This window comes from Panthera leo, chromosome A2 (assembly GCF_018350215.1).
Source record: "Panthera leo isolate Ple1 chromosome A2, P.leo_Ple1_pat1.1, whole genome shotgun sequence".
NCBI classification, from domain to species: Eukaryota; Metazoa; Chordata; class Mammalia; order Carnivora; family Felidae; genus Panthera; species Panthera leo.
This window is the reverse complement of record NC_056680.1, coordinates 160,003,424-160,249,869: the sequence shown is the minus strand read 5'-3', so window position 1 is coordinate 160,249,869 and position 246,446 is coordinate 160,003,424. Positions and strand designations below refer to the sequence as shown.

Sequence of the window (246,446 nt, the reverse complement as noted above, 5' to 3'; positions counted from 1 at the left end):
ACTCGTCATGACAGCTGTGATCGGTCTGCGCGGTCCAGTTGCCTTTTCCGGAATTAGAGGACATTTTTGTGGATTTACACAGCGTGATGCTATTTTCGTGTGAAGCTTAATCAAATCTTCCCTTTCCCACCACGCAAACCTCGACGAGACTGGTCTCTGCCGCATGTGGGCGTGTCAGCCCTGGCAACGCCGGTCCTCACTTGAGCGCTAACTGGCCGTTTCGCTTTGGGGCCAGAAAACCTGGCCCGACGCGCCATCTCCCGTGCCGTGCTTTCATTCTCTGCCACGTCTGGTGACGAAGGACACTGGGGTAGACGGTCTCCCAACCCCCGTGTCCGGGAAGTGGCGCCACACGCTCGGGGGGCCGTCGCGGATGGACCCACGCAGGGCGAGCGCAGCGCGCGCTCTGTCCCTGCTACGTCCTGCCCCGGACGCTTGCCGTGAGCGGAGCCCCCCCCCCCCCCCAACCCCCCGGTCACACGCGGGCCCGTTGAGGACAGAGCGGGGACCACTGCCCCAGTGGGGTCTACGGGCCCGGAGTTTCTTCCGGCCACGGCCTTCCTGCCGTTGACCGCCGCCAGCCCGTCCCCGCGTGTGAACAGCTGGGAGCGGAGCCTGGAGTCCAGGGAGGTTCTCGCTCGACGCTCCAGGCACCCGGATCCGTGGCCGAGACGAGTTGTTTTAGTGGAGAGCAGGGAGTTGTGAGCGCAGCACGGCGAGCTTCTCGTGCCCGCATCCGAAACGCGTGTCTCCCGTGTCCCTACACCGGTTCTCTCGGCACAAACGCCGGCCACGCACCCAGTCGCAAGGGCCTCTTATGTCCGATCCGGTCGGCTTTAGATTCGCCTTTGTTTGTAACGCGCAGGCGGGCACGGGGCTAGACACGTGACGTATTCGAATACCCAGTAACGAAGCCAAAACGGGGAAGAACGAACTTTAAAAATCGTGTGCCTCCCCCAGTGCCGTACCCCCCACGGAGAGGAAGCCGGACACGGGCCTCCCCGGCGGAGGGGACCAGGAGGTGGGTAGCGGCTGTACCAGGACAGAGAGGCTTCGGACAGTTTAGGGACATCCGACGCTGGAACGGATGACGACAGCCTGACATGACAACAGGTGGCCCTGCCGGCCAATTTCTGTGGTCCCTTCTTGACCTCTTCCCCCCGCCGCTGGTCGTAACCCCAGGCAGGTGCCCCAGGGCGGTGACGACGGTCCCAACATCCACGTCTAGGCGGTGGCCCCTTGCCCACAGACGGACGCCCAGGCAAATCTGAGGGCACCGTGAGTAACCGGTTTGTCAAAATTCTTTCCGGTCCGGATTTAGTGGTTCTTACAAAAGCGTGCAGACTGCGATCCATCTAGGCGCTGCTTGCTTTTCAGTATCGTCTTGGTTCATTCAGGCTCCGGCCTTCGGTGACTCAAGAGTCCTGGCTCCCACCTCTGCCCAAGAGGCCCTCAATCCCACGAGAACCAACGAATCGTGTGATTTACACTCGTAGACAGGTCATCGAGACAGGTTCCCCAAGTGAACGTTGTCAAAGACCCCGAGTATTCGGTTGAAAATTCTAGGAGCTTTTGGGCCCTTCACGGACACGGAAATCGCTGCGAATGCTGGCTTCTACCTCGGCCCCCTGTGGTAAAGGATTCCAGGAGGGTGGGTATCAGAAGCGGTCTGAGACATCGCGTAGGCAGAGCTTTTTATGAACTAGGACCTCCATAAAGCGGCTTAAGAAGAGCCCACACTCACTCGGGGCAAGTCAGCGTGTGGTCAGCCACGGATGAGGGCGTGAGCCGGAAAGCTGACGTTCAGGGAATAAAACGAGGTCGCCCAGCCGGCCGCGTTACTGCGATTCCCGGAACAGCGGTCTTCGGAAGGGAGGGTCCGTGCAGAGACCGGCAAGCACGTTTGCGTTTTCGTCCGCATGTGGTAAAACCGCGAGTTCTTTCAAAGGGACGTCAGATACCGGTGTCCGGCAGGGAGACCGGCCACCTTGAGATGCTCAGGCCGTGGCAACATTTGTTGCCTTTTTGTGTAGACTCAAATCCAAGTGAGTTAACATCTAGCGAACAGAAACCGTTTAGGCCGCAGGTGCCCGTTCCTGTACGTACTGGTCCCCCCCGCCCCTTGGCGGTGCTGCTCGGGCCCGTACCCGCCGCCTTCCCGGCCGCTGTCCCGCGAAGGCGCCGGCGAGCGACGGGCCAGCCGTCTGTCTACACAGGCACGTCCGACCGCGGCCCCAACCCCGGCGAACCCGTTACCCTCACGGGCAGCGGACCACGGCCCTACCTCGTCCGTCCCCCTCCTGGGCGCGCAGCCTGGAACGCGGTGGTGGTGCTTCAACCGACAGCCCGGTGGCCTCTCTCTCCTCGGCGCCCTTCGCGACGGCCGGGTGGCTCCCCGGAAGCAGCTTCCGACGACCGCGCTTTCGCTCGTCCATTCCTGGTAGGAGACATGCGGTGGATCAGCACACACCGGAGCCGGAGGGCAGCGGAGACACGAAGGCAAAGCGCGTGGGGCTCCTCCCCCGCCCCCCGCCCCCCAGACGGCGCACGCCTGGCGTGGGGGGGGGGCGCGGACGTGGGGGGGCCGCCGGCCTCGGCCGCCCGCGGGGCCCCTTCGCCGGCCGCTCTGCGCGTCCCGCCGTACACCCGGGGGTGCTCTCGAGCCCGGAGGGACCGGAGACCCGGCACCGGCTCCTGAGGTCGCTTCCCGCCTTCAACGGGGCTCCAACACAGCTTCGCACGGGGGCTCCGTGGTTGCGCAGCACGTGCGTCCCGGAGCGGGTCAAGGCACGGCGGTGGGGGGTGGGGGGAGGCCGGCGTGCGCGGGGAGCCCGCCACCCCAGGAGCCGGGGGGAGGGTGCCGTGGGTGTGCGCGCAGGGGGCGAGGGGGGGGGGGTCCTGCTTTCTGCCTGGTTTTCAAAGCGGGGGGGTGGGGGTGGTGTCTGTAAAACTGGAAAAGCTGAAGACGCTGTGGAAACTGACAAACTCAGTCTCCACTGCTACTTTTTAACCCGTTTGGCCTGGAACTTTTTTAATTTTTGAGCGAGAAGAGATGAAGTGCAAGTGAGGGAGGGGCAGAGAGGGAGAGACACAGAATCCGAAGCGGGCTCCGAGCTGTCAGCACAGAGCCCGAGGCTGGGCTCGAACTCACGGACCCTGCGATCATGACCAGAGCTGCTGAACTGAGCCACCCAGGCGCCCCCAACTTGTAACTTTTTATACTAACCTGTCAGGCCCAGATTGTTCCAGGGAACTGGGAGAACTTCCCTCTCACTTCTTTGGCTTGTGACCCTGACCCACGGTGGGTGCACGGCAGGCTTGCTCGAGGCCACGAGGTGGTCAGGTGGGGTTCGCGAGGACGACGACGCAGCAGGGCCCGGGGAGTCTCCACCACCACCTCCGGGGTTCGTCTGTCCCTCAGCCAGGAAGGGACTGCGGAAGGGGCTCACTAGCAAGTGACGCAGCCGGGGGAGCGCGGCCTAGAGCTCGGAGGGACCCCCGCGACAGGATGGGCGCAGGGCGCGCTCCCCAGGCCTCCGGTCTCCCCTCCGCTTACCAGGAGGCGCCTGGAAGCGACAGCTTCCGTCTGCGTGGCCCACCCACCCCGGGGTGCTTGCCTTGGGTCACCAGCCTCGGTTGGGGGCCGGGCGGTCTTACCAGGAAAAGCTGGCGAGTTCGCCCCGAACGGCTGCTCCCTGCGCGCAGGCAACCGGCTGGAACCAGGAGAGAGCGGCCAGGTCCCGGGCCAGGCTCTCCAGGCCGGGGCCGCGCCCCTTCCTCTGGCCTCAGTTTCTCCACCACGTGAGGACGTCAGGATTAACCCACCGGGTCCTCCCAAGCGTCAAACAGAATCAACACGCGGTTGCCTTCCGGTCCCTGCGGCAAGTCCTAGAAATGAGCAGGAGCGTCTGGGGGAAAAGACTGTAAGAGGCCTTCAAGTTTTAAGAGCTTCGAGTCTCAATCCACAGGATGCAGCCTGTTAGACTACAGGAAGACACGGGATTATAAATCCGCATAATCATTGCGTCTTTTGTGTACATGTAGACATCAGTAAGACTTGAAACAAAACCAAATGCGACCTGTACGGAAATTCTTTAATTCTCTTTATTTTCACACATTAAAAAATGAAACACACTATACAAATGGTTTTTCATAGCAGACTACACGTGGGTCCGTGAGACTTGCTCTCAAAGGGGGTGCTGCCAACGCCGATGCCCGAGGACGGCGGCCGTCGGCCTCGCAGCCAATGGACTGGTTTAAATGCGGTAGCATGCAGCCCTCGGGGCGCGACGCCCCTCTTCTTAAATTAGGTTAAATGGCGTCGGTGTCCGTATTTACAGACTTGAAACGTGTCAATCCTGAGCAGTTCTGATGTACGTCTGAGACCGGCCGGTGGGAGCCTCGGTCTCGGTTTTAAAAAGGGAGGTCCGGACGGCGCCAGGCTGGCTGCTGCGAGCTGGATGGAGCTCTTCTCTCGGCCCGGAACTACCTGCTGCGGCTCGCACAGGCAGACCCTTCCGGAAGGGCTAAGCCAAGTAACTGTAGGTGTCCTTTTCCCCATCAACTCGCTCCAGATATTCCTTCTCGATCAGAATGTCAATGCATTTCTGGGCATTATTTTAAAAAAGAGAGAAGTCGTGACAGGAGGAAAAAAACCACACGTATTACCGAAGAGATGGGCCACCCTCACCGGGGATCTCCCCTGCACCACCGAGAGCCCCGTCGGGGCAATTCAGCCCATCCACCGCGTCCCCGAATGGAGTCCCCTCAGTGCCCGTCTCCTTAACGGCCTCGCTGAGGTGACCGAGTGTCACGGGGCCACAGCCTCCCAGCACCCCAGGCGCCGGGCCGGCCGGGCCGGGTGCTGTGGAGGCCACGGGGTGGGAACCTCGCGGTCGCTCTGTCCTACCTGAGTCACTGGCAGGGACTGGGGGGCCGTGGGGACTCCTGAACAAGCCAGCGCCCGGGCTACAGGCCATCCCGGGAGCTGGAGGGGGTTCCTCCCGACTGTCGGGGCCCCCGCACCGGCTGCCGGTGACCCGAGCGGTCTCAGGACGCCTCGGACTTGCTACCTGGAAGAAGCCCGCGGCTGCCCCTGGAGCCAGTGCTCACACAGCGAGGGGGAGCACCCCGTGGCCGGGCTACAACTGGGACACAGCCGAGCGGGAACTCTACAGGTCGTTTACAGAGTCCCGAGGGAGGCGGAACTGCTGTGGGAGCGAGATTCGGGCCACAGGGGGCAATGTGGGGGAGGCAGCGAGGGGAAGCTTCGGGAACGCTGGTCACCTTCTAACTCTCGATTCGGATCTTGGTGTACAAGTATATTTACTCTGGGAAAATGAGCAAACCGGACACTCAGGACGCGTGCACCGCTCTGTGTACGTGTTTCGATAAAAGGTTTTAAGCTTAAGCCCATTTCCTTTTGTAGAAACCTAGTACGTATGGATATGCCGAGGGCCGTCGGCCTCGTTTTCGTTACACCTTTCTCTCCTAAAACGACACACGGGCAGCTTCTGCCGTGTGGCTCTTGTACCTTGATCACTGGGACCCGCGGCTTGAACCTCGAGGACAGCTGAGTCAGCACTTCTCCGAGCAGCTGCTGGTGCTTCAAGACCTTCCGCATCTTCATGATCCTCACGATGGCCGCCTGGTCACCCGTCACCCGGGGAGGAAAAACCGGTACAAGTCACGGTTACAACCGTTCCGGAACATTCGGGACAACTAGCAAACGGGCCGCCGAGGGCCGTGTCCGTGCAGAGGACTGTGATTTCATACACGGTCACAAACGCACGGCAGGATATGCGTTTCAACTCTAACAGAATAAACACGGCATACTTTGGTCTCCTCGGCAGTTTTAATAATTTCACCCGACTACAGAGCGTTTTAAAAATGAGAAAACACGTCCCAAGATCACTGTTGCACTATCGGCTAACTTGGATGTCAATTAAAAAATTCATTTTTATATAGAGGAAGGGGGGGGAGAAAACACGAGTCTGCAGAGCCGCAGAAGCTGCCTCGCTGTGATCCCCCTCCCCTGCCCCGTCGGACGCGAACTCGCCACGTTCTCTGTGTCCATCCGCTTCCTTCCTCTGCTCCACTCAGGGCCCGTCACCGTCCCCGCACCCGCTCCCAAGTCCCAGCCACCTCACGACCCACGCGGGGCGTCAGAGCGGCGTCACTCTCTGTGAGGGGTTCACCACCCCGCGCGGGCCCCAAGTCACCTGAATCAGCAGCTTGCGGTCCTCCTCGATATTTTTGTGTGTGGTCTCTTGTTCCTGCTTCTGTTCGGTTTTCATCGGCACGTTGATGTTAACCCTTAACTTCTTACTGCCGGGAAAAAGGAGGAGACCGATCGCTGTTGCTTTAAAGGACAGGTGCTCAAGGCCCGTGTGTGACCTTTAAGAAGCCTCTGCTACCCGAGCCCCGTCCCCACGTACCACTGGCCGGCCCCCCCACCCCCCGCGGTAGTTTCCATCTATGTGAGAAGCTCGGCCCCCAGCAGGCTGCCGCCACTCGGTGGCTTCCTGCCCGGCCGGTAACAGGCCACCCGTGTCACGGGAGAGCCAGTGCCTCCATCCGCTCTCCCAAATTTCGTCAAATGAGACAAACTCGAGGCACTGGGACAGACAGAGGCCCAAAGGTCCCCGGCCAGCCATTTAAGGGGACGCTTGCCCGGTGGAGAAACCGCCAGACACGGAACCGGAGGCAAGCGGCAGACGACCGAGGCCCACGCCGTGCCCAGCCTCCGTCCGCACGGACGCGAGGGGACGAGTCTGTGGTCCAGGACCATCCACCTGGCAGATTTTCCTTACTTTTTATAACCGAGATACAATTTGATTAAGGTGTCTGGCTTCAATTCCACCTCATCAACGTTCGCGTTCTCGTCTTCCAGAACCTACAGGACAACAGCTGTTACCACATCATCTCAGGAAAAGGCTCTCGTCTAGCTCAACATGGAACGTGCACAGACATACCAGTAACTTCGACTTCAATAAAATCTGTAGGACTTGTGCCAAAATGTCCTGCAATTGAAGAGAAAAAGGTAAGTTGCATTTTTCTTTGCAATACAAACCACACACACACAACCACATGGTTGATTTTTGGCAGGAACACAGGAGTCCCCCCCAGACAGGAGAATGTACCCACCCAGGGAGAAGGAGGTGGTGACTAGGAGGTCCCCTAAGTTCACTACCGCCAGCGCCTACTCGTCAAAGGGAAGCCAACCCCTCTGTGGCTCTGACCACCTCGTGGTAAAAACTGCCGATTCGGTTACAAACGTTACAAGCCACGCTGATCTCGTCACTTAAACCTACAGGAACCTGTCCGTCCATCCTGGACACGGTCACCACAAAAGCAACGTCCGAGGGCTCCCGCACGACGGCGGAGGACGCTGCTCACGGACACGACGGACTCGGCGGCGGCCGACCCCGTTCTCCACCTCCTGCGGGGAGCCCTAGGCGCCACGCGGGGCCGCCGGCCAATTCCTCGCCTGTAAACGCAGGTGGCGGGTCTCGGCCTCCTCCTCCTCCAACTCTGTGACCCCGTGACGTGGACACCACCACCTGCCCAACTTCAGTCCCCCAGACGCACCCCATACCTCCTACCCCGGTGCACGGAACACCCCCCGCCCTTCACGGACACCCATTCTGGTCACGTGACCAGCCCAGATTCAAACACCCCACCCCCCCCCCCCCCCCCCCGCAGGTCTGGGGCACTGCCGGCCGCTGCCACCAGAGGCCGCGCTTCCGAGCCCGACCTGACGAGGGGAGCGCTGAGCTCGGAGGCCAAGGCCAATGGCCCTGTCAGCCCCGTGGGGTGGGGCCGAGGGCGGCCTGAGCCTCCACCTGAGTCCAGCCCTCCTGACGAGATGAGACAGACTCTTACACACAAAGGGGCAAATTCACTCTGTCATTAGAATTTGAAGATGGACTCTGGACTGACTTGAAGCATCATCAAAAAATAAACCCTTTCCTGAGGCCCCTGGGTGGCTCAGTCGCTCTGCTGTCTGGCTCTGGGTTTCGGCTCAGGTCATGACCTCACGGTTCATGAGTTCGAGCCCCCACATCGGGCTCTGTGCTGGCAGCCTGGAGCCTGCTTGGGCTTCTCCCTCTCCTCTGACCCTTCCCTGCTTGCTCTCTCTCAAAATAAATAAACAAACTTAAAAAATAAATACTTCCCTAAGTGACATTCAATAAGGCCAGTGTTACCCTGTCAGCAAAACCAGACAAAAACATCCCAAGAGAACAACAGACCGATAACATTCCTATGAATGTAGATGTAAACTTCCTCAAGAAAATACTAGCAAACCAAGCCCAGCACATAAAGAATATCATATACATGCCCAAGTGGGGTTTACCCCAAGAAGGCAAGGGTGGCAATGTAAGAAAAGCAATGACTATAACACACCATATTAATAGACAAAAAGCATATTTTTACCTCGACAGAGCAGAAAAAGCAGTTGAACAAAATGCAACACTCTTTCATCATGGAAAGATTAAAAAAAAAAAAAACAAGGCTAGAAGGGAGCTTCTTTAATAAAGGGAACCTAAGAAAAACCTACAGCGATTGTCACCCTTAATAGTAACAAACTGAAGCTTTCCCCCAAGGTCAGGAACAAGACAAGGGTGCCTGTTCTCACCACCTCTAGTCAACACTGCGTGGGAAATTCCACCCAGAACAATCAGGCAAGAAGAAAAAATAAAAGGCATCCAAATAGGGAAAGGAAGAAGTAAAACTAGCTGTATCTGCAGATGACATGATACTGTAAAACCCCTAAAGAAGCCTCAAAAAAAAAAAAAAAAAGTTCAGCCAGGTTGCAACATATAAAATCAATACGCAATAATCAATTAAAATCAACAATTCCGTTTCCAAAAGTACCAAACACAACACTTAGGAATAAATTTAACCAAAGCGCAGGCTTACACACTCAAAAGTGAAACACGTGAACGAAATGAAGGAATGAAACACAACCTACATAAAGAGAAAGCCGCTCACGCCACGTACTGGAAGGCCCCGCTGGCAGGACGGGGACACCCCCCAAAGCAGCCCAAAGCTTCGATGCGTCTCTATCACAGCAGCAGCTGCCTTCTTGCGGGCACAGACCAGCTAATTCCGAAATTCACATGGAAATGCAAGAGACCCAGAGGAGCCAACACTATTTTGACAAAGAACAAAGCTGGAGATCTCTGTTTCAAAACTTGCTACAAAATAACCGCAAACAAGGCACTGTGGTTTAAAGAACTACAGATCACCGGAAGGAAAAGAACGAAGAATCCAGAAATTAGCCCATTCACCTACGGCCATCTGATTTTCAACAGGGCAGTCCCAATCAATGGGGAAAGACGTCTTCTAACCCTGAATCAGGCACCGGCTCCTTAGACCTGACCCTAAAGGCATGCACGACAAAAGAAAAAGGGGCTCTGGGTACACAATATATAACGAATTCTTACAACTCAACGGTAAGGGCAACCCAAACAAAAAATGGGCATGGGCAGAGCGTCTGAATAGACATCTCTCCAAAGAATAGATATAAACGGCCAGGAAGAACACAAAAAGACACTCAACGTCATCAGCTGTTGGAGAAATGCAAATCAAACTACCGACGAGGGATTACGTCATACCCACTAGGCCATAATAGCTGTAAAGAAAGGAAGCCAGGGTCGGGGGGGGCCCTCCCGTACTGCTGGTGGTGTGCACGTGAACTGGTGCCTGGCAGTGGCTCGGAAGTTAAATCTGTCACGACTCGAACGTTCCAGTCCTTGGCATCCACCCAAGAAAACTGAAAACAGGTTCTTACAGAGACGCGCATGTGAGTGCGCAGAGCACTATTATTCCCAATAACCACACGTAGAAACAACCCCAAGGCCCACCAACTGATGAGCGGGTCAACATAACGTGGTCCATGCAGATGCTGGAATGTATTTCAGCCGGAAACAGAATGAAACATACATGCCATCACGTGGAGAAACCCTGGAAACATGCCAAGTCAAAGGCACACACGCTCTGACGCCATTATCGTGAAGAGCCCAGAGCGGGCAAATCCGGAGAGACGGGAAGTAAGTTAATGGGGCTCAGCGGCTGAGGAGAGGAGCAGAGGGTAGTTCCTGCTAACGGCTAACGGGTCTCTTTTCGGGATGACAGGCGTGTTCGGGAATCGAGACAGCGATGGTGGCTGTGCGACCTCGTGAAAAAACACTCAACTGTCTACTTTAAGATGCTGAATTTTATGTACGTGAAATACAGCTCAATAAAAAATACGGCCAATAAACAGGAAGAAAGACACTGTAATCAAGTGACGTTTAAGCCTCCAAGGAAAAGCTTAGTTGGGAAGAGGGTTAACGCTGGGTTAAACGAACGTGCGAAAGCAGGTCTTGTGCATCCGTGTGAAATCAGAGACCTCCGCGCCGTCTCCCCACCCCCTCCCTTCAATGCTCACAAGAGGAGACGGGAACTGGACACGTCACAGGGACCAAGTAACGGGAAGGTACCATTTTGATCTGAGTGCTGTCAGTCAGCTGCTGCACAGCATACGCGTCTTCCGTGTTGTACTGAAGCAGGATCGCCATCTGGAAGGTGGATGCCTTCGAGGCCCCCCATATAAGAGAAAGAGAAACGGAATTTAAACGCGTGGAAAAGCCTCCAAAAATACACAGCTTAAGGCTGAAGAAGTTACGTATGAAACAAATTCTTGCAAAACGCGCAACAGAAAGCAGATCTACTTAAAAGAGAACACAAAGCGTCACAGCTCCACCAAGACGCACCGCTCTCCCGAAGGACGTCACTTACCGCCTTTCGAAGGTTAAAATAATTTGGAACTTTCTTCTACGACGTTTTGTCCACGCAAATACACACTATTTATGCATCCACACTCATTTACACAAGCACGCATAAAACACACAAATCCTCTTTAGGGGAAGAGACCCTAACGGACACCCTCCCTCTGCCACATATACACCGGGATCTCGAGAAGGCCGCTACAATTACCCTGGGCCTCAGCTTCTCCTGGAGAACTGAAACGGGAGTCACGTAGTTCTTATCACTTAGTAGTCAGTGCTGCCCAGAGCACTGAGGGTCAATATTAGTAGGAAACTGCTTTGCCAAAGGAAAAGGGCGATCGTCGTAATTCAGTACAGGAAACTCTGGCTTTTTGAGCTACGTGGTGTGCACTGGGCAGGATCTGTGCCAAATGCTTATTAAACACATTATTTTACTTAATCTTCACATCACTTCCAAGGTATAAGCACTGGCACCCCCATTTTATGGAGAATAAAACTGAGGCATCGGTGCATCACCTGCCCCTCAGCGGGAAAGCGTCCGAACTCCTCTGACTCTGAGAACCGCCCTTTGCCGGAAGCTCGACCCTAGATTCTGACGCACGAATCACTGGATTCCGATTTCCACAACTTGTCTTATCCTCATTTAGACTAAAAAAATATATTCCGATTCTGTGTCTCCCTCTCTCTCTGCCCCTCCCCTGTTCATGCTCTGTCTCTCTCTGTCTCAAAAATAAATAAACGTTAAAAAAAAAAATTAAAAAAAAAAAATATATATATATATTCTGAAACAGAGGGTGATCTTACCTGCAAAGTGTATCGATTTTTGAAGCAGTTGGTTACCAATTCTCCTTTGGACAGCTGATACAGCCAGGTCAGTTTTCTGCCACTGTGACGGCTAGCGTAAAAAGCTGTGAATCGCTGATAACTGCGTTCCAGCTGGATAAAAGGATAGCATTGTGTGGAGTACGTATCTCACCCCAGTCCGTAGTCACAGTCAGCGCTTCCACATAAACACACCTCCAAACGTACGGTACAAAACGCTCACTACATAAACGTGAAACCCGAACGGCGGGGGGTGGGGGTGGGGGTGGGGGGCGTGACTCTCACAAGGCGCACTGGTTGAGGCACGAGAGGAGAACGCGGAAACGCACTCTAACGGTCAGGCAGGTGGCCACCGCCACGGGGCTCGGCAGAGCACGGACGAGGCTCCGTGTCCGTGAGCCAGCTCGCGGGCCGTGTGGGCTGGCGCGGAGGAGGCCGGCCTCCGGACACCCGGCCCTGCCCGCCTCTGCGTTCCGTCGGGCACTAGCAGAACACGAGACGGAGCCGCCCTCACCTCTGACGGCAAGGCGAACGTGCAGGACTGCTGGAAGGGCCACGACCCGGAGCTTAGCACCTGGATGCTGAAGTCCACTGAGGCGGGGTGAAAAGGCAGGAACACGGTTAGTCCCACACACTGAAAGATGCTGCCGTTCGAATAAACGCGGACTGCTTCGTATTCAAAGAAACACACCGAATGAAAACACTCTGCTTCAGTAGGAAATTAAGAACCGGACGTATTTCAGTTAAATGATTTTACTCCGTGAAAATTAGTGAAAGGTCAAAGAAACAGAAACTCTTTTCCTCTAAACAGGGGCAGTTTTCGTTCTGCCTCCAGCTCAGAGCTACGACATCAGATGCCCGCCCCGCTTCCCGTGCGTCGGCGCCCTGCCGGCCTGGGGTCTGCTCAGGCGCCCCCAGCTCGCCGGGCACGGACACCGCGGCAGCCGCAACTCAGGAAGCAAAATCCCCAGACGTGAACAGCTACCTTCGGCGTGTTTCCTGTATACCCACTACTGCCGACACCACCGCCCCCCCCCAACACTACACGTAACACAAACTAAATGAGAACAAAAGTCTCATCAGTACCAATAGCTGACGAGCTCACTGGCAGAATTGCCAAGTTTAACAGTGGAATAGCGCTTCAGCTTTGGGGAGAAATGAAATTCGCATTTTTCATGTGAAAAGACAACATTAACAAGTAATGATGTCTGCATCATCCGCCAACATCCCCCAGAGTGGACCTGACGGGGGGCGGACGCGGCCCTGGGAGCGAGTCCTGGCGCCGTTGCGATCGGGAGCCATGGAGCCTTTGGTTAGTTTGACTCTGTAATCTATACACCAAGTCAGTCTCTTATAATTTACCAAAAAAAAAAAAAAGGCAAGAACTGATCCCAACTAAGGTTAAAGAAATTTATGAAGTATTAAACCGTGTGGAGCCCTGAGCTGGCAGATATCCCGGGTGGGGTGGCCACACCAGCAAGTGGAAAAGCCCAGGGCACAGCCCTGGGTCCCCTGGGAGAGGACGTTCATCTCCTAGGCTCACACGCGACTCAGGAAGACCATCCGGGAGGTGGCACTTGCTGTCTGTCCGTCCTTGAATCCCCGATAAAGCACCACCACACTCTGTCATCTCTGTCGCCTGCCACAAAGGACACGGACTTCCCGAAGAACACTGCCTGCAAAAACAGCTCATAAACACGTGGGTACTCACAGTCTAGCGGTTCTGAGTTCGTCAGGTGCTTTTTGAACTGCTCATTCAAATCTTTGCTCACACCAATGTCTTGAAACATCCGCTGAAGTTTAGAGGTATATTCAAAACCACAAGCTTGCTGAAATGAACCCAGACAACCGTCTCATTAATTTCTATTAGAAACAGAAGTGTATATAAGGGAATCTGACAGAAATCACACAAGACATAGGCTTAACCGTAGAAAATGACTACCGAAGCTAGTAACACTGAACCACATCTCACAGCATCAGTATGTGCAGATTCAAACCAGTAGGCTACTATTCACACAGTAAGTATCATCTGAGCACCTAAGAGCAAGGATCTCTAACGGAATGCGAAGAGGACATACTTTGTTTACTACTCTTACCCACTGTGATCAGCTGACACGTGTGCCCCCCAAACTCCGGCGCTAGAGCCCTAACCCCCAGTGTGATGGTATCTGGAGGCGGGGTCGTGAGGAAATGATTACGTTTAGATGGAGTCACGAGGATGGGATCCTCGTGATGGGATTAGTGCCCGTGTAACAAGGGACCAGCGTGCTCTCTGCCTGCCACGTGAGGACACGGCGAGAAGGTGGCCGTCACCAGGTTGGGAAGGGAGTCCTCACCAGAAATGGACTCAGCCGGCCCCTCGACCTTGGTCCTCCCCGCCTCCAGAACTGGGAGGATAGACCTGGGTGGTTCAAGCCCCTAGTCTGCGGTATTTTGTTACGACAGCTTGAGCAGAATTAGCTACCCACACAACAGTCATTTCAGGTCTCAGACACGTGACAGCGCCTGGCAGGCCAGGAGGCACCGAAACAAGAGCGGGCAGAGGGCAGAGGTGGCTGAATGAGAAAACAGGTGCTCAACGGTGGAGTCCGATGCCTTCTGTCCTCCTGAGGATGCGACCACTGAGGATGTGACCACTGAGGATGCGAACTAAACCCGGAGCAAAACAAAACACCCGCCAACGCAAAGTCGACCAAACACACGTGTGGGCTGAGCCACTGGAGCAGTTCGGGGGGAGGTGGGGGGGGGGGGGGGGGTGGGAACCAGCAGGCGCTCCGGTGGCCAGTGCAGCACAGCCCGGCCAACAGAACCGAGGGGCCCCCGAGGGCGGGGCGGATGGTCAGCAAAGCATGCGGGGCCCAGGACAGCCCGTGCCGTTCGAACTCCATTAGCTACAGGCCACCGACGACAACCTGGGACAATGAAAATCTTTCACAGCGATTTAAAAACTTTTTTTTTTTCCCAGAAATGATGAAATTTACCTTTAATTTAGAGATCATGCTTGCTTCGGCATCATCACTGGCACTGTTCTGATGTACGAGTCTTTTGGCCAGCATCTTTGCATAGAATTTCTGGAACACGTCTTTATCCTCTATATACTTGAAGACCACCATCTAGTGAAGTCACCGAGAGAGCACACTTAGTGCACTGAAAAGCCACAGTCACCGAACACACGCCGGCAGCTGACACGCGTGCTTTGTTTTGTCCGGCCTGTGTGCCAACGTTTACGACGGCTACAAATACCACCCGTAGTCTTGAAATATTTTTGTCAACCACTGAAACCACATTAACTTGGTCTAGACTCGGCACTAATGAGGAAAGTACAAACGCTAAAATTCATGACTCAGTTTAGGGAGTAAAACCACAGATTCAAAGCAAAATAAATGACCCAATGACTTTTCACATTCCAGACACCCTGTACCAATAACCTTAAAAGCTGCAGAGACAAGGCTACCGGGAACGGTGCGTTAGCAAGCGCCTTACCACTTGGTTGAGCGTGTCTTCTAGCTCTGCTTCTTCTGGGTTCTTGGAACTGAAATGTAAAAAGAAGGCATACTGTTCTCAAACACATCAGCCAACAGTTGTTAATGAGCAAGCACCACTCAGCTAACACAACAGAATGTGGCTGTGAACACTCGAACACTCAGTTCTGTCCAGATGAACGCGTGAAGACAGAGGCAAAGTTGTCTTACCTACGGCTGTGTGGCGATCTTACGCTGAAACTATCGCGGAAGAACCCGCTCACAAAATAATCGACATCCAAGATGAAAAGCAACGGAAGACACTTATAAAAAGCTCCCCCAGACATTCAAGTTTTCCTTTCAGATAATCTATTTAAATACAAATAAATAAAAGCCGACGGCCTTCTCCAATATGCTCTAACTTTGAAAAAAATGAAAAAGGCATTTAGTTTTTGAGTGGCCTAAACATTAAAGATAATGAAAGGATCTCAAGCACTAAAGCACCACCCTCCTCTGGGGTTATGCCTACACAACAGAGAGTTGTCTTTAACAACCGATTGATTCATTCTATTCTATGAACAAGTATTAACTGAAAGGTTACTTCAGGGTAAATGCAATTTTTCAGGGTCTACCAGTCCCTCATAGACAGATTCCCCATAAATTTACATCGAACGATCCAGCCACCAACCAAGCTCTGGAGAGGTGCCTCTACCTAAGAACACGTGGCTCAGAAAACCCAGCCCCCCTCTTCACAGGGCCAGGCCGGGGCCACTGCCCCCTGCGGGAGAGCCTCTCTTCTGAGCCCCTTTCACTCGGGAGGAGCGTGTGCTCACGGACGTGGTGCTCCCAGCGGCCTGCCGTCTGTCTGCTGCCCCAGCCTCAATTACAACATAGCAAGAGACTTGATGAGGGCCCCTTAGGAAAAGGCAATGCATAAAGGGACAAGTGCCAAACGAAATGAGGGCCTACTAAAACATGTAATTAAAAAACACTGAAGATTTTTATGTAATAGCCTAAAGAAAAAAAAAGTTAACAGCAGGTCAGAAGAGGCATTCCAATGTGAAGTCCATGTTTATTCCTGGAAAGAATACCTGCACGGATCTGACTAGAACTGCTAAATACTACACTGACCAGCACTGCAAGAAACAGAGGAAACTCCCCGAATACTCCATTCTCACTGGCCTTGGGGAAATGGCTTTCTGGCAAAGTTCAAGAGCTATCTAGTGACCTCATCGAAGGTTTCCCCATGTCTGTCAGGAAGACCACACAGTCGTTAACACAGTAAGTTACGTTAAATTTGCCACCACTGAGCCATCGCTAGAAAGCTACTGTGTTCTGGAGAATTATTCTTAGTTCCCTGATAAATTTAGCTTGCTAACATTTGACTTAAGATTTCCCCGACTCTACTCTAGGGGAGACTTGTTCGCAGTGTTTTTCTCGGTACGGGCGGGCGTTCTCCGTCTTTTCGCAAGGGGGCTACGCAAGCTCTTGAGAGCTAGTACGTTAACATCAAAACCAGGACCGCGTGGAAGCGCGGACAACGCCTGCAGCAGCATTTGCCGAGAGATCTCTGGAAAAGTGAGACAAGCCTTGAGCGCTTCCAAAGCGAGAGGAGCCGTCCAAATGAACGAGAAACGAGAAGCTAAGAACACCCAAAGAGACGCGCAAAACCCGGAATTCTGGAAGCACAAGGCACAGAGAGACCCACGCCGGTCGTGCTTCTAGCTCTCACTACACCTGCACACGCGCGCGCGCGCGCGCGCGCACACACACACACACACACACACACACACACACACTCCGAGCAGGAAGAAGAGCAGGTGAGAAACCTGGCGGCTGGAATACAAAGAGCACGAGGGGCCCCTGGCTGGCTCAGTCGAAGAGCCCACCACCCTTGAACTCAGGGTCATGAGTTGGAGCCCCATGCGAGGTGTAGAGATTACGTACATACATAAACTTAAAAAACGTAGAGAAAACAGAGAATGGCAATAAAACAAACTCATTAAGCGAAGATCAACGTTAGAAGCGCACACGACAACGCAAGTGCCAGAGTAGCGCTGAGTCTCGTGTCAGGAACGGCCAGTGGGAGCTCCCGAAGCAGCCTCGCCCGGAAACACAAGCGAGCTGGGCCCAGAGAACCGGGGAGCACACGAGACACGTTGACTTCCCGCGTCCTTTCCGCCCTTGTAACCACCGCTCGGCCCGCCCACGGAACTGGGTTCAGCTAAAGGGGCCACACTGCTTGCAGTTCTCAAAGCCAATCCAACGGTGACATTAAAAAAAGATGAACTGGGCCTAGAGTATAGGACTTGAAGTATCTTTCAAAGAGACAAGGAAGATGTATTAGGTTTGAAGTATTTTCTCAAAGGTACAAAAATTACAACAGAAGTAAAACGTAATATAAAGTTCAATTCCTCATATATAAGCTGAGAGTTTAAATAGATTTACTAAGAATAAAACACAATGTCACTTAATACCTTTTCTTCAACAAGGAGTCGCAGTATCGAGCCAGCAGCTCGGGGGATTTACTGGACGACTGGGCCATTTTGGTAACTGCGTTGTTGTTGATGAAGCGACCACAGGCCTGTGGAGCACACAAAACACGGTCAGAGGCCACGCCGCCCCCCCCCCCACCTGCATCGCAGGAGAGACTCCTTCTGACACACCCACCTTGTCAAGTGCAGCCACGAAACCAGCATCGTTGTTGAACGCCGACATCACCAGGGCATTGTATTTTTTGTGAACATCCAACACTGTCTGTACATACATTTTGGGGTCCTCCAGTGGGGGAAAACAGAAACAAAAGCTGGTTACTGGGGATTAAATGGTATATTAATGGGCTACTATAAAATATTCCGTAAGGTTTAGAAATTGCTTCATAGATGCCAACGAATAAGACTAAGAATAGTTCTGGTTCCATCATCAAAACACATAAGGCATTTTGTTTACAGATACAAAATAAAATACATTCCCATGCTTGAAATTAAATACTGATTTCAAGCTTTGTATAAAAGTGATTTCTCAAATTATTTGAAAATTCGAAAGGATCACAGAAAACAAAATTTCTCAAAGTGATAGTCTGCTTAGCCCATTTTGCTGCTGTTAAAAATTCAAATTCTGGACTTTGCTGGGCGAACCGATCAGCCAGTAAGCTCAGTAATCAGCCAGTTATCCTGCACTTGGCTGGGCAGATGTGAGAACAGCACAGGGTTAAGGTCGGAGGAATTGCAGGCAAGGGTGTGAGAGTCAGACGAGGCGGAGAAGAAGGTCTGACTCACACACGCCACCACATCGCAGGACTGGATGGGACAGGCCAGGGCCCAGGAGATAGGCAGGGCACGTTGCGGGGGGGGGGGGGGGGGTTGGATTCGGCAGGGTGGGCACGTGGGAGCTCTGGACAAAGAAACAAGTAACAGGAATGCAATGGAAAGATGAGCCACAGGAAAGGCCCTGGGAATGACACACAAGGAAGACAGGAGGGTGGGGAAGACGGAGGGGAGGGTGGGGACAGGGATACAATGGAGACCAGCCTCAGTGATAACCACAGAACGGCTGATGCTGGGGACTCACTGCAAGTCGTGGTGCCAAGTCCCACAAGGGGACAGTCACAACCGCACTATGAGGTCAGTGTTGTCTGCATTCCCACTTGACAGGTGAAAAAACTAAGTCAGTCAGGCATCTGGCCAAGGGCTTTAGGGATGGCAGTCAGGCCGGACCCCAGGCAGCCTGACTCCTGAGCCAGCATCTCCTCGGATCTGAGAAGGGACAAGGCCTGGAGGACCGGGACCAGTAGGAGGAGGGGTGGTGCGGACAGGCAGCACCATGGACAGACGGCTTGTGCCAGGAGGGCACTGAAGGCTGGCCCTTCACAAACAGGAGGCCCGAGGGTGGGGTGCTTAAATGGCGGCAGGTGACTGCAAATTTCTGACAGATAGGAATTCTCAGGATTCAGGGATGAGAAACCAGAATTCCCCAAATTTAATTATTCTGTATCTTGTAATACTTTAAAAATATATATATTTATTTATTTGGGGCACAGCGCAAGTGGCAGTGGGGCAGAGAGAAGGGGACAGAGGATCCAAAGTGGGCTCTGTACTGATAGGCTGACAGCAGCGAGCCCGACGTGAGGCTCAGACCCACGAACTGCAAGATCATGACCTAGGCCGAAGTCAGATGCTCAACCGAATGAGCTACCCAGGCGCCCCCATCTTATAATGTTTTTTAAAAAAATAATGAGAAAGCACTGAGATCAAATCGTTCTCCTGTGATAGGGTTGGACTAAGAGTTTCACAGGTCCTCTGTTAAAAAATAATATATAATAAAAATGCAAAGTTTATTCTTACTATGAATACACTGTGACAAGACTATAACGTCAACATGTAAAGTGGCCTCTACCTGTTAAGACATTTAGTAAGAGAAAATGTTAAAAGGGAACACAAAATAACTGCCAAATAAAAATTACCTAAAATACTGGAAGCTACTATCACATATATGTAAGATCTAAAAATTATCTACCTTAAAATGTTACAACACAGCATTGACTGCCCCATCAGATAATCTTGTTTCATGATAACTATTCCAGATGTGGAAAAATGTCTCCCATTTTGCCCTCAGGGTTTAATCCACAACTGCCTCCGAAGGCATCTTCCAATTGGCATACATCTTATTTCGTATAAACTCATTTTCTTCTTTTAACAACAAAAATACTATCTGCCTGACTTAATCTTGGGTTTGCCACTGAAATGGATATTGCATTTTGCTCATCTGGGTTTGAGATTGCCTTCTGATTTCATGTCAAATGACCTCACAACATGCATGTTTTTCCTTTGCATTTCTTCCGTTAAAAGTATTTACAAAGAACCTGAGCCTACAGTGAGTATTCAAGCACTGGAGAATGCCAGTAAGTGTCGTTGGGTAGTATTTGAATGAGGTAACATTCAAGGTTAAGGTCAACAGCATTACAGAGAATCACATGTCAAAACTGCCAACGTGAGCACTTACTGTGCCTCCAACGTGTGCTATTTCTTGGAACACCACTCAAAAGGATTTACGTGAAGTATGCTATATAAACATACTAACATGTATCTTATTTGTAAGAGGGGAGCGCACACCCATTTGTAACCCGGCATCACCCACAAAGAAGATCCTTCAGACCGCTGCTTCTCCGGCATGTGCATTCACCATGGTTCCCAGAGACGTCCGCCTTAACCTCCGACTCCGTAAGCACCCCCTGCCCTTGCCGTTAGTGGGCTCTTCCGAACCAGGAACGTATCTGTGTGGACCATCACGCATGGAGGAGAATGATGCTGTTCTCTCTTTTCCTGAGTTCTTTAACGACTTTTCTCAGATTCAGAATTTGGAAAAACATCAATGTCCCACTGACTGCCAGCAAGGAATTCCCGCATGGAAAGACCAACGAGACATATCCTCCCCTAGGACACAGAAGGCTTCGGACTCCGATTCCAAGCTTCTTTCTACTACAGGAGGAGACCCAGCCAGCAGTCTCGCTGGTGAGAAGAGAGGGTCTGACAGGAACCCACAGAGGGTAAAGTATGAAGCATCAGCCTTAGGAATCTGAAGTCCTGAGAGAAGCCGCTTGGGAACTTGGCAAGAATGGACAAAGACAGAAACACACAGGGTCATACAGAGCGAACGGGAGGTGCTTCCGAGGCCACCGCATCGCAACAGAGGCGAGGAGAGAGGACAGAGCAGCTAGAACAAATGCATGTTTTTCATGAAACCTGCAAACTTTTGGTGTTTAAAAAATTAACGGAGTAGTAACTGCTTTGATTTATGACCACCTGTTTACTGGATAGTACGTGAGGGCTTTCCGCGTAAGAAACACGACACCTCTCAGGGCTCGTCCCTGAGGGATGTCACCCAACTCCTACATGATCTCACTTGTCTTTATTATGCCAGTGACGGTCACATTTATTTCTAGCCCAGACCAGACTTCCCCACTCAGCTCACACTACTTGCCCTTGGCTGTTTCATGGGGTTCCCAAACTCTACACGTCAGAGCTGACGCGGTCTCCGCCCTGAACCTGCCTCTCTTCTGGATCTCTCTCTTTCCATTTCCTTTCTTTCAACGTTTTATTGTAGACAAATTCAAATCTCCGCAAAATCACAAAGAATAGTAAAATACACTCCATGAACCCATCATCCAGCATCAACAATGATCGGGCACAAACACCGGTACCTCAGAGTCTAAGTTCCTAAGGCCTTCTTCCCCCGCCCCTAGCTTAACCAACCCATGCCATCTTGCGTTTGACCACCCAAACAGGCCTAGCCGTACACTCACACTCTTCTTCCTTTTAAGCTCTCTTTTATGTGATACAGATCGTTTAAAAAATAAAAATCTGATTGTATCCATTTCGCGTTTGTTACAACCATGACCTGCTTTCCTCTTGCCCCTAGGACTAAGGCAGTGTCATTAACATGGCCTTCAAGGTCTCCTGGCCTGGCCAGCCGGTGCCTACCCTTTTACTTTCCCTGTGCCACCTTCCCTTCTTCTCAAGTCGTACCAGACTTCTGGGTTCTCAGAATGGGCCACGCTTATGCTCACTGAGGGGCTTCGCTCTGTCTAGGACCCCCTGCTTATTAGTTAGCTTCAGCTCCTCCACTGGCCTCAAATACTTCCTCGGGGAAGCTCTCGGAACTGGCAGGACAGGGCAGGCCTCCTGTTACACGCGACACCCGAACCCCCCCTGGAAGGCCAACCACACTTGCGAGTCCCTGCTACCGGCGGCCTCTCCTGCCGGGCGTAAGCTCGAAGAAGCCTGCCGGGACCGTGTCCACCTTGCTTAGAAGCATACAGGGTAGTGGCACTCACCAACTCTTCTTAAACGGCTGGATCAGAAACCAGGATGATCGTGACTGAAATACTACCTTTTATCCCATACACGGCCACTAAAAAAATAATCCTAAAGACCAATTTCACCAAAAGAAACATATGGAGCCTCACTTCCACTTTCCCGTCTCCCATCTTCCTTAAAGCAGCACTGCACACACAGCAGCTGAGGTCTGAGGGCATCGTCTCACGGAGAGCTGGTATGTGGTAGGAGTTCTCAGGATCACCTGTGACCCTAACATTCTAACGCCGCCCAAAGAGGTACGCTGGGGGGTGACAGGCTCGAGAGGCTCACCCTCACCACTTCAGGTACGTAAGGTGGTGCTCTCCAGGCCAGCATCGGATGTGACCCATCCCCAGAGATGTGCTCTCACCTAGAGCTACCTCTGAGGGACACCTGACCCCCACACCTCCCGTCCAGCTGGGACTAAGGCAGCTTTACGAGAGCCTTCTGAGGATGGCCGTCACCACCCAGCACCCACAGGATGTGTGGGGCCCTGCCAGACACTGTGTCCACAACCTCACCTGGAGACGATTATTCTTGAAGAAGGAAAAGAAACCAAGTCTCGGTTAATGAAAACACACTATGCAGAGTAATTCTCCCCCCCCCCCCCCCAAGCATTAGCATTTGGTCCCTGGAGAACATCATCTCCACACCCAACACAGAGAAGCCAAAGTTTCAGGAAAGGAACAATCACAAACCAGCCACTACAGAGAAAAGCAGGTAAGAGTCCGTGGGCACACAGATTACCACCGTGACCATTACCTGTGGGCAGTTTTAACCCTAGACTGGCGTTCTGCCTTCCCGCTGTATCTGAGGTTTTCCCTCCTCTACGGGTCTCTGTGCGCTCAGGGAGTAAGACTAATTTTTGTATTAAATAATAGGCAAAACCCAAACACTGGAGACAACAGAGGCGCCTCACACACCACCTAGCAATGCGACAGTCTCGTACTTTTTTATTGGTTTTTTTCTCTTCCATCATCTAATCTCTTCTGATAAGCAGAAATCACCAGTTGTTCTGAGTGTAGTTTAGAGTTGAAAATACCAAGACCAAAAGACCTACCAATTTTAACTAGGGCTCCATGTTCTCATCACTGTAACTTCTGTCCACCTGCTACTTTTTGCTTCAATCACATATATTTATCTTGTAATCATGGCTCTGATTCCAGTTATGTAACTGGGTGGGCTTTCATCACTGACCCTGGCCTCTGTTCCTCCCTGGTTACTCCCCTTGATCTGAGCCAAGGCTGGAGGCCCTGTCCGCACCCCTTCGGTACTCCCTGGTCGGCACTGAAGCCCTAAGTTGACTACATTCAGGCACAGAGAGATAGTAATAGAAAATTCTGAAAGCGGAGCTAAGTGGGACTTGCCAGGAAAAGCAATCACTCCTCTCAGAGAAAGAATGCCGTTGCAGAAAGTAATTACATTAGTTCAGAAACAGACGCGGTACACCTAGGAGGTTAAGTGGGGGACCGGGTGGTCTTGCTCATCTCCACAAGGGGCAGTTGGTAAGAGAAGTTCATGGGTGGTCTTGAACTGGTCTGAAGGCCAAGCAAGGGCCATCACGACTTAAAAACACACAGCAAAGATTAAACCAAAATGTAGTTTGATATGGGATGTAAACTCAGATTTGGCTAGCGAGAGGCTTCCGTAACTGGTCTGCCTGTGGAAAGATGACAGACTTGCCCGCAGCTCAAAGAAGGAAAAGGTACAGCCTGGATATAAAAATCCAAGAGTGAGTCTTCTCAGAGCCTGGTTATCCCAAACCAAAAATGAACACGTGTGTATTTTTCCTTTTAAAGAAAATGGTAATTCTTTTCATCTCACGTCAAGACAGAAAACAGACCCACAAATTCAACTCTAGGCTTTCTGAACCGATTTCCATTATCAACATATTATCAGTTCTTTGTAATTAAATTTGTCAGTGTGAATTACTATATAAAGCTGCTTTGTTCTGTCCTAAAACACCTCCTTGATATCCCCCCCCCCCCCCCCCCCCCCCCCCCCCCCCGCTCTTCCTCCTTTCCCACATCTACTACATCAAAACTGGTACATTTTTTTCCGTTTGCTTTTAAAAAAATGTTTTATTATGGACGACTTTCAAACCTAATTAACATAAGAAAGAATAGTAAAGTCAGTCCCAATACTCCATCGCTCAGCTTTGAGGGACAGCCTGTAGCTGTGCAAGCCCAGGATCTTCGTACCCTACCCTCCTCCTACGTAAGATTTCAGGGGTGTGCACCCCATCCCCTCTGACCAGGTGAAGCAGGTCAGACTCCAAATGTAAGGTTCCCGGGACAATTTTATCACCGTGTGGGTAATTTTCTTCTATTTACCGGCATCCACAGAATGGCTGAGTCAGAACCAAGTTATTTAAACATTTGGGTCCAGAAGGGAAAGGGAGTCTTGGATATACATATGAATGAAACCCACATCTGCCAGAAGCACCCTGTGCTGTGCTACCCTGCTGCTTCTGGTGCAAGTTGATACGAACAGTTGGGTTCCCGTAATTATTTCTAACTCAGCTTCTCAACCCAAACACAGTAATTCTGATAAGGTCCTAGATTTGTCACTCCTTAGTCTTACACAGAAAAATATGCTGTCAGAGTTTCCTGACTGTATTTCTGCCTGTACATTTGTCCATTTCAAGTGCTCCCTTTTTTAACCCTGATCGTTCTTGGAGCCAGAGCCCCAGGCAGCTCCTGAAAACGTCTCCCCCCACTGTAAGCACACACTCTCTCTCCAGGCTGCAAGTACACTTTCGTGGCTGTGCTCCCCAGCCCATCTCTGCAGCCCGACACCCCCACTGTTAGACCAACGGCCCCACTGGACATCAAAGTATCTACAAGCCTACTCTTGCTGGATTACACTTCAATCCCAGTTAGACTGAGGTTACTAAATCAAGATATGGTTTCAAAGACAGCTTTGCGCTTATCTGTTGCCGTTTCTGCCCTGAAGACAGACAGTAATGAGATATTCTCTTCTAACCTGGTTTATGTTTACGTACGAAGCCCCCTTTGTAGGGATGTACAATAGCACCCAGATTACTGGGAGATCGTGCGCTGATTAAAAATTCAACATGGAACCAACTGTATCGTTAAGCATTCATTAGCAAGTACTTACACATCTGCACGGACTCTTTTCCTAAACTCTGTTTTGGCATTTTGTTATAAGCTACTGTCAAGGGAAATCGCAAAGCTGTCCAATGAACTGGTGTCACATTTACTTTTAAGTGTAATGTTGATGACTGCCCACATGACTGGTGTTTTCTTTAGGATGGGCCACGGGGGAAAGTATTCTTAGTTCTGAATGCCAACAAACTCGTTCTGAGTTACAGGCTTATTCTTTATGGTCACCATGAATCTAGGAGCTGACTGTCCCTCACATTACCCACTGCCTTTACCAGTAAGCACTTGGACTGACCGCAAAGAACTGGAGGCACGTGTGTGAGCCATCTCTAGCAAAAATACTAGACTCCGCTGTCTTAACACTTAGCTTCGTTTGTGTTTCCTATCCTTATTTTGCTTCCCTCTCTTACATCCCTTTGTCTTTTCCGTATTGTGTAAGCAGCCTTGAATCCTGCTGGGAACGACGAGGAGCACTAGCAAACGTAAGTACCGTATGCGGAGAGCCCATACCGTACAAGGCACCGTGCTAAGTTGTGCAGAAATGAAGACAGATAAAGCCATTCTTATAGAAGACATTTACACAGAGATCTAACATATAAAGTAGTGTGAATATGAACAGTCCAACATGCTACCATTTCAAAGGGATGATTGGGAAAGGCTGGTGGATGGCATGTCATTTGAGCTGGGTTTTGGAAGATAAACAGGTGTTTAACGCGTAGGAAAAAAAAAAACGGAATGTGTTTGAGCAGAGAGAAGAGCGAGGCAGGTAGAGCAAGGCATAATCACAAACGGTGAGCATCCAGGTGCTGATGGGGACATGACGAAGACGCAGAGTAACACAGGATAAAAGGGGAGAGCTGGGGCGCCTGGGGGGCTCAGCTGGCTGGGCATGTGACTTCAGCTCAGGTCATGGTCTCCTGGTCCGTGAGTTCCAGCCCCACATCGGGCTGCCAGCACAGAGCCCACTTCGGATCCTCTGTCCCCTTCTCTCTCAGCCCCTCCCCCACTAGAGCTCGCTTGCTCTCTCTCAAACGTGCTCTCTCTAAAAAACAAACATTAAAAAATTAAAAAAAAAAAAACAAAAAAACAAAAACGGAAAGGACATTTTGGCCCCGTAGCAAATGGCTCTTCCTCCATCATTATCATCGTCACCATCATCAAGAAATATCTGTCACACAAGACACCAGCACTAAAACTAGAGTATCAACTATAATGAGGTGCCAGCTGTATCCTCAGGGAGTTACAATCAACGGTGGAGTGACAGGAAACACAGAAGTGACATACAAATACAGAGTGGCACAGGAGAGATTTTTAGAAATGTCATAAAAGTAAAGGATGGGGGGCAGTGCTTCGGGCTAGAAGAGCTAGCAGAGAATTGTTTTAAGCAAAGAGGGTTTGCGCTGGGCTCGAAAGCAGGACAAAGTGAGCAGAAAGCAAGGAGGACGTGTCACCAGCGGAGAGGGCAGTGATTTGGCAAGGAAGAGAATGGGGTAAGTATGAAGAGGGTTCTGACTTAACAGAATACTGTAGACTTAATAGATTATCATAGAGGAGAGGTTTTATTTTGCTTTGTTAAAAACAAGATGATCGTGGAGTAACACGGTCAGTGTGCAGAGGACTTCTGAGGACTGAAGCGAAGCATCATGGGGGACGAACGGGAAAAGGAGAGGCAGACGACCGTGTGGAGCACGAGGGGACGGGGCCCAGGTGAACACGGTGGCACCGGGCCCGGACAGAGAGCCCTCGCAGGCGGGGAAGGGGCCGTGTCCACGCCCTGTGGACTCATCACAGAGGACGGAGAGGAGACAGGGCTGGTGGGCAGGCGGCCCTACTGGTCTGAGAGGACGCTGAGGCCAGGTCCGGGCTCGGCGGAAAATCACACCATTTTAGGTTACAAATGTTGTCATGGGCAAAGTGGCACGCCCTACACGGAGGAAGGAAAATGTGAGTGTAAAAATGAACGAGCAGTCTAGGCCCTAGGCAGACGGAGTCATGGGGGCTGGATGAGATGGCAGAGGTGAAGCATTTCAACGTGGGATCCCTGCCATCAATCCCATCACAGGAATGCCATAAATGCTCGCTCAATGGATGAAAACAGTGGTTTCAATTTGATCTGTGGTGTCTGCTGGCCCTTTAAGCTGCACCAGTGCCCAGAGTCACGAGCCAGCTGCTTTGGCAGCTAGACAACCCGAGAACCAACACGGGGGCCGATGTGTGGGCTCTGCTTTCAGGATGTTCCCCCTTAAGACCTAAGTGGACAGGGCCATCCTCCCTCTAGATGTTAATACAGATTATTTTTCTAGTTATTACACTGCCAACGTCTGAACACAAATGTAGTGCTGTGGCCCATCTATGTAATAAGCACATACGATCTTTCAAATCCTGACTTCGAGAAGAGTGTCAGGGCCACGTCAATAGGCTAACTTACCAAGCCGCCCCCATGTTTTCAGTCCGGAAGCCATGTATGGGAAACTCGCCTATAAAACAAACCCGTCTATTTAAAAATGATTTATCCAGTTCCTCACTGAGCTCCAAACCAGCTTTAAACCCCATCCTTGAACATTTTTTGTGTCCAAGGTTCCCGAAGTCCTGCTGGGTGTCCCAATGCAATATGCTAGCTTACCTTGCATCAGTTACACACAAATCAGTTAGCGTATCAGTTAAGCATCAATGTGCTGAATCATGAGGACCTCTAAAGGCTAGAGAGCTCTTCCCAATACAGTGGAACTTTGCACACTGGTGGTAAGATGGGCCTGCACTGATCTGCTCCGGTGCCATTCAGTCTGAAGCTCCCTGTGCTCTGACGAGCCCTGATCCACACCGCCTTCCCAAGTGCTCACTGGTCTGGGTGTCGGGGCAGGTACGAGCAGCGACACATCTAAAAATAGCGCGTTAAGGGCTCTCTTTCAGTGACGCTTCACGAGGACACGAGGACTGCCAGTTCTTACTTAGGTAAAGAGAGGGAGATTCACCTTGTGACAGGTAGGTAGGTTTTGAAGGTTCTAATACATGAAATGTTATTTTAAATCACACTACAAATTTGGAACCTGTGATAATTACAGTCTAGGCCAAACTAATTGGTAGTTAATCTAATTTTCTAATCAATACTTTTTCAAGACCAGCTAAAACAGAAATCCACCAGAAGTCCAAAGTAAATCATTTCTCTGTGAAAACTTCACCTGTTTTGTTTGGTAAAAATGGAAGCACAGGACTTTTTAGTCCTTAAAAAATCATCTAAGGGGAGCCCGAGTGGCTCAGTCGCTTAAGCATCTGACTTGGCTCAGGGCACGATCTCGCGGTTTGAGTTCAAGCCCTGTGTCAGACTCTGTGCTGACAGCCCAGAGCCTAGAGTCTCCTTCGGATTCTGTGTCTCCCTCTCTCTCTGCCCCTCCCCCGCTCGTGCTCTCTCAAAAATAAACATTAAAAAAAATCATTTAAGCAGTGCCTTGTATGACATTTAATACGCTCACTGTAAATGATTTTCACACACCACGATTCAACTCCAGTCAAACGTTAAAAACTGTAAAAAAGTAATTACATCCCACTTAAAATTACGTATAATAGCTTTTTTTTCCCCCTTTAACGCAAACAATCTCTTTCCTCTGCTGCTTTTTCTCCAGCATCAATGGGCTTTGGAAAACCATCATGGTTTGGGTTCTAGTATCTTTTACGTTTACCACATTCATGATAAAAATACTTACCTGAAGTTATTTTTTTTTTAATTTAACTTTAGAGAGAGAGAAAAAGCACGGGTGGGGGAGGGGCGGAGGAGGAAGAGAGCGAGAGAGAGTGAGAGAGAAAACCAAGAGTTGGACGCTCAACCGAATGAGCCACCTGGGCACCCCTAAAATTATTTGTGTTTCAAGCAGCGGTATTTATTCTTTCTTACAAGAGTACTTGAGCACCTCCTATGTGCCAGGCTAAGCGCTGGGTACACATGCTGTTGTGTGACCTTCTTCAAGCTTTGCGGGCTTTCCCTCATTGCTGACTAAGGGCGGCAGGCTGGGGAAGTTTCTGCAGGAAACTCAGGCACCACTTAGATGGCACTGCAACCTCATGAGTTCAACTGAAACTTAAGAAATAAAAGAATAAAATGGAAATTGAGGAAACACTCCTGCAGAAAACAGAGAACGTATCTGCTATCCTCAAGAAACAATTTTCTTCACAAGAATAACTTGGAAAACCAGTTTCACGAGTTCAATATAAAAATAGTTCTTATGGAAATAATTATAATTATTCACATTATTTTATGATCAATGATGTATTTAAAAAAAGAAATGTCTGACTTCTGAAAGTTAAAGCAGATGTCCTAAATTTATCAAGCTATATAGATTATTCTCCACAGAGGAAAACCTTGTTTGTTTTTTAAGTTCATGCGAATCACTGGCTTATGTTCAAGTAATAAAAGGATTATTTAAAAGTTTAATTTCTGGGGCGCCTGGGCAGCTCAAGTCGGTTAAGCGTCTGACTCTTGATTCTGGCTCAGGTCATGATCTCAGGGTTTGTTGGGTTTGAGCCCCACACTGTCAGTGCAGAGACTGCTTGTGATTATCTCTGTCTCTGCTCCTCCCAGGCCTGTGTGAGGGCAAGCATGCTCTCTCTTTCTCCCAAAACAAATAAACTTAAAAACATTTTTTTATAACAGTTTAATTTCCAGTAAAATATAACTGCTGGTAAGCATGGTTTATTTGTGCTGTTTATTGCTGACAGATGAAGGTTCCCCACATAAAGAAACAATTTTACTTAGAAACTACACTTTTGCTTTAACTGGCCATGAAAAAGTAAATGCCAGATTTGAGATTCACTGACCAAGTCAATTGGCAGGGGATCGTATCAAAAAGAACAGCAGTACTTAGAATTATAGCGCGATTATTTCCCCAGTTAGGACCTTACTTTGGTTTGGAAAAGGTGGATATCAGAAGTAATGCCCCATCATTCCCGTGAAAATTATCTAACTGCGTTCATCTACACCATGGACCGCTGTGGGCCTCTCATACCACAGACGTGATTCACAATGGTTCACGTCAAAAAGCCAATTTCTAGGGGTGCCTGGGTGGCTCAGTCGGTTGAGCCTCCGACTTTGGCTCAGGTCACGATCTCACAGTTCATGGGTTCAAGCCCCGGGTCGGGCTCTGTGCTGACAGCTCAGGGCCTGGAGCCTGCTTGGGATTCTGTGTCTCCCTCTCTCTCTGCCCCTCCCCTGCTCATGCTCTGTCTCTCTCTCAAAATAAACACAGATTAAAAAATAAATTAAAAAAAAAAAAGCCAACTCTGCTTCACACAGCCGCTCTCCCAACCTGCGTCTGACCAAATAACAGACTCCCCACCACTTAACTCATTTCAAGGAAAGGAAGTCATTTACTTGGCTCTGCTGCTCATATGGCTCAATTGAGTTTTGAATTAACCACGGTGGAAATACCAGACACTGTGGCTGAAAAGCGACCTTCATCAAGCTGGCCGCTCCTGAGCCACATGTATGTGTGTGTATGTGTCTCAGGCCCTTTAAAAGGGAACATTTAGTTTGGAAATAAGAAAGGTCATCAAGATGGAAGGATGATTGTTAAGTGAGTTTTTGAACTTAAATAAAACTGTCATCACTGCGGAGCACTTAGCACTTATGTTCCCAGATACAATAAGCACCTCACAAGGATCATGTGTTTGCAAAAACCCTATGAGGCAGCCATCATCACCATTCCATTAAAAAAAACCAAAAACCAAAAACCAAAAACCCAACTGACAGACAGGAAAAACCATGTCAGCAGCAAGGTCCCACAAGTGGGGTTGGGATGTGAACCCAGGAGGACCGTCAGGGATGTGACTCAGTCGTGCCAGGTGACAATATGTCCCGACACTGGGACATCACACTAAGGATTCTACTGACACCTGGAGATCTCCTTCACAACACCCACCATCAAGCCAGTTCCCTTCCGTCTCGGAAGTGTAAAATTAATTATTTTATCAACCTAAAGGAAGGGGTTTACATCTATCCCTTTAATAATTCATGGATGTGCCAAAAGGGAGGCAGCAACCCCATAATTACAAGGAATCTTGCAGGGGCACCTGGGTGGCTCAGTTGGTTAAGCATCGGACTCTTGGTTTCGGCTTAGGTCGTGATCTCACGGTTCATGGGATCGAGCCCTGCATCTGCCTCTGCGCTGACAGCATGGAGGCTGCCTGGGATTGTCTCTCTCCACCCCTCCCTTGCTCACACGCGCATGCATGCTCTCTCTCAAAATAAATAAACTTTAAAAGGAACCTTGCAAAGTTAACAGGGAAATGAAGACTTTAAAAAATGTATAAAGACAGTACTGTCAAAAATAACATCAAACGATAAAATCAGAGAGTTTTCTGATTTAGATATAAGAACCATGTTCTAGAAGCTTTTCTTCTTCATTAGTTCTCCAAAACACTATCAAAATTGAAGTTCACGACAGGGCCAAAACCCTATGACAACTTACCCATCTTTTAGAAGTACGAGGTATTCCCTATGTAAAATTATCACCTGAATCATAGCTCAGCTAGCAGGAATATTCCATGAGCCTCCTTGGGGTGGTGGCGGCGAGGATCATGAGAAATGCTACACATTACAGGGCCTATCCAGGGCAAACAGCCCTGTTACCTTCCGCTGGAGGGTCGCCCTCAGATCAAGTCACCAACAGGTGCAGCCTGTGGTCTGTGGCTGCCAGAGCCACATGTCTAGGAGGCTTGGGCCTGTTCGTTCTATGGAAGATCTTTGCTCTTCTAGTGCAAGGAATGGAAGCGTGAGAAGAAATGAAAGGGGAGAAAAAAATCAAGAAATGACATCCTCAATGCCTAAAAAGTGCCCGAGAAGAGTTTGTGGAGAAACTTCCTAAGCAAAGAGGCCTATCAACCTTCTACATTGAAACACCAAACCAAGGTTCCTCACGAGAGTTCTGGGGAAAACCTGACCACCTGGACTGGTCAACGCAAGCCTACGACACGCACCTGCAGCTCATGTGCGGAAACGGTGAAGTCCGACTACTCTCAGGAACGGTACTTACATTTAGAGCAGCTTCTCCACACTTTTCAATGGCTGCGAGACCCTGATTATGGATGTGTGTCTCTAGAAGTTTTTTCAATTCTCCTAGGCCATCCTGGATTCTAGATACGAGATTATACATGCGCCCCAAATCTGAAAGAAGAAGGTGCCACGTCTTATGCACTGAAACAAACTTTGCATATCCATTCTGCCAAGTATGTACGTATACTGTGATCCCAGATGCCCTGAGATAAAATGGTGTTTTTAGATTGAAATCATCGTTTTAATTGTAACTGAATTGTATACATGTAGTTAGCTGAAAGTAACAACGAAACTGTCCTCTCATGAAAGTTTATTTTTCCCTTTACTATGAGAAACATCTAACAACAGAAAAAGTTTTTTTATCAGAAGCTGCATCAGATACTTCCTCAAATTCTCAAGACCGAGAGATTATTTATGCTAGATACATAACAGGCACTCATGTACTGATTTTAAAAGACGAATACATTTAAAGAGTATTTGAGTATCTATCCCAACTATACAAACGAGTCACAAAAGGGCCCCCGAATTCTTCGAATGGCATATGGTTAATTTATGAAGGCCAAAGAGAAAACTTCTGAACCCAAACATCAATCTTTCATTGAGCTCCTTGCATCTCCCAGTAAAACCTGAAGGGTAAGAGAAATGCTTTCACAAAATACTAGCCTTCTCATCTTGAAGAATTTTCAGAAGAAAAACAGTCAAGGACAAGTCAGGGGTAGCGTCAGTCAATGCCAGAGTATACGGGACGAGTAACCCTCCAAAGAACGCCGACTGAAAAGATGTTCTTCTCCCAAAGTCCTCCCCACAACACTCCACAGAGCTCTGAAATCAGTGCACAACCAGGCTGACCGCGCACTAATCTCTTCAAAACCGGCTGTTGGTGATGCTGTTAGCTCTGACTCTATAGAGTTTCAACCAACCTCAAAACTGCAGATCGTGAGAAACGCAGGTCTGGAGGGAGTCTGAGTGGCTCACCTTCATTTTTGTCAGCATCCAACAAATTCTGGAATTCTGTGTGGAAAATCTCCAGGTGTTTTTCGATGAGCACTTGCTCGCACTTCCTTGCTAGTTCATCTTGTGTGCTTTCGTGAAGGTACACCTGGACTCTTCGTTGTTCCTCGAGCAGACGGGCCTCTGCCTGCAGGAATGAATTCGAGTGAACCGTCTGGATTCACTTCTAAAGAACTGCTACACGAATAGTGGCAAATTAAATTCACAAGCTCCAATACATTAAGAGAAAAGGGAAGGGGTCCTGTGACGTTAGGTGAATGCCAACCACGTTTAAGTGGTCACTGACGTGCTCCATTTTCTCTGCATTTCTCTGCATAGAGATTTCCACCTCTAGCTCCTTTTCAAATGACTTCACAAGATTATCTTTGTTAGTTCAGATGTGTTCACGCCAACTTTCGTCCTTCAGGTAAGTGGCTTTTCACCTTCTGGGGGCAATATCCCTATTCTACACTCTGAGACACCTATGGACCCTCTCTTATCCGTGGACACCATGTTCAGAACCCCTATTTTTGACTGAAAGCCACCTGAAGTCAAGAGTCACATGAATATATTCCCTGAAATGACCACATGGAAAGAGTTATTAGTAATCAGACTTTTAAACAAATTTTAAGGAAAAATATCATGGCCTTCTCTTGCCAACCATTGAGTATATACCTCTGTAACTACCGGATTATTTATGCATTTCGATTTCTTACCATTCCCTTCAAGGAAGAGAGGAAAACAAAGATGTAATCTAACAGAGCAGGAAAATAAATAGAAGTCCATATATTTTACAGTGTATCAACAGAAATATGTGTGGTATAAAGTATCACCGAGGAACCACTAAATTATCAAAGCAACGACGAAATTTCAATGATAATCTCAAATTAATCAGGTGAGAAAGAGAAATACTATACTTAGTATTGTAAAAGTGCCCTACTTTCCAAAATGATTTTAGATTTGGTATAATTGGGGAGAAATCTATAAAAATTCAACTGGAAGAATAAACACTCAAGAGCCAAGAAACAAAAAATGCAGGCGGGATTTATGCTGTCAAGAATTACTAACAATGAAATGGTTATTTAACCAACAGAAGTCAGAACCTTATTACACATTCCAAATGGTCAAATGTGAACAACAAAATAAACCTGGAAATTATCTGGAGTATTTATCAAAATGTCAAGGTCCTCGACACAGAATGATCCCTGAAAAATTAGTTAAGTTCATCCAAATAAAAAAAAACATGAAAGGAAAAGGAACAATTTATAAAAGAAGACATATGAAAAACCTCAAGTTTCTGGTAGGATGTAATGAAAGCATAGCATATTTGGCTAATGGAATACTATTATCCAGTAAAATAAGTAACAATAAAATATGTTAATGTAACAAATTAGTTGGGGGGGGGGGGGGGGACAAGTTACCAAAAAACCTACAGAATTATTCCTATCTGGTTTTATATACATACTTAGTGTTCCAAGCTTGCAGGTTTATGTTCCTTGTATTTTCCAAAAAGCCTACAATTAATGTGTATATATTCTCTGATTATGAAGTTATTTTAAACCATACGGGATCATTTGTGCTTTAACTGAGAAGTTCTACGTTAAGCGCGTACTGCTTCAGATCTGATACTCACTAAGCCTCAAGAATGCAAACGATATAGTAAAATACAGGACATGCAAACCGCAAACCAAAAAGCACTTCTTTTTCTGTTTGAAGTTATACCTGTTTCCTAGAAGGACATAAATCACCTTGGGCAGCAGAAACTCCTGTTTCAAACTCTGCTTTCTCCTAAAACAAACTTTTACCCCTGCCCAGATGAAAGGTACAGCCTTGGTGGGACTGCTGACTCATTCTCTGGCGGGGGGGGGGGGGGGGGGTCGTCACAGTGGCTTTCCAACTCAGGCACTGTGGTAGGGGCAGCATTCTGCCACAGGACCCTCCCACAGGGGCCGAGAAGGAAGGAGAGAGTAAACTGGCCCCTGAGTGACTAAAAAACATTAAAGGACAGAGGGGCCTCAGTAATAGCTTGTTTTAAATATAAAGAAACCAAAGTATCCAGTGTTGTGTCATCAGGTTTGTGGATTCTAGGTCAAGTAAGCTCTTGACCATCACTGTCCAGAACACCAGGATCAAATTCAATTTTTTAAAAAATTTATTTATTTTGAAAGCACAAGAGCACAAGTGGGGGAAAGGCAGAGAGAGAGAGAGAGAGAGAGAGAGAGAGAGAGAGAGAGAGAGACAGACACACACAGAGAGACAGAGAGAGAGACAGAGGGAGGGAGGGAGGGAATCCCAAGCAGGCTCCGCACTCTGTTCTGAGCCCAACTCAGGGCTCGATCCCACGACCGTGAGATCATGACTTGGGCTACTATCAAGAGTCGGACGCTTAACTGACTGAGCCACCCAGGCGCCTCCAGGACCAAGTTCAAAATGACTAAATAAAGCGAAGCAATTAAAGACCGTCCCTGTTAATTCTACTAGGATGGGTTCCGCAGGAAAAACAAAAGGAAAAGCGGGCCCACTCCCTGCCAAAAAAGGAAATTAATGGAATACTGAACATCTGACATCAGTAACCTAGAACAGTCAACAAATCTTTTGTAGCTCACATGAGTCTCAATCGCATGAGACAGCAGGATGTGTTAAAAACCCTAATGTGGCTTTGGGTCGTTAATTCATCAAAGCCATCCCTACTGAAGATTCTCAAATGTTTCCGCTAAAATATCCCTCAAATCACAGAAAAGGGAACGTAGACCCCTCAGGGAATTTGCACACCTAGCCCAAACTAGTGGCTAAAAGCAGAGTATTTTTTAAAGGTTCATGCTTTATCTCAATATTGCTCAGGAGTTTTGTATATTATTTCCTGACAGACTGTTTTAATATAAACAAAATTTCCCCTGAAGTTATTGAATAAAACGTGCCACTTTTTATCCTCTGGTTTTGCATATTCTCAGGCATCTACTGGAGGTTCTGAATGATGAATGCTCATATCATGCTTACTATCTGCCAGGCACCAAACATATATGTATTACAAAATAAAAATTATTACGTGATACCTGGGTGGCTCAGTTGGTGGAGCATGTGACTCTTGATCTTGGGGTTGTGAGTTCAAGCTCCATGTTGGGTGTAGAGATTAGTTAAAAATAAAATCTTAAAAACAAACAAAAAATTATTACCCCCATTTTACAGATGAAGAAACTGAGGACCTGGGGCACCTGGGCGGCTCAGTAGGTTAAGTGTCTGACTTCAGCTCAGGTTATGATCTCACAGTCCGTGAGTTTGAGCCCCGTGTCCGGCTCTGTGCTGACAGCACGGAGCCTGGAGTCTGCCTCAGATTGTGTCTCCCTCTCTCTGCCCCTCCCCCACTCACTCTGTCTCTCAAAACTGAGTAAATTTTAAAATAATAATAATAGTAAGATAAAGCCTTAAAAACAAACTAAAACTTATTACCCTCATTTTACAGATGAAGAAACTGAGGACCAGGGGCCCCTGGGTGGCTCAGTTAAGGGTCCACTCTTAATTTCGGTTCAGGTCATGATCTCACGGTTCATGAGATGAAGCCCCACATCAGGCTCTGCACTGTCAGAGCTTGAATATATGCTTTGGATTCTCTTGCTCTCAAAAATAAATGGATGGGCAGAAGGGAGGGAGGGAGGGGAGGGAGGGGAGGGAGGGGAGGGGGGGAGGGGAGGGAGGGGAGGGGGGGAGGGGAGGGAGGGGAGGGGAGGGAGGGGAGGGAGGGGAGGAGGGACGGACTGAGGACCAGAAAGGTTAGGTCAACTCCCCAGGAAATGACTGCATAGGGATTTAAAATGACATTTGCAGCCCAAGGCTCTAGGTAGGAGAATTGTTCATACAGCTAAATTCCAATTTTATGCTCATAGATCCTCTATGTTATGGACTTCCAGAATGTGAGGGAAGTCATGTTTGGTAAGATCCAACTGGATCCGGGCCCAACCTGTAACCCCCGTAGGAAGGAACCCCCTCGAAGAGCACCGGGGCACAGGAAGCATGCTGCAGCCCCAAAGGCAGGGCTCACACTGGAAATCTCTGCTCCTCAAGCTGCTTTCGGTTCCAGGCCTGACCTAAAAATGAGACTTCCCCGCTGTGGGGGCGCTCAAGTCTCTGGCCTGAAGAGCAGACCCCGTCGTGTCACCACCACCTTCCCGGGGGTGGATAACGGAGGTGACGGGAACCCAGCGTCGCTCTTGCTGATGTGCACCCTGAGAAAAGACCCCGCTTTTAAAAGAATCACCAGATGCAGGAGAGTCGAGAAGAGATGTGATCATGAAAACGACACTGCCAAACGAAAAACCCACAATAACAGGCGATGCTAAGACTGAAAACAGGTTCTGCTCCGTAAGTTCATCTGTCAGGCGACCGACACTCAGAATGAGCTGGTTAGGTCCCGGGTCGGCACACCAAAAAGCTAACTTAACCCACAGATAGACACAAAGAGCTAATACTGTTCCAAGGATAGTTATTTCTGAAGACTTCCATTTCTGTCAGGTTTTGAGATGTCAGAAATCTGTTCGTCAAGGACTTTCAACTGCACACTTCTCAAGCCCACTGACAACCACGACGTCCTAGGGGAAAAGGCACCCGGAATGTCACACACACTGGGCGGGGCTGTGTGCCTAGAGAGGCACACTGCTCACACTGCTGCCCTGGGGGGCTGACCGGCTACCTCCATCACAGCACCTGCCCTGAGTGGCTGTGCGGTCCCCTCCTCTCCCAGCCAACAGAGAATAAAGGGCAAAGCAGAGATGAGGCACGGTCGGCCCAGCCTCCCTGGAGATGTCCTCGGATGTCTCGCTCAGGGGTCAGCAAACTATAGCCTACTGGCCAAATCCTGCCTCTAAGTCACATTTTACTGGAACACAGCCGCACGCATCTGCTTACGTGTTGCCATGGCTGCTCTCCCCTCAATGGCAGAGCTGAACAGCTGCCAGACCACGTGGGGCGCAAATATTTGCCCTGTGCCCCTTTACAGAACAGGTGTGCTGATTCCTAACCTAGGTCACTCCTCACGGAGAAAAGTCCGGGACACCTGTATTCCCGAGAAAGAGAACCAAAAAAATTATGCCAGAACTTCGCTGGAACGTCACTCAGTACTGAAAAAGACTTACGGTACAGTTTGTGACCAATCTTAGATCCTGTGGTTTCAGCCCGATCTCCTCTACTGTAAACTTGAAGGCTGTTCCGGAGACCGTTAGGGAACAGTTCAGAAGGGAAAACGGCAAAGTTTGCAAACCTAGCAACAGCTGGTACTTCGAAACTTATCTTCTCATTGGCTGAAGCCTGTGGCTTCCATTAGCTACAGCCACCCATGCTAGGAGAGCAAGTTCAAAACACAGAAGCCACACAGCTCTGACAGTTAGATCCTCAGAGCCCTGGAGAGAACACGGAGCCGCGACGGTCAGATGAAGTTATTATGAAAGCTCCTTGGTGGGCGGGGAGAAGCATCTGTACGGGCTACGGACACTGCAGGGGAACACTGCCCAAGACATGATCTGTGCAAAGAGCTGTGCACGTCAAAGAGAATAACCCACTGGAGCGGCGAGAACCGTGTTAGCCGAAGCCTACCGTATGCACCGTATGTAAGCGTACCTTTTTCATATATTCAGTCACTGGGTTCTGCTGCAAGAATTCAGTGCTCTCTCTGGTATAAAATCTCTCCGTGTCGGCCAAAAACTGAGATTCAAAGGACTCTTTATACACTGTCAGCGTAGGGCCCTTGGCAAAGGCGTCGTCTTCATTCAGCCCCAACTCCACTAGGAACAGATAGGAACTGTATTTCAATTACCCTAGTTTTTGTTACATTTTACCCAACATACCCATGAGTAACATTCAGCTTAAGTTACGTTTAAAAGGTAAATGGAAAATGGCAGGACATAAGGTAAGCCTGCTATTCACAGGCGTGCACTAAAGTACACGCCTTCAATGAAAGAAAAAAGAAATAAAATCCAAGACATAAAAGGAAGTAATTCTGACCCGTGGCCAAGCATGCTTCAAAGTTATCATGAAGTTCACTTAAAAAACTTATTAAACATGACATTTCTTTTTTCTAAACGTTTATTTTTGAGAGAGAGAGAGAGAAGGAGAGAGAGAATGTATGTGAGCGAGTGTGGGAGGGGCAGAGAGCGAGGGAGACACAGAATCCGAAGCAGGCTCCAGGCTCTGAGCTGTCAGCACAGAGCCCGACGCGGGGCTCGAGCCCACAGACCACGAGATCAAGACGTGAACCGAAGTTAGATGCTTAACCGACAGAGCCACCCAAGTGTCCCAACACGACATTTATTTCTAATTGAGGTGTAGCTGACGTAGCCTATCAGTTCCAGGAGGTCGTCACAGGGATTTGATATTTGTGAATATGACAAAATGATCCCCACAGTGAAGTACGGCCACCACCTGTCACCTTAAAAAGTTACTGTATTATCGCCTACATTCCCTATGCTGTACCTTACACCCCCCATGACATTTCTTTTATAACTACAGGTTTATCTCTTAATCACCTTCACTGATTTCACCTGCCTCCCCACAAGGACTAAATGTAAACTTTCAGAGAAACACGAGGCCACTGAAGTTTTCCAAACATTGCATTAGCTCATCAGTTGCTCAATCTCAACTTTTCAGGCTGACCCAGGTCTCTGGTCCTCTTCCCACTCCATTAATGACACTCCGTCATATTATATATCCAGTCATTCAGCAGTATGAGAGCAGAAAATAATTCAAATGTCGAATTCCTCAAAAGTCCCATGAGAAACAAAGATCAAACAATTTTTGTGAGGGGTAAAATCAAACAGAATCACACTCACTTAAAGAGAGTTTTTTGAGGGCCCTTGTACATGCAAACAATATTTTCACAACAGCTAAAATATCTGTCAACGAATCTGTCAGAACACGGTTAGGATTGTCATTTGACACAAAAACTCTGAGTAGGTGAAAGGGAAATGGTTTACCGTAAGACTGTACAACTCCACTTATCAGTCTTGTGTTGATGGTTTCACCGTTTCTTTCCTTTTCAATCAGTTTTAAAACAGCATTTGTTACCTTTAGGAAGGATAAAGGGAAAAGACCTGTAGATTACAGACTACAGCACGTATATTACCACACATCTCTTGGACTCTGAGAACATTACACAATGCAAGGTGACAGATACTCTTAGGGCATTCTAAAGCTGTGAGGAGACAACGCCCAAGAAATGAAATCTGTAAGGGGGTTTTAACAGGACAACACGCACACTCTCACACAAGTGCGTACCTGTTTATTCAATGGCCTGAACAGACAATCTCTCCAAGTCACCAACGCAAGCTGGATGAAAAGAAAAAGGAGAAGTGTAAGAGGTCTACACTTTTACCACGTTTTTCTAAGACTGAAGTCATAGGAATCAGCCTGAATCTCATCTATCAGTATTTCTAGATTATAACTGGGTAAAAACCTATCATGACGACATCAGAGATGCTCGAGTTAGCAACTTCAGGAGGTTTCGAAATACAGCCACTTATCAGCTCCCATTTTAATAATTCAGACACAAAGAAAACCTGGATTTTAGGAGACCAAACGTATCAGCTTACAGGGTGTCAGTGGAGTCAACCTCTAACACTGTTCCCTGGCCCAAATTTAATTTTTCATCTAAATGAAGATAATTCCAGCTATCATAGTTTCCTAATACTCGATAAATTAAGTAACAGATGATAAAAATTCAGCATGTTGTGTATCTTAGTTGCGGTGATTTGTGTTGCACGGATGCACACGGCTGGAAACGTACCAAACTGCACACTTTAAATAGACGTGGTTCATTATATAGGAATTGCTCAGATTTCCCATTTTACTTGCACTCATGTGTGTTGGAGTCTTTGATGCATTTCTAAAACTTTCCACAGAAGTTATGCCAGAAAATCACTATAAATATGCTCCCCCAAGGGGAACGGTTATAATTCATAAATGATTTTCAGCTGTTTATTGAGAGAGGTAGTATTCAGAGTAAAATTCAAATTTTTAACAATTCAATATTCAAATATAAACTGGTGAGGAACTCGCTTAGACATAAATGCTTTCAGTCTTATTTTTCCTAAATTTAACCACAGATAAGACTAGGTTGATGTAAGATGTATTTCAGAGAAGATTACGTGTAATTTAATTTATGCAATAAACCTTGAATAATGTTCCTACCACACACAAAACAAAGGCAACATGAAAAGCGATATTTAAGAGAAGACTATTTTTTAAATTCGTTTATTTATTATTCAAAAAGTTTGGGGGGCGCCTGGGTAGCTCAGTTAAGTGTCCGAGACTTTGGCTCAGGTCATCATCTCGTGGTTTGTGAGTTCGAGCCCCACGTCGGTCTCTGTGTTGACAGCTCGGAGCCCGGAAGCTGCTTCAGATTCTGTGTCTCCCTCTCTCTCTGCCCCTCCCCTGCTTGCGTTCTGTCTCTCTCTCTCTCAAAAAATAAAGATTAAAAAATTAAAAACTTTTTTTGAATTCCAGTGCAGTTAACAGTGTTATACCAGTTTCGCGTGTCTAACAATTCTATGCGTGACCTGGTGCTCATCGCTGTAAGTGGACTCTCAATCCCCTTCACCCATTTCAGCCCTGCCCCGGCCCACCTCCCCTCTGGGAACCATCAGCCTGTTCCCTAGAGTTAACAGTCTGTTTTTTGGTTTGTCTCTTTTTCTTGGTTTATTTGTTTTGTTTCATAAATTCCACATACGAGTGAGACTGTACGATATTGGTCTTTCTCTGACTTATCTCGCTTTAGCATTACACTCTCTGGCTCCATCCATGTTGTTGCAAAAGACAAGATTTAATTCTAAGAGATAACTACTTTTTAATCAAGCATGAACAATACATATTCATGTAATGTTTCCATAAAAATAAGATTTCAGAATTAGAAACTATGATGTCCAAGAAGATGTTAGAAGGGAAGAGCCTCATTTTTCAGGAGAAAGGCAAGCCTGGGACGATTTTCCCTGTGCAAATTCTGCCGCCTCGAGTCTTAGACTTCTTTAAAGCAAGAGTAAGGAGGGAAAATGCAATGCCATGGCCATGAACTTCTAGTAAAGATACACTACACCTTTAAAAATAACTTTTTTCCAAACATTGTTCTAAATCAAGACAGCCTTAGGCAAGTCTCATTTGACTCTGGATAACTTGTCACTTTGAAGGAAGAAAGGAAGCAGAGATGCCAAGATAAGAAAGCAAGGCCAAATGTACACCAGACAAAGTTCGGACGAACAAGGAACGGAGTCCAGGAAAAAAATCTGGCTCCATCACTTTAATGTATCAATAATGAAATCAATTTACGTCCTCTGGTGGACATGAAAGGAAAACAACAACTTTCTATAATTAAAAAGGAAGAAAGGATTATTAGGAAAAAAAAGGTAAAACTTTATATTGTGCGACAAAGCATCCCCACCTTCTGGAACTCCTGGAAAATACAATGAGAGATCACTGTGCCCAACTGTTCCTCTGTGTCAACTGATGCTTGAACTTTATGAATTCAACAGGCTCACTGAAGAGCACACAGAGGAAATACTGTTTCTAGACAGGGGTATTCACTGGCCTTTGCTAAAACTTACGGCTGCATGTTGTATTTCCAAACGGTTACTACAGACAGTATTTAAGGATGTAGAAGGTATGAATTTTCAAAGTAAATAAAAAATAGAAGCTGAAAATCGTAGCCTACGAAGTATATTTGAACTTCTTTCTATTTTCTCTGTTCTTGAATATAGCACACAAAAAGTTCAGGTGTAACGATTTTTAGGAGTCTGTGACATTACTGCAGGGTTCGTGTGGTGTTTTAGGTCAAGGTGCATCCAAGAAGAAATCACCCAAATCATGCCGATTCGTAAAGAAAGCATTTGTGAGTGGAAAAGAAAAAGGAAAGTACAAAAGGCTCAACTCAAAATACTAAATCCACAAAGTTTTGTTCATTATACATATCACATATATAGGATATATATAAATGATACTAGTTTGTCATGAATCTACGATACATTACATTTTCCTTTTATTAAATCTGTCCAAAATAAAGCAATAAAGTACTGCTAATATACCAGCATTCTGGGAGATGGAGATAATCTCATTACGCAGAACTTAACATGTTCACATCACTGGTTCAAGAAGAGGACAGTCTGTGCATCTGATAGCCCGTTCCGAACAGACAGGCCTTCTGTTGAGTCCTTCCCCTCCACTGGTCTACGACATCCGTCCCCAAAGCTGACTGGACATCACAGTCCTCTCAAGGGACTCCAACAGTCTGCTGACCCCCACCTCCAGGGTTTCTAGTAAGTTGAGGCTGGGGCCCAGTAATGTGCATTGCGAACAAGTTCCCAGGTGTCCATGATGTGGCAGGTTTGGGGACCACACCTTGAAAACCAATGGAACTAAGAAACATATTAATGAAAGTGATTCAGTCACTCGACTTCTGCCTTTTCACAATCTTATTTTCATGCCGTCTAAAAAGAACCTTCAACTTTCAGCTCTGTCAGTATCGTATTATTTTGTAAAGAGAGAGGGCAGGGCATCTCGCCACACGGTCCTCTCCCTAAACAGCTTCCCAAACCACAGAGGCCACGAGGGCTGATCTGGGAGGCCCGGGTCCCCGGCTCGGGACTGGATCTGCCTGACACAGCCAGCACGTGGGATGCCCAGCGCGACAAGTGGGACAGTTCCAGGCTAGACTGGACGGCTGGTCGAGGAACTGCGGAAGAAACTTATCAGTAAATGCAGAAGTGTGGAGGCTGTATTTCAGAACTCCAATTTACTCATCCTTTCCTGCCACAAAATATTTAAGAGTCATCTGTCGATAAATTAAAGCAAAGGAAATTAGCCTCCGGGTCTGAAAACAGCTTCACTACTCGCCTAGCTCCCCCTACTGACAGATGAGGCAGCACTAAGAAAGCACACACATGAAAGGTATTTAAAAAAATCTTACAGAATAGATTTCATATATTCCTTTCCGTCCCTCGTCACATTCACGGCGAACCCAATGTCTATTGAGGTAGGCACAAATTCCATTCAGCACTTTGCTGGAAAATCGATAATCCTCCCATTGTTGAGTGTAGAACTTCAGTACACTCTCATCCATCAAATCTTCTCCATCCTAAAAACAAGTGAACCCAAGCTTTAAGGACTAATTTGTCACATGATAAAAGTTCACTAAAACAAACCTACGGCTTTAAAAATACATCCATGTGTTTGGTTTTAGATGAGCTTTTTATTTTGTATACAAAAACATGCTCATTAACACCAATTCTCATAAGAATATAGCTTGTGAGGAACAAACTATAGAGAGAATTTTAATGAAAATTCTTTCAAAATGGAAACTTTCCACGGTGGAATATTATGTATCATATACACTCATACGAAGTACCTTCAACTTTTAGAATGAAGGGAATAAAGAATTTACCTCAAAATCAGCCCCGTTTTTGATATTTTTCAGTTAAAGTTAATTAAAATGTCCTATTAGCAATTTAGACCACAGGGCCAATACTACTCGATTTTTTAATGTATCTGCTTCCTTCATTAAATTTACTTAAAAACTATAAATTAATAGTTTTTACACTAATCTGTTGCATTTCTGTAAAAATAAGTGTAACGGTACAATATTTCTTCTTTAACGAGATCTCAAGGGGAAAATGTGCATTCACCAAAATGATTTTTACCCAGATTTCCACAAGGTAAACCACAAATTGTTATGTGAAGGATCAACCGGAGATTTTTTTCCTCCGGTATTAATGACATCCACAAGGTAAATCTGCCTCCTTAAAAACTGCATATTCCACTTCACTGTCCCTGAAATACGCTGCAGCAAGAAAGCACAGAGGTGACAAACGAGGGATGCAGCCCCGCCATGAACCGAGGGCCTGGGAAGGCCACCCGCTTGCCCTGCCTCAGTGTCGTCAACCTCAGAACTGAGGCCCCACAAACACGTGGCACACAAGTGAGCCCATAAGCCACAGGAAAATCTGACCAGATCTTGATACAACCAGATTTTTGCTCACTTAAATTTCAGTAAGAAATGAACTATCAAACGTAAAGGTTTGCCACTCTGGCTTATAGCACAGGACCTTTTCCAAAATGCAAAGATATCACTGATAGAGCACAGCTCCCAATACTTTCATACAACACAATATACTCCTGTTCCTCACTTTAATGCTGAAGAATAATCAATTCCAGTGTTCACTTTACAAAGTGTTCTGAATAAACAGAAGGACACAGCGGTTTCAGCAAAACTCTACGAAACACACGGTTTAGGAAACATGAAAATCATGCTATCTTAGTCACAATTTGTGGTCAGTCAACTATGGTCTGTTAGAATGATATTAAGTTTCCAATTGCCTTGTGAAATAGATTAAGAAAAACAATTTTGAAGCAGGCTGAAAATTTTGCATAATGTCTGTGTAAACAAAAAATCTTTAAAGCATATACACAGAGCACAGACTTCCCAGGGTCGAGAGTATAGATGTCTTCACTCACTCTATGTGACATGTGTAGCACCAGATGAAGGAGCACTTGCCCATCCTGTGGCTGGATGGAAGGCAGGCATCACACTGCCTTTCCTACAGAGGATGGAGACTGAGGAAGGAAGAGGCAGAAGATGAAGGGGAAAAACTATCATCGTCCGAGCAACGGCTCGGAGCAGGAGGAACCATACTCGAAGGCCATGGATGTTCGCAGAGAAACCCATCCTAGCCAAGGCACAATTTTATCGTAGCTCTGAAATACACTACATGACCATGTGCAAAAGGAGGTCACAGTGGAAAAACGTGATTACCAAAGGTTAGATAACCTTACGATCATTTGTACATTTTTAGACAAAACAACACACTGGGGTCAAAATACAACACAGGTGATCTGAATTCATAATTAGATGCTCGAAGTGAAAAGGTCCGTTAATTTCTAACAACCAAATACAAAATGGTTAGTGATTTAAGGAAAAGTACTAATGGGATATAAAGCTATCAAAGCCTTCTAATTTAACAAATTAAAAAACAGAATATAGCTTAGGAAAGCTTCATCTTCGTAATAGGTAAAAGACTAAGCAAGAGCAAAATAGCTTCATGCAAACATCAATGCCGAAAACAATGAACAAATAACAGTGAGAGATTTAGCATTCAATCAAGTTAGAATCATCTTTTACATTCTATTGTAAATTGTATTCTATCGTATTCTATTTTCTTTTAATTCTATTATAAAAAGTATAAGTATACATGTACAACGTCTTACCTTAAGAAGATTTGTCAAGTAATTCTTCAAAAATTCTTTAAGTCGTTTGTATAATTCCAAGCCAACAAACTGAGCTCCCCCAGGCGTCTGACCCTTTTTCGATTTGGAGGGAGGGACGCCAGCCCCTCGGGCCTGGTTTGACTGGTGAACACTCGTGCAGTAGTTATAAACGTGACTTGGGAGAAAAGTTAAGGAAATCAACATGCATCATCAATGCCAACAGTGATTAATACCGAAATATTTTTAAAGAAAATATGTTCATACCAATATGCTTACAATACATCAACAAAAGTCTGTTAACACAACAGTGAAGGGGGCGCCTGGGTGGCTCAGTCGGTTAAGCGTCCGACTTCGGCTCAGGTCATGATCTCATGGTTTCTGAGTTCAAGCCCCGCGTTGGGCTCTGGGCTGACAGCTCAGAGCCTGGAGTCTATTTCAATTCTGTGTCTCCCTCTCACTCTGCCCCTCCCCTGCCCATGCTGTGTCTCTCAAAAATAAATAGTTTAAAAAAAAAAAAAAAAAAAACCTACAGTGAAAATAAGACCCCATCCACCACAGCAATGAAGCTAGACATCAGCCAGCCCCACTTACAAGCCTGTCAGCAGGCCCAGGGACCAGCCTGCTTCGAATGAAGGAATGTTCTGAGGAAGGTCACCAAGGAAACACAGGACCTTCTAAGATCACGTAATGTGACTGACCTTGTGGGAAACTGTCCTTCAGAAGGCATGAAAAGAACTGGCAATCAGTACAAAGGTTCCATACAAGAGAAAAAAAAGTAATTATCTCCTTCAAGAAAAACAAAAAGCTATAACCAGAGTCTATTTTGATGCCTAGCTATATTTCTAGAAGCATGTATTATAAATATCAAAATAACTAAAGCTTTATTTTAAAATTATTCATAAACGAATGTAAACAAAGCTACACTTTGTGGACCAAGGACAAAAAGCAGAAGAAATGGCAGTGCAAGAAACCTCTTATCACAGGAAGTCACAAATGTCTAAAATTGATCAATCACAGATGTGCAGCACGCGTGCGCAGTACTGACAGGGAGGGAGCTGCGTAAGTCACAGGATAGACAGCGGAAGTCTGAAACAGCTGGAGGGAGCTGTTTGTTATAGCTCTTTTGTTATACACGCTACTTTGTTATACAACCTTTCATACGATTTCAGTTCATCCGCACGTATTACCACTTGGATAAAACTAACAGACAACATGGACTCAGAAAGAAAAATCATTAAGACAATAAATTCTGGCCTGTTTCAGGTTAGTGCGTAAAGACAGAGGTGATTTCAAAACACATTCCATACTCCAAAATACACGACACAGAAGGGTTAAGACTTAAAATATACAAACCTAAACCATAAAACAAAAAAAATACCCATGAACTGTTTCCTGATCTCAGATTGGAGAAGGCTTTTCTAAGCAAAGTCATCTAAGCACTTAATCTGAGATTCTGAAAATATCTTAGTAAAAGAGATCTTTAACGAGTTAATTATCTTTAATCAATTAAGAGAATTAAAAACGTGAAAAAGTTAACCTCCACAGAAACATGGGGAGAGCATACCAACAGAAAATCCCAAAGCTGAAAGAAATACGTATTAGTGGTTAAAAAGCTGAAAAAAAATCTTTAGCTTCAGTAATCAAAGAACTCTGCCTTAAAACAACCAATCACTTCATTAAACGTTTCAAATGTACAGGGAATCACAGTTTATAACATACAATGAACTCTTATAAACTGATGATGCAGTTTGGACAAATCTCCTACTCCCATGGTCTCATTCCAGCTACACCTCCCTCAACTTTTTAGGAAATTAAATAGTACAAATTCTGCAAGAGACCTGCTTTGTACTGCTCCCCAGTGTCTCCCTTCCTTCTGCTTTCCCTAGGGGCAAATACCCCATGATGTGGTGCACAGCACTTCCTACCAATGTTTTTATATCTTACTGTAACACTGTACCTGAAATTACCATTCCGTATGTTTTCAAGTTTTAGATACAGCTTAGCCCTTACAGTAAGTCCTCCGTTTTCTTGTTGATGGACCCTACGAACGATCACTTTGGTTGAGGTCCAGGTTTTGGTAGTTCCCAACAAAGCTGCAAAGAATAGTACTATTAAGTTCTCTTGCATACATACAGGTTTGAGCTTCTCACACTACAGAACTGGCAGGTGATGGGAGAAAGGGGTCCATCATAAACTTCACCACCTGTTGTCAGATGTGCTGTCGCTGGACAGCCACCAGTGCTGTTTAACAGCCGACAGCCTCTTCCACACATTTGTACTGCGGGTCGCCACGGTGTTAATACGCATTTCTCTGACTACAGCGAGGCGAAGATTCTCCTGAGTTTGTAATTTTCACGTTCTCTTCTGTATATTACGTCATATCCTTCACAATCTTTTAAAAAAAAGAGTTTGCTCAGACACTGATGATGACAGTGTAATACATAATCACTTCGGAAAAATCTTTTGTTTTTTTAAATGTTTATTTTGAGAGTGCGCACGCGCCTGAGTTGGAGGAAGGACAGGGAGGGAGAGAAGAGAGAGAATCCCAGGTAGGTTCTGCGCTCTCAGCACAGAGCCCAGTTGCAGGGCTCGATCTCACAAGTGAGGCGAAATCAACACTTAGATGCTCAACTGACCGAGCCACCCAGGTGCCCCTGGCAGTTTCTTGTAGAAATCATGGTGTATGTACCGAGTAGACTACTATTCAGCAGTTTAATGAACTACTGTACTGATATACCATGAATCAGTCTTAAAAACATGTTGAAGGAAAAAAGCCAGATATGTATGGTTTTACTTATATGAAGTTCTAAAACAGGGAAAATTATTTCTATGGTGATAGAAATCAAGAGTGACTTCCTTTTCCTTGAAGGGCAAAGACTGACCAACAGGTGCTCCAGGGAACTTTCTGTATTCTTGATTAGGGTATGGTTTACCTGAGCGTATATGCCTGTCAAAAAGAATTCAAACTATCCACTTAAGATCTGTGCACTTTGCAGTATGTGAATTTTGCCTGGAAAACATTTTTTAAAATGTAAGCCCACAGTAAGTATTACGGACTGACTAATACCGAGCTGTCTTTTTGACCTGGCAGTTTTTCATTGTGAAAATCCCTACTGTATCATCATATATTGCAATTCTTACATTCTTGGAGTTTGCAGCCTAACTTCTTTTAATGGAAAGCATTATGTAAAGAGAAATTCTTAATTTGTCATCATCAAATTTATACAAATTTTCTTTTATGGCTTATGCTTTAATTTTTATTTAGGAAATCTTCTCTCCCAAGGCACGAATTCTAGTGCATTATTTTCTTCACCTGATTTCACATTGAGATTTCTCATCTTCCTGAAGTAAAACTGTGTATGAGGAAGAAATGTAATTTTATATTTGTCTGCATGGATACACAATGGTTCACAAACCATGTATTTTACATGGTCTATTCTTTCCCCACCATAGGTATTGCTGCTTTTAGAAAACTGCCCATTTCAAGTGAATTTTTCAAGTACACTGTCCAGTTGTCAATTGGTTCTTTTAAAAAACCTGTTGTTTCTGTGAGGTCTTGTATTTATTTTAAATATTTTTATGATTAATTCTGCAGAGAATCAGTTTGGGACTTATTTCTGTTTATCTTTATTTCATTCTGTTTATTCATTCTGTTCTTTTTCATGTACCTCTTTTATAATTGTTCTCCTCCTAGAAATTCTCGTTTTGGTCTATTGGCTTTGTAACCTTTCCTCTTTGTTTTAATGCAAGCATTTAAAACTACAGATTTTCTTCTCCACACCACTCAGGCTGCATCACCTAAGTCTGATCCGTATGGGTTTCCCTTACATTCAGCTGCATATTCTTTTTTCCATTATTAATAGTTCTCTTAAGAGTTAATTTAGGGCACCTGGGTAGCTCAGTCGGTTAAGTGTCTGATTTTGGCTCACACCACAATCTTGCGGTTTGTGGGTTCGAGCCCCTCATCGGGCTCTGTGCTGACAGCTCAGAGCCTGGAGTCTGCTTTGGAATCTGTCTCCCTCCTCAGCTCATGCTCACTCTCTCTCAAAAGAAATAAACATTAAAAAAAAAAAGTTAAATTTTATTTCCAAAGGGTACTTTTAAAAAATCTTTTTTAAAAACCTCTTAATTTCACTTTAGAATTAATCAGAGAATATTATCTTTTTGATAGTTTCTTTTTTAAAAATTTTTTTTTGAACATTTATTTTTGAGACAGAGAGAGACAGAGCATGAACGGGGGAAGGTCAGAGAGAGAGGGAGACACAGAATCTGAAACAGGCTCCAGGCTCTGAGCCGTCAGTACAGAGCCCGACACAGGGCTCGAACTCACATAACGCGAGATCGTGACCTGAGCCGAAGTCGGACACTTAACCGACTGAGCCACCCAGGTGCCCCTTGATAGTTTCTTTAAAACGTGATGAGACCTACAGCTGAATATGTGATTTTCTTTACATTTGCCTGAAAAGAACGTCCATTCTCTAATGGATATAAGATCCCATTAGAGTAAGCTGGTCAATTCTGGGTATTAATTACTGAGAATTTTTAATGGAAATCTTCCTAATTATAGATTTGTCAGTTTCTCTTATACCTCTCTAAAATATCGGTCCTATATTTTGAGGCCCTGTTAACAAGTATATAAACTTTTGAATTATATTCCTGGTCCCTTGGTCTTGTTATTAGTAGGAAGTAACCATGTTTCCTCCTCACAATAGTGCCTGAGGAAATCCACTGGACCGGATGTTAAGATGGTTATTCCCCTCTCTGGTTAGAATTTACCCCAAGTACACCGGTTCCATCTCTTTACTTTTCTACTTTTACGTCTACTGCAAACCACAGCAAAACGCGCTCTTAAAAAAATGGGAGTTTGATGGTCTCCAATGGATAAATTTGGTTTTATTATAAAACCCAAATATAAATACATTGTTATATACTGTTTTATACATTGCTATTTGGATTATTTTTTACCATCTTATTTTGATTTTTTTTTTTTAATTTTATTTTCTATTTTCTTTGCTTTTGTTTTCTCCTTTTTCTTTTACCAGGTTGATGGCTTCCTTATTCCACTGTAGTTCTTACATCGCTCTGGAGTTACATATTTTATTTGGTTACCCTTAAAATCTGATATGCATACTTTGCCTTTCACTAATTTTAGAATATTCTTGGGTTGTCAACTCTTCAAATATTTGTTCCCCTATTTTCTACTACATGTATGTTGGACATTTTCATGTTCTTTGTTCAAACTTCCTAATTTTTCTTGATGTATCATCTGGTTAAGTGATTCTTTCAACCGTGTCAAATTTGCTGTTTACTTCTAAACATCTTAGTTTACATCTGTAGAGTTTCCCAGTTTCTTCTTAAAGTCTGTCTTATTTCTATTTTGTTCCGCAGTATTTTTGTTTCTTTGATGTAACCATTTTTCACACTTAGGGGCACACTCTAAAGATCCTTTTCTTTGACATTCTTGAGGCTCTCATTCTGCTGTTCGTTCTATGTGCTGACTTGTTCTGGTGGGATCTCTCCTCTGCTTGGTAACTTTTTTTCAGCTCATTTTTAGTGGGGTCTTTGTATTAATTTCCCAGCTTGGGGAAATTCTCCCCCCAAAGGTGGTAATACAAACTCCAACCCCAAACACACCGAAGGTAACAAATTCTCAGGACATACATTCCCCACCCCCCTCACACCCAGAACTTATCTCAAACTACTTTCTAGTTGCCTCCGTGGGAGAGAAAGTCCGTCATTTTTCCAGTTCACCTTGTCACTAAAGATCTCCATGGAAACGGCAGCTCTCTCCCTCCTCGCCCAGGCACAAGGCTTTGTCTCCTTTTCTGTGTGGCCTCTGTCCTCCAGCACACCCCTCCCCATATCATATCCTCCTGCTTCCACACGGAGGCTCATACTTTTTACCAAGCACACAGTTCTAGGTGTTTGGTTCCGGGGAACTTCTTAGGTTACCTCGTTCGGACTGACTTCTGTCTCGTGGCAGTATATTCATCTCCCAGTTATTAAATTAACAAAGGTCTTTAAAGAAACGATGAAGCCCAATGATAGCCAAAGTGCAGGAAAATGGGAGCTTCTATCCATTGGGGGTCAGAGAGTACACAGTTAGGATTTTTTCTGGAATAAAATTTAGAAATATTCAAAAGCCTTAAAGCACATTCCTTTTGATACAACAACTATATGCATTTATCATGGGGAAATTATCACAAAATTATAAAAATACTTAGCTAGCAAACTATCACAGCATTGCTCACAGTGGCAAAAACCTTGTAACAATCTATACGGCAAACATAGGGAGTTAGGTAAATACCCTGTTAGATTCATCTGAGGATACGGTATGCAGCTTTTAACAATGTCGAAGAACATAGAGTGGCTATAAAACCTGTGATGTATTGACCAAATTTCATCTAAGACACCAATCATAATATGTATTGTTACTTTAAGTACCACTAAGAAAATGCTACCAGTTAAAATACAACATCCTTCGATGGAATTTTTAGGTTTACTTAAAGATTAGCCGTTTACACTCAAACAGATTTATCCTAACACTCTTTGTAAGTAAAGAAAAGTTAAATGGTTAAGACACTCCTCGGAGGTTTTACGCAGTCTCACTCCGCTGCATCTTTAAGACCCTTGTCAAGGAGGGCTGTGTTTTCCACCTGTCACCGTGCTCCGTGAGCTTCCGGTCACAGAGGAACTAAGCATTTCCTGCTCATCTGCTCCCACCCACTTTGTAAGTTTAGGTCCTGAGCTTGCTTGTATTAAAAGGTTTTTTCAGGGCAAATTCTTCAAAAGGTCCTTAATGCTGACAGAACAGGGGATAGTCAAGTTTGCACAGGTGCAGGTAATGACCACTGTGTCGTGACTGACACCCGACCAACGACGGTCCTGTGCCACCCACGGGATGAAGCACTTAAAAAACAAACAAACAACAGCAACAACAACAACAAAACCCAAAACCTTAGAATCACTAACTGGTATATTCATAGAGCCATATGAAAATATGTTAAAAAGACACAAGTAAAAAAGGAACCTAAAAGAATAGCATCTAATATGCTATTCTACGCATACTAAGCTTCATGCTATTGGGCATGAAGATAAAAGTTGATGTATCTGCTTGGCCTTTATTATTTTTTTTATTTATTTAAGTAATCTCTCCACCCAACGTGGGGTTGAACTCACGATCCCAAGATCAAGAGTTCTATGCTCTTGCGACTGGGCCCGCCAGGTGCCCCTCTGGACTTCAACAGCTGTTACTTCTGAAGGTGGGGGAGGGGGTTAATAAAAACCTTTTAGGCACACAATTCTTTCTTCTTCACCAAGTACTCTTTCCAGAGGAAAGGCCGGAGCACAGGACACACTCTCCCCCCGCTACCAATCATTCCTCCCAGCCTCACCTCCTCAGAGAGGACTGGACACAATGCAAGGAACCCGGTCTCACAGAACAAACCAAAAGGCACAATTTTAACAAAAGGAAACCTCTTAAAATCGGTCTTCAAGTTTCTATCCAGACTTGAACTTCACATTTGTTCCCAAATTAGGATTACCCTTCCCATTACCCAGAGTCTGGCGTGGAAAGCATTAGTCAGTAGTGGCTAGAGACAGTAGTGGTTAGATTTCCTGCTTGCTAAAATTTGAGTTTTCTTCTAAGAACTTACACCTTAGGTAAGTAATGCAGAAAACCTTACAATAAAAAGCAAGAGTGCTACGGTTCACCCTTCCACACCTTCAGTAGCAACCACTCTTTTTTTTTTTTTTTAATTTATTATTTTTTTTACATTTATTCATTTTCGAGAGACAGAGAGAGACAGAGCACAAGCAGGGGAGGGGCAGAGAGAGAGAGAGAGAGAGAGAGAGAGAGAGAGAGAGAGAGAGAGAATCCAAAGCAGGCTCCAGGCTCCAAGCTGTCAGCACAGAGCCCGACACGGGGCTCGAACTCAAGAGCTGTGAGATCATGACCTGAGCCAAAGTTGGATGCCCAACCGACTGAGCCACCCAGGCACCCCAATAGCAACCACTCTTTTATTTCTTTATTTTTTAAAGCAGGCTCCAGAGCCCAATGCAGGGCTTGAACTCATGACACTGAAATTAAGAGACAAACAAACACTTAGCCAACTGAGCCACCCAGGCATCCCTTTCTTTTTTTTTTTTTTTTTTTTTTTTTTTTTTTTTAAGTAGCAACCACTCTTAATTTTTTTTTCAATTTAAGAGGTGATTTGTCCAGGCGGATATGCACATATCTTCAAATCACATGTTTATACTGTTCTTTGACCAATCGACCTTTGCATAAGTTACTGAATTCCTGCTGACAGAAAATACGGTTCACTGCAAACCCCTACCTCCAATCTGACTTCATCCCAACACTCACGTCACTGTGGAGGCTGTTTTAGTCGACATGGAAACTTTAAGTTATACTTAAACCATGGTTCTGTGATTGGTACCAGTGTATCGAACCACAATTTCTGGCAAAAAGTAACTAAACTAGAATAAATATAAAACCAACTGTCTGAAGCCACCAGAGAACAACAAAAAGAAGTTTATACTGAAGGGTAGCCTAGTCTCGGAAGGAGGGAATGGCACAATCCAATTTTGCTCATATAAAAAGAAACAAGAAAATGAGACCCACCCTCAAGAGAAGAGATAATCGAGAGACTAATCTGGAGAGAACCCAATGTTGGAATTAGGAGACAATGTACCTATATCTATACTCAAGGATATGAACGAAAACATGGTCATAATAAGTGAAAACTAACTGCAGTAAAAAATAGTAACTATGAAGAAAAATTCTAGAACTGAATATTATCTAGAATAACTTATTTATTGGACGGGCTTGACAACAGAATGAGGAGATAAGACTTACACAGAGAGACCATCAAAAATGATCGATTCTGAAGAAGAGAGAAAGAAAAAGAAAATAAACTGCTGAAAACCAAAAGGGAGAAGAAATTCTTGAAAGCCAACTGGGAAAAGTTACTTGTAACATACCAAACAAGAATTAAAATTACCACTAAGTTTTCATTAACAAATACAAAGGCCAGAAGACAGAGTAGTAACATCTTTAAATGTTGAAGAGGGGGAAAGCCCATCAATCAAAAATTCTTTTTCCAGTGAAAATATTCTCCAAAAAGAAAACTAAGGGACTTCACATAGTACAGACTTGCATTTCAGGCGGAAGGGAATTGATACTAGATGGAACCTTAGATCTTCAGAAAGAAATGAAAACCATTAGAAACAGTAAATATAAGTATCAAGATTATTATAAAGTAAATATAAAGTATAAAAGATTACTTTTCTTAATTCTTTAAAATACAGAGGATGGTTTAAACCAAAAACTTATAATACTGTCTGTGGGTTTAAAGCATATGTAGATGTATCATACAACAGGCTAGTGGGATAGTAAATGGAACTGTACAGTTGAAGGTTTCTACATTCTCCGTGAGGTCACATGCTATGAACTCTAAGTACAGTTCACTCTTGAACAATGTGGGGGTTAAGGGTGCTGACCCTCCACGCGGTACAAAATCCACAAATAACTTTTGACTCCCCCCAAACTGGACTATTATTAGTCTACTGTTCACCAGAAGCCTTACCGACAACATAAACAGTTAATTAGCACACATTCTGTATGTTACATGTATTCTATGCTGTATTCTTACAATTCGTAAGGTAGAGAAAAGAAGATCATAAAGAGAAAATACATTTAAATACTGTACTTATTGAAAAAAATCTGACAGTAAGTTGACCCACACAGTGCAAACTCCAGGGTCAACTCTAGGCAAAAAGGAAAAAGAAAAAAAGAACACTGTAATCCTTAGAATAAGAACACACACAACCTCAGATGAACACCTAAAAGGCCAACAGATACATTAAAATGCAATTCTAACAATTCCAAATAATGCAGAAGAAGAGAGGAGAGTAGGAACAAAGAAATGTTTTAACGAACAGAAAAAAAAAAGGTAGATCTAAAAATCAACCTATTAATACTTCCAATAAATGTTAACAGATAGACTAAAACCTACAATCCAAAGACAAGGAAGACCGGAAGGGACAAATACGGGGAGGACTCTCTATGCTATTACAGACGACACAACAGAAGTGCAAAGACGCAGACAGGTTGAAAGTGAACAGATGGGGAAAGATGATCACGCAAACTAAGCCGAAGAAGGCTAAAGAGACTGTAACAGTACTGGACAAAACAGACTTGAAGGAAATAATACCGGAGATCAGAGAGACATTTCGTACTAATTGGAGGGTCAATTTATTAAAAAGACCATCATGAATGTATATTCTTCTAACAGAGCTTCAAAATACACCAAACCAAATGTGGGGTAATCCTCCCGCCAAGGCAGATTTCCAGCTCCTAATGGGACATTACTGAGCAGGGGCTTGGGGAGAGAAGTGCACCCTCACCTCCCACAAGCCGACGCAATCCTGCTCCAGCACAACACCGTCTACACCTAATGAATCCATATCCTTTTCCTTTTTTTTTTTTTTTTAAAGTTTTTATTTTGAGAGAGAGAGAGAGAGAGCGCGAGCGCACGCAAACAAGAGAGGGGCAGAGAGGGAGGGAGACAAGAGGATCTGAATTGGGCTCTGGGCTGACAGCAGAGACCGATGCGGGGGTCAAACTCAACCGTGAGATCATGACCTGAGCCGAAACCGAGTCGGATGCTTAACTGACTGAGCCACAGAGGCGCCCCTCCATATCCTTTTCAACAGTCCACCGTATGCTCATCAAATAGGCTATTTTCTGGGCCATTAAAATGGCCCTTTCTACATTTTTAAAGACTGAAATCATACAGAGTGTTCTCTGACCAAAATGGAATTATATTAGAAATCAGGAACAATGAGCTACCCTGGAAAACCTCAACCATTTCTAACTAAACAACATTTCTATATAATGTAAGAGTCAAAAAAGAAATAACAAGGAAAATTATAAAATGTTTTGAACTAAATCATAACGAAAACAAAACACACCAAAATTGGTGGAATAAAGGTAAAAATTCCTTTGAGAAATTTATACCTTCAAATACTTCCGTAAAAAAAGGTAGGAGGGCGGTATTGCTAGGATGGCAATAGTCTGCACGCTGATATACACGTCCAGTGCAACCCCAATCAGCATCCCAGCTGGTTTCTTTGTAGGAAGCGACAAGCGCCTTCTGATACTCATATGGAATTGCAAGGAACCCAAAACAGTCTTGAAAAAACAAAGGTGGAGTACTCATACTTCAAATATTTAAAAAGTTCCTACACCGCACAAATCAAGACAGAGAGGTACTGGCAAAGGACAGACATATAGATCAGTGGAACAGAACTGAGAATCCAGAAATAAACCCAGGTGTCTGTGGACAACTGGTTTTCAACAAAAATGCCAAGACCATTCAAGGGGGGAAAATGAAAATGGCCTTTTAACAACCGGTGCTGGGACGATTCAGACAGCCACAGGCAAACGAATGAATTTTCAACCCTTACTCCTCACACCACACGAACTCAAAATGGGTCAAAGACCTAAATGTCTACCCTAAAACTATAAACCACTTAGCAGAAAACAGAACGCTAAATCATGATCTTTGATGTGGCAAGAGATTCTTAAATGTAACGACAAAAAGTAACCAATGAAAAAAATAAATGAATTAGACTTCAACATTTTTAAAACTTTTATATCAAAGAACAATCAAGATAATGAAAAGTCAACCCACAGAATAGGAGAAAATATTTACAAATCTGATAAGGTATTTGTGTGTAGTATTAAAAACTTCTAAAACTCAAAAGACAACCGAGTTAAAAAATGGGCAAAGAGAGGTGCCTGGGTGGCTCAGTTGGTTGTGTCCGACTCTTGACTTTGGCTCAGGTCATGATCCCAGGGTCGTGGGAACGAGGTCCACGAGGGGCTCTTGCTGAGTGTGGAGACTACTTAACACTCTCTCTCTTTTTCTCTTTCTCCCTCTGCCCCTCATCCTTTCACAAGGGTGCGCTCTCTCTCATTAAGAAAAAAAAAAAAAAAGGCAAAGGATCTTAACTGACATTTCTCTAAGCAAGGTAGACACATCATTAGTCATCATGGAAACGTAAATCAAAGCCACAATGAGGAAACTTCATGCCCATCAGGATGATGGCTAGAATAAAAAAAAATAGTACCAAATATTGGTCAGGATGTGAAGAAACTGGAAGGCTCACACACAGCTGGTGGGAAAGTAGGATGATATGGCCACTTTGGAAAATAGTTATGCAAACAGTTAACCATACAGCTACCATTTGACCCCCAAATTCCACTTTAGTTATCTACCCAAGAGCATGAAAATGTACGTCGATATAAAAACCTGTTCACGGATGTTTAGAGCAGCACTACTCATAATAGCAAAGAGGCAGAAATAACCCAAATGTCCATCAATTGATGGATGGATACACAAAATGTGATAAACCCAGTCAGTGGGTTATTATATGGGGCCATAAAAATGAACAAAATATTGATATACGCTACAATATGGATGAAGTTTGAAAACATTATGATAAATGGAAGATGCCAGTCACAGAAGGCATGTATTATTAGTCTACTCAGGCTGCTAAAACAATGCCATAGACTGGGTGGCTTAAACAACAGATATTTATTTTCTCACTGTTCTGGAGGCTAGAAGTCCAAGATCAAGGTGCCATCAGGGTTGGCTCCTGGTGAGAGCTCTCTTCCGGCTTGCAGACGGCTGCCCCATCCCTGTATGCTCACATGGCCTTTCCTCTCTGTTCCTACTTGGGGTTGGGGGGGGAGACCACATTCTCTGGGGTCTCTTCCTCTTGAGGACATCACCCCTATAGGCTTAGGGCCCCACCATTTGATCTCATTTAACCTTAATTATTCCCCCAAAGGCCCAAACTTCAAATACTATAAAACTGAGGGCTAGGGCTTCAACATATGAATTTGGGGAGCACACAATCCTGCCCATATTATATGATCACATCTATCTGAAATGTTCAGAATAGACAAATCTATTGAGACAGATTTAGAGACAGAAAGATTAGTGGAGGTGAAGAGAGTAAAGGGATGGCAGCTAAAGGGTACAGGGTTTTTGAGGTAATGACAATGGTTCAAAAATTTTCTGTAGTGATGGTTGAGCACATCTGAATATATTAAAAATCACTGAAAAACTAATTAAACGGATGAATTCTAAGGCTTATGAATGGCATCTCAATAAAATCATTATTAAAAAATTCAATACAATCCCAATTTTAATTCCAGCAGTTTTTAGAGAAGAAACTGACAAGCTAAATATGGACCTAACAATAAGTGGGGGGGCGGGGGGGGAAACAAAGTTGGGAAGACTTATACCACCTGACTTCTAAGAGTTTTCATAATGTGACAGTAATCAAAAACAAAAATGCAAACAGCAATTACTATCCCACATGAACACAGATGCAAAAATATTTCACAAAACAAATCAATAATGTATCATTCCTTTAGGATGGATATAGAGATCAATGAAACAATATTCTAGAAATAGAACCATACCTATATTATCATTTAATTTTAACAAAGGCATCAAAGCAATCTATGGGGACAAGTCTTTACAACAAACAATGCAGAAATAAAAATGGATGTCCATACAGTGGAAAAACTAACCTCAAGCCTACCTCACACCATATACAAAAGTTATATGGATGGATCAGAGGCCTAAATGTAAAAGCCCAAACCATGAATTTTTATGAGAAAAACACATTATCTTTATCGTCTAGGGGAAAGGATTCTTAAAGGTCACAGAAGGCAGGAACTGTAAAAGAAAATTAAATTAGGTTTCCTCAAAATAAAATAGACCTACTCATCCAAAGACACCATTCAGAAAAGGAGTAGCAAGCATTGGACTGGGAGAAAATATCAGCAAGACCTATGCGACCAAACACTGGTGCCCTAAATACATAGAGAACTCCTACGACTCAATAATAAAAGACTCGGACATTGTACGGGGGGAAAAGGATGTTAAATTACGTTCATCTTCCTTAACTGTGCCTCTGTGAAGGACAGCTTAGGGCTTTGCACATGGGTAATTTCAAGTTGGGTTTTACTCATCGTATCCATGGTCTTAATTCTTGCAACAATCACAATGGCTCCCTGGTCTTCTAGCTCTGATACACACTGGCTGCTCTCTAGACCAATCGGACAATACTAATCCTGGAACTTTACCCTGCTCCCTTAAATCCAATCCATGGGTTCGTGGAGATGTCTTAATTCTCTGCGCACAGAAATTTCATAATTTTTCCCCTAATATCAATCTTCTCATTATTTTGGGCACTAGAGATTTAGCATCTTCAATTCTGAGAAATGATTTTATTTCTCTTTACAGAAAGATACCATAAGTTTAAAAAAAATCTCCTCTGCTTTTCTCCAGAATTCCTAACGGTCAGATATTAGGCCTCCTGGGTTAGTTCTCAGGCACCAAAGCTTTGTGTCCTTTCACTTCACTGTCGCCTATTCTCCTAGCTCTGTTACTTTCCTTAAAATCAGAGTTCTCATTTGAAATAAGGGTTCTTTTTTCATAGCATCCTGTTCCTACTTTACTACTGTAGTAAGAATCTCTTATATCTGATGATGCTGACTTTCAAAACATTTTCTTCTGTTGCCGGTATTAACAGTTTCTCCTATCCCTTTTCATTCTATGGTTGTTTATTCTGTTCTTTCAAAACACAGCTATTCATGCTTATACTCATAACGATAAGGAACTGCAACGCCAGCTGGAAACACCACTGGCCTGAGAGAGACTGGAGGGCCACAGCACGTGAGGCGGCCACTTCGCTGCTGCTGCCTCGCACGGCGATAAATGGATGTGCCCTTCAGGGCCGTTCATTCTTCCGGAGAGCTATTCAGTCTCCAGCATCACCACCAGTGTTTTGCAATGGAATTGGGGACCGATCACTCTAAATGCTAACTTTCTGTCATAGCCAGTGCTCATAGTTCCTACTTATGCCAACGTCCAAGCCTCCTGCCCCTGAATTTCTGACACAGTCTCATTCAATGTGTTCGAAGTACACACAAGAGTTCTGCCTGGGACACAGGATATGCTCTTGGCCGCCAAATGATCTGTACTTGGGAGTAGAGGGGATGATGGGCTGTTAATTTTACAGATTTTGAATCTATTCATCATCTCCCAGGCACTGCCCCATCTCACACTACCTTCTGCCAAACTGGCGGCTTCAGATCCGGAGCCTCTCCAGTCCTGCAGGAACAGTGGCTTTCCTGCTGCAGCACCTCTCACCACCCTCTAAACCAGGGCTTCCTATATTCTGGTAATCAGTTACCCCGCCTCCATATGCCTTCCATCTTCCAAAAAAAAAAAAATTTTTTTTTCAAGTTTTTATTTTCATTCCAGTTAGTTAACATACAGTATAATACTAGTTTCAGGTGTAGAACTTAGTGATTCATCGCTCACATACAACACCCAGTGCTCATTATTAACAAGTGCCGCCTTTCTATTCCAGAACACCTACGGTGTTTATTCTCTTCCATTCTTCGTCTTCACTGATCTTAAAATTCTTTTACTACTGTTTTAGTGATGTCGCAAAGGGGAAAGTCAAAACGTAATTTTCATCTTTAACCAGAAGCCCAGAAATTGGCGCTTTTGTTTTCTGTTTCTATTGCCACTACCCCAGTTCAGAACTTACACGACACCCGTGTGGAATACTACTACTCAGACCAAGTTGGTCTCTGGTTGCCTTTGACTTCTTCCTGTTTTAATCCCATTTGGTTTTGAGATTAATCCTATTTCTAGATTAATCCTCCTAAAATCTGTTTACATCAAGTCATTCACTCTCAAGTCATATATCCAATCTCTATGAACCTACACTTTCAAAACAAAACAAAAACAAGGAAACAAGTGCAAGCTCACTTACCTGGTTTTCAAGGTTCACCCAAATGGGGCACCATCCTTTATCCAAGCCAATTAAATCAACCAATTCGTCTGGTTATTTTTGTGCCATTCAAGCTGGCCGACGCCATGTCCAACGCCATGCTCGCTAGCAGTGCTACTCCCACTTTCTCATTCATCCTTCTCTCTCCAGCCAAATTCACCAAGATTCTCATTCGTTGTTTTCTGCGCATCCATAGCCATTCTTTGAAGTCCATCTCAACAGCCCTGGTTCATGAACATTTCTAACCTTGCCAGGGTCAAATTCTTTCTCCCTCCTCCGGTATCATCCTGTGCAATATTTCCTGTCTGCACTACCACCAAAATATCCCATCATAAATATTCCATCACACACACGCACCCCTCCACATGCACCTACACATCCACCATTTCATTAGGCATTTGACATAACTTGTAAGAATACCTGAAACAGACGGGTGGGGGATGGGCTAGATGGATGATGGTATAAGGAGGGCACTCGTGATGAGCACTGGGTGTTGTATCTAAGTGATGAATCACTGAATTCTACTCCTGAAATCAATGCTTCACTGTATATTAACTAATTTGAATCTAAAATAACAACAACAACAACAAAAACCCTGCAACATAATAGTACAAAACACAGGCCAGAATAAACATCTACAAGAACAGGAAAATAAAACAGGATACAAAAATTATAATGTCTACGCCAGAATCCTAAAACCTACCGAAACAAATATGAATTACAAAAAAAAAAATACATTACACATTTGGAGGGCTATCTGCCAGAAGTAATTTTGATTTCAGAGTATTTATCTCTAGCATTTCTAACAGCATTCGAGTAACATGACTGTTGAGTCAATTCCTAATTCTGACTAAAGTGCAAATATTATCAAAGTAATCAAGGAAAATAAATTTTAACAAAGATGCTTGTTTCCAGATGACACAACGACAATCACAAGAGGTGAGCTACAAGCTAAGCCTGGTATGAGGTCAAGAGACCATCTCTGTTCACTCACAGGGATGTTTCAGAGCAAATTCTCTGTAAGGATCAACCACCAGGGTACCATGTGCATAAAAACCAAACCCCACAGATTACTTGTTTACTTGCAATTGAGAATTTGTGTTAAAGGTTATTTTTAAGTTAATATAAACATCCATTTTCTCCGCACAAGTATGTGTGTGCACGCGCGTGTGCAGGTATCACACAGAGAGATGTGAACGAGACAGAGCCCGAACCGTAGGGACCGCTGGTATGGCCAAGACTCCGATGGAAGACGGAAGGAAAGGAAGTACTGCTCACTGTGTGCCTTTTTGGCCTGCTAAATTTTACAACAGGATTATTGATCTGAAAAACAAAAATTCCATTTTAAAAAGCCCCCAAATAGACCTACTCTTGGGTTCATGTAGTTTTTCCTACAGGTAGTTGTAAAGTGAGTGGCTGTGTCCGACCATGGAAGAGTTCAGCCGAAAGCCCAGCTATTCCTCATGAAAAATGCTGGTCCAGGGAACCCCTACTTGCTGTTTTTTGCGAAGAGGAAACAGACACGAAGCTTATATGGGAGATAATAACAGGTGTATGCTTTTGAGGGAGTAGTGAACCACCTCTCACAAAAAAATGACACCAATCGTGCTTTCAATCCAGGCCGAGTCCTCAGAAAGGCAAGAAATCAGAGTCGACCCATCTGGACAGACTTTGCACAGCTTTGACAACACACAAGCTTCAGTTTGTATCTTTCAATCAACTGCACTATGTGGGGAAATGTTATCGGAAAAGGAAAAAGATTCTTAGTGTGTATCAGAAGCTGCTAGAGAGAAATCATCTATCCAGGGGAACTAGTCCTTCCTGAATCAGCATCGAGCCAGATGTGAGGACAGGCATCCCCAGATTATTTCGAGTACATTATGTGAAAGGGAGAATAATCCACGTCTAAAGAAAGACTCTGAAACGGATGCATTCCTGAATTACTGAGTGTGGTTTTTCTGTGCTGTGGGGAAACCGCAGCCCTCCGGCTTCCAGATGCTTTCTCTCCGCATGAAGTGGGGCTCCTTCTACTACTCTGCTTACAGAGACCACACTTACCACCCGCCGTTCCAACACATGCAGAACTGCGTGTTAATAAATCATTTACTTTAGACGAAGAGTAGAAAAACAAAACAGGACTAATGTTTACAAGAAAATGGGTCACATCTAAAATTATTTTTAAAGCAAAAATAATTAAAATAGAACTTGAGGATTAAATATAGGAATTAAGAGGAAACCATCTAGAGGTAAAAATAAACTAGAAGCCTAAAAAGTAATAAAATAGAATTGAAGCTTCATTCAATAGTCAATGGGTTAGTTGTTTGACGCTAAGGCAGCCAGAGTCTAACAAACCCACATATTTGCCTTTTAAAACTTTGGAGAGTCTTTTCAAAAAGCTCCCTGGGGTTTCTTTGGCAACACAGCCAGCGGCAGAAAGCGGAAGGGGATCCAAGCAGACACGGGGCCTCTCGCTCAGAGGTCTGTCCAAGCCTCGCGGCCACGGCAGGCTGGGAAGGGGTCGGTGGGGTGGCGGCTCGCGTTAAGGAGCCAAGCCTGGTTCTGCCTCCAAAATGGGCCAAGTAACTGTCACCCCACAACCGTTCAACCATTTCCGAGGTATACTTCCGCGTGACTGGTGGGGACAAGTCACGGAAAGAGGTCACATCAGATACAAAGGGGTCTAGGGCCAAGTCACACACGCACACATTTCTGTAGATGTTTGCAGAGCACCTTCCCCGCAGCGGGGGCCGCAAGGGACGGCTCAATTCATCTCCTGCTGACATGTCCCGCCGGAAGACAGGGGGGCTACTGCCAGCGCTTAAGGGAGAGGAGGGGGGCTCCGGTGACCGTCACCCCCAGCACCACGCCTCCGACTTAAACACATCTGGGGAATCGCTCCGTGACTCTGAGTTACCACCAAACGCAAACCATTTTCATCTTCTAACGGAAAAGTCAATTCAATTAAAGAAGCAAACCTAAACAGAACTATTTCCTACCACCGCTTCTTACCCAACGGGAACTTACAGTGGAATCTTGAACAGCTAGCTTGTATTATAATCATCTGGAAAGGCTACATTGAAAGTTGCATTAAAAATTCTATCTATCTTCACATGTCAACAAACGTGCCGGGACAACTGGCAGGAGCAGCAAATCCACCTCCCGCTTGGCACAGCTGGTCTGTAAAGTTAGGAAAGAATCGAGCCGTCGCTGGGCCACTGTCGGTACGGTTCCGAAAAGGGATGTCCCGTATAAAGCAAATGCACATCCACAGCCTATCTCAAAAGCCAAGTCTGCCTGCAACTGACAGTGATTAACTATAAAATTTGTTTGAAAATGCTCAAAGCAGTCTAAATACGTACACCAGGATTCACATTTAGAAGGAAAAGAACCTGAACATAGCACATTTGTACAACTAATAACAAAATATCACTTCTAGAGGCAATGATGCAATATCATTTCTGTGGGTTCTCCCTCAAAGATAAATATAGTTTCTCAATCCTAAAAATTATTTTTTTTGAGACAGAGCTAGTGAGTGAATACAGGGGAGGAGAGAGAGGGAGAGAGGGAGAGAGGGAGAGAGGGGGAGAGGGGGAGAGGGGGAGAGGGGGAGAGGGGGAGAGGGGGAGAGAGGGAGAGGGAGAGGGAGAGGGAGAGAGGGAGGGAGAGAGAGAGAGAAAAAGATAACCTTAAGCGGGCTCCACGCCTACCATGGAGCCAGAGGAGGGGTTCAATCCCACAACCGTGAGATCATGACCACAGCCAAAATCAAGAGTCAGATGCTTCACCAACTAAACCACCCATGCACCCCCTACAAACTATTTTAAAAGTATTAGGTCAGTGGTGAAAGGCAGAGTTTTGCAAGTAAGTGTAACTAGGACTTATATTTGCATAATGAAAACAAATAACTGATAAATGGTATTTTAATATGCATGTTCTACACTGAAAATCTAGAAAGCACAGAAGATCATTTCAAAATGTATCATCTAGGGACACCCGGGTGGCTCAGTCAGTTGAGTGTCTGATTCTTGATTTGAGCTCAGGTCACGATCCCAGGGTTGTGGGATCGAGCCCCGCGGAGTGTGAGGCCTGTGTGAGATTCTCTCTCTCCCTCTGCCCCTCTGCCCAGCTCGCGTGTGTGCTCTCTCACTCTCTCCAGAGTAAATTAAAAAAAAGAAATTAGCATCTATTAAAAAAAAAATACCAGCGATAAGCCCCATACCTCTGGAGAGCTACCTTCAATACGGGGCGATGTGGCTTTTCACAAGCAAAGAGGATGCACTGAGGGTTCACAGAACACGTACCACTTTGCATCCGGCTTCTCCCTTGTTACAGACATTATTACATGTCCAAGAATATCCTGCAGTGTATCTCTATTGGCTGTTTATAACCTTTAAATACCACTTCATCTTTAGTGATGAAGACTGAGGTTGGTTTCCACGGTTTCCTATTACTAAAATATTCTGAATAGCCTTGTACGTACAATTTGAATACCACGACTTCCTTAGAACAGAGTTAAAAGTTAAAAAGCCAAAACACTGTCTTTATATTTCTAAATGTCTCCCCAGAAAGATCACAGCAAACTAACGTTTCCATCTGACGACAGGAACTTCACCTCCCTCTGTAGTCTGCCAAACACTGGTTACAATCACTTCTCTTAAAACGGTTTTCAGTTTTGGTGTAAAAAATTTAATTCTTCATTTCTGTAACAATTATAAGTTGTAACATTTTCTCATACGCCTACAGACCATTTGCATTTCTTCTATGAATCAGTTATGTCCTTTAGAACCTCACTCTAAAAGTCTGGATAAATACATAGGAGAACGGTAGCTACATTTGGAAAAACTGTAAAATACCTTTATGTTTAGGTTTATCTGATGTTAGCCACATTCATTAGGTGAGCCAAACATATCCATGTGAGACTATTAAAAAAAAAAAAAAAGTACAAGACGAAAACACCCAAATGCATTCGTTGGGCTGGATGGTGATTTCAAAGAAGACACGGGTCATCATGAATCTGTTGTGAAAGAATTTGTTATTCTTTCGGTTTGATCAGCTTTTCTAGGAGATTCTGAGTTTTCTCTAAAGGTAAGAGGGAATCTGGCAGCAGGTAGGCTGAGCTACTGGAATATTCCCCACGGCTCCTAGGAAGAGCTGGCCAGGGCCAGAGCATGTCAGCCTGACGAGTGACAGCAGCAGCTGGGACGTGACCACGCAGCTGGCAGGCACCGGGCCGCGGCAGGACCAGCACGTCCTGGCACGTTGTGCCTGCGAAGCATGCGCGGCCGAGGGCTCACTCTGAGTGCAAAAGTGCCCCCAGGCCCAGGGACCATGAACTGTGTCACAGAACATCAGGACGGAGAGTAAATATGAATCCTGACTGACTGCTATCACTTACTGCGAGGTGAACGGCCAAGACTTGGAAATAGGAACGGGATCCTGAGTGTACTGCTGGGGAAAAAGAAGACTTCGAAAAACAAACAAAAAACGAGGCTAATAAAACAGGATAAACTAATTCAGCTCACAGCACCACAGGGAAAAATCTGAACTCTAGCGTTGAGAACTTGTGTAGACATAAGGAAACAATGAAAGACACCAACGCGGAGGTTTCTCTGGATCCCGGGGGAAGGCAAAACATGGTTTGCGGTATATACTGACCAAGGGAAAAAAGGCCTGTGACCTGGAAAGGAGGACAGGCAGATCTGGCGCCCAGCGAAACCAGAAACTTCTACCACACTCGACCAGATGGGCCGCTCTCAGTTACGCCACAAGGACCCTCCATTATCCTGCGTTCTCACCATAAACGTTTGCTCCACTCATCAAGACCCACGCTTGCTCTGAGCGAAGCATGACACCTGAAGTGTCAATAAACCGACTAAGAAATTACATTACCTATTTCAATTTTTCAAAAAGAAAGAAGTCTACTATTGTTTTTTTTTTTTTCTTTTTTTCTTTCAACGTTTTTTTTTTTTTTTTTTTTATTTATTTTTGGGACAGAGAGAGACAGAGCATGAACGGGGGAGGGGCAGAGAGAGAGGGAGACACAGAATCGGAAACAGGCTCCAGGCTCCGAGCCATCAGCCCAGAGCCTGACGCGGGGCTCGAACTCACGGACCGCGAGATCGTGACCTGGCTGAAGTCGGACGCTTAACCGACTGCGCCACCCAGGCGCCCCAGAAGTCTACTATTGTTTACCCACCTATTACATACCCACCAGCACAGAACGCACGCCTGTATTTTACTGGGAAAAAAAAAGTTGCTGTATTGAGTTTTTAAAAAAACTTGACTTTAAAAAAAAAACAACAACATGTATTTTCAAGGTTTGTTTCTTTTTGAGAGAGAGACAAGGGTGTGAGTGGGGGGATGGGCGGAGAGAGGGTGACACAGAATGGGAAGCAGGCTCCAGGCTCTGAGCTGTCAGCACAGAGCCCTATGCGGGGCTCGAACCCATGAACCGCGAGATCATGACCTGAGCCGCAGTTGGACACCCAACCGACTGAGCCACCCAGGCGCCCCAACAGTTGACTCTTGAACAAGAGGGTTGAACTGAACGGGTTTGCTTAAACGTGATTTGTTTTCGCTACATACAGTAGTGTAAATGTATTTTCTCTTATGATTTTCTTAATATTTTCTTTTCTCTAGCTTATTGTGAGAACACAGTAAACAATACATATGACATAAATGTGTGTCAATCGACTGTTTATGTTCTTAGTTGGGTTTCCACAGTTGAAAGTACTTGGCTATTAAATTTTGGGGGGGTCAAGCTATATGCGGCTTTTTCACTGCACAGGAGGTCAATGCCCCTAACTCCCATGCTGTTCCAGGGTCGGCTGTATAGTACATAAGACATCAAGGAAAGTTAGAAGCGGGGAGACAAAGACTGGACAGACAGACATGCCGGGAGGAGCAAGGGCTTGAGGCTCAAACTGTAGAAGAAAAATGAAGCCCTTGAGAGTAGCAGCTGGAAACAAAGGTGAGTGAACTAGATCTTTCTGACTGCAGATGCTCTGGGACTGTTTTCTTTCCAAAAACACCTTTCTCTTTCCTTTGCCATTTTGAGTTAAAAAGTCAAGAAAAATGTTTACACTGTATAATAAGGCTCTAAGAATATTTGCTTCACATTCAAAAGCAGGATATTTTCTCTAGAAAGCAAGTCACATATGTTTCTCCAGGATAAACAAAGGGTAAAAATTGAGCAGTTAGCCCCCAGCCAGAGTTAGGAAGGAAAAGGATCCCTCTTTTCTCTCAACCAGCTTTTCCTTTTCCTCTCGCCTGATTCTAACCCATTCTCCGTCAGCAACTACCGCCAAGGACGCTCTGACCTTGCAGAGTGAACAGTGGGTGCACAGTCTGCTCCCTCCTCCCAGGACCAAAAGCACCCGCTAACCTGAAACACAACCTGACAACCGCCAAGTGTCAGATGTCACTGTAAACCAGCCCGGAGAAGATTATTTTAAAAGGCGAGTCAGCAAGTGGTTAACACGGAGACCGAACACACACCCGAAGAGAAAACTTTACAAAAATCTGCAGTGTCCCGCAAACGGAGGCGGGGCTAGGGCTGCCGTGGTGTCTCCAACAGCACCGGGTCTCAGGGGACCCTCAACGCAAGTGACCACATGCTCCAGAAAAGCGTGCGCGACGCCCCAAAGTTCTAGTTGTGACAATAACACCACCAATACTGCAAATACTTTGAGCAACAGGATTCACTCAGATACAGAATCCAAAGGTAGTTAGCGGATAAAGGCAGGTTTCTAGGGTCAGGCTACTGCGCATTTTAGTACCGCCATCATTTACTTGGCTGCCGTATCAAGCAAGTTACATGAGCCTTTGGGGAAGTGGTTTCCGACACCAACAGAGGAGGGTCACTCCCACCAGCCCTCGGGGGCAATGCAAGCCTTGAGGAAGACGAAGATGCTTCCCGGCCCAAGGCCTGACACATAAGACTCCAGCTGTAGCCGTTATTTCATAAATACCTGAAGAATTAAAGTAAGATATTTTAGACTCAGTCGGCCTCTCCACTCGTAATAAATGTATAAAGCTGTTATGTTGTCAAACGCAACTGGAAGGAAAAGAATACTCAATTGAAGGGCAGCATTTCCGAAAAAATTTAAAAACTGCAGAACCACACATTCTAATTATTTACAGAATAAAAGAAGCCAGTAACTGCTGTCTCTACATTCTCAGAGTTCTGAGAGCATGGCATGGTCCTGGACAGAGGACCAATCTGATTTAGCCAAAAATCACATGTTAAGAAATTCCCCAGAGACAAATCAGCAATTAGACGTCTTTGGTCTCCACACCGGGGCTCCCTGGGCTTTCTGCACACAGAAACCCAGCCAAGTGCCTTGTCTCGCCACTGAAATCACCACCTTCAGCTGCATCACTTACAGGATTAAACAAAAACAAAAAAGATCATAAAGGTCATACACCTAGGTAAGCCACAACCCTCGAGGGGAGGAACCGCCTCTCTTCTGTCAAAGATCCTATCCTCCTTAAAGGCTTTCTCTATGTCCTGTGACCCAGCAATCCACTCCCAGCTATCCACCCAAGATAACAATATTCACAACAACATAGTTCAGTAAGAGCCAAAGGGTGGAATCAACCCAGGCGGCCCATCACTGACAAACGGATGAACAAAACGCGGTATGTGTCCCTACGATCCAGCCGTGAGGAGGAGGATGTGCAGACACGTGACACAAGGCTGAAGCCACAAACACCGTGCTAAGTGAAAAAAGCCGGTCTCAAAAAGCTAAACATTGTGTGATTCCACGTTTCTAAAATGTCCAGAACAGGCAAATGCACAGACAGAAAGTTGATTAGTGGTTGCCGGGGACCGAGGGGAGCGAGAACGACAGTGACTGCTCATGGGTACGGATCTTCTCTTGGCAGTGATGGAAATGTCCTAAAACGAGACCATGTTGGTGGCTGCACGGCCCTGGGAATATACTAAAAACCACTTAAAAAAGGGTGAATTTTACAGTATGGGAGTTATATCTCAATTAAGTTGGTTTTTTAACAACGTAAATGTACATGCACGTAGGAATATGTACACAACTATAATAACTTTTAAGTTAATTTTGAGTTAGATATGCAGCTTCACGTCTATTTGGGGGGACGATCCTAAAATGTTAGCATAGCTGAGGGTACACTGGAATATCACACAGCCAAGTTTGACAACTATGGATACTAAAAATCTAAGATTAAATCTCCACTGAACTAGCAACTTTAAACTACTAGAACCAGCAAAGCAGTAGCAATCTGCTGTCTAGTGAGTTAGCTTAAATTTCAATTTCTTATATTTGAATGGAATCAAGAAACTTACAAGTTAAAAAGTGTATCGTCAAGTACATACTAGAGAACAGGAGCTATGTCTTTTACACCCTCATGACCTTTGTGGCAGGCAGACAGTCCCTTGCACACACCATGGACCACATAATGAGCGAATGAAATACTTTAATACCGTATTTGTAAAACAAGGTCATGACTGTCAAGCTTTTTGCTCTATGTGGTAACCCTTTAGATAAGGGTCAGCAAACTGTTCCCATAAAGGGCGAGACAGCAGATATTTCTGGCTTTGTGGGCCAGACTGCTTTTATTTTTTCTTTTAACGTTTATTTATTTTTTTAGAGAGTGAGCGTGGGGCAGAGAGAGGAAAACAGGATCCGAAGCAGGCCCCGCACTGTCAGCGCAGAGGCCAGTGCGGACCTTGAACCACGTCCTGAGCCACGGAGGACCAGACCATTTCTGATGCAAGCACCCTGCTCAGGCCCTGAAGCACAAAGGCGACCGCAGACAACACAGAAACCAGCGCTCTCCTGCTTTCACTGGCGCGGTCCGATGGAACTTTCCACAGCGACGGAAGTAGTGTGCCATCTATCAAGCACCTGAAGTACAGATACTGTGACTCAGGAACTGTTCATTTTAGTGACTGCCAATGTAAACAGCCACACGTAGTCAGTAATGACTACACTGCACAGCACTGCTTTGGACTAACCAACTAGCCAATTTTATCCCTGGTCAAAAAACTTAAAGAGTGTGAGTTCATTTTTAAAGGTAAAAAAGGACTCTGAGTATATCACAGGGTGAAAATGAAAAGAGAAAACACGATGTAAAATTTCTAACCATTCACAGATCATACTAGTGAATAACTGAACTTCTAAGCAAATTAATCTCAGCTCAAGCAGTAGGATACGTGTAGAGCTCCATGTATCTGGATTTCGCCATACTTTGTCTGGTATATACTTGCTGGATTCCAGCGCGGAGGTCGTCCCAGATCTGGTCAAGGCCAATCTGCTTCAGTCCATGGGGATTCTGACTCCTGTTTGATGACATCGTGAGCGATATTCTTAGGTCGTCCAGTGCAGCAATCCAAACTCAAGGTACAGCTAATTCTCCATCAGATGAAAATATACAGTATCATTCCAAATTTATTCACAGCAGCTCAGAAAGGATGTCCTTTATATGTAGAGAATGAAATCTCATTGCAGGCAAACCTGAGGAAGAAATAAAGCCAATTAATTCTTTCTCGACATCCTGGGGTGGGTAATGGGGTGCCTGCCACGCGCACAGAAATATTCAGTCTGTGGGCATTAGTGGGCACCACTCTAATCTAGAGAATATTTCTCTTTCTCTGTGGAAACAAACTCATGTTAGATGGTCTACGTACAGAGATAAGCTTACTTATCAGGGATTTAGGTTGGAATCCTATGAACTCACAAGAAAAGTGTTCACAAGAAAAGCCGGGTGAAACTGCAGAAGCACAGCTAACACTGTCGGCTCTTTTTTGCCCCCTGAAGGTATCAAAACTTAAACTTAACCACTTGGCCTACATAACAACTAGAAAGATAAACTCAAAGGAAAAAATGCAAAGCTAACTCCCAGAAAGCGAAACACAAATACCTAAAAAGTAAGAAAAACCAACCGCACTAGTTACCTGTGAATTCTAACAGTTTTTCACTTAGCACTTTGCAGGAATGCAGATGTTGAGGAGGTTGAAGGTGCAGGGAAACGGTCACTCCCCCTTTTAGAAGGGAATTTGGCAGGAATCATCAAAATTTAAAATGTCCCCTAAATTCAGTGGCCGGGGTCTGAAGCTCGGCTCCACACCTACTAGGTATGAGGTCTTCGGCAAGGTACTTCACTTCTCAGCCTCGATTTCTTAATCCTCAAAAGTGGGGGGGGGGGGGGGGGGGGCAGATCATTTTTCTCAGAGTGTTACTGTGAAGTCTAAATAAGATAATGCCTCTGTTATTTACTACCTTATCGATATTTAACACATAGTCAACGCTTCACAATTAATACTGGCTATTATTTCCAAGTGTATAAGACTCCTGCAAAATAGAATTTAATGCTTCAGGATTTCAGATCCATAGATAAAGGGCCGGAGGTATTCCATAGCCTAGTAACTCAGTACTTCTCAATACGTAATACTACAGTCACACCTTAAGGATCACCTACGTACATCACACTGAAATGTGGAGGTTTTTAAACAAGTACTTCTGTTGTCAAATTAAGAAACACTGAATTATTTGAATGGCTCCATACAATAAATGTTGGAGGTAAATGATGTCTGGAGCAGTAAGAATGGGTTGTCAAAGCTTGCCAGTGCAAATTTGAGTTCAGCAAGTAATTCGGTACATTCTCCGTCTTCCATGGCATTAGCGCTCTCTGTAGCCTAAGGCACATTTGAGGAGAATGTAGTTCATACTTGTGGATCAAGTCTGAAAACCAAATCATCTCTAATATTTATTTAGCTTTTACGGAGGCTTCACGCCCAGTGTGGAGCCCAACGCGGGGCTTGAACTCACGACCCTGAGATCAAGACCTGAGCCGAGATCAAGAGTCAGACGCTTAACCAACTGACGCACCCAGGCACCCCTCTACTAATTACAATCTAAGCTTTGGGACCTACTATTTTATGAAGCCACACTACCACTCTTGATCCTGCAAGTATTCTACAGCATATGCTCAAAGAAGTATGCTCAAATGTAGAACATAAACATATCTGACAGAAGAATTCCCTCAAGTTTTAGGGAAACCAACCACCCAGCAGCCACTTCGCAAATGCTCCCGGAATCTATGTTCCATCTGCCTTTCCTTCCATCTCCCTCGGGAGGATCATACCCACCAACACTCCACTTGACAGTGTGTTTGGACCCGTAGTACCGCCTGGTGGCGCGACCTATTTAAACCCGCACTCCTTGTGTTCCACCCGGGGGAAATCATCACTTCGACTCCCCGGACTCACACACACACTTCAGTTGATTCTAACTTAGATAAGCCTTCTCAGACCCATCTAGATGCTCTTTTACTCCTCTTTCTTCCCGTTTAATTCCTAGCAGCAACCGGGAAAAATGTTCCACTCTTTCCATTTTCACCTTTTCCTCACGTATCACTTCCACTGGGCCGCATAAAAGTACCTTCAAGTTCAACGGGTTACTACGGGGACGTGTCCCAACCTCCTTCCTTCAAACCCCCACCTGCCAGTGACTCACGAAGTGTATCTCCAACCCAGACTGCTTAGGTCCAGGCCCACCTACACATCTCAGTGCCCAGTTCACAACCCCTCCTAGACCTCGCACACCCAGCAGGCGTACAGCTGAACGCAGGAGCTGCCCCCAGATCCCCCGTTCACCGGTGCCGCCCATCTCAGTGAGTGCCAGAAACCTGGGAAAATTCGAATGCCTCGTTCCTGTTCTTTCACATCTGAGTGCTACTGATTTTAACCTTCGAGGTCACGCCACATCCACTCACTACTACCTCCGTTTCCTTCCCCAGCGGTCACTGTCGTCGTCGTCATCATCACCGCCGCCGCTCCCCAGGCTGCTTGTGCCCGGAAAGCTCCTGTGCTCACCCCGCCCACGTCCAGCCAGGTGACACTCACTAGAAGTCCCAGACCAGTGAGGCGCGCCCGCCTCATGGGACTTTCCCTTCTGAACTCTCATTCCTGGTAATCCCAGGCCTGTGTCTCTCCCTTCTCTGCAGAGAAGGATTCATGGCACAGAGACCATCTCTTTTGCTGAGAACCTATTTCGGAGCCCGGCACACAGATCAATGTTGTATACGAATAAATAAAATAACAAATTGGGGAACTGAAAAGCTGTATGTTTTTAAAGGATTTAGAAATAATGAAGTATCACCATTATAAAGCATCTGAACTTACCCTCAAACCCTCACTTAGAATCTCCATTAAATTCTATCTGGTTTCTTCACTTTTTCCTTCAAACACTAGATTTTAGGCTGAAATTTTTTTCTTTTTTTTTTTTAAATTTTTTTTTTAACGTTTATTTATTTTTGAGACAGAGAGAGACAGAGCATGAACGGGGGAGGGTCAGAGAGAGCAGGAGACACAGAATCGGAAGCAGGCTCCAGCCTCTGAGCCATCAGCCCAGAGCCCGACGCGGGGCTCGAACTCACGGACCGCGAGATCGTGACCTGAGCCGAAGTCGGTCGCTTAACCGACTGAGCCACCCAGGCGCCCCTAGGCTGAAATTTTTCTTACTGATTCATTTAGTAATGTTGTTATTCTGGTCACTACAAACGTATACATATTTTAATACAGTGTTTAAACAGACTTGTAAGACGCCCAGGAGTTCAGTGATCAGTAATATCTTACCGAACAAATATTTAGTACGAAACTACCATGTGCCAGGCACTATTGTAGGCACTGTCTTATGTACTCTTATTAATAGTAAATCAAAACAGACACAACTCTACTACTGTGGAATAAAGCACCTAAGAAGCTAACCCATTAACTTTTGGTATGTGACACACTTGTAAAGTGGAAAATTTATGTACTACGCATTTGTGTACCAAAAATATTTGCTCATAAAAACCAATTACAGTAAGATTGGAGGTTAACTTTAAAGATAGTTAGTTCTGGCCCTCCCTTTTATGGAAGCAATCAAACCTAACCAATGTTACGCTAGAAAGTGTCAGAACCACAAGCCTGACATCTGGATTCTGCAAAGCCAGTATTCCTCAATACCCTGGTGTGAATTTTAGGTTCTTTCATTTTTAGGGTGTCAACAAATAGGGAACCAATTTCAATAGTCACAAACCAATCAATATGATACATCACAACAATGAAAAAGGATACGAAACCATATGATCATTTCAGTAGATGCAGAAAAAGCATTTGACAAAGTACATCCATTCATGATAAACATCCATTCATGATAAAAACCCTCAACAAAGTAGGTTTGGAGGAAACACACCTCAACATAATAAAGGCCATTTATGAAAACCCACGGCCAACATCATACTCAATGGGGAGAAACTGAGAGCCTTTCCCCCAAGGTCAGGAACAAGACAAGGATGTCCACTCTCACCACTTTCATTCAACATAGTCCTGCAAGTCCTAGCCACAGTTATCAGACCAGAAAAATAAATAAAAAGCATCCAAAGCAACAAGGAAGAACTAAAACTCTATTTGCAGACGACATGACACTATCTAAAGAAAACCCTAAAGACTCCACCAAAAAACTACTAGACCTGATAAAGGAATTCAGTGAACTCGGCAAAATCAAGGTACAGAAACCTGTTGCATGTCTATGCACTAATAATGAAGCAGCAGAAAGAGAAATTAAGGGAATAATTCCATTTACAACTGCACCAAAAATAATAAAATACCTAGCAATAAACTTAACCAAAGAGGTGAAAGGCCTGTACTCTGAAAACTATAAAACACTGATGAAAGAGATTGAAGACAACACAAATGGCAAGACATTCCATGCTCATGAACTGGAAGAACAAATATTGTTAAAACGTCTACACCACCCCAACAATCTACAGATTTAATGCAATCCCTATCAATACCTACACATTTTTCACAGAACTAGGACAAACAATCCTAAAATTTGTATGGAACCACAAAAGACCCCAGATAGCCAAAGCAGTCTTGACAAAGAAATACAAAACTGGAGGCATCACAATTCCAGACTACATGTTATATTACAAAGTTATAGTGATCGAGACAGTACAATACTGGCACAAAAACAGACACATAGATCAGTGGGACAGAAGAGAAAACCCAGAAATAAACCCACAATCATATGGTCAATTAATCTTCAACAAAGGAGGCAAGAATATGCAAGAGGAAAAAGACCATCTCTTTAATAAACGGTGCTGGGAAAACTGGACAGCTACGTGCAAAAGAAGGAAACCAGGCCAATTTCTCACACCATACACAAAAATAGACTCAAATGGATTAAAGACCTAAATGTGAGACCTGAAACCACAAAATCCTAGACAAGAGCACCGACAGTATTACTACTTCTCCGACATCAGCTACAGCAACGTTTTTCTAGATATGTCTCCTGAGGCAAGGGCAATAAAAGCAAAAATAAACTACTGGGACTACATAAAAATAAAACCTTCCACTCGCAAAGAAAACAACAAAACTGCAAGGCAACCTACTGAATGGAAGAAGATATTTGCAAATGACATATGTGATAAAGGGTTAGTACCCAAAATATATAAAGAACTGATACAACTCAACACCAAAAAGACCCCAAATAAACCAATTGAAAAATGTGCAGAAGACGAAAAGACATTTCTCCAAAAAAGACGCCTAGTTGGCCAACAGACGCACGGAAAGATGTTCAACATCACTCATCATCAGGGAAATACAAATCAAACTACAATGAGATATATCACCTCACACCGATCAGAATGGCTAAAATCAAAAACAGAAGAAACAAGTGTCGGCCAGGATGCGGAGAAAAAGGGACCTTCTTGCACTGCTTGTGGGAATGTAAACTGGTGCAGCCGCTGTGGAAAACAGTATGGAGGTTCCTGAAAACACAAACACCCTATGATCTGGTAATCGTACTAAGTACCCACAAAAGACAAAAATACTAATTCAAAGGGATACATGCACTCCTATGTTATTGCAGCATTTACAACAGTAAAATTATGGAAGTGGCCCAAGTGTCCATCAACTGATTAACGGATAAAGAAGATGCGGTGCATATATACAATGGAGTATTATTCAGCCATAAAAGAAGAATGAAATCTTGTCATTTGCAACAACATGGATGGAGCCAGAGTATAATGCTAAGCAAAATAAGCCAGAGAAAGATAAATACCATATGGTATCACTCGTAAGTGGAATTTAAGAAACCAAACAAATGAGCAGAGAAAAAAGGAGAGACAAACCAAGAAACAGACTTACCTATAGAGAACAAACTGATGCTAACCAGAGGGGAAGTGGGTGGGGGGGACGGATGAAACAGCCGATGGGGATTAAAGAGTACACTTCTCACGAGGAGCACCGAGAAGAGAGAATTTGTTGACTCACCGTATTGTACGCCTGAAGCTAACAGAACGTGGTATCTTAATACTGGAGTTAAAATAAAAAACTTTTATTTTATTATAAAATAATAATACTCCACTCTCCTAACTCAGCATCGGCATCCAAATATGCCCAAACACGTTCTTTACGTGCTCTTTCTTCCTCTCCTACACTTCCCATTCCAGTTCTAAGTCTTTACACCAAGACTCACTCACGCTCTAGAAGATCAAACACAACCTTTTCACGTTAAAATGTCAGGGTGACATCACTCACCATCAGGGAAAGACAAATCAAAACCACGGTGAGATACCACCTCGCACCTGTCAGAATGGCTAACGTGAACAACTCAGGCAACGACAGATGCTGGCGAGGATGCGGAGAAAGAGCAACCCTTCTGCACTGCGGGTGGGAATGCAAACTGGTGCAGCCGCTCTGGAAAACAGGATGGAGGATCCTCAAAAAACTAAAAATCGAACTACCCTACGACCCAGCAATTGCACGACTAGGCATTTATCCACAGGATACAGGTGTGCTGTTTCAAAGGGACACACACACCCCCACGTTTCTAGCAGCACTATCGACAATAGCCAAAGGATGGAAAGAGCCCAAACGTCCATTGACGGATGACTGGATAAAGAACATGTGGTATATATACATATATACAATGGAGTATTACAATGGCAATTACTGCCATTTGGAACTAGAGGGTATTATGCTAAATGAAACTAGTCAGAGAAAGACAAATATCATATGATTTCACTCATATGAGGACTTTAAGAGACAAAACAGATGAACATATGGGAAGGGAAGCAAAAATAATATAAAAACAGGGAGGGGGACAAAACAGAAGAGACTCTTAAATACAGAGAACAAACTTAGGGTTGCTGGAGGGGTGGTGGGGTGGGGGGTGGGCTAAATGGGTAAGGGGCATTAAGGAATCTACTCCTGAAATCATCGTCGTGCTATATGCTAACTCGGATATAAATTTAAAAATAAATTAAGTTAAAAATAAATAAATAAAAATAAAATGTCAAGTTGACTCTACTACACACACTTTGCGTCTAATTCTATACGTGTAACTTTGTACCACGGCACACCTCAGTTTATATGCAGAATATGCTGGAAAATAAGCAAACTAGTCTATTTGAAACTACCTGCTCTGGTTTTCTATCGTCCCCACTGAGTATTCAGGGTTCATACATAGCTGATGTGAGATTCTCAAAAATTCACAACGTCCTCACCTATTTAAGCAAATAGTTTAAAGAGGATATCCTTACCTCGTAGTCTCAGTATCCCCTAGGGAGTCTCACACCCGTACGCTTCAACATTTATTACTAATATGACAGGAAAGGAATCCAGAACTCAGTCGACAAGGAAACGTTCCAAGTAAGCACATGAGGAAAATGTCTTCGAGGTGAGGCCACGCGCTGACAGCAAGAGCCCACCTGCTGGTGTCCGGGTGGCCCCTCTGGGGCAGAGGCGGGGACAGAGTTTGGGTGGGAGATCCTTCTTAGGAATGAAGCATCTGCCCCCCCCCCCCAACACCCCCCCCCCCCGGCCCTCAGCTCTGCAGCCAGCCCTGTCAATGCTACACACAAGGCCGCAGAGCCGGGCCTTCTGGCCGCCACTGGCCTCAGTGGCTCGAAGTGGGCCAGGCCGGGCAGCTCTCTGCGGCCGAGGCGGGCCCGGAGGAGCTGAAAGCGGGGGCCGTCTGCTGCCCGTGCCGCCCACGCTGGCAGTCAAGTCCCCTCTCGAAGGGGCAGCCAGGTGGGGCACCCGCGTATCCACCAGGCTGTCCAAACGGACATACGGCGCTCTGGTAAGCGGTTTTCCACTTGGGGGTGAGGGGGCAAGGGGCTAATCTGCGCGTGCGTCGCCCAAGTGTCTGGTGAACTAAACGGACAGGAAGACTGCTTGGGGTGATAACCCACGACGCAGGCGCCCACGAGGCCTTATCTGCCAGGATTGCAACTTCGGAGACAGAGCACTTTACAAACGGACAGCCTCCACCTCACGACCAGGCCATCCAAACTGCCCATGGCCTTGAGCAGACTTCATAAAAAGAGTTTCGAGTGATTTTTAAGTAAGGGGTAAAAATATGTTAGCTAAAAACCAAAAAGCCAATCAATACGAGAAACAAATGGCAAAACTCAACCAGGTATCTATTCAGGAAACCAGGCAGTTTTCAAGAGTATTCTGGTATCGCAAACCCCTGACGTTACAGCGTTCACGTCTGCGGTCACGAACATCCAGGAGAAATGCTGATTTGTAGAGGAAACCGAGGCACAAAACGCAACCGGTCAAGGACAGGAAGCAGCGGCAGCCCAGCTGTACCTCACGAAGCCGAACAAATCACCACAAATGCAGACGCACCGCGCTCTTCTCCTTCGTGTCCGCCTAGGAAAGCAAGACGGCGGAATGGGACACGAGTCAGAATAAACAGCCTAACAGGAGAAAGGAGGTTGTCTATTTAAGGACTCCCCTCAAAGACCGTGCTGTTCCAAAGGGACAGAAAAGTCAACAGAATCCGCAGTAAACAGACTTTCTAACAATTCACACTGTGAACCAACCAACCAGCCGATTTCTCAACATTAATGGTGCACAGGATGTCTTTGCTGAGGAGGAGTGCTAGGTGAACAACCTCCAGGAATCCTGAAAAACACCTCCTCTTTGCTATGAGGAAGTCAGAGTTTCAGTAGTAATAAAAGGGCTCTTTTAAATGAGCACTTACAACAGCCTTCCACTGAACGCTGACTGGAATATCAACTGAATAGAGCATCAAGGGATACGGGAGACACTAACTGCGGCGAAGTTGCCACGTTCGTCGGCTACGAGACTCAAGAGGCCTTAATCAGCAGACGCCTCTTGTGAATCTCCATCAAAACGACAGTATAAAGCACTTCTCATTCGAGCGGACTTGGCCATAGAGTGGTTTTTCCTGAACAGATCTCGGGACAGGTTTCTTCAAGAAAACTAATGTTTTAAGGAACAACGCAGCTTGCTTTATTTATTATTTATTTATTTATTTTAAAGATTACTCTGCACTGGTCCCTACTCATTTCTAACTAAGGCTCACGGAGCTGACCACACACTTTTGCAACTTTTTCTTTAATAATGAAATACATCTCACTTAATGAAATGTATCTCGTTTTTGTGAGCTAAAATCCTATTGTTCATCAAACTAGTCCCCTGCTAAAGAGCTTCAGGTGTTTACTTTTTTTTAACAGTTGTAAGTGATACTGCAGCAGGCAGCCTTCTAAGGATTTCTCTTCTGCTGACTTGTGTGCGTGATAAACGCCTATATGTATCATCTATGTGATAAATGCACGATGGATCCACCTACCAGGTCAGAACACAGTGGAGGAGGAACAGATTGGTGGGAGACAGTTTACTTTTGGACACGGTGGATCTGAGAAGCATCACAGAAGCATCCTGGGAGCGGGGCTCTGGAGAGATCATTCTGACAGGCACTACTGGAGTCAGAACCAGCGTTAATCAGAGAAATTACAGAAAGAGATGGGCCCAAACTCAGTCCTGAGAACATTCAGAAACTGACTAGATGATGGAGAACCACAGGGTCTGTACCTGCAAAGTTACAGCCCCAAACAATGAGAGGAGCCCCACTCCGGAGGCCAAGGGAAGAAAGGGCCATGGCGGGCAGGGCCTCATCGTGGTCATACAAAAGGCTCTGCACTCTACTTCTTGTATGATCTTGGGTAAATCACTTAACGTATCTCAGAGGGGTCAGGACTAAGTGAGGCAACACAGTGAATAAAGGCTATTATTTTCATCGTCATCGTATCTGAAATGCAGCTTCTGGTTTCAGTTCTATTTAAGCCACTGGTGACGCTTCAGCAAGGAAAGTCTCACTGCAGCCTTCAGGACAGAAATCAACTGGAACGGGTTGGAAGACACAGAAATGCAGACCGTTTTGGCCAAGAAGGGGTGAAGAAAGCGGGAAGAGGGGTGTGAGGTCTGAGAAAGGCCGAGACAGGACAGAAGGCTGGCGCTAGTAGCTGGCAGCGGCCCGCCGCATCGACGACGCTGGAAGTGGGGCGGTCTGGTGACAAGGCCGAGGCTGAGGGCCCCGGCCTGAGAACAACGGGAACACGGCGGAGCTCAAGGAAGTGAAGGTCAAGGCACCAGGAGCACCATCCGCATAGGCAGTGAGTCACCTGAGATGATGGTGCCGAGGAACGGAGCGGAAGGCCGAGCTAGGCGCCATACTGCCCGGTGAATTTCGCCAGTCCTTGGCGACAGGCGACCGCTACTGGGAGCGGAGCGGGCGGGGCCTCCTGAGAGTGAGTCTCTGACCACGGCCGTCAACACCGGGCGGGGTCGGGGGCACTGAGCCACCTTCAACCTGGAGGCTGGTGGAATGTGGGAGAACATGAACAGCCACAGCTTGGCTTCCAGGAGGCTTCAGCTCCGGAGATGAGTGAGGAAGTTTAAGGATGTGGACAGAGGCTACAGAGGGGTGTCCTCGTCACAGGGTCAGACTCCAGGGAGCTCCACGGAGAAGTGAGGTGGGGGCAGAAGTGAGGGGAGGGGGGCACGGTTCTGGCAGAGAGGCCGTGCAATGCAGCCGTGGGGGTGCTACGTGTCACCGTGGCCACTGGGAGACACAGAGGCGATTTAACGATTTAAGCGTCTAGTTGCAGGACGGAGGGTGGCCTCCACTTTATGAGACTCGGCCCCCAAACTGGACTACAGGGCCAAGCGTTTCTTCACCAGACATCTAAGCAATTAAGCTTTTCTGTGTTCTCCTAAGGTATCAGTCCCCTGACAGTTCCTCAAGCACAATAGGTAGGAGTATAAATTGTCAAGACCCTTAAGGAACAAAACTACATCTCTACTCCGGGGGAGAAACCCACCTTATCCCCGCCTCACTTTCACCTCAACTGCTCCAAAAGGCCAGATACCGCTTTTGCCTGTTAATAAAGTCCTGATATTTGCCCCCATTTCTGAAGACCGAACGCTTCTAGCAGGTACTGTTGCAGCAGCCAATACTGAAGAATGTGAGAGCAAGATCATTCAGATCCGAGTTGTGACAGGAGTGCAAACGACAAGGTTTTTCCAAAAAAAAAAAACAAACAAAACAAAAACACTATTTCTAGTGCTTCAGTTAGGTGGATGGCTTTTGAAAAATGTAGAAAGATTAAAACAAACAAACAAACACTGACTTAAAATGTTAGTTTCTTCTAAATGTAAAGGCTATATTAGAGTCAGTGAAAATGTAATAAAATTCACCGTTAAAAAACAAGTTCTTTCTGTAAGTGGTCTGAGGTGATCGATGAAAATGATCCGTTATTCACACGACCCAGAAAACCCCACAAAACCATGCAAATCCAGTGACTCAAATCTCCGCGTTCACCTTAAGAACATTTGTGAAACTGCCCCGGCCGTCAACGGTATGCACACCTGAAAAGCCACCAAGTGTCAGAAGGAGGTCACTTTGCAGAAGCAACGTGTGACATTCTGTCCTTAAAATGGTGGAGCAGGGCAGGTGTGCCACCAAAGGGGAGGGGGGGGGGCGGGATGCAGGGCGGGTGGACCACAGAGTCCTGAACTTTTTCCGCACGCGCTTAAAACCAGAGTCGCTGAAACGAAGGGTTGAGATGCAGCTTCCCTGGTCACCGAGCACAGCCAGGTGAGGAAATCCCAGAGCTCAAGGCCGGGTACCCCCTCGGGAGCATCTCCTGCCAGTCTGGGATGATCCTGACCGAAAGGGAGCAGACTGTCCCTAAACCAGGGGAAGAGGTCGCATGGAATGAAAAAGGTTTCCCGCAAGAAACCGAAGACATAGAAACGAGACGGAATTTAGCTTTTCTGGTTTAGTTAACATTTTAAATCTGATTCAAAATTTACACGATCGTGGGTATTACTCAACCAAGGAATTACTTTTCTAACACTTGGGTAAAAGTACGCATAACCCCCCGGCTCTGATTTGCAACATGGCACGTGAGACACGAACGTACCGCAGGATGGTTTACACCCAGAGGAACCTGTGTGTGTGTGCGCGTGCGCGCGTGTGTGCACACCAAACACGTGCTTTCACTGTACTGCTTTGTATGAGCGACAACAAAAACCCAAACCTGCAAACAACCCACACGTCCACTAACAGGAGAAACCAAAACTAAACCGGCGGACAGGCACACAACAGACGAGTTTCGGAAAGACTCGCAAGCGAAACAGGTGACAGAGGAAGGAGCACGTACAGAACGATAATGTTTTTATATAGAATACTGGTTTTTTACACAAGAGTTCGTCTAGGAGAGGAGAGAGGGCCGGCACCCCCCCCCCCCAAGAACGGGAAGGCACTTGCCTGGCGGGGGGCACGGCCACTGCGGTTTCACGGTGCTGGAGCGGAAGAACAGCAACAACAAAATACCAGATTTGTTAGGGACACATTCTGTCATGCATGAAATGACAGGATGGCCGGGATTTACTCCAAAATACGGCAGGAAAAAGAAGCTGAGTGACAGATGCGTACGTTGTATCTGTACACTGTGTTCTATCTTCCATGATAAAAAGCTAACAGAAACCTGAGCAAACCTACCCGACGGGCGAAGTAAAAAAAAAGCCGGACGGAAAGCAAGAGAATGGGAGGGAGGACAATTCAAGCCGGGGCTGCTGGGAAGGGATGGGAATGGGAATGGGAAGCGGCCCACGCGGAGCTTGGGGGGTGGGGCGGAACAGGTGGTGGACTATTCCAGAAGGTAGGAGGGGGGCTCCCCCGTGTCACTGCAGAGGTCTGTAGGGTCGTAAAGCCGGAGCAGAGGCTCAGGTTCCTCGCGATCTGGCTGGTCCAGAAACACACCAGAGAACAATCCAGCAGGTTAAAGGTACTTAAAGGTACTCAACGCCATTTACAACGGACACCGCAGCGCCGCCAGGCTGAGATATTCTTACATTTTATTAGAAATTCTTCAATCCCGGGGCGCCTGGGTGTCTCAGTCGGTTAAGCGTCCAACTTCTCTCAGGTCACTATCTCACAGGCTGTGGGTTCGAGCCCCGCGTCGAGCTCTGTGCTGACAGCTCGGAGTCCGGAGCCTGCTTCAGATTCTGGGTCTCCCTCTCTCTTTGCCCCTCACCCGCTCACACTCTGTCTCTCTCTCTCTCTCTCTCTCATAAACATGAAAAAAGAAAGAAAGAAAGAAAGAAAGAAAGAAAGAAAGAAAGAAAGAAAGAAAGAAAGAAAGAAATTCTTAAATCCCCCCGAAGTGTCAGCCCACGGGATGCCTGGACAAGAGGCCGAAGAGGCCAGCCGGGGTTTGACGCGCGCGGCTGAGAGGAGGTGAAAACAGAGCAGCCGCCTCCGGCCCCACTGGCCCCCCTCGCAGCGTGGGGTGGCGGCCCTTCCGCTCCGCCGCGGCCCCCGCGGCCGCAAGACCCTGTGCACACTCGCAGCCGCACGCCGCCCCTCAACCCGGCTCTCCGTCCTCCCTTCCTGCCCGCTCTTAGGGTCCAGGACTGAACGCCGCCCCCGCTGCCTCTCCTCCCACCTGGGTTCCGGGAGCCTCGGCTGCACAACTCAAAATCCCGGCGGTCACGAAAGCACCCTTTCACCTCGAAGGGCCGCCTTCACCGCACCTCACGGACGCGCCCCTCCATCCGGGACCCCTGCCGACACTTCCGGGGGGGGGGGGGGGCCCTCCCCCGGCCTCCCGACTGGTCTCTCCACGTTCAAACTGACCAACTCCCTTCCGCGTTTCCCACGTTGCGCAGACAAGTCAGCTTTGACCCCTCCCTGTCCTGACCTCGTCGTAAAGTCGGGGCTCCCCTCCTAGCTCCCGCGTCCCCATGGCTCTCCGTACCCACTACACGACTCCAGTCCCCACGCTCTCGTCTCACCTGGGTCACTAACACAAGCCTCTTCGCCGACCTCGCTGTCGCCAGTCTTACCCCTTCCGATCCACCCTCCACACTGCCGCCCGAGTTACTTTCTAAAACACCAACAGCCATTCGTTCTGGTGAATGAATTCATTCCAGTGACCTTCGTCTACACTCCACCGCATCCCTGACCACCCAACCCCCGGTGCGCATCAAGTAGGACTGCTCCACGTGGGTGTCTTATCTGTGTAGGGAAAGGACAGAGTATTTACTGCAGGCTACGATGCGAGGCTCTGTACCAACAGGAGCTTTAATACCTTCTCTCCCTTAATCCTCACAATAACTATATCTTCTGCACGGTATCATCTCTTACGAATGAGGAAACTCAGGCTCAAAGATACTCGTTTGCCCCAAGTCGCTGCAAATAAGTAGCAAGGACTCAGAACACTAAATGTTTAGAGTCCAAAGCCATGTTCTGTCCATCACCCCATCCCACACTGCTTGCTCCCTTACTAAGGTGGAGATTTCTTCCTCCGCTTCGTTAAGAAGCATGCTACCAAGAGATTACACAACCTGGCTTCCAAAAGAACCACACAAAATGCCAAGTGAAAACTGCATGATGACAATACGTAACGACAAGTTCAAATGACTGCAAACGCAAGATCACGGAAGAACTAGCAAATTCACGAAACGGACATTTATACTTACACTGTTTAAAACGGTTTAAATCTGTTTAAAACGGTTTCATTTGAATATTCATAAATTATCATTTGAATGTTAATTATTTAAAATTTTAACCTTTTTGATCAAGAAGGAATCTTAAAGATGCTAGAACAGGGGCTAATATCTTATAAATGTAGGCCAACAATGTGCACATTCAAGAATGAGGGTTTCACTTGTACATCTAGAAGCAAAGGCATTTACCACCTTAGAAGTTTACATGGCTTCATGACTGAAATTCAAGGCTTGCCAAATTTACTTACTTATAAAGTATATTATTACATTTCTATATAGAACTAAGGGATCACAATGAAGTTCAAGCAATTACAGTGGACAAGAAGTATAAAAAATTCAATGAATATCTTAATAGATGGCTTTTAGAGACATTATCTGAATTGTCTCTCTACTTACTTGAAGTCATTCAAACATTTAAATCCATAGCTATAAAGTAAGAGAAGCAACAGAACCGCACGGCCAAATGGGAAGTGGTTCTATTTCCTAAACAACCAATTCAAAGCCAAATCCCCAAGACCTGAATGTATCTTGAGTGCCTGAATTGCCTTATGTCTTCACTCAAAGATTTAAACATTTGGGGCATTACAAGACCAGGTTCAGTTAACATACTTACCACATGACCCATCAATTCCAGTGCTAGATGTCCACCAAGAAAAACCAAGAAAACATACGTCCACCTAAAGACCTATATACAAACACTCACAGCACATTTTTATTTATTTTAATTTTTCATAGCACATTTTTTAAAGTTTATTTAAGAGAGAGAGAGAGAGAGTGCGAGCGCAGGGGAGGGGCTGAGAGAGAGGGAGAGAGACAGAAACCCAAGCACGCTCCACCTGCTGGTCTCGAACTCATGAACCGCAAGACCTGAACCAAAATCACGAGTCAGATGCTCAACCAACTAAGTCATCCAGGCACCCCTCATGGCACATTTTTCTAACAGCCCCGAAGTGGAACAACCCAAAATGTCCAGTAACAGGTAAATGGATAAGCAAAATATCATCTACTCCCAAAAGAATACAATTTGGCAATAAAAACCAAAGTACTGATACGTGCTACAGCATGAACTCCCGAAACATCATGTTACATGAAAACCAGAACCAAGAGACCACAGACTATGTGAGTCCATTCATTGTACAAAATGTCCAGAACAGACAAACTCTAGGGACAGGCAGTAGATTGGTGCCGGGCTGGGGATCAAGAGTGACTGCAAACAGGTACAACAGGATCTCTTCTAGGTGATGGAAATGCTCTAAAACCGATCTGTGTGATGGCTGCACAACTCTTGTCACTTTACTAAAAATCAATTATTATGCATTTAAAACTGAACTTTATTTATGGTATGTGAATTATACCTCAATAAAGCTGTTAAGAAAAAAAAAAACAGCTTTAAAGCATGCCAGCTACACATTTTTATGGGTCAAATTCAGCTCATTTCTAGAAAGGAATGTATCTGTCTACACAATGACCAGGTTTCTGCAAACATACGGCACTCAGCCCAAGCAGCAGTATTATCAAGTATTCTACCAGAAAGACAACTTTCAGAACTGCTATTTAAGATGCTGCCCAGAGAGGGGCTTATATTCTCCTGCAACACACAGAAGCAAGTGAAAATGTTAATTTGAAAGGCTTAGCTGAAGGTCCCAGAAGAGATGCCCTATGGCACGTATGATTTACTGCCACATTAACAACACAGACAAAAACCGCACCAGGAGCTCAGCGGGTCTGAAAGAAATCACTCCTGGCTGCAATGATCAAGAAGGCTTCACAAGATGTGTGCTCTGAACCGCTTCTTGGGGGATGAACAGGATTTGAAGGGCAGGAGAGCGAGCGGGAGGGTGCTTCACGAGGGACGAAGGGCATGAGGCAGGAAAACAAATCCCACGAGGCTGGGGGTGCAGGCACAGGACCCCAGGCCTCTGTTGTGAGTGGCAGCGCAGGGAAGAGAGGCGTCTGATGTGACTTTGGAGACGGCAGCCGGGAGGCTCTGTAGACCTGGGATCCAAGTGCACCTAAAGACAGAGGAATGGATCTGGAGGCGATCAGAGCTCAGACACTGGCTGGACCTCGACTCCCAGCAACGGGAAAAGGCAAGCTGGATGCTCGAAACCACCCCAAGCAGGCACAGCGGGAGCAGGGCTGATCGGAAACGGGAGCACAGGCAGGAAGGAATGAAACATGGCAAGGCCTGCTTCTCAAACTTGTACCTACAAACCTCCACAAATTTATCTCTGGATTCCAGAATTTGGCAGACCTTACGTTAAAAATTCACAACAACTTAACTATGGCTGATGGGAACTCTCGACACAAACGCTCCCTTGGCCGGGTCTGACGACATCACGGCTGCATTCACCCTCGGACCCAGCAACCTCACTTCTAGCACCGTGTCCCCAAAATAAACTGGCCCAAGCCCACAGGAGGTTGTCAACTCTAGTTTAGTCGCTGCGAAAGCCTGGAAATCAAGCCCAAATCCACCGCCAGGGGGCAGGATTGACGGACGGCACGTCCACACAAGGGGCCACCGTGTAGACCTCCACGGCTGAAAACGGGGATTTCTCCGTGGGTGCACAGACCGGAAACGGCACAGTTCCTTCTGTGCATCGGGGGGTAAATGCTAACACGCACGTTACGGATACGCTTTTCTTTTTCAGAAAGAAAAAAAATGGGAGGGTAAACCAAAAACTAGTAAGAATGTTACCCATGGGGGAGGGTGGAGGTGGGGGGCCCATGGACAGAATTCGGGGTGATTGTGATTGTAGATGGGGAAAGAGTACATCCTATTTTCCACTAACCTCTAGCTGAAACTTGGCAATTCCTCCGATCGTGAATGTGGGTAACAGACCAGAGTAGTTATGGCAGTACCTCTGTGCCACCAAAAACGCACAGATACTTTGCTTATTCTTTGACAGTTCTTGCCAGTATCATCTATGCTCATCCTTACTTTGAAAACACGGTAGTTATAAAACCCACTCACACCGTAAGTAGGAAATAATGTTAAATGGGTTAACATGTAATTCTCGGTGGTAGGCATGTTTGCTGTACTTTATTTAACATCTTTCATGATTAAAAAAAAAGTTATAAAACATCTGTGTCTCCCAGGAATCTCAACCAATTACACCCCCTGCTTTAGGCAATCACTTGGCAACAATATAATTGTACTTCTTTTTTTTTTAAGTAGGCTTCACGCCAAACATGAGGCTTGAACTCACAACCCCAAGATCAAGCATCATCCCATGCTCTCCTGACACAGCCAGAGGATCAACACTATAAATAAGTATTCATAAAAATAAATACTATTTACACTGTAAATAAATACGAACTCATAAGCGCAAAGTCTCATGGCAGTTCTAGGTTAAATGATGATCATCCACTCATAAATCTGTCTTTATGAAATTTTTAATATCACTAAATTCAACACTTACTGAAAAAGTTCTCATACTGGCAAAACCCCAAGGGTTAAAGGGATTAAAGAGAACCCCCGAGAGAAAGGTGATATTATTAAGAAAATGTTACGTTTAGAAGCCTAAACCTAAAGGGAAAATAAAGAGCTTCCTTTTCATACACTGAATGGGATTTAAAAAAAAAAAAAAAAAAAAAAAAAGAACACCAAAATGAAACACCCAAGGCAGTTAAAAAATACAGAACCGGATTCCAAAGGAAATCACACCTGAAGAAATGTATTTAGTACTTTACAAAAATGTAAGTTGTCTTCAACAACGCAGATCAAATCTTCAAAGTATAAAGAACAAAGAAAGGTGGCGACTAGAGCGTGCACGTAAAGGACACAGGGGAAATGAGTCCCTGCCTCTCAGCCACCAAAAGGAGAGAGCGCTGCAAAGAGGGAACACACGGGTGGGAGAACCAGGGAGCCAGGGGAGGGCGAGATTATGAAATTCCAGCCCTCGACAGCGTCGAAGGTCTGCGAAACATCAAGGAAAAGGTCTGTGAGGAGAAAGTCACTTGACTGCACTAGTCCCAGGGAACGGTGGTCTTCGAGAATGTAGCTCCCACAGAGCAGAAGCCGCGCGACAGCCAGGCGCAAACGGCCCGCTGCTCAGAATGACGTGAGAGGACGCCGGACTCCATGTGGAGCCTGCCTCCACATGGTATCTGCCTCCCCTGGTACAGAGGCCTGCCTCCCCTGGTATCTGGTGTCGCAGGGGGTTCCTGGGACGAGCTGGGACCACGTGCTGACTCATCACCCCCATTTACCATGACGGAATAAAAGTGCGAGCAGGACACGAATTTTCCCTTGAAGTTCTAAAGCCAGCATACAAGCATGAATATTACAAACGTATAAATGAAGACGCACAGGACAACCAGCACGCTTCAGCTTCTACAACAAACCACATACCTTATTCAAAAATAACGTACAACCAACGAGAATGACTTACAACAGCGGTCTCCGAGAACAACTTCTTTGCAAGCCTCACAGCTGAAGTTCACGTAACCCTGAATTCAAAGTCTGATAGAAAGTTGACTACATTCTGCCTGCATTCATGCTTCCTACTGCCCTCTACAAGGGGGTCCTCTGGGTGATCTCACCTCAGTTCACCTCCAGGTGGGATTGAGAAAATACCATGCCATCCGCTACAGAGAATCAAAATCCAGTGAGCACTGCCAATCACATTCACTTAGAAGGCAACATGTGGTTCCTTCAACAATGCCAGTTCTAATGCTGTTAACTCATTTTAAATTAAAGACCCAAATACCAACTGGAGATTCAGATGAGACATAAATCAGATGTAAAAATGCCTAGTTCTCTGCCTGGCCCATTGCAGAAATTCCCCCAAATGGTAGCTTGCTTTCTTCCCCCTAAAAATATAGTAAGGGGGTAGGAGATGATCCTTAAAGACCCATCTAATTCACCTGATTTCAGTCTGAAAATGATGAAAACCCATGAAGTGCATAAATACAAGGACACTTTTAATATGTCAAACATTATTCATGTAGTGTTTGTAAAACCTTCCTTAAAAATAAAAATGGAGAGGGGCGCCTGGGTGGCTTGGTCGGTTAAGCGTCCGACTTCAGCTTAGGTCATGATCTCACGGTCCGTGGGTTCGAGCCCCGCATCCGGCTCTGTGCTGACAGCTCAGAGCCTGGAGCCTGTTTCAGATTCTGTGTCTCCCTCTCTCTGTGACCTCCCCCGTTCATGCTCTGTCTCTGTCTCAAAAATAAATAAACGTTAAAAAAAATAATAAATAAAAAAAATAAAAATGGAGCAAAATGAAACACCTCCCAGAAGATCACAGGGGAAAACCTAGATGGGCCTTGGGTGTGATGCCTTTTTGGATACAACACCAGAGGCACGATCCACAAAGGAAATCACTGATAAACTGGACTTCATGAAAATTTGAAACTTCTATGAAAGACAATGTCGACTGAGAAGACGAGCCACAGGGGGAGAGAAAGCATTTGCAGAAGACACATTTTATAAAGGACTGCTAACCAAAATATATAAAGCACTCTTAAAACTCAGTAAGAAAACCACTTGATTAAAAAATGGGCCGAGGCCCCTGGGTGGCTCACTTGGTTAAGTGTCAGACTTTGGCTCAGGTCATGATCTCACGGTTTTTGAGTTCGAGCCCCGCGTCGGGCTCTGTGTTGACAGTTCAGAGCCTGGAGCCTGCTTCAGATTCTGTCTCCCCGCCTCTCTCTACTCCTCCCCTGCTAGGGCTCTCTCTCTCTCTCTCTCTCAAAAATAAACATAAAAAAAAAAAAAAATGGGTGAAAGACCTTACCAAAGAAGATATACAGACAGCAAACGAGCCTATGAAAAAATGTTCCATATCATGTGTCATCAGGGAGATGCAAATTAGAACAAGATACCTCCTACACATCTATTAGAATAGCCAAAATCTGGAACACTGACACCACCGAATGCTGGTTAAGAATATGGAGCACCAGGGGCCCTGGTACACAGCCGGTGGGAATGCAGAATGGTACAGCCACCTTGGAAGACAATCGGCTGGTTTCTCAGAAAACTAAACGTACTTTTACCCTATGACCCGCATCTACGCTGCTTGCTATTCACCTAAAGGAGCCGAAGACTTACGTCCACACAAAGACCTGCACGTTTTATTCTTAACTTCCAAAAGTTGGAAGCAACGAAGATGTCCTTCACTGGATGAATGGATGAGTCACTAACGTGTGGTACATCCAGACAACGGAGTATTACTCTTTACTAAAAAGAAATGAACTATTTCTTGGGTCACGAAAAGACAGAGGAATCTTAAAGGCATGTGATGAAGTCAAAGAAGCCCATCTCAAGAGGCTACACACTGTATAATTCCAACTGTAGGACATTCTGGAAAAGGCAAAACTACAGAGACAGTGAAAAGATCAGCGGTTGCCAGGGGGTTGGGGTTGGGGGAGATAGAACACAGAGGATTTCTAGGGCAGTGAAATTACCCTGCATGATACTATAATGATGGAGACAGGTCACTATTCCTTTGTCTAAAACCATACAATGTACCTCACCAAGGTAGGTGGTAGCATCAGCTACAGACTTTGAGCAATTTTGATGTGTCAATGTAGGTTATGGACCACTCTGGTGCAAGATGTTGATTAACAGGGTGAGGCTGCGTATGTGGCAGAGGTATGTGGGAAATCTCTGTGCCTTCCTCTTTGATTCTGCTGTGGACCTACAACGGCTCTTTAAAAAAAAAAAAAAAAGGAAGTCTTTGAAAAAAACTGAGAGTAGGGGCTCATTTTTTATTTTCCTATTTCATTCATGAAATACACTTATATTTTATAATCTGGAAAGCGTGAGGAAACAAAAAGCAAATATCAAATACCGTATTTGCTTGCTTTCCTGAATTCAAAATTAGGCTACTTTGCTAAGAATTCCTGCTATTTGAGTAACGGAGGTTTCGGTAAAGAAAACGGACACTTCTTTCTGTTACTACCAAAACGGAAAACGCAGCAGTAACGAAGGGTCCTTCTCTGAAAACAGGACGTCTCTTCTAGGACCAGGCCGGGGCTGGGGGGCAGGGGCCTGGGCCTCGTTCACAGGTGAGTCCTCGGCACCGAACGCAAGGCCTCGGCGCACCGCAAGAGCTCCGGAGATACTGGTGAGTCTGCTACTCCAAGGGTTTAAGAAGACGCCTGGATCTCCGAGGATACTTAACACGAACCGACACAAAACCCACGCAGCCCATTGGCACGCAGAACTACTACGGACATGCTGTCACCCAGCCGCGGACGGGTGCTCTCAATTCCTGCAGGCAGAGCTGGGGCTGAGAGGAGGTACGTTCACAGGATGTAGAGGCCTTAGGCACAGCTCCGACAAGAATTACTGAAACCAGCCATAAAAAATCTAACAGCGATGGCTTTAAAAAAAGTTAAGAAACAAGGCCAGGACTCACCGCTGTGGGGTGGGGTAAGCACAAAAGGATTTCAAGTTTCACAGCTTAGTTCTCTCTCAGCCTTTCCCCGCTCTCTAAAAACTCGCAGAGGTTTGAAATTAGCAGGCCCTCACACTTGTACCAAATGAATCAATAGAGCTGCCTTCTCGTGTTCAATCTTTGTCTTTCTAATTATAAATATGTGCACATGCTAATTCAATTCATTCCCCAACACACCCACACACAGGATTTTGTAATAATGAGAAATTTCAGATGTCATTAAGCACAGAATTTTCTCCTCTGAACATCTTAGGCATTAAATAATTTTTCTTCTTCAGCTTAAGTACTTGAACATTTAAACCAAGAGAGTCCTTTCAAATCCTAAAAATCCACATACTGCACTCAAAGCCCTAAGTATCATTCAATTCATAACTGAACCTCCATTCAGCCAGCACATAGACCCTTCCTACTTTCATTACCACGTGACTTCCAAGGAGGGCGACCCGAGCTTCGCCAGTGTCAAGTGCTTTAGAAAACTTGGAAACCCACAGAAGACCTGTTACTACTTAACAGGTGCTGCACAGACTGACAGGTTTGTCCACAGAAACTGGTTTCCACTGCTGAAGACTGAATTTCAGATCTCAGCTTTGGCACAACGCTCCCGCAGATTTATTCAAGGATCTCGTCTGGTGCTGCCGTGTATTTTATTTCCAAGCATTTCTGTTCGCTTTAAAACAAAGAAAAACGGCATCAATTTAATCACGATTATCTACATGTACGCTTTTCAAGCTGAGGGCTACAATTCATTGATGTGCGGATCACGAGATCAACTTTGTAAATGGCAACCGGAACTTTTTAATAAAGTAAAATAGAAAAAAAGAGCTCACAGAACGTAACAAGAAAGTAAGGATTACTCAGTGCATCTTTTATCTCAGTTACGCCTGTGTATGTCCGGGTTTTCCCCACAAAATATATTTCCTACTGTAGAAACAATTCAAGAAGTGTGGATCGGGGGTGTCTGGGTGGCTCAGTCGGTTGAGCGTCCGACTTCGGCTCAGGTCACAATCTCACGGTTCGTGGGTTCGAGCCCCGCATGGGGCTCTGTGCTGACAGCTTGGAGCCTGTTTTGGATTCTGTGTCTCCCTCTCTGCCCCTCCCCCACTCGTGCTCAGTCTCGCTCAAAAAAAAAAAAAAAAAAAAAGCGTGAATCGGGGTTACACAGGGCCATGACTTTTTCAAATACTGTAGTTAATATATAAACGTATGTAGACTTCGATTTTCTAGCTTCACGACCCAACCAGCTACGTGGGCTTGCACAAATTCCTCGCCTTCTGTGCCTATAGTTATGTGTCACGGGCAATAAACAATACTGACCTCACAGGGGTGTTGAAAGCAATAGACGAGTTACGTAAATACAATGTTTAGAAGAGCACCCTGCACGTAGGAGACACTTGTTTTTATTTGTAGTAACACTTCTACAAAGGTTATCAGGTGTCCTTGAAATTCCTAACAGCGGTACTTAAATTTAAAATACAACGAAAAACTTCTCAGGGGAGAAACGTCAAAGCGAGCATGATCATATATATTTTTTTAAGTCAAAATGAGGTAAATTAATGTTGCCTGAAACGTCTTCATACCCTTGATAACCGATAATACCAAGAGCAGTACTTTCCAAAGATTCCCCTCAAAGTGTATCTGTCATCAAGAAGGTGGAAGCTTTGTATTCTGACGGACCTGGGGATCCAGTTGCTAACAGCTCAAATTTTCTTTGAAATCTCAATCTTTTTAATTTTTTCATGTTTATTTATTTTTGAGAGAGAGAGAGAGAGAGAGCGCGCGGGCGGGCACGAGTGGGGGAGGGGCAGAGAGAGGGGGAGACACAGAACCTGAAGAAGGCTCCAGGCTGTCAGCACAGAGCCGGACGCGGGGCTCGAACCCACCAACCGTGAGATCATGCCGGGGGCCGAAGTTAGACACTTAACCGACTGAGCCACCCAGGTGCCCTGCAATCGACCTCCTCCTTCTCTCTTAAAACTCACCCGAATCTTTCATTCTACCACCAAATATGGTCAACAGGATGCTTTAAAATGCCAGCTTAAAGAACGCTTCTTACCTATCTTACCAGTTAACGGGTGCGTTGCTGTCCTATTGAAGCCACGAAGGCTGGAAAACCCACAACCGAAGAGTTTTCAGTGCTCAACGGCACCCAAGAGATTCCTCTTCCGTGCTGGCGCCACAGCAATTTCGGGACCCAGGCTAACAGATACACACAGCGAGTCACGGGGGCCCTGGAGGTGAGCGGGACGCTGGCGGTCCAGGAAACATCCTAAGGCCACAGGGCCGTGCGTGTGCAGACGAGGGCGTGCGTGTGCAGACACGCGCCCTTGGCTGGCGAGGCACCATCACGGGGCCGCGTGCAGGGGGCCGGTCTCTCCCTCCCTGGGGAGGTTCATACACGGGGGCCGCTTCACTGAGAGGTGCTTATTTTACCACAACTGCCTGTCGCCTTTCGTTTAAATGAAGTCTCAACTCCTAGTTTTTCTGCACGCGGGGCGAACGGTTTCCCTCTCGTGGGTCAGTGCTAAGTCCTTAACCGGCATCGGCCACGAGGCAGGCTGCCAAAGCTGCCGCATCGCCAGGCGAACAAGACCGTCACCTAGTCCGGGTTTTCTCAAGCCTTTTCGTTGCTTCACTCGCCGCGGCTACTCAAACCATCAACCCTGAGTCAAAAATTCTGGTCCGCAACGGCCCTGAGCTAGGTGAACTTTGAAGGACACTTCTCATTTCGCTACAAATTGGTTTCAAAAGGACACACAGTCCTACCTCAACACTCTATCTGATGTAGGGTTTTTACATTTTGGTTTGAATACACTCTAAAAATGTATTCACCCTACCAAAGACACCAAGAGAAATCAAGAATCACCTTCCTTTAGCTGAAATGTTTCTGGTGCGTGGACAATAGTCTTTATTTATTTTGAGAGAACGACAGAGAAAAAGGAGAGAGAGAGAGAGAGAGAGAGAGAGAGAGAGAGAGAGAGAGAGGGAGTATCCCACGGGGCTGGATCCCACAACTGTGAAATCACGATCTGAGCTGAAATCAAGAGTTGGTCGCTTAACTGACTGAGCCACCCAGGCGCCCCTGGACGAGGGTCTTGATTCCCAGGGTTTCTAGGAGCTTGATTTCGCCTACTGCTCCTGTGGGCGCACCTGTCAGACCTGCACCCCCTCCTGTGTACATGTTCAGTCAGTGCCCCGAAAAATACCAGCTTGTTGAGAAAGTCCTTAGTAGCTATTACAACATCAAGTACTTATGTCTTCTGACATTATAAATACTGGGGAAAAGCTATGTGAGTGATACATAATATACGTGCATCGAACCTGGGCTTTGAGTCAATCAAATGTGATTAGATTATAAATCCAGTCTCTCAATTATCTGAGTAAATCATCTGAGCTCACAGAAAACGTGCCATTTGATGATGACCTTCAGTAACAGAGGGTTTTTTTTTTTCTTGAAGGCAGGTGAGGGTTGCTTTTTGGTGTTGTTTTTTAATCTTGCTCCCCACGGAGAGTCAGAACAACCTGCCATATGCATAACAAAGGAAAAAATGTGGTAAACCCATAACATCAGCTACCCCTAAGAGGATTCTGAAACAGATTTACATTTAGTATTTTTACCTTAAAAAAAAAAAAAATGGAACTGCTCCTAATCAAGACAGTTCTAGTTGCAAAAATTTGTAGTGAATTTCTCTCAGGGTACACAACTGGTTTTTGTAGTCACTAAGATACTGGTGATTTTTAGGTTATTGTTTAGAGGCAGAATAAGAAACAGAAAAGTGGCTCTTTTGCACCTCTACAATAATTAAACCCCACACATAAATACGCATAAAGAACATTCTACATATTAAGACTGTGACTGATTTAAAATTTTTGAATGTTTTGTTTATTTTTGAGAGAGAGAGAGAAAGAGAGAAACACGAACGAGCGGGGAAGGGACAGAAAGAGACAGAATCTGAAGCAGGCTGCAGGCTCTGAGCTCAGCACAGAACCTGACGCGGGCCTCGAACCAGTGAACCGTGAGATCATGACCTGAGCCGAATTTGGATGCCTAACCAACTGAGCCACCCAGGAGCCCCATGATTTCTATCAACACACTAGTTTTGACTGGGGAAGTACTAATGTCTTTATTGTCAAACTCAAGTCTAACGTGGGAAGCCTCAAAGAAATGTCCGCCAACATTGACTTCACATAATGTACTTCATTAACTTACGTTTTTCTTTCTCAAGCAAAGCTTTCAAGCTTATGCATCAAATAGCTTATTTTGAAAACCATCAAGCCATGTTTCCAGTTGAAAATGAGTATTTTTTAAAGAACACCAAAATCACAAAATCCAGATCCCCTCATGGTTCTGTAAGGGGGGAAAACACATGTATAAAAAAGGATATTTCAGAGGGCCTGAGCTTCACAAACAACTCAATTTTCTAAGATAAAACTTACACATCAACACTTTGTAAAGAAACCAACTTATGCAAGGTATAAATGCCATAACTGTAAAAAGCAGCACATTTTAGGAGCAATTTTTTCCAAACTGGACACAGAGTATGTGTTCACTTAAGTCTATACTAGGCCTTCAATACCTCAAAACCCTCTCCTCCACGTTAAAAAAAAAAAAAAAAATCCTTTTTTTAATGTGAAACTGCAGTTCCATTCATTGCTGCCAACACAGTCATCTGAATGTTTTAAAATTGCTTTTCACTACAACTGTGACGGGAATCTACTGTCCTACGTACAAACACGCACACTCACCTGATACATCTACCAACAAAGCAACAGGTCGGAGGTTTACCTTACACCACACCCAAACGTTCACAAGGAAATTTTAGTGCACCATGGTTTGTTGGTTAACAGTCTGTGAATCCTTCAACCACAGACATTTTCTAAAAATCAGCTCATCAGAAGAAAATGTCTACATCATAGGTAAAATCTCAAAGTTAACAGAACTACGAACCGGTCTGATTTACTGGAACGCCATTAAGTTGTGTTCCAGAAGCATCGGGCCGGCCCGACACGCCCCTGGTGCCCACCGTCTAGGAGCCCGTCGGGGAGCCGGGAGCGGGGAGGCGGGCGGCCTGCGGCTCTGCGCCCAGCGCGGGGCCGCAGGGTTTTTCTGAGCTTCCGGGGAGCAGGGGGATCGCAAGCGGGAGGACGCTCGAGAACCGCAAGCAGAGCCCAATCCACGAAACCACGGGGACTCCCAGCCGCACTGGGGGCAGGCTCTCCTCGCGGGACACACGGCTGAGCCTGAACACAGGTGCGGCAGCGCGAGGAGGTCACGAAGCCGGCACTGGAACCAAAAAGGAAGGTGCGAGTACACAGCATTGTGGAGGAAGAACTGGGTAGCTGGCTCACGGAATATGGAGTCTCTGCTAGGCCGCTAGTGAGAGAGAAGTTGGGCCCGGTGCAGGGAGCGAGAGATGGGAGTCGCCTGGGGCAGGCGGGAGCGGATTAAGGGCCGGGCAGCCGGACCGAAAGCCCTGAGGACGGGTCGGGAGGTCAGTGTGTGGATGGAGCTCGGCAGGAGCCAGTGAGCCAACGGTCAGAAGCATCACAACTACCTCCGCGGGAAGCAAAACCGGGAAGCCCCACAGCAAAATAAACTGGAACAGAGAATCAAGTCAGGAGAGAGCTCCTGAACGTCCACTAAAAGAAAAGATACAACTAGAAGAGCAACATATTCTCCGCAGAAGCTAATGTCAAGAGATCTTTCAAGCAAAAAAAAAAAAAAAAAAAAAAAAAAAAAAAAGGGGGCGAACTGGCTGAAAACTTTGGGAATCACTGCCTGTTAAATTCCCTCCTTGAAAAAGGCCAGAATGCTCCAGAAAACAGACCTGGCTATGCTTCCCAAACTAATCCGGCCTAACACCTCCTGAGAACACTGTTCACACTCTGGAAACCACCGAGCTCGAAATGCAGGAGAACCCATGGGAGAGAGCAGGGAAGAATCCAAGGCCGTAAAGGGACACCACTTCTGATTTTCAACGGACTGAAATTTCCAGTCCAGGCAGTTTCAAGTTATAAAGAAAAAAATGTTTGACCTATCTTTGTAGTGAATGCCATAAACCAGTATTTTCCAGGTTTAAAAAGTACTTTTAGCAGGACCCCACCAAGAAAACGTCGGGTGACGCACGCTTTGACTGTGTTGGTGTTCCTCAGCACTGACTATAAATTAATGCTAATCCATGTGCTTAAAAAAATTGTTTTAAGATACTTCCTGTAAGAGCATTTAGGATTCAGACACGGAATAAAGTGAAGCAGAAATCACTTCTAGACAACTCTACACCTAACCGTATTTGTCAGGATCCCAGGCTCTGCGGCACCTCGCGCACAGTGCTCCCAAGAACACAAGTGCCTCCAGACTCCATTATCGGTGCTTGCCAAAGACACAACAAAAATGAACACGTCGATTTACTGAGATCACTTGCTACTTCAAGGCATGTTGTCACCTATGAGTCTAAAATCAATGTGTTCTACAAAACAAAACACATTCTTTAATATGGTAGAAGGGTTTTCTTCCCTCAAAGGCTGTATTAAGGGTCCACCTTATACGGACACAGACATACACACCCTGGAAGACATATATCCCCTGGAAGATCTAGATCTCTCTGTGACAAGAGCAACATATACTAACATGTCAAAGGTCCCTGAGTGTGCAACCAAGTATTTCCTAAATTTATTTATTCACACATCTTCTCTCTCACCCCCGTCACTTACATGTCACAGAACACAGATGGACAAATACGGCTCCAAATGAAAACAGTGAAAATGCAGTAAACGTGTAAAGCGGAACACCTTCGTGATAAAAGTGACGCCCCAAAACCCCACAAAAGCAAATGAAGCTTCACAATATCAAGCTGATTGTATGACATGCCTCACCAGAGGAATGCCCCAGCTCACCTACAGACATCAAAAAACAACCCGTACGCGGCAAAGTCACCAACACACAGAACATTTACAAAGTACCACTGAAGGGAAGACTGGGCAAATTGCTCAACAGGCTGAGTATCTACCGCCATCACTAAGCCTCCCCCCCGACCCCGCCTTTGTGTCTTTTGAGGCCCCTGTTGGTGCTCTTTCTTCACTGTGTCAAATAGGAGACGCTGACCGGGGGAGTCTCTGAACACGGGTAAAATGTCCCGGCACTGCGTCCAAGTTCACCATCAACCAGGAAGGTGGAGGAGAGGCTTCCGTCCCAAGTGAGGCATTTCCAAGGAGCAGAAAGCCAAGGGAGAGCAGCTCCAAAGTCACCCACGAGGGTCCAGCCTGGTCTCTGGCGCTGAGTAAATGCTGAGTAAAAAGTGGTGTTACTACACCTAAGATGAACCCACAAGGAAACCTCCTGGATTTTGAATGTTTCACATGGTGGAAGTCAGAAAACACCACTCTGGGACTTCCTCTTCTCCACCCTCCCGCAGGTGGTGAAGCACTCGACTTCTCTCCGGTCCGGCACAACTGGACTCTGGGCCGGAAGGAAGGCAGGCCTCCTTCCATCCAGCAGGGAGGGAGGTTTGGGCTCCGGCCTTTCCCCCATGTCCTGACTTCCGGCTGGTTCTCGGGCACACTTAACTACTTCAGTCACGACACGGTTAACTAACACCTACATAGTAAAGGCATTTGAGTGCTGGCATTTGGTGCCATGTTTCTTCTATGTACCTCTTTTCTCCTAAATCCAACTGCATTCCTCATTTGTGTCATTTAGAATACACACTCAATTTAAAACTGCACCCATTACTAGGAGTTATGAAGTCAGCAAAAAAGGATAGGAAGCTCACAGCATCACCAAGAAAAGGAAGCTTCCACACCGAAGGCAACCGGTCAGTAACGAATCCAGTGGGAGAATTTACTAAAATCTCAAAATTATGAGTTTCACGAGATTAAGGTGGTTTCAGGGAGAGCATGAACCGTGAGGGGACCTGAAGTAGCTGAAGGATGAAGGTGTGGGGGAAAGAACGGGAAATCGGGCAGCCCTCCCCGCACACACTGAACCGTCAGTGACAGCACGCCGGCGCGCAAAGCCAACACCAAGGCCATTTCCACGCAAAACCAAGCAGAACCGCCTCGCTCCAAGGAGACCCACCAGCTCCACTGTTCTTTCTGTGGTCGTTTTTACAAATTAATCCACCGTATTATACATACACGTGCACTGTAGAAAACGGGAGGAAAAAATGAAAACCAGAAAAACTAAACTAAAAATAGCCCATAAATCCACTGCTCAGAGATCACCACTATGACTTTTTGGTTTGTCATCTTTTTATTTAAGGTATGTATTCACATACCACAACCCTAAAATTTTAGACGTTACAAATGGTTTTTTTTTTTTAATTTTTTTTTTTTTTTAACGTTTACTTATTTTTGAGACAGAGAGAGACAGAGCATGAACGGGGGAGGGTCAGAGAGAGAGGGAGACACAGAATCCGAAACAGGCTCCAGGCTCTGAGCTGTCAGCACAGAGCCCGACGCGGGGCTCGAACTCCCGGACCGCGAGATCATGACCTGGGCTGAAGTCGGATGCTTAACCGACTGAGCCACTCAGGCGCTCCTACAAATGGTTTTATAGCATGTTTCTGTCACTTGATGCTCAGGGAATAATCATTAATACAGAATTACAGAAATGCAAAGTTATCTAAAAATGATGAAATAATTGTCCTTAAAAGCAAAACACTGACAACAAACGCTCAAATGAGGGTGTTAAATAAGTGTCCTCATGAGAGCATCAATCTATTCATCATTTCCGCTCTTAAATTTTAGAGTGAGTGATTTCAAGGGGCACACATAGTTTGTAAGCTTGTGTCAACAGATTTCTCTCAGAAAAGTCATACTAAATTACTCTTTCTAGTAACGCACGAGTGGGCTCGTTTCTCCATATCCTCACCTGAAGCGGTTTATGTTTTCTTCTATGCCAAAATTTTTAAGAACAGGATCTCCCTGATTGGCATTTCTAGGAGTACTGCTGGTGGAGCTGAAACTTCCGTGTTTCCTGCCCCTTCTTTTAGAAAGTACTAGTTTGCGCGTTTTTTTTTTTTTCCCATGGCAGAGGAAGGTGCCTTCTATATCCTATTGGTTTACAAGTCCTCTTTCTGTAAGGAAAGTTAAATTGCTTGTAAGTTTATAATATCTCTGTTTGCCATTTGTCCTTCTGTTTCTGGCATTTTAACATCCAGAAACTTAATTATTCTGATTTTTTCCTTTACAGGAATTGTTTTCCCTTACAGTTCCTACTTTCGGTAGTGTGCTGGGAGAGGCTTTCGCCATCTTAAGATCATTTGGTTTCTTAAAAAATTTTTCTATCTATTGTTTCTTAAAACGTTTTTTGGGAAGCCATTAAAAAGCACACGAGTTCACCACCCTAGAATTACAACCAGTTTGCAATTTTCACCAGCGCCTACACACTTCATGCACACAAGATTTTAAATGGCTGCACACACTCATTCTAGGTCTTCCAAAATACTTTCTGACACAGGCCTTTTTAAAAATCACAACTTGTTAGATCTGAACAGTCTTCAAATGGTTTTTATACGTTTTTGCAAGGCCAATGAATCACATCCAATTTAACATCCTGAAGTTCCAGAACTGTTCATTTCTTTCTTTTTATTTTTTTGAGAGACGGTGTGCAAAAGGGGAAGGGGCAGAGAGAGGGAGATCGAGGATCTGAAGCAGGCTCTGTGCTGATAGCAGAGAGCCCGATGTAGGACTTGAACTTGGCATGAGTTCATGACCTGACCGAAGTCAGACGCTTGACCAACTGGGCCACCCGGGTGCCCCCTGAACCGTTCACTTCTATCCCATTAGTGCCTAATGACTCTCCTTCTGTGCCCACCAGTTGCTGAAAGACCAAGAAGAATAAGCATTCTTGGCGGTCAAGCAGAGTTCTGCACAATGAATTCGGTTGTCGTGATGGGTTATCAATCTTTAAAGCACTTCCATTCTGATCTCTTCTCCTCTTTCATAGAAAACACTCAGCAAGCAGCTGTCTGCAGTCCTGAGCTCCGGAGTCTCTCTGCCTCGTCCTAGGCTGATTCACCACCTACTAGGTCTGACCTTCCGTACTCAGAGCCTGTTTCTTTAGCTCTATGCTGTAAGGTAGATTAGGCAGCGGTACCCACACTTTATGAAGTCTGGTAAAAATTCCAGGTGGGAGTCTGTTCTTAAACACAGTAGGAGTTAAATGAATGTAGACACAGGCAGGGTGCTAGGTGCAGGGGACAGACGGATGGCATACGTTCCCAGCCCTGACGGAGGTCCATCTAGGGGGAGAAACCACCCAGTCCAATCAGAGGGTAAATTGCTGGGACAGGGACCCAGGCCAGGCCTCATGGGATGGCGAAGGGAGGGGGGGGGGGAGGAGGAGCGCGGGGGGACTCCTAGCCCTGGATGGGATGGGACAAGAGGTCAGGGCCTAAGTGGAACCATTTTGAAGCAGCAAGAGTCCGTCAGGTGGCAGAGGGGAAGCTCGAGCAAAAGCAGGGGACAAAAGCCCAGCACGGGGAAACAGCCATAGTGTTGCTGGAGCAGGGAGTGGAAGCCAGTGAGGGGACTCTGCTTACTTGATCCAAGTTGCCCAAAGGAAAAAATTTAAATGACTATCAAACTGAGGTTTCACAAGTCTGTTTTTCACACATGAGTAAGATTATGCTTTAGAGGACAGTTTTTCAAATGCTGTTAAAAGCTGTGACATTCCCATGGCATCCACACACTTTGAAGGCCTAAAGAAGTCTTAAAATAGTATCAATTAAAAACCATCTTATTTTACAAATAAGGAAATACAGGCCCAGCAAAGTTAAGCTGGAATCAGACCCCAGGTCTTCTCTACCAAGCAAAATGTTCTATGCAAAACGTCCTCGGCAAAAATAAGTGAATAAATAACATACATATGGTGGGAAAATATCTGTGTGAATAAAAAACCTTAACATCATTAGGCATCATAATTCTGTTTAAAGCATGATTGAACATACGTGTTATAAACAGGGAGCTGAAAGTCCTTATTAATAAACATAAGGGCCTTCCTTCCAAATTTCATTTACTCTTCATTTAATGTTTGCCCCTCAGTTTTGAAAAACAAATGACCACTTTACTGACAAAGTACCAGGTATCAGTAAAAAGAGCAAGGTGAACCCAGAATTGGCCCTTAAAAATGGGACACTCTTTTCTCTAGGTACATCTCAATGAGAAGTTCGAAATAAGCCAATGCTCCCCTGAAGACCTCATATTCCAGATTGACTCTACTGCTGAAGATAGAAGGCCGGGGGCTTTGGGAACTATGTGGGGCTGAAACAGCAAAGAAGAAAAACACAGATACATTCCTAAGTTTCTGGGGGCCCTGATTTTTAACTTGAAGAATGGCAAGTAACAGCCCCTCAATTTAAAGTACCTTCATTTTGGGGCACCTGGGTGGCTCAGTCGGTTGAGCATCTGACTTCGGCTTAGGTCATGATCTTGTGGTTTGTGAGGTGGGGGGGGGGGGGCCCCCGCTTCGGATTCTGTGTCTCCCTCTCTCTGCCCCTCCCTTCCTCACCCTCTGTCTCAGTCTCTCAAAAATGAATATAAAAAAATTTCAAGTACCTTCATTTTAATTTTCGATGCTGAAAGAAAGGCCCCCTGTGCCTCCTGGGGATACTAGGAGGGAGTTTCTTAAAACAGAAAACAAAAACCAAAAAAACAAACAAAAAAGGGCCTCAAGGAAAGAATAGCCTTTCGGAGAGGTGAGGTCACATCAGACTCCAGTACCTCCGCTGGGCGCACCTCAGCTCTTCAACAGGGAAGGGCCTCAGCTCCCAAGGGATTTCATTTCAAAGGCAAGGCTGCAAATACTTAACCTGGTGGAAAATACTTCAATCTTGTTGCAATCGATCAATTGATAAATAAATAAAAAGTTTTTTTAAAAACTGTAAAGCTGCACCTTAAAACTAGTTCTGAAGGGGAGAAAAATGCTAATTAAAGTTTTGCCACTTGTTTTCTTAACACTTTCCTGGATTTCCACAAAGAAAACCCGGGCATTCTTCCTTTGGGGCACTGTATTCGATCCTGGGGCTAACAGCAATTGTAATGAAATTTGCATTCCTACCAGCACAAGCGCAGTGCTTTCTGCAGCCCCCATCAGAAGTGGCCACAGCCCGGGGATCAGAACTGTTTTGGATTTATTGATTCAAAAAACAACCGAGGTATCCACGGCCGAGGTCTATCCTATTGTGGGGGTGCACGAATAAGGCATATCCCTTGCCTTCAAGGACTTCATAGTCTGAAAAGTGTGAAGGCTGTAATGACAATCAACACTAAGTTACTTACCTCGTGGATACTCAGCAAGACGCAAAGGAGTCTTAGGGGCTGTAAGGTGGAAGGAAACTGCAGAATCAGCTGAGGCATTCGTGGGTCCCTTCGGCCTCCTGATGTGGTCTCCCAGACATTAGGACTGGGAGACACTGCTGCAAAGAGCTGAGCATGGCTCGGAGGGGAGGCATGAGAAATTGAAATACTAGGCTAACTACCGTGTTTTTCTTTTCTGGCAAAATTGTTTTTAAAAGATGGCGCCAACCACGGAAAAAAAAGCTTAATATTTTCAGAGAGTAATTCAGCCACCCGTCTCAAACTTAATGAGCACTCTCCAGAAACCCCCCCAAATGGGCATCCTAGGGTTAAAGTTTGTGTGCTTTGGAATTGGAAATGCGATTCCTCTTACCAGGGAAAGCAACAAACAGCATTGCCAAGTAAAAAAAAAAAAAAAAAAAAAAAAAACCAAAAAATTCTAATATCCAAGAACCTTTTTAAACAAAGAAAATCTCCTATCCGACCCCCAAGTTCCCTGACAAAACTGGTTTTGCTTTTCAAACATTTCCTAGTTTGCTACACAAGCCATAATAAATTCTCCAGGATCTCAGAAAATCAGGTAGGCAAGGTGGCCACAAGACGAGGTTTTAAACTTAAAACTGCACACAGTTTAGGTCCTAAAAACTCAGGGCTTAAAGTTAAAAAAGTGAATTTAGTTCCCCTTCTGCCACTCGGAATAAGAGCATTTCAAAAACAGCGTGACCATTTTACTCCACTCCTAACTTTGACTGTTTTAATGCCACTTCGGGGAAGGGCAACTACACACAGCACATAAATAACTTGAGTTAAGTTAACTGCAATTCCGTATTTGCACACTTACCACTAACGCCAGCTACGAACTAAAAGCAACAACAGCGATCCAATCGGAAAAGAGAATCCCGGTTTTGGCAAAGAGCTCGCTAAAGAGAGAAAACCCTTAACTTTGGGGATCGGTCTCAAGGAATGTTCCTAAAGCAACTCCCTCTCTCTCAGCCGTTCCGTCCAGGGACCCCAACGCGGCACAGGTGGCGGAACCAGGCGGCCGGCGACCCCGCCCCACGCCGGCGCCCCGGGTTACCTGCGGGGTCAGCGCGCGCTCCCGCCGGGCGCAGGGCCGGGGGCGCGCCGAGGCCCGGCCCGACTCGCGGGCACCGGGGCGGAGTGGGGGGAGGGGACCTCCTTCTCATTCGGCCGCCGCACTCGCATCCCTGCGCCCCTCTCCGGTCCGCTCCCCCGAGAGAACGGGGCAAAGGGGCGACTGTGACCCAATAATAGCGTCCTGCACAGTCGCAACAATGCAGGCGGGGACCCCGAGAGCCTGCGGGCGGGGAACCGGAAAGCACAGCCCGGCTCCGCGGCTCCTCCTGCGCGCGAGCCCAGTACTTTCCTGAGAGCACGAGTCGGGGGGAAAAGCGCCGCACGGGGGACTAGCGGTCCCGAGGGGGTGGGGGGGGGGGGGGGGGAGGAGGGGCACCAGCCCGGGCGCCCCGCGGGGTCGCCGTACGAAAGGGGCCGAGGGGGGGCGAGGCGCGCACGCCCGGGCTGCCCCGAGCCGTTCGCTCGCCCGCCCAGCCCCGCAGCCCAAGGCCGGTCGCGGCCAGGAGAGAGGCCGGCGCCACCAGGCCGCCGCCTCGGGCGCGATGAATCGGGCTTTTTTTTTTTTTTTTTCCTCCCCCCCCCCCCCCCCCTCCAGTGCGTAGTCCAGGCCTGGTCGCCCGGAGCCCGCGTCCGGGGCCGCGGCCCGGCCAGGCCCGAGCCGGCCGGGGTGACTCAGGGCCGGGCCCCGCTCGCTTCCCCTCCCGCCCCAGCGTCCTCCGCCCACGAGTCCCCGGCCCCGGCCGCCATTCCGCCCCGCTGCGGCGCGGCTCGGCGGCTCAGGCCTCGCCGGGCGCCTGGGCTCGGCCGCCGCGGCCCCAGTCACTGCGACACCGCGGCTCCGGCCCGGGCCTGCGCCGCCGCCGCCGCCTCCCCTCGGCCCCGGCGCCGCCGCCACTCACCCTCATTTCCCTTGGTGCCTAAATGGCTCGGGCGACGTCTCCACCTGGTCGCTGAGCCCGGGCCCCGGTTAAATCCCCGTCCCGCCAAGGTCTGGCTGCGTCCCTCAGCCGCCGGGGCTGCCCCGCCTGGAGCTGCGTGCGACACGGCTCCCGCCTCCTCCTCCTCCTCCTCCTCCTCCCCTGCCCGCCCGCCGGCCCTCCTCCCGCCGCCGCCGCCGCCGCCTGCACCACGCAACCTCCGCCCTCTCGCCTTTCGTCCTCGGCTCCCCGCCCTCCCGGCCTCACCGGCTCCGGCTACCGTGGGGGAGAAGCTGGTGGGGGAGGGCCGGAACGCACCGCCATCGGCGTCCGGGGCGGGGGAGCCGGGAAACCGTCGCCGCCATCTCCCCACGAGCCCGAGGCGCGGGAGGGGCCCGGAAACCTCCCGCCCGGCGCGGCCACTGCCCCGGGGTCGCCCCCCGCGCCGGCCGGGGCCCCGCGAGCGGGAGCGTGTTTCTACCTGAAAGCCCGCGGCCCCTTCCCCTGGGCGCCCGCGCCCTCCCCGGCCCCGGCGCACCGGCTCCTCCTCCGGGTTTTAGAGCCTCCCTCGCCCTCGGGAGCCTCTGAGGACCCGGCTTCCCGCCACTTCGGACCTCGCGAGGAGGGGGTCACCTTTTTTAGGTTGGGGGCACCGGAGCAACCGCCCCAGAACACCCTGGAAGAGAGGGTCTTGCACCTCCGCCCGCCCCTCCGCTGTGCGCGCACACACCACACAACGCCCCGAACCAGCATGGAAACACCACCGCCAGGACACCCGGTTAAGAAGACGCCCCCCCCCCCACCCCCGCAACATCCCCGAAGGGCCGTCGAGCAAGTCCGGGCCGGGCAAGAGGCCCCGAAAACCGGGCACAGGCTTCAGAGAAACGTGTCGCGGGTTCTCGAGCCCCTCTGCCCCCGCAGGCCGTGGCCCGCAGCGCCTGAAAGCCTGCGCTTCTCTGTGTGTGCGTCTCTCTTTAAAATCGTTTCTAAAGGAAAAGCTAGCGAGGCTCCCCTAGGTCAACTCTTTGACCAAGTCTCTCTTGGCAAACGACCGAGAATCACCTTATCATTAATCTGGGTGGGGGGCCAGTCAAGAACAGAATAAGGATTGACAGGTGGGGATGGGGTGAGGCGATTAAAAAAAATACTGTTTTCAGGTGTAACCCGGAGTCCTTAATGGCATTCGGTCGGGATTAACTGTCACTTGGGTACTTGAAACACGCTAAACGCTAATTTTTGGAGCATCAAGAGCCCCTGGGCTTCCTCTGCTGAGAGAGGGTGGAGAGAGCATGGACTTGGGCTCAGTGAGGGGCTCCTGCTTCAATATCACGGTTCCCAACATGCCAGAGAGCTGGCTGATTCCATGACCAAGAAAGGATTTCCAATGATCCCAGCTGGGTGAAAGATGCGGGCGCATGTCACTTCCCGTTTTGCTTCAAACCAAAACAGGACGGAGATTCTAGGACCCCCTTGGGGTCGAAATCCTAGGCCCCGAGCAAAAGCTGCCCCTCAGAGTCCACAGTTTGTCCTGAGTAACATGGGTTTTTCTTAGAAGTATCCCACTGGTAACGCGTGGCTCCCTCTACTCGAAATGTGGTCTTTTGTCAACATCTAAGTACCTTCAGAAGTACCGCATCTGTAGGGGCGCCTGGGTGGCTCAGTTGGTTAAGTGTGCCACTTCCGTTCAGGTCATGATCTCCCGGTTTGTGGGTTCAAGCCCCGCATTGGGCTCTGCTCTCGCAGGGCAGCACCAGCTTGGGATTCACCGTCTCCCTCTCTCTGCCCCTCCCCCCACTTGCACTCTCTCTCTCTCAAAATAAATAAGCATTAAAAAATAATAAAATAAATAGATTACCCCGTCAAAAGAACACTTCGATGTATTTAACAACTTTTTATGGGCCTGCCATAAGATGGACGCTAAAACTGGGAGGCTTGACCCTGCGGAGGATGGTTTCCACTATACCTATATGGCTTCTTTGATATCATCATTTCTTCCCCTTACTGGAGCCTGTGCTTTCCTCCGACAACGGTCTATCTCATTTCCATCTTCCTAACCTGTGTTCTTCAATGTTAGCATTCAGCATGTTCTCCTTGTCTTTGACCTCCCACTGCTAATATACCGGCCAACTCTCCCTTTACTGTTCGTTTTTCCCATTTTCTACTTTTCTTCGGTGGAAGTATTTCATCCACCTACACCACCCTCTCTACTTCTCCCTGCCTCGGTGCCTGGTGGTTAACTGGCTTGTATCGTTTACTTGCCACCCACCTGCGCTATCATTCTTAGCCGGTTAAACTATTCCATTGGCTTTTATAGCCACTTTACGACCAGGCTGCGTCTACACATCTACTTGAGGCGGGTAACCTTGACTTATACCTAATAGATCAAGGGCGTCTACTCTCTTTCCACTCCAAAAAATCCTTCCTCCAACTTTCTCCCCCATCTCAGCAAAATTGATGGCCGCCTTTCAGATGACACGAAGTTTGGAGGGATGATTACCTGGCTAGATGTCAGAATCAAACCTCAAAATAGTCTCGGACTAGAACATTAGGTATAAACCAGTGAAATAAAATAGAACTTTACAAATCTAAAGCCATATGATGAAGTTCAAAAAGCCCAAGTTTTTGATTCAGGCAGACCCTGATTTATACCCAAACGACTCTCTTTTCCTCTAGTTAAGCCAACTGTTAAATGGGGATAAAAATACTTACCTCCTAAGGTTGTTGTGAAGGGTAATGCGTTTATAATTCCTGCATAATTCTTGAAACACCAAGTATTGGTTCCCTTTCTTTCCTTGTCTTCCATAAAATGTCTTCCATTTTCTAAGTCACAGGGACCTGAAAACTCAAAATTCTGACCTGTCACCATCCCGGACACCATCCTAGAGAAATCTTTTGTCTATTTTCGCTCAGTCTGTGAGAGCAGGAATTATCATAATCATACCCATCTTCCAGCGAAGAAACCCAGGACTTAGAAAGTAGGCAATTTGCTCCAAATCACTCAGCTTGGTCAATGGCATAACCCGATCCAGTGACTCCCCGGTCCGTGTGTATCCACTCTTTCTCTAAGATATTTTCCCACGCTAGAATGTTCCTTCAACATCGTTTTCCTGGTTCTGATCTCTTCTCTCTCCTTCCAGCCTGCGCAGTGACTGGCTGCAGATTGTTCTTTCCCGGCTGATAGCTTTGCCCTCGTATTTTGTCCTTTCAAACTTTTTAATACACACCCTTGCTGCCCTCCGTTGTTCATAGGGTTGCTCTGACCTGGCACTTAAGGTTCACCAGAATCTTGTCCTAACTTACTTTTCCAAATGTATTTCCAGCCACCTCCCAAAAGGAAGTCCTAACTTCATCCAGTCTTGTTGGGCCTATTTGTTGGCCCATAAATACCAGCCTTAAAGCACTACTTCTGAGGGCTTGCTTCCTCCTTGAACAGAAAAATTTCCCTCTTCCTTTCATACGTTTGCAAACCCTGCTCCCATTTTGAGCTCACATCCCCTTCTAGGAACCCTACTTTGCACCTTCTACCCAGGCTTTTGTGATCTCTTCCTAATGGCCAACTTCTCACAAGTGCCTTTAAACTAGATGGTCTGTGCCTTGGGTCATGCAGTATTTCTTAAAGTTCACCAGGCCCCTCAGCATTGTCCCTAAAGAACACTGAAGAATATTCAAACATATATGTTTACTGATCCAATGAAAGGGTACTGCGCCACTGGACTAGCCATATGAGCTATTCTTTCTTTTTTTTATTTATTTATTTTTTTCTTTCTTTCTTTCTTTTTTTTTTTTTATTTATTTTTGAGACAGAGAGAGACAGAGCATGAACGGGGGAGGGGCAGAGAGAGAGGGAGACACAGAATCGGAAGCAGGCTCCAGGCTCTGAGCCATCAGCCCAGAGCCCGACGTGGGGCTCGAACTCACGGACCGTGAGATCGTGACCTGAGCCGAAGTTGGATGCCCAACCGACTGAGCCACCCAGGCGCCCCGAGCTATTATTTCTAAGACATGCGTAAGGAATTAGCCATCCAGTGCAAAGTAAGTTCACTTAATGGGATGGTTCCCCAAACTGCCTTTGCTTCAGAATCACCTGGGGACTTGAATACTGATTTTAGGGCTCCTTCCAGATCGACTGAGTCCAAATTGGGTGGGCAGGGGCAGGGAGGGAATTTGAAACTGCCAGAGTTTGTTTACATCCTGGCTTTACTACTTATGATGTGGGTGACTTTGAGCAGGTTACTTAATCTCTCTGTGCCTCAGTGTCTTCATCTATGAAAAGGCGGTGATAAATGTTCTCATAGGAGGTTGTTGTAAATTACATACTTAATAAACATAACCGATGATGCTGATGATGACGACAAAGAGAAAAAAGAAAGAATTGCCCAGAGCTAATCTGGTGACTTGAGTTTGGGAACCACTGATCTAACGTTAACGTGTCAAATTGTATGACCTTAAAACTTCTGGTATTAGCATTAGGACATATTACAATAAGTCTTATTTTGAAAGAGCGTATTTTAAGGCAGAGGAGCCAAGTAAACACTTTTCAACGAAATTCGTTTACTTAATCCAAATCATGAGATGTATATGATGTGTGATTTTTTTTTTTTTTGGAAATACCAGTTCCTCTTAGAAAAATAACTACACACGTGCTGTAACTACTATACAGCTTCAACCAGCTCAGTTTTCAAAGGAAGCAGGAAAGAGATGGAATGATATCAACATTTCTTCCACTGAGGACAAGTCATACATCCTTGAAGAAACAGATTTTTAAATCCTCTACTACTGTAATTCACGAGAAAAGATGCTAAATGTAAGTGTATATAAGTCGAGAAGCAGAAATTTACTGACCCAAGTGGCAAACTAAATAAGTCTGAATGGGAAACATCGGAGAGGTAGCCCCACCTTCTCAACTCCTGACTTATAAATGACCTATATAAACAAATACACAAAGGCCTTGTTTTTTTATTACCTGTAAGTCCACCAGAGATTTGTGGGATCCGGCTCTTAAAGACTTAAATAGCTCTAAGAGTCATTCGCACGTAAGGATTAACTACTTCAATCAGGTTGCTTTTTTTTTTTTTTTTTTCTAACACGGATCAGTCAGTAGCACCTCAAGAAGGGAAAGCTTTGGGCAAATCAGGATTCAAGAAACAATGAGCACCTTGCAGCAGGGCCGAAGGCCTTGAGGCCAGAGGTTTTGGGGAGAGGAGCGTAAGCAAAAGCACAGAAAGGGAAAACAAGATGGAAGTATTTAAAAACCGTCCAGCTTCAGATTTTGCATATTGAGAAGTCCTAGGCTGCTTACTTTGGGGACCCATAAGCCTGAAAATACCGTGGTAAGGTAGTCATGAGGTATGAAGGTCTTCGAGGTCTGACCTGGGAGACCTGCCCCCCATTGTAACATTCTGTGAGGTTGGGTCACATTAAATTACAACTCATGTTCAAGTGATCCGACCTAACCTCTATGAGACAATCATTCGGAGTTCCAAAAAAATGTCCTGAATCACCTCTCCCAGGAAGCCTTCTGTGACAACCCAGGGCATTAGGTGCCTCTCTTGGGTGATTTTTTTTTTTTTTTTTTTTAATGTTTAAAAAACATTTGAGAGAAAGAGCATGCGCGAGCAGGGGAGGGGCAGGGGGAGAGGGAGACACAGAATCCAAAGCAGGCTCCAGGCTCTGAGCTGTCAGCACAGAGCCTGACACAGGGCTCGAACTCACAAAACTGCAAGATCATGACCTGAGCCAAAGTCAGACACTTAACTGACTGAGCCCCCCAGGCGCCCCTTGTGAGATTCTTTTCCACCATACACTTAACTGTTATTAAATAATTCATCAATATTACATTATAATTCTCTCCTTCTCTATCTCCAGCTCCCTCCCAGGCTGTGAGCTCCTTGAATTCAGAGACTGTGTGTTTTTATTACCACATCTACAATACTTAGCCTAGTGCCTGGCACATGGTATACAGAAAGAATGATAGGAGCCTAACTCATGGATTAGTTAGGATAGTTTGTACTCTGAAACCCAATCATGCCCCTTTCCTGCTCAAAGAAATAATTCTCTGTTTCCTGCTAAAAGAATGACACGCACCTCATTTCTAACCTTAAAACACCCTCTACACTTTGGCTTCCATGGATCTATCCACACCTGTCCTTTCCGTTTTCTTAGGCATACTGAGCTGAATCCAGCCTGGGCTCCTGCAAATGTCCAAATAGGCTCCGGGCGTTTCTTCATGCAACTACGCTTTCCCTTTTGATTGCTTTTCCCTGGTCACTGCTTACCCAAATACCTTACCCACTGCTAACCCTCCAGCCTTACCTTGAGCACAACCCACCCACACTGCTAAGGGCAACCTTCTTTACTCAAAGTCCATTGATTTAAGTGTTCATTGCATCCAAAAAATATTCTCACAGAAATATCCCGAATAACGTTTGCCTAAATATCAGGGTGCTATGGCCCAGCCAAGTTGACACGTGAAAGTAACGTTTGTAAGCACTGAGCAGGGTATCCTGCACAGAGCAAATAGCCATTTTTATATCTTTAGAAAATAGCTTAGACTCATCGCCTCTAGTTGCTTACTTCTGGGCACTCCTCAAGGCGACTTTTACCCACCGATTTATTCTACCCACCTAGTTAGTTCAACAGTTTCTCTTCTGCATTTGTTCCTTGAATTGCCTGCCCTCCCCTCTTGAAACTAGTCATTCTTTGGCTCCCAAGCCCCTATAGTCTCATGGTAACTTTCTTCATCCGGCTCCTTCCACTCGCCCCTTGACCGTGAGTTCCTGAAGGTTTTATTCCTTGTGATCTTTTCTTGCTACCTGCTCTCTTTGTGCAGTCTTGTCATTCCCAGGGCGTCAGTGGTCAACTGTATCAAATTATCACCTCCAACTCAATCCAGGGATACACCGAGGTTTATGAGACTTGATGTTTATGCAATTTGGTGGTGGGGGGGGGAGGGCGTTCTTTTACAAAATTTCTGTACTAAGATGGCTAGCAGTAACTTAACTAGACACTGAAGCCGTCCAGATGTAGCCCATTAATCCCCAACTACGGGTGTTCTTAACTCGGCATCCTCCTAAACAGGTTCGCCCCATGCCTGGGGCACTCCGGTGCCCTTGGATCTGAGGGGAAGGTCAGTGGGAAGGAGGAGGGGTGGAAGGAGGTAACAGTCACGGTTTGGATCAATGTCAGCTCCAACCACCTACCTCTGAAAGGCTCCCAAACACACCTGACCCCACGAATAATAAAGAGGCGGGGTCTTTATAAAGAGGCCAGGGGCCTGAAGGGTTCACGTATGGGAGAAGCCCCGAAGCTAAAACTTCACGACCTTCAGGAATGTCCACCTCCACCTCTGTGTTCAGCCTCGATGTCCCCCATGCTCCAAGTCGGTTATTTCACCTGTGAGGAGACGCCTCTACTCGAATGTCCCTCCTGTGTGAAATCATTTGGCCTCGGACAAAGCCACCCTTTCTTCTTTCTTCTCCCCCTGACCCATCCTGTGTCTTCCGTGTTTCCCATCTCTGGAACTGAAAGCGCCACTCACCCAGTCATTCAAGGGAGATGAGTCAGTAGTTTTTCCTTCTGCCCCCTTGTTTTCACCCCATATCCACTTGTTCATTAAATCCTATCAACCTGAGGCCTGTGTGAGCTTTCATTGGGACCACTGTGGTGGCCTCCGTGCGGGCCTCCCTGCCTCCTGTCTCTCCTCATTCATCCCCCACGGGGCCACGGGATTATCTTTCTAAAATAGGTAATGACTTCCTCGGGAAGCAAAACAGCACGGGCTCTGGAGCTGGACGCCCTGGGTTTAAATCTTGGCCCCACTGCTTCGCGGCCGTTTGGCTTTGCAAACGTTATGTCATCGGCTGACGTCTCCGTTTCTTTGCCTGTAAAATGGGAAGAGCACACACTTCCCAGGATGGTTTTAAGAAATAAGTTATAGTGTGCCAGGGTGGGGGATATCGGGCCCAGAGCAAGCATCTGCTATGAAGTCGCCACTGTGTGGCTCTCCTGTGACACACGTCCGATGATCTCACGTTCCGTAAGAAGAGCTTCGGCGATCATCTGCACGACGTGCCCTCTGTCTCCCTTCCCGGCTTCCACCCCAGCCCTAGCCACATCTCCCCGACCTTGGGCTACAGCCACACTCCCCAAGCAGGCAGATCTCCCTGGGAAGTTTAGGGACTGCTGTTAGGGTTCTTTGGTGCGAGTGTCCTCCTTCCTTCCTCTTTCCTGAAGAAAGCTGAATCACTCCCCGGGTCCCTGATTTCATGCCATCTTCCCTACGAGGCCCCCTCAGCCTCTTCTCTACCCTCTCTGTGTCCTGATGTTTTTTGCGTGAACGTTGGCCACAAGTCCTCCGAGAAATCTCCTCTCCCCCCGAACTTTCTTCTTTGATTGCCAGCAGTGGGGTTTCAGTGCTGAGCCACTATTCCTGTATTTTCGTATGTAATGGATGTTGTACAAAGCGTATCTTGGAGTATTCCAAGTTTTTCTTGGCCTACATCGGAGAGGACATTCTAGTCGTGAATGATGGAGTGCGTTTTCCAGGTCATACGATGTCTGCGCCAGGAAAAACTTGAGAGCCCATCGGCACCATTTGTTTATATGATATATTTTAAAGAACAGCTGTTGTAGTTAGATAACATGTACAGAGAATTTAGGAAATTCCAATGACTTTAGAGCCTGGTTTTCTGGGTCTGGGAGGCCAGTTGCTTTGACTCCATATTCGCTTTGGGGAGGAAAAAATCAGGGCTAAATGGACGCTAAAGAGCTAAAGGAGGCTGCAGCCTGGAGTCCTCGAAGGACAGAGAATACCCAACAAAGACATTAGACTGCCATTTTATGAGGGAAATAATCCCCTGCCCATGAATGGTCTCTGGGGAACGGCAAGTGAAGAGACCTTTTTTGGAATTTGCATGATCCCTCTGACCATTTTTTAAGAACGTGTGTTTAATTTAGACTTGGAATCTGGATGAGGAGTTCCTGGCTGGGGCAGTCGTGCTGGCAGATCAAGTTCAGAAACCAAACTCTTGTTGAGTGAAGGGCTACAGTTCAGTTTTGCTGATAATGTCACAGAGACTTGGGGCAAGTGTGGCTCTGTGAGCTTCAGGGGTTAATCAAGGGAAATTCTGGGATGGAACAGGAATTACAGACACCCCCCGCCCCCCAGAATAACTTGCTTGGGGAGCAACAGCTAAATACCCAAAATAGACACTCAGATTTTCCTCCCATTCAGGAAGCCCATCCATCTCTCCATTCTTTTTTGGGGGTGGGGGGAGGGGGCAGAGAGACAGAGGGAGAAAGAAAGGGGGTTGGGGGTGGGAATCTCCAGCAGGCTCCACGCCCAGCCCAGGGCTCCATCCCAGATCCCCCGAACCTGGGATTATGACCTGAGCTGAAATCAAATGTCAACTGACTGTCAGCCGACTGAGCCAACCAGGCGCCCCTTCTCTCTCCCGTTCTTTCTTTCGTCAATGATACTTTCTTTCATTTCTCCCTCTAACCGTTCTCACCTTTTACCAGAAGATTAGAACTCGGTAAATATCCAGCAATGTGCTCCCCTAGTTGTTAAAAGACTGCTGACTTGTGTGCCTTTAAATTAGCAAATGCTACTTGGACGGAGCAGAAGGATTGCCACCTCCCAGCTACCAGCAAGACCGCCTGAAAGAAACTGGCAATGGGATGAAATACACTTGGAACCACAGACCCTTCAGCTTTCCTGATAGAATTAGGTCAGTAGATGTAAAGAGTGGATGTAAAACTCTAATGGTCAAAATAAACTGAGCTTTTTTTAAATCCCAGGGTATCCACGGTTTTGAAAAGCAGAGTAAAGCATTTACTGTGATGTGTTTCTTGAGGAAGCACTTCACAAACCACTTGCTAACTGACCTCCTTTCTCCCCCTGCGGCTAAAATACTACCCCGTAGTTCAGACCTGGGAAGCAGGGGTGGCTCTTCCCTTGCACAAAGCGGGGATCCGCGGCGGATCAATCCCCCTGAAACACTACAGCAGGTGAGTTTTTGCAGCCCCGCCCTCAGTCTGAGAAAGGCCTTGGGAAGACGCAAGGAAGAGACGCCCGTGGGAAAGAGACAGACTCAGGTGTCCCAGCCTGGGCCTAAGATGGGGGCACAGAAGCGGGAAAGCTTCCAGAAGGGGCCCTGTAGCTCCTCCCTCCTGCTCCCCTTCGGGCAATGCTCCCCAGAACAGATGGACATCTTGCATCATGGCCCCTGGCCAAATAATCTTCTTCTTACCTAGGTCCAGAGCTCCCCCCACCCCCTGACCCCGCACCCCCGCCAGGGTTCTCTGCACCTCTTACTGTACTTAACATTCTCTGGCCTCCCGGGCTTTGGGCACAGGGGCTATATGCGCAGGGCACTCGGTTGCACTCTTTGTCCCACCTTTCCAGGCTCACTTCCCACTTGGCTCCTCCCACGCACCGGGCTACGAACCGGGTAAACATTCTTGCACTTTTTTTCCCTTCTGGCCTTTGCTCATTCTGCCTGGGATGCTCTTCATACTTCTGGGTCCATCTGTTGCAATCCTGCTTGCCTTTCAAATCCCGGTTTACTTATCACCTCTTCTGACTCCTCAGATCCCCTTGGCTGAAATTAATCTCCTTCTCCTTTGTGTTCTAAGCACGTTGCCTGCGCCTCTGGGATAGACGCGGATTCTTGGGAGTCTGTGTTTCTGCCGCACTAGCCTCCAGGCTTCCCCATCTTTCATCCTCTTAACCTGGTCATCCAAGTTTTTAATTTTGATGATGTGCAGTGCATTAGACTGTCCTCTTTTTTTTAATTTTTTTTTTTTAACGTTTATTTATTTTTGAGACAGAGACAGAGCATGAACGGGGGAGGGTCAGAGAGAGAGGGAGACACAGAATCTGAAACAGGCTCCAGGCTCTGAGCGGTCAGCACAGAGCCCGACGCGGGGCTCGAACTCACGGACTGTGAGATCGTGACCTGAGCCGAAGTCGCCGCTCAACCGACTGAGCCACCCAGGCGCCCCTAGACTGTCCTCTTATGCATCATGCTTAGGGTGGGCCGAACCACACCTTCTCCAACAAGACCCGAACGCCTTCCAAGCTTGCCCTTCCTTGGGTCCTCTCCCTTCCGCCGAGGCACCACAAAGAGATTCCTTCTATCTTACAGCCTCCCTTTCATCACAATTAATAATTCTTTATATTCAGCTTCCCTGTTTAACCTGCCCTGTGGCTTCTATCTCCTGAGCAGACCCAGACTGCACACTCGGTCAGCCACGACTGACACCTGTCGGGGTCCCTTCTCCATTTATGCCACAATGCTCCCAGTCATAGCTCTGAGAGCTGTAACTTACGCATCGGTGTGAGTGAAGTCAGCCTGTTATGGTGGAAAGCTCCAGGACCTTGAAATAAAAAGCCCAGAGTTTCAGTTTGGCCCCTACCATTTACTCGTTGAGCAATATTCAACAGGACACGGGCCATCTTGGTCAAGTCACTTTATCCATTGCACCTTACCAGGAGACAGACTCTGATGATCGTGCTTCACGGCTTTGATGTGCCGGTGAAATGGCGAGGTGCGTACGACAGGGTTCATTCCTTATGATGTTCCAAACAACTGGAAATCATTTTCATTTAACCTTAAGACAAACCATGGAGCGAAACACCATGACTCCTGCTGGGTAAATTTCAAACACAGGAAGAGTGGAGGATTTCTTCCGAAATCATAGCACAGAAGCAGTCTCCCTGGCATAACATCCATCTAAAATGCTGCCTCTCCCCAAAGACTTTAACAGATACGCTCCCAATAACAGGTAAAATAATGATTCTTGACTTTATTTGAAAGACAAGGAAAAGGAAGCTAAATATAATGGAAATATTAGAGAAGGAACATTGCTGTGTTCACATTATTTAAGATTTCTTGCTGTTTAGGGGCACCCTGGGTGGCTCAGTCAGTTGAGCATCCGACTTCAGCTCAGGTCATGATCTCACGGTTCGTGAGTTCGAGCCCCACATTGGGCTCTGTGCTGACAGCTCAGAGCCTGGAGCCTGCTTCAGATTCTGTGTGTGTCTCTCTCTCTGTCCCTCTCCCCCTCATACTCTGTCTCTTTCTCTCAAAAATAAGTAAACATTAAAAAAAATTTAAAAAAAAAGATTTCTTCTGTTTAGAAGGTCAACTAGTTAAGGATACATACATGTGAAAGAACAGGGACACATTAAATGTGTTTTTGGCCCAAACTTCTGAGTATGGAATAATTGTCATAAGATAAGCATGATGTCACAACAGATCTTTAAAAAAAATTTTTTTTAACGTTTATTTATTTTTTGAGAGACAGACACAGTGCAAATGGGGGAGGGGCAGAAAGAGAAGGAGACACAGACTCCGAAGCAGGCTCCAGGCTCCGAGCTGTCAGCACAGAGCTCGATGCGGGGCTCAAACCCGTGAACCATGAGATTATGACCTGAGCCGAAGTCGGACGCCCAACTGACTAAGCCACCCAGGCACCTCTTAAATCAGATCTTAACAAGTAATTTTTAGGGGCGCCTGGGTGGCGCAGTCGGTTAAGCATCCGACTTCAGCCAGGTCACGATCTCGCGGTCCGTGAGTTCGAGCCCCGCGTCAGGCTCTGGGCTGATGGCTCGGAGCCTGGAGCCTGTTTCCGATTCTGTGTCTCCCTCTCTCTCTGACCCTCCCCCGTTCATGCTCTGTCTCTCTCTGTCCCAAAAATAAATAAAAAACGTTGAAAAAAAAAATTAACAAGTAATTTTTAGAAACTGGTGATTGAAATGTGTCAAAAGGAATGCAAAAAACAAGAAAACAATGTTACAGAAAGGATTTCTCAAGAATTTCTGAATGTCTGAGGCAACTTTAGTCTGGGTTGCAATGCTGTATTTTAGTTTGGTTGAAATATATACACACTTAATGGGCAGAGAATTCAATATGCTAGTAAATAATGTACAAAGAAAACTCCAAATTACAGCTATAAATATGATATTCAGTATGCTTAGAATACTTTTTATAAATCATGACATAGAGTATATTAAGATTATTTTCAATATGATTATCTGAAAATATCACTTTGTTGAGATATGAATTTTCTGAATGTTAATTTTTCATCGTGACTGGTATTCTCAAAGAAAATAGTAAGAATGCAAAGAGTTTGTCTAATGTGAAAGTCAGCAGCGATGTGGCTTTTACCAAAGTCAGTGGTCATCCGTTAACACACATTACCTATATGGGTACGATTGTATAATATTTTATCTGCTTTCACGTCACTTCTCTGCATTCAAAGAGATGTCAACCTCTGACCTGTAGCAGTCCTCAGAGTTAATGCTCCTTATGATGATTTTACTATGCGTCCACAAAGTGTTTTATACTCCTCACTTTAAGGGGTGGAGCCATATTCCTCTCCCTCTAAGTGTGTGCTCAACTTAATAATGACTCGCTTCTAATAAACTGGAAGCAACACGGTGAGCCTCAGGAGACTGGGTCACAAAAGCCACTGTGGCTTCTTCTCGCTCTCTTGGATGGCTTGATCTGGGGGAAGTTGGCTACCATTATTGTGAGGAGAGCTCCACGTGGTGAGAAGCTGAGGTCTCCTGCCAGTAGCCACGTGAGGGCACCATCTCAGAAACAGATCCCCCGGCCCCAGTCAAAAGAAGACATGGTCTCTCCGCTCTTGGAGCTTACAAGAGAGGGTGAACTGAGTAACCACATAAATATATTTGTAAACTTCGACTGTGATAATGGCAAGGGAGAAGGACAAGGTGCTGTGAGGGATTATTACTGGGCGATGAATTGGCGGTGGGGGTGGAGGGAGGGCTACCTCTTCAGGGAAGTCAGGCCTGCTTCCTGAGGGATCTGTCAGAGTCGAGAAGGAAGGATGTAGAGGAGTTAGCTGAGGGGGTGGGGGGGGGGGCAAGAAGGCTGTTTGCAGAGGAAACAATGGCTGGGGGCTCCATAGTGGGAGTGTGGTATTTTCAAGGCACTCAGAGAAGGCCAGTGTGGCTAGAACAGCGAGAGCAGGAGACAAAGCCAGAGAAGGGGAGAGATGCCAGACCACAGAAGGCCTTGGAAGCAGGCCCGATGGTCAGCCAATCTGTACCAATATGGCCATGCTGTCATTAAGACAGTAACATACTTCTGTACAGATGATAAATATAGCTGCTACGCTGAGCTACTCCAGTGTTCCCCCACCCCCTCCATGAGTCCCGCTGCCCAGCCCCTCCTCTGGATTTTCCCCGTGATCCAGTAACCAGAGAGTAATGCCTGGCATAAGGGGGCAGGAAATGCAGATTCTTAAAATGCTGATCCAAGATGCTGGCATCTGTTCTGATGACCAGTACCTGTGTAGTATTACTTGTTAAGTGTCTGGACAGCTTTTGATATGCTCCCTGCCTATAGGCCAAGTAAGAAGTTTGGTGTTTAATTCAAGGACGATGAGATACCTTCGGAGAAGAGGCCATGATCACTTCCTCTTTTGCTCACCATTGTACCCACAGTGCCAACCCAGTGACTGGCACACACTAGGTGACCCATAAATATTTGTTGAAGAAATGAATGAAAAGCCAAACTCAGTACCTTTCCTTCTCAAGCCCATTCTTTCCGAATTTCCCATCTTGGCTAACGGCATCATCCCCCAGGTGCCATAGCAAGAGACTTAGGGATCATCCTAGATTCTCCTTCTCTATTCCATCATGAAGGGAGACACCAGATCCTGTGGGTTTTATCTCTTTGAGCCGTTACTGGCCCGGCTCAGGTTGTGTCATTTCTTGTTTGGACCAGAGCAGACGTCTCATTGTGTCCACTTTTCCATCTGCCTGCTCCATGCTTCCTACTGCCCAAGTTCAAAGTCCCTCACGATCTGGGTCCTGCTCACCTCCAAGGCCAGTTGTCCGTGACGACTCATCGTGTGTCTCCTGCCCTCTCGCTTTTCCTTGAGTGGGAAAGAGCGAGGCTGGAAACAACGCCAGGTTCGTTCATCTCTATTCTTAGGACTCAGCATCATTTCTGGTGTGGACAGGGCAAACACACAAACGTTTGTGGTACTGAATGGAGATGAATAAGAATTATTTTCGTCCTGGACGCACTATCTGTCACAACAGCGGAGCGTGGTGACGAATGTTGGTAAGGATGCCAATAAGTCATTACGAAGTGGATGAAATTATATTTATAAACTGAATGTAATACATCCCGCAAAGCACTGACATGAGAGTCGTTATGATTTTAAAGTTTTCTTTTTTTTTAATTTTTAAAATTTTTGGAAAGTTTGTATGTATGTATGTATTTATTTTGAGAGAGACAGAGACAGTGTGAGTGGGAGAGGGACAGAGAGAGAGAGAGAGAGAGAGAGAATTCCAAGCAGAATCCCGATGGGGAGCTCGAACCCACAAAACTGGGGTTCTGTATTCTTCTCACTCATGAGATCATGACCTGGGCCAGTATCTAGAGTCGAACGCTTAACCAACCGAGCCACCCAAAGTTTTGATTCTTAAAGGCATCCCTGTTGAACCGTCGGGGAAAGTCGGCTGTACCAAATTGCATTGTCTATGTCCTCTGGCTATTGGGGCAATTTGACTATGATTTAATAATAATGTGTGTGCGTGCACGCGCACAGGTTTAGCAACATTTGTGAGTTTCACGTACCCTTTCTTAAGTTCCACATTGACACCATTTTTCTGTTTCTTCAAATTGCTGTCAAATCAGAAACTTGCAAACTTCTAATTACTTGTTTTTATTTGCTGCTCTGAGAGATTGTGTTTGGAATTAAAATTAAATTTAGGTATAATTTAAAGTGTGGCTAGAGCAGGCCATGGGCAAAAACGTATGTGATTCCACATGAAATGGGAAAAAATGACGCCAGCAGGTACCATAGCAGATGCTGCCTTCAAAAGGGACCACATTTCCATCTGTTGAAGGCAGCTGGCCCAACAAGACTGGGAAATAAAAATCGAAAGAAGAGGCCTTCAGATCTATGGTCTAAATCTCCTTTAAACTGGGAAACTCCAACCAGAAGCTGAACAGCATAATTTTAAGAAGCGATTTTGGTGAGGGGTGGGGCATTGTCTGGGGAACAGCTGAAGTCTGAATAAGACACTATAATTATAGCATTTGCAACCCTACAACTTTTCAAATATGTAGTGTGAACAATTAAGATGATTAAGTGACAAATGCCTCAGTTTTCTTACCAGAAAGCTGACTTTTGTCTAAAGGTAAGTAAAATGGCATCAACCGTGTCAACACGGATCCCCACGTTCAACTTGAAAATTGCCTCTGGGATGAAGGTGCTGCCTTAGCCTCTGGTCATTTCTCTTCCGATAATCAACATAAGGCATTGGCTCACTGAGGCCACCTCCTTGGAAGTCACCTTTGCAAAATTCTGTGAATGTATCAAGTTTGGCCAGCGTTCATGCTGTGGGCAATGAGCTTACAGGACTGGCTGAGAGACAATTGTCACTATGAATTTTATTTACAGGACAATCTCAGCTTTTGGACCTGATTAATTTGCACAGGGCCTAACTTGCCTTTTACCATGACACCGTCTTTGTGAAAACCAAGTCAGCATTTTTGATAAGATTTCAAAGTGAAGAAATAATTTCCGGTCACACCCTGAAGGGCTTAGAAACACCATTTACACACATATTATTATCCTGGTTATCACATCACCATTGTCTTTTCATAAAACAATTTCTTTGGGGGGCGTCTGGGCAGCTCAGTCGGTTAAGCATGTAGACTTCAGCTCGGGTCATGATCTCGCAGTTCGTGGGTTCGAGCCTTGGGTCAGGCTCTGTGCTGACAGCTCGGAGCCTGGAGGCTGCTTCGGATTCTGTGTCTCCCTCTCTAGAGACACAATGTCTCTCTCTAGAGACAGAATGTCCCTCCCCCGCTCATACTGTCTCTCTCTCTCTCTCTCAAAAATAAACATTAAAAAAAATTAAAAAAAAAAAACACAAGTTCTTTTAGTAGCTAGTAATTTGCCACTGTACGTCAGTTTTCACATCAATACATGTTTGTTAAACACATTCTATGTGCTTAATACTATGCTCAGCATTGTTGGGGATAAAAAAAATAAACATTAAGGAGGCAATAATGTGTTTGGCAGGATAGAGCTCTCTCCCATGAATATTTTTGTAACAAAATGAGAGAGTATATAATCATAGTGTATGTAAATGGTGTTGTGATGGAGTACGGCGGAAGTTCAAGTGGGAAATAGCCATGTGCTCTGGGGTAGTGAGGACGGACAGGCTTTCTGGAGGATGCTTGCCATGTGGATGAAAAGGCAACTTCAGTCCTTTCAAAAAAATTACAGTCTCGGGGCGCCTGGGTGGCTCAGTGGGTGAAACGGCCAACTTCAGCTCAGGTTATGATCTCATGGTCTGTGAGTTCAAGCCCCGCGTCGGGCTCTGTGCTGACAGCTCAGAGCCTGGAGCCTGTTTCAGATTCTGTGTCTCCCTCTCTCTGACCCTCCCCTGTTCATGCTCTGTCTCTCCCTGTCTCAAAAATAAAACGTTAAAAAAAAAAGTTAAAAAAAAAAATTACAGTCTCGGGGCGCCTGGGTGGCTCAGTGGGTGAAACGGCCGACTTCAGCTCAGGTCATGATCTCACGGTCCGTGAGTTCGAGCCCTGCATCGGGCTCCGTGCTGACAGGTCGGGGCCTGGAACCTGTTGCGGATGCTGTGTCTCCCTCTCTGCCCCACCCCTGCTCGTGCTCTGTCTCTCTGTGCCTCTTGAAAACAAATAAACATCAAAACAAAAAATTACAGTCTAGACTCGCACCAGTTTGCGAAGGACTGTCCTGCGTTTAATTCTAATTATTGAGATCAGCTTTTCTGGAGGACCGAGATAGGAGCAAAATACTGAGAAGGCCCTTTCCATCCCTGCAAGTCCTTGGGGTCTTCAGGATGTCCCCTGGGCTGTCCTGTTCCAAACCACCAACCCTTAGGACTGAGGCTGCAGAAATACTCAGGAACTCTTACCGCCAGCTACCATGGGGCATAAACACACACACACACACACACACACACACACACACACACACACGATTTATGTGTCTCTTGATGCTCCAAGATTTCCTCTCAAAATACGTTTTTGGCAAGGACAAAACTCTTCTTTTGCATTTCCTCTGCTACAATACAACCAATTTTCCATTTGCACTGAAATCTTCCCTCTCGCTTGGAAGAGACATCTACTGTCTTTGCTGCTCAGCATCCATTCTCCCTAATTCTGGTAACAGATGACCTCTCCTTCTGCAGTATTTGCCCACTGGTATGTTACAGCTGGCTCATACTGGTTCACGAGAGCCAAATTATGAAAATATTAGGAATCTGGCCAGCTCGTGGTCGGACACAGCCATTACTTACCATTAAATTCTACACACTTGAGATTAAATACATTATATTTAAAACAAAGGCAGCACGTGCTCAAAACTCGTAAGGTACTAATTAACTGTATTTTATTGTCATTGATCTCCAGGTTATTTACGTTTATTTGTCTGTACGGTAGAAATATTACCTCATGGGTGTTCCTGCACATCTCGTCCCAACTCGGTGCTCTGGGACCACCTGGGGAGAGCTTGAGATCTACCGTGGAAACTGCTAGGCTTTACAAATGAGGACGCTATTCCCCGCCCCCAGAACCGGTTGCCAAATATTTACCGGCACAGCACTGGGTGTCCCCCACTGTGCCCAGCTCAGTTTATGTGGCTCAAGTAGTGGGACCACGTGTTCCCGCCCCAGGAATGGAGACAAGCCCGGAACAGCGTGCAGAAACTATTCCTTGGGCGTCCCTAAGTTAGTAGGATGTAAGTTAGGAGCAGGTGATAGCCTGTTTGTCACCACAGAGAGACTGGCTGAGAAGGAAACCAACACAGGAGAAAGCAAGGTGGAAAGATGGAAACCGATTCTTTCTGTTTTTTTTTTTTTTAAATTTGTTTTAACGTTTATTTATTTTTGAGAGACAGAGAGAGATGGAGCGTGAGCAGGGGAGGGGCAGAGAGAGAGGGACACAGAGAATCCGAAGCAGGCTCCAGGCTCTGAGCTGTCAGCACAGAGCCTGACGTGGGGCTTGAACTCACGAACCGTGAGATCGTGACCTGAGACGAAGTCGGTGCTTAATTGACAGAGCCACCCAGGTGCCCCAATTCCTCAACATTTTTAAGACTTGAAACTAAAAGAATACGCCCAATTTGTGGAAAGATCCCTGGATTAGAAACCCAGGGATTTGTTTTCCAATTCAGAATTTCCCACAACTGTGGGCAAAACATCTCACTTCTCTGGGCCTCAGTTTCCTTTTCCGGATTAAGATGCTGAGGCTAAATGAGTTTGGTAGCGCCTTCCACTACCCCACATTCTAGGATTGCATTTTAAACACATAGCACAGGGGCACCTGGGTGGCTCAGTCGGTTGAGCGTCCGACTTCAGCTCAGGTCATGATCTCACGGCTCACGAGTTCGAGCCCCGTGTCAGACTCTGTGCTGACAGCTCGGAGCCTGGAACCTGCTTCCAATTCTGGGCCTCCCTCTTTCTCTGCCCTTCTCTTGCTCGTGCTCTGACTCTCTCTCTCTTTCAAGAATAAATAAACATTAAAAAAAAACCACATAGCACAAAGTATTTTTTCTAGGATTCTCAAATCTTCTCTCACCAAAGCAAACAAAATCCTTGGATAAATTGTCACAGTCTAGAAAGGCTCATATTTTCTTTCTTTCTTTCCTTTTTTTTTTTTTTTTTTTTTTGTTTGCAACCCAGGAGAAAGTGCTAAGAGGTGAAAACGGGAATACACGACAAGAGGCTTCACCCTGAAAGAAGACGGAGAGTAAGAGCCTGAGAGATGTTTGCTGTGCGGGAAAGAAGCTTCTCACTCTTCCTTCAGCAGCCTGTGAGGCCAGGTGCTAATTAAATTAATAAAAAGGCATTTTGTTCAAACATGTGCCCCACACCTGCTGTGTCACCAGGCACAGGTTGCTTGCCTGTTGTGACAGAACAGTTTTACTGCTTAACAATGAAGGCAAAAAGCAAATAGCGCGAGGGAGAAGTCGAATTGTAGCCAATATGTCCCTGATTTCCCCAACAAATGCCTATTAATTTGGGATGACACATTAGGAAAACACTCATTTCGAATTTGACAATTCTCAATTATTTAGGGCGTGACAGTTTTGTTTAATAGTTACTGTAATTACTAGAAATAACATCCTGTCCTCACCCAATTAAGGACGAGGATGATAAATTGAGAAATTATAGCTTATAAAAATAAAGCTTCGGATACAAACAAGGAACGCATTCATCTCTCCGTGATGATGCTCTTTCCTGAATGGTCTGGAGGTCATTTATCGGCAGTCATTTTAAGAAGTTCTAGTAACATCTCGTCTTCCATCTGAAAGCAGATACCTGGGTTTTTGTTCGAGGAAGATACATTGAAAAAATCCTAGCTGTAGCTACATTTTATGTTAAAAATGGGCATACCCCGATATATTATCATTAGATTTCGTTGTGAGAGACAAAAAAAAAAAAAAAAATCCAAATTAAGGATTTATTTCCCACTCATCTAGAAATCGGGGCAGAATGTTCGAGTCCTGCCAGAAGGCGCTCCGTGGTGTCCAGACCAGGCCCTTCCCAATTCATTGCTCTGCTGTGCGCGGCCTCTGCACTCAGGCTGATCTCATGGTTCCAGATAAAGTTGTACCCAACTTCCTCTTATATCTTACTGGCAACGCTTCACCACATGACATCATCACTAGCAGGTGGGGACATGAGGTCCCTATTCCAGGCAGCCGTGCACATAGCTCAGAATTGCGTGTTCTATTACTGTAGAGCAAACTATAATTAATATAGTTGCCTATTAATGTAGGGCAAACTCTTTCTGTTAAGGGCCAGATAGAAAATATTTTAGGCTTTCTGAGCCCATGGCCTCTGTCTCAGCTACTTAACTCTGCTGTTGTGTGTGAAAGCAGCCACAGATGTTACACATATGAACGCTCGTGGCTGCGTTCTAATGCCACCTTATTTATGAGAACAGGCCATTGGCTGGATTTGGGCCCCAGGCTGACCCTTCCTAAAGAAGACGAATAAAACGGGCGCCGGGGTGGCCCTGTCGGTTCAGTGTCCGACTTCAGCTCAGGTCACAGTCTCACGGTTCACGAGTCCGAGCCCCGCGTCGGGCTCGGTGCCGACGGCTCGGAGCCTGGAGCCTGCTTCGGAGTCTGTGTCTCCCTCTCTCTCTGCCCCTCCCCTGCCCGCGCTCTGTGTCTCTGTCTTTCTCTCAAAAATAAATAAACATTAAGAAGATGGGTAAAACAGATCCTGGGGAAAGCTAGAACTTCTACACCAGGTAGCAGAGATATTAGCAACATTAACTTTGGCAAGTCCCTTCCTCACCCCCTCCCTCCCCACCCACCTCCCCTTTCAGTATGGTTAGTGCCAGTAACTAATTTAAATCAACAAAATGACGCTGTGCAGGGCACATTTGCTTAAGGCTCTCGTTGAGAGACTAGTTGGTAAAGTTCAATTATGCTTTTGTTTGTCACGCTGACTGTTCTTTTACTAGGCAAACCTCCTGCCTTGTTTTTCGCCTTGGTGACAGAATGGCTGTTGTCTCAACCCAGGGCCTGGGAGAAGGAAGATGCCATGAGGTGGGCCGAGTGCCCTGAAGAGAGCACAGAGGACACGCTGAGAGAATTCCCTGAGACAAGGATTGTGGCTTTCCCCTTCTCCTTGGCAGATGGGACAGGCCTGTGATCGTGCACTTAATTACATGTCACTTTAAGATACAGAGTCTCCCCGGTGGACACGGAGAAGAGACAGGGGCACCCTGGAGAGCTCTCACTGGAGCAAAGTAAACCCTATAGGAGCTGGATCAGAATGCATTGTGGGAATTAATTATATTTACCAGTGAGCTTTTTTTTACCTTTTATTTCGTAAATTTTGTCTTTTTCCTGGATTCAAGGAGAGCAGGAGAGCACACGGTTTAACTCGTCAAATGTAATAAATAAATAAATCCAGTAAATGTAAGTAAATAAATAAATCCAGGAATGAGTGTCTCCCATCACCCACCCCTCCCAGTCTCTTCCAGACATTTTTTTTTTTTTTAAGATTTCATTTTCCGGGGGCGCCTGGGTGGCTCAGTCTGTTAAGCGGCCAACTTCAGCTCAGGTCACGATCTCGCGGTCTGTGAGTTCGAGCCCCGTGTCGGGCTCTGTGCTGGCCGCTCAGAATCTGGAGCCTGTTTCAGATTCTGTGTCTCCCTCTCTCTGACCCTCCCCGATTCGTGCTCTGTCTCTCTCTGTCTCAAAAATAAATAAACGTTGAAAAAAAAATTTAAAGATTTCATTTTTCGTAAGCTTATTTATTTTGGAGAGAGAGATAGCAAGCAGGGGAGGGGCAGAGACAGAATCCAAAGCAGGCTCCACGCTGTCACCACAGAGTCTGATAACGGGGCTCAAACTCATGAACCGTGAGATCATGGCCTGAGCCGAAATCAAGAGTCGGACGCTTAACCGACTGAGCCACCCAGACGCTCCTAAGATTTCATTTTTACAAGTAATCTCCACATCCAATGCGGGGCTCAGACTTATAACCTAGAGTTAAGAGTCGCACGCTCCACTGACTGAGCCAGCCAAGCGCTCGCTCTCCAGATGTTTCTATACGCCTGTCTTAACGATCAGTGTGCCAGGAAGGCGAGGTCACAGTAGCCTCTGTTGCTACTAGAACTCTCAAAAGTGAGGGAAGCCGGGTGCCTGGGTGGCTCAGTCGGTTGAGCGTCTGACTTCGGCTCAGGTCATGATCTCACAGTTCGTGGGTTCAAGTCCCGTGTCGGACTCTGTGCTGACAGCTCAGAGCCTGGAGCCTGCTTCCCATTCTGTGTGGGCCTCCCCCTTGCACTCTCTCTCTCTCTCAAAAATAAATAAACGTTTAAAAATGTTAATGAAAAAAACGAGGTAAGCTATTCTGTAAACGGGCTTCCTAGTTCCTTTTCCTTCATTTAAGAGCTTTAGTAGAGGAATATTAAGCTTCAAGATCTTCCTTTTTCCTAGTACTGACCTACTGTGAAAGTCACTTTTAGCACTTCCCCAAATCCTAATTTTGTGTCCGGTACAGAAGATACTTTAATTAGACTGGCCCACATTTTTACCACACGGATTTGAGACTAGAGGGATAGGTAGACTTTCCACATCTATATCTATCTATCTATCTATCTATCTATCTATTTTAATGTTTATGAGAGACAGAGCGTGAGTAGGGAGGGGCAGAGAGAGAGAGAGAGATACACACAGAATCTGAAGCAGGCTCCAGGCTCTGAGCTGTCAGCACAGAGCCCGACGTGGGGCTCAAACTCACAAGCCGTGAGATCATGACCTGAGCTGAAGTCAGACACTTCACCGTCTGAGCCACCCAGGTGCCCCTACCTTTCCACATCTATAAACGGCAACTTAGAAAGTGAGAATAGAACAGTGCAGCTAAAAAGAACTTAAGAGATCATTTAGTCCAAATTCCTTAATTACAGAGAGGAAGTGAGAGTCAGAGAAGGAGAGTGATGTGCCCTGGATTGCACAGCTAATTAATCATCGAATTCAGGGGAAACTCAGGTCTTCTAGTCCACAGAAACACTCAAAGGTCCACCCTGGTTCCCAGCAGGCTGGACTACCAGTGGGTGTGGCAACTTTCTAGCAGATGGGGAGCGGGGGGACCACGGCCGGCCCCTGGTCAGGCATTAAGATACCTGGCTTCTCTATTTCTTCCTGCAAAAGCGGTACATGAGGAGAACCTTCGCTTCTTCTGGAAAGGCCCTCTGTTCCTGGGACAGGGACCCAGCGTGGTGGCTGCATGGAGATCTGTCCGAGACAAGTGGACAGTATACAATGTAAGAAGCACAAGGTGGTCCTCACTAGGATGTCTGGGCCTGCCTCTGGAACATTCTTGTCTCTGGGTTTTTCACGTGATCTCACCGAATTACCCCCGAATCCAGAATGCATTTCATTTACTTTGGTGAAGCATGGCAGTTTTTGGAAGAAAGGAAATGAATCAAGTTTAGATCAAACAAAAAGGTTACCAACACTTCCCACAAGGTTGGTGATTACTAAGAATTAAAAATTCAGATTAAGGGGGTGCCTGGGTGGCTTAGTCAGTTGAGCGTCTGACTTCAGTTCAGGTCATGATGTCACAGTTTGTGAGTTCGAGCCCTGAATCGGGCTCTGTGCTGACAGCTCAGAGCCTGGACCCTGCTTTGGATTCTGTGTCTCCCTCTCTCTCTGCCCCTCCTCAGCTCAGACTCTGTCTCTGTCTGTCTCTCTCTCAAGAATAAATAAACATTAAAAAAAAAATCGGATTAATATATACGGTAGTGTAGCTTCATAAGGGACATAAATGTCTAGTATATTCTAACATGTGTATTAATTTCCAGGGTCATCTTCATAAATGGGTAAAGCTTCCATAGATTCATAGGAACATATGGCCATATATTCATATTATGTATACATAATATACATATGTAATACACACACATATATATACAAATATATACCTATATATTTATATAATACATATTTGTTACATATATATTACATATATGCATTCACATATGGGACATATATATTAATATGAATATGTTATTTATATGTGTATATCACATGCATATATTACAGAATATACATGTGTTATGCATACATAATATGTATATATGTGTGTATCCTTATATACACATCCATATATTCATATGCAAATGTGGAAATTTTACCCATTTATGAAGATGGGCTTGGAAATTAATAAAGATGTTGGGACATACTAAGTATTTATATATATATGCACATACATACAAACATACACATATACATGCATATATTAATAGATTACATATGTATATATGCAAACCTTTCTTTCTCAATATATGAGAATCCTGTGGGATCCCTCTCTCTTCACATGCATATATATGTGTGTATGTTGTATACCTTTCTCTTTCTTATTTTTTCTTTTCTTTTTCCTCAAGAAGAGGAAGGGAGAGAACAAAGAGAGGAGGGTTGACCAAAAAATGTTCACACATTAATAAGAGAAGAATAAATGCTTAATCATAATAGTTAATGACACACACCCTTTGAAAATCTCATCTGTTTTCACCTAAAGGAAAGATATTGTAAAAGAACATTCTAAAATGAAAGAAACTCTTTTTTCTGTTTTCTAAAACCAACAAAGGCTACCTTGTATTGAAAGTCATTATGGCAAAAGCATTAGGAAGGAAGGACCGTTTAAAGTTAAATCTGTCATTAATTTACTAACTCCTCACTTGAATCTCATAAATAATTTTAAGTAGAAAAGGTTGTCCAATGTGATTAAGGCCATTATTTCATGCTGAAGTAGCCCACAGGCTTTTCTAGGGTAAAAATCTCTCCATAAAAAGAAGAACTAAGGTTTCTTCAAGGTTAAGGGTCTTTGGAGCCTATTCCGTGAGATATATTACCATAGAGATGATGGAGTGTGTAGAAGTCGTCTGAGAAGATTACACCAGGCTTCCCAAGGTGAGAGGTATCTGAACGAAAACAGATTATATTATTTTAAGAAGATTTGCTGGTGTTCGATTTCCCAAATGAATCATAATGCTGTCTGCTTCCTAAAAACCTAACATCTGTATTGAGAAAATGATAGCCTTGGTGTCATTTAGTTCATTCAACAAATATTTATTGAACACATCCTGTGTGCCAGACAGATTTCTGGGTTCTTGGGATCCAGCAGTGAACCAGATGAAGTCCCTGCCCCCAAAGACCTCATAACCTAATGGGAGGCAACGAAAAGATAAAGCAATGAATGTAAAAGCCAGCAGAATTCCTACTCCATCAAGAAACAGACAAGTAGGCAATGAAAAGCTCCGTGGCGAGCTTGTTGGACAAGGAGAGGATTGAGAGGAGACAGGCTGTCTTTCCAGAGCAAGTGATGTTGAGCTGAGACCCAAAGGCTGAGGAGGAGCTGGTATAGCCAATGTAGGTGGGGGTTTGAGGTGGAGGGAAGGAAGGAGTGTTGCCGGCCAGATCATGCGGGACCTTGTAGACCACGTTCAGGAATTTGAAATTTATTTTCAGAGCAGCGGGAAGCCACCGTGGAGTTTTTAGTAGCCAAGTGACCTGGGCAAATTTTGTTTCATAAGATCCTCTTGATGGGAGTTGGAGGAGGGACAAGATCCCAGATAGGAAGGGCATCAGGATTCAGCCAGGGAAGAGACAATAGCACATGGCCGGCTCTGGAGAGTGGCAGCGAGAGCTAAGACAAGAGCCAGTACCTTCCTTGTGCCAAATATTCTTCTAAGTGCTCACATGCACCATCTCCTTGAATCTTCGTAGCATCCTCACCAGGAAGGTCTTTTATTACCACCTACGTTCTGTAAATGAGGAAACCAGAGAGGCTGAGTTACTTGCATAACCAAGTGGTAGATGTGGGACTTGAATCTACTTCAGCTGGCTGCAAGTTTAACCACTTCCCTACAGATCTCTCTCAAGAGGGAGGCTCATTAGAGGGATATTGAGAAAGTGGACTTGAGAGCGTTCAGTGACTGCGGTTCGGAGTCATGAGGAAGGATGATGCCCGGGCGGGGGTGGTATTGCCTTCCAATGGGAGGAGAATGGAAGGTTTTTGGGGGGGGGTGGGGGATGGGGGCGAGGGGGAGGTGTCCAGTTGAATTACAGATCTAGTGCTCCAGTGCCAGTTCTGGACTGGAAGTGCAGACTTGGGAGTCTTCTCAACCTGATCGTAATTAGACTCAAGGGAGTAGACGAACTTACCTAGTGAGAGTGTGTACGGTGACGGGAGAAGATAGCTTAGTGCCCCCCGAAGACTCCAACACGTAGGGAATGGGTGACTTGAAAAAGACTGACAGGATGTACCCAGAGAAGTCGGAGAAAATCAGAGGACTTGGTCGTCATCGAAATCGAGATGATGTTTCCAGAAGTCGAGGACTGCTGGGCAGGGTCAGATGCTGTCCAGCAAGGTGAGGACTCCACTGGCCTTAACAGCAATGAGGTCCCTGGTGAGAACACTGTAGCGGACCGGTGGTAGTAGGCGGACTGCGGTGGGGAACGAAGATAATGAGCGTAGGAGCGAGGTGGTTGGGGAAGGGGACACGGGGAAAGGGGGAGGAAGTTGGTTTGATTTTTAAATACAGGAACCACCTGTGTTCTTCTCCTCGGGTGCTGACGGCAAGGAGGTGGCTCAGAAAAAAATGACAGATGGAGCAGAGAGGGGACCAAAGAACCGGCTCTTTGAGACGAGGTGGAGTTTAGAGTCCGGCTGGAAGGGGTGGGTGCGGAGGCGGATGTGTCCACAGGCTTGGTGGTGGGTGGTCAAGGGCTTTCCTGTTAGAGGCATTGACGTCATAAAGGGGAGGTGTGTTGAGGTCAGAAGCGTGAGGGGGGAGAAGCATGAGTCAACCGGAGCAGCGGCCCTGTGAGAGAGCAGATCGCAGGCAACACGGAGGGCCCCGTGGAGTCTGGCAGTCATGAATTTATGGTGGCACCAGTCTGCGAGGTCATCTGATCTTCTCAAGCAGAGTTCAGCAGCCCAGGTGTACAAAGAGCTCAGAAACTGTCGCATGATCCGAGGTGAGGTTTTTCCGGGTGTTTGGGGAGGGTGGATGATACGAGACGACGAAGCAAGAGAGGTGGGGGTCCGCGAGGGCCTGGCTGAGGAGGCAGATCGTGGAGTCTCAGCTGGATGGGGAAAATAGGGAGCGAGGGGACAGATCCTTGCTCTGACTTTCTCATGGACTCTGTTACTTCGGGCAAATTGCCACAGATCTCTGGGATTCGGTCCCCCCCCCGCCGCTTGTGAGTGAGGGTGTTGGCTCGTTTGGTCAACATCCCTCCCAGTTCCAAAGTTCTGCGGTTCAATTTTGCAAAAATGCAGGCACTCTCAGACCATGAGTGAGAAACAGCTGCCAGTTCTTTCTAATCACCGGGGTCAAACGATCTGCACTATGCTGGAGAAGCACATTCCATTAATGTTTCTAGACCATCAATGCAACTCTTTAATTTTCTCATGCAAAGATGAAAAATGCTCAGGGCCCTTCCCCTAAACCAAGCCTAACCGTCTCAGGGACGTTGGTGATCCAGCCCTGCTGTGTACTTCCCAATCTGCACTTGATTCAATTAGATTCAACTTAAAAACAGATCGATGAGTGTCTGCGCTGCATGAGATACCGAGACAGCAGTTGCAGGGGATACAAAGAGAGCTACAGTCCTTGCCCTGTTATAGTCTAGGAGGAAGAATAAGACCGGTCAGAAATAAATGTGTTGGGATGTGAATCTTTGTATTCAACTCATGAAACCGTTTCTTTCTATATTTCTAACAACGTAATTTCTGTTTTGAGCCTGCTTTTTACCAGATTGGAATAAACTCAGTGGGGGTCCCCACCATTTTGGGGGTCATGACTAATTCTCGGGACTTACATAATCGTAAGGCATCAGTTATGAGGTGCCTTTATGGTCCTCAATACCATCTGTCAGCACTATCCGTTGAAACATCCATTGCCCCCCTGTGGTTCTACATTATCAGTTCATGCAGGTGTCCGTAGGGACATACTCATTTGCTCTGCATGGTCCCTTTAGGACTTTTTGTTTCTCTCTGCTACTTCTAGGCCTTTCTGGGCTACATGGTAATCACCGGGACTCTTCCCGGCATGCTTAAACACACCATTATGGACTGAATGTTTGTGTCCCCTCTACCCCCACAATTTCTGTGTTGAAATCCTAACCCCCAAAATAATGGCATCAGGAGGTGGGGCCTTTGGGAGGTGATTAGGTCATGAGGGAAGAGCCCTCATGAATGGGATTAACACCCTTATAAAGGAGATCCCAGAGACTTCCCTCAATCCTCCTGCCACGTGAGGACACATCGAGAAAACAGCCATCTGTGAACAGGGAAGTTGGGTTCTTGCCACACACCAAATCTTCTGGTGCTTTGATCCTGGACTTCCAACTTCTAGAACTCTGAACAATACGTTTCTGTTGTTTATAGGCCACCCGGTCTATGACACTTCATTATAGCAGCCCGAAAAGACTAAGACACACACCCTCCATTAATTTTCCTCAGAGGATCTTACTACGTCCCCCAACGTCCTATGTGGAACAGGAGATCAAATGTCCCTCCAGGACCAATTGACATTTGGGCTCTCCTCTCCTCACTTGCCCTCCTTTTTTCCTTCTTACTTCCAGCCCTGAGAATCTTCTGGTGTGGGAAGACTGGGCAGGCATGGTAGGAATTACGCTATTACAAATTATACGTGCTTCCAAATTCTTGGTCTATGCCGCGAGCCATTTGTCACATGAGGAAGCTTCTTCTTCTCTCTCTTTTCTGCTCCATCACATCCCTGTAAGGCAACGAACACAGAATGGACTCACTGTGTGAATGTGGAGAAGAGCAAAGGGGAAAAAGAATTCAGGGAAACCGTGGGCCCCATTTCATACAAGGCAGAAATAGGGTGTGTTACGAGATGGACGAGCACTGTGCTCTGGGATTCAAACTGAATCAATGGAGATATTTAGTTGCACAGGGAAGAAATGAAAGTTGGCTAACTGGAGAAAAGAAAAACACGGGGTTCATTCGAAGGATTCTGGGTAGCTCGCTGAAGAGGAAAGGGAGAGCTTAACAGATGCTTTGAGAATAACGGGAACCAGGCCAGTGGTGGTGGTTGCGACAGGAGGAATCCAGGAGTGTGGTGACCAAATGACTCAGCTCCAACCACCCTCCGACTGCTTTGTTACCCCTCAGGAGAAAAGCCTCAGGAGGTTGGATCTGATTGGCGGAGCTTGGGTCACATGACGATACCTGTAGCCAAAGCTTCTCTACCTGGAAGTTCCAGCAGACCTAATGGAAAGGGGGAGAAGCCGAGCTCCCGAGAAGAGGGGAAGTACAGGAACATAGGGGTGGGTGGAGGTGAACAAAACGGCTAACGCCTGCTCAGGAGGAATGAGAACATCTCCGTTGAAGAAACCAGGCAAGTTGAGAGGAAAGGGCATTTGTGAAGGACTTGGAAGGTTGGGTGCTGACGGCCCAGAGACAGGTAATATGAGACTCTCAGAAACTATCTGAGAACAGTTTTGCTAGAGGTTAGTATAGGAGTCGGGGAAGGAGACAAGGTTGATAGGGTTAAAAAGGTGGACTTTGGAGCCACAGAAAGAAATCTGAGTGGGGGATTGTTATGGAGTGAATTGTGTCCCTCGCAAAAATTCATACGGTAAAGACTTCACTCCCAATAGCTCAGAATGTGACTGTGTTTGGAGATAGGATTTTTAAAAATTTTCAAAGAATGTCTATTGATTTATTTTGAGACAGAGAGAGAGAGAGAACAAGCAGGGGAGGGGCAGAGAGAGAGAGAGAGAGGGAGAGAGAGAATCCCAAGGCGGCTCTGTGCGGTCAGCGGAGAGCCCAGCGTGGGGCTCGATCTCACGGATCGGATTGTGAGATCGTGACCCGAGCTGATATCAAGACGCTTAACCCACTGAGCATCCCTGGCGTCCCAGAGATGGGAGTTTTAAAGAGGTAACTAGGTTAAACTGAGGTCATTGGGGGAGGGGGGCTGATTCAATATGACTGGTGTCCTTATGAGAAGAAGAGTTTTGGACACAGCCGCGCACAAAGGGCCGACCGTGCGAAGATACGGCATAAAGATGGCCATCTACAAGCCTGGCAGAGGCCTCAGAAGAAACCAACGCTGCCAGCACTTTGATCCTAGATTTCTTGCTCCAGAAACATGAGAAAATGAATTTCTGCCGTTTAAGCCCCCGTTATGGCAGCTCTAGCAAACTCATATGGGATTTTTTTTTCTTATTTTCAAAGCAATGGGTATTTAAAGAGGAGAGTTGCATAGTCAAACTTATGCTTCAGGGAAACAGGTGTAACCATGGTATATAAGGGGAGGAAGGATGCAGCGCCTGGAGACCGGGAGATCGTGAGAAGGCTATCGCATTTGTCTTCCGAAGGGTAGCTGACGACACTCGCTTGGGGAGTAGCATGTGGGTGGAGAAGAGGCTAGGGATATGGCCTCCGCGATGGGAATGTGACTCCCAAGGTTTGGTCACAAACTGAACGTTGGAGGAGAGGGAACTAGAGGTGTTTTAGATTTTTCTAACATGTTAACCAGGAGGATGGGGTACCAAAAGGGGACTCTTGACTACGAGTGACAAAAATAACCCAGTTCAAATTAGCTCAGGAAACATGAAGTCAGTTAGCTGATGTCATTGTGAAATCCAGGGGCGGGGTTGGGGGGGGAGCCACCGATTTTCCACAGCCCTGGTTTCAGGTGCTCAGAGGCTGTTGTTAGTGCCTGACCCTCCCTCTGTCTTGGCTTCGCTTCCTTTGCGTGTCTTGGCTTCCTTCCATGTTTTCTGTGCGGCCGGGAAAGGCGGTTACACCATCCTGACAGTTGGTGACCTAAGAAGAGACCCTCCAGCTGCCTCTCCATACCCATATGCCAACTCCTGCTGAGGTCAGGTGCTAAGTCTTTGGTCCCATCGGTGTGAGCCGGAAGATGCGACACGGCCCATCCGTGAAAGCTTGGTCATGCCTCCTCCCGGTCGGGCTAAGCGGGGAAACCGACTGGCAGTCCCACTAGACGAAAAGGCAGTAGTCTGCCAGCGAAAACCGAGACGCGGGGCAGACAGAAACAGGAGATACCCACGCCAGCGAGTTTGGGTTTGGATATTTTACGTTTGGACACGTCAACATCGAGTCACGGCTGGGGTGCGGGGAAGGTGCGGCGACGGAGCGCTCGGCGATAGCCTGGGTTCGGCGCACAAGAGAGGGAGGTCACCCACACAGAGGCTGCGGTGAGGACCACCGTCGTGGGTATGTGTTCCGAAAGGGAGAGTGGCCGTGGGCAACGAGGGCTGAGGGAGTGACTGAAACGTTAGGGAATTTCTACGTTTGGTACAAGAGAAAAGGAAGAAAATACAGGAGCAGTTGGAGAGGACAGGCTGTGCAGAGCATGTACATTTATGGAAGCCAAGTGAGCACAGTGTTTCAAGGAGGGAGTGATAATGAGTAGACTTCAGAGGCAGAGGTGGATGACCGAGGAAAGACGGGAGATTAGTAGATACTTAGGGGCTGACGGTGTCCTCCTAATGCCTTTGGGGATAGTGAGCAGTGCCACTGGAGAATGGCTACATTTTTTTTAAGTGTTTACTTATTTTTGAGAGAGAGAGAGAGAGAGAGGGGGTGGGGGAGGAGCAGAGAGAGAGGAGGACAGAGGATCCGAAGCGGGCTCTGTGCTGACAGCAGCGAACAAGATGCGGGGTTCAAACCCACCAACCGTGAGATCATGACCTGAGGCCACGTCGGACGCTCCACGAATTGAGCCACCCAAAGTGCCCAAGAATGCTTACGTTTCTACAACTTCCATCTTGAGGGGCAACCATCACCGACAAAGTTCATGGGCAGGGCAAGGTATTCAGATGTGGACTCAGAACTTTCAACTTTAGGGGCATGTTAGTAAGAGATTGTGCGAACTCGTCGAGGTATCCTCAGCTAGCTTATGAGGAAACTGAGGCCCAGAGGCGGCCACGGCTTGCGTGAGACCCCCGTGGGGTCTGGTAGAAGAATGAGGGTGGCCAACCAAACCCTTGAACCCGGGCGGGCACACCACCCTAGGCTTCCCGCGCTGGGGCCTTCCTCTACACCGGGAGGCACCTGCTCAGATGCTTCTGGAAGGTAAAACAAATAAGTGAAGCAGGCGACTGTGACCCTGGAGAGACCATGCCCCGTTAGCGGTGACCCCTGTTCATTCCGCTCAGCTGACCACTGCCACAGGAGAATGAGGGGTGTTGTCCAGATTTCGTTTTCCAAGAGGAGCAGTTCATCTGAATTTTCATGTGACACTGCGCACTCTTTAGGCAGCCAATTTAAAAACATGAAAATCCTGGTGTGAACAGAACAAGTTTGTGGTTCGGCTGCCAGTTTACGTCCTTGGCTGTAAACCTCGATGATGCGGGGGAGAGGGAACTGGCCGAGACACAGAGGAAAGCGAGCGTAGGCCGGCTTCGCCTCCTGCTTACTTTTGCTGGAGACTTGGGTGGGCACAAGGTTCCCTGGGGCTCCTGAAAACCAGGATACTCCAGTACAGCTGGACAGCGTGTGGGACTTTCGCAGCCATCTGTGGTCCGCGTAGCCCCCCTCTTATCTTTCATGTGAGGCTGGGAAATTCTTTAGTGATCGCTGTTCTTTCCGTGCTGGAGTGAAAGATACTAACGTGGTCTGGGAGAAGGTGGGGCGGAAGGTTTTGTGAATTTTGCAGTTATGATTAACGCTGGGACATCTCATTCACTCTGCTCTTGATTGTTGCCCGCTATGGACGAGATAACGAGTTACACCTTGTACGGTGGGTGAGATTACGATCCTGTTGCTGTGGGTAAAATGAGGCAGGGCGGAGGACTGTCTTGGACAGATCAGGCATTCAGGGAGTGGGGACTTGCCTTACGGCCTCCACACATAGGGATCTGACTGGACTCCTACTGGAAAGAAACAAACCACGTCATCCATGGGATGTAGGTTGTACGAATTACTTCAAAGTGTTTGTTTCACTTCTGGTATTCAGAGTCAGGAGACCAAATATTTAAACATGAGAATTGCAGTAACACCTTGGTTTGCGAGCACAATTCGTTCCAGAAACATGCTTGTCATCCAAAGCACTCATCTATATCGAAAGCAACTTTCAAGAACCATTGGTTCCGTTGCGACCATGTGACCTTCGGCATCACGTGCCATGCGTATTGCAAGACATCGCTCGTCTATCAAGTTGCAACTTTTTGGAAATGTGTGCTTGTCTTTCGGAACCCTCCCAGAAGCAGCTACCTGGAGTCCCAGGTTTTGCTGTATTTGCTACCGCGATCCATACAAAAATTGCCTTCTGTTATTATGCCATTAGTGATTCTTTTTCACTACGTGGTAGGGCCACGTTTCAAAAGGGGATTTAATGGTGAGAATCCGTTATCCGCTTACACTGAATTTTATCACCCGGGTGACTGTTGAATGTTTACAATACGCATAAGTAGCTATAGGAGTTTGTAAAGAAAAGGGATGCTTTTTATCTTTGGTTTGTAGAAATCAGTATCGCTGTCTTGATTCACAGTGAAAAAGAAAAATACCAATCAGAAGGAAGGTGTGGCTTCACTCTTGGCAGAGACAGAGGATAATAGCAGGTCACGAAGAGTCTTGGCTTATACCTTGCGGCATTCCAGGTGGGATTCCGTGGGGCCTCCCACAAGTGAAGGTCACAGGCGGGGGGCCAGACAACATGTTTGCTTGCTCTACTGACACGTATGTGGTTCCCATGAACTCTATCGTAAACATATGTGGGGTTTTCAGCCAATTTTTGGTAAGAGACATTGTATTTCAGGGTCTTCTATCGGCCAAATGTGACGGAAACATTACCAGATATTTTCAAATAAAAATAATGTTGTACCAAGTAAAATGTAAAGTCCATTGAATTAGTTCACCATCACGAACTTGAACTCTTGTGAATATGAGTCGTCACCTGCCAATGCCGGGGCGACCGTGCCATCCTTGTGTGAGCCCTGAGGGTCCTGATCCCCAGGGCTCCACCCCACGAGATTATTCTGCCCAACAGACCCCACCACTGCCCGGCTTGGGTTCAGAGGCGCACATCGTGTTCTGCCACCAGCTCCCGGAGCTCAGTGTCTGGCTGGAGCAGAGCTGGACGCGACACGCAGATCTCTTGAAAAACTGAATGACGCAGGATTGTGACAAGGGATGAATTCTAAGGTCGTATCACTCGCACATCTGACTCTGAGCGGTAGGGAATATGAGAAAGGCAGGAAATGTAGGTAGGAAGGAGGGGACTGGAAGGGGAACTTGGAACAGCCTGGCTTATGGGATCTCATGCGACCTCCGGAAACACCAAGGAACGTTCTTTCTCTCTTCGCTGTCCTTCCACACACCCATATTCGGGGAAAATTCCAGTTGAAAGTCCTCAGGCACCACCACTTAGTCTTTTTTTTATTATTTATTTTTTATTTTTTTTATTTTGAGAGAGAGAGCGTGTGTGCGGGGGAGCAGAGAAGAGAGAGAGAGAGAAAGACTCACAAGCAGGCTCTGTGCGGACAGTGCAGAGCCCGATGTGGGGCTCGTCCCCCAAACTGAGATCGTGACCCGAGCCGAAATCAAGAGTCTGACGCTTAACTGACTAAGCCACCCAGGCACCCCAGTCTTTTTTTTTTTTAATATAGTGTGTCCTTTAGTGAGTTTTTCTCAAAATACATTGATGAAAATATTTAAATATGCAGAAAAGTTGGAAGAACTTTATTGTGAACACCCATATACCCACTACCTGGACTGTCCCAATTAATATTTTACTGTGTTTGCTTTATCACATATTTTCTGTCTCTCCATTGATCAATTCCTTTATTTTTCAGATGCATTTCAAAGTAAATTGTCATATCCTTTTTCTCCTAAACACGTGGGCACGTATATCATTAACTAAGGTTTAGTATTTCTTTTTTTTTTTCCTCTTGAGATAAAATTTACATCCAATGAAATGCATAGATCTTAGGTATATTTTTTCATCAATTTTGACAAAGTCCACATGCCTGTGTAACCCAAGCCCTTAATAAGACATAGAGCATTACCATCATACCAGAACCTTCCCCTTGTGCTTTTTCCCAGTTAATCCTCACCATCATCTGCCCCTTCCCAAGCAATTACTGCTCTGACTTTTCCCACTACTGATCAGTTTCATCTGTTCTAGAACTTCATAAAATGGAATCAAAGAGTATATACTCTTTTGTCTGGCTTCCTTTGCTCAGCATAATGTCTGTGAGAGCCATCTCCTGGTCGTGTGAATATCAGAAGTATTTCTGACCAGCATTCTGGATATATCATAGTTTGCTTATTCATTCTCCCATTAATGGGCACCTTGGTCTGTTTCTAGTTTTTGAATGTTATATATAAAGCTGCTACGGACATTCTTGTACAAATTTTTTGGTGTGGATATGTGTTCATTTCTCTTGGGTAAATACCTAGGAATGGAACCCACAGTGGGATTTTAAATGGTTTAATTTAGCACTAGATGGTGATGTCACTGTAGCTCAGAATACCTCATGACTCTACCCCTCCATCCATCTTATTTTCTCTCTTTTCTTCTTCCTTTTCTACTGATTCCTTTCTTCCACATCCCTATTTTCTTTCTATAAGCCACCTGCTCTCTCTCCTCTTGTCTCTCTTGATAGTATCGTGTTTTATTACTATTTTCTCATTGTCCTGACAATTCTTCCAGAGAGAGGCAGCATGGTGTCGATGGAAAAAGCCCTGATTCTTGGGCTGCATTCAAGATATGCCTGTGCTACTTCTTTATTATTATTATTTTTTAATGTTTATATACTTTTGAGAGGGGGAGGAGGGGCAGAAAAAGACAGAGACATCTAATCCAAAGAAGGCTCCAGGCTCATTGATTATTTATTCAGGGGATCGGGAGGATGATTAGAAATCCCTTCTCCAGATCCATATTTCTGTGAATCTATGACTGCTTTTTCCAAGGCAGAGAGCCAAGAGAAAATGAGGGCAGGTGAGGATGTTTGGAAAGAGACGGAGAGGGAAAACTAGAAAAACAAGTAAACGTCTTTCTTGCTTCTTGGCCAGGAGAAGAGCCATGTGTTCTCTGGGACCACGTCGGTCCTGTCCCATAGCTAGATTTCTTTCCTTGCTCCTGGTTTTGGGGTTAGGTACCCCAACTAGCCGAGCCTTTTTCTCTGCTACCGGTTGCTCCCTGTCTTTTCTGTTCTCTTATTAATACATATTAGTTCTATGCTCCAGAGATGCTCTTGTACCTTTTGAGACACCATTGCATGCCAATTTATGCCCACGAACCAACAAGGAGTTGGTTCTTCCTTGCCCAGGCTACTATGTGCAATTTAATAAAGGCTTTGTGAACGTGATGAAAAATTTTCTTGTATCCTCCAGAGTTAGGACATGAGCGTTAGGAGATTTAGGTCCAAGAAGTGAGAAGGCACCACTGGTGTCAGCCTATATGGGGAGTTTCTCTTGAGTACACGAGGCTGTGCGCTTGAGGTCCTCTCTGCAAAAAGCCCACACCTACGTGATCTGAACTTTATGGAACAGGCTCAATTCCAAAAATATTATCTGGCTGCTCTCAAATGTACCCCCATACTTATCAGAACGCATATCTCAATTTTTGGCTTAGAAAAGGTGGTCCCCAGGCATGCTGATTGATAACCATTCCAGCATGTGGACTCTTGGGGTTTCCCTCCCTGACGATAACTGGTATGTGCATTTCAGTCCTCGGTACTGGACTTAGGGAGAGAAAGGTTGCATGAAGAGAGAAGCTACCAAAGAAAGAGGGAGAGAAACATTAAAAAGAGAAAAAGTAGTGTAGGAGGTGAGGGGGAAATGATAGGGCAATCATGCATAGAAGGTTAAAAAAAAAAAAGAAAAAAAGAAATAAAAAAGAAAAGAAAAAAAATGGGATGTGTGTGAAGAAAAGAGAATGTCCTCAGTCATAGTATTTTATGTTTAAACAAAATTCCCGACTAATCTCATGCAAAACCCGCTTTGCCCAAAAACAGATTTAAGAGTAAAACACAAGCCTTGGGCCAGAGCGCCCCCTGGCATACCTCCCTGCAACTGCAGGGTGCGTTTTCAGGTCTCTAACGTATTTTGATGTACTCAAAATGTACTCATATTTCACAACAAATACGAATTAATTACAGTTCAAAAGGAGCAGAGCAAGGCTTTCAAATCAGGCTCTAAGCAATCATATTAGTGATTATTTTTGTTTCAATTATACCCATTAAACTCATTGAATTCCAGCTAATTAAGTTACTTACCTCAAAGATAAGGGAATCCTGACATATCCTAAAGATGGCATGAGCTCCAGCTTTTAAATAATTATCCCTCTGAGGTCGGGGCTCTTCAGTTCCCTATGTTTGGCTGGTAGATTGACTCTCAAGAGTCATTTGCCTGAAAAGAAAAAGGCATTTAGGCATCTCTAAGGCTGTCGATCTTTTGTTGGATGTGGGGTTAGGAACACAGCGCTGTGACTTTAAGACCCAGGGGTGTGCACCTGTGGGGACTGGACCACACATGGCTTTGAAAAGCTACCCAGCACAGCTGAAAGCTATGCTGTGTCCCTTATCACTGTCATCTAAAACCCTCCTCCAGTGAGAGAGGGAAGACTATGCTCCAGATGTACGTAGGAGCCACGTGACGGTTAACCCCCAAGAAGAAAGGCTTCAGAAGATGGACCGAGCAAGCAGAGACTCTCATTTTGCAAACTGAAGAAGTCAGAAGGTTTGAGATGAGGAGGACGATCAAGTAAACGAGGTCAGGATCAAAACCCTCGGGGCCAGGATTTGAGCAGACAAGGAGGGAGGGGGATAGGGCAGGGCACCTTCTTTTGAGAACCCCAGCTAGCAAGGCTGGTGGGCTGGGGCAGAGGGTGTGCAGCTGCAAACATGAACTGGGAGAACCTTAAAAAGCTGGAAACATCTGCCCATGTGGCCTTTGAACTCAAGCTTGAGTGTCGAGACAACCACTTCCCCTGCTATGCTCCACCGTAATTAGTTAGCCCATGTCCTTGCTTAAGCCCGAGAATATCTATCCAGAAATCTATTTGAAAAAGAGACCCTTTTAATTTATTAAAAAAAAAAAAGAGAGAGAAACTTTTAGTTTAGTTTTTTTTTTTTTTAAAGACTGACAGCTATGAGCCTGTCATACTATTGGCATGGGCTACCCCCTGGGAAGAGATGGCCACCTGTGCAGGTTAGTGTCCTGTGGCTGAGAGCAATTCCCAAAGAAGGGCACAGCTGCAAGCCCTCAGCAGCTCATCCTTCCAGCAGCTGGAGGATAGATGCACGGGCTCTGAAGAGGGAACCTGAGTGAGTGCCGCAGTATCCATTACAGTCCACCCCTTGAGCTGCTCAGCTCTGTTCCCTTTTTTAAAAAAATATTTTTTCAATTATATTTTTGAGAGAGAGAGAGAGAGCAAGTGTGAGCAGGGGAGGGCAGACAAAGAGGGAGATGAGGATCCGAAGCGGGCTTTGTGCTGACAACAGAGAGCCTGATGCGGGCTTGAACTCACGACCCGGGAGATCATGACCTGAGCCAAAGTCGATGCTTAACCAATGGAGCCACTCAGGAGCCCCAGCTCCATTCCCTTCTTAAGGCAACTTTGACCTATCTAGGAATAGCTCCTCTAGAATTCCGGTCAGTCTTATTTCCTGGGAACTTATAAGGGAAGAGTTAGTAGTATGAACTACAGTGCCTGATGTTATAGTTGATTGCAAGGCTACAACTGATGCTCATCACTCCTCTCCCCTGCAACCCATTATAGATTTCTCTGTCCCTGGGCCAGCACTCCTGTTGATCTAATGGTTTGTTCAGTTAAGTGATCCTGACTCATCCCTGAAGAGTGCCAGCCTCTGGTTACCCTGTTCTTCGCAGACTGTGTCTACTCTGCTTGCCACTTTACCTCTAAAACTCAGCATAGGGCACTAAGAGATGTCCTAGTGGGTCACCTAAGTGTCAGACATTCGGTATATATATGTAGCAGCAGACCTACCCACCTACCTACTTCCTACAGATGACCAGAGACAACTTTCTATGAATACATCAGTTTATCTCTTCGTCTGTTGATGGACATTTAGGTTGTCTTAATTTTTTTTTTTTTTTTTGGTTATTATGAACATTCATGTCCAAATTTTTTTTGCAAGGATGAGGCTCAGGAATCTGTATTTTTAATGAGTAATGCCAGGTGATTCTTAGGCACACTCAAGTGTGATAATCTGTCTGTTAGAACGTATCCTGACTTTCTGCGGAGGTGACTGAAGGAGACCTAGCCTCACATGCTGGGTCTGACTCCGTGGCCACATCTTCTTGTAGACCTGAATCCCAATTTAACTAACTTCCAGTTTGTTCCTGAAACTGGGTGTCTACCTTGAAACCAGAATATGGGAATTAGGTGCTGGGTCTGGCTCTGAGTTTTCTGGTGATCAAGATGAAAAGCAGTTATGTTGTGGCACAGAATGGTTCTGGAAGCAATCAAACCACACCAATGTCTTAGAAGAAGCCAAGCAGGTCCATCCCTTAACTCCTAAGGAATTTTCTGGCCGACAGATGTGGTGGACCAATCCTGAATAACATCCCTGAGTAAATGCAATCATGGGTGATCGGTGAGGTGAATAATAATTTGCAAAGCCCACAGCTTTTAAGTTGGCCAGACCTGAGTTTGAGTTGTAACTTGAATCCCTTTTATTAGTTGGGTAATCTCCGGCAAGTTATCCTTCCTGAACCAGTACCATTTGTTATTATTAAAAAATTGTGTAAGTAATCAATTTCCATCATAAATGGTTCCAGGAATGTAGAAATACAGAACAAAATAGAAAATTCTCCTCTCACCACCTTCATCTTCCTTTACTTCCCCAAGCCTGCTCCCCTTGCCTGAGGCAATCACCATTGACAGCTGATATGTGACCTTTACAGTCTTTTAATGAGCAGTTGTATTTTACATAATACATTATTCTGTAAATTGCTCCTTTTGCTGAAGGTCAGTATGGGTCTACCTCATTTATTTTTAAGATTGCTTAGTATGTCACAATATGGATATACCCTAATTTATTTAACAACTTCCCTTTTGATGACTCATAGGCTGTCCTTCTTCCCTTCATTCCTCCCTCTCTTCTTTCCTCCCTCCTTTCCTTCCATCCTTCCTTCCTTCCCTCCCTTCTTTCTCCTTTGCCAAAATAAACATTCTGTACTAAGCAGCAAACCTTTCTTTAGAATAGATTCTAACAGAGAATTAACTGAGTCAAAGGATATGTATATTTCAGATTTGGATTGACTCTGTACAGCTGCCCTCCCAAACAACTTTACTAATTTATACTTGGGGAAAGTTATTTAATTTCTGGCCCCTTTCTTTCCTCCACTACAGAAATTAAAAACAGTAAAACCTACTACACAGGATGGGCGAGGTGATTAAATGAGAAAAACCAGTGTAAAAACAGCGCTTGCAATGTAGATGGTTATCTGTATGCTTTAGAATCAGGTAGAAAAAAAGTTTTCTTTTTCTGTAACTTTAACTTCTAGCATTTGTGCAGACTGAGGATGGTCACAAGTCTCCTCATGGGATGTCTTCATATTTGATACATTACAGAGGGTTACTATTTAAAAGGTTATCCAAAACTTGGTGGTGTGAGTTTTTTTAAAATTTTTTTTTTTTTAACGTTTATTTATTTTTGAGACAGAGAGAGACAGAGCATGAATGGGGGAGAGGCAGAGAGAGAGGGAGACACAGAATCAGAAGCAGGCTCCAGGCTCTGAGCCATCAGCCCAGAGCCCGACGCGGGGCTCGAACTCACGGACCACGAGATCGTGACCTGAGCTGAAGTCGGATGCTTGACCGACTGAGCCACCCAGGCGCCCTTGAGTTTTTTATTGTTATGCTAGGACATCACTTAGTAAGCCTGTCTAAGGATCATTTGACTCTCAGCAAATGTAACTTTATTTAACTTACTATTTACTAAAGAATAGGGCCCAGACATTTCGCAACACAAGTTAGAAGTTAATATGTAAGAAATGAGTAAGATAAAGAATCAGTTTTCTGCAAGAACAATGCAAATGATTTCTCGTCGCTATTGAAATTAAGCATGGAGATGATAGTTTATTGCCCTGTGATACTGATGAATTGACATCGATATTAATGAATTTTGTATCTAATTCAACACTTACATTTTTAATGTTTATTTATTTTTGAGAGAGAGAGCGCATGTGTGTGCACAAGTGGGGGAGGGGCAGAGAGAGAGGGAGACACAGAGTCTGAAGCAGGCTCCAGGCTCTGAACTGTCAGCTAAGGGCCAGACGCGGGGCTTGAACCCGTGAACCGTGAGCCCATGACCTAAGCCGAAGCTGGGTGCTCCACCAAGTGAGCTACCCAGGCACCCCTCTAATTCAACACTTTTATTCTAGTGTTTTCTTTTTTAAAGTTAATTCATTTATTTTGAAAGACAGGGAGTGAGGGGGGGAGGGGCAGAGAGAGAGAGAGAGAGAGAGAGAGAGAGAGAGAGGGAGAATCCCAAGCAGACTCCTCAGTGTCAACGCAGAACCCCAAGTGCCGTTCGATCTGACAAACTGAGATCATGACCTGAGCCGAAATCAAGACTCGGGCGCTTAACTGACAAAGCCACCCATGTGCCCCTGGTCTTTTTTTCTTTAGTGGACTGTATATACATCCGTTTCTTGTGTCTGCCTTGGAATCATTCTGTTGGTTCCGTCAGGAGTGAGCTAAGTGAAACTCTGACATATGCTCTCCGTATATGCCTTTTGGCACTTTGAGAATTACACATTTGAATGTACTCAAGGTGACACCGGGCTACTATCTTCACTCCTGGCAGATGGGTCTCGTCTTTGGGGCTTCCATTGTTTTGTCTTCTTCTGAGTCCTCCCCGTTCTCCGTGGCTCTGGAGAGGAATCACACACAGGGCACAAGTCAGGAGAGAGGTCCTCCTGCATCACTCCCCCGTCCTCAGCTTAGATTTCATCTCCTCTGGAAACTGACCATTATCCTTCTATCTGATCTCACGCCCCACAACCTCCCCCGGGCAATGTATTCACCAACTGTCCTGAAATTGCTTATTTACTCTTCTGTTTCTTTCTCGGTGACTTCCGTGGGAGAACAGACTCTATTTTGTTTGACTTTTTTTTATCCTCGGCTTTCAGCACAGTGTCCAGCTGTAGGTACTCACCCAGTATTTTAACGAGTGAATCACGGGATGAGTATTAACCTCTTTGTATTTCAAGGGTAGCTACTGCTTCCTTACGTGTAATTTATTGTTCTAACAAGTGATGCCAATCTTTAGCTTGTGTGGTTCTCACAGCTCTTCCTTTGGGGGTTGTGGTGGTGCATGTTTGTGCATAACAACGTCTCTACCTTACATTCATCGCTTCTGGTCTCCTCTCTACTCTTTTCAGAGCATGGCTCCTTTAAGTCCAGTAGAAGCTGGTTTGCAGAGGAAGTCCGACCAGACACTGAGCAGAGTGAATGGCTGTGCCGATCTAGCCACACCTATTTCATATGTTTCTTTAGTGTCTTTCAGCTTGCCTATTCGTCCATCCGTGCCTGATTTGTTCTTAGATTTGCCCCCAAGACGCTGGTCTTGGCTTGTCCTAGTTTGAACTTGGTGTCTCTGGCGATTGACTCACGTTCTGACCTCCACCCATCCCCAATTCTGCTTTTCTACTCTTTGGCGTCTCCAAGCACCTGACCTCAGCTCAACCTGCCTCTGGCCTTGTTTCTCCTGCCTGACACCAACAGCTGGAAAGAACCCTGCCCTTCTATGAGGAGAGAGATGAGGCTCAGTGTGGTTTACCGGAAATAAAGCTTGCATTATGGGAGGGAACAAACAGGTACATAGTGTTGTAGAAGGGAGCCTTGGAACTTAGCATCGGCATTGTTTTCACGATCCTTTTCTTCTGTTTCTGCTTTTGTTATGAAATATGTGTTTTGCCAATACGGAATGGAATATTCCAGAAGTAAGGGGGGGACCCTGGTTGCCTGTCAGTAATTAAAGTAAAACTGCTCTAGTTTTCATTTCTTTTCTAACTTCCTGCCTAAAGGAGGGAAAACTTTACAGTTTGGAAAAAATTTAGGCCGAGCGTGTTGAACTGGTGCCGAACGGAACTTCATCCCGTTAACCGTAGAAGTTCTTTCCATATATTATTCCATATATTTTCACAGATACTTTAGAAGAATATGTTCAGAAGTTACAGCAACTCTGGCTTTGGACAATTGGAAAATGGCCACTTTGAAACCATGAAAGCTAGTTGGTAGCTTTTTCTTAACATGGGACTTAGCCCAGTTGTTCCTTAAACAAGAAGCCTCCAGAGGACGTATTTTGCAGAATGAAGTCTGGGATTGTGATGCCTCCTGCTTTGGTCTTCTTCAAAATTACTTTGGCTATTCGGGGTCTTTTGTGGTTCCATATGAATTTTAGGAGTATTTTGCAGAATGAAATCTGCTAATGAGACAGGAAAGCCTCTTCGTGCTTGCTTATAACTCTTTAAAAGTGGCTCTTTGCAAGTGCCCGGGTTTTGTTTTTGTTTTTGTTTTCAGTCTCCAGGTGAGAAATTATGGGAACTGTCACGCCAAATCAGCTGGTCGCCCTTATGTCATGGGATCCGGACCAGGAGAAGAAGGCTGGCCGGGCGGAGTGCATGTGATCAGCGTGTGACAGGCCGTGCATCCAGCATGCTGAGGGCACCGGCTCTCCTGGCCCAAATAACCACAAAAAGGAACAGATTTCAGACAGGCAGTTTTACAGCGTCCCTGTGGTTATTTTGCCAACTTCCAGCCACTTCTTTCTCTAGCACTGAGCCAAAGAGACACATAACCATTATCAAAATGTTCTGAATATATAGGTCACTCCGTTTCTTTTAGTTATCTTTAATCTGAGGTGTCTCGATTTACCTTTCCATACCAATCCACTCAATTTACGTTTAGCTCAAGCTTTCAAATTAATTGCATCCTGAATTTAAAAAACAAAACAAAACAAAACCGTTTAGGGAGGTGAAGACTGTTAAAAGGGTGTTGTCTTTTCTTCTCTGTCGCTGGAAAGATTGAGATGACCGGCTTTTCCAGGGAGACTTTAAAAGGTTTTTCGTTGTAGCCACGGCCAGTTGTGATATTTGCCCCAAACCCTCATCTGTAGCAACGCACCTGCTGCGAATGTTTCATTTTCTGTGGTTTTTTAAAATTTCTCCATCACGTTTTACTAGAACCAAAAGGAATCTCTTCGGAGAGGGAGGTTTGGTCATCTTTTTCACTGGCTGATTTCTCTCCCGTGTGGCTGTGCTTTCAGGGCTATACCACACTGTCCACACAGTAGTAAAAACCAGAGAGATGTGGGTCACCACAGGAGCGAGCTTGCTTGTCAAGGGACGCAGCTTTTTGGAGATGTAGGCTTTTCAGTGCTGATAACCAACCCTGTGGGAAATTCCTTCTGTGAGGAATGCGTTTTGAAAATCTGCAGACCCAGATGTAGGGCCAGAATGGCACAATCACGACATTTCGAGGTGTAACTCTCTAAACCTTTTTCTTGAGTCTCAGAATTTATTTCACTTGCTAATTTATTTTTAATTTTGTATTATTTTTTAGGGAGAGGAAGCATGAGTGGGGGAGATGGGCAGAGGAAGAGAGAGACAGAATCCTAAGCAGGTCCCACGCTCCATGCGGAGCCCAAAGTGGGGCTTGACCCACGACCCTGGGATCATGACCTGAGCCGGAATCAAGAGTCGGTTGCTTAGCCGACTGAGCCACCCAGGCGCCCCTCGCTTATTATTTTAAAAATAGAGTCTTCCTGTAGTCAGCAGCAATATATTATTCACTTAAAAATTTGTTAAGAGGGTAGATCTTGTTAAACATTCCTGCCGCAATGAAGTTAAAAAGTCTTCAAAATTTTTTATCTTTTCACTTTTATTAAACATTGGATGTATTCTGATTATTCTAGACAAACAATTTTGGAATAAACTGATCCCTCATCATTTCACGCTAAGGTCAGAACATTCACTTTTTTTTTTTTTTTTTTTTGAAGGTGAGACTATTCATAAAATAAGTTCCTAGAAGGGGGCACCTGGCTGGTTCAGTGGGTGGAGCATGTGACTCTTGACCTCGGGGTTGTGAGTTCGAGTCCCACGTTGGGTGTAGAGACTACTTAAAAATAAAATCTTTAAAGAAAAGTTCCTAGGAGTAGAACTACTGAAACAAAATGTACATGCATTTATAATTTTTATAGAGACCACCAAATTACCCTCCCAAGGGGTTTTGCCAGTTTATTGTTGTACCAGCAATGCACGAGAAGGTCTGTTTGCTGATGGCCTTGGCAACAGCGTGTGTTACCAAACTCTGATTTTTGCCAAACTGAGCGGTAAGAGTGATGTTTCAATGTAGGGTTTTTTTGTTTTGTTTTGTTTTTTTGTTTTTAAGATTTTAAGTAATCTCTACACCCAACGTGGGGCTCGAACCTATAACCCTGAGGTCAAGAGAAGCATTCTCTGACTGAGCCAGTCAGGCACCCCTCAGTGTAGTTTTAACTGGCATATGTATTTTATGAGTGAGGCTGAACATCTTTTATGTCTTTTTTTTGAAGCATTTATTCATGTTTGAGAGAGAGAGAGAGAGCGAGTGAGCACACACGAGTGTGAGTAGGGGAGGGGCAGAGAGAGAAGGAGACACAGAATCTGAAGCAGGCTCCAGGCTCCGAGTCGTCAGCACAGAGCCTGATGTGGTACTTGATCTCACGAAACGTGAGACCTCGGTTCATGAGATCATGACCTGAGCCAAAGTTGGACATTTAACCGACTGAGCCATCCAGGCGCCCCATGAACATCTTTTATGTGTCTTAAAGCAATTTGCATTTTGTCTTTTGTAAACTGTCCATTCCTATATTTTGTCAATTCCTTTTATTGAGTTGTTGATTTTTTTAAACATTAATTTAATGTTAATATATAGATGGTTCAAGGGAGTGGAATCAGGCAGGCAGAAAACCCCAGGGCACTCAGGGGGTGGTAGGTCAAAGGCAGAGAGCAATGGGGAGTCAGGGAATCTCCAGGAGCCGCAGGGCAAGTTCAGAGGAGGCCGGGCTAGAAGTCAGCAGTCAGGTGAGCCAGCCGCTAGCAGACGGGACCACAGCCTGGACAACAGACGTGTGAACGTGGACAAAGAGATGGGGCAGCTCCAGACGGAAAGCTAGATCGACGCTCAGTTACTCCAACCAGGAAGCTTCAGCTGACACTTTCTACTAGAGAAGAAGCCAGTCGGAGGGCTTTGGTGGCAGTGGGGGACTCCGGGGAGCCAGCAGGCAGCCACGGTGCTGGGGGGGAGAGGGCAGCCCGTGGGGCAGGTGCTCACCCACCCCATCCAGGGGCGTCTCGCTCTTCCCCGGCAGCGTGAGGGGTCTGTTTCTGGACAGGGAGGGTCTGGGGCTAAGCGGGTTTGGTTGAGCCCCGAGTGCCAGTGATAGCTCCAAGGAACGTCTCCGTCTCCTTGAGAGGTGGCAGGGGCCTTCATCAGGGGCGACAATGCCCCAAACTGGCTCAGTTTAGAAAAGGATTGGGGCAGATTCTTGGAGTATTCATTCATTGTATTTTTATCTTGAAAAATTTCAAACTTACAGAAGAGTTTCAAGAAGAGTATGACAAACTCCTTTATGTTAAAAAAGATTTTCTTTATTAGTATTGTTATTATTTTGTTTTATTTTTTTAGAGAGAGAGCATGAGCGGGGGGAGGGGCAGAGGGAGAGGAAGAGAGAGAAAGTGAAGCAGGCTTCATCCTCAGCATACCCACGCTCAGGCTCAATCTCACGACCCTGAGATCATGACCTGAGCCCAAATCAAGAGTCGGACGCTTTAACCGACTGGGCCACCCAGGCGCCCCTTTCTTCCTTTCTTATTGTAGATTGCTCCCCTCCCCCCGACGGAAGGGAGCAAAATGTCCACCTCGCCATTCTAGTGACTACACTGGCTCTTCTCCTTCAAACCCTGTCTCCATCTCCCATGGTTCTCCATCGGGTTCGGTGGCCCCAGTGGCTGGCTTTTATGAACTGCGTCAACCAGGTCCCCTTGCTTCTGACCCTTAGTTGGGTTCAACTAAAAGAAGGAATGGGCTGGAGACCACAGAGCGGAAGGAAACAGACCTGGAGGCATTATGCCTCCAGTCCCCTCCTTGTCACCCTGTAGGCTGGCAGTGGCCACATTCCTTTACTAAAAGTCACGGCTTCCCACGCGCAGCCCTTCCCTACAATTCGTTTCCAGCGACTGCTCTCCCTGTTCACCGAGTTGAGTTAGCAGCTTCCCAGCAGGACCAGCTGTGGATGCTTTGTCATCATTTGTCGGTTTCCCTCCACACTGTCAACACCTTCATATAAAAGTCCTTTCCTTAAACTCCCCAGAGTCACCTCTTTGGAGTAGCCCATCTGCTTCCCGCCAGGATCGTAAATAACAGAGAGAACTTCATAGTCAACTGAAGTTAGCCACTGATTTTTTTTTTTTTTAATCTCCTTTGTCCACTGTTTTCGTATATCTTGGTTCTAAGTGTCTTGTTTCCTCATCTCCAAAGGGTCACATCCATAATACACTTCCCAGGGCGCCTGGTTGGCTCACAGCGGAGCATGTGACTCTTGATCTCGGGGTTGTAAGTTCGAGCCCTGTGTTGGATGTAGAGATTACTTAAAAATAAAATCTTAAAAAGTAATAATAAGGATAATAATAATAATAATTAAGTTCCCAGCAGACCTATAAGTTCCTCTTCCCCGAGGAACTAGATATATCTTTCAAAATGTTGGAATTGCACCAGAGACAAAAGAAAAATTAGATAAAAATTAGACTTCATCAAAACTGCTGCAAAGAGTATCATCAAGAAAGTGAAAAGACAATCCACAGGACCGGAAACAATGGGAGAGGATATGAACAGACATTTCTCCAAAAGAGATATACAAACGGCTCGTTAAGTACATGAAAATATACTCGACATCATTAGCCTTTGGGATATGCACATCAAAGCCGCCATGAGATTATCACTTCATACCCACTAAGATGGTGATAATAAGAAGATAACAAGCGTTGGGGAGGATGTGGAGACACTGGAACCCTCATGCACTGCCAGTGGAATGCAGAAAGGTGCCAGGCACTTTGACACTTCCTCAAAATGGTAACCATAGAGTTACCATAGGACCCAGCAATTCCCCTTCTGGGTATACATCCAAGACAAATGAAAATATGTGTTCACACAAACACCGGCACACAAATGTTCGTAGGGGCATTATTCATAATAGCCAGAAAGTAGAAACAACCCAGATGTCCACAACTAACGAATGGATACACAGAATGTGCTGTGTAATACACATGTCAACACAGACGAACCTTGAAGACAGGATAAGCAAAAGGATTCAGTCACAAAAGACCACATATCGTATGATTCCATTCATATGAAATGTCCAGAACAACCTAATCCATAGAGATAGAAAGTGGACTAGTGATTACCTTGGGAGTCTTGGGGGTAAATAGGGAGTAACTGCTAATGGATACAGGCTTTCTTTTTGGGGTGATGAAAAGTTTTAAAATTAACCGGATGATGGTCGCACATTTCTGTGAATATCCTCTATTCTGTCCTCCAATTACCTCCCCCCTTCTGAAAAACCCCTGAAGCCTGAGAGGAGAGCAGATGATTCAACCCTAAACATAAATTCTAAAGGGTGTTGGAACTTATGAGCTTAAGAAAATCTCAGGGATCCTCTGAAACTTCCCCCAAATTAAGACTTGGAGGGCTTGCTTCTTTCTAGCACGCCTGGTATTTCCTAATTCTTCAAAGATCCAGCATGAAACAGAACTGATCACAAGCTTTTTTTGCCAGAGTGTCTTCTGTTAGGATAAAAGAAAAACACCTTTTACCGACCTCCCACAGCATCTCATTAACATCCTGCCCCTCTTCTTTGTATTCATGATAACTGCTGTTATTAAGTGAACTTATGGCAACTTTAACAAAAGAGGAGTTCAGTAACTGAGCTCATATAGCGAAACTTGTTTATGCAAATAACATTCCTGAGCTAGCCTGGTGCTGTAGAAGGACGACACTATGGGAAGCCAGGGGCCTCAGTAGTTATGTGACCTTGGGGAAATCACTCAGCACAAATAGCTCCAGAAAATCAGAGCCTCCACCTAGAGTATCTCTGGGGAACTTCCAACTCAAGAAAAAAAAAAAAATTCTATCAACTTGAGCATTCATATCATCTACCTTTACCTAAAAATTGCAAATACTGTTGGGCAATAAAGCAGCAGGTTTGCCCTAAAATTATTATTGTCCACATCACTCCACATCTTCAGGATGAAAGATTTCCATGAAATCTTTTTATGGAAAATCCTAAAGCTCTACACCGATCGAAATGCATTTGCACCCACAGAAATCGGAGTGGTGAGTGAACACAGGTGTGTGTACAGTAACTGATGAAGAACCAGGCTGTAAGGGACAGAAAGGTTCCACAGGGCCAGGACAGACATGTTTCCCTGACCGTCATCTGCCAGGTGTGTCCCCAGTGATGGGACCCTAGAGTTTATACTTGAATCGCACTGGAATTCACCTGTTACTGAAGTCACAGCTGTAATTCACCTGTTACTGGTAACAGCTGTCTCTGTCAGCTGTTACGTAAAAGATGTTATGCAACCATCCTGCCATGACGAAAGCTGTGGAATACTTTAAGTTTGGGGGCAGGGGTTAGATTTATCAGAGTTTTAGGGCGGGCTAAGCTAGAATACAGCAAAACCAGAGACAGCCAGAGACATTCCCAGAAACGTGTCCACAGCCTAAAGAAAAGAAAAAATGGTATTATCACAACCCAAGGCTGGGGCAGTTGCCAGCGCAAGGACCTCGCAGAGACTCAACGGGAGCGACGTGGTGACCAACTGGATACGGACGAGAGCACAAGGCTCTAGAATATCTCCAAGGTTCCTGGTTCTTCACATCATGAGGACGTTGATAGCCTTAACCAAAGAGGAAAGTAAAGGTACAGGACAGGTTGTCAGGAGGGAGGAAATTCATTCCGTTTCAAAGCTGTAGATTAACAAGAGGCTCTGGCCTGCCTGATCCTCCCACCCAATTCATGTCCCGTCGGAACGTCTGACTCCCACAGCTTTTGTGAGTGAAGGTGTCCTGACATTTAAACTGGGAGCTTGGCTCTGCCACTCCGCATTCAGAACCTGAGCTGTTCTCCTGTTCGTTAATATCAGGCTATGCGGACCTTTACTTCCTGATCTCCAGATCTTCAATCTAAATGCGTCCTCAAGAGGTTGTTTGTATTCCAGGCAAAGCTCCTTTCCGCCGTACAACAGACATGTGCTGATCACCTGCTCCATTTCAAGGTATCCGGGTGGGGGGGGTGTGGCATTCACAGATGCGAGGGGAAGGGAGTCCCGCCCTCAAGGAGTTCACAAGCTGATGGATGTTTTGATCAACTCTTTGAGATTCCCTGGGAAAGGCAGCTCTTCGAACCGCCCACCGCCCCTCACCTTTACTTGGTGGCTCTTCAAAAAGTAGGTCAAACAAACGCTGCGTGTTGAGTGACTTCTAAATGAGTATAGTGCGTTTTGGGTGTTCACATTCCACGGCATAATTACGCAGTCTTGAGCCTGCTGCCACACGCCCAGAGGGCAGAGTGGAGGGCCACCCGGCTGACGCTCGGGGCAGGGCTGTGCGGACAGGCCGAGCAAGCGTCATTCAGCATCGACTGGGAAAGAGGCGGCCGAGGGGCACCTGCGTGGCTCAGTCGGTTAAGCGTCAGGTCACAATCCGGCCCCTCTTCGGGTTCTGTGCTGATAGTGCAGAGCCTGGGGCCTGCTTCACATTCTTTGCCTCTCTCTCCCTCTCTCTCTCTCTGCCTCTCCCCTACTTGTGCTCTGTTTCTCTCTCTCTCTCTCAAAAATAAATAAATAAACATTAAAAAAAGAAAAAGAAAGAAAGAAACTGCATGGATGGATACACAGGAAGCTGTTAACCCTGGGAGCCAGAAATTATTCTGAGAGGCTGGGGGTCACAGTGGGACAGAGCCTACCTTTTCCTATATTTCCTTTTTGTTTTCCTTGAATTCCTTTTTAAAAAAATTTTTTTTAAACATTTGTTTATTTTTGAGAGACAGAGAGAGACAGTGTGAGCAGAGGAGGGGCAGAGAAAGAGGGAGACACAGAATCTGAAGCAGGCTCCAGGCTCCGAGCCGTCAGCACAGAGCCCGACAAGGGGCTCGAACCCACAGACTAGTGAGATCACGGCCTGAGCCGAAGTTGGACGCCCAACCGACTAAACCACCCAGGTGCCCCAATGTTCTATCTGCACTCTTAACGTACGTGTTATTACTTCTTCACTGAAAAAAAGCAAATAAGGATTCAAAAACTTAAAAATTAAGTAAATACATAGAGTTGCTGTAAGACCCAACAATTCCACTGCAAGGTGCCTACCCAGAAGACCGAGATCCGGGGCCCAACATTTGTGCAAACTTGTTCATAGCTGCACTATTCCCCAGAGCCAAAAGGTAAAACAACCCAAATGTCCCTCACAGAGGACTGAGAAACAAAATGAAGACTAGCCATGGAACGGAATATTACACAGCCATGGAAAGGAATGAGGCGCACACACACAGCCTACAACACGGACGAACCTTGAGAACGTGCTAAGTGAGAGGAGACAGTCCCCAAAGATCCCATACGGTATGATTCCATTTACATTTACTCTACAGGATAGTGAATCCGCAGAGGCAGAACACGGACTGACGGTGGTCGAGGGCAGGTGGAGACAAGAAAGGGGAGCAACCACTTAATAGGTCTGGGGTCTCCTTCCGGGGGTGACCGGAGTGCTTGGATATGGGGGCACCTGGGCGGCTCCGGCAGTTAAGCGCCTGACTCTTGATTTCTGCTCAGGTCATGATCTCAGGGTCCTGAGATCGAGTCCTGTGTCTGGCTCCATGCCCGGCATGGAGGCTCCAATCCCAGCTTGGGATTCATTTTCTCTCTCTCTCTCTCTCTCTCTCTCTCTCTCTCTCTGCCTCTCTCCCCAGCTCATGCTCTCTTTCTCTCCAAAAAAAAAAAAGTTGATTCTATGTTACAAGACTACCACCGCAGCAAAAAATAAATTAATTTTTTTAAAAAGTAAATACAAGCGGGAGGAAGGAGGAGGTAGCAGGAAGGTCACGGGTCGCCCTGGCAACGGCAATCTGAATGTCGGCAGGTGCGGAACAGGAGCCCAAAACCCAGCCTGCCATGCATCAGCCCGGTGTATGGTCTAAAAGTAGTTTGTGGAAAATACAGCGTAACGAGATTAACTCAAAATGCAAAATAATGATCGTGAGGCGTCTTACCCGTAAGCCGATCGCACAAAGAACTATTTCCATTTGTGTCTCAGCATAGTCTTGACAGCTCATTTCTTGGAACACACTGAATTGCTGTGCCCCTTCTCATCTCAGAAGCACATCGACTCGTAGGAGTAAACTCATTAGGTTTCTTGGCGTTGAATGGGGCACGTGTCCAGCTTGAAAAGAGAATCACTCGGTTGTGGGTAGAACCAGCAGGGACCTGCCCTGCCAGCCAGGTGAGGGGGCGCTGGTGGGAGGGGACGTTGTGGCAGGAGCTATGTGGCCTGGCTGTCCCTCCCCAGGCCTGGCATCATCACCCTCTGGGCCTTCGTCCAGGACACATTCGGACGAAGTGTCTGTTAACGGGTCTAACGGAGTTTGGGGGCGCCTGGGTGGCTCAGCCGGTTGAACATCATGACCCTGAGATCAAGCCTCATGTCAGGCGTGGAGCCTGCTTCAGATTCTGTCTCCCTCTCTCTGTGCCCCTCTCCTGCTCACGTGTGCGCACGCGTGAGCAGTCTCCCTTTCTCTAAAATAAAAAAGGAAGAACAAAAGAAGGAAAAAAAGACAGGTGATCCCTCCATCTTGTCTTTTAACTGACCCCCCTTCTCTCCCTGTGCCCAGGAACTCCCGTCCCCCATACCTTTGTGTGTGAAATTTGCTCTCACAAACCTCAACGCAGACGCCACCTTATTCTTTATGGTTTTTTTTTTTTTTTTGAATTGAATTGAATTAAATTGCCATATAACGTTATATTAGTTTACGACAGAGCAATTTGGCAATTCTATCTCATTGTTTAACAGACTCTTGAGGCAGAACCATTTTCATTCACCTTCCTGTCTCTGCGGGACCTGCACAGAGAGCCCTGATTCCAGACAGCACCTCGGCTAATACTTGATGAACGTATGGATTGAGGATGAGGACTTATCTAGGCTTCTCGGGACCTGCTAGTCGGAAGGGTCCTCCTTATCTTTCCATTTTTAACGTAGCCATTTTTATGATCCTACTCAGTGGAGACTCTGTCCCTAGGCGGGGGACTCTGTGGGTGGCCTAATTGGCATTACTCCCTTCTTCCTCTAACAGAGCCCTGATTTTGCTCAAAGCCTCCTCCATCCCCCACACAGACAAACACGGGGGTGGGGGTGGGGGGAAACTTGCCCCAGGCTAGAATAATTGAAATGAAATGCATTTCCCCTCTCTAGGAACTGGTTTAGGAATGGACAGGGGACCAAGTTCTGGCCACAGAACCTTGAAGAGGGGTCCCTTGTGATGTCCAAGGGAGTCCTGCCTCCCTCTTTAGAGAGAAGCCCCAGTTATTCCTGGCAGCCACTTTGTAACTAGGAGGAGAAGAACCAGCTCGACGATGGAGATGTCAGCGTGGACTGCAAAGCAGGGATTTGAAAAGAACTGGACCCTTGCTAACATCACTGAGGGCGACCTGAATGAAGCCCGTCTTTATCTCTGAACTTCTCCTCCTGGGGACGAATGTATTTCCTTGTTTGGAAGGATCTTTGAGTGGGGTTTGCTGTTACTCTGTGTCTGAAAGCAGGCACACACATTGACTTCTTCTGTTACAGAAGCCCAAAGGTTACTGAAGAGCCCTCTGAATGTTTACACTCGCCCCGGGCCCAGAATTGTAAGAATAATTTATACCAGAGAGACCCTGTCAAGCTTGAACATCGTAGATCATCTATGGCAGTTAGTCTCTGGGGACTGAGGGTTTGCTCTCCGTTCATTCTAGGGTCCTGCTTGTGCACTGCCTCTTGCCCCTTGCCCCTTACATTGGACCTTTTTTTTTTTTTCTAGTGTCTCCAAAATTTTCAAGATGTTTTCTTTTCTTTACATACAAAAAACCCTTTGCTCGTTCAAGGTTAAGAAGGAGTGTTAAGCCCTTAAGCTCCGAGCTAGGGCAGATCAACAACAGCATTTGCCAAAGCAAAGCCATATTTACCTAAGGAACCTTCTACGCAGCACCCTTAGCAGGACTTGATGCGCCAGAGGCAGGAAACAGAGCCATTTATGTCGTAAAGGGACAGGCCAGCTTCACAGTGAGATTTATTTTGCCTTTCTTTGCGATCTCCATGGGAAGTCAAGCCCGCTCTTGTGTCCATTTCAGTCCGCAGAGTGATTATTGGAGGCATTCTGTAGGCAAGGGGAGAGAGCTAGGTATTGACACGTGTCCTGGTTACCTTATTCATAAGTTCCAAGCCCCTGGATTTCTGGGGAGAAAGATCTCATTTTCCTCCACCTATCTCATTAAGTAGGAATGGATAAAAACCTTTCACTGGAGTTTGAGGGGATGGGAGAGAACCCATTGGAAGCAGAAGCAAGAACTGAAGGGCATTTCATTGGGGTCACCTGTGGCTGAAGAATTGAAAGAACTCATTAATAATTTTTAGGAGAGGGGTAGTATGAAGGGGCTTGGAGCCATGAAAAAAGGGAGAGAAACAATGGATTCAGAGCAGGGAAGAATATAGGAAGAGGACCGGAAGTTCAAGGCTCACCAGGGCACAATTAAAGAAACCTCTTCAAACCTGAGTCACTTTTACAAGGCCACGGACAAACAGTACATTTATTGGTGGTTGCTTAAGTGGAAATATCCTGCAGGAGTTGTTGTTGTTGTTTTTTTTTCTTTTTTTTTTAAAGTCTGGTCAAAATAATGAGTGGTCCAAAAACTAGAAGCAGCAGATTTGTCTAGGTTATATTTATCCGAAGGCTGTGGTGTCCCGGTCAGTCAGACAATGAGCATTTACTGCCGAAACTCAAGCAGGTCTCTCTTTGCCCCTCCCCGACTTGCGCTCTGTCTCTCTCAAAAATAAATAAACGTTAAAAAAATTAAATCAAGCAGGAAGGGTCTGATCTCTTTCTGAAGTTCTACAGTTTCATGGAACTCATCTCTCAAGGGCCCCCGGGGGGCTCAGTCGGTTGAACTTCCAACTCTAGATTTCAGCTCAGTGCAAAGCCTGCTTGGGATTCTCTCTCTCTCTCTCTCTCTCTCTCTCTCTCCCTCTCTGCCCCTCCCCCACTCATTCCCTCCCTCTCTCTCCTCCCCCCCCCCCCCAACTTGTACGTGCACTCTGGCATAGCCAGATGAGGTCTGTGTCACTCCTTCTTTTGGATACTTTCATTTCACTGTTTTTCCCTTTGAACACCTTGAAAGTTGGTCCCGTTTTATGAGGTGCTCTTTCTTTACTTTTTCTCTGAGTTCAACTGTTTCACTCATCCTTTTTGTCTCTCTCTGTCCAGAGTTTCTTTTTCACCGCATTCTGTCAGAGTTGCTGCTGCTTGTTTAGTTATATGTAAGTCATGTTGAAACATGTTACAATGTTTTTGTTTCCTCTGTTTAAAAAATGTTCTATAGGTAAATCTGGACCTTCACTGTGTTCTTCTCATGGTAGCTTGGGATGGAGTTGGGTCGGCCTGTTTCTGTGCATGGGAGTGTCTTGGCACTTTCTCGATCAGCAGTAGTGCACGTGTCCAAGGCGTGAGTGAAGGGTTGAGTAGCTTACCAGGTTCCTTAGTCCAGGAAGTCTTGCTGGTGGTACAGCAAAGTGTGGGTTCTTTAATAAATGACTCCTGGGGCGCCTAAGTGGCTCAGTTGGTTGAGCATCCAACTTGGGCTCAGGTAATGATCTCACGGTTCACGGGTTCAAGCACCATATTGGGCTTTGCGTTGACAGCACGGAGCCTGCTTCAGATTCTCCCTCTCCCTCTTTCTCTGCCCCTCCCCCGTTCATGCTCTCTCTCCCCAAAATAAACATTAAAAAAAAAAAAGCTGACATCTTTAAAAAAATAATTAAAAAAAATAAATGACTCCTACATTTTGGTGCTGGGGAAGGTCAGTGTATCTTTGATTATAGGACTCCTTTGTTTCTGCTGGACCTTTAATTTCCATTGCTGGTGTTCTTTTTTCACTGTTCAAAATGTGCCTCTCCCTTCCAAGTCCTCCTTGAGGAAGATAACTTTTTCTAGGAACCTGTAAGTCACATGATAAGCTCTAAAGAAAGCCATAATACATTTCAAAGGATCAATATCCAACAGGATGTTTTCTAACCACATTGCAGTAAAATTAAAAAGGAATAACCAACGGATGGCTTAAAGAGGCCCACTTACTTGGAAAACAACACGTTACTAAAGAAACATGGGGTTGAGAAGGACTTGGAAATCATAAAAATAAGGAATATGTAGAATTAGGTTACAGTGAAAACACTATTTGTCAAAGTTTGTGGGAAATCGCCAAAGCAGAATTTAGAGGAAAATTTTTAGCTCAAAATCAGTTTACCAGGCAACATGGAAATTTAAACAAAATGAGCCTACAAAGCGATCTTTTTAGGATTTTGGAGGTCAGTGCAGTGGAGAAAACAGCAACACGAGGGCGATTAACGAAATGTGGTCCTTTGAAAAAATTAAGAAGATAGAACATGGGCAAGATTGATCAAGAAAACGCAAAAGATGAAAAGAGACAAAGAATTAAAAGGAAGGCAGGAGTATCAGATTTTTCCTAATGAGTACTATAAGCAACAGAATGCGGAACATTTAAAAACCTTTTTGAAAGAAACAAATTCCCAATATTGTCCTCATATCCTGGCAAGAGGGGCCCCTACCCTGACCCTGCTTTGGAGGGCCCAACTGTGCCCCTCTTCTGGCTCTGCCTCTCCCCAGATGGTCAGGGGGTACCCAGAGACCAGAGGATGCATCCACTGGAGCCTGTCCCCTCCTGCTAGACCAAGGAGGAGGGCTGCGGCGTTCTTGTCCAAGCTCTGAGTTTACTTCCAGGGCTAGAGTGGGCTCTTTCCCGCACACAGGCCTGTTCTCCCAAGGTGACCCAGGGATGGCTGTTTGTGGGACTGGAGAGGGAGTGTTCATACACAAGCATAGGAGGCCCTTTGAGGTTCAAGATGGCGCAGGGGATGGGGAGAGGGGAAGGTTGGCTGCAGGTCAGGGGCCAGCTCTCCCTAACCACCCACACTACAGAGTGAAATTTAAGGACTTCGAGAATTCTAAACTTGCATTGGACCTAGGTTGCTATGAAGGCATAATTGTCAAGGTAGGGTGATAAGACTTACTTAATAATCTGTTAATATAATTTATAAATATTTGGACATACGGTATGTGGGTTTCCAATTGCGTTTTTGCCCCAGGCCCTGGAGCAAATGTTTGAGGTAGACCTATTTTAGCCTTTCAGATTTATGAGAATTCATACTTTGCTGGTAGGTATTAAGCTCTGGGGAACAGTTTGCCGCGATTACAGAGTAGACCATTCAGGTCTATTCTACAGAGTAGACCATTCAGGTCTATTCTACAGAGTAGACCATATTCCTAGATATATGCCCAGATAGATATATTCCTAGATATATGCAGTGGTATTCAGAGAGCCAGTTCTGCAGGAAGAAAAAAGAGCTTTAGTACATCAACTTTATCACGAAGCAAACTATTTAGTGTAGCTTAAATTTGTTTCACAGCAAGACTTTCTCGATGAAGGAAGCAAGACATTGATGTACCAGAGACCAACAGTTCTTGGACCGTGCTTTGAGGAGTGCTGCCCCGGAGAAAGTCTTGCCAACATGCCCCAAAAGTCACGTCCCAGAATGTTTACCAACAGCATTGTTTGTAATAACAAGAATCTGGGAGCAACCTAAACGTTCAACAACAAGAGAATGGGAAACCAGATGGTGGTATGTTTACAGGATGGAACACAACACAGCGATGAAAGTCAATGACTCAGAATTGCACTTTTCAATATGGATGAGTTTTATAGGCCTTGTACTGGTAGGGGAGGAAGACAGGCTGGGAAAAGATTACATGTCTCTGTAATACCACTTTATAGAGTTGAAAACATGCAGAAAACATTGCGTGTTGTCTAGGGATACGTGTATGAGTAGTCAAAGTGTAAGAATTCCAAGGGTCAACAAGAAATCCAAGAGAACAGTGGCTTCGTGGGGGAGGGAGATTAGGAATCACCAGTCAAGTATGCTGGGTAGTGGGGATCAAGATTCTTGTTTTGTTATTTTGGGTCTTTCTGTCTGAAACATTTAAAAATACATTTAGGAAGTATTTCAATTTTAATTTCGGCTCGGCACTTTCTGTAAAACAGATATTTTATTTTCACGCATACAATCCAGCACTTACGCTCCTTGGTATTTATCCAAGTCAGCTGAAAACTTACGTCCACGCCAAAACCTGCACACGGATCTTTACTGCAGCTTTATTCACAACTGCCACAACTTGGAAGCAACCAACCTGTCCTTCGGGAAGTGAACGGATAAATTACCGTGGTATCTCAGACAATGGAATACGACTCAGTACCGAACAGAAGCGAGCTATCCAGCCATGAAAATACATGGAGGAAAAGTAAACGTGGGTAACTAAGTGAAACAAGTCAAAATGAAAAGCCTACGTATTGTATGATTTCAACTCTAGGACGTTCTGGAAAAGGCAAAACTATGGAGACCGTGAAAAAGAGCAATCGTGGCCAGGGGTGAGGGTGACAGGCAGAACACAGGATTTTTAGGGCAGTGAAACAATTCTGTGTGCTATTTTAAGGCTGGTTATGTGTCATTACACATTTGTCCAAGCCAGAGAATGTACAACGTCAAGTGTGAATCCTAATGTAGGCTGGGGACTTTGGGTGATAATGATGTGTCAGTGTGGGTTCTCAGACTGTAACAAATGTCCCACTCTGGTGGCGGATGTTGACGGTGGGGGGCTGTGTGCGTGGATGTTGACGGTGGGGGGCTGCGTGTATGGGAACTCTCTGTGCTTTCTGCTCTATTTTGCTGTGAACCCAAAACTGCTCTAAAAAACAAACAAAGTTTGTTCATGAAAAAGGTATTTTAAAAATCCACATTCCTGTGCAGAAGTTCATTCTTTTTTCAAACCCAAATGCCTCAACCACAGAATAGAGATTATAACTCTGGAATGTTTCATGTGAACACAAAATCTATTTGGGAAAAAAAATGTTAAGTTGCACACGTCCCATTGTAATTTTGTGATTGCTAATTCTTGCCAGTATTTTCACTAAATTGTGAAAAGGTAAATCTTGGATGGTCACGACCTGGTTAAGGCAGAGTCTCCTTTTGTAATACTGAATCTAAACAGCTTTAAGGCTAAAAGAAGGTAAAGAAGTCAAAAATACTGAAAAAAAGTAGCAAGCAAGCAAGCAAACAAGCATCCAACCAAAAGTGACCTGATGAATGTTCAGAAAATAACCCCGGAAACCTGACTAGTGATTGTTATGTGGCCGGGACTTGCCCGGCCTCTCCTGTTGGAGCCCCTGATGAGTCGCAGGGCCAGGCAGTGTCTGGAGTGGGGAGTGACCTTTCTCCTCTCTGTTGTGGCACAGAGATGGGAGTGACATTTGCATAGATGTCATCCTGTCTCTCAAAAAATAAATAAACGTTAAAAAAAATAAAAAAAATAAGTTAATTAACATTTTATGCTTTTTTAATGTTTATTTTTTCAAAAAAAAATTTTTAATGTTTATTTATTTTTGAGAGAGAGAGAGACAGAGCACAAATGGGGGAGGGGCAGAGAGAGAGGGAGACACAGAATCCGAACGAAGACGACTCCAGCTCTGAGCTGTCAGCACAGAGCCCGACGCGGGGCTTGAACTCACGAACTCCGAGACCATGACCTGAGCCAAAGTCAGACGCTTAACCCACTGAGCCACCCAGGTGCCCCTAATTAACATTTTAAATGTTAATTTAAATGTTAAATTTTAAATGTTAAAAGGTAATTTAAAAAATCTTATGCATGTAACACACACACACACACACACACACACACACCTACATATACACAGCTGATGCTTGAACAACACGGGGGCTGAGGCATTGATGCCTTGTGCAGTCAAAAATCTGCATGCAACGTTTGACACTCTCAAAACTGTCAGCCAAAGCCTTACCCATAATATAAATAGTCGACTAACATATTATTTTGTGTATGTACTATATTCTTACAGTAAAATAAGCCAGAGAAAAGAAAATATTAAGAAAATGGTAAGGCAGAGAAAATACATTTACTGTACTGCAGTGTATTTACTGAAAAAAAACCTGCATCTGAGGGGATGTGCACCGTTCAAATCCGTGTTGCTCAAGGGTCGATTGTATTTATATTCTTTTACTTTAAAAATTCAGAATAAAAAGCGGTTCGGTCGGTTAAGTGTCCGACTTCAGCTCAGGTCACGAGCTCGTGGTTTCTGAGTTCAAGCCCCGCGTCGGGCTCTGTGCTGACAGCTCAGAGCCTGGAGCCTGCTTCGGATTCTGTGTCTCCCTCTCTCTCTGTCCTTTCCTCGCTCATGCTGTCTCTCTGTGCCTCTCAAAAAATGAACAAATGCTAAAAAAAAAAACAAAAAAAACTTTAAAAGTTGAGAATAATCTGAATTTTGGAAAAGTCTTAAAGAAGCCACAGTGGCATACAGAGACAACTACTGTTGAGGTTGTGATGTATATTCCAGTGATTTAATTAGATTTCAATCAGATCTACCCCATATACGCCACCCATCCACTTGTAGGCCTCTTTCAAAAGATGGGATTGGGCAGCGATCATCTTTTCTCATCTTTTTAACTTCTTAAAATTTATCTTATTTAGTTTTTAAAATATTTATTTAAGTAATGTCTATACCCAAAGTGGGGCTCAAACCCATGACCCTGAGATCAAGTCTCCTGCTCCTCTGACCTAGCCAGCCAGGCACCCCTTTCCTCATCTTTTTTTTTTTTTTTCTTAACACACATGTCATTTAATTATCATTCGTATTCAGAGTTCGAAGACGAATTTCATTGGTTCACATCAAAACACCCGTGGCCTAGAAGGTGTTTTCTTCTTTTCTTTGCTCTTTTGATGGGCTTTCCTTGACACTGGGAGCAGACCAATTATGGCTGCCCTCAGCTGAGCCCTTATTGGTGGGCAGATCTCTCTCTCTCTTGCTGACCCTTTAGTTCATGCAGCTGTTTTCAAGGGAAGGTCTTAAGTTATTCTGCCCTCTAATGACTGGCCCAGAAGATACTCTGAGCCTGTGGCATGTGTCGGTTTGGGGCGATATGCCACAGAGTGTGGGTGACTGGAAAGGGCCAATATCTGGAAAAAGGCAGGAAGCTAGATGACAAAGCCTGTCCGTTGAACTGGACACGTGGGATCAAGACAGATCCAGAGAGGGCTCATACTGGCTCCAAAAATGCATGCTTGGCAGCAGGGAGAGGTGTGGGGAGTCAGGCATGGCAAAGCCTGAGAGATGAGGTGAGAGGGGTCAAAGGTAAGCACTGGGTCAGGGGCACCTGGGTGGCTCAGTCCATTAAGCATCCAGACTCTTGATTTCTGCTCAGGTCATGATCTCACAGTTCAGGACTTTGAGCCCCACGTTGGGCTCTGCGTGGATCGTGCAGAGCCTACTTGGGATTCTGTCTCTCTCTCTCTCTCTCTTACTGCCTCTCCCTGCCTCTCTCTCTCTCTCAAAATAAATACAGAAACTTAAAAAAATAATAAAAAAAAATAAAGGTAAGCAATGGGTCCAAGTCTGGGTCTTTACAGAGAGGGACTAGGAAGGAAATCCGGAAGAGGCACAAGGCCTGTTTATGGAAGGCACTTGGCCCCGTGCCCAAGGGCGACCGAGACGGAGGCTTGCTACTGACTTCCGTCCCGGGCAGGATCTCGTCTGGGAGTCGAGCCCTGGTTCCTGGCCAGAGAAGGACACGGCACAGCACTACTCCTTCTACCTTAGTGGGTCCAAATACACAGTCTTTATGCTGGAAAATTTCAAGTCACCATGACTCAGGGGTTAAGCAAAAGACTACCGAGTGGGTGGCTTCGTGAGAACCATTTTCCCAGAGGAGATCCCCAGGCTCTTGAGGGCAAGCGAACGGGTCGCTGTTGTCTTCAATGTCCCTCAGCCCGGTGCCCAGACACACGGCTGACAGCCACACACCGTCAGCCCGGTGAGCAGACGAATGGAGTCACTGCATGATTCCGGCTACAACAGCAGTCGGTCCATCTTAGAATCATAAACTTACCTTACGTCTTCTGAGGCAGCGTGACAGCCACCTGGCTCACCACGGCCAGAGACCCAAACGGCAGCTGCCCTCGCCCCCCGGGCGGAGGTCCCTCCGGTGCCTGTCCCCGTCGGGCAAGAGCTCTTCCCATTCCCATTCAGGACCTGGAGATCCCCAGGGCCACTTTTCAAGGCTGAGGCTTGTGAGCTCCCACTAGCCTCTTGGGAAAGTAATGACCTTTCCCAGAGGCTGCCAAGGAGGGCAACAATCCCCCACCAATAATTGAAATCGAGTCACCCCTCGGCCCAGGGGCAGCTGGAAGATTCAGAAACAGGACGGCGCCCCTCTCCTCACCACCAGATTGGCATGCCTGCGAGTGAGGTCACGGCTAAGTACAAAATGCCTGCAGCGAACTGGAGGTGAAAGAGGGGCCGGTTGGGCGGGATAATGGGCAGGCTCGTGGGCCCTGTTACCCCCACCTGCTCCTGTCTTCTCAGATTAGAATCCTAATGCGAGTTTACAGAAAGTCAGCTGGGGCTCATCCTCCATGGAATTCGGATCACGTTGCCTGCAGCGCCTAGAAACTCAAATAAACAGAAGGACTAATATTACTACTGAAAATGTAATTAAGGGCATTCATTGCAAAGTAATAATGAATTACCTCACCCTCACCATATGGCCAGAACTGATTAACACCTAGAGGAAATGATCCCAAACTGCTAAAATCAGAATTAATGGCTCGGATCCTAATGAGAAACTTTTTTTTTTTTTTTTTTTTTTTTAAAGAAAAAGTGGTTGGGGGTTTGCTAAACCAAGAGGCAAAAGTAAAATGCTGGGACTTGCGTCCTGAAAAGTCTCATTTAGATTAGGTAAGTTACGCTTTCCGTGTAGGATCGCGTCACAGATGCAAAGATACTGTAAGATGTACACATTGGAATTGTCACTTAATCGAATGGTTTTTCCCTCCATTGCTGCTCTTATAATTTGAGGAATTAATGGAAGAATCTCCACCCGGACTGACAGTTTCATAAATCACCACGGATGGGCTCAGCCTATCGACTGAAGATCTGTTTTTCCTAAGTTACCGGTTGAAACGCTCTTTGTTTGGCAGGAAGATCATGCAGTGTGATTTAATCCCTTGGGATGAGTCAAAATGGTAGAAATGTTAGAATTTCCGGGAAGTGCCAAAAAGGTTAACATTATAAGAAAGGCAGACTCGTTACAAGGCAGTGTTGTTATGAAAGCGAGTTTGCAGACCCACCTTGGGGAATTATGGGATACCTAAGTCTGTTCCTGGAACCTGATTAGCGTCTGTGCCCTAGGGCCATCTGAAGAAACATAAAGAAGAGAATTTGGGGTGTTTTTTTCCCCTAGATTACTTTGTGTACTAACTGGGGAAAGTTTGACGGGCTCAACGTTGCCCTCAGGGAAAGCGAGGGGAGAATATTTTTTTCTATAAATGCTTCCGTGGTTGGCAGGGGTCATGATTGCCTGTAGCAGGTAGGGTTGGAGCGCCAAGAACTTTCTGTGGAAGCCTGAACCTGCAGCTAACAACACTGACTCCAGTTTTGCCTTTTGGCTACTTGGTCTTTGGCCACCAGAGCCATGGACAAACCTCGTAGTTGTATTTCCCAAGCTGTTTCTAAAAAGGTTAACACCTTAGGTTGCAAGCACCTAACAGTTGGTCAAGACCAGTGGGTCCCAGAGGAGAGTTAAGTCAGAGAATTCCCAGGGTGGAAGACGTTATTCCTAAATACTCCTGGATTTGAGACAACTGGTCACCTAGTGGTGCATCGAGCCAAGGTACAAGTCTAACTTGTTTTAATGACCCAAGTTGGATTCAGGGAGTATCTGGGCATTTCTGTGATGGGTACGTTGGCATTGAGATTTCCTCAGGTCATAACCGAGAGCGGGAACTGCCAAGACCTCTTAGGGAAAACTAAAAGTCTCTGCTTCTAGAACGGAGATCTGGATTTCTCTTCCACTGCTGAATCTCTTTCCCCAGGGACACTGCCTCTCGCTCTTGAACCAGTTTTTACACTAGATGATCTTCTCATTGCTGTGGCATGGGGTCTCATTAGCCAGGGCCCCATCTGGGCACATTATGAGGAACCCAAACCTGGTTGAGTCACGCGGCCCCTAGTGGAAGACTTTATCCTGAAACCCACCAACAGAAAGATCCTGCAACCCTGTCACCTAAAATGCCCGAAAGTGTCAGTGTTGCGACAGATGGCCCAGCTCTCCGGGTAAGCCACAACGCCCTCACCAGGCCATTGATTCTGTTTGTGAAATTTAAATATCTGAACAATGACTGGTCTACTGGTGAGAAGTGTACCTTACGTCCCTTGAATTAATCAGATCTCGGTAGTTCTGGTAGAAACTGGGCAGTAAACCTCCTTGTTTACAGCATATGCGTGAGCTACCCATGCTGTCCAGTCGTGAACACGCAGAGAACCGAAGCTGTGGGCAGGAGACAAGGTTGGAAGCAACTCTTCCAGCAGAAAACCAGACGCTCTGCTCACACAGAGCACAGAAGGCCCCGAGGGAGCAGATCCCAAGACCGCTAATTGGAGGACTTGAGAAGGGCAACCAATGCTCTTTCTCTGTGAGAAAGTTTGGAAAGCTTTTGACTCTAAGAAAAGCGAAGACAGCCATTTAATTTTAAGGAACATGATCATTGGAACATTCTGGACTCCCAAATGACAAAGTTTTGTTGATGAAAGGGAGAGTTTGAGGTTTCCCTTTAAAGTAGAATGGGGAAGGGGCCCCTGGGTGAGTCAGTCGGTTAAGCCTCTGACTCCCGCTCCCGCTCTCTCTCTCAAAAGTAAATGAACACTAAAAAAAATTTTTTTTTATAAAAAAAAAATAGACTGGGGAAAACCTGGGTTGTAGTAAGTGTTGTTACCAACAGTAGGTGGCTCTGGGATGGTGTGTGCTTCACTGTTACTCGAAGAGAGGTGTTTCTTTGCCTAAATTAGCAACTAGTTAATATTTATGCTGTAATTGTTTACAAGTTTTTTAACATTTATTTTTGAGAGACTGAGGGAGACAGAGTGTGAGTGGGGGAGGGGCAGAGAGAGAGAGAGAGAAAGAGAGGGAGGTACAGAATCCGAAGCAGGCTCCAGGCTCGGCGCTGTCCGCTCGGAGCCCTACACGGGGCTCGAACCTGAGAACCGTGAGATCATGACCTGAGCCGACGTCCGATGCTTAACTCACTGAGCCACCCAGGCGCCCCCATGCTGTCACTGTTTAGTAATACATTATTACAAGTTGATTTTTGCAGAAAGGCCCAATATGGTATTGCACGCTATAAAGAGAAATGCCGTGGTTGCCATTGGTGGCTATTTCGACTGAGCCCCATGAGCAGGTGCCAGAGTTCACCGGGTATCCAAAGTCCACAGATGAACTCAGCATATCGTGGCTGAGCTATTTAAAGTCAAACTGAAACACACTTAGGAGCAGCCCTCACTTTTTATCACCGGAAACACTTCCTCTTCTCATCGATGGGGTCGCGAGACCTTTGATCTTTGTCTTGCGAGAAATATGACAAAGGTTTACGGTCACTTGCTTCTCCTGATGAACTTAATGTACCAAGTCTAGGAATTGTTGCAGAAGCAAGGCGCAGCAGTCCCTAGGATCGTGACCCCTGGCTGGGAACCCTCCTCCAAACGGACGGACAAAGTTTCAAGAGCCACTTCGGGACCTTTCCTTATGGGATTGCTGGCTGTATTGGAGGGCAGTGGCCTTGCTGCCTCCTCCCCCTCTCCCTCCCATTCTCCCAGCTGGAGGCCTTTTCCACCCTCAGCATTGCCTCAACATGACCACAGCAGTAACCCCTGCCCAGAACATTGTCACTGTCCCTGAAAAAACCGATAGCTAATATTTCTTGAGCTCGTAAGTGGTAAGCGATTCGAGTGAATTATTCCCCCCCACCCCCAACAAACTATCCACAACTTCAGCTAGACCATTCCAGACGCATAACTTATAGCTTGTTCTTTGGGTAACATGGCTTCCTCGTGGAGCGGCTGATCCCATAGCTTTGGAGGAAAGGAAAGACACATAAGCCCAATCTTCATCGGGAGAAAAGGAACCAGGCTTGCCTTGGCTAAGCCCGATGTGGCCTGAAATGCTGTGCCCCATTCGTGGTGTTGGTTCAGGCTGAATAAGTCAGATGTTGGGAAATCTAAAGTTTGCGGATGAATGTCTTGGAATCCTATGGCCAGATCACACCGTCGGCAGGACTTAAATTTTCCCTGAAAGGAGTGGCTGTTCCCACCACCAGTTCATCCTGGGAAGAGGTTAATCCTGGGACAGGGAATGGGTCGGCCCTACCCCGGAAGACGGCAGAAACTGCCTCTCCCTGGGCCTCACGGGGCTGAGTCCAATGCATGTGGACTGATCTGCGCCTCTAAGTTCTGAAAGCAGCCACTTGTAGAATGAAGTTTTAAAGGATTGCCCTACTGCAGCTCCCTTCTATTATCCCCAAGAGTGGTGGACATCTGTTGTTTTGCCTTCTCAATATTCATTTTACCCTTTTCCGGGGACAGCACCTTCTATTTTCTGTAGGCAGTTGGGTTCCCTGCATATTGCATGGGTCTCAGCCAGGGCTGCCCCCCATCCCCCAGCTTCAGGGCTGTGCATGTGACACGGGTCTGGTCAGCGAGAGTGCTGTGCCTCCCTGGCCACAGTGATTGGCTCCTGGCTGAGCATATGACCCACGTTGGGCCAATCAGAGCCAGCCTTAGAATTTACCGGCTCAAGTGTGGAAAAGTCATCCTCTTAAAACTGGGGTGAACAAGTCTGGAGCTGCTGGGGGCCGCCCATGGGAGATTAAAGTGTACAGGACAAAACAGTCTAGAAGGGAAGTTTGAATCCTGAGGACATTTTTGAGCCTCTGAATATAGCCACGCCCAAACTAAGAATATGCCTGCAGTGCTTCAGTTCTGTGAAGCAATAAATTCCTTTTTTGGATTCAGGTTTTTTTTTTTTTTCTTTTTCACTTTTTTCAAAAAATGTTTATTAATTTTTGAGAGAGATAAAGTGTGAGTAGAGGAGGGGCAGAGAGGGAGGGAGACACAGAATTTGAAGCAGGTTCCAGGCTCTGAGCTGTCAGCACAGAGCCTAGTCGCGGGGCTCGAACTCATGAACTATGAGATCATGGCCTGAGCCAAAGTTGGATGCTTAACTGACTCAGCCACTCAGGTGCCTCTGGATTGTCAGTTTTAATCGGAGCTTCTCTCCTTTGTTCCTGAAGATATCTTGTTAAATGTATAAGCCACGTCTCATCCATCACTGTGGGATGTTCAGGAAGGTCTGTGTCCACCCTGAGAGTAAAGTGCATAGTGGGAGAACAGCCACAGCTTAGGGAAACAGGTACAGACTCGACAGGAAGTAATCTGCAGGGAAGTAGGAGACAGTAATCCCAAGTCAGATTGCCAGTGAAGGAAGTAAGCTTCAAACTGGATAGATTGGTGGGGGCATGTTATTATTCTTTGCAGTTTTCAAAATACCTATAGAAGGAAACCTAATAAAAGGCCTTAGGTATTATAATAATTTGGGCATTAGAAGCTAATGTTGGGGCGCCTAGGTGGCTCGTGGGTTAAGCGTCTGGACCTTGATGTCGGCTCAGGTCACGAGCTCACATGTAGAGAGATCAAGCCCAGTGTCGGGCTCCACACTGACAGCGAGGAACCTGATTGGGATTCTCACTCTCCCTCTCTCCCTGCCCCCGCCCCCCCCCCCGCCTTGATCACCCTCTCTCTAAATGAATAAATAAATAAATATTTTTAAAATTTCTTAAAAAAAAAAAAGCTAATGTTATCTAATTGTCATTGTAGATATCCAAGCAGTGAGGCCAGGCGACATTTCGATTACACAGCAGTGTTTTACATTTTGCCAGGGAGGAACAAACTGGGGACAGGCAGGAAAATAAAAGTCCCAAGTTTCCTCAAGGAGTTTCAGATTGGCGACAAATCCCAAGTCCATAAAATATACTGTTGGAATAATCCACAAATGCAAACTCCCTAGGAGGGATCATTCGAAATACTTAGGGGCAAGATCTGGCCATGTGAGGGTTTCAGCTCTCCGTTTTGATTTCTTACTCTTACCTTGTGAACCTGGACCACCTCAGAATGATCACAGCGGAGAGGCAGCGGGACCCGTGAGCCTTGTCATCATGGTAGGTGCTTTGGGAGTGACGAGGTCCCGGCTGCAGCGAGAGATGTAGAGAGATGTAGCTAAAGACATGATGGCTTCTTGGTCTTTTCTTCCCGTTATCACTTCCTATCTTTTGTCTAGGCATCCTTTCTGCTTGCCATAAAAATGACAGTGAAAGAAATTTCAAAAACGCTTCCCTTTGAAGTATAGGAGATCAAAGGGAGTGAGCCTTGTTGGCCTTGGGCACAACATGCAACGGTCCCGCCCGGGGCGAAGAGGTTTTCTGCACACTGTGAGAGTGGTACTTACCAGCCCGGGGCCCCAGGGGCTTCCGCAAGATATACCTCTGTAGGGCTCTGTAGGGAGAAACCAAAGGATGGAGAAGGAAAGAGGAAAGGAGATAAGGAGGTGGGAACCTTCAGGTGCTTATCCAAGGGAGGCTGCCTTTTTACACATTCAAAGTATTCCCAACAAGAAGTGTTAGCATTGTATTGTGACTGGCTATATTCCAGGTATGATAGTCTTTGTGATACATAGACGCCTTCAGACAGTATGAGGCATAATAGCGGAATTACACTGATATGTTTTACTTCTTTGTATTAGCAAAGCCAAAGAATGGTGGCCAATGAAATGCATAAAACTAATAAGGGGGAAAGAGGATAGAATAGGGACTAAGTTCAAGCCATATTAGCACACACCAGGCCTTAAATCAGGAGGTCACACGAAAAGGTTTTACTGGCAAGATGAAGTGAAACCTAAGGACTTTAGGAAGTCCCTATTATCTAAAAAAATATGGGTCATTTGGGGAAAGGAATTAAGTTTCAAGAAACTGAAACTTATGTGATTGCTTAAAACCCAGCTGAAGGACACGAGGGGAGGAAAGTCCGTTGACCTGGCAAATAAGTGATGGTTTCAGTGGGTTCCATGTGAAGAGTGCATTTTGTTAGGCTCTCCTCAGAGCTTTGCCCCTAATGGTCTGGAGTTCCTTTGGAAACAATTAACCATAGCCGCTCAAAAGTCACTGTTTGCTTAGGAAGGTATTTGGGGGGGGAGGAGAGATGATAAAGAAACGATTCACATTTTATTTATTTATTTTGAGAGAGAGAGAGAGAGAGAGAGAGAGCGCAGGAGAGGGGAGAGAGAAAATCCCCAGCAGGATCCGCATTGTTAGCGTGGAGCCCCACGCGGGGCTCAAACTCACAGACCATGAGATCACGACCTGAGCCGATATCAAGAGTCAGAGGCTTAACCGACTGAGCCACCCAGGTGCCCCTAAAGTTCACATTTTATTTTTTTATTTTTTATTTTTTTTATTTAAAAAAAATTTTTTTTTCAACATTTTTTATTTATTTTTGGGACAGAGAGAGACAGAGCATGAACGGGGGAGGGGCAGAGAGAGAGGGAGACACAGAATCGGAAACAGGCTCCAGGCTCAGAGCCATCAGCCCAGAGCCTGACGCGGGGCTCGAACTCACGGACCGCGAGATCGTGACCTGGCTGAAGTCGGATGCTTAGCCAACTGCGCCACCCAGGCGCCCCAAAGTTCACATTTTAAAGATAATGTTTACAAGGTGCGGTGAAAATCTTTGAATTTTTTGAGTATATTTTCTGATTTTGGCGCAATGGAAACATTGAAGACAATTTGATCTGCTAAATGTATAATTACGATTGATCAGAATTAACAAAAATGACTGATGAGCTTGGGGAGCATTTGCCTTCTCTGGGAGGCGCTGTCAGTGCTGTGCTCTGAGCCTCCCCTCTGAGCCCTTTACCATTTTCAGGCACACTGTGCCCGGTGATTTTCTCTCTGACCAGGAGAGGGGACCTGCCTATGGGACAGTGCCATCAAGCTATCAGTGTTGCATGGGTTCCAGAGCAAGAGAGGGAGCCATGCAGCAGTCCAGGCTGCAGAACATACGGCTAGAAGGTCCCATGACACCAGAGGGAACTTTGGTAGATAAAGACACAGCCCCTGACGAGCCCCGATCAGAGAGTCCTTGTGCAGACACCTTTGGGACGGAAGCCAGGCCATGCCACCAGTAGAAGAAAACCATCCACCATTGGAAGAAACCCCCCCTCCCCGGTGCTGTTGGGCACTGAGCATTTGACAAAGAGATATCAACTGATACGTGGTCAGAGTTGCCTATGATGAATGGGGTGCCGGGGGCTGTCAGACTCACCAAGTCATAAACAGAGGTTCATGACCAAATGGAAGTGGTGCCCAGGACTGAGCCTGAGCATGTCTAGGGGGTATGATTAAGTTCCACAAAAAGTGGGTCCAGACTCCATCACTTACTGACCACTCTGGCATTCATTCTTCTCCCAAGCTTATACCTGCAGCCTCATAGGGGCTCCCTAGGGCCAACTGATGAAGGACAAAAATCTGGGCCTGGTTCATGTGGAAGGTTGTCTTCAGATCTTGGGGCAAGTCCAAAATGGACTCTCGCTGCGATACGACATTGCTCAGAAATGGCCCTGGAATTTGGGGTGAGCGGAAATGCCTTCTGCACAGAGATTCCGCCTCATGGGGAGAGACAAGTAAGGACCCGCATGGACCCTTGAGCAGCAGCGGAGGGATGTCTGGTGGGTCAGGGCCCTGGAAGAAGTTCTTTGCCCGGAGGTTCGGGGAAGAGGCGTGTGGGTGCGAGGGATCCAACGTGGGAGGGTCTGGGTGCTGTATGTTGGTCCTCACCAGAGAGCACCCACTACAGAGGAGGCACAAATGAGCAGGCAAATAACGCGCCTCAGGCTGCAGGTGGCAGCTGGCCCTAGTCCTTAGCCAACCCTGTGTTCAGGGCTGGCGAATGGAATAGCTTTGGTGGCAGAGGCTGAGGCTACGTATGGGCCCCACATGGAACCACATACCTCACCAAGGCTAATTTAGCTACTGAGCTGCCTGCTGGTGGCAGAGGCTAATCCCGGGCTCTGGGTCTGCTAAAATCCCTTGAAGAGACCAGTTAGCCACTTGGTGGCAAGTTGGTTATATTAGACACTCTCTACCCTGGAAGTAGGTGGCAGTGATTTGTTTGCGACCAGGATCGGCATATCCCCCGGGTATAATTTTCTGCCCTCAGTGTCTCAGTCACCACCACTAGCCAAGGACACACAGAAACGCCCAGAATACTGCTACGGGGTCTTGTGAAACATTGCCTCGCACCAAGAGCCCTCTTTACTGCTAAGGAGGTGCGACGGTGGTCCCCAGGACTCCACTTGGCAGGCTCTCCCGTGTCACAAGCTTCTTTCCCAACCTCTTTTCCCCAGTCATCCAGTCTTGGTCCTTCCAAGGTCCTGGCCACCCCACCAAGTCCATGTGTTGTCTCATCTTCCTCTCAGGGTACTTTCCTCTTCACACAGGATGGAAAGCTGCGTCTGCTGTGCGGATTTCTCCCCACCACCGATTTTCAGGGTCACGCCTTGGGTAGGTTGTAGAACAGTAGCGGTCTGTTTTCAGCTAACTGAGGCATGAATGAGGTCCAGCTCCCGACCCGAAAGAACATTAGAGCATCCTCTGAAAAACACAGCGAAGGCATCAGCTTGGAGATGAGCCCCTGTGCAGCTCGAGTGCCTCAGGGTGCAGTATAGACCTTGGGAACAACAGCCGTCATATGTGCACTGTCCCTGGGAACCCAAGGTACGAGTGGCCCCCCTCGCCATCACTCTTGGTGACGCACTTGGGTTCATTTGTGCTTCCTGCCCTTGCAACTTTGCGTCTGGTGGGATGGTGAGGGTTTGGAGAGAGGATGCTCTCTAGCAGGAAGGAATAACATTTCCCGTCTACCTAAAGCTGTGAGTGCCGCCTGGTCGAGGTCCTTTTGGTCTCCTCCTGATGGCGGACCGGCAGGCAAAGAGGGAGTTAATACAGTGACAGGCTATCATGAGGAGGTCCGCTTATTGCCACATAGTGGGGGCAGAGAGGAGTATGTTACCCTCTGGGACATCTCTTCGTGCTCTAGATTTTGAATTGCGAATAGGCAATTATAGCAACTATGGTGGGACAAGGGGCTCAGACTCCTCGGAGGTGATGGTCTGGGGCACCTCATCAGCCAATAATGGCCTAGAATGAGGGGAATCTCAAAGGGAGAGTAGACGAGGGAGATCAAAGTCTATTACAGCCTGTGACCCAAAGCTAAGGAGGTACGAGTGGAGTGACCTTGGGAGAGGCATGGATGGCTCTGAGTGGTGACCCACCCACGTGCCCTCAGATCCCTTTACCATTTTGGCGTGCTCTGGTTCCTGGCAGGCTTTCACTCTCAAGGGGTAGGACCCAATCTCTGCTTGGAGAGCTGCCCTCAGGCCGCCAAATCGGGAAGCGTCTGAGAATTTCCATTTTGCTGGGTGCAGGCCTGGATACAGTATTCCGGCTTTTTGGCTGTGAATTAGGACAATTAAAAACTTTTAAGTATTTATATTTGAGAGAGAGAGAGAGAGAGAGAGAGAGAGAGAGAGACAGCATGAGCAAGCAGGGGCAGGGCAGGAAGAGAGGAAGCAGAACAAGAGGGAGGGGAAGGAAGAGAGGAAGACAGAATCCGAATCAGGCTCCAGGCTCTAAGCCATCAGCGCGGAGCCTGATGCGGGGCTCGAACTCACGAGCTGCGAGGTCATGACCTGAGCCGAGGTCGGATGCTTAACCCACTGAGCCGCCCAGGAACCCCTAATTAGGACAATTTAGGAGCGTGACCTGTGGCACTGCTGTGTGGGACTGAGTCAAAGTTGCCCTACCTGGCAGTTTGCAGGCCTGTTACATGGCCTCCTTTTTCTGCTCCCGATTCTCCAGTTCCCCCACCAATGTTTTCCCTAATAAATCACGTTTACATGAATTTTTGTCAAGGAATGTGCTATTGGTGAACCCAACCGAAGACATTTTCTTAGGTGCTGGAAGTATTTGAGAGAAGCATTTATTAGACTTTGAAATGTCTAAGGGAATTTAATTTTCTAAGTAATGTTAAATGCATAAGGATGATTTGGTCAGTTGAGTTCACTGAAACACTAACAAAGGAACAAATCAAAGCGACTGCTGTTTTTTATATAAAATTTGTTAGATTTCCAAACGAAATAGCAAGATTTAGAAATTGAGCTTAAAGCTTTATTTTAATTTTTTTTATTTTTTTATTTTTTTAGGGAGAGAGAGTCAGAATGCAAGTGGGGCAGGGGCACAGAGAAAGGGAGACACAGAATCCGAAGCAGGCTCCAGGCTCTGAGCTGTCAGCACAGAGCCTGACACGGGGCTCGAACTCACGAACTGCAAGATCATGACCCAAGCCGAAGTCAGATGCTTAACCGACTGAGCCACCCAGGGGCCCTCAGTGAGCTTAAAGCTTTAAAAGACATTAGGTTTCCAATTTATAACTCTAATACATTTAACTTGAGAAAAAATATTGTTAGGAATTCCTTCCCAGGCTGGAGAGTCCTTTCTGGGCTGGAGAAGCTCATTACTTACTTACGTACTTTCTTTCTTTCTTTCTTCTTTCTTTTCTTTAATTTTAATTTTTCTTTTATATTTATTTATTTTTGAGAGAGAGCACGTGCTCGTGCGCGCACAAGTGGGAGAGGGGCAGAGAGAGAATGAGACACAGAATTCGAAGCAGGCTCCAGGTTCTGCTTAAAGATTGAGCCACCCAGGCACCCCTGACTACACTTTAAAGAAAATAAGCACTGAATGGATAAACTCAAGGCTTACCTTTATGTTTATAAATATCCGTAGCTCTCTCCTTCATTGTAAATGTGAGTTATCAAATGTATCCAGCTAGGTATGTAAAAAAACTTAAGTCAATATCAAAATGTCAACTCCGAACTAAAAATTAGAAACACTCATAAATTATCTCAGCTACTCATTTACCCAGCTAGACAACTAATTACAATTATGCTCATCAATGCATATAAAATAAGTAGTTCCACATAAAAATGAATCTATAAAAAGATACATCAATAATCATAAATGCAGTCTATCATTACACCCCAGTTTGGTAATCTACAATTTTAAAATCTGAAATCTCACCTTGAAATTAAAAGGTGGGATCAATGCAGTCTAGTGTCTAGTTGCAGCATTTTTTTTTTTAATGTTTATTTACTTATTTTTGAGACACAGAGAACAAGCAGGGGAGAGGCAGAGAGAGAGGGAGACAACAGACAGTCCCAAGCAAGTCTGTCCTGCCAGCGCAGAGCCCCCGACTGAGGGGCTTGAACCTGTAGAACAGCGAGCTCATGACCTGAGCCGAAATCAGGAGTCAGATGCTTAACCGGCTGAGCCACCCAGGAGCCCCAATGCCATCTAGCTAAATATATTCTTAGGTGTGTCTGTTTTTGTAAGCACAGCGTTCAGTCTTGCTGAAGAGAATGGGGACAGAATTCAGAAAACGAAGTGGGGCAATATTTATTTTATTATAACAGCAGGTAGTGGAAACTTTATCTGCATTTTCCTAACTGTAGGAAACAGAATAAAGCACTGCTTTAGGAGACGCAAGGATGTCGACAAGAATTTCGAGCTTCACTGCTTTTCGTTGGTAAATTTGTTTTGCCGTCTGATCGTGATGACAGCTTTCTCAGCGTAAAGCAGAACTACTCTTTATTTACTCGGGTGTTTGATTTTATAACCAAGTGGGGGCTGGATACGAATATTCTTACAGGCTCCGCTTCCTCCGGGGAGGCGAAGAAGGAATTACAGGCAGAAACACTGACAGGGAAAACACTGAAAATACAAATTTTATTTAAATTATTTGATAGTTATACTGGTCAAGATTTAAAGGGACCTTAAAAAAATCAAACGTTCAAATTTGTTCCTCAGTGCCTCAATTTTTAAACATTTTGCTAAAAAAAGTTTTTTAAGTTTATTTTTGAGAGAGAGAGACAGAGCATGAGCAGGGGAGGGGCAGAGAGAGAGGGGGACACAGAATCCGAAGCAGGCTCCAGGTTCTGAGCTGTCAGCACAGAGCCCAATGTGGGGCTCGAACTCACGAACCGTGAGATCATGACCTGAGTTGAAGTCGGAGGCTCAACAGACTGAGCCACCCAGGTGCCCCATCAGTGCCTCAATTTTTAGGCGAAGGGTGCCAACAGTTTTTTTCTACACCAAACCGTGCATGTTGTATGTGTTAACTTGTTTTTATATAGTCACTCAGAAATATTGTAAAAACAGACCAAGTAAGCACATGAATGGAACCATAATTATAATGTAATTACACATAGGAAGCCCTATTTGAAATATTTCGGAAACAAACGATCTCTTTCACATACAAAAAACTTTTCGACGAGACTTAAGCATGCTTTAAAACGCGAATAAACCTAAGTCCTACTTTAAGGACGTTTATTTTATGTACTTCCTATAGCAAGTAATAAAAAAGAAAATATCTGAGTGGTTTGAGAATGAAAAGAACGGGAAGGTAGGTGTGGAACAGTGATCTTCCGCCCAGAGAGGCGAAACCCAGAGTCTGCAGAAGACGAGTCCAAGGAAAGTTTCCAAATGTATTTAGCAGACCTTGCTAAAACGAAAAAGCAATGCTATGAATATACTATGAGTTCTTTTTCAGAAATGTTTTTATGCCCTTTTTGTAATGCCTGGATGCTAGTTAAGCTGGTTGCTGTTCCTCAAACAGTGACTTGTTTTCATGGTTCAGACACGGATGCACAAAGGTATGGAAAACCTCGCCCCAGTTGCTTTGGTTTTGTGCTGGTTTTTCTTTTAGCTTAACCTCACCTAGGGATCATGGCAATGTTCTTCTCCATTTTATTTTATTTTTATTTTTTAAATGTTTATTTTTGAGAGAGAGAGAGACAGAGCATGAACGGAGGAAGGCAGAGAGAGACGGAGACACAGAATCCGAAGCAGGCTCCAGGCTCCGAGCTATCAGCACAGAGCCCGACGTGGGGCTCGAACTCACAAACCGTGAGATCATGACCTGAGCCCAAGTCGGTCGCTCAACCGACTGAGCCACCCAGGCGCCCCGCCGCTGGCTCTATTTCTTTGGCTTTATATTTAATACTGTTTTTCTAATGTATTGAGCATTAATGTAACGTATTAGTCTTCTTGACTTACATATTGTCATGTGCTTTAGTTCTTTTTTAAGTCTCACTAGACATTTTTTTTAAAGTTTATTTATTTATTTTGAGAGAGAGTGTGTGCACAAGTGGGGAAGGGACAGAGAGAGAGAAAGGGAGAGAGGGAATCCCAAGCAGGCTCTGCACCACCAGCACGGAGCCCGATGCAGGGATTGAACTCACAAACCGCGAGATCATGACCTGAGCCAAAGTCAGGCACTTAACAGACTGAGCCACCCAGGCGCCCCTGGACATTGCTGCTACTAATTTACAGAGAGTTAGGGAGTCCATATTCACATTAGTCTGCAGATTTATCTCTTTCTTTGTTCTTCGCATCTTCTTACATTTCAGACAATCCCATCTTGAATCGCTTTACCTCTACCTGGCGTACATCCGTTAGTAATCTACTAGGTGAGTCTGGGGAAAGGTGAATCCTGATGGTTGAGCTAATTAGGAAACGCCGCCAGATACAGAAACTGAATAAGGACCCTGAGTTCTAGATGACGCACTATTTCTAAAGTTTATTTGAGAGACAGAGAGACAGAGAGACAGAGAAAGCACAAGCAAGTGCCTGTGGGGGAGGGGCAGAGAGAGAGGGGGAGAGAGAGAATCCCAGGCAGGCTCTGCGCTAGCAGCCTGAGCCACACAGGCACCCTGTAGACGATGTACTATTGATTTCTTACTCCACCCAAGGCTGGAGTAACCGTCTCTACGGTTTGCATTTTTCCAGAATCTCAGACAGCATGACCCTGGGATAGCTGGCGAATATGACAGCACCTTGGATTGGTTTCTTGATGTATCTATGGTCAGAGCAACACATGTATGCATTTCTGCTCCTCTGAGATGGATCCATCACTGACTATTGAGCTTGTTTTCTCATTGGCTCGACTCTAGAATGAGATAGGAGTGTACCAATGCCCTGGTCGTAATGATGTTAGTTTCTGGGCTATTCTTTTGTTTTGTGGAATGGTACACACATTCAATTTCAACTTCTGGCACAGAAAAAAAAAAATGTTTACTGCAGTTTTTGTCACTCTTATTAAAGAGAGATGCGGTAAAATGCACCAGGTTCCCAGGTGAGCCTGAAAAAAAAAAATCGAAGAAAAATCCATTTCATCAAAAAGGCTCAGGGAAACTTCCCAGCACTGTGGAGACTCAGAAGAAGCAGCAAAAGCCAAATTAGAGCGGGGGACCAGTTGTCAGTAAGTACCATGAGGTAAGCTGCAGAGAACTTTGAATTAGGTCAGTGTAAACAAGGGGGGGTTATTCAAGTCCTTGGCGCGGGAAGGTCGGGAACAAAGTGAGTATTTGTGATCACGTTTGTCTCACCGAGAACCAAACCCCAGGTGTTGTAAGGCTACAAAAGCTGCCTCACTGTCTTCCTGTATCATCTAACCCTGGGATCCCCTGACATTTTAAGTTGCTCATTGTACAGCCAACCAAATGGAATGCAGTATTCAAACACACAGCACATTTGTAGGACATGATTCACTGAAAATCAGGACGGATGCAAAATGCACTGAGAAACCAGAAAGCATGTGTTATGCTCATGATTTGTTGTGCCGGGGATAGTTTCACAGGCTATTAGAACTGGTGGGGCCCAAAGAAGTAATAAAGCACAGCCATGCAATATTTGGGACCTACTTAAAAATTATTCGTTTATGTGTTTACTATACTTACATGATATTAAAAATGATCTGTTGCATATCTGTTTATCAGAAATTCACATGTAACAGAACGTAAATAACATTTTTAAAAAAATTTTTAACATTTATTTATTTTTGAGAGACAGAGCAGGAGCAGGGGAGGGGCAGAGAGAGAGGGAGACACAGAATCCAAAGCAGGCTCCAGGCTCCGAGCTGTCAGCACAGAGCCTGATGCGGGGCTCGAACTCACGAATCACGAGATCATGACCCAGGCCGAAGTCGGACGCTTAACCGACTGAGCCACCCAGGCGCCCCAGTAACATGTATTTTTATTTGCAGAACCCGCAACCCTACCGTAAAGGCTTTTTCAAGGCATCAGCACTATCTCCGTATGTAGAAAAACTCACCGTGTATGTTACTGTCAAAGAGTCTATTTGTCTGCTAGTTTAGAATATTTAAATATATTTAGAAAAGAGACTCCGAAAGATTTAAAGTGAATTTTATATTCAAAACTTGGAAATAAGGCAAAAAGAGGAGGGCTTCCTCTTTCAATGTTATCTTAAAGCATTATTTAACAAGTCTACCCGAGGATTATTTAAATATTTAGGGCAAGTACTTGTTTGTCTTGCTATCTATTAATGATTAAAGGGCCAGCGTCTATGAAGTTACATGTTATCTTGAGATAGTTGTCTGGAAAAGATGCAAATAATTTCTGAGCAGTAGAACAGGTAACCGGAAAGGTCACTGCTTTATTGCTTTGTGGGACATTAACCAGTGTTGCATAACCTAGAACTCTCACTGGAACATTCTTTTGTCAAATGCCCCAAAATACTCACTTCTGCCAATACGCCTTGAACCGACTTTGCCATCCTGCTGGTTCTTTCATTAAGAGGAGAATAAATCTCGGGGCGCCTGGGTGGCGCAGTCGGTTAAGCGTCCGACTTCAGCCAGGTCACGATCTCGCGGTCCGTGAGTTCGAGCCCCGCGTCAGGATCTGGGCTGATGGCTCGGAGCCTGGAGCCTGTTTCCGATTCTGTGTCTCCCTCTCTCTCTGCCCCTCCCCCGTTCATGCTCTGTCTCTCTCTGTCCCAAAAATAAAATAAAAAAAAAACGTTGAAAAAAAAAAAATTAAAAAAAAAAAAAAAAAGAGGAGAATAAATCTTTGGCAAGCGTTCAGTCTCTATTTGTGCGTGAATCGTGGTTTTAACCTTCTGAAAATTAGCTTTGATACTTCTGTATAAGAGAGGGCCGTCACAAGGCCTAGGGCTGTGCATTGTGACTTTTCCTACAGAAATCAAGCTGCGTGGGGAAGACAGCCATCTCTGTGGAGCTGAAAGGGTTTCTCTCTCTTGCAGAAAAATGCAGCGGGCCAGGAAGTGGTCCAGAGCTCAGCACACATACTGAGTGGGCATGTCTGATTGTCACAGTCAACAGCAAAGCAGGATTTAAATCTTCTATTTTCCCATCCTTTCCAGATTTATACAATGACTATCTCTTTCTGATCAAAAATACTGAATTTCTAAAAATGTGGCATTGGGGAAATCCTTCTAGGAACTGTTTTCAAGGCTTCAGATTTTCAAGCCATGACGATTAATGCAGAGGTAGAGATAAAGGCGTATCTTTAAAATTGTTGGGGAAGCCAGAGTGATCATAATCTGTGATCCAGAATTCAAGCTCAGGCAGGTAATCAGGAAGTTCCCGGCCTCCTAAATGTAACTCAAATACCTCATCTTTAGTTAGAGCTCAGCCTATCCTAGTGATGGCGACTTGTTTTGTTATTGGTGATCATTTTGATCGCTTGGTTTAAGCTGGTTTCTACCAGGTTTCTCTACGCATCACTTCTTGGAATATCTTTTTTTTTTAATTTTTTTAGTGTTTTATTTTTATTTTTGAGAGAGACAGATCATGAGCAGGGGAGGGGCGGAGAGAGAGAGGGAGACACAGAATCCCAAGCAGGCTCCAGGCTCTGAGCTGTCAGCACAGAGCCCGATGCGGGGCTCGAACCCATGAACCGTGACATCATGACCTGAGCCGAAGTCGGACGCTTAACTGATGGAGCCACCCAGGCGCCCCTTGGAATATCTTCTTGGGTTTTATTTTATAGTTTTTTTCTCCTTCTGATCCTATTAGTAAATACAAATAGAATTACGGACTCGTGCAATAACATGCAAGGATCTCAAATGCATTTAGCTAAAGAAAGAAGCCAAACCCAAAGGGCCACGTGATTCTATCTGTATGACATTCTGGAAAAGGCAAAGCTCTCAGGAAGGAAAACACATCAGCAACTTGACTAGGAGGCTAAAGAAGGGTACCTCTCGGGTCAACTCTAGGCCGCACTGTGCCATAAACTAGATGTGCCAGCAGCACCAAGGAGAAGAGACCGAAGGGGGGTGTGATTCCTGAAATCCGGTGGGTAGGACTGAAACTGTTGCATTATTTTATACCCAGTGCTGTGATATACCTCAGCATATACCTCAGGTATACCCTGAGTGTGCTGGTTGCAGGTGCAGAAAAATCATTTGCATTCGTTTCTGCAGGAGGAATTGATTTACCTTGGGCCATTCAGCAAGCACATTCTTCTAAAATTTTTTTAATGTTTATTTTTGAGAGAGAGAGAGAGAGAGCGAGCAGGGGAGGGGCAGAGAGAGAGGGTGGAGACCCGGAATCGGAAGCAGGCTCCGGGCTCTGAGCCGTCATCGCAGAGCCAGATGCGGGGCTCGAACTCACGAACCTCGAGATTGTGACCTGAGTCGAAGTGGGAGGCTTAACCGACTGAGCCACCCAGGTGCCCCAAGCACATTCCTCTTAAGGGGTCAAATAGCACTGTGTTGTGGCAAAGCCCAGTGCTGCTTGGTTTTGCTCTTTGTTCCTCTTCCCACGTGTCTTGTGTGGAGCGCCAAGGTCTGATGCTCTGACTTCGGGGGTATATCGTTGCCGTGTTGTCTAACACCCACTATACCACGTTGGACAAGCAAAGTGCAGAGAACAGAATGTTGCTTCAACTCTGAGAGTCCAGAGTCGCGGGAGTGTAATTTACTTGCCCTCCCCAAAGGAATGCCCTCCGAAAATTAGTTTTAAATATTCTTAGTTTACATAATCAGTAAAATGTCTCCTCCTCTGCTTCCCCCAACTCAACAGAGGTAATCTGACAAGTTTTTAAGTAAATCTTTTTTTTTTTTTTTCCTCTCCAAAGATCTGGGACTTTCGTATAAGACCCATAATGGCGTAAAGGTATCAGCTACCCAGGAGCAACCTTGAGCACCGAGAGAAAATTATGACTTTATGGCTTGTTTTGTGGCCAACACCATTCTTTCTAGTTTTGTCTGTGGCCTAAACCGTGAGAGAAAATAATTGGAAATGCTACAATGAAAATAATGGAGCGATTCCTCTTGTTGCTATGGTGACAAGAATAAATGGAATTCATGGCTCTGAAAAATTGCCCGAAAGTATACTTTAGCATTCCACAGTGGGTGTATTTGTTAAGAATTTTAATCTGTCAGCTTCCATCAAAATGGCACAGCACTGAGAGAAATATTTTACATCTGTACTTTTAGCTTGTTTTGATTATTTTAAAGGAAAGCAGTGGAGAATAAATAGTCATCATTATATTGGAAATTTAAGTAATTTTCTAAAAGTATCTTGGTGGGTACGAACCTAAAAGCACATTAGTTTTGTTTCCACCATCATGGAACATGTTGTCGTCAGGACCAGCCGAGCTTTGGATGATTTTCGAGGTCGTCAATAATCATGGGTATGAAATAGGACAGGCTGGTCTAGACACCAGTATTCCAAGTTTCGTTCAGTATAAGACAGTCATATCGGTGTAAGAGAGTCGGTAAACCCCAGTGCTTCTGTTTCCCTATTAAATCTTTGGTTGTGGGGCTGCTGGTGGCTCAGTCGGTTAAGCGTCTGACTTCAGCTCAGGTCATGATCTCACAGCTTGCGGGTTCGAGCCCCGCACCGGGCTCTGTGCTGACAGCTCAGAGCCTGGAGCCCGCTTTGGTTTCTGTGTCTCATTCTCTCTCTGCCCCTCCCTCACTTGTGCTCTGTCTCTCTCTCTCAAAAATAAATAAAAATATAAAAAAAAAATTAAAAAAAATCTTTGGTTGTGAGCAAAGGTCATCGCCTCCTACTTATTTTACTACAAGTTACTATTCTCCATCATTGAAGTCATTTACGTCTGTTGCAACCAAATGATGGAAATGCTGTAGAATGGCGGGCTTGTACACATCTCTTTGCAACCTGCGTTCCGTGACCATCTTCTGGCAGCTTAAAATCAGCCATCGTGACCATGTGCACCACATAAGGACAAATGTTGTAATCAAGGCCCGATTCATTGTTTTGTTGACCGTCGGGCTTAAGACGGTGTTGGAAGAAACACAAATAATACGTATTAAACCTAAAAGCGTGTCAGGTCTACAGCTGTTACATTGAGAATAGCACGCAAGTTGAGGAACTCTTCTCCCAGTATTTGAAAACCCTTATTAGATTTAACAAAGAATTCACCGGTCCTTGACCAACAAGCCAAGTTCTAATACTCCTTTTTCTTGTGTCACCCTTGCCTTAATCGTTCACCGAAACAAAGCATCAACTGATACTCCCGTTGGAACTGTACTCCATCATCCCTTAGGACCATAGGTTGATCACTGGCAGGATTCAGCAACAATCATCGAGAGCCATCTGTGAGGATCAGTGTCCACGGGAGACCGACAACAAACGGTACTGCATATTTCGTTACCTGAAAACTGCGTGTTACACGTGCGGACTTGCGCAATTTACCATAAACTCACGTGGCTGGTGAACACTTATACCCAACATCACTGGAGCTGGGGAAGATGGGTGGAAGCATCTAGATTGCCCTCAGGAAGGTCTGTTGGCAAAGGAATTCTGTCTTTGTGCTCCTGACCCGCAGTGGCTGACTGGCAGGGGCCCACGGCAGGATGGCCGCGGTGCAAACATGGAAGAGATTTCAAAGCGTAGCGCCCGGGTCCTTGGCCAATCATGCTCTCAGGGGTTGGAGTTCTGAGAGGCACGTTCTCCTGGCTGCCATGCTGATCCCTAGTGTAGTTGGCACCTAGGCTTCATCCTACCTTACAGAGAGCCCTGGGGCTGGGCTGGCCTCTCACCATGGTTCCAATGAGGCAAGAGGGCCAGGCCTTGGTGTTCCCCCTCAGCCAATCACCGGCTGTGAGCAGCTCTTAGAGGAGGCATATATATCCTTGGAAAAGGTTGTTTTCCGAGGCTGAGGGTCATTCGGTGAGGAGAAGAGCTGGGAGTGTCAGCGGTGTGTGGTCAGTGGCCCAGGGTCCCAGAAGCTGGGGGATGGGTCATCATCCACCCTGAAGAGGGGTTTCGAGAAGAGCTGGGAGTGTCAGCGGTGTGTGGTCAGTGGCCCAGGGTCCCAGAAGCTGGGGGATGGGTCATCATCCACTCTGAAGAGGGGTTTCGAGAAGAGCTGGGAGTGTCAGCGGTGTGTGGTCAGTGGCCCAGGGTCCCAGAAGCTGGGGGATGGGTCATCATCCACCCTGAAGAGGGGTTTCGGCTGGAGCAGCACAGCATTCACTAGACCCTCTTGGAAGTCCGGAATGTTTATTAGCATTTAAAAGGCTCTGAGAAATCCTGGGGCTAACTTGGTCTAATCCAGCATTTCCTCCCAGGTATGGAACCGAGAAACCATTATGTGGTGGTGTGCCCATTAATATCCTGATCTGGTCACCTGTAGAACACGCTCAGGACATGCTGGAGAGAGCAGGGCAGGGTCAGGTCAGAAGGGAACCTCGGGGGCCACGCTAAGCAATTCTGACTGTGTGCTGTGGGCACCGGAGAGCCGTTTTGGTTTGACCCGCGTTTTGGACAGGGGACTTATTTCAGAGGCTGCCATACTTTTCAAGAGAAAGAGGATGTGGGCTTGGATTTGGACGGGGGTGTCCGAGAGAAGCCGCGAGCAGAGGACGTTTAGGAGATTCAGACAAGAGGGTGCAGTGAGTGATACTTGGTTCTCACATTCCTCCTCCACTGAGCTCAGCATCGCACTGGCTCACTCTACTCCTTCCCATTTGCAAGCTGGGAACCTCCCTCTCCCACCCTTTCCCTACCCCCCTCTGACCCTCCACCTCTCTTCCTTTCTCTTCTCCCCGTTTCGAACCCCTGACATGGCATGTCTAACCTCACCTGCCAGAGAAGCATTTATACGCACGCCCTTTCAGGCTCCAGTTGGTTTGTAACCATTTCATTTTCTTGTGGTCTCTGATGAAAGACGGGAATTCATTGGGCGGCATCCTTTGACAGCCTCACACCTGTTGCTTTGGAACTTCGCGTTCCGATGGCTTTTCCAGTAAGTCGGCACCCCTGTCTGTCTACGGGCGCAGGGAAACAAGTGAGGGGCAAACATATTCTCTGGCATTTAACTCAGGATTTATATGTTCCGATGCTCCGTAGTTGTTATTCATTAAAAAAATTTTTTTTAAATGTTTTTTCATTTTTGAGAGACAGAGAGGGACAGAGATGAATGGGGGTGGAGGGGTGGGGAGCAGAGAGAGAGGGAGGCACAGAATCTGAAGCGGGCTCTAGGCTCTGAGCTGTCAGCGCGGAGCCCGAAACGGGACTTGAACCCACGAACCGTGAGATCGTGACCCCAAGTCTACATCAAGAGTTGGATGCTTAACCCGCGGAGCCACCAGGTGCCCCGATATCAGGCATTTTTAAAAAGAAAAGTCAAAACGAAAAAGCAAGATGCAGAAGAATGCATCCAGTATGATCTCATTTATATAAAGTTGGACACCAGGCCAACAGTCAATGAGAAACACAGTTTAGAGATTTGCATATGTGGGGTAGAACTGAAAGTAAGGTTAGAAACTAAGAAACATGAAAACTGGGAGAGTGGAGGTTGTGGGGTGTGGGGGTATGACGGGGACGGGCAGGCGGAGGGTGTCGAGGTCACTGATAGTGTTCCACTGTCCAAGCTGAGTGTTTGCTTTATTGAATGATATATTTTTTAAAGTATTTCTTTGCACACATGTATAGGCGTATGTAATTGCTCTATGATGTTATTTCATCATTAAAAGAAGAAAGAGGAGAAGAAGAAGAAGGGGGAGGAGGAGGAGAGACACCAAGTGGTATTTTGGGCCCCATACGAGTTGCAATCAGCACAGTGTGAGTGGATATCTTCAGGGAGTAACAAAGAAATGTCTGTACCGTTTCTGCAATGTCTGCTCTGGACTCCAGTTTATACCCCCAGGTCAGACTGGGACTCTGATGCTGGACTGAGACTACTCACCCTTCCAAATGGTGGGCTTCAGGGATGGCTTCCTGTAGAAGCTGGTGCTTGAGCTGGACCCTGAAGGCCAGAGGACAGCACGTCCAAGAGCACAGAAACCTGTTCTCTGAGGTGGTTGTCATTCATTCGGCAAAGATTTATTGAGGTCCTGTTGAAAAATTAAAGGAACAGGGACATACAAAGCTGTAGCTGAGAAGTGTCGTAAGTCTGCATGAATGAAGTATTACAGCAATAGACGCACAGAAGATACTGCTTTCGATTGTAATAGAATCTTAACAGAGTCTTAGAACCGTAGTATTTCAGAGCCGGGAAGGGAGGGAAGAAACATTTCCTGAGCACTGCCTGAGTCAGGCACCGAGTTAGGGGTTTTACGCCTCTAGGTGGGTGGAAAGGGCGTGCCAGGTAAAGGCAGCGTCTGAGCAAAGGCCAAAGGAGGAAATTACAGCGTTCATCCAAGGAACGGTGAGTGGTTGCAGTGTGAGTGGAATAAAATAATAAGCTAGCATTTGCTTCAGAGGCTGGGAGGTTTTTTTGGTAAAGGGCCAGATCGTAATAAATATTTTAGGCTTTGTGGACAGCAGGGTCTCACCTTTGCTCTTGTGTGTGTAAGCAGTCACAGGCAGATGGGTGTGGTTGAGTTCCAACAACATTTACGAAAATAGGCAGTGGGCTGGATTTGGCCCACAGGCCAGTGGCCAGTGTTTGCCAGTCCTGATTTACCGAATAGTTACCGTGTGACAAACGAACTCTGTGCAAGGACTCGATATGCGTTTCCTCAATTTCTCAAATGATCATGGAGTAGGACGCCGCTGCTACCATTTTCTCTTATTTACAGACCTGGAAACCATGGAAAACCATGGAAATGGATGTGGGGTTTGAATCAGAGAGTCAGCCTCCAGTGTTCACTCTTAATCACTGTGCCGCCCAATAATTAGGGGGATAGTTGGGGGATGGGGTCGTCATGGAGGTCCTTGTTGCCGGGCTGAGTCATCTTGGTTAGATAATAGGGAGCCATGGAAGGTTCAAAGTGGAGAATGATATAATCAGAGTTGTTGCACGCTCTATTCTCTCCAGCCTTGGTCTCCTCCACTGAGGCGTAAGCAGTCTCTCTCTCGGGTGTTCACAAGCAGGGCATCAAAGACAGATTTTAAGAACATTTGGAATCAGCCCTGCTGAGATGTCTGCACATCGGGGGGTGATCCGATGCGGTGGGGAGGGGGTGACTGTCAGTTCAGGAGGGGCCTCTTCCTTGATGGACCTGGAACGGATAGCCTCAAGTAAGAGCTGAAAGCGTTTCAGATAAAGGACACCGGCGGCAGGTTTTCTGGACTTGGTACGATAGAAAAACCCTCATTGGTTTCTGGTGGCTGGTTGGGGTCAGGGCACCCAGTGTCCACGTTGTCACCATGAACAAGCAGCCCTATGGCAGCCCTCTCACTTCAGAGAGCCATTTGGTCAGCTCAACCTTTCCATTTGCTAAGCCTTCCCAGACAGGTATCCTGTTGCTTCCTGGGAGAGGCTGACACCATTTTCATCTCACAGGAGGTAGTCACTTGATAATCATGCCTCCACCCAGAAGACAAGACCTTACGAGAAGGAGTCCCTCTGTGCTTGAGAACGGGCTGGACCGAGAACAGGAACCAACCGCTAGTCATTTATATCCCAATCGATGTCATCATGGGCGGTGTGGGGCCACATCTTGTATCGTTCCAATTTTAGTATATGTGCTGCCGAAGCGAGCACAGTGGGGCCACATCTTGAAGATGACGGTGTCTCACCGAGGAGTGAGGATTTCCCCTTAGGTCAGGGTCTCCTGAGGTGTGCCCCATAGAATCACACTTTTACAAGATATTCCTGAAAAAGAGTTCCAGGTCTGATGTGTTTATGAAGCCCCACAGCTATAGTCCAGCATCTCAAAGCCTCATGAGGCACGGCCGCACTTCAAAGGCCCCGGGAAGTTTTAGAGTAAAGAATAGCGAACACATCTTTTAATGTGGCATTCCCAAAGTTAGCTGGCCATCAAAAATCCTCCCTTGGGATAATACCTGTTAAACAAAGTCTGATAGTGTTTGTGTTCCCCAGGCCTCACTGAGAGAAATATTGTTGCAGGTGATTAGGGTATTTTAGGAAAAGTAGGATCACCGGAGAGATGTTTTAGAAAAATAACTCAGGCAGCAGATTAAAAGTTGAGTTAAAGAATACGCAAAAGAATCTAACCAAAATCATGAAAATATTCTAATAGTCCAGGAAAGCTGGGGGCCCAAAGTTTTGAGAGTGATCGTGGGGATAAAGACAGATTTTGTCCAGACATTTTCCTGAGATGGGATTGAGAGCACATGTGATAGATTGAATATAGAAGGTGAAGGAGAGGGAGAGACAAAGGTTGACCAAAGGTATCTAGCTTGGTTGACCAGATGGATGGTTCTACTGTTAACCAAGATTGGAAATGCAGAAGGCGAATGTCCAACCCGGCTGCCTTTTAAAACAGTGTTAGTTCATCGCTTTCTGGATCCATAAAGTTGATGTCACAGTAAGTACAGGCAAGGTCAACATGAAAGTCTCAGGACCTGGGATCTGGCAGAGATGCATAGATGAGATGTTCCAAAGATTTGTCTGCTTCTTTCATGCTTCTCTGTTCAGTTTCAGTCTTCAGGGTGTGAAACCTAGCAGGGCATGTTAGCTAGGAACATAAACACGTCTCTTTCCTGTCAAGATGCCTAATTACAGCAATACATCATGACACAATTAGCCAGCCTGGTCTGTCGGAAAGGCTCAGAAATAAGAATGATTGTTTCGAATGGGAGTTTCCAAGCTAATTTGTCAGAGAATTTGGGGAAGTGATGATAGGTAAAGTTTATCAGAGGCAGCAATTAAAAGCTGACTCTGGATGCATCTCAGATGGGAGAATATTTAAAATCAGCATAGATACTGGACTGTTATCCTTCCGTTTCTGGAAGCAATTATAACAAAAACCGTCATAATACTGTCTTTATGTTCCCTATCGCAAAAAAGTGATAACTGAAAATTATGAAGAAAGGGACAGCATAACGTAAAGTAGCAAAATATGAAAACCCTGGGGCACCTGGGTGGCTCAGTGGGTTAAGTGTCTGACTTCGGCTCAGGGAGGGGCAGAGAGAGGGGGGACAGAGGATCCAAAGCGGGCTGTGCACTGACAGTGGTGAGTCTGATGCGGGGCTTGAACTCAGAACCGTGAGATCATGACCTGAGCTGAAGTCAGACACTCAACTGACTGAGCCGCCCAGGTGTCCCATGCTTTGTTTTTTCATAGAAGGATCACATAATCACTTCTTTTAAGTATTTTGCACAAGAAAAAGAAAAATGTTTGCTTCCTTTTCTGAGCTATAACTGGTTATATTTTCTTGTTTCAGCTGTCAAGAAAAAAACGACAGTCGATTTAATAATCAGTCATAGTAGATATCCTATTCCCTATACCAGCGTCGCCTTGAGCGGGCTCCGTGAAAGTGAGCCCCACTCTGCGCTGACATACAATTGGGAATTCCCGGATACCACATTTCACCATACGTATTCATATACAAAAGGCTCAGAGAAGTCTGTAGAAAACAAGCCTATGTCACGTCAGTCCAACTTTCTCCCAGTTTATTTGAGGAGAAGACCCTTTTCCCCCCTAGAACATCTATGAACTCTTCTTGGTATTGGTGGTCCATAAAGCGTGTATATTTTTTATTGTGATAAAACGTACACCTAACATAAAATTTACCATCTTAACAAGTGTCCCCTTTAGTGGCATTAAGTACCTTAGCGTTGTGCAACTACCTTCACCATTCATCTCCCGAACATTTTTCCATTTTCCCAAACTTTCTGTAACTAGTAACTACTGACGTCCCTTACCCCCAGCTACCGGCGGCCACCATTTCAGTTCCACAGAATGTACTTTGGGGACACACACATCCAAATGACTGATACATTTGTTGGCCTCTTTCAATGTGGTTTTGATTTAGAATTTTGACTTCAATCATCTTTGTATATTTTTCCTGTTTTGTTAGCTACCTCATACTCTGTAACTCCTCTTAAAGGCAAATAGCTTGTATGTGTTAAGCAAATATTTCATAATTAGAGATTTACCACGTAGGCTCGCATAGTAAGACTCTGAGAAAAGAAGCTTAGTAAGGAATTTGAACTACAACACCCCACGCGTTCGTGTAACAATGAATAATATATGTATTAACATCAACAACATTTATATTAACAGTGGATAATATAATCTCAGGATTCCAAGGGAACTTCTGTGCTCCAGTGACACGGAAACATTGTAGTTAACCATGAACATGTTCTATTATGATCTTGACTTTGCACATGCTGTATCTTAGTCTTGGAATGCCACCTTCATTTTCTCATATGAGCGAGGTAACTATTCATTTCTCTTTTCATGTTTGTGAATAACTCTATTTAAACCACCCTTATCCCACAATTCCCATGACTACAATTATTTGTCCATACGACTGTGTCCCCGACTACATTCTGAAACCAAGAAGGGCAGAGAATGTTCTATTTATCTCTCTTATAGCTAGCAGATGACAGATGCTTAATAATTGCTTGTTAAATGAAACAGTCTCTCCCAACCGTCCGTCCAATGCTGGAATCGTTTCCAGGACATTCCTGCATAGAGGTGTCTTTTCTATGGGTGAACACTTCTACATATCAGAAAGCCAAGGCCACATGAGACAATCCATGAATCTATGGAGAATTCTGGATGTTCAAAAATTCTTTCTATAAAGAATGATCTATCTTAAAATAAGTACAAATACTATTAGAATTGCAAACATATGAAGGCTCAAGTTTTTATTCTCTTTGTCTGCTACTGTATTCCCAGTACCTAGAACAGTCCTTGACACACAACAGGCAGTCAATAAATATTTCATATTTTATATTAAAATCAGAAATGAGATAGCCCATTATAACTTTTATTTAACTCTTTAATAATGTTTTAGGGAAGCGGTGCCTGGGTGGTTCAGTCAGTTAAGTGTCTGACTTCGGCTCAGGTCATGATCTCACGGTTCATGGGTTCGAGCCCCGCATCGGGCTCTGTGCTGACAGCTTAGAGCCTGGAGCCTGCTTCGGATTCTGTGTCTCCCTCTCTCTCTGTCCCTCCCCCACTCACTCTCTCTCTCTCTCTCTCAAAAGTAAATAAACATTAAAAAAATAATGTTTCAGTGAATGCATAAAACAATAAAAGGGAACATCAGAGTGATTAGACAAGAAGAAGCAAATTATCATTATTGTAATTGATATAATTTTATATCTAGAAAATCCAAGACAGATGACTGATATACCACTCAAAATTAGAAAGTTTAGTAAGCTTGCTTGTTACAAAATTAGTGTCTCAAAAAAAATAATAGCTTCTATTCTTTAAAAAAAAAGCCAATTAGTAAATAGAAATTAAAAAAATAGAAATAAAAAATCTTCCTTGCACTAGCAGCAAAAATCTACACTATCTGGAAATAATCTTCTAAACATGAAGGACCTATATGGAGCAAATAACAAAGATAGTAGAATAATTAAATATTTGCAAATAAATTAAGTTGGCTCTCTAACTTACACCCTATACCCACACAAATTTCATACTCATTAAAGAGGTAAATGTACGTGATGAAACCAGCGAAGGCCCAGAAGGAAATATGTATAGATATTTATCAGACGTTACCAGATCTTGATGAAAGGAAGACTTTTCTAAGCATGTAAGATTTTCCCCACAAGAAGAAAGACCAGTGGATTTGATTACATGAAAATGAAAAACTTTTATATACCAAAAGGCACCTTAAGCCAAATTAAAGGTAAATGAAGAACCAGGGAAAATGTTTCCAATGTAAGTGACACAGGAGTTAAGTCCCGATTACATAACACACTCATGCAAACTGGGAATAGGTAAATACTCCAGTAAGAGGACAATAAAAACTTGACTAAGTCACAAATGGTTACAAGACATAACAGTGGTCACAGTCTAATGAAAACCTCTCCAACCTCATTAGGAATCAAAAGATATGCACATTAAAACAATGAGATGCCCTTCCTTCCTAGAAAATTTATAAATTAAAAAAAAGTAATGCCCAGGGCTGGTGACGATGACGATGGTGATGTTAATTTTTAATTAATTTAAAAAGAGTCGGTGTGAGAATATTAACATTTGAAAATCCTAGGTTAAGCAAAGATAAACTAATTTTGTTATTGATGCAGTTTTTCATACTGATGTGAATTTTAAAGTTTATTTATTTCGGGGGGAGGGGCAGAGAGAGAGAGAAGAGAGAGAATCCCAAGTGGGCTCCCCTCAGACAGCTCAGAGCCTGTTGAGGGACTCAATCTCACGAACTGTGAGATCATGACCTGCGCTGAAATCAAGAGTCGGGTGCTTCACCAACTGAGCCACCCAGGCATCCCTTAAATTTTCAGGGGGAAGTGAGAGTATGCAATGGTTCCCAAACTTATTTGGGCATCAAATACCACTTTTGCAGAACATCTCTGAAGATTTTTCTTTTTGGAGATTGGACGGAGGGAGGAAAGTACCAGAAAGCTGAATAATCTGGGAACACTTACATCAGTATGAGTTTTCTTTGGAGGAGTCTGCGCTCTGCAAAATCATCTGTCTTCACGCTTTCGCACGGTCATTAACGTGTTTTTGTTTTCCCCTTTGTCTTCTAGTTAATGTTCCTTTGGCAAAATTCGATTTCTCAATCAGCTAAGGGAAACGGGAATTTTTCGGTGCCCATGCTAAGAAAGCTAAAGGAACAGAAGGCTCTAGAATCAAAACTCGCAAATGCTAATGTGCGTATGAACTACCTGGGAGGAGGCTCACTCTCGCAGAGATTGTTGACCTAGAGGATCATGGGGGGAGGAAGAAACTGCATTTGTAAGAACAGATGAAGGAACCTTGGCCCTGTGAGCTGGGATTAAGCATGATGGTAACAGTCACTGTCTCGTGGAGAATTAGGAAGAGTGAGCCGGGCTGTGATGGAGTGGCCGAGAAAGCCAGCCGGGGCGGGAGAAAATGGCTTTTACGTAGAATCAGTGCCGGCTGAGGCAGACTAGAGCTTGAGACAAGAGGAAAAATCAGTAATACTAGTCCTGGATGTATGCATGTGTTCATAAATTTTAATCCCAGTGTAGTTAACATACAGTGTTAAATTAGTTTCACGCGTATGCTGTAATGACTCCACTATTCCACATACTACTCAGCGCTCATCAAAATAAGCGTCCTCTTATTCCCCATCACCTCTTTCGCCCATCTCCCCACCTACCTCCCCTCTGATAACACCCAGTTTGTTCTCTGGAGTTTAGAGTCTGTCTTTCGGTTCGTCTCTCCCTGTTCCCTGTATTTATTTGTTTTGTTTCTTAAGTTCCACCCATGAATGAAATCATACGGTATTTGTCTTTCTCTGATTGGCTTATTTTGCTTAGCATTATACTCTCTAGATTCATCCATGTTGTTGCAAATGGCAAGATTTCATTCTTTTTTATGGCTGAATAATATTCCTGGGCGTGTGTGTGTGTGTGTGTGTGTGTGTACATAGGTATATCGCATCTTTTTTTTTTTTAAATTTTTTTTTTAACATTTATTTATTTTTGAGACATAGAGAAACAGCATGAACAGGGGAGGGGCAGAGAGAGAGGGAGACACAGAATCTGAAACAGGCTCCAGGCTCTGAGCTGTCAGCACAGAGCCCGACGCGGGGCTCGAACCCACGGACCGTGAGATCATGACCTGAGCTGAAGTTGGACGCTCAACCGACCAAGCCACCCAGGCGCCCCCCCTTTTTTTTTTTAAGTAGTCTCCACACCCAGCATGGAGCCCAACCCATGGGCTCATTTACCAACTTGGAACTCGTGACCCTGAGATCAAGAGCTGAGCTGAGCTCAAGAGTCGGATGCGTAATTGACTGAGTCACCCACGTGTCCCCTTATACCACATCTAATCTTTATCCATTTATCTATGGATGGACACTTAGACTGCTTCCACAGTTTGGCTATTGTGATAATAGTGCAATAAACAGAGGGGTGCATAAATCCCTTTGACTTCGTGTTTTTGTATTTTGGGGGTATATATCCAGTGGTGCAATTACCGGATCATAGGGTAGTTCTAGTTTTAATTTTTTTGAGGAACCTCTATCCTGTTTGCCACAGCGGCTGCACCAGTTTGCCTTCCCACCAACAGTGCACAAGGGTGACTTTTGCTCCACATCCTTGCTAACGTTTGTTTCTTATGGTTTTGATTTTAGCTATTCAATATCTCATTGTGATTTTGCTTTGCATTTCCCTGACGATCAGTGATACTGAGCATCTTTTCATGTGTCTGTTGGCTTTGGATGTCTTCCTTGGAGAAATGTCTGTGTCTTCCCATTTTTTTTTTTTTTTTTTACATTTATTTATTTCTGAGAGACAGAGAGAGATAGAGCACGAGCAGGGGAAGGGCAAAGAGAGAGACACACACAGAATCTGAAGCAGGCTCCAGGCTCCAAGCTGTCAGAACAGAGCCCGATGCAGGGCTCGAACACCCAAACCACAAGATCATGTCCTGAGCCGAAGTTGGACGCTTAACCAACTGAGCTACCCAGTCACAACTCACATGTAGGTTCTTAATCCACTTTGAGTTTTTTTGTGTGTATGGTGTAAGAAAGTTGTCTGGTTTCCTTCTTTTGCGTGTTGCTGTCCAGTTTTCTTAACACCATTGTTGAAGAGATTGTCTTTTTCCCATTGGATATTCTTGCGTCCTTTGTTGAAGACTAATTTGCCGTATAATTGTGGGTTTATTTCTGGGTTTTCTATTCTATTCCATTTGTGTTTATTCTATGTGTCTATTTTTATGCCAGTACTATCCTTTTAAAATTACTACCACTTTGTAATATAATGTGAATTCTGGAATTGTGATACTTCTCATTTTGTTTTTCTGTTTCAAGATTGCTTTGACTGTTTGGGGTCTTTCATGGTTCCATACAAATTTTAGGATTCTTTGTTCTAGTTCTGTGAAAAATGCTGTTGGTATTTTGATAAGGATTGCATTAAATCTGTAGATCGCCTTGGGTAGTATAGAAATTTTACCAATATTGGTTCTTCCAACCTGTGAGTATAGAATGTCTTTCATTTTTTGGTGACATCTTTCAATGTTTTTTTTTTTTTTTTTTTAATTTATTTTTGGGACAGAGAGAGACAGAGCATGAACGGGGGAGGGGCAGAGAGAGAGGGAGACACAGAATCGGAAACAGGCTCCAGGCTCCGAGCCATCAGCCCAGAGCCTGACGCGGGGCTCGAACTCACGGAGCGCGAGATCGTGACCTGGCTGAAGTGGGACGCTTAACCGACTGCGCCACCCAGGCGCCCCTCATTTTTTGGTGACATCTTGAGTTTCTTTCATCAGTGTTTTCATCAGGGTTTACCTTTTTGGTTAAGTTTATTCCTAGGTGTCTTACTATTTGTGGTGCAGTTGTAAATGGAATTGTTTTCTTAATTTTTTAAAATGTTTATTTATTTTTGAGACCATGCGAGAGACAGAGTGCAAGCAGAGGAGGGGCAGACAGAGGGAGACACAGAATCCGAAGCAGGCTCCAGGCTCTGAGCTGTCAGCCCAGAGCCCAACGCGGGGCTCGAACTCATGAACTGTGAGATCATGACCTGAGCCAAAGTTGGACGTTTAACCAACTGAGCCACTCAGGTGCCCCTGGAATTGTTTTCTTAATTTCACTCTGTTGCTTCGATGTTAGAGGATAGAAATGCACTGGATTTCTGTGCATTGATTTTGTATCCTGTGACTTCACTGAATTCATTTGTCAGTTCTAGGAGATTTTTGGTGGAGTCTTTCAGGTTTTCTATAGATAGTATTAAGTCATCTGCAAATAGTGAGAGTTTTACCTCTTCCTTACCAACGTGGATGCCTTTTATTTCTTTATGTTGTCTGATAGCTGTGGCTAGGACTTCCAGGACCATGTTGAATACAAGTGGCGAGAGTGGACATCCTTGTCTTGTTCCTGACCTTGGGGGAAAGGCTCTTAGTGTCTCCCCATTGAGTATGATGTTGGCTGTGGGTTTTTCATAGATGGCCTTTATTATGTTGAGGTCTGTTCCCTCTAGACCTACTTTGCAGAGGGTTTTTGTCACGAATGGATGTTATACTTTGTCAAATGCTTTTTCTGCATCTGTTGAAAATGATCACATGATTCTTATCCTTTTTCTTATTGATGTGGGTCCTGTGTTTAAAATTTCATTTTTCTCATTGTAGATTTTTTTGCACTAAAATATTATTTATTTCCATTATTGGGTCTTTTGCCTCCCCGCAGCCCTCTTCAAATTTGGGGTACAAGGGTGAGTGCCTAGTCCTGATGCGGGGATTTCTGATTCTTTCCTTCTTGGAAATTTTCTTCAATAGTTATTTGCTTGTGTCACATTGGTTTGCTTCACTGGAGGTGAATGCCCTTACATATCCTTTCTGTCTCTTTAAAATGAATGTGTGAGCATTTCTGGTTTTATCGTGGTTACTTGGAGAAAAGCACAAGAAGTTCTGCTCAGCAACCTCGGGGAACTCAGCCTGCGTCCATCAGGCTCCAAAGCACTTCTCTCCGCTTGATTGACTGCCTTCTCCCCGGAAGAGGCTGGGTCAGGCTCTTGACGTTCATGTCCATTTCTGCCACTCTCCCACCTCTCCTTGTAGGCGACATCTCAGCTTTTCAGCTTGTGAGTGCCACTTTCTCTATAATCACTACCACGTTGGTTGATAATTCACTAGGTGCCTGGCAGGCCTTTTCAGAGAGGTGTTTGCTGTACCCACCGTGACCTTGAGTATTGAGAGAGGGAGAAAGTGAATATATGGGTGGGGCATACAGTGGAGGGAATCTGTTGCTCAGCTCCTGCCAGCTAGCCTCACGTAACCATGGGCGATGTGCCTCCAGTATATTCCCACGTGATTTCTAATTGTTTGTTAAATTTGCATATTCGATTATGTCATCGTCTCCATGCACAACAATGGCTCGATGATTCAAAAGGGCTTCAAATGGAAATGCAAATATTAATAGCTGCGAATAACAACATAAACGTGAATAGTGAACGTGCAACCACGGAATGTGTATCTGCGTGAACTGGGAAAAAGGTGTCTGTGCGTGGGATGATTCTTGGAACCAAATAAGAAAGAAGTGCAGGTGGGAAATGCAACGCGAGATATCAAAATGCGCGATTTTATCGGACCATTTGCCACCTTCTCCCTGTCAATGTTCTTCCATAACTTTTCCAGTAGTAACACAAAGTGGTTCATGTGTTCATGCCATTTTCTAACAAAGCATGGCGACCACCTAATCAACTAAGTTTTTATTTTCACTCCCCAAAGGACATAATTATGCCTTGCAGCACGAACTAAATGAATTTCATTACTAAAGATGGAGAAGGGAACAAAACTAATTGACTTCGTTCGAAGTCACGCTCTTTTGTAGCTAGCGTATTATTTTTATTTTTTTTTTAATGTTTATTTCTGAGAGAAGCGACAGAGCGTGAGCGGGGGAGGGGCAGAGAGAGAGGGAGACACAGAATCTGAAACAGGCTCCAGGCTCTGAGCTGTCAGCACAGAGCCTGACGCGGGGCTTGAACTCACAGACCAGGAGATCACGACCTGAGCCGAAGTGGGGCGCTCAACCGACTGAACCACCCAGGCGTGTTATTAATCAACACAGCCGTGTACGAGCTTGTTGGACCAGCTATTAAAATGAACGCCACCAAGGTCGGTGCTCAGGGAACAAGCATAACGAGCTATTGGCCGAAGTCCTGTTTCAGGTGAGTCTGCAGGACGTCACATAACTCATGTGGCATAAAATATGAAAGAGCACGTCAGCAGTTTTGCTTGGTGGTCGGACAAATTTGCTGTGTATAAAATATGAGTCAGGGCTGAATAGAAGGCGTAGGGCAGAAGCATTTGATGGTGCTTTATTCCGCCTATCATTGAAAACTCACAGCACAGGAAAAGAAGTTTTAAAAATTGCATTATTGGCTATTTTGTGAATGACATAGACCAGACCGTGTGACTGGGGCGGTGCTGATGGAAAGCATCTACACATGAGCCGAAAGAGACTGCGCCCAGGTGCCACCCACAGACATCAGCTGGACGTCAGTGATAAGCCTCTGGTCTTTGGTACTGAAGAAAGGAAATTTTATTTTATTTTATTTCAAAAAATTTTAATGCTACTTTGGAGAGACAGAGTGCGAGGCGGGAGGGGCAGAGAGAGGGAGACACAGAACCGTAGTGGGCTCTAAGCTGTCAGCACAGAGCCCGACATGGGGCTCGAACTCACAGGCTGCAAGGTCATGTCCTGAGCCGAGGTCGGCCGCTTAACTGAGCCACCCAGGCGCCCTGTATTTTATTTTATTTTTTAAATGTTTATTTATTTTTGAGAAGAGGGCAAGAGCAAGGGGGGGAGGGGCAGAGAGGGGCGGTGTGTGTGTGTGTGTGTGTGGGAACGTCCTTATGTAGGTTTTAAAATAAGGGCAAAGGCAAAAACTTACCTTCAAGCATGATACACTCATAACAGTACGTACTGTATCTCCTGGTTCAAGTTGTCAGCTCAAGTGGTGAATCTGGAAGACGTACTTGGCATGTTGCAAAGCCTGGATCCATCCCACTAGGACTGAAATGGTATTGTTTGTGGTGACTTTAGATGCCGTGGGGATATCTAAATTCGAGAATGGTTCTAACCGACCAGATGGGTGAGGTTGAGTCTTCCCGATCGCTTGTTTTCTTGGTCAGAAAAGGAAACCCAGGACGTATTATGAAGATATTTAAATAGTATGTGCAAATGCTGAATAAATAAAAGAAATGCGCTCCAGAGTGGATACAGTGAAAGGGCAGATTGAAACTTTATTCCTTGTTCCCTCCTAGCTTTTGAGGGTGAGATGCTCCTTAATTTCACATTAATGCAGCACAGAAAGTAGTCCTGAGTGAAAAAAAAATTCTGATTTCCGAGCCCCTTTTTAATCTGCATATCCCAAAGGACTTTAATCTGCATATCCCAAATGACTTTAATCTGCATATTCCAAACGACTTTGACTGTATCAGTGTCAACATCCTGGTTGTGATGTCGTATGAGGGTTTTGCAAGATGTTACTTTTGGGGGGAAACTGGGATACAGGGTTCATGGGATCTCTCCTTCTTTGCTACAAGGGTACTTGAATCTACAGTTCCTCCAAATTTTAAAAAGCTCAATTAAAAAATTAACAGGGGCGCCTGGGTGGTGCTGTCGGTCGAGCATCCGACTCGATCTCAGCTCAGGTCATGATGTCGCAGTTCATGGGTTTGGGCCCCACATCGGGTTCTGTGCTGATGGCGTGAAGCCTGCTTGGGATTCTGTCTCTCCTTCTCTCTGCCCCTCCCCGGCTTGTGCTCTCTCTCAAAATAAATAAAGAAACTTAAAAAAATTAACAAATAAGAGAACAAATAACAATGCTGTGATGGATAGCCTTGTACTTAAATCTTTATGCAGTTCTAAGAGGGCTTCCTTAGGATAAACTCCAGAAAGTATTATTGCTGGATCCAATGGGATCAGAATGTGGCACCTGTGTTCATGAGGTATACTGGCCGATAACTTTCTCTTTTTCATCATGATAAGCAAACTCTTGAATCCCCATCACCTATTACATCTACCCCCACCCCCCACCCTCTGGTTTGTTCTCTAGAAGCAAGGGTCTGTTTCTTGATTTGTATCTCTCCCTCTCTTTCCCCCTTTGCTTGTTTTTGTTGTTGTCTGTTTTTGGTTTCTTAAATCCCATATATGAGTGAAATCATACGGTATTTTTCTTTCTCTGACTGATTTCACTTAGCATTATACTCTGAGGTCCATCCGTGTCGTTGCAAATGGCAAGATTTCATCCTTTTTTTATGGCTGAGTGATTTTTTTTGGTAATATACACCACATCTCTATCCATCTAGGGATGGACATTTGGGCTGCTTTCATAGTTTGGCTACTGTAAATAATTCTGTGATAAGCAGAGGGGGGCACATGTATCCCTTTGAATTAGTGTTTTTGTATTTTTGGGTAAATAGTGTGATTACTGGATCATAGTAGTTCTATTTTTTTTTTTTTAAGTAATCTCTCCACCCAACATGGGTCTCAGACTCATGACCTCGAGATCAAAAGCCCCATGCTCTACTGACTGAGCCAACCAAGTGCCCCAGGGTAGTTCTATATTTAATTTTTTGAGGACCCTCCAACTGAACCACGCAGATGCTCCTGTCATTGTGGTTTTCATTTGTATTTCCCTGATGATGAGTGATGTTGAGTATCTTTTCATGTGTCTGCTGGCCATCTGTGTGTCTTTTTTGCAGAAGTGTCTGTTTGTGTCTTCAGTCCATTTTAAAAATGGATTTTTTTTTAAGTTTATGAATTTGAGAGTGCACACGTGCATGCAAGGGGCAGAGAGAGAGGGAGAGAGAATCCCAAGAGGCTCTGCACTGCCAGTTCACAGCCCAATGCAGGGCGTGATCTCACGAACCACAAGACCCTGACCTGAGCTGAAATCAAGAGTCAGATGCTTAACTGACTGAGCCACCCAGGCGTCCCAGATTATTTGGTTTTTGTTGCTGTTGTTGATTTTGTTTTTGTTTGTTTGTTTTGGTATTGAGTTGTATCAGTTCTTTATATATTTTGGATACTAACCCTTTATTGGATATATCATTTGCAAATATCTTCTCCCATTCAGTTGGTTGCCTTTTAGTTTTGTTGTTTCCCTTGCTGTGCAGAAGCCTTTTATTTTGATGTAGTCCCAATAGTTTACTTTTGCTTTTATTTCCCTTGCTGGAAACGTGTTGTTATGGCTAATGTTAGAGAAATTATTGCCTGTGTTCTCTTCAAGGATTTTTATGGTTTCAGGCCTCACATTTAGGTTCTTAATCCATTTTGAGTTTCTTTTTGTGTGTGGTGAAAAAAAGTGGTCCAGTTTCCTTCTTTTGCATGTTGCTGTCCAGTTTTCCCAACACCGTTATTAAAGAGATTGCCTTTTTCCCATTGGATATTCTTGCGTTCTTTGTCGAAGATCAATTGACCATATAATTGGGTTTATTTCTGGGTTTTCTATTCTATTCCATTGATCTATGTGTCTATTTTTATGCCAGTACCATACTTTGAAAATTACTACCACTTTGTAAAATAACATAAACTCGAATTGTGATGCCTCCAGTTTTCTTTTTCTTTTTCTAAGATTGCTTTGGCTATTTGGGCTCCATACAAATTTTAGGATTCTTTGTTCTAGTTCTGTGAAAAATGCTGTTGGTATTTTGATAGGGACTGCGTTAAATCTGTAGATTGCTTTGGGTAGTAGACATTTTGACGGTATTGGTTCTTCCAACCTGTGAGTATGGAATGTCTTTCTATTCCTTTGTGTCATCTTGAGTTTCCTTCATCAGTGTTTTATAGTTTTCAGAGTATAGCTCTTTCACCTCTTTGGTTAAGTTTATTCCTAGGTGTCTTACTATTTGTGGTGCAGTTGTAAATGGAATTGTTTTCTTAATTTCACTTTCTTTTGCTTCGTTGTTAGCGTATAGAAATGCACTGGGTTTCCGTGCATTGATTTTGTATCCCGTGACTTCACTGAATTCATTTGTCAGTTCTGGCAGTTTTTCTGGTGGAGTCTTTCAGGTTTTCTATAGATAGTATTAAGTCATCTGCAAATAGTGAGAGTTTTACCTCTTCCTTACCAACGTGGATGCCTTTTATTTCTTTATGTTGTCTGATAGCTGTGGCTAGGACTTCCAGGACCATGTTGAATACAAGTGGCGAGAGTGGACATACTTGTCTTGTTCCTGACCTTGGGGGAAAGGCTCTTAGTGTCTCCCCATTGAGTATGATGTTGGCTGTGGGTTTTTCATAGATGGCCTTTATTATGTTGAGGTCTGTTCCCTCTAGACCTACTTTGCAGAGGGTTTTTATCACGAACGGATAATGTACTTTGTCAAATGCTTTTTCTGCATCTATTGAAATGATCGTATGGTTTTTATCCCTTCTCTTGTTCACGTGATATATCATATTGATTGTTTTGTGAATATCAAACCACCCTTGCAACCCAGGAATAAATCTCATTTGACGGTGAATGATTTTTTTTAATGCGTTGTTGGATTCGGTTTGCTAATATTTTGTTGAGGCTTTTTGTGTCTTTATTCATGAGAGATATTGGCCTATATAGTTCTCTTTGGTCTATGATTTTCTTATAAGCTGTCAAGTTTTGGTATTAGAGTTGTGCTGACCTCATTTAAAAAAAGACAGGTGAGCTGCATAATGTAATTAGATTATAGGGGTGCCTTGTTAGCTAAGTCAGTGGGGCATCCGACTCTTGATTTCAGTTCAGGTCATGATCCCAGGCTCACAGGATTGCCTAGCATGTTGCCTACTTATAAGATTCCGTCTCTTTCTTTCCCTCTGCCCCTCCCCCACTCTGTCTGTCTCTCTAAAATTAAAAAAAAAAAGATAATCAGATTGATTGTATCAATGTCAGTTTCCTGGTTGTTATATTACATTGTGGTTATGCAAGAATATACCATTGAGAGAAACCCAGCGAGGGGTGCACAGAACTTCTATTGTATCTTACAACTACACATGAATTTATAACTAGCTCAAAAAGTTTAAAAAACTTTAAAAGTTAAAAAAAATTTCAGCATCTTTTGATGAAAAACCGAAACATAAGTAAAATTCAGCCTTCTTGGCCTTTAAGCAAACTGCTTTATTCTGATAAAGAGTATTGGCAGAAATCAAAAAGACCCCTGCAGCAAAACCGAATAGTTACAGGCATAATATTAAAAGTATCTCCTTGAAAATCAGAATCAAGATAAGGATTTCACTATCATCGTTTTGGTTCAACATTGTGCTAATGGGCCTACCAAGACCAGTAAAACAGGAAAAAGAAATAAAATCTTTAAGAATCATAGAGGAAGAACAAAGCTGTCATTATGATCAAGTGATATTATTGTGTATGCATAAAATTTAAGAATATTTACAGAGAAATGTTTTGCATAAGGGAGTTAATGAGTTGTTTCAGGAAAATTTCTCCTTGCTTCTTCCTTCTGCCAACTTGATTCATAATTGGCTTGCAGGTGTAAGAGTGCCACTCATCATACAGCAACATGAGACGGAGGGAACTTATAAAGCGGGAAATTAAACTAGACAAGAATCGTGACCTCATCCTTCAAGTCCTTTAGGGTCTCCATCAAAAATCCAGCCATCGCCTTGTCCTCCTCTAAGTAAATATGGATTACTATTTAAGATTCAAAATTATTTTCTTTAATTTTTTTTAATGTTTACTTATTTTTGAGAGAGAGAGAGAGAGAGAGAGAGAGAGTGTTTTGGGGAGGGGCAGAGAGAGAGGGAGGCACAGAATCCGAAGCAGGCTCCAAGCTCTGAGCTGTCAGCACAGAGCCTGACGTGGGGCTTGAACCCACAAACCATGAGATCATGACCTGAGCCGAAGTCAGATGCTTAACTGACTGAGCCACCCAGGCGCCCCTCAAAATTATTTCCTATTTAATTTTGTCACTTTCAATCTTTAATTGTTAGCGTTGTAACGATATTCAGTACGATCGTGAAGTTCACATGTATGCAGGTTCAAATGCATTTACAAAGCGTCCATGCTTCTTGTAGATGGATGTGCCTCAGAACTTAGCCTCCATTTATGACATCGTTTCTCTGGGGAAACACATTGTGAATTTCAAACACTGCTTTGGAACGCAGCCCGTGGGTAGGCCAGAGACCTTGGTGGAGACGAGGTTCTGTGGCTTCCAGAAGTGACCACCATCTGAGACTCTGTCTCTTAGACCTCATGAATAGCAAATGCAGAGGGCTTAAGCTCTCCGGTGCTTTGTTGCTTTGTTTCTGAAATTTCTTCAAGTAATGGCTATCCAAGGATGCATGTGGCCGCTTTAAAATAGTAGTCCCCCGATTCCTGGCCTCCATACCTGTGAATGTGACCTTATTTGGAAATAGGGTCTTTGCAAATGTAATAAATTAAGGATCTCGAGATGAGGTTATCCTGGATTATCGGAGTGGGCTTGAGACCCAACAAGAAGCATCATAAGAGACACAAAGAGGGGAGACACCCAGAGAGAAGAGGAGAAGGCCGTGTGGAATGAAGATAGAGCATGGAGAGAGGCACTCACAAGTCAGGAAAGGCCAGGAACCATCAGAAACTGGAAGAGGCGAGGAGTCTCCCCCTAGATCTTTTAAAGGGAAGATGGCCTTGCTGACCTTGGATTTGGACTTCTGGTTTCCAGCCTGTGAGAGGAGTTTCTGTTGCTTTAAGTCATCATGTGTGTGGCCATTTGCTTTGGCCGACAGACCAGAAAGTGAATACAATGGACTTCGTCATCTTCTCATACAGTTGATCGCTTTATCCCTTTCATGCCCAGACCCAGGGCTGCCACTTGCCGTAGCCTTGACTCTGTTGACACAGCCCTGACGGAGGGTCACGTACCAGCCATTGAGTTATATGCGTCTTCTGATTTAATCCTTGTAGCAAACCTGGCATCTGGTTATTACGCCCGTTTAGAAATACGGTAACTAAGGTTCTGAGAGATGAAGTCCCGTGCCAAGGACACACAAGTAATAACACTAACTACCATTCGCTGAGCACCTACTGTGTGCCAGACATCTCACTAAGCTTTGCAAAGATAAACTCATTTAAGTCTCCAGCAGCTGTCTGAGGCAGGTGTCATTTGTTCGTTCCCGCAACAAATTTTTATGGTGTGCCTACCGCCCGCCAGGCACTGTCCTGGATGCTGGGGCCACAGCTGAGAACCAGACAGTGACCCTCCCTCACTTCCACTAAGCTGAAACGGTGCACCAATAAGGGAATCAAATATTTTGCTTCATGGGGCTGAGAGCTACAGAGAAAAATGAAAGGAGAGAGGGAATACTGGGTTGGGGTGGGCAGTGCAGGGAGTTATAGGTTTTGTTTTTTTTTTAATGTTTATTTACTTTTGAGAGAGAGAAAGAGAGAGAGAGAAAGAACAAGCCGGGGAGGGACAGAGAGCCAGGGAGCCACAGAATGTGAAGCAGGCTCCAGGCTCCGAGCTGTCAGCACAGAGCCCGGTGCGGGGCTCGAACCCACGAACCGAGAGATCACGACCTGAGCCGAAGCTGGACGCTTAACCGACTGAGCCACCCAGACGCCCCAGGGAGTTAAAATTTTCAGGAGTCTGGTCAGGAAAGGCCTCATGGAAAAGGAGAGGCACAGCCTGAGCCGTGTTCTCTGGGGTGGCATCCAGGCTCAACTCTGTTTTGCATGAAAGGATTTTGAGGCTCTGGGAGGTGAAGCGACCTGCCCAGGACCACGCAGCTCTTCATAATAACGGGACAGCAGTATGGAAGTCATTATTTCTAATCACTACGATAACTCTGCCAAACGAATATTATGTTTATATTATATGAATTTTATATTGTATTTATAGATATTATAAAATGGATTATTAGTATAGACGAAGACTTTGTGTCTTTAGTGAAAATGACTGCCACGCTTCCTAGTGGTGCAGATCAATGCCTGCTGACTGCCACCTCCTGGCGAAGGTCTGACATGAGAGTGGACCCCTGAGTGCCAAAGGTACCCAGGCTGTCACTTTCAGAGAGAAAGGATGTCCTCTGGAGCTGCAGAAGCATCATAAAACTCCCTTTCTCCCATCCAAAGACATTGCTAGTTAAAGCCCAGCTGCGAGCAGATAAACAATCTATTTCCTTTTCTCTAAATCCTCTTGGGTCCCACTAATTTTATTGATCTTTCGGGGGTGGGGTAGGTGTGGGTTAAAATTTTCTTCCATTTTACATAAAATTTTATCCTATCATCCTTCCCTAAGGAATCCTGTCACTTTCACAAACGCTGTCTCGATTCTGTGTGAAGTGAGTACTGAATTTTCAATACATTTTTTAAAAAATCTTGCAGCTAGGAATGTATTCGGCCAGTACGCGTGCCTCACGCTGTGGGAGTCTGCCATCTAGTGGCGCGGTGACGCAACTACTTTTTCCTTGCAATTCAATGTTTGGTAGAGAATCGCGGGATGTTTCTCTGCGTTTCGAGACAGAGAACATGATCAGTCCGAACTATACAAAGCATCACACCTTTCTTATTAAAAAAAAAAAGAAAAATACAACTTCGGGCAGGCATCCCACATGCCCTGAAAACGAGGCTGTAGGAGAATTAACAACAGTTACAGGACAGGATTCCTGGTGTTATGAAACCTCTGATGATTAGGTGGCCCACGCTTTCAAGAAACACCTAAATGCACGACTGAGAGGGGCTGAGGGTCTGGTGGGTTTCGGCCACGGAAAGCACTGTAAATTCTTAGTTTCAAATTCCTTCTGGTTAAAGTACACACAGTGTTTCTCAGGTCGTACAGGTCCAGGGGGCAAAAATGGGGTCTCATTAGGAGTAAAAAAAAAAAAAAAAAAGTGTCTGCTGGTCTCCCCGTCATTCTTGTGGGGTTCCCCGTTCTCGCTTCACCCCCTCCACACCCCAACTAGGACTGAGAGCTCTCAGGAGGTGGTCTTTCCCGTGCTTCTGCGCACGGGCCTCTCTGTGGTCCTGTGGGTTTCAGAGCCAGACGACCCGAGGTTGACTCCGGGGAGGTAATCCATGCTCCTCGCCTCAGTTTCCTCGTTTGTCACTGAGTTGTGCAGATCACACGAGCGAAGTGTTTATTTAGCACAGTGCCTGCCACCCCCAAGCGCCGTACACGGGTTTGCTGTTGGGATTCGGCCCCCAGGTGGCACCTGCCGTTTTCTTCCTCTCTGGCTCTGATGCCGCGTCCAGACCCTGCAGGGCTGTCGTTGGGCTCCGAGGCCTCCGCTGCCAGGAGGCTCGTTGGACGTGGACCGTTGCGTGGCGCCATCTATCTGGAACACCAGACTGTGTCTTTGTTTGGAAAGTGAGGCTTCCAAGATGGAAGTCGTTAAGAATCTCAAAATGAAAGCCTCCTGGAGGTGGTGTGAACAAACTCCAGAAGCAGCCGGGACGCCTGAAGCCAGAAGAAGCAAGGAAGGAGCCTCCCCTTGTGCCTTTGGAGGGAGCGTGGCCCTGTTGATGCCTTGATTTCAGACTTCCAGCCTCCAGAAATGTGACAGAACCCCTTTTTGTTTTTCTTCAGCCACCAAGTTGGTGGTTAATTTGTTACGGCAGCCGCAAGAAACTCATACGAGAGCTTCCTGGGTTTAATAAGGCACCGTGACAAAGGTCCTTAAAACTGCTCTTTGCGTAGATTCGCAGCAGGTCAGTGTCAGCTGTGCGTCCTTCTTGGGGCCATTTAGCATGGCGGGGAACAGCTTGTCTGACGGACTAGGATGGCCACCCGGCTCTGACTCGCCAGCTGGGTTACTTTGGGGACGTCGGGCAACACCTGTAGGTCTTGGTTTCCTTACGACTAAAATAGGGTACTAAGAGTTACTATCCCCTGGGGTCATGGTAAGGTAGAGATGAGAGAGGTAGGCATTCCATACAGTACATGGCCTGACAGCCAGAGCTCCCAACATGGCCGATCAAATGTGGGAGCTGGCTCATTCCCAGAAGCCTCCTGGGTTCCATATGCAATAAAGTCATGGAGGTCTTGCCTTCCAGTCCTCCAGACTTGCCTAAAACCCAGAGGTGAGCACGGTTCAGACCCAAACCAGTATTTCCATGGTGTAAACAAAGTGCATTTGTGGTGACAAGTTATAGGTCATTCAGAAATCCGAGTTGTGTCCAGCAGATTGCTTCGTTGGGGTCGGGGACCCGAGTTGCAGCCCAGCTTCATGGCTAACTGCTTGCTTGGCTTTAGTCAATCAGGGCTTATGCACCTGCAAAATGATGTCATTGGACTTGAGCTCCAAGGCTTCCTTCCACTCTGAGACCCTCTTGCTCCAGGAGGAAGCCAAGGGTCCAGCCTAGCTGATGAACCACAAGGCCTTTCAAGCAAGGAACGTAAAGCTGATGCTGAAGGCAATCTTAGCTGCCCATGACACCCATTCTGAGTCCAAACTCCAGACGACAGCTGGCTACTAACTGGCTAATCATCTGCCTGCGTATTTAACAGATGGCCAGTGAATTGCTCCAAATGGCGGGCAGGTAAGTGCACAGAGGAGCGATTCTGCCGTGATTAGGAACGGAACATTCTTCTGTGCCTCCCACGATGCCGCCCCCGAACCTGGTGTCTCTTAGGCTTCAATAAATAAAATATGAGCACAATGCAAGGAGCAGGCACTGTTGGGGTGGTTTAGGCATCAGCCTTGGGGTGTAGTCGAATGAGCTGGAATACTTGTACAAGGCAGGGAGGTTAAATGCTGGCCCTGTTCCTGTGCTATTCTGGGAAGCAACGTAACATCTCTGAGCCTCAGCTCCTCATCTGTTCAATGGAACGCCAACGCCCATGTGTATTGGTTAGGATTATTTTGCTTACAAGAAACAGAAAACCTGACTCAAACTGGTGAACAAGGAAATGAGCATCTCCTGTAAGAGGGATTTCTCTCTTTTTTTAATGTTTATTTATTCATTTTGGGAGGGGGCAGGGGCAGAGAGAGAGAGAAAGAGAGAGAGAACGAGAATCCTAGTCCGGTTCCGTGCTGTCAGCACAGAGCCTAATGCGGGGCTTGATCCCATGAACTGTGGGATCCCATGACCCGAGCCAAAATCATGACTCGATGCTCAACAGACTGAGCTGCCCAAGTGCCCCTGTAAGAGAGATTTCTTACAGGAGTCACCTCACATGCCATCAGCAGACTTCCCTTGGTGCGGGAGAAGGGCTGGCCAACAGGATCTGCCTCCAGGGAATGGGGTCTGACCAGCTGTGTGGTCCATGGCCGAGTGGACAAAAATCAGGGTGAAGAGGAGAAAGACGAGCTGTGGGCTGCCTGGCAGTGTGGGGCTAAGAAGCAAATGACGTATTTATTCCTGAAAATTTTAAAGTGTAAGGTGTTTTTTTTTTTAAGTGATGGGAATTTGGATTAGCTAAACCTAATATTCCTTCCAACTCTGTGGTTTTATGATTTTTTTCAAGGATAGCCGTTTCCACCAGCCTGTTGAATGACAACGTGCCCCCCAGTCACGTGCTCAGGGCACCAATAGAAAGCAGCCAATCCCAACTACAATAAAAACTACCATCCCTACAAACAACCCACTAATAACCAAAATGAGAAAAATCTGGCGGAAAACTCTTTTTAATTCCAGCATTCCCATATGCTTTATGGCATTTTGCAAAACAACGATTTTGGCGGCTTAGTATCATTTTTAGTTTGAATTCATGTGGGGGCATCATAATGTTATCATGCTCGGGGGTGTTGATCCATTAAGTTTCCCAAACTGGAAAATGTTATAGTTATTTATCAAGATTGAAAAAAAAAAAAACTAACGAAATTAGATGCCCTTTTTTTGGTTAACTTTTTGTGTATGATCATCATGCATTTTCTTTTCTTTTTTTTTAATGTTTATTCATTTTTTTTTTAAGACAGAGAGAGAGTGAGTGGGGGAGGGGCAGAGAGCCAGAAGGAGACACAGAATCCAAAGCGGGCTCCAGGCTCCGAGCAGTCAGCACAGAGCCCGACATGGGGCTTGAACCCATGAACCGTGAGATCATGACCTGAGTTGAAGTCGGCTGCTTAACCAACTGAGCCACCCAGGCGCCCCTCTTTTCATTTCTGAATCTGATGATACAAAGCAAATTTATAACTCGCTAAAGGGAAGGGTCTTCTACCAATAAGTGACATTGTTAGTGGGGAGGTAGAAAGTTTTGCCTTTGGTCGTCACATTCTCATTAATGATTTGGGTAAAGACATGGAAGAAACGGCTGCCAAATGTGGGCCCAAAGATGGGGCGAAAGAGCTAATATTATAGAGGATAGTCTTTAGAATCAAAAGGACTTCCATTCGCTAAAATGCTGAACTGAATCCAACAGAGTGAGATTCAACAGAGATAAATAGTTGAGCACTTAATTTAAAAAAATTCTACTAAGTAAAGCAAAGAGGGAAAAGAGCTGGTATTTTAGCTTATCTCAAGTCTGCTGTGCGTAGCAGGTGAAGAAAACCACACAGTCATAGCATCAAGACTGTGGGGGCCCAGATTCCATGTTTGAAGCCTCTCAGGTTATACCTGCCTGGTGTATGTTAAGAAGGGCACTGACAAGCTGACGATGTTAGATAATAAAATAGTTATAATTTTCTCCACTGTGAGCAAACTATTCTATTAAACCCCTAACACATCTTATCTCTGATTTTCACAGAGCCCTGGAAAAGCAGATATAACTGTCCATATTTTACAGAAAGAGGAAATTAACCAGAGAGGTCACACACTGTTTTCCTCTCCTCCCGACCCCCTTGACCAAGTTAGGAAGTTAGATTTGCGGTTAGGTGTTATTTTCACCCGTCTGGGAATGTCCCTCCGAAGGACGTGAGGCCTCAAACAAATTCTGCACATGGTGCTGGAGGAGATCAGGATATGCCACCTCTGAACAGGCCATGTTGGCACCCATTCCTGAAACTCTAGAAGATTCTGTGGTGCAGCATGAATTATTTCTCTGAGCTTTCCCAGCCCCTAAAATGACCTCTATCCCAAGTCTCTCTCTCTGTCTCTCTTTTTTTAAGATTTCAGTTTTAAGTAATCTCTACACCCAACACGGGCCTCGAACTCACAACCCTGAGATCAAGAGTCACACACTCCACTGACTGAGCCAGCCAGGTGCCCTTCTATCCCAATTCCTTTTTTTTTTTTTTTAAGTTTTCTGTGTCTCTTTTAAAAGACTCATTCCATAGGGTTGTGGCAGGGAATAGAGGTAGATGCATGTGTCTGATTCTTCACATTTAACAGCAAATCTAAGCTCTTTCATGTATGAGCTCACGAAGCTTCGCAACTATATTGGGGCCTAAGTACCGTTACCCCAATCTTACAGATGAGGAAACTGAGGCAGAGAAATGTTAAGTGCCTTGCCCACACTCTCACACAGCCAGGAAGTGGCAGGCCCAGGAGGGAAACCCAGGCAGCTGGGTACCAGGAGCCAAGCTCTTCACCATGATCTATTTTGCCTATTTACAACTTAGCGAAAGACAGGAAAGGGCTAAGAACGGTAGAAACAGAAAACAGAGAGAACAGGAGGTGAAGCACCAGGACAGGAGGCTTTGGCAGTTGTCTTGGAAATGAAAAATGAATGGAGGGATACTGATTGGTGAGCAATACAGTATTACCGTAAAACAATATACTGTAAACAATACAGGGTTAAGTATAGTCACTATGCTGTACATCAGGTCCTTGGAACTTATTCATCATATGGCTGAGAGTTTGTACCTTTTGACCAACATCTCCCATTCCCCCCACGCTTCAGCCCCTGGCAACCCAGGACAGTCCCCCTAACCAATTATTCAGCCCTCAACATCAGGAATGCAAAGGTGGGGAAATCCCGATCTATAGTGAACCCTACCAGTCAAGAGGCCCTATCGTCAACGTGGACCTCCCAGTTACCTTTTCTATTACTCTTTTTAAAACACAACCGGATAGCTGATGAGACTACAACATGGAAAAGAGACACCTATATTGGTTGATACAAAAATAGCCCTTGAAAAAACAGAGATAATACAAGGAACAAAGAGAATTAAAAGCACACACACATACCACCGTCAGCAGGAACTTCAGTTGTCTCTTCAGAGAGGTTTGAGGAGATGTTTTTTGGTGTGCAAGATGTCACAAAAAAGGAACAATCAGAGAACGGAAGATCTCCTGAAAATGAAAATTGTAACTGTCAAATTTGGAATAGAAAGAGTGGACTGTTTTTTTCTGTTTCCCTCTCCAGATCCTCACTCTGTCCCTTCCTGCTCTGATGTATGCCTGGGAGACTGACCTCTACAGATTGCATCATCTGGGTTGTGTTGTATCTGACTTCTGGTTGGGTTTGGCCAATTAAAGGAGGAACGGAGGAAACCCATGGGTTGGATAAGTGTCATTCAGTTGTGAGTTACAGGGCCATTGGCCTTGAGTTGAATGTTACTGCATCAATGACATAATAAGATGCCTTTAAACAGAAACACATAAAGCAAGGTTACATAACAATCCGTTGACAAAAATGTGACCCGAGGCTCACAGGAACCTACCTCTGTATTTCTCTTAGGAACGATGGTTCGCTATTCATTAATTCAGCATTTATGGTAATTTTATAGAACATATGTATTGTGAATGATGAGAATCAACTGTCTATATCCCACCTTATCCAAACCTCTGCTGAGGTTGTCACTGCTTTTTTCCCCTGTGGCCACAGCTCTTGTCAGATGGCCCTGCTTTACAGGCTATGGCTCGTCAGAGTCCAACAACCCCACTTCCTCTTCCCACCCTGTCAGGCTCGGGGACGGCAGTGGCTTTGCACTGTTGCTGGTCCGTGGGGATGTCCCATCCTTTGCTGGTTCTTCCACACTGACCATACCTCTGCAGATACTTAGTTCCTTCATTAAATTGTCTTCAGTTACCCTTCTGAATGTGCCGTTTGTTTCCTGACAGGATCCTGGTGATTCAGTTGGGTAGTGAATATACTCAAGGGATTCTCTCATAATAGAACAAAAAAGAATGAGTATTTTTTTTTTTTTATAATAAGAGAAAGACAAAAAGTGGTATAGAATGAGCTCTGACTGATAAGAGTTCCAGATAGAGAGGAGAGAGCAAACAGAGGACGAGAAAATATCATCGATTCAAGAGCTTTTCACAGAATTAAAGGAAAACATGTGTCTTCAAAGTGAAAGACTCAGCAAAGTAAATAGCTCATCTCACCGTTCAGGCTATTAAGTATAAAGATACCAAAGGTTTTCAGGGAAAAAAAATGAAAAGTTTATGTATAGATGAGAAGGAATCATATTGGCATAGCCACAGATGCTACAGGACAAGAGAACAATGCTATCAAATTTCCGATGGGGAATAATTTCAGTCCTATACCAATCTAAACCATCAAAGGCAAGAGAAGAATAAAAAAATCTTTTCCCATAGCAGCGCCTGGGTGGCTCAGTCAGTTGGGCAGCCGACTCTTGGTTTCGGCGCATGCCATGATCTCTCCGACTTACTTGTTACTACTTAACAATTATGAGCATCTTTCAAGACACAAACAAACCAATGACAAACCCCATGACTGCAACATCTTTACCTTCTAGAACTCCCATCTACAGTGGAATTGCGGATGACTTAATCACATATATGTATTTATATTTGCTCTTGACCGTAGTGTAGCTGATCACTTGTACTCTGCAGAGGAAAAGACTGTGGTCCTGTGCCCAGGAGAAAATTGACCCTTGTTTTTCCTCTGAGGAAGGAAAAAAAGGGTTCAAATGGCCCTGAGGTGGAGTGGGTACACTGATGCCTGCAGGCTTTCTGAAGCTCGGTGAGATTCCTGGGGAATGGAGCGTGGGGGGAGGGTGGGGGTGTGGGGAGGGGGGTGGGAGGCAGTGTCTGGTCCATTTTCCCTTTCCATTGGAGCTACCTCAGGGGAGCTCTGTGGGTTCAGCTGCAGAAAGGGTTCATCCATTACTGGCTCTTCTCCAAAGCTCACACCCAAGCGCGGTAATGGATCAATAGGCCTGAAACGCTCAGATCTAGGGTAAAAGTGAGGGAGCCCAGAGATGCCTTAATGGAACCAGATGTGTTCAGAAGGAAGCAGGGGCTCAGAAGTAGAGGGATGATGGCCTCTCCCCGCCCTCTGTCCTCGTGAGCCATTGTCCCTGTCTTGCTTGGCCCACGAGAAATGCTTAAACCGACAGGTGTTCATCCTGTTGGGGCCCCTACAGACACATCAGGCTGGGAAGGTGGTCTGACCTCTACATCAGTGCGGACTGGGTTTGGTGCTGTTGATGGAATAAAGTCAGCCCTCTGGAAACGAATCCAACCCTTTGGTGAGGTCCCCTGGAAAGGCTGAGCTTTCGCTGGGAATGCTGTGAGTCCAGCCATCGGCACTACTTATGGACAAGTGTCCCCGAAGCCTTCCGCACGCCTGTGTGGGGTGGCCAGTTTCTAGATAAATGGGACGTGCTACAAAGGCCTTTAGAACCCAAATGAAAGACAAGGGGGATCTGAAGAAAAATGCTTCCAGGAACAATAAGGACTTAGCCATCTAAAATAATGTCTTTTTTTCTTCGCAATGCATCTTGGTTCTTTAAGGAGCAGATGAAAAGAATAGATTTGTTGTCCTGCCAGTTGTTTTATATTGTTTCTTTTAGTCAATCAGGTTGATCTACTTATTTCTAGCCTCTTATTTCATTTCAACTGAGGAAATAACTTCAGATGTTTTCATAAGGGAAACGTAATTCTTTTCGAAAGAAAGGGTTTTCATTCATCAGGATTGTTAAGGCTTACTAATTCAAGGATAAGGTTGAAGGGGGGAAGTCTATAAATAATACGCTTCAAATCTTGATTTAATGCTGCAGAAAAAATTATTATTATTCTTTTTTCCCCAGGAAGAGTCCTCCAATTTCTCTCGATTCCTCTCTACTGCTGACACTGGAGATAAAGAAAAGGCCTTCCCTTGGTTGCTTTCAGACCTCCAGAACCAGGAAATGCGGAGGGAAACAGGGGCCTGTGTCTCCTTTACTCTCACTCACAACACTTTGACCACAGATTGTGTGAGGCTTTGCACATCAAGCAATCTAATGTCACCTGCCTGGCGTTGAGGCGCACTCTGCAGGCTGAGAGCTCAGTCCCAAAGGCCTGCCCCCTACCTCAGATGCCAGCCGCCCTCTGAAGTCCCCAGGTAATGCTGTTGGGAACACTGGACACCCATGTGCAAAAGAAGGACACTGGACCACTTTCTTACACCAGACACAAAAACAAATTCAAAATGGACTAAAGACCTAAATGTAAGACCTGAACTCACAAAACCCCTAAAAGAACACAGGCATTAATCTCTCAGACATTGGCCTCGGCAACATTTTCCTAAATATACCTCCTCAGGGAAGGGAAACAAAAACCAAAATAGACTATCGGGATGACACCGGACGAAAAAGCTTTTTCGCAGCAAAAGAAATCATCAACAAAATGAAAAGGCAACCCACCGACAGGGGCCCAACATCTGCAGGTCAACACCAAAACCTCACAAAACCCAATTAAAAGTGGGTCGAGGGACCTGAAGAGACATTTTTTTCATAGAAGGCATCCAGATGGCCAACAGACCCATGAAAAGATGCTCAACATCACTCATCAGCAGGGAAATGCAAATCAAAACCACACTGAGACACCACCTCACACCCGTCAGAATGGCTGAAATGAAAAGACAAGAGACAAGTGCCGGGGAGGATGTGGAAAAAGGGGAACCCTCGTGCGCTGTTGGTGGAAATGTAAACTGATGCTACCACTGTGGAAATCGGCCTGGAGTTTCCTCAAAAAATTAAACACAGAAATACCCTACGATCCAATAATTCCGCTGCTGGGTATTTAGCCAAAGGAAACAAAAACACTCATTTGAAAAGATATGTGCACCCCTATGTTTATAGCAGCATGATTTACAGTAGCCAAGGTATGGAAGTAACCTGAGTGCCCATAGATAGATGAATGGATAAAGAAGATGTGGTGTCTGGGGTGCCTGGGTGACTCAGTCGGTGAAGCGTCCAACTTCGGCTCAGGTTGTGATCTCACAGTTTGTGAGTTCGAGCCCCGCATCGGGCTCTGTGCTGACAGCGCAGGGGATTCCGTGTCTCCTTCTATCTCTGCCCCTCCCCCACTCATGCTCTGTCTCTGTCTCTCAAAAATAAATAAATGTAAAAAAAATTTTTTTTAAAAAGTTGCAGTCTCTCTATACAATGGAGTATTATTACTCAGCTATCAAACAGCACGAAATGTTGCCATTCGTCACAATGCGGATGGACCTAGAGGGTGTTTTACTAAGTGAAATAAGAGAAAAAACCAAATATGATTTTACTTACATGAGGAATCTAAAAAACCAGACCAAAATCACCAAGAACAGAAACAAATACAGAGAAATACACACAAATACAGAGAATAAACTGGTGGCTGCCAGAGGGGAGGAGGGTGTGGGGACAGGTGACATAGGTGAAGGAGATTAAGAGGTACAAACTTCCGGTTAGAAAGTCAGTCCTAGAGATGAAAATCACCACACAGGGACTATAGTTAATAACGTGAAAATATCGTATGGTGACAGGTGGTAACTATACTTACCGTGGTGAGCACTGAATAACGTACAGAATTGTTCACTATGTCGCATGCCTGAAGCTAATATAATATTGTATGTCAACTATACTTTAATATGAGTCATAAGAAGTCCATGATAACTTAAAAAAAAGACAAAAAAATAGGGTGAGGTTGGGAAAGGTCACAGTGGACTTGGGGTGCACCCTCCCATGCGTGTAGATGCGTTCACAAGCCATGAACCCCGCACTTGGGCATTTTCATGAAGTCTTCCTGACATAAGCACGACCGGTCATTAACTCAGTGTCCAGCCCCTTTGCCCTCCCAGGGGTGGGAGGCAGGGCCGAAAGTTCCAAGCTTCAAATCACAGTTTGGTCTTTCTGGTGACCAGCCCCCAGCCTGAAGCTATCCGGGAGCCTGCCCAGAATCACCTCGTCGGAACAAAAGACACCCCTGTCACCCAGGAAATTCCAATTCCTGACCTCTGTGTCAGGAACTGGGGGCAGAGACCAGCATGTGTATTTTCTAATATCTCACAAGCCTCTGTGTGAAAGTCTGGAAAGAGCCCACACCATTTATACTTTGTCAGATCTCCAAATGTATGACCCTCTCAGGGCTTAGTACTAGACAAACCTACCTGCTGGAGTGACAGGTTCGAGTTTAGAACTTTCCGGTTCCTTAGAGCTCCGTGAAGGAATGTTCTCCCGTTGAGGTGGACAGAACCCCACGCGCCGGCCCATGGCCCGACTTCTGGCTTTTCCCACGCCCAGCTTTCTGTCCGGTTGTGAGCGGGCCTGTGTGCATGCATGTCGACCCCCCAGATGGTGCCATCCACACGCTCTGGCACCACCCACACTTTCCTTCCCAGCAAGTGCTCACACCCTGCCTGCCCTTGGGTGGCCTTCCTAGACCCCAAGAGCTGCCTCAGGGCTGTCGGGTAGGGAATTTCAGAGTCCCAGATACCTGGAGTCTGACGTAAAGGTGGGGGTGGGCCTTGGGCATGTTGTCTAAACTCCCTGGACTCCTGGCTTAGTGGGGGAGCCCAGCCAGCAGAGGGAGAGGAGAGGGTCCTTGCAGCACAGGCTCAGGGGGAAAGGTTCCCCTTCTCCAGCGCTAAGGTCAGTGTGAGAGCAAGTCCCGTCGCTAAACCATATGGTCATTTGCCTGAGAGACTGGACCAATTTTCATGCCTCCTTGGTGAAGGACACTGGCGTTTTTCCACTGCTCTGGTGGCTGAGTGGCCGCGGGCAGGGTGAGTAACCTCTCCAGGCCTCAGTTTCCTCATCTATACACCAAACTCCTTTTAGTTCTAACCTCTGATGGCTCTCTGAAGTCAAGCTCTGTATTTTAACCATCTGGGGCCTAAATTTCTGCAACGGAGGGGTTCGTTCCCAGACATGCATGTATCTCCCTGGTGCGCATCAAAGCGTATCGGCATAAATTCCTGCCAGGCCAGGAGACGGCATCCTGAACTCTCTAGGTCTTTCGCTGGCTCTGTCAGTCCGTAAAAGGTTCAGGAAAACAGAGGCATCTCCCTTGTAATGCAGGCAACTTTGATTCCCCCTTTTAAGTTTTTCTTCTCCTCTAGCTATCTGTAATAAAACACACAGCTATAAAACAAGGAAGTCACACCCTCTCTGGCTCCAGGAACACTAAATCCTTAGGGACTCTGTGGTTATCTGGAAGATTTTTATTACATTTCGCCGCAAAAGGCTGCCCTGTGTTTATCCTTTGCCTCACCTACTCTTCTCAGGGCACGCAGGAGAGATTTATCTTCAAACCCGGGAACATCTTTAGGTCCCTTGGAACTACAAACGCAGTGCTTTGCAAAGAGAGACTTTTAGTTTCCTGAAGGTGGTGCTGTAATTATACTTCTGCTCACACAAACCCCTCCATCTCGCACAGAAATGTTCCCTCTGTTGAGGATGTGTGCCCACCGATTCATTTCAGTGACTGCGCGAACGGGAATGTAGATCGTGGACACGGAAAATTGGTAAAAGCACACATTTCTAAAGGAAACTGGAGATCAGTTAACGGTTTTGTTTTTAAGGATTTTAAAAGGGGTTTTAAAAAACCCTGTCCTGGGGCCCCCGGGGTGGCTCAGTCGGTTGAGCATCCGACTCTTGACTTCAGCTCAGGTCATGATCCCAGGGTTGTGGGATTGAGCCCCATGTGGGGCTCCGTGCTGAGCACGGAAACTGCTTGAGATTCTCTCTCTCCCTCTGCTCCTCCCCCATGTGTGCCTTGTCTCTCTGAAAAAACAAACAAAACAAAAAAATCCCTCCTAAGGACCTCGAGGTGCACTTTGTAGATAAACCAAAGCGCTCAGAAAAGAACTCAAACCCCCTTTGCTATGGTTTTAATCTTCTTGTCTACTGAGTTGATATCATTTAAGTAAAGTACAACTCAAATGGATGATTTGATCAGTGAGTATTATCGCATATGGATTACTTCAGACTGGCTGACTGACATCTCGATTCAGCCAGAGCGTCCTTATAAGCTTCGCCCAAGGCAAATGGGTGTCCCTTCCCCAAGGGATCACATCTGCCTGTCCAAAGACTCTGAAGGTCTAAACAGGAGTGAGGGAGCGGGTGTGGCCGGTTGTGCTTGCCTCAGACCCTAGCCGCCATCAGGCACTTTGACAAGCCTTACCTCCCTCAGCCTTCATTCCTAAACACGAACCCTGGGTGGGGGAGAGGAGCCCTCTGCTCACTTATTTTGGCATCCTCTAGCAGGTTAGAAAAATGCCTTCGGCTAAGGACACATTCGAAAACGATTCTTGAATTGGGTTGAAGAAACTCTCATGTTGCCCTCTCCGAACAGGCACAACGTTGTCGTCCGATGGCTGATGAATGGCCTCTTGGATGGATGTACATCCAAGACACATGCTTCATTTTCTCAGAACTCTGAAATCACATTATCAGAATGAATGGGAGGGACTGAAGGAAGGTGGGGCCAGGACTAGGGTGAGGTGAACAAGGCCCCCAGGGTACAAACCCCCGAGGTGGGCCTGGCCCTCAGGACTGCCCTGGGCTTGCCTCACCCTGGCCCCATCCCTGATTGCCCAAAGCGACACAGGTGGGGAAAACATCACAGAGCATGGCAAAGTCTCCCAAGTGTTGGTGCCCCTCCAATGGCTGAGAATCACTTCCACAGTCATCTACAAAGTGCTGCCTTTAACCTCTCCTGGCCTTGCGCTTCTGGGGGATGAGCAGGGCAGGTGCCCCCAAGGTGGGGATTTGTCTCAATTCTCCTTTGATCTATTCACTTTGAACTACCCTGTCAACAGAACCAAGAACTTTCCTAGAGGCTGTCCCCTGGGCAACTGCAAATGCTTCCAATATCTCTAAAGAACTATCTAGATTTGAAACCCTTAGAAGGTGACTGGACCCTTCAGGAAGGTGAGTCTCAAAAAGGATTCCAAAAGGAATATGTGTGTTGCAGGTTTTGGGAGTTGAGCAGCATTTTAGATAGTTGTTGAGATTCTACGACAGGCTCTGGGGATGGGTGGGGGAGGGCGGGGTGGTGAGGGGACAGAGAAGGATAAAGAAGGTACTCTCTGCTCTGCCTTTGAGGCATAGAATGAGAACTGACTGTCATATTTTAATAAAGATCTTTATTTATTTTTTCTCTAAATGTTATACCTTCTCAGCTTTGATCAACAGAGCCTCAAACCCCACTGGTACATTTCTATAGCATTTGTAACTACCATCGGACAAAGTGGATTCTGTGTACCCAGCGCTCTGGGGTCTCCCTAAGTCATGTTGAACAAGTTTAATGTAATTTCCCAAAGCAAATCTGAATCTCACGTCTGAATTATTGAACATCTTGCTGATTGAGCATTTTCGATAAGCCGCATTCCCCCCGAGTACCCGGGGGGACACGCAGCCAGCCGTCTGCCCACTGGTGCCTGCCATGTTAAGTGAGACAAACAGAGCAGTTATTCAAATAATATTAAATATTAACACTGACATTTTCTAGGGGCTGCATCTGTCATAGATCACGTGGGTCACATCTGTCATCTCGAATCCCTTCAGAGTGTGTGAGCTCCAGAAATGTTATCTGTTTGCAAAGCCATGTGCTACCAGAGGGCGGTTTTCCTTTGAAAGTGTCATAAAGCTGCCGCAGAGAGAAGGGAAGGTCCCTCTACTCTCCAGATGCCTCTGAGTTTGCCGAGGATTGGAGGAGGCCCCTGGGTGGGCGGGGTGGGGTGTGCCTGTGGGGGGAGGAGGGGACAAGGTTGAGTAATTACAGGTGTCTGGGACGGGTGAAAGCCCATGGCTGGGACACACAGCTCTGTGTCTCTTGGGTGCCATGCTATAGGCCCCCCCCTCCCCCCCATCAGCCCTGGGAACCAAGTCTGCCAGACCAGTTTGGCTTTATACAGACAAAACCACAGGAAAATGGAATAGTTTTGCTTTGTAAGTAGAGCTGGGAATGGAGCCTTTTTGCATGAAGTTTTTCTCAACCTCTTGTGGCCAAACTGAATTTGATGTCCTATCTGGAAGGTCCAGATTTTATTTTATTAGTTTTTTAAAAAGCTTATTTATTTTTGAGAGAGTGAAAGAGAGAGAGGCAGAGAGAGAATCCCAAGCAGGCTCTGCACTGTCAGTGCAGAGCCTAATGGGGGGCTTAAACTCGTGAACCGGGAGATCATGACCTGAGCCGAAATCAAGAGTCCGATGCTTAACTGACTGAGCCACCCAGGCGTCCCTGGAGAATCCAGATTTTCTTTTTTTAAAATTTTTATTATTCTTTAAAAAAATTTTTTTTTGAATTTATATCCAAATTAGTTAGCATACAGTGCAACAATGATTTCAGGAGTAGATTCCTTAATGCCGCTTATCCATTTAGCCCATCTCCCCTCCCACAACCCCTCCAGCAACCCTGTGCTTGTTCTCCATATTTAAGAGTGTCTTATGTTTTGTCCCCCTCCCTGTTTTTATTATTTTTGCTTCCCTTCCCATATGTTCTTGTTTTGTATCTTAAAGTCCTCATATGAGTGAAGTCATATGATATTTGTCTTTCTCTGACTAGTTTCATTTAGCATAATACCCTCTAGTTCCAAATGGCAGTAATTGCCATTGTAATACTCCATTGTATATGTATATACCACATCTTCTTTATCCATTCACTGATCGATGGACATTTGGGCTCTTTCCATACTTTGGCTATTGTCGATAATGCTGCTATAAACCTGGGGGTGCATGTGTCCCTTCGAAAGAGCACACCTGTATCCCGTGGATAAATGCCTACTAGTGCAATTGCTGCGTCGTAGGGTAGTTCTATTTTTAATTTTTTGAGGAACCTCCATACTGTTTTCCAGAGTGGCTGCACCAGCTCGCATTCTCACCAACAATGCAAAAGAGATCCTCTTTCTCCACATCCTCGCCAACATCTGTTGTTGCCTGAGTTGTTAATGCCAGTCATTCTGACAGGTGTGAGGTGGTATCTCATTGTGGTTTTGACTTGTATTTCCCTGATGATGAGTGATGTGGAGCATTTCTTCACGTGTCGATTGGCCATCTGGATGTCTTCTTTGGAGAAGTGTCTATTCATGTCTTCTGCCCATTTCTTCACTGGCTTATTTGTTTTTTGGGTGTGGAGTTTGATAAGTTCTTTATAGATTTTGGACACTAACCCTTTATCTGATATGTCGTTTGCAAATATCTTCTCCCATTCCGTCGGTTGCCTTTTAGTTTTGCTGATTGTTTTCTTCGCTGTGCAGAAGCTTTTTATTTTGATGAGGTCCCAATTGTTCATTTTTGCTTTTGTTTCCCTTGCCTCCGGAGACATGTTGAGTAAGAAGTTGCTGTGGCCAAGATCAAAGAGGGTTTTGCCTGCTTTCTCCTCGAGGATTTTGATGGCTTCCCGTCTTACATTGAGGTCTTTCATCCATTTTGAGTTTATTTTTGTGTATGGTGTAAGAAAGTGGTCCGGGTTCATTCTTCTGCATGTCGCTGTCCAGTTTTCCCAGCACCACTTGCTGAAGAGATTGTCTTTATTCCATTGGATATTCTTTCCTGCTTTGTCAAAGATGAGTTGGCCGTATGATTGTGGGTCCGTTTCTGGGTTTTCTATTCTGTTCCATTGATCTGGGTGTCTGGTTTTGTGCCACAGATTTTCACTACTCTGTTTAATTCAGCTTTCATGATTCAGTTGTCCTGGGGCTTCATGGGTGTTCCATTGACCCTGGGCAGGGGCTTCCCTCTTCTGGGGTGAGGTGACTCACCTGACTGTGAGGTGCCTGTGTCCTTGTTGTGTGTGTGTGTGTGCACATGTGCTCTGTGCTCTGTTTCCTTTTCTGTGTGCTCCATTGTCTTGTCTTCCAGAAACCTGGGGGGTGCAATCCTAGATTTTTGGTAAGTTGAAGTTTGTGTCTCCTCATTGAGGCAGTTCTCCACTGCCTGGGCACTGCTCTAATGACCAGATGACTGGAAGGACTCTGTAGATCAACAGTTTTTATTTGACCAATTCCTAATACAGTAATAACATTAGCAATAGCTCTCATTAATTCAGTACCTGCTGGAATCTGAATGCCCCAGATTCTTTTCACTTCCTGCTTCCTCCAACTTGTGTAATGGCCTCACACAGGCAAGTTTGATGATCACCATCTCCTGGGGCGGAAACTGAGACCTGAGAACCTTAAGTAACTGCTTGAAGACATACTATTCAGAAATGCCGAAGCTGGAGTTCAAAGTCAGCTCTAAGGTCTGTGTGGCCTTTCTGGCACATCGTGCTCCCTTCACTTAAAGATCAAACTTGGACTTTAGAAAGAATTTGCTTGAGAATAATGCACTCTATTAATAAAAATGTTGACTGAATTTGCAAACACAGTCAAATGCCTCCACTGATTCCAAATATTCTATGTGATCTGGGGCTTTGTCCCTCAGTCCCTCCTCAATAGGGAGTTTGGTGGTGTCCCTGTGGTCTGGCTGGCTTGGGTCTCAGGCTTGCGGCCCCCAATTGTTGAACCCTTCTGTCTTCATAGTTGGCCAGAATTTCTCAACGCAGGTGGCATGGTTGACATCAGTCTGGATAAGTCTTAATTGTAGGACCGTCTTGTGCATTGTTGGAAGTTTAGCAGTAGCCCTGGGCTTTATCCACCAGATGTCAGTAGCACCCACTCCCTCAGTTATGACAAAACGTCTCCGGCCGTTGCCAAATACCCCTGGGAACAAATATGCCCCAGTTGGGAGCAAATGGATTAAAAATACTTTCTGTGGGTTTTGTTGGGGATCACATCCTTAACTGGCTTACTCCCCATCCTGTCCTGCTCCCCCACTCTTCTTTACGGGTCTCTCTTGGGAGCCTGTCCTCAATAAGCTATGTGCAGGCAAATCCCCCTCTCAAGTTCTGTTTCCAGGGACCAACCCAAGATGCATGTTTGGTGCAAAGAGAAAGAGAGCCCAGGAGAAAACGAGTGAACTCCAGGCAAGTTGGTGAACTTCTCTGGGTAGCAGTTTAATGATTCGTGAAGGAAAGATCCCTTCCAGTTCTAAAGCTCTGTATTCTACACAGATAATAGGATGTCACAAAATGGGGGTGGTCTTGGGGTCTCCAGAAGTTACTGCCAGAGAAGTAGAAGAGAGAAGTTCTGGACAGTAGGCATAAACAAATATGTGTTGGCTGAATCACCGAACTGGCAACTGGGGAGAACTGAACAGTGTAATTTATATGGAGCACGTCAAAGTGGCTCTAACATGAAAGTTGAATAACTATTTAAGGTGGAAGGATCACGTCACCCCTTTTACCCAAATAGGAGCAGGAACTCTAGGAACACACCTGGAGTTGAACAGGTCGGCTTATTATTTGTTGCAAAGAGGGAGAACACACACAATGGAGAGCTGTGTACTCTCTTAGTAGGAGGGTGCTGGAAAGGATTTATTATAGAATTTGGGCTTGTGTCGGCGCTCACAGAGCTGAGCCTGCTTGGGATTTTCTCCCTCTTCCTCTCTCTGTCTGCCCCTCTCCCACTCGTGTGCACGTGCTGTCTTTCAAAATAAACTTAAAAAACACGCATTTTTGTTTATTGACCTGATTCCAGACGAGTATATTACATTTTGTGGATTGGTGTTAAACACAAAGAACAGAACGCTTTTCGCTTTAAATAGGTGGTTGCCGTGAGCCTATGGAAAGTCTCCAGAGTGATGTGCTTATTGTCCACCCAAGAAACACACACTCACGCACAGGGACACCAGAAAGAAAAAAATGGAAAGAAAATGAAAAATAGTTTCCCTTGGCTTTGTCTTCGTTGCTCTCTCGTGAAGGGATTAGCCCTGAACCCCTTTGTAATTTCCGACCGAGGGGACACTGAACAGACTTACTTCCTGCTGTCAGCGATGCCTTGGAGACGCGACCTGGGGCAGGAATGACAGCATCTCTGGTGGGCGTAGCACGAGCCGCTGTGTGGGACATGTCAGCAGTTCTGGGACACGGGCTCACTCAGAGGAACCCGGTGTGGTTTCTGACCTGAGGACGCACGACAGACTCTAAAGGTCAACCTTGCCCTACCTGGAAACTTGTAGAGAAAAGGTAAAGTGTTTGAGGGACAGGGCTTTACCTCAACATAACTTGCTCCCAGTGAAGTGGCCAAGGTTGTAGCTAATGAAAGGAACCCGAAGTATTAAAATTTTTTTTTTTAACATTTATTTATTTTTGAGAGAGAGAGAGACAGAGTGCGAGCAGGGGAGGGGCGGACAGAGAAGGAGACACAGAACCCGAAGCGGGCTCCAGGCTCTGAGCTGTCAGCACAGAGCCCGACGCGGGCCTCGAACCCACAAACTGTGAGATCATGACCTGAGCCAAAGTCAGACGCTTAACCGACTGAGTCCCCCAGGTACCCCTAAAACCTGAAGTATTTAAACTTGGGGCTTCCTGCTCCCTGTTGTGAAGGATCAGGCTTTCACAGAGGTCACGTAGGTCTGAGGCTGAAAGAGTTACAGCAGTGGTTTTAGAATCATTGCAAACTACCCAACGTGAGCCCAAGACCCTGAACGTGCGGCAAGGGGTCAGCTTGCCTCCCACGACACTCGTCACCGGTTTGCCCGACCTTGCTGGGCTCTGGGTCCTAGGCAGTCGTGTTGATGTGTACCTCGCCCCATTTTCATCTCTGCAGACGTGTGATTTATCCTGTGCCTGGTCTTTCTGGGAACCAGCCTTCTTGTGGATCCCATTTAAACACAGTCTCTGCAGTCAGAACAACGGGGTTTAAATTCTGATTTCACCACTTGCCAGAGGTGTGACCTTGGGATATTATGCAGCGTGGGAGCGGTGGGTACTTATGAACATGGGGGCCGTGAGGGGCAAGTGAGCAGGTGCATTAAAGGCCTTCACACGGCGCCTGAAACATTGTAAACACACGATGAAAGTCTGATGTTTTTCGTGTCACTTACAGAAGAACCAGTTTAGGATTCAGAAACTCCACTCGGACGAGTCCCTCCTCTTGCCTCTCCGGATGTCACTGGTTTCCTGCCCACGTGCCATGACTCACGCAGGTCAGCCTGCCCGGAAGCCCTTCCCTCACACTTGTCTGGCTTAAATCCCACAGATCCTTCCAGGATCTATTACAGAAATGCTTTTTCCATGAAACCTTTCCCGACAACTCCACCCAAAGAAAATATCCTTTTCTTTAAACTCCTGTACCTTTCTTACGGGACTCCAAAAGTTTATCCCAATAAAAATAACTTATATTTGTTGGCTCGTAATTTGGTGTTAGGCACTTTGAACATCGCTTTATGTGCATTGATGGCTTTCATTCTTTCTATTTGGGTAGGAAAACAGGCCCAAGAGACTGAGAAGTTATCTCGTGCTGCGTAGCCAGTTAAGGCTAGTCAGAACACGCGGTTCTTCGAAGGGCACCTGTGTGGCTCAGTCGGTTGGGCGTCCAACTCTTGATTTTAGCGCAGGTCATGATCCCAGGGTCATGAGATTGAGCCCCATGTTGGGCTTTGTGCTGACGGTGTGGAACCTGCTTGGGATTCTCTCTCTTCCTCTCTCTCTGCCCCTCCCCTACTTGCGTGCATGTTACCTCTCAAATATATATATATAAATATGTAATATATATAAATATATATATTTGAGAGATATATTCTTTTTAAAAAAAATTTCTTTTTAACGTTTATTTATTTTTGAGACAGGGAGAGACAGAGCATGAACAGGGGAGGGTCAGAGAGAGGGAGACACAGAATATGAAGCAAGCTCCAGGCTCTGAGCTGTCAGCACAGAGCCCGACGCGGGGCTAGAACTCACGGACCGCAAGATCATGACCTGAGCCGAAGTCGGCCGCCCAACCGACTGAGCCACCCAGGCGCCCCGAGAGATATATTCGTTTATATATATGTATATAAAAGAACACGTGGTTCCTTGAGAACATCCATTTCTGGTTCCTCTGCTCATTCCCCTAACCACAGGCGCTCAACGTTTGGCTGAATTGGCCGTGGCGCTACGACACAGCTCTGGGCTACGGTGCCCGAACCCTCTGCTTTCTCAGCGATGAATCCGTCTGGTCACTCAGAACTGTGGCATTAAATTGGCCTGCCCTCCCTCTCCACAGGGGTCCTCTCTCATCCAGTTCCAACTGTGGGAAAGCAGGTTTGACAGCCATGGAAGGCAAGACGAGGGGAAGAAGCAGAGAAGACAGATTTCTATAGATCACAAAGCATCTTGGAAGTCCTGAACAGCGGGGGGGCCAGCATTCTGCAGGACCTTTCTTCGGGAAGCTCTTGGAATGGCTACTCTCTGCGTTAGTCTTTGAGAGCGACAGCTGCTTTGTGGCTGTGGTTTTCCAGGGAGCACCTGCCGGGACACTGGGGTGTTCTTTGTTTTGTCTCTTTTTCACCATTTCTTCAAAGTAGGCTTCCCACCCATCGTGGGGCTTGAACTCATGACCCTGAGGTCAAGAGTCACATGCTCTACCAACTGAGCCAGCCAGGGGCCCCCCAACACAGGGGGTTCTTTTTTTTTTTTTAACGGGAAATCACTTTTTTAATTTTTTATTTTTTTAGATCTTTATTTATTTTTGAGAGACAGACAAAGTATGAGCAGGGGAGGGACAGAGAGAGAGAGGGAGACACAGAATCTGAAGCAGGCTCCAGGCCCTGAGCTGTCAGCACAGATCCTGACGCGGGGCTCAAACCCACGAACCGTGAGATCGTGACCTGAGCCGAAGTCGGACGCTTAACCGACTGAGTCACCCAGGCTCCCCAACACAAGGGGTTCTTGTTCACTTTGCTCCTCTGCAATGTGTTGCCCCCAAGGCTGACCTGCTCACTAAAAGCAGTTCTGAAGGCAACAGCCATTGGAAAGGAGGGAACTAACATTTAAACCATATACATTTTTAATAGGAATTTATAACTTTTGATGAATATTATCTCTAAGTTAGTCCCTCAACCTAGGACTAAAAATAAAATTATGCTGGCCCGTGTGCTCAGATGGCAGTAAATGGAAATATGTCTCCTGAAAGCATGATATAGACCAGCATGATGGTCAGGTTGAATAATCACAGTCATTGCAGGTCAAAAATCACAGACGGATTTTTCTTTTCTTTTCTTTTCTTTTTCTTTAGGTTTATTTATTTTGAGAGAGAGAGAGAGAGAGAGCGAGCGAGCGAGCCAGCATGAGCGGGGGGAGGACAGAGATAGAGCATCCCAAGCAGACTCCACGCCATCAGCATGAAGCCCGATGCGGGGCTCGAACTCATGAGACCTTGAGATCATGACCTGAGCCAAAATCAAGAGTTGGAGGCTTAGCGGACTGAGCCACCCACGGGGCCCAAAGGATTTTGTTTTTCTAACTCCCATCTTCTCTGCTTCTGCAGAGATACCCTGGCAGTCACTCCATATTGGGAAGTCTCTCCAAGCACTTGGAAAAGGCCATCACCCAGGAGAGCTCCCACCTTCCTGTGGCAGACGGGACGGAGTAAGAAGGAGCCCAGCAAACAGAAGCAGAAAGAGGCAGGTCTTAGGCAGAGGACAGACATGGTCTTCTGGAGTTTTCTTCAGTGAGAGTCAAGGAAATTCGCCGGTGAACGGGTTGGAAGGAAGATGGGGCATATTCTCTGGAGACGCTCAAGTTTTGTTTGCTAGCCTGGCACCTGGGTACCTCCTCCGGCAGGGCAGGCCGCGTGGTTGGAAACCTTGTGATATTTTGCAGTCAATATGTTGTCTTCTAGATGCCAATGACTTGTCCCAACGACCAGGACAAGTTTCCCAAGAAAGCCTGAAATCAGATTGCTTTCCCTCATTATTTTCCAATAAACACGCATAAACTTCTTCTGCTACAGGTGGGTCCCCCTTCTCACGGCATATGTGACTTGACACGCTGGGGGAAAAATGCAAGTTTTCAGAAAGGAAGTCTCTGTTTTAATTGCACCAAGTGTTTAATGAGACCGTGCTGTCTCCAAATGTCGCACTCTGAATGGGGTGCTGAGGCTCTGTGCTTGGGGCCAGCCAGAGACGGGACCTGAGCTATGGGTGGCGAGGGGCCGGGGAGGCTGTCTGCCCCCAGGGACGGGATGAACTTGAGCCTGACCGAGTCTAGTTGTAATATCCAGGGGGTGGTTCAGCCTGGTGTTTGGAAGCACAATTGCCTCGGTCTTGGGGGTCCTGTTTATTTGGGGCAGGCCTCCAGCTAGCTGCTTGGGGGTGGGAAGGGGATGGGGCCCAGCTCCCTGCAGAGGAAGGTGCCCATTTGTAGGCAGGAAGCCACATCCCAGCTAGGCCTGCAGTAATGCAGAATGGCCTCAGGTGCAGAGATTAAGTGGGCTGGGCTGGGGGCGGGGTGGGTGGCCTGGCAACTTTCAGGTCCCCAGAGAGAAGAAAGTCTGGCCTTAGGCTCAGGGACCTCGGTAATCTGCACTGGCTTCCTCTTCTTTAACCCAGTATGTCTTGCAATCAACATCCCTTAACTTTTCTTTTGTAAGTTATTTTTCTAGGCTTTGTTAACGGGCATCCCAGGGGCCTCCCGGCTGCTTCCACTGAGATGGATGCTAAGCATCTCATGTTTAAGGAGGTCAGCACACGGTGGGGGGGCGCCTGGCCGCCCGGCCGGTTACGCGTCTGACTCTTGATGTCGGCTCAGGTTCTGATTTTGCAGATCGTGAGTTCGAGCCTGGTGTTGGGCTCTGCTCTGACAGTGCACAGAGCCTGCTGGGGATTCCCTCTCTTCCTCGCTTTACCCCTCCCCGGCTCTCCCTCTCTCTCTGAAAATAAATAAACATTAAAAAAAAAAAAAAAAGAGGCCAACACACTGCTTGGTTGCCTTCCCTTCTTGCCTCAAGTGACCGCAACACATCTCCTGTTGGTGGCCCCACGCAGGGCGCCTGGTGAAAACACGCCCGCGTCGATGGCCAGTGCAGATTCATACCTGCTACATCCAGATGTTCCTGTCACCTGGCGTGACGGGAGGTGGCTGCTCCTGGCAGAACATCCAGAACAATTCTCTCCCTTACCTCCTGTCGCTCTGGTACTGCCCTTGTTGGCTCCTCCCTCAGTCCCTCACACAGCACTTGGTCAAAGATTTTGTGACCATCTGTCTTCAGTTTTGGGTAAAGGCGGAGGGGTCGGGCCCCACTTTTTGCTGCCTCGGGAGAGCCCTCCAGGCTGACCATTTTCTACTGCCCTTGTGGTGGGCACAAGTCCTTATAGATAAGGAAAATGAGACTCCTCCTTCACCAAGGTCCTTCCAAGCCCTGTCACAAACGTTCCAGGAAGAAACGTGACAGCGCCTTGTCCCTGCCTGCGGTGTGTGTAACTCCTCCCTGGGGTGGAGAAGGCCCATCACACTCTGATCAGTAACTTCACTAAAAGTGCTAGTTGGGTTTTGGACTCCATTCCAATGTGTAGATGGGGTTCTCAGACGCCAGCCGGGCGCCCTACTGCTCCATTCTGACACTGGAGAGAACGTCGGACCCTACAGGTTAAGGTCTCAGTCCCCCAAGACTGTTCCCCAGCCCCCAACTTCAGAAGCCAGTGGAAAGCCCAGGTTGTTGGGCTGACCCACTGGCCACAGATCGAAGGTCCCAACTGCCCCCTCCCTGTGTTTGATTAATTTGCTAGAGTGGCTCACAGGACTCAGAAGCATTTTACTTACAAGACCACCGGTTGATTATAAAAGGATCGAACTCGGGAACAGCCAGATGGAAGAGGTGCATGGACCAAGGGGTGGGGGAGAGAGCTCAGAACGTCCACATTCTATTTGCTCCCCAACCGCGTCCCCAACCGGGAAGTTCTCTGAACCCCGTCCTTCTGTGTGTGTGTGGACAGAGAGAGAAAGAGAAGCAGGGCTCGAACTCACCAACCACAAGACCGTGACCTGAGCCCAAGTCAGGTGCTTAACCGACCGAGCCACCCAGGTGCCCCTTTTGGGTTTTTAATGGAGGGTTCATTACATAATTACAATTGATTAAGTAATGTGATTGATTCAACTCCCGACCCCCCCTTCCCTCCCCAGAGGTCAGTAGATCGCAGGGTTGGTTGGTTCCCTGGCAACCAGCTCCACCCTTAGTTGTTTTCCAATGGTCCCCTCGTTAAGGTAAACTCTGGTGTCCTGAGTAACAAGGCACCCACTTCACCTTTGTGCCTGCAGGGAGATTTCTGGAAGGGGGACAGGAGACCAAGTACCAGAACAGAAGATATTCTGTTGCTCTTCTGCTCTGAGAATCTCCTGGCTCTTGAGAGCTGGGAGCCGGGAACCTTTGATGACGACCAAGTATGTATTTCTTATAAATCACAGTGTCGCCATCACAATGTCGTAGGCGCTCTACCCACAAGGGGGCCAAGGTTTTGGTCCTTACCCTGCTAACTTGCCTGCTGGAGACTTGGGAGGAACCAGCTTTTCTGTTCCCAAGACATTTGTAGGTTGTGTGTGACTCACGTTTCCCACCCCCACCACCTGCAGTGATGTATTTTACCTTCCCTTAAGGGGCCCTTCATCCCTGCCCCAGAAGGAAAGCGAGACTGAAGGTTCAAGTTCCTGCGCCCTATCCTGGGAGAGTTAGGTACAATTTCCAGTGGGTTTGAGACAATTTCTAGGCAGGGTTTGAGACAAACGTCACCATCGGAACTTGAGGAGAAGAGAATGAAATGGAACCAAGATCACACGCTGCGAATCTATCAAGAGAAAGTTCTGAAGTTGTCTCTACATATTTATTTTTGCAATAGCATTGTGATAAAAAGCTAAAGGTGGCAATTCAGGGTTATAATCGGGTCTCAAACACCTGAGTTTTACAGCCGGGATCTGGAGGCTTTAAGAAGCCCAGTTCCTGGGCTGGGGCGCCTGGGTGGCTCAGTGGGTTAAGTGTCCCACTCTTGGTTTCGGCTCGGGTCAAGATCTCACAGTTTTGGGAGTCCGAGCCCTGAGTTGGGCTCTGAGCTGGCAACACGGACCCTGCTTGGGATCCGCTTGGGATCCTCTCTCTCTGCCCCTCTCCTACTCATGCTGCCTCTGTCTCAAATAACTTAAAAAAAAAAAAAGCTCAGTCCTCACCATTACCAGGATAAAGCAACGTCGAGTGATGGACCCATAAGCCTGTATGCTGGTGCTCAGTCAGAAGATACGTAATCATTCTGTTTTTGTTTGGTACTAATTGCCCAGAATTTTACAGAGGGGGGCAGTGGGGTACCGGGGCCACATGAGGGGCTTCCGAGGGGACCTGACCCACCACCTGGGAGCTTCCTGACCCAGCAGAGGCCATCCCCGTAGCACCTGATTAATATCAACCAGATTTATAACCTCACCCTGAGAACGTCACACTTTTCCTGCACTTTTCAGAACGACGTGCCAAGTGCCTTTTATGGTACCCCGGGCTCTTTTAGCCTCACGGGAATAACAGAGGCGTAAAGGAAACAGTCTCATGAGCCATTCCTTTGAGGGGCTTTCTTCTTGGCCTGCCTCTTTTGCACTTGAGAAACGGAAGTCATCACAAACCAGGACCGGGGAGAGGTACTCACCTTTCAGATGGAAATGGGGCTCCAGGGTGTGCCAGGAGTCCCAAAAGATGTGATTGAAAGTGTTCTCTGTTCTTTCGGTCTCCCTGCAACCCAGAGGAGGCCGAGTTCCCCCACCTCCAGGCTCCTAGAAGCACAGCCTCCTGTGTTAATCCCTCTCAGGTTTTCAGAGCATTCCGGAAAGATCCGTGTGCCTGCCAAAGAACAGTATCACCTGTGAACCTCTCCTTGTGCGCTGGCAGCTGGGGCTCAGGCTGGTGGGTCGCATCTGAGTGGGACTCGGGTGGGAGGGGCAGGAGGCTGATCTAAGCTGCTCGAGGGGGTGACAGATGACTCTGGAACCAGAATCCCACAGCACCTGTTTTGGGAACTGAGTTTGTGGACTGAAGAACTGTATCACCCCAAGTTATTAAGCAGTAGCTCCCATACCTGCCCTCCCCACCCAGCCCCTGGTAACCTCTATTCCGTTTGCTGTCTCTATGAATTTGCTTCTTCTAGATATTTCCAAATCATACGTTCATCCCTTTATGTCTGGCTTATTTCACTTGGTGTAATGTTTTCAAGCTTCCCACATGATTGAGGAAGGGTTTTTTTTTTTTTAAGGAAAATTTTTTTATGGTTTTTAAATATTTATTTATGTTGAGGCAGAGAGAGCGTGCATGAGCAGGAGAGAGAGAAAATCCCAAGCAGGCTCTGCACCATCAGCACAGAGCCTGACGTGGGGCTCGATCACATAAACCAAGAGATCGTGACCTGAGTTGAAATTCAGAGCCAGACGCTTAACCGACTGAGCCACCCAGTTGCCCCAAGTCCCGGAGTTTTAAAGACAAGAGATGCCATTGGTTATCTCCACCCACTTTCATCGCAGGGCCCCGTGCTTTGTGCATAGCCCCACTCGGTACATATTTGTAGAGTTGCTCGAAGCATCTTGGCACAAATGCCACAAATTAGGCTTGATACAAAGAACACTCCCCAGGCTCGTATTTATTCAATCAAGGTTTTTTGTTTTAAACCACAAAGCATCTTGGCTCCTTTCCTGGTTGGAAATGGAAACTTACCGCACCTGCTTGACCATCACCCACCTTAGTGCTCCCCCCAGAGGCTGCGGGAGGAACAACTAGAACCACAGACCCTTGCAGCTACAAGACTGGTTTTTCGGCCGTGGTGGCTGTTCCTCCTTTCCTTTTCCAGCTTTTCAGGATAGACCTGGATAGAAATCCAGGCAAATACGGTTAAAAGCCCATTTCTCATATTTATGTCTTTCTCTCTTAACCCAGAGGAAAGCCGAGGAAAGGTCTACCTGCTTCAGACAAGCCTGGTTAACAGATTACACACTCCGGCTGTGCTGGGGTTTTCAAGAGGCTGTTAGGGAATTGCATTACAGAGTAATACACGCACCCGCACAAAGAATCCCCCGCGACAGGTAATACTCCAGGGGAGAGATAATGAGAGGGAGGAATGAGTCCGTGAAAGGAGGTCATCATCCACCTCTGAGTCCTGAGCCCCTCTCGTTTGGCCTCCGCAGCTGTGGGAGAAAGTTATACAGGAGGAACAGGGGTGGGAGTAAAATAGAGGATAGGAGTAAATTATGAAATGTGTTTTATCCAAGATGGGGACATAGAAGTTATTTAAAAGTGGCCCGGCAGATTCGCTGGGATGCCCAGTGTTACGGGCAGATACATCTTAAAACTGTCTACCCCCTCTCTTTTCCTGCTCCAGGTTGGTATGAAGAAGGGGGGGAAGTTTCAGGTAACGTCTGGAGAACTGAAACCCAGGAAGAAATATGCAACGGGGGCCGCTTCTGCAACCATTTTCCAAACTCAATTCTGATTCCCGTGGTTGCTCTCTTTCCCTAACGAGTCCGTCTGCCCTTCGGGAAAATGGGCCGGTCAAGTTCTAGTTAGCGTGATAACCAACCATGCTAGTGTTATACCGTATGGCCCCTGGTATGGCTGTGGCACGATTCGATTTCATGACAGAGCAGATACACAGGTATTTGCCATGCTTTCCCCACAGAACTGACTCCAGTCCATTGTTATAGGCTGAATTGTGTCCCCCTAACATCTGGCACCTGTGAATGTGAGCTTGTTTGGAGATAGGGTCATTGCAGAATGAAATTGGTTAAGATGAGGTCCTACTGGGGGAGAGTGGTCCCTAATCCAATATGCCTGGGGTCCTCAGAAGAAGGGTAGAAGAGACAGAGAAGAAGGAGAAGACCAACATGAAAATGGAGTCAGAGATTGGAGAGATGCGGCCACAAGTCAAGGGAAACGTGGGGGCTCCCAGAAGCTGGGAGAGAAAAGGAAGGATTCTCCCCTGGTACCCACACCTTGATTTCCCACCTCTAGGCTGCAGAATTGTGAGAGAATAAATGTCTGTTGTTTTAAGACGTCCAGGTTTGTGGTAATTTGTTACAGCAGCCGCAGGAAATGAATACAGCCACGTATCGTATATGTTATTATCGACAGACATCATTACACTTGGCCATGATTCACTTATGTCTGGGTTCCAAGTCAGTTGGGGACACAGCCAGTCACCTTGTCTCAGCTCACAAACGGGTACGGAGACTGCTTCCCATGGGATGCTGTTGTACGGCAGGGCCCGCCTCCTTCCTGTGGTGAGGACGTGGGTGGTATTCAGAATAGTTCCTATCCCTGCCGACTGCTCTCTGGGATATGTCTCGTTCTGATCTGTTCTTGGGGTGAGGCTCGTCACAGTACGTTGATGGAAATCACAAGCGCCCCCAGAGGGCGTCTGTGGGTTTGGAGTTCCGTAAGATTCCCGTGAATGCGCCCTTGAGCCTCAGTATCTACGATGGGGGCGGTCATTGCCTCACGGAAGCTACTTTGCTTTCCATTTGTATCCGAATAGTCAGGAGACCCCACTGGGTCGTGACACAAGCCCCCTCCCAACACTGGGTCCTGGCAGTAGCCAGTGTTATTTGCTGAGGTTACCAGACTGACTTCATCAGTTTTCGTTGTCCTGCCAGGCTGACTCCTTCAGGGGCGCCTGGGTGGCTCAGTCAGTTGAGCCTCCGGCTTCGGCTCGGGTCATGATCTCACGGTCTGTGAGTTCGAGCCCCACGCTGGGCTCTGCGCTGACAGCTCAGAGCCTGAGGTGTGCTTTGGGATTCTCCCTCTCACCTCTCTCTCTCTCTCTGTTCCTACCCCGCTTGCACTCGCTGTGTCAAAAAATAAATAAACTTAAAAAAAAAAAAAAGTGACTTCAGTTTGTCCCACAAAGCCTAGGCCAGCACCTCTCTTAAAACCCTTTCCTGTCTCGTGGGCCAGTGTTTAATCCATCAGCACGTTGTTGCCACCGTGTACAAAGGACTCGAGTACCGTTAGAATAGACGCTTTATACCCCAAGACGCTGGGGCCCCCTTTCTAGGATTGGCTGAGTGGTGTAAGTGGGCGTCCCACTTAGCTCACCTGTAATAATCCTGCCTTGTTCGAATTGGTGTCGTGGGCCAAAGCTGGTTTCCCCCGGGGCACCTGCTTGGTTGCCTCCGCCGGGGATTATGTCTGGAGATGGTCAGTGCAGCAACCTACATGCGTGGGTCACATGACCCCACGTCTGCTAGTTGCCCCTTGCCCCGCAATTGTTCCAGAGACGAGTTGTCTTCTCGAGGAGAATGAATATTCCTCCCCCCCTCCCCCGCCCCAATTAATCACATAAGGCAGGACTGGCGTCAAGGCAAGTGATTTTGATGCAGAATAAATCCGGCTCTCTGCTTTGCTCTATTTGCCAGTTTCATGTTTTTAAGATGATTCACGTTGACTCATTTTTCTCTCCCATATGTCCTGGACTTGTACTTTATAACAGCAGACGGGGATACTAATTAAACTTTAGAGTTTGCTCCCGCGGTGCAGAAACAGAGATCCGTAATGACAGGTCTGGCGGTAATCAATGTATCTGCTGCACTCGTAATGATTTAAAGGGAACGCCATGGTTACCGCTTGGAATAAAAGTGAATGAGCTCTGTAAATTTAATTTAGAGGAGTTATAACTTGATCATCCAGAAATACATTACAGACGCTGCTTGTATTTTTGACAAAGCCCGCGGCGTGCTCCTGGCAAGATCTGGGATTTAACCAGGGAGCTTTTCTTCACGGTGAGGTCAGTAATAGGTGACGCCTGCCCACTGGCCCAGCTTCAGACCATCACTGCCCCAGCGGAGGGGCCCCTCTGGTCCCACTTGGAATCCACTTCAAAATCATTCGTTCACAATTAATGCCTGTTATTCCGTCCGCGAATCGAAGGTCCAGCTAGGGGCAAAGTCATCGGCAGGTCAGTCCAGAGGCAGACTAATTGCTTTTTGAAATCACACACGGGAGGAACGAGGCATCGTCTTCTTAACCCCTCTGAGAAGCGGTTGGTGTGTGTTAACCCGGAGGGCGGGAGGAGACAGGCAGCTCCCCCTCCCCTAGGTTTCCTGTGGTTCTAGAACATAAGCAATGTTACTGCGCGTAGAGAACAGAAACGCTCTGCTCTCAACTCTCCCTGCCCATCGCCTTTGTCCATTTGCTAATATTTATTTACCGAATTACCGCCTTCGCTGTGACATTTCCCGCCGTATGTCCATGCATCGGTCCTCTGTGGTTCTTGCTTTAATTGTGCTCTCCTGCGACAGGACTCGTGATCTCGCTGTCTCCCCCCCACCCTGCCCCCGACCCCCTTGCAGTCTGAGAGCGAAGCTGGTACTTCTCAGAATGTGGTGTTTTGTCATCATGTGTCCAGACAACGCCTCTTTTGTTTTGTTTTGCTTTCCTTTGTTTTATTTTCCATCGCGTCCCCACTCCTGTTTCATTCTCCCCACGGGTAATGACTCGAATATTTTATTATATGTGTAACATATTTTCTAGAAGGTTGTATATGTATATATGCACATATATGCATCCTTAATTATTCATGTGCTCTTGCAAAACGTTTTGCTGTGCTGTGTGTAGGTTTTTCATTTTAATAAACTCTACTGTTTTGTGGGTCTAGTTTTATTTCCTACACTTTCTGCTCTGAACTGTATTTTGATGACGTAAGACTTAACGTTGCTGTATACGTATCTAGTTTGTTACTTCTATGGGCTGTAAGGCCTTCACCTTCTCTCACATGACAAATTTCCTAGGGACAGACACTTGGGATGCCTGCCACTCTTGGCCACCCCAGACACTCTTACGGGTGGGTGTCCTTATACATGTCCCTTCATGGATCTTTGCAAGAATTTCTCTGGGAGGGGGGTGGTTATCACTCGTTAAAAACATTTTATTTTTCATTTTTAAAGTTTATTTATTTATTTTGAGAGAGAGAGAGAGAGAGAGAGAGAGAGAGACAGAGAGACAGAGAGGAAGAGGGGCAGAGAGAGGGGGAGAGAGAGTCCCAAGCAGTCTCTGCGCTTTCATCACGGAGCCCGATACAGGGGCTCGAACTCACGAACCTCGAGATCACGACCTGAGCCGAAGTCACGACTCAGAAGCTTAACCGACTGAGCCACCCAGGCCCTCCGCTTTTTAAAAAAGCTACCATTAATGGAGAGCTTACAATATGTCAACACTGTTCTAAGCACTTCCCATGTACTGACTAATCCTTACAGAAGGATTTCCCATGTGGTAAATTGTGTTACTGTCCCCATTTTACAGACGAAGACAATGACGAACAGGTCAAGGGGCTAGTAAGTGGTCACGCAGACTCTGAACACGTTTACACCGAGCCGC

The 246,446-nt window shown here is 45.9% G+C and overlaps 1 protein-coding gene and 3 long non-coding RNA genes across 10 annotated transcripts; 2 read left to right on the top strand and 2 right to left on the bottom strand.

The window, feature by feature from the left end:
- Window positions 1-4,086: 4,086 nt before the first annotated feature.
- On the bottom strand, window positions 4,087-109,159 carry CUL1 (cullin 1). 7 transcript variants are annotated; one of them, XM_042926962.1, is made up of 23 exons: window positions 107,588-107,750; window positions 106,729-106,767; window positions 72,377-72,677; window positions 46,300-46,474; window positions 44,006-44,173; window positions 40,330-40,380; window positions 40,029-40,119; window positions 38,677-38,840; window positions 33,055-33,217; window positions 32,060-32,190; window positions 17,729-17,836; window positions 17,536-17,642; window positions 15,081-15,129; window positions 14,579-14,710; window positions 13,309-13,426; window positions 12,112-12,188; window positions 11,580-11,711; window positions 10,488-10,580; window positions 6,975-7,022; window positions 6,813-6,895; window positions 6,222-6,327; window positions 5,534-5,647; window positions 4,087-4,607 (listed from the first exon to the last, which is right to left on the bottom strand). In XM_042926962.1, the coding sequence occupies exons 3-23, from the start codon at window positions 72,514-72,516 to the stop codon at window positions 4,527-4,529; spliced, it is 2,331 nt and encodes a 776-aa protein (XP_042782896.1). In that variant the 5' UTR covers window positions 72,517-72,677; window positions 106,729-106,767; window positions 107,588-107,750; the 3' UTR covers window positions 4,087-4,526. The 7 variants fall into 7 exon arrangements, with proteins under 7 accessions (XP_042782896.1, XP_042782894.1, XP_042782892.1 ...); XM_042926960.1 differs by lacking the exon at window positions 107,588-107,750 and adding an exon at window positions 94,872-95,119 and having other exon boundaries at window positions 106,729-107,128; XM_042926958.1 differs by lacking the exons at window positions 106,729-106,767; window positions 107,588-107,750 and adding an exon at window positions 109,029-109,159.
- A 410-nt stretch (window positions 109,160-109,569) lies between these two features.
- LOC122212956 lies at window positions 109,570-128,955 on the top strand. Its single transcript, XR_006199373.1, has 4 exons — window positions 109,570-109,723; window positions 113,376-113,565; window positions 118,361-118,489; window positions 128,479-128,955. It is a non-coding gene; the product is annotated as an uncharacterized LOC122212956 (long non-coding RNA).
- A 5,811-nt stretch (window positions 128,956-134,766) lies between these two features.
- On the bottom strand, window positions 134,767-136,031 carry LOC122212952. The gene is made up of 3 exons (XR_006199371.1): window positions 135,876-136,031; window positions 135,489-135,770; window positions 134,767-135,088 (listed from the first exon to the last, which is right to left on the bottom strand). It is a non-coding gene; the product is annotated as an uncharacterized LOC122212952 (long non-coding RNA).
- A 110-nt stretch (window positions 136,032-136,141) lies between these two features.
- Window positions 136,142-211,895, top strand: LOC122212953. The gene is made up of 3 exons (XR_006199372.1): window positions 136,142-136,304; window positions 192,008-192,141; window positions 211,779-211,895. It is a non-coding gene; the product is annotated as an uncharacterized LOC122212953 (long non-coding RNA).
- The last annotated feature ends 34,551 nt before the right edge of the window (window positions 211,896-246,446 follow it).

Bases quoted from the DNA above. Each gene is read 5' to 3' on its own strand.
- CUL1 (XM_042926958.1), bottom strand. From the start codon at position 72,516: ATGTCATCAAACAGGAGTCAGAATCCCCATGGACTGAAGCAGATTGGC. The intron at 32,191-33,054 runs GTGAGCCACTCA...TTCTTCTTTCAG, and splicing joins GGATGCTGACAAAAATGAAG to ATTTGGGGCGCATGTATAAT. The intron at 17,643-17,728 runs GTGGGTGTGTCA...TGTGCTCCACAG, and splicing joins TCGTGGCTGCACTTGACAAG to GCCTGTGGTCGCTTCATCAA.